Genomic DNA, 230,300 nt, shown 5'->3' on the forward strand with positions numbered 1-230,300 from the left:
CCTTGGGATATCATCTGCCTTCCAAGCAGGTTAGCAGAGAGCTGGATTGGAACCAGCACTCTAATATAGGGGATGCAAGGGGCCGGTGCTGTGGCGTAGCAGGTAAAGCCACCGTCTGCAGTGCTGGCATCCTGTATGGGCACTAGTTTGAGTACTGGCTGCTCCACTTCTAATCCAGCTCTCTGCTATGGCCTGGGAAAGCAGGAGAAGATGGCCCAGGTCCTTGGGCCCCTGCACCTGTGTGGGATACCTGGGAAAAGCTCCTGGCTCTGGTCATTGCCACAATTTAGGGAGTGAACCAACAAATGGAAGACCTTTCTCTCTGTCTCTGCCTCTCTGTAACTCTGCCTTTCAAATAAATAAATAAATGTTTAAAAAAAAATAGGGAGTGTGAGTGGCTAGTGTCCTAAGCAGCAGCTTAACCCACTGTGCCACAACACCAGCCCCTGTTGCCTATGTTCAAAGTTGAAAGCAAGGTTTAGTTTTAGTCTGAAACCAGTGAAAAAAGAAGCGTAATCTTTTCCTGTCTAATTCTGTGCATTCATGGATCCCAGATTCAAGGCTCTGCTTGAGCATGGCCTTCCAGCCCCACCACACAGCTGCTCTCACGATTTACCAGCTCTAAGTGCAGGAACAATAAAAACAATAATTCATGGGGCTGGCGCTGTGGCGCAGCGGGTTAACGCCTTCCTGAAGCTCCAGCATCCCATTTGGGTGCTGGTTCAAGACCCGGCTGCTCCACTTCTGATCCAGCTCTCTGTTATGGCCTGGGATAGCAGTAGAAGATGGCCCAAGGCCTTGGGCCCCTGCACATGGATGGGAGATCCGGAAGAAGCTCCTGGCTTCGGATCGGCACAGCTCCAGCCGTTGCGGCCAATTGGGGAGTGAACCATTGGATGGAAGATGTCTCTCTCTCTGCCTCTCCTCTCTCTGTGTAACTCTGACTTTCAAATAAATAAATAAATCTTTAAAAAGAAAAAATTGGCCGGTGCTGCGACTCGCTAGGCTAATCCTCCGCCTGTGGCGCCAGCACCCTGGGTTCTAGTCCCGGTTGGGGCGCCGGATTCTGTCCCGGTTGCTCCTCTTCCAGTCCAGCTCTCTGCTGTGGCCCGGGACATGTGGACATGTGGAGGATGGCCCAGGTGCTTGGGCCCTACACCCGCATGCGAGACCAGGAGGAAGCACCTGGCTCCTGGCTTCGGATCGGTGCAGCTCGTCGGCCACAACCTGCCCGCCGTAGCGGCCACTGGGGGGTGAAAAAGGAAGATCTTTCTCTCTCTCTCTCTCTCTCTCTCTCTGTCTAACTTTGCCTGTCAAAAAAGAAAAAAAGAAAAAAAAGAAAAAAAGAAAAAAAAGAAAAAAATCCCTGTATGCCAGTAGGATACGACATCTTGACTTGCAAAAAAAAAAAAAAAAATAGTTCATGTTGGCTGAGTCCTTAAATTTTTATTTGTTTATTTTTCTTTTTTTTCTTTTTTCTTTTTTTTTTTTTTTTTGACAGGCAGAGTGGACAGTGAGAGAGAGAGAGACAGAGAGAGAAAGGTCTTCCTTTGCCGTTGGTTCACCCTCCAATGGCCGCCGCTGCAGCCGGCGCACCGCGCTGATCCGATGGCAGGAGCCAGGATCCAGGTGCTTTTCCTGGTCTCCCATGGGGTGCAGGGCCCAAGCACCTGGGCCATCCTCCACTGCACTCCCTGGCCATAGCAGAGAGCTGGCCTGGAAGAGGGGCAACCGGGATAGAATCCGGCGCCCCGACCGGGACTAGAACCCGGTGTACCGGCGCCGCAAGGTGGAGGATTAGCCTATTGAGCCACGGCGCCGGCCTATTTGTTTATTTTTATTTAAAAGGCAGAGGAACAGAGAGAGATCTTCTATCTGGTAGTTTACTCCCCAAATGCCCTCAACAGCTGGGGTTGTGCCAAACCGAAGCCAGGGGCCAGGAACTTCATCTGGGTCTCCCAAGTGGGTGGCAGGGACCCAAGTACTTGAGCCATCTCTGCTGGCTCCCAGAATGCACATTAGCAGGGAGCTGGATCAGAAGCAGAGGAGCTGGGACTTGAACCAGGCACTTTGATAAGGGATGCAGGTATCCCAAACAGTGACTTCACTACTGAGCCAAATGGCCACTCCTGGCCAAGTCCTTACTAAGTGCTAAGTGATGCTGGAGGCCAGGATTTAGCAATGAAAGAAGCCAGTTCCTATTCACGTGGGCTACAGCCTGGGGAAGGGAGACTGACCAGTGGTATGCGAGTGATTCCGGAGTGTGATAGATTCTGGGATGCAGACACCACCGGGCAGTACTGTAGGGTGTCTGGGGAGGTGAGAGCAGAGGCTCTGAGATGGTAGGGTTGACTGTGAGTCCTGAATAATGAGGGGAGAACCACACAAAGCTATGGAAGGAGGGTGTCCCAGGTGGATCCTGAAGGCGTACGGGCTCTGAGGAGGGAATGGCTGGAAGGTTCCAAGGAGGTTCCCAGGAGGTGCAGGGGTGGGTTGCCAGACACGGGGCTGAGTAGCAGGCTGAGCCCCTTAACCAGGCTTCCGGGGCCAGGGCAGAAGGTTTGGGTTTTATGTAAGCGAGGTGGGCAGGCGGGCAGGGAAGTGCTGGATCTTTGAGAAGATCCTCTGGAGATCAGAGTGTAGGGGTCAGGCCTGCAGCATGGGCCCCAGTGAAGAAGCCACAGGTGGCCCATGTGAGAGACCATGACAGTCTGGGTGGAAGGGCGTTGGCAGAGGTAAAGAGGGCAGATTTGGGGGTATACTTAGGAGTGAGGTACAGTGACCCAGGGAATTGGAAGTGGGGTTGAGGGAAAGCAGTATAGTGACTAACTGCCATGTTTCCCATCTTTAGGCCTTGCCCCCAGCTAAGAAGCAGGCCCTGGTCTTGCCCACCCAGCCCCCCCCACCTCCTCAGGCCCCCACTGCCCTCTTTGGCCCCTTTGGGGCCAGCCGCCTGCCCACTGGGCCCCTGGCATGCCGGGCTTTCCAGCTGGCCCTGATTGTTGTTACTCCCCAGGGAGTCATGGGAACACACTCCCCCTGCCCCCTCCACCCCGCTCTTCCCAGACAGGGCCAGGCCCTAACAATGCCCCCTCAGCCAGCCAGTGGCCTGGACACAATGCCCCTGTTTCGGTTCATTGCCAGCTCCAGGAGGCCTGCTGGGTTTCCTGGCCTGTTTGGCATATATATAACTCTGGCTTCCAGCAGGGAGTGTTTTGTTGTTGTTGTTGTTGTTTAAAAAAAAAAAAAAAAAAGGATCTCTGGCTCCTCCTCTCTGAATATCTTAATATATTATACAAGGTCTTTCTCTTCCCATCCTGAGTCCCCCGCCCCCTGCTCCCCGCTCCCCGCCTGCATTTGCCATGTGCCTGTCAACTGGAGGACCAAATGCAGGTCAGCAGGTGTCAGCGAGAAAAGAAAGAAAAGCTGATCACTGCACCATGGCCAAGGCTGAATAGCACGAGGCTACTGCAGGGACTTCCCGCACTTTCCGTCCACCCTGCTCATCCCCTCCAAGGTGCCGTCAGAGATGACATACCCTGTCATCTTGAGTCCCTAAGGAAGAAAAGAGCCACTGGCTTAAAAACGGACATTGCCTTGATTGCAGGCTGCAGGAATGTTAAAACCGGGGGAAGAACATCTTTGAATCAACGGAATATAGGGTCGTCTCATCTACACACTTCGTTGCCCTCCCAACATGTATTTTGTCCCGTGAGCTGAAAACTTTCCCACTCAGCACCCTAAGAGCAGTTGTTCTGATCTGTGGATGATCAGGCTTCATTCTAAATAGCAGCCGATAGTCACTCAGCACTCTGTGCGCCAGGCACTGCCCTATGCACTTGAATACTCAGTGTGCCAAAACCCGAGCAGATAAACACCGTGATCATTATCATCACCATTTTACAGATGGAAACACAGAGCCCTCAGCTCAAAGGCCTCGTGGCCACGATGGCTGGCTTTCCCCTCCGCATGGAAAAGCAGGTTCCTCCTCAGAAATTTGGGTGATGCAGAGAGAGGAAGTTGCACCAGGCAAGCCTTGGAGGAAGCAGAGGGCCCCAGAGGGGCGGGGGGAGGGAGACTTACTTATCTCCCCGAGACCTATCCAATCACATTGGACCTTGGACCCCCTGGCCCCAACCCCACGGGACATATGGACAGCCTGGTGGCCAAGGACTTGGCCAAGGCCACCCAGCCTGGCTGTTGGCTGGCACTCAGCCCCGTGTCTTAGGTTTCACTGTGCACGCCCGCTAGCTTTCCCTATTCTTCTGTCTCCACATCTTTGGTGACCTGCAGAGCAGAGGGGCTGTGCTGCTACCAGCTGGTTCCTTGGCAGTCACAGTGTCAGAAACAGCGTGACCAATAGTAGTGCACGTTTATCGGGAGGTTGCTGTGTGCCAGGCACTGGACCTGAGGGGTCGCCACCTCAGATACCTGGAATGGCAGGACAAGTGCAGTCCCTGAGTGAGAGCCAGGGGGACTGTGGCGGCCTGACAGTTACTACCAGATACTACTGCTTTTTAAATGTATCTTTCCATACATTTTAATGTATTTTTGAGATATATATATTAAAGATTTATATTTTATTTATTTGAAAGGTAGAGAGAGTTATAGAGAGAGAGGGAGAGACAGAGAGATCTTCTATCCACTGGTTCACTCCCCAAATGGCCGCAACGGCTAGGGCTGGGCCTGATAAAAGCCAAGAGCCAGGGAGCTTCTTCTGGGTCCCCTAGTGGGTGCAGGGGCCCAAGCACTTGGGCCATCTTCAGCTGCTTCTTCAGGCCATTAACAGGGAGCTGGATCAGAAGTGGAGCAGCTGGGCTTGAACTGGCACCCACACGGGATGCTGGTATCTTGGACAGCAGCTTTATCACAGAGCTGGCCCCGAGATAATATATTGTTAGTTTACACTACAGTCAAAGGCTTAATGGCTATACTAAATAAGGAGGACATTACTGTTTTAAAAGAAAGCCAAGAAGGTGGGTGTTGTGACACAGTGGGTTGGGCTGCCAATTCGGAAGCCTGCATCCCATATCTGAGTGCCTGGGATCAAGCCCTGCCATGGCTTCTGATTGGGCTTCCTGCTAATGCACCTGGGAAGGCAGTGGGTGATGGCAAAAGTGTTGTATTCCTTCCACCTGTGTGAGACCCAGGAGTTCCTGGCTCTTGGCTTTGGCCTGGCCCAGCCTTGGTTGTTGCAGCCATTTAGGGAGTGAACCAGCAGATGGAAGCGCTCCCTCTTTCTGTCTCTCCGCCTTTCAAATAAATAAGTAATTTTTTTAAAACTTAAAAATGCATTTTAAAAAACAAAAATGTTCTCACTTATTCTCCAGATGAGGCAATCCACACCGCTCAAGCCAGTTGCTTCCCTAGGTCCTATAAGCAGGAAGTCTCAGGGTTGGGGTCTGCCTGACCCCAAAGACTCACCACTATGGTGGACTGCCTCCTGATGGGTGAGAGGCCTGTTGAGACACAGTGAGACCTGGCACAGCGACAGAACATCTCCAGGGACAGTAAACTGTCAGTCACTGTAGCGTCGAGGGCTCATTCGAGAGGAACGAGGAGTTGTAGATGCAAAACTCCCCGCCTCCCTCTGCCAGCACTGAACAATGCATGTCTCTGTGCCCCTTAATAAAATCAAGTCAGCACAGAATAATTTCTCTCAATTATGCATTTCTTATAATGAAGAGATACTCATGTTTGGAGATTTGTTTTAGAAGCTAAGAGTGTATGGTTAGGGAAGATGCTGTATGCGGAATAAATGGCTTTCAGTGACTTGTATCGCTTATCAGACTTCTTTTTTTATTTTTATTTATTTTAAATTATTTATTTATTTATTTATTTGACAGGTAGAGTTACAGACAGTGAGAGAGAGAGAGAGAGAAAGGTCTTCCTTCCGTTGGTTCACTCCCCAAATGGCCGCTACGGCTGGCGCCGTGCTGATCAAAAGCCAGGAGCCAGGTGCTTCCTCCTGGTCTCCCATGGGAGTGCAGGGGCCCAAGCACTTGCACCATCCTCCACTGCCCTCCTGGACCACAGCAGAGAGCTGGACTGGAAGAGGAGCAACTGGGACTAGAACCCAGCACCCATATGGAATGCCGGCGCCGCAGGCGGAGGATTAACCAAGTGAGCCACGGCGCCGCCCCATTTGTCAGACTTCTTAACAAGCATATTGTGTAGGTATATAGACGTCATTCTGTACTTTCCCACTGGACTGTGAGCTGCTTATAACTGTCTCCCATGCACCCAGCACACAGTCAGACACATCCTAGGTGCTCAGTAAGTATCTGGATTGAAGGAGTGAGGCTCAGAGGAGCGAATCTCCGTGCCAGGATTCCTGTGTACCCACGTGACTTAGCAGCCTGTGTTCCACTGCGCTGCCTCTTGGAAGGAACCAGGGAAAGGCTGTTTCCAGGCAGGGGATCATGGGCCCAGGAGCTTCCAGCCCCTTGCACTCCCAGAGGAGGGGGTTGGCGGAGGTGCTGACAACTGTGAACACCTGTCACTAAGCCGGACTCCATCATCAGATCTTTTGGAAGCCGCACTCTATCGTCACAACAGCCCTGAGCCCGGCTCTTGGATGGCAAGTATGGAGGGCAGGCCCCGGCTTCTGCAGTAGAGCAGGCTGAGTGCCCATCTCAGTTCTGCTGTGTGACCTTGAGTCCTGAGCGCCCCTCTCTGAGTCTCCCCCTTCCTGTATCACGTGGATAAACAAGCTTCACTCGCAGGATTATCGGGTTGAAAGGAGAGGGTGGAAGTGGCTGCCTGGTGACTGTGAGTGTTTCGGAAGCCTGTCAGCCTAAGGAGGACTGTTGACATTGAGAACGGCCTTATCGGGATCTGCCAGGCTCAGGGCCGAGGGACCCCATCCATCAGGCTTGTCTGCTTTTAAGTGGGCATTAATAGATCCAGAGAGCTCTTATCTCCTCCTTGGCTTCATGCTGGGAATTACGGGCTTCACTCCTTTTTGCTGCAGTAGGACACAAGGGATTGTGGGAAGGAAGGCATTTATTTCTCCCTCAGGTATGTAGTTGAATACGTTGGGGAAGGCAGGCACTTGGAAAACCATTGGCCTTGGCCTTACCAAACCTTTTTATCTAATTGGTAAGATCGTGATTTCCTCATCCTAAAATAAGAAGAAAAATAGCTCTTCCCTCTCCAGCAATTAGCATGCTGCTTACCTGTAGCAGGTACTCAGTATTTGTTGAACGACTATTGGGTATGAGAGGGTTTTCCCAGAAGGGTTATGCCTGGGGCAGGCATGGCGGCACCGCAGTGTAAGCCACACTCTGGATGCCTGCATCCCACACTGGAGTGCTTGGGTCAAGAATCAGCCACTCTGCTTCCAATCCCGCTTCTTGCTCATGCACCTGGAAGGCAGCGGGGGATGGCTCAAGTACTTGACTCCTTCCACTCATGAAGGACACCTGGGTGGAGTTCCTGACTCCTGGGTTCAGCCTGGTCCAGCCCTGACTGTTGCAAGCACATGGCGGGTGACGCAGTGGATGGAAGATCTCTTACTCAAATAAATTAATCTTTTAAAAAAAAGAGTCTTGATCATTGGGACCCTTTGGGAAGGTGTGGAGCAAGGAAACTGTCCACCGGAAGTGGGAATGTGCCAGCTGCCTGTGCTGTCCGTGCCTGGCTTGGCGATTTCGAATGAGATCTAGCGCTGAGCTTCTGCATGGGGGACCCTGGGGATGGCAGCACAGGGGACAGGCGGATGCCACGCCAGGAACCCGGCGGAGGCCAGTCTATCGCTGACTGGCTGCACCACCACCTCCCCCTGAACGTGCGGCCTCTTCGAGTACGGACACATTGCAGGATCTGCAATAGCATTTCACCAACCGCTTATCAGAGGGAGGAGAAATGCCTGCCCCTTTCCCAAACACCACTTTATTACAAAACATGTGCAAACCCGTATTCCCTCCGGCTCGTGGCAACCCTGGAAGGGGCCAGGGCAGGGTCTGCGGGCCCAGTTCCCAGACGAAGAAACCAAGGCCCAGAAGCATCCCCAGGAGCTGTGCTTTGAGGCGGCACCACGCATTTTGGTTAAACCAAGTTGTTCTCACCAGTGAGCACACACCTGTGAGCGCCCCTGGCATGAGGGTGTGTGTTGGGGTGGGGGAGGGTACTTGGTAAAATATAAACCCCTGGCTATTCAGAGACTCTAAACTGGCAGGGCCAGGGAGGCCGGGGTGCTTCTGAAGCCGGGGCACAAGGTCGACTCCGAGAACGCTGGTGGCCCCTGTCCTTTCAGAACCTCTCCCAGCGCCGGCTCGTGGACCAGTCCGAGCTGGGAGTAGCAATCACTGCAGCTCCCAGGCGGGGAGAGGAGGCAACTGCAGGAACAGAGGCCGCAGCCGGCAGTGGAAGAAGTGAGTAACTGACTCCGGAGGGCTCCCTGGAAGAAGTGGTATTTGACTCTTGTTTGTGTCCTAGCTACTTTTTGCTTGTGGGCCACGCTCACCAGGCAGCAGGCAAACTCGACAGTTAGGACGTCTTTCACATCTCTGTCCCCAGTGCAGACACAAGGCCAAATCGGCCGAGCTGAGCAGTGGGAGGTGCTGATGGAGGTGTCTCAGGGCCTCGGGATTAGATGTTTTCCCACGCCCGGCAGCCTCGCCTCTTCCCTTTGTGAGGTCTCTCATGGCCGAAACCTCCTCATGCTATAAACAGCTGCTACCTCTCTGTCCGCCGCCGCCCCTTACGGCCCCAGCCAGGGCCGCCACTAAGGAGGGGACCACAGAGGCAGCGCAAGCCGCAGCCGCGCGGCAACAGAACTGAGGCCCCCCGCACTTCCTGGTAGCCCCCTCGGCTGGGGCTCGGCGAGGAGTTTGAGGCAATGGCCTAGGTGGGGGCCGCCGAGGACAGGAGATGGGGCTGCATCTCTGGAGGGTGCACAGAGGAGGCGGCGGCGGTGTCTGCAGACCTGGGCTGAGGGTGGAGGGGCCCTAGCTTGAGGGTCTGGGGGCGGGTCACCAGGGCTGTGCTGACCGGAAAACGCGCAGGACCGAGGCCCCGCGGCCTAAGCCTCAGGAAAGAGGAATCAGCAGAACGGGGTGTGTCAGGGCGGGGCGGGGTCCCAGTCCGCACGCCTCCGGCGCGGACGCCCGTGCTGGGGGTGGGGAGTGCGAGCTCGCTGGGCACCGCCCCGACAAAGCCTGCGCGAGCCCCGCCCTGCGATTGGCCGCGCCACTCCGCGCCGCCGCCCCGTCCCGCCCTCCGCCGCCGGCCGTGCTCGATGCAGCCAATGGGCGCCGCCGCCGCCGCTTCCGTCACAGCGCGGACAGCCAATGGTGGCGGCTCTCGGCGGCTCGTGGCTCTTTCGCGGCAAAAAGGATTTGGCGCGTAAAAGTGGCCGGGACTTTGCAGGCAGCGGCGGCCGGGGGCGGAGCGGGATCAAGCCCTCGCCGGGGCCTGTCGCCATGGGCCCGCGCCGCCGCCGCCGCCTGCCACCTGGGCCACGCGGGCCGTGAGCGCCATGGCCGTGGCCCCCGCGGGCGGCCCGTGCGCGCCGGCGCTGGAGGCCCTGCTCGGGGCCGGCGCGCTGCGGCTGCTGGACTCCTCGCAGATCGTCATCATCTCCGCGGCGCAGGACGCCAGCGCCCCGCCGGCCCCCGCCGGCCCCGCCGCGGGCTCTCACGACCCCGACCTGCTGCTCTTCGCCACGCCGCAGGCGCCCCGACCCACACCCAGCGCGCCGCGTCCGGCGCTCGGCCGCCCGCCGGTACGGACTCCGGAGACGCCGGGCCGAAAGCCTGCCTGACGGCCCCGCGCGCACCCGGGCGGGTGCGGTGTTTGGCTCGCAGGCGGCGGGGGCGGGGGAGGGGTGGACTGAGGCGCCCGGGCTGGGCGGTCCAGAGCCTGGGTTGGGCCTCCGGGCCCCGCCCCGGGGTGCGTGGTGACCTCGGGCGGGTCCCTGTTGGCTCCTCAGGGCTGTGGGCCTGAGCGATAATAGCCCACGTGTATTCAGTTGGCGCTTACTGTGTGCCAGCCTGTGGCAGATTTCTCGCCAGCTAAATAAAACTCACAACCCCGCCGTGAGCTCGGAGTTGTCACCATGGCCGTCTGGGGGAGCCCGGAGAGGGAAAGTGACTCGCCCCTGGTCTCAGGGCTGCAGGTGGTCGGGCTGGGGTTTGAGGCCTGCCGGCTTGAGACCAGAATTAGGGGCGGGGCAGTGGGCAAGGCTGCCTAGGGAGGCGAGGCGGGCTGGGGACACTCCTGGGGCTTGACCCTTGGAGGGGGCAGCATGGAGGAGACCCTCCTTCCGGCCCCGTGCTTGACCGCCAGGTGCAGTCTGGCCCTGCAGGCCTCTGGGGACAGGCTCCCGGCTGGGAGGCCTTCTCCGCAGGGGCGGGGTGGCCGGGCCAGCTGCTGATCCCCTCCATCTGCCACCCTCCACCCTCCCAGACCCTGGTTGCCATGGAGCCTCATTAATCAGGCAGGCAGACCCCGAGCCTCTGTGGAAGGGCTGGGTGGGCTGGGCCTCTGGGAGCTGGCTGCCAGGAGAAAGGACGCCAACCAGGGAGGTCCCTTGGAAAGTCCTCCCCGATGAGCGAGCAGCGCGGTGCTCGGGACTGGCTCTTGTAGGGGAGCCCAGAGAGGCTGAGTTCCGGTGGGAGAAGGGAGTGGAGGTCTGGAGCCCGGACCTGTGGGCCGCGGGACAGGGTGTGGGGACCAGTTTGACGGGCACAGGGTGTGGGTGAAGGTGGGGCGGGCGGGCAGGCAGGCAGGGGCTGGCCGGGCTGGATGGGGTCTCAGCAGGGGGCTTGGAGCAGTGGGAGGGGCCAGGACTAGGAGTTCGAAGCTGCTCTACTGCTGATGGAAGTGTGGGTGGCAGCTGGTCCCCGAGGCGTCCTGCGAGGGCCCCTCAACCCCATTGGCACTGTGCCCAGTGCTGCCTTCCTTCCGGAATCACCAAGATGCTAATAATAATAACAATAGTGGCCGCCATTGTTTTGAGGATGTTTTGTATGCCAGGCTCTGTGCCAAGCACTTTACCCAATTAACTCATTTAACCCTGTCAGCAGCCTTCCCTGCACAGGTGGGAGGCTGAGGCCTCGAGGTGTTAGGACCTTCCCCACTCCGCTTGGTGAGTGGCGGGGCAGTGGATCTACCAAGCTGATGGAGGGTGAAGAAAGCCCTGGAAGGTCTTGGGGACCCTCCTCCTGAGAGCGGGGAGGGGGGGGGAAGGGTGTCCCAGGGGTGGGTCACCTGGCCTGTCTCCTGTCCCCCAGGGGCCAGCTTGGAAGCTGGGCAGGTGACAAGTGCTTAGCAGGCCCAGTACTGAAGAGACCTAACAGCCGGTGGGTGCTGAGCTGGGGGAGCGGAGTTCCAGGTGAGGGCTGTGGGCTCAGGGCTCAGAGGGGAGGCGTGGCATAGGGAGAAACGCCCTCCGCTCTGCCCCCAGGGCGTCAGGAGCCCGAGCGTGCTGAGTTAGTAAGTGCCCAGGAGTAAGTGCCCAGGAGGTGCTGGCATGGGCCACTATGGAGTTCTGCCCACCCAGGCCTTAGTGCCAGGAGGTGTTTTTGGGTGTGGGTGTGTGGGGAAGGGGACTGGCTCAGAAAGGCCCAGCATTTGTCCTCCACTTGCTGTACTGATATTTTTTTGGGAATTGTCCTTGAAATAAACTACAGACTTTGCTTCTTTACCAGTGACCATTCACTGAGCACCTGCTGTATACAAGGTTGTATACAGTTCAGCTGTTCCCCTTGACTCTGCCCCTCTAGCCACACCCCATTGTCAATGGCCATTGAAAAGTCCACGTTTTCCACTTTAATACATGTTTATCATAGAAAATGGCCAGCCTGTGAGGAGGTTCAGGGGTTCATTCAGCAGCCACTTGGTGAAGCCCAGTGCCCACCAGAGGTGGAAGCAGCAGGTGTGGGGGCAGGGGCAGCCGGGGCTGTGGCTTGGAGGTACAGACGTGTCACGAGCGAGGCTCCACAGAAGGTCGTGTGGAGAGGATTTGGCAGACGAGCATCAGGAGAGGTTTTTGTTTTAAGATTTATTTTGGGGCCGGCGCCGCGGCTCACTAGGCTAATCCTCCGCCTTTGGTGCCAGCGCACCGGGTTCTAGTCCTGGTCGGGGCGCCGGATTCTGTCCCGGTTGCCCCTCTTCCAGGCCAGCTCTCTGCTGTGGCCAGGGAGTGCAGTGGAGGATGGCCCAAGTGCTTGGGCCCTGCACCCCATGGGAGACCAGGAGAAACACCTGGCTCCTGCCTTCGGATCAGCGTGGTGCGCTGGCCGCGGCGGCCATTGGAGGGTGAACCAATGGCAAAGGAAGACCTTTCTCTCTCTCTCTCTCTCTCTCACTGTCCACTCTGCCTGTCAAAAAAAACAAAAAAAAAAGATTTATTTTAGCTTTTTGAAAGTTACAGAGAAACAGCGGTCTTCCATCCACTGGTTCACTCTCCAAATGACTGCAATGGCCAGAGCTGAGCTGATTCAGAGCCAAGAGCCAGGAGCTGCTTCTGGGTCTCCCAAGCAGATCCAGGGGCCCAAAGACTTGGGCCATCTTCTGCTTTCCCAGGCCTGGCAGAGAGCTGGATTGGAAGTGGGGCAGCTGGGTCTCAAACCGGTGCATGGGATGCTGGCGCTGCAGGCCAGGGCTTTAACCCACTGTGTCACAGCGCTGGCCCCAGGCGAAGCTCTCGAGCAGGGCAGTGACGTGATAGGACATGATGGCAGGCGGAGAAAGGACGCCAGCGTGAGCGTGGACGTGAACCAGCCAGGGAGTGGCTGCGGTGTGTGTTCCGGGCACCTGGATGTGAGGAAGGAAGCAGGCAGGGATTGAGGTCCCAGGTCAGAGGCTGGTGGAGAGTGAGGTCTGGTCTTGGTCAGGGCACATTTGAGTTGTCTGGCACAGTGGGGACAGTCACCACCCTCGAGCGTCTGTACTGAGCCAGAGGGCATGGAGGTGCAGAGTCGAAGTCCCAGCTCTGCCACTTCCTAGCTGGATGACCTTGGACATCCTTGAGCTTCAGTTGTCTTATCTGTCAAATGGGGCTTTTGTACTGACCGTCCGCAGGCTGGACAGGGCTAATGTACGCCACGTGCTTGCGAGCACCAGCTGCTGCCACGGTTCAGTCCTCAGAGGCCCGAGACAGGTGGCTTACCCGAGGGACTGTGCTCAGTGACTTAGAGCGAGGATCGTGCATCACACGGCTCCTGTGGGTCAGGAGTGCAGCACGCTTAGCCGGACACTTCTGCCTCAGGGTGTCTCGAGGTTGCAGCCGAAATGTGGGCCCTGGCTGTAAAATGGTGGAGCTGGGACTTGAACTCCGGTCTTCTGCCTTTTTGTGTCTGTCCTGTGGCAGGATTGTAATCGACCCACCCCCAGCCTGTGTCCCCTGGGATCTCCTGTACTCACAGTTGGGCATCTAGGTAAAGCCAAGACGGGCACCAAGCTCCCAGCCAGGTCTCCTTGGCCTCCCTCCTGGTTACTGGGCATCCTCCCATTGTTTTTGCTGCAGGTGAAGCGGAGACTGGACCTGGAAACTGACCATCAATACCTGGCTGAAAGCAGTGTGCCCGTCCGGGGCAGAGGCCGCCACCCGGGGAAAGGTACCCATGGAGCTTGGGGTTGGCAGGCCCTCTGACCAGGCCCAGGGTGAGGGTGTGGACAAACTCTGTGGCAGACTGAAGGCTGGCTGGTCAGGTCTGGGTCTGAGCCAGGCCTTGGGGGTCTGCCTGGCATGGCTTCCTCAGACCCTGGGGGCTGGGGAGTTCCCTGGCTGGAAAAGGAATGCGGTGGCTGGCAGGCAGCAGCCACTGGGCCTCTCTGCCTGGCCTGGCTGAGGGGGAGGAACCATCTGCGGGCCCCCACCCCCATTCCTGCTGCTTTGCATTGCCAGGGAGGCAAGCCTAGCTGGGGGGTGGGTAGTGGGTGCTGAGGGCCCTTGCCTGGTCTCCCCAGGTGTGAAATCCCCTGGGGAGAAGTCACGCTATGAGACCTCGCTGAACCTGACCACCAAACGCTTCCTGGAGCTGCTGAGCCGCTCAGCTGATGGCGTTGTTGACCTGAACTGGGCGGCCGAGGTGCTGAAGGTGCAGAAACGGCGCATCTACGACATCACCAACGTCCTTGAGGGCATCCAGCTCATTGCCAAGAAGTCCAAGAACCACATCCAGTGGCTGTAGGTACCAGTCTAGTGGGACAGCAGAAATACCTGGCCGTGGCAGCCCAGAGGAGCTGGTAGCAGCTCCACTGAGGCTCTCTGCACCCTCCTCTCGCAGTGAGGGGAGCGCTCAGAGCAGCGGTGGCTTCCCCAAGATGGCAGATGCTGGAGAGCGCACGGATCCTCCATAGGCAGCGCAGTGCAGCTCTGCGTGCTGTTCACCCACGTCGTCTCCATCCGGATCAGGGTGAAGAGCATGTCCGAGTCCCAGAAAGATCCCCGGGGCCCCTTCCAGTCTTTGCCCCTCCTCCTACCGCCAGGTCACCAGTGTTTGGCTTTGGTTGCCATGGGTGAGGTGTTTAGTACCCTTGCTCTTTTTATTTTTTTTAAAGATTTGTCTGAAAGAGAGCGTGTGCTTCCATCTGCTAGTTCGCTCTCCAGGTGGCTTTGGCCAGGGCTGGGCCATCTTCCACCACTTTGCCCAATCTGTTAGCAGGGAGCTGGATTTGAAGTGGAGCACCCAGGACACATGGGGTGCTGGCGTTGCAGGTGGAGGCTCTACCACTGTGCCACAGTGCTGTTCCCTAGGTTTATTTTATTTGAAAAGCAGAGTGACAGAGATGGAAGAGACATTTTCTAAGATTTTATTTATTTGAAAGAGTTATGCAGAGAGAGAGGTCTTCCATCTGCTGATTCACTCCCCAATTGGCCACAACAGTCAGAGCTGCGCCAATCCGAAGCCAGGAGCTTCTGGGCCCCCCTCGTGGGTGCAGGGGCCCAAGGACTTGGGCCATCTTCCACTGCTTTTCCAGGCCATAGCAGAGAGCTGGATCGGAAGCGGAGCAGCCGGGACTGGAACTGGCGCCCATATGGGATGGCGTCACTGCAGGCAACAGCTTTACCCACTATGCCACAGTGCTGGCCCCTCCTGCCCGTTCCTATTTTATTTCCCCCTCACCTCTTTTCCCCAGGCGTCCTGCTAACTCTCTGACACGTCTGCCTTTTCAGCCTGTGGCAGGTCATCCCATTTCACAGCATTTTTCCCTTTTCATGGACTGTGTGTCAAGTGCTCTGTGTGTGTCTGATGCATTCTTGTCCTTATACAACTTGTCATGTTCCGTAGTGGCTCCATCTGCTTATCCGGCCCCCGAGGAGGGACCTATGTGCGTTTGCAGACATCGAGGCCAGGCTTTAAACCCACACAGGCTGATCTGGAGCCCCCCTGAGGAGCCAGACCCAGAGAGGGGCAAGGGCTTGGCTGGGTCTCAGAACAGGCAGCAGCAGACCTGGTCCAAGAGCTGTTAACCCTTGTGGTCCTCCCCACAGAGGCAGCCACACCACGGTGGGCATCGGCGGACGGCTTGAAGGGCTAACACAGGACCTCCGGCAGCTGGAGGAGAGCGAGCAGCAGCTGGACCACCTGATGCACCTCTGTGCCACACAGCTGCGGCTGCTTTCTGAGGACTCTGACAGCCAGCGATATCCTTGGCTGGAAGCTGTGGGCCCCCCACGAGTGGCACTGGAGAGGCCACCCTGGGCCCTGGGAGAGCACCCGGGTTGTGGGTGCAGGTCCTGGCTCAGCACGTGCTGTGTCACTAGGCCAGTTACTTAACCTTTCAGCGCTTAGCTTCATCTATAAAGGACGTAATGTCCAACTCTGAAATCCGATTACGAAAGAAAGGCAGGTGTTAACAGTAACCATTGTGGCTTCAAAGGTACAGGCAATTTATTTTTCATTTTTGTAAGGAATTTCCTTAAAATAGGACTTCTTTTTAGTGGATACCCAAATTGTGCTTCTAAGTTTTGACTCCAAAATCATGGTTCAAAATAAGTTGGCCAGTAGCGGCCTGGAGTTGCACTGAGCGTTTTCCTAGGAGTCATCATTGCAGGCAGCCGCCATCATCCCCTTGGGATTGGAGGAGCTGAATGGTCCCATTGTACGGGAGTGGAAGCTGAGGCTCGGGGCAGGGAAGGGAGATCTTGAAAGTACCACATGCCAGGCCCTAGGTAGGGGGTTGAGCGGTGAGGACAGCAGAGAACAGGCAGCCACAGGCCTGCCTATGAGCTGTCTGGGTGAGTGGCCCCCAGAGGCAGAGGCCGTGTGTAGTCCTTGACTCCTCCAACCCTGGCCTACGTGACCTGCCAGGACCTTCGGAGCATTGTGGATCCTGCAGAGCAGATGGTCATGGTGATCAAGGCTCCTCCTGAGACCCAGCTCCAAGCTGTGGACTCCGCAGAGGTGAGACCAAGACAGGCTGGGCTGGGCTGTGATCGCCCGGGCCTGCGTTTACCCCGCCTGCCACCTCTACCCAGACCTTTCAGATCTCCCTTAAGAGCAAACAAGGCCCCATCGATGTTTTCCTGTGCCCTGAGGAGAGTGCGGGCGCGATCAGTCCTGGGAAGACCCCGACCCAGGGCGTGGCATCTGGGGAGGAAGACAGGACAGCTGACTCTGCCACCTTGGTTCCACCTTCGTCATCTCCTCCCTCATCCCCTGCTCTGGATCCCAGCCAGTCCCTTCTCAGCCTGGAGCAAGGTAGTTGAGGGGTGCGGGGTAGGGTGAGGTAGGGCAGAGCCCCCTCGTGAGCGTGCAGGCAGCCCCTGTGATGTTCCCCTGTCTTCCCAGAACCGCTGCTATCCCGCATGGGTGGCCTCCGAGCCCCCGTGGATGAGGACCGCCTGTCCCCACTGGTGGCAGCTGACTCGCTCCTGGAGCACGTGCGGGAGGACTTCTCCAGCCTCCTCCCCGAGGAGTTCATCAGCCTTTCCCCTCCCCATGAGACCCTCGACTACCACTTCGGCCTCGAGGAGGGGGAGGGCATTAGAGACCTCTTTGACTGTGACTTTGGGGATCTCACCCCGCTGGATTTCTGAGGAGGCTTCGGGGGGAGGTATCTCCTGAGATGCCCACCCTGGCTGTCTCTGCAGCCCCGGAGCCCCTTGCCTCTGGCCGTCCTCCCAGCCTGATTGGAAATGTTTAATTTATTCCCCTCTCCTATCTCCAGGGGCTTCTCGCTCTGGGATCTGGCTGTCGCCAGGAAGGGGGGATTCTGTTTGCAGTGTGTGTGTGCTTATCCCTGACACCCCCCACGTGTGTACCTGGGGTGCGTGTGGTGTGAGCGTGCATGTGTGCGTGGACCGGGGAATGAAGGTGAACACATCTGTGCGTGTACTGCAGACGCACCCCAGTGTGTCCACGTGTGTGGCGTGCGTCCGTGTGTGCGCGTGAGGGGGCTCGAACTGCACTTTCGGTCTCCTTGCTCCAGGGGCCCCACGAGGCCCAGGGCAGCCCCCTGCCCACAGCATCCTGTGTGCTGAGCGGGCCAGGTGGGAGCCCTTGGCTGTGAGGGTACAGGACAGTGAGCACTTCTGTCTTAAGGGTTTCCTGACCGAAGCTTTAATGGAGCGTTATTTATTTATCAAGGCCTCCTGGGTAGCCTGGGAATGGGCAAAGGGTCGGAGGGAGGAAGGCCTGCAGAGCTGACTCCCTGTCCCTGAGCAGAGACGGGGCCCTGAGCTGTTCTCACCCCGCCCGGAAGGAGCTGAGGCCTGAGCGATTTATTTATTGGGAAAAGGAGGGAGGGAGACAGACTGACTGACAGCCAGCCAGCCGTGAGTGATGGAGGGGGTGGCTCCTCCCCAGAGTCACTGCAGGTCCCCAGCCGTCCCCCAGGTTGGCCGTGAGCAGGGAGAGGGGAGTGAGGGATCTTCCCTGAGGGTGGGCAGGAGGGGTGAGTGAGGGGCCTCTCGTGTGGTCAGCTGGCTGCTCCGTCCCACCCTCCATCTGCACTTTGACTTGTTTCCTAACAGCTCTGTTCTCTCCTGCTTTGGTTTTAATAAATATTTTGATGACGTTTGGGCTGGGTCTGGGGACTCTGTACTGGGAGCAAGTCTGGCTGGGAAATGCCGTTCCCCACGTCCCTTCCTCGCCCTGCCCCGGTCAGTCTCGTTTGAGCCTCATGACTCCAAGAAAGGTGGGCATCTTCCTCCTAGCTAAAGATGGGTCCAGTAGAGAATCTTGTCCTGAGAAGTGACAAACCGCAGGGGGTAAGTGGACTCCTCCTTCGCCTGCCCCCAGGCAACTCACCAGTTGGCTGTGTTCATTCTGGGTAGTTGTGGGCCTTGTAAACATGCAGCAAAGAGGTCTTCCATCTGCTGGTTCACTCCTCCAAATGGCCACAACAGCCAGGTGTGAATGACTTCCCTTGGAGTCTCAGAGGCTGGTGAAGATTCGCACAGATGAGATCTGGGAGAGCTTCCTGGAAGGGGGGGGGGTGCTGGAATTGAGAACTGCAGGATGAGTGGGAGCTAATCTGAGTCACTCCAAGCAAAGGCCCTGGGGCGGGAGGGGCAGGGATCCTGAAACAAGGGATGGAGAGGGAAGTGGAGTGCTGTGCTTCTCTTGGTGGTGGGGGGGGGGCAAGGAGCTACTAGGCCCTCAGGGTCCTGTGCACTTGAACGCCCCATCTGCCTGCTGGGCGGAGACAGGAGGTGAATTCGAGGGTGGGGCCAGGATGTCCGAGGCCTTGGCCAGGTGGCGTCCAGTGGACCAGCTTTCTCTGAGCCAGTCCCAACAGGTTTTCCCAGAGGTCAAGCCCCTTGGGGGTGTGGCCCACTTGGTGTCACTCATGCTTCTGCAGTTTGCAATGTTTATCCCATAGTAGTCTGGGGCTCTCCCTCCGGGTGGGCATGCACAGCCCCTCGCTGTGGGCCTTCAGGGGAAATCATCTGCGTGGGTTGGTCCTGACCGCGTGGTGGCTGCAGCTCTGAGAGCCTCCTAGGGCACTGTCCCAGCCTGGGGGTGGGGGGCTTGCTGGGGCCGGGGTCCAAGCTGGCGCTGCTCCGGCCTAGCAGGAGGGGGTGGGGCCGGGGGTGTGGCCCTGGCCAAGCCAGCGCCAATGGGCGGGCTCCCGCAGCCCTCCGAGCCGAGCCGACCAGCGCCGGGAGGGAGCGAGGGAGCGTAGCCCAGCCAGAGGCGAGCGGCTGGTGGCGCCATGGCATGCGCGGGGCTGCTCACCGTGTGCCTGCTCCGGCCGCCAGCCCCCCGGGCCCCGCGCCCACCGGAGCCCGCGCCGGACAATAGGCCCGCTGGACATGCTCTCTTCCAGGACGTGAGTGGGGTGCGGGCTGGCTCGCGGGGTCTCTGCCAGTGTGTGTGTGGCTCTCTGCGTCTGTCGGTGTCAGTGTCTCCCACTCCGGGTCCCTTGAGGCCGTGCCCCTGCACCCCTGCCTGTCTGCCCCTCTGTCCCTCTATTGTGTCCCCACTTCTGTCCCTGCTGCCCCCATCCCAGACCCACCCTGTCTCTCTGATGGGGGTGGGGGGGACTGCAGCCCCTGACGGCAGGAGCAGTCTTGATGCCAGCCCAGTGGTAGACCCCGGCTGGGCTGCCCCAAGCCAGGGGGCATGGACACAGGAGGAGCCCCTCGTGACCCAGTGTCCCCCCCCTCCCCACTGCGCGTCCCGCAGGCCTGAGGCCGGGGCAGCCGAGTCCTACAGTTGGTAGGGGCGCCCACGCATGTCCTGTGGCCTGGGTACCCCTCCTGTGGGGCAGCAGGTAGCCCTGCAGTCCCCCAGGCACCAGTGTGGAGCAGCCTGGCTGGGCTTCGGCTGCACTCTGTACCCTTGGGCTGAGTACCTCAACCCCCGCCTGCCCCCACTCCAGCACCCCTCTTTGGGAGAAGCCACACCCCTGCCCCCTCCCCACTGCCCCCAGTAGTGACTCAGCAGCTTGACCGAGTCCTCCTGGCTGGAAGGGACCTGCCTCTTCCCCCTTCCCAGATGGAAAAACTGAGGCCTGGGGGGGGGGGTCTGTCCTGGGTCACCCGTGGAGGCAGGGACACCACAGGATGTGGCCCCAGATGCCCTCAAGGCCATCGTAACGCCCCTGCCCCCGAGTATCTCCGGCTTCCCCACCCAGGCCACACTGGGCTGCTGTGTGACCCTGACCAGGGACAGGCTTCCAAGAGGGTTCCTTCCTGAGCACCCAGCAGGAGGGGCTGGCATTCGGGAGCTGGAGCTGAGGCTCTTGTCCAGGCTTTGGCCTCCCCCTGCTTGCCCGGCCAGCAAGGGCTGCCTGCGGCGACCTGGGGTCTAGTCCCGGGGACCTGTCTTGGTTCTGCTCTTTGCTGCTGGTGCTGTTCCTCTTCAACTCATTGATAAAATCCGCTCCCTTCCACCCTGCGCCCCCTTTGCATGAGTGCACACCCTCCTGTGCTCCTGCCTTTGCCTCAGACCCTCACAGCCACTTTCTAGGGAGGCGCACCCCTAAGGGGTGAACCCCAGGCTGCTCCCTCCATGGCTAGTGGGCCGCTTCCTGCGTGGCGGTCCTCAGTAAGCACAGGGAAACAGCCCGGAGAGGACAGAGACCATGGCCACACAGCAGAGCTAGGGATTCGAGTCTGGGACAGCTGCCCAGACTCCCTGAGCCGCATCTTGGCCATCTCCCCACACTCCCTCAAGCTGGGACGGTGCCATGGTCCAATGCATCAACTGGGACTTGGGCCAGCCTCTAGTTGTGGGAAGTGGATGTGCAGGAGCTGGCCCGGAGAACCCCCGCGGCCCCCGTGAAGCTGGGCCCTGCGGGGGAAGCGAGCAAGTGGTGTGACCTGCTGGGCGCTCTTCCTGTGCAGGCACAGCTCCTGCAGGGCTGAGCGGAGCAGGGGGCTGGGCCCAGGTTGGGCAGAGAAAAGACCAGGGGTGCAGCAAGGGGGCCCTCTTACCTCCCAGGCCCACTCACAGCTCCCACCCTGCCTTTGTCCTCCAGGTGTTCCGCAGAGCCGACAAGAACGGTGAGTCTGGCTTCCCCTGGGTCCCACCGTTGGGCAGGGTGGGGGGCTTCAGGCCCTGGGAGAGTTGGGGGTTTGTGGGAGCACAGTCTAGGATGGAGGCAAATCTGGGGAGGACCTGAAACGAGAGAGCCAATCAGCAGCCTCCCCAAGGAGGCGAGTGTGGTCTGGCCGTGCTGAAGGCCTGTGGGAGCGATGCTCATGCAGTGCCTGGCACAGTGACCTCGTGTTGTCCTCACAACCACCATCTGGTGGGAATTCTTCACCTCATGCCACAGAGGAGCAGAGGCTCAGAGAGGTAGAGCAGATGGCCTGACGCCACACAGCCTTAGGTTGGTGGGCCTTGAACCCAGGTCCGCGTGACACAGGGTTCCAGATTCCCCGTTTGAGGCACTTGGAAGGGTGGGAAAATGGAGACAAGGCTGTGGGGGACGTCACTCAGATGTCCGTTTCCACCTGACCCACATTCGGGCCCAGGGAAGGCCTGGAGGACCAAAGTCAGGTCTTCCTGTCCTGGGTCCGGGGCGGCTTCAGAAGCTGGCCTGAGAAAGCCTGGAAGCGAAAGCAGGGCCCCCCGGGGAGCCCCCACCGTGCCCGATGGGCCCGTGGAGGCTCGCACTCAGTCCCTCCACGGCGGAGTCCTGTCCCCACCCCTGTCCCTTCTCATGTCTCTTCACGCTGGGGCTGACCACTGTCCCAGACTGCACGGGGACGTCTGCTGAGAGACCAAACCCCCGGTGTCCTTGGCCGTCCCCTTTGACCACTCAGCCTCTGCTGACGGAGCCCAGCTTCCCTGGCCGGCTGCTTCCGAAGAGGCCCCGACAGCCAGGAGGGTTCCCTGCGCCTCCCTGTGGCTTCTCCGTGAAGGTCCGGGGCCAGCCCGGATGGATGTGCACCGAGCCTCGGCCCCAAGTGGCGTGTGGGCCCTGCCGTGCTGTCCCAGCCCGTTCGGTTCTCCGTCTGGCGAGCCTTTGTGGCGTCCCTGCCCAGGGCTGCACAGGAACTGCCCTGCCCCTTGGGTTCCTGCAAAGTGGGCCTGTTCCCTTCAGAGGGTACCGTTGGGTGCAGCCCCCTTGTCCCCGGAGGGTCTGGGCCCCTACTCAGAATCCTATCCCCGCTTAGGGGGCGGGGCCTGGGCCAGGAGGGCCTGACTCGCTCCCTGTGCCCTGCTCCCACCCTGGCCGCAGACGACGGGAAGCTCTCGTTTGAGGAATTCCAGAATTACTTTGCCGACGGGGTCCTCAGCGCGGGGGAGCTGCGGGAGCTCTTCAGTGGCATTGATGGGCGTCCTGCCGCGTGAGTGCGCGAGAGGGGGCTGAGCCGTGGGAGGACCGCGCCGTGGGAGGCCAAGCATCCCGACCCTGCCGCGTCCCCTCTGCCGCCGTTCCTGTTGGAGGATGCGGGCAGGGAGACGGGGAGGGGGGGCGCCAGGGCTCCGTGCCAATATTACCCATGTTCCTCCCCCTCCCCAGCTCCAGTCTTGCCCACTACACTGCCTCCAGCTGGGACCCCAAAATAGCCAGGCCTGAGTCACCACCCAGTGGCTCAGCCCCCCTTCCCCCATCCTGCAGGGACCAGAGGATGCCTGGGGACAGCTGGGCCCTGCCTGCTTTCCTCCCCACCCCCAGGGCTGCAGGTGCATGTGCACGCACAGACCTCCCCACGGGTGCCCCCCCTGCACGCTCGGCACGAGCGCGCCCTCCTCCCGCGCTTCCTCATTCTGGTGCACAGCCAGGCACGGCTGTGCCTGCCTCACTTCCCTCCGTCTCCGTAGGATCAGTCCCAGGCTCTGGGCCGGCGTTCAAGCCTCCTGAGACTTGGGCTAAAGCCTTTACAGTGCTCCCCCTCCCTCACCCACCAGACTTCTCCATTAAATTTATCCCTCAAGGCCAGCACCTCCTCCAGGAAGCCCTCCCTGACCTACCAGGCAGTAACCTATGCCTTCCCAGGATGCCTTTCTTCCTGCCTGTCCTTCCCAGCTCTGACCACTCCTCTCTGGCCTAAGTTCACATCTGTCTCCTCTGGCCTGAGACCCCCTTGAAGCCCCATAGCGGGTCTGTGCCTTTGTCCTCCCAGACCACTCGCTGGGGCCTAGTCCTCTGCCCACTGACCAGCTTGGCTGGGGTGGAGTGGAAGTCATGTCCTTGTCGGCTCAGTGGGGAGCTGGTAGGGCAGGGGATTGGCCCGAGTCTAGGGTCTGAAGGGCGCTTCTCTTTTCCTTGCAGCAACGTAGAAACGGAGAAACTGTGTGGTGAGTAGTCCTGTTGGGAGCTTTTGTGTCCAGGGGCCCCTGGCAACCGGGAGTGGCGAGGGCAGGTGTTCCGATGGGACAGCCTGGGCCAGGCTCAGGGGCCCAGGCCTGATTCCTGAGGGACCCCAGGCGGCCGCAGGGCAGGTTGGGCGGGTGGGTGGGAGGCTCAGGAAGGCCCTGAGCACTCCCTCCGCCCGCAGACTACTTCTCGGAACACCTGGGTGTCTACCGGCCTGTGCTGGCCGCGCTGGAGTCGCTCAACCGGGCCGTGCTCACCGCCATGGACACCACCAAGCTGGTGAGCAGAGGGGCTCCTGGCAGGGCGTGCAGAGTGAGGCGGGCGTGGCCGCTGCGCCGTGGCTGGGGCTGGGGAGCTGGAAGCCCGCGTTCCGAGGCTGGCTCTCTCCCCCCTCACTCTGGGCCTCGGTTTTCTCATGTGAACCAGAGGCAGTAGCAGAGCCTGCCACCGCGCATGCGTCGTGTTGGTCCCAGCAGCCAACGGCAGGGTTTTTGTTTTATTCTCTGCCCTGCTCCCAGCACCCAGGCCAGCGCCTGGCACACAGCAGGCTTCAGGGCGGGAGCTGCATGGGTGTGTGTGTGTGTGTGTGTGTGTGTGTGTGCAGTACTCACACGTGTCTGTAGGTGGCGCCCGCCGCAGCACGGGAGGAGGCAGCCGCGCTCCGTTCGTGCCCACATGTGTGTGCCTGTGTGGTTCCAGGCCCTTGTGTGGTGGCTTCAATAAGTCAACTGCCTTTGATGGTTCCTTTTAAGAAATAGCTCCACCCCCACTTACCCCACAGCTCCTACAAGGAGGGGAGCAGTGGGGAGGCCCAGGACTGTGCTCCATCCCACTTTTTATGGAAGGGGAAACTGAGGTTCTCAGTGGAATCACTGGGCAGGGGCAGGGCTTGTCCTAGCTGCGTGCAGGCGAGATCTAGTCCCCACCAAAGGTCTGCTTCCAAGGGGCCTGGCAGCGTGGCCACATGGTGGGGATGAGGGACACCAAGTGGGGGCATGCCTGCCTTGTTGCCGTGGAAATGGGGCTCCAGGGGTTTGGCTGGACTGGCGTTCCAGGACCTGGAAGTGGTTGCCGGAGACAACTGCTGGTGCTGCTGAGTGGGGGCGTGGCCTGTCCCCAAAGAGGACCCTGCCGGCTCCAAACGCTTGCCCATTCTTTTATCGGGTGCTCCAGGGGTGAGGCGCTGCGGCACCCGCCCGGCCCAGCGCCTGCAGCACCCCCTCCAGTCCAGACTCAGTCAAAGACTTCGTGCACCAGCCTGGGGCCACACTCCTGGTACATGGCCCGGGTCATCCAGCGGCGTCGGAACGAGTGCAGGGAGGCCACCATGGAGCCGCCTGTCCACACCGCGGTGCCCCGGCCAGGCCTGGCCACCAGGCGGGGCCTCAGGGCTGCGTAGCCGTGTCGCCGGCACTGCGCCTCCAGCTCCGCGTCCAGGCGCTCGGGGAAGCCAGGGAACAGCGTGGAGCCGCCAGCCAGGACCACCGTGCGGGCCAGCTGCGTGCGCAGCGTGGCCGGCACCTTCTGCAGGGCCCGGAAGGTCAGCGTGGGCAGCCCCGGCGCCGTCTGGCCCAGCAGGCATGGCTGGAAGATGGGCTCGGGGCAGCGGAAGCGCTCGCTGCCCAGGCTGAGGGAGCGCCCGTCGCCCACGCAGACGCTGGCCGGCCGCTGGCGGCCCGGGTCCCGGAGGTCAGCCTCGAAGTCCAGCGACACGTAGCAGCAGCGCTTCTTGAGCTGTGTGACCGCCTTGCGGGGCAGCGCCCCCGGCTGCAGGTTGGGGCTGGCCGCCACCAGCATGTCCCGCAGGTAGCGCGACAGCGTGCTGCCCGCCACGTCCAGCCGGAAGGTGGCCTCGTGCCACGAGTGGCCCGCGTAGATGGGCGTGGCGTGGCACACGCCCGCGCCCGCCTCCACCGCCAGCCCGCTGAGCGCGCCGGCCGAGCAGAGCGCCAGCAGCGCCGTGCTGGCCACGTGGCACGCGGGCACCGCCAGGGCCTCGAACAGCAGCTCGGCCGCCCTCTCGCGGCCCGCGGGCGGCGCCGACGGCGACTCGCTCACCAGCACGGGCCACTGCTCGGGGCACACGCGCAGTCTGCCCACCAGCAGGCGCTCCCACAGCCCCTCCAGCGCCTCCCAGTCCACGACCACGCCGTGCTTGATGGGGTGCGCGCGCGCCACCCCGCCGGCCAGCTCGCAGCCCGGCGCGCCAGGGCGCACCGGCCGGTCCCAGCTGGGCACCAGGCTGGAGCTCTTGAGCACGACGCGCGGGTGGCCCTCGCCCGCGAAGCCCGCCTTGGTGAAGCCCGAGCCGTGATCCACCACCACGGCTATGCGGCCGGGCGAGGGCGGCCGGCGGGCCCCGCGGCTCCTGGACGCCTGTGTCATCTTCGAGGCTCGGCCGTGCTCTTCGGCCTGGGGCCCTGCTCCCCGGAGGCCCCGCCTTTCACCGCCTGGCTCCGCCTCCCGAGCCCAAGTCCAAGTCCCGCCTCTTCTGGGCCGGCTCAGCCGTGGGCCCCGCCCCAGCGCCGCGCGCCGCTGCTTCCTGGGCTCCTCGCCGGCCGTGAGACCTGGCTCGCGTGGAAGGCGACAGGGCCCGCCGAATCCGTTCAGAGGCTGAGACACCGCCAGGAGGGCCGGAGCTGCGGCAGCGGGAGGGCCTGTGGCCAGGCCGTCCGGACGTGATTCTCGCCCTGGGGACCCAGCAGCCTCGTTCCGCTCGCCTGGACTTGGAGGATGAAGGTCCTGGTCCCGCGCTCGAGGAGGGATGGGAGAAGGAAGAACGTGGATTGGACGCATTGTGACCTCAGTCCTCGGCCCCTCCCCACGGAAGCTCCCGGCACCCTTCCTCTCCCGGCAGCTGTGTGGGCAAAGGGGGGTCCCACACAAACAGGCTGGTTCCTTCCCAAAGCGCTCTGCATTGTCCAGTGGGCCCTGCACCTTCGAGGCCTTCGACTCCCTGTGCAGCCCCAAGCAGTCCTCTCCCTCTGAGCTGTCTTCCTCCATCCCCTTGCACAAGGAGGAGGCCGCGTCTCGTGTCTGTGGGCGCACACTTTTTGGGACCACTTTGGTGGCCATTAGGAGGATGTAAGCTAAAGTGTGGGGTTTTTATTTATCTTTTAAAGATTAATTACTAGAAAGAGAGAGGCCTTCAAACCTACTGGTTCACTCCCCAAATGGCCGCAATGGCCAGGGCTGCGCTGATCCGAAGCCAGGAGCCTCCTCTGGGTCTCCCACACGGGTTCAGGGGCCCGAGAACTTGGGCCATCTTGTACTGCTTTCCCGGGCCACAGCAGAGAGCTGGACTGGAAGTGGAGCAGCCGGGACTCGAACCAGTGCCCATATGGGATGTTGGCACTGCAGGCGCCAGCCCCTGAAGTGTGGGTTTTATTGCAAGGCTCTGTATTGGACACCAAAGGCAAGGGCACAGTCAGGTGTCAGGAGCTAGGTCTGATCACAAGGCTGTGGGGAGCCAGGAGGTGCCCTGGCGATGCAGTGCAGCCCCAGGGAGGGCACTGGCGGGACTTACTTGGGCCGGTCCCGGGAGGCTCATTGCACGAGGAACCTGGGGGAGGTGAGAAGGCACAGTTCTGAGAATCCGCGGGTCAGGCCCCCGGACAAGGGCAGTGGATCGCATTGTGGGTGACACAGGCGTGCCTTCTGTAGGTTCTGAGGGGGCCGTGTGAAGCTGGTCACCAGTGGGGGGCTGGGGAGGAACCACTGGATCTTGCCCCCAGGAACTGTGCCAGGCGCCTCTCGAATGACTTAGCGAGCATCACCCTGGAGGCCGCGTGTGGCCATAGCCACCTGGAGGCCCAAGGGGGAGGAGTGAGGCTGGGCCTGCAGAGCGCCCTGGGCACTTCCTTGGGAGGGGGCAGCAGCGTGGGGCTCTAGAGCAGGGAGTGTGCTGCCCCGGACGGACGCGGGCAGGGCCGGAGGGGGCGAGGCCCAGGGGCGCCAACTCTCCTGGGCGAGCTCTAGACCCTGACCCTCCCCGCTTCCCCGGGATGGTGTCTGTTGGCTGGGGCCCTCCCTCTGCCTGCGCCGGGTGTCTTTGTTGTGGGCTTGCCCTGCCCGCCACCCTTGGGCCTGCAGCCCTGGCGCGGTAGCTTTGCCCGGCGCCCACCCCTCTCCGGCAGAGCTGGCAGCGGCCGCGTTGCTCTGAGCTCTTTATTGGGCCGGGTCTCTGGGCAGGGGGCTGCGCCGGCGGCTCAGGGCCGTGGGCGAGGGCAGCGGCGCCGCTTGCGTGGCCGTTCCTCGCCGGGCGCCGCGCTGGAGGCGGGCGGGCTGGCGTCGGGCCGCGGCCCGCTGCCGGGGGCCTTGGGCCCGCCCGCCGCGCGGCGCCCGTCTTCGCGCAGCCTTGCGTCCAGCAGTAGCAGCACCACCAGGATTTTTTTCATCTCTCTCTCGCGTGTGCCTTCGCGCCGCTCGGTGCCGTCGCCCGCTCCCCGCAGCATGGGCGCCGCCGCGGGGAAGCCCACCGAGCCGCGCGGCACGTCTTCCCCGGGCTGCGCTCCTGGGCCCGCGGCCGCCGCCTCGGCTCTCTGCTGCCGCTTGTCCAAGTGGAGAAGCAGCAGGATCTTGGCCTGGGGGAGGGGCAGGGCATGAGGGGAAGCACCCTGTACGGCTGCGCCCGCCTCCCGGGGACCCTCAACCACCTGGTCTTATCTCCCAGGACCTGTCTTCCCTGGCGGAAGTGGGTGGGGGTCCACCCTTCCCTGCTTGGCGCCAGGGACCCTCACCCAACCTGCCCACCGCGGCAGACCCCGGCCCAGCCCCGCTGGCTTACTGAGAGCCCACCCTCCCAGCCTTCACCTACCCCTCCTGGTCCTGGGCCTCTGCTCCTTTGAGGAGGGGGGAAGGGCTGGGGCGGTAGGGGGTTCCCCGTGCTACAGCCCCCAGTAGCTGGCAACCAGGGCTGACTCCCTGGCTGGCCTGAGGCACATCTGCCCAGGGTTGGAAGCCTGGGCACCTTCTGGCTCCCCGAATCCCTGGCCTGCTCCTGGGCCCAGTGCCCACCCCCCAGCACTCACACCCGGTTTCTTGCCCTTGAGGTGGCTGAAGAACTGTTTCCTCCCGGCCTCGTCCGCGTCAGGCGGGATCTCCTCGCAGGCCTGCGTGGGCGCTTTGGCCCGCTTCTGGGAACTGCTGTTTCCCATGGCAGTGCTGGTCACCACTGGGGGCCACGGCCCAGGCCACCTCTGCCCTGCCCGCCGGGGACCCTGGCCTAGCCTTGGCCTGGAGGCCACATTGTGACCTCATGGTTGACCTCACCACTCCAGGCACCCACTGGCAAGTCTGGGTTCTGTTTACTCTGTGACTTCTGGCCTTGGTTTCTCATCAAAGCTGGACTTGGGATCGCAGACGAGGGCCTCGGTGGGGAGTAGAGAGGAAATTCTGTGGTGTGGGCCTGGCTTCTGGCCTCCACTGACCCAAGTCTTCTCATCTGTGGAATGGGCTCAGCCGTGCTTCCTGGAAGTTGCTGCAAGGGTTAAGGGCAATTTCGTGTAGCAGTGCCTGGCGCACAGCGGGTGCTTGTGTCAGCTGGGCATTTTGGTTGCAACTAGGGGAAACCCGTCAGCCATTTTAAGAACCAAAAAGGGAACGTATGAGAGGACCTCCCGGGGACACATGCTACTGGCCTGTCGCAGCAGGGAGGCCCCAGCCCTCTCCGTCCCTGTCTTCCACCGGAAGCCTGGCCCAGGAGCTTCCCACCTGGTGCCTGAGCCGAGGCAAGTCGTGTGCCGGCCCAGGTTGCCTGTGCCAGTGGGCAGGGTCCTTGTTGGTGTCATTTCTGACAGCAGTGACGACAGCTCTAAGGGGTGGAGGACTTGTGTGCCAGGTGCTGGGCTGAGCCCCAAGTAGGACGTCCCTGACGCAGCCACTCAACGGCTCCGTGTCATGAGTGTTAACGTTCTTATAGATGGGGAAACTGAGGCACACGGAAGTGAAGGTAGCGCGGGAGTTTCTGAGAGTCCTGAGGTGGTCAGCTCCCTGACCTCTGCCCACCTTGGGGGGTGAGCGGTAATTCTTGTTGGGGCCAATGCTGGTGTGATGTGTGTGTGTGGGCAGCAGTCCTGGGTCTTGTAGCTGCGGCTCCTAGTACAAAGTTTATTGCATGGATGAATGAACAAGGATGTAGGTTCTGAGTCTGGGACCAGCTGGTAGGTGTGGGGTCACATGACACCGTGTGCCACACCCTGCCCTCGGATGGCCTGTGCGCACTGCCCTCCGCCCCACCCAGCCTAGCTGTGCGGGGGGCTCACTGGCCATAGCAATCCTGAAGGCGGTAGCCCCAGTGGGGAAGGGGCCTCGTGGTCCAGAAAGCCAGCTGGCCAGCGGCCTCTTGAGAGCCGGCCTCACACCTGCGAGCAAGGAAGGTCGCGGTGCCCGCTTGTGCCAGGTCTGCCTGCCCCCGTGCTCTGACGGCCACGAGGGAGCGAGCAGGAGGGCGGCTCCCCGCCCAGGCTGGGCGATGCCACAGCCCCTGTGCCCCGCAGGAGTACGAGCAGGCCTCCAAAGTGGACCAGTTCGTGACGCGCTTCCTGCTGCGAGAGACGGCGAGCCAGCTGCAGGCCCTGCAGAGCTCCCTGGAGGGGGCATCCGACACGCTGGAGGCCCAGGCCCGCGACCTGCGGTACGTGAGGGCCCTGCCAGCCCGGGTCCCACGCAGGAGTGCCTGCTGTCCCCACACTGCAGTGCCCTAGGCTTTCCCAAGCGGATGAAGCAAGCATGATTTTTTATTATTTATTTGAAAGGCACGGGGCAGAGACAGAGAACCTGCTTGTTCACTCTCCCAGTGGCCGAAGTGACGGGCTGGGCCAGGCCGAAGCCAGGCGCTTCTGCTGGGTCCCCCGTGTGGGTGTCAGAGAGCCCAAGGACTTGGGCCATCTCCCACTGCATCCCTAGGTGCAAAACCAGGGAGCTGGATTGGAAGTGGAGCAGCCTGGACTTGAACCGGTGCCCACATGGGATCGTGGCACTTTGCCACAATGCCGGCCCCTGAACTCCAGCATCTTGGAACTCACCTTCGTGGGCAGGGAGACCCTGAGGGACCGAGGGTGGCGGGCTCTGGGGCTGGGTGGAGGGGAGGTGGGCTGAGCCACCCCTTCCCTAGGTCAGATGAAGAGAGTGCTGAAGTGCAGAGCAGGCCCCGCGGCAGCCGGCGGGCAGGGCGCAGGGCCCTGAGAATTGTCCCTCGGTCGCCTACCTGGTCTCCTGGCTGCTCGGACACAGGTGTGCCTGCGGCGGGGTGGGTGTGGCATCCCCTGCACCCCAGGGCCTGCTCCTCCTGTTGGGCCGAGGGGGCTCCCGGCCCAACAGGCCCACGCCTGACCCCGCCGGGTTCCTCAGGACGCAGCTCGGAGGCCGAGTCGCAGTGGCGGCTCCAGGTCAGCCGTCTCCAGGAGCTCATCGATCAGCTTGAGTGCAAGGTGAGTGCTGTGCGACCGCTCCCAGGCCAGGCATGCGGGGGGGGGGGGGGGGGCAGGGCAGGGGGGGCGGCCCGGCCTGGCCCACACTCGGTGTCTTTCACAGGCCCCCCGGCTGGAACCCCTGCAGGAAGAGGACCTGGCCAAGGGGCCTGGCCCGGTGAGGCAGGTGGCTGGATGTCAGGGACGGGGGTGGGGTGGGGTGGGGGGGCTCCAAGGGCCCCCTGCAGTGCATGCCTGCCTCTCCCCCGTCCCGCTCCCCGCCTGGCTGGTGTTGGGTTTTGGGGTCACTGCCCCTCTGAGCCTCCATTCCCCATCTGTGTTGCTCAAAATCAGGTCTGGGCCAGTACAGATGGAAGCTGGTGGGGACAAACCACAGAAGAGGGGGACGATGGCTGGATCGTGGCAGCCACTTTAGAGATGGGGCGAGGAGGATGGAGTCAGAGATGTTGGGGGCCAGGTGGCGGCGGGAAGGGTGGGGTGCTCCTGCAGGCCGCACCTAGCCCCTCACCCTGCGCTGCGCCCGCTAACTGGAGCCTCTCTTGCCAGCACATCCTGGTGGCCCAGAGGCAGGTGCAGGTGGCAGAGGAGGCCCTGAAGGACTTCCACCGGGCCCTGTGCTGCTACATGGACTTCACGGGGGCCCAGAGCCGTTGTCTGCAGTGAGTGCCCAGCTGGCTGGTGGTGAGGGGGGCGCAGAGAAGGGGCTGGCGCTGGGCGTCCCGGGCTGGGGGCAGCACCACAGCAGCCCCGGGCCGGCCCGGCCATCTCTCTGGCCCTGCAGTGTGTCCGCCCAGAAGATGCTGGAGCAGGCCTCCTTCACCCTGTATGAGTTCTGGCAGGACGAGGCCTCCTGGAGAAGGTACGAGACGCCCACCAGGCAGCACGCCGCGAGCACGGGCCCTGCGGGGAACCCGGCCGCCCTCACTGCCTGCTCTCCCAGGGGCCAGGCGAGGTGCTGGGGTCCAGCACTCAGTCCTGCTGTCTCGTGCCACACCTGACGCCTCACTGTACCCCAGTGCAGTGGACACTGATGTACCCCTTTCTCATGGGAGAAATGGGCTCAGAGCCGGCGCGAGGAAGGCCCTGGGGTGGGAGTCCAGGGGCGGGGCGGGGCGGGAGGGGCCTGAGCCGGGGCTTCGGGCTCAGCCGGCTTCCCCGGGCGCCCTCCCCAGGCACCAGCAGGCCCCCTGCAGCAAGGCCTTCCAGCGCATCCTCATCGACCACCTGCGGGCTCCAGACACCCTCACCACCGTGTCCTTCCCAGGTGTGCTGCAGCCCCAGTGCCCGCCGCAGCCCGGGGCCCCGGAGGGCAGTGGGCCTGAGATGGCTGACGCCCACCTCCTGTCCTGCAGCCTCCTGGTGGGTCATGAATAACAACTGAACCCGACCTGCAAAAGCCAAGGGCCCTGCCTGCCTCCCCGGGAGCTTCTGAACGGGTCAACTCGGCACCCAGCCCGGGCCCGGCCAGCTGCTGGAGGCCTGAGCCCAGGGACCAGGGACCGGGCTGCTTGCTTCCTTTCTCCATCCGCGGATTCTGTTTGTAGCTTCGGCCTCCAGGGCACGCTGACTTGCACCCGGCTCAGGAGGCGTGGACTCTGGTCCCTCTGCCCCTGCCTTGCTGTGTGACCCAGGGCAGTCCCTTCCCACTTGGGCTGCCTAGCGGGTGTCCTGTTTCCTTCCTGCTGTCTTGGGACCAGGCTTCTGCTCTTCCCCAAGCAGCAGCAGAACCAGGGCTGATGCTCAGGGAACCCCGACCCCTGGAACCTCGTGCCCTGAGGCCGGGCCGGATCGGTCTGCAGCGTGGGGTAAGGACCTGGGCGTGCCCACCACCCTCCTGGGCTGGCTCCAGACTCTTCCAGCACCCATGCCTGCACCAGGCACCTGAGGAGGATCCTGGGTTGGTTTGCATGTCATCTGCATATCATCTGCATGTTCTCACCCCGTCCATTCTCAGGGCACTAGGGGAAGCCCCAAGGTGACCTTGTCAAGTAGCAATAATTTGGGCCCAGAGATGCCTGCTGCCCACAGAGACCTCTGAACCCTGGCCTGGACTCCAACTCAGAGGCAATAAAGGCAGTGGTCACCTCTGCGTCGCGTCCTCTTCCTGGGCAGGGCCGGAAGCTTTTCTTGAGCAATCAGCGACTCCCGTCTCGAGCCCCCATGCCGGCAGGGTGGTGGCCGGCGTAGCGAGGGCAGCCTCGTGGTGACACGGTCTCCCAGGCCTGCCAGAGGTCTGAGCTTCACCACACACTCGGCCTCCTCCGGGTCCTGGACACTGGGCAGAGTCCTGTCCCCTCACCCAACCTCCTGAGAACAACGGCCGAGTCAGGTGTAGCGGGGGAAGGGACCTACCAGGCACCTCCACAGGTAGTGCCGAGCTGTGTGCCTCCATGGAAGCACAGGTGGCACCAAGCCTGGGCTGGGGTGCAGGGTCAGCAAGTTTCCAGGCGCTGAAGGGGAGGAGAGCTTGCCCTGTGGACAGGGGGAGGCCGACGGGGCGGCTGAGGCCAGGGTACGGTGAGAGGGAGTTGGGGTGAAGCTGGGGACGTAGGGCCCTGAAGGGTGACTGGCAGTGGGCTGGGCAGTAAGTGCCCTGGTGGTAGGCCTCCAGCAGGGTCTTATTTCTTAATTGTTTGAAAGGCAGAGAGCACCCTACAACTGGGCTGGGCCAGGTCAAGGCCAGGAGCTGGAAATTCCATCCAGGTCCCTCACGGAGTGTCAGGGTGCACATTGGCACAAGGCTGGGATCGGGAGCAGAGCCAGGGGCTGGTACTGTGGTGTACTGGGTAAAGATGCCACCTGAACTGCCAACCTCCCATGTTCTGAGTCCCGGGCCCCTGCACCCACATGGGAGACATGGATGAAGCTCATGGCTCCTGGCTTGACTTGCCATTTGGGGAGTAAACCAGCGGATGGAAGACCTCTCTCTCTCTAAACTGCCTTTCAAAGAGCGGGGGGGGGGGGGGGGGGGGGGCTGGTGCTGTGGTGTAGTGGGCCAAGCCTCCACCTGCAGCGGCGGCATCCCATGTGGGCCCCAGTTCATGTCCCAGCTGCTCCTCTTCCAATCCAGCTCTTGGCTATGACCTGGGAAAGCATTAGAAGATGGCCCAAATGCCTGGGCCCCTGCACCTATGTGAGACCTGGAAGAAGCTCCTGGCTTCGGACTGGCCCAGCTCTGGCCATTGCAGCCATCTGGGGAGTGAACCAATGGATGGAAGACCTCTCTGTCTCTCCCTCTCCCTGCCTGTAATTCCAACTCTCCTACCTCTCGAGTAAATAAATCTTAGCAAAAAAAAAAAAAAAAAAAAAAAGGCAAAGCAGAGCTGGGGCTTGAGCCTATGCACTCAGATGTGGGATGTTTTCCACCCCTCCTTTCATGTGAGAGCCAGAGACTGGAGTCAGAGAGACACAGACAGAAAGCCCCCATCCTCTGGGTCACTCCCTAAATGCTTACGACAGCTGAGGCTGGGCCAGACTAAAAGCCAGGAGCCGGGAACTTGCGCCATCATCCACTGCCTCCCAGGCCGCACGGTCAGGAAGCTGGATGGGAAGTGCAGCAGCTGGGATTGGCACTGACGCTGTAGCCCCAGCCCCAGCCCCAGCCCCAGCCCCAGCCCCAGCCCCCAGCGCTCCCCACTCTACACAAAGATGCTGGCACTCCTCGCGCTCAGTGCGAGGTGCCTGGCGGGCTCACCTGCTCCGTCCCTTGCCGGGCTTGGGGCTGCTGGGAAGATGCTGCGGGGGTGGGGGGCAGTCCGTCCTGCAGGGCCTCCTGGAGAGAGATCTGGTGTGAGCTCTCCAGGCAGACACGATTGTGGGGGGCAGGCGGGGTCCACAAGGGCACAACTGAGGAGTGTGGGGACACAGAGGGTGTCCCCAAGCCGGTGCCACGTGCCCATCTCCTCTCAGGAGCCCCACCCTGGGCTGACCCCAGTCCCCAGGTACCAGCCCCCTCTCACCCGCAACAGCAGCAGCTTCCCCGGGGTTCTCATCTGCACTCTGACCCCCTCCCACCCACTCTAACAATGCTGTCACGGCGACCACTAACCACACCTTTCACTGGCACCCACTCTTCAGCTCCAAGTTGCACTCGCATTAACAATGAGTGCCACCACCTACCTGTGCAGCCCCTCCCTGGCCCGTCCACTACTGAAGCCCCTCTCAGCCCTCCAGGGGTGGTCTGGCAGCCTCTCCCAATCCCTGCCCTGGGTCATTCTTCAACTGTCACCAAGCACCTGTTTGGTGGCAGGTGCTGGGGATGAAGAAAACATCCCAGGCTGCTGACAGCACCCAGGTCAAGTGCAGAGTCCAGAAGCCAAAAGAGCTCCAAGCTCCTTGGCCAGCTGCCGCGCCGACCCTTTCACCTACTCCCTGCACCTGCCTCCTCACACCTGCACCCGTGACTCACCTGCACACTCAAGCCTGTCCTGGGGGCCTGGCTCAGTGCCAGGCAGGTGCTGGGGAGAGCAGCAGGCTGAATGGAGGCCAAATATGCACACTGGGCCCCCTGGCCCAGCCACTGCGAAGGCGAGATGAAAGGACTGAGAGCTAAGTGTGTCTTTGGGACTTCCTCAGAAGAGCCCACTTGAGCAAGACCGTAGGCCCACAAAGGAGGGAGTCCTCAGTGACTTGCAGATGGACAGATGGCCAGAGCAATGCTAGGATGGCAGATCAGGCTGCACAAGGTGGAGCTCACTTGGGAGGCTCCCCAGAAGCCCCGGGAGAACGCTCGGGGCAGAGAAAGACGGTGCACCAGGGGAAGGCCACAGCAGCAGGCCCCGCTCCGTCCACAAGAGGGCGCTAGCACCAGGCAGTGACACTGACCCAGGCTTGGCGGGCTGTCTGGGTTTCCCCAATCTCCTGAGGGATGAACGCTGGGAGCATCAGTCCCCTTGAAACACCAGGGTGGAGACAAGCCTGATCATTTATTTCCCCTTCTGAGACACCCATCGATGGCTTCACCTGCACCCTCCCTCTGCCAACCTCCCAGAAGGAATGGCCCTTTCCCACTTTCCAGCTTTCGTTGTGACAAGGAGTCCCAGCAACACGTGTCATCTTTAGATGACTAATGGCGCCCTGAGCATTCCAGTGACTGTTTTCATTTTTGCCTTGCCACGCCCCGGCTCTGCCAGTTGCTTCCTCCTCCAGCACTTCCCTCCGAGGTCCCCCATGCCTGGAGCCCCCATCAGCTGATTTCTGTTCCTGCTAACCCGGCTCACCGTGGCCTGTGCCTGGAATGCTCTTTCCCAGACAGCTCATCCTAAGGTGGATACTGCCGCATGGGAAGCCGGGAGCGCCTGAGCGTATTCTCCCAGACCCCGGGAGCTGCTACAAGCCCGGCATGATCTTCACCTCTGAGCCCCGAGGGCGAGCAGACCTAAGGCCAGTCTCTGGCAATTCCTTTTCTCAAGCAGGGGCGCAGAGGGCCCCAGCTCAGACAGGTGGGTTCTACCAGGCCAAAGCCCTGCGCCTGCGGGGAGGGAGCCCCGGGGGTTCGCCCACTCGCCTCTGGATTCCAACTCCAAGTTCCTGGGATTCCTCTGCAGGTTTCCTCCTCGGTACCCAGCTACTTCTGTGGTTTCAGCTTCGTTTTTCCTGGCCCTCAGGGAGTTCCTGTGTGTCCTCTGTGACCTCAGCACTGCAGCTCCAACATTCATTACAATTTAGCTGGCACCTGAGAGCTGTGCGGTGCCGCTTCTGCGCCGCGGTGCTGTCGGGCTGGCTCAGCGGGGCGGGCGGACTGAGGCCTGCATCCAGCGGCAGACGGAGGCCCTCCTTGTCTTCCAGGGCCAGGGCACAGGTCAGCCCTGCTCCCTACTCCACACCTGAGCCAGGCCTCTCTCGCCTTCTAGGGGCCTGGGAAGCTGGGGGTCCCAACAGGTCTCTGAGGCAGGGCTGCTCCAGGCAGAGCCCACGATGGTGCAGGTAACAGGAGTGAGGCCTCAGCCCCAGGAGCCAGCCCGTCACAGATGGCTGCGACTCCACACGGGTGCACACCCGTGTCTGCACCCACGACAAGGCCATGGACAGCACTCCCCAGAGGCTGCTGGGGGCTACTGGGAAAGCAATGTGGACATGGTGCCAGGGTGCCGGAAGTGTTCAGCAACAGAAACCCCACTTTGGAAAGTTCACCGCAGACGCTGACTTCCTAAGTCATGCCGTGACTGCCCAACAGGAGGCGAGTTCAGAAAACCATCCAGCCATTATGCAAATAAGGCAGCAGGGACAGCACTCAGGAGTTAACATCAGTGTAAAATGGACACGCAGCTAGAGTTCTGGCTGTTGCTGGTGCTCGAGCACAGGCCCCAGGGTGGGCACGAGCGGCGGGGCAGAGGCCCGGCTCCAGGCCCCAGCAGCTTCCTGTGCCCAGAATCGCCGCCGTCACAGCAGCCCCAGGCCACGAGCACCGCTGTGGGCACGAGGAAGGGACACAGGTGGCCAGCCGGCATGCGGCGTGTGTGCCCCCGCCCAGCCCAGCCCAGCAGAGGCAGAAAAGGAATATAGCCTTTTATTGACTACTTTAAGTAGAACAAACTAAATACATATTTAACAGTTTTGGTTCGTTTATACAGTACATTAAATAAGTTATGCAGAGAGCTGAGTAACGAAAGTTCTATCAGAGTAAAATGACAAAGCACAGAAAACCCAGACGGCCGCGTCCTGCAGGGCTGGACACCCCCCGCCACTTCGCAGACCGCGTGGAGGCCTCCCTCTAGGTCCATTGTAGGCTTTCTTCAGGGCAGCCGGAAAGCCCGGGAAGTGGACCGGACGCCTCTTAGCCAAGCAGCTCTGCCAGCTGCTTGTCTGCCAACTCCAAGGCAGGGACAGGGCTGTCCCTAGCAGACACCAGCCACACATGCCCTATTTGGTATAAGCATCAGCGAGTATCCACTGGGCAGCCGTAGGCCTGACCAGATGGGGTGTGCAGGAGCCAAGGACGACGACGCGGGGGACACGAGGCCCGCCCTCGGGCCTCCCCACCCCCACCCCCGGCCGAGATGGAAAGGTCACTGCACTGGTGTCTTTGGAAATGCGCACGTCCACGCGTGTGGGCAGAGGCAGGAGGGGACGTTTTGGTTTCTCGAGGACAGACACCCAGGGGTGGAAGGCCCCCCCTGAGCAGCTCGGCCAGGCCCCAGGCCAAGGCGGGCAGCTCTCCTTCCTGCCAGCCGCCATCTGGCCCTTGTCAGAATAGCCCAGGTCCTTCTGGCTTTCCTCACATTTGGTTCAAGCATGCCACCACCTGGTTCTCTGCAAACAGCTAAAAATCATCGAAGAAAGTTGGCGGTGGTTACTGACCCGGAGCCCAGCTGGGAACCTTGGTTCTACTCCAGTTCTGAAGAAAGCCTCTGAGAGGTGTCCTATTTTCAATGGTTTCTCCAACCCATAATCCTTTCCGCGGACTCCAGGACAAGTGGCCAACTGGCCATTTTCCCGGCGTTCGTTCTGAAACACTCGCCACCGCCGCACGATGCCAGAGCGGCTGCTGCTGACGCCTCACAGAGCTACTGGGGGCCACGTCAATGCTGGGACAGCGTGGGACAAAACGTACACAGTCTGTTTGTAAGCATCTGGCCCAGATGGGCAAAGACGTCCACCTGTGCAGGGCGGCGCGGGCCTGTGCTGGGTGGATGTGTCCTGTTTCTGGACCTACAGCCTGGGGGACAGCGACAGCTTGGCTCGGAATGGTCCAAGAACAGACCCCCACCCCACCCTGTGCATCACCTGACCATCTGCTGGAGCGTCGGCCGCAGAGCTGGGGCCACTGTTGGGGAGCAGGTGCAGGCACGCAGGAAAACAGAGGACGAGCGAAGACAGCTCCCGCGTTGGCCACCTTTGATTCCTGCCGTCACCCCTCACTTGGGAGAAGACTGGAGGGTCCCGGCAGGCGGCGGTGAGCCCAGCATCGTGTGCAGACATGGCAGCAGGCGGGCAGTCAGGTTTGCTTTTGGGTTCCAGACCAACGTCAGGAAGCCTGCGACTGACCTGACACTCCCTGGACCACGAGGCAGCCTTTGCCTTTCCTGTCCACCAAACACTAACTGGAGAGGCTGGGCCTCGGGGCAGAGGGGGAGCCCGAGTGTCCATTTCCAACCCGGAACCTAGGGTGGCGTCAGCAGGAACCAAATATCGAGCAGGGAACCTGGACTCCCTCTTGACCCCCTAGCTAACGGGGGAAAGGATTCTTAAATCAGAAGAGGAAGTCTTGGACAGACGGCCTGTGATGTCTATGTGAACTCTGGCAGAATCAACCCAGCAAAGGCTCTGAGAGCAGAATCATGGTGCGGACCAGCACCCTGCTGTGTAGACTGGCACGAAACCGTGCTGGAATGGCTGCCCAGGCAAGCGCCAGACCTGCACGCTGCACGCAGACCGCAGCTGCAGAAGCTGACCTTGGGCTCTGGTACCGACTGCTGGGTTGTGTCTGGCGCTTTATTCCATCCATTAAAGCCTGAGCTCCCCCGGCTGTCTTGTGGCTACTCAAGACGGAAAACCTGCGTAGGTTAAGTCTAGGCTGAGAGCAGAGCCCCTGTAAGCCACCCTCTCACTGTACCAACGCGGGGCTCCACAAGATGTCTGGGAGACACCCCGCGTCTTAGGGCAACGTGGGTGGGCCCCACTGCGGGGCTGACTCCGCCCTGTTCGTCAGGCTGCCTCATCAACTGCTGGAGTTCACCCGGAGTCCACGTGCCCCGCTGCGAAGGAACACACTGTTATTTTGCTGTTCTCTCTCTGGGGATAGCTTACTTTATATGCAATGAAATTTTGAAACCTAGGTATTCTGAAGGTTCTTGTTCCAAGTTTCTTTCTAAGACTGAAAATCCTTGTTGAGAAGTCACCATGAGTGCGGAGCTGGCGGCTCGCGGGGCAGAGGGGTGCTGGGCCCTTGGGCTCTGGGCCCTGAGACTCTGAAGGGGAACAGATAGGAGGCATCCTGTTTGTCAGACAGCCAGGTAAGCAGCTGGGACACTCCTTGAAGACAGGAAGAAGAACTGATCAGGCTTTCCAGTAATGGCTCTCGTGTTTCACAAAACCTTTCTGAGTTCAAAGAGGGGAGGAACCCAACAGGTAACGTAAGAGAAGGAAGCTGAGACTGCTTGCCTGGTAATAAGCCATTGCAGTAGGTCTAATGACACGGAAATGTGAGGCCTGAAGGAATCTTTCAGGTGCGGTAGGGCCATGTAGATGAGACTGGGTGTGGCACATCCTACAGACACCGCAGTTCGTCCAGCAGGACCACCAAAGCAGGGCCCCAGGGCAGGCGATGCCCGAGGTCTGGGAGGTAAAGAGAAGCGGATCGAGAGGACAGGCGGAGGGGGAGGATCTGAATTTCCAAGGTGATGGGCTTGGGAATCTGGCGATGCTAGTGGCCGACATGCTCGGAGACAGCAGGCTCCTGCAGGCGTCTCCTCGCGGAGCCTGGTTCACGCACTGGAAACAGCACTTGGCACAAGCAAAATTAACTGAGAGAAAAAAATAGGTCCCAAGGTAAAGTGGCCAGTCAGGTGGCAAACTCTTGTCCAGAATCATCTGTGGTGCTTGGGGAAAAGGTACTCATTCTTTATTTGGGTGTCATTATTGAAATGGTGACTTCTTTCCTGTCATCTGAGTTTCCGGTCAAGTCTGCAAAGCAGGGCAGAGGAGGGCGTCCCGAGGGCCATGTTTTGCCTACTCAGGTCCCAGAAGGCCAACCTGTGTCACCTGCAAACAGTGGAAAGGGAGGCGAGGGGCCGCCTCCGTGCCTGCTGCGCCAGCTCAGCTGGGCCAGCACGTCCGACAGTCTGAGACTCAGGAGCGGGGGAGCTGGTGGCCCACACGGCATGCTGGCTATGCCAACTTCAGGCAGGGGAGGAAGGAATCGGGGAATCCACGGAGGTGTAGGCCAGCTTGGGCCAGCTGCCTGTGTGCAGCTACAACGGCACGCTCGTCCCATCAAGTCCCAAGGGGTGGGGAGTGCTTGCCCCACGCTTGGACTTGTTCCTGTTCCCTCATCTTCTCCTGCTGGTGACCCCACAGCTCCACGCCTGGCGCAAGGGCCACCAGGCAGGCGGGCTCTGGGGCTCAGAGCCCATTGCTGTCAATGGCTGTCACGGAGGCAGGTGTCGAGGAGCGCGAGGTGGTTGCCGAGGTCTTGTCCAGGGCCGGGCTGGGCACGCTGCAGTCAGCAGAGCGGGCCGAGGAGCCCCGGGCCCCGGGCAGCAGCTGCCGGCTCTGGCTGTGGGGGCTCTGGCTGTGCAGGCTCTGGCCGCAGAGGCGGTGGTGCCGCTCCCAGTCCTTGTGCTGGCAGAAAGAGCCACAGTACCGCGCGATGTTGCAGCCGCTGCACGTCTCGCTGGCTTTGCGGCCGCAGTTCCAGCAGTTCTGCAAGACACGGCATTGGTTAGTGGCGGCGGGGACTGCGGGGCAGGCCAGTCACTCGCCACTACTGCCCGCTGGTCCTACCTCTGCTGCCATCTGTTGAACTGGGGGACACCCAGCCCCCTGCCCTGAGTCTTTCATCTATAGAACAGGAAAATACCAACCAGGGAGGGCTGGGGTGTGGTGTGTGCGTGTATGGTAGGCAGGGAGATGAGGGGAGTGGGTGAAAAGAGCCTGCCTGGCCCACCTCAGCCACAGACTCCACTTTCCCACTGGTATTTCAGTCCTGAGGCATCAAACTGTTCCAGGCTCACCCAAGCCAACGACTAAGAGACCACACGCCCAGGGATATGTCAGGATATGCTCTTGCAACTCCTGATGGATGAGGGGTGCCTCCGTTTCCCTTTCTTCCTTCTTTCTAACAGTGCTGAACTTTTAACGGTGTTTTAAGGGAGTACTGGGAAAACTGGATCATTTCCAAAATGTTCCAGTCAGGGAACGGGACGGGGACCAGAGTGGAGGCAGCTGCCATTTTCCCTCTGCCCTCGCTTCCTCTCACCAGTGTCTCAGCACGGATGGGCTGAGCACAGGAATATTTTTGGCATGCTTGAAGGGCCACTCAGAACTCAGGACCCTGGAAGTCCAGGTCAGGGAGTTTTGTTTGTTTTTAAACTGATTCTTTTTCTTTTTTTCTTTCTTTTTTTTTTTTTGACAGGCAGAGTTAGACAGAGAGAGACAGAGAGAGAGAAAGGTCTTCCTTCCGTTGGTTCACCCCACAAATGGCCTCTACGGCCGGTGCGCTGTGCTGATCTGAAGCCAGTAGCCAGGTGTTTCTCCTGGTCTCCCACGCAGGTGCAGGGCCCAAGCACTTGGGCCATCCTCCACTGCCTTCCCGGGCCACAGCAGAGAGCTGGACTGGAGGAGGGGCAACCGGGACAGAATCCGGCGCCCCAACCGGGACTAGAAGCTGGGGTGGCGGCGCCGCAGGCAAAGGATTAGCCAAGTGAGCTGTGGCGCCGGCCTTTAAACAGATTCTTGTACTTTCCTAGAGGGAAGCAAGTGCTACTAGAGCTTGGACAAAACCACCAGAGGAGAGGGTACCACGGAGGACGCACTAATTAATACAGTGGAAGACCCGAGCCAGGGGAGGCTTGGTGTGAGTTGCAAGGAACAGCCCTGAAACCAGCAGAGGAAAGGGGCAAGGCCCTGCTTAGACAGCTGTCCCAGGTCCCAGGCACACAGAGGACACGTGTGCATGCATGCAGCCCCTCCCCACCGCGACAGCTCCATTAGGCTCCCATCAGCGTGTAAGCCCTGAGTTTCTGCACCCCAGGTCTCCAGGACCCACTGGGAAGAGGAGCGCCTTGAGCACTGACCACGTGAAGCTGTCAAAAGAAACCAGCAACCAGCTGCTGCTGCCCCTCGTCTTTCCTTCCCACCCCGCATGGACTCTGCAGGGGCAGAAGCAGCTGTGAGGCAGGCTGCAGCCCCACTGAGGGGAGCCAGAGTGCTGGGTTCCTCTGTAAAACACAGGACTAAAGAAGGCATCGGGGCCACCTCACCACTTTGTGGGCTATTCAGAAGGGAAATAGAGTCAGGGATGGACTTGCTTAAAGCTTTGCTTAGCAGCTGTGCAAAGTCTGGGCCCCAGACCTCTGGACACCCCAAAACTCAGTGCCCATGCTTAAAAATTCAAGAGCATGAGACAAGATTCCCAATGCAACAGGCATTTCAGGAAACACACTCTGGGGATTGGCACAAATTGACCCAACCAACATCGGAGGACCAAAAAGGAAACAAAAGTGACTCGGGTTCCATGAATAGTCTGCAAGCAAACCGCTTTGCTGACAATTTCATGCTCTGGAGTCTGCCAGGCTGCCTGTAAACGAGGCTGTGGGCGGGGCTGGTGGGGAGGAACTCGGCCGCTGCCCACGCAGGGCTGCCACCAGCACCATGGAGCCCCTCTCCTCTCCAGGCTGTGTGGCATCCCAGAAATGGGTCTGGGCATTAAACCCCGAGCAGGAGCTTATTCCATGATTTAGAAAATACACTAAAACAAATGAACAGCCTCCCGCAGGGCACGACCAGTGCACTCGCACCAGCACAACCAGGGCGACAAGAAGGCCTCTGCTTGCCGTCTTTGGCTTCTCCCTGACTTCCGTGGGTTTTCTGGGCAAGATAAGACAAGTGTTTATCACTGCAGTCACCCTTCAAAGCAGTGTCTCCGCAGCTGGAACATTAGACGTGGCCAAGTTAATAGAGCTCCTGGCCACAAGTCAGAGAGACGACTGCGAAGTTTCCCGTGGCCAGCAGGGGTCATCTGTTTATGCCAATGTTCTTCCAAGTGTGGCCCAGGGCCCACCTGGAGAGCACCTGAAGCTTGTCAAACTCACTGTGACCCAGCCCAGGTCTCTGACCTTTTTGTAAACCTCCCCATATGTCACTGTCAATTGCTGGGCTGTTGTATTTGCCAAGAAAACCAAGCTGTGGACAGAGAGTCCTATGTGGCCAAGCTAAGGGGCTCTCACGTTTTCCCTCCACCCCTTTGGATGGAGCCATTTCTTCAGAGAAGTGGCTGCTCTGTGTGACTGGGCCCTGCGCCAGGCTGGAAGTGGTTGACAACAGTGCACTGCAGTGTAAGAGCACTTCCACAACCATGAGTTCACCTCATCTCCCCACGAACTATCAGATCAACAGGAGAGGGGCTGTTATACCCATTTATTTATTTATTTATTTTTATTTTTTTTGACAGGCAGAGTGGACAGTGAGAGAGAGAGACAGAGAGAAAGGTCTTCCTTTGCCGTTGGTTCACCCTTCAATGGCCATCGCGGTGTGGCCGGTGCACTGTGCTGATCCGAAGGCAGGAGCCAGGTGCTTCTCCTGGTCTCCCATGGGGTACAGGGCCCAAGCACTTGGGCCACCCTCCACTGCACTCCCTGGCCACAGCAGAGAGCTGGCCTGGAAGAGGGGCAACCGGGACAGAATCCGGCGCCCCGACAGGGACTAGAACCCGGTGTGCCGGCGCCGCAAGGCGGAGGATTAGCCTAGTGAGCTGCGGCGCCGGCCTCTGTTATACCCATTGTACAGAGACTGAGGGGAAACTGGAAGAACTTCAGGTTCTAACCCCAGTACTAGGCTCCTTCCCATTAACACAGGGCCTCTCAACTCTGTGGAGCTCCCAGGAACATCTTGTGGATGCTGTGGAGGGAGTCAGCCATGCTGGTACAGCGTACTCTCACCCAAGGCAGTCTCTGTTCCATCCCTGTTTGGGAAAGCGAGTCTGCTGGGACAGGTGTGTACCTCACCTCAGGCCACTTCCTGCATAATTTAAAGTTGTATTTCCCTAAAAGCACAGTCCTATAAATGGAGCTGGGAACTAACCCTATGCAGCCCAGGTCTGGAACTCATGCTCCAAGCCAAGGGCTACACTCCTTCTTTGGAGAGCAGCTTGAAGACAAACACAGACCTGAGCAAACATCACGGCTCAACCTGGCCAGTGCTGTGGCTCACTAGGCTAATCCTCTGCCTGCGGCGCCGCCACCCCGGGTACTAGTCCCAGTTGGAGCGCCAGATTCTGTCCTGGTTGCTCCTCTTCCAATCCAGCTCCCTGCTGTGGCCCGGGAAGGCAGTGGAGGATGGCCCAAGTGCTTGGGCCCTGCACCCACATGGGAGACCAGAAGAAGCACCTGGCTCCTGGCTTCGGATCAATGCAGTGCACCAGCCATTTTGGGGAGTGAACCAACGGAAGGAATACCTTTCTCTCTGTCTCTGTCTCACTGTCTAAATCAGCCTATGAAAACAAACAAAAAAACACAACCCTAAAGAAAAAGCAGTTGGGGTTTGCTGAGCGGGAGGAGGGGGGCCTCCTTTCTCACATTTCAGTGTCCTTGCTGGTGTGATACAGTTGAGAACTGTGCTATTTCTGAAGGCCACTTGCATTCTCACACTGCCATAGGCAAAGGCTCCCTCACAGTGCCACGTGTGGAACTGCTATTTTAAAACGGATCATATGGGTGTCGGTCTGTGTCTTGGCTGCTCTACTTCTGATCCAGCTCTTTGCTATGGCCTGGGAAAGCAGTGGAAGATGGCCCAGGTCCTTGAGCCCCTGCACCCTCACAGTAGACCAGGAAGAAGCTCTTGGCTCCTGGTTTTAGATCAGTGCAGCTCCAGTTATTATGGCCAACTGGGCAGTGAACCAGCAGACGGAGGACCTGCCCCCCTGCCTTTCCTTCTCTTTCTGTGTAACCCCCTTTTTTTTTCCTGAAAATGGACCATTTGAACATTGTGAAAATACAATTTCTGTTCAAAAAAAAAAAAAAAAAAAAAGTAAGTTCCTTAATTTCAAGAGAATGTCGTAGAGAGCTATACCTGTTTATAAAAACTGGATAATTTCTTGTTTTTAAAAACTGAAAGATAACTAAAATTGAAGTACAGAAAAATGTCCTTCAATTCTCCAGGACTATCTCAATGTTTTGCACGCACGTTTTTCTTTAAGTCTCATCATTTCTGTGCTCACTGTGGTGCACAAGTCTGCTGTACTGAGGCAACAGGAAGTCCTAGGCCAGGTCTCCCTGCCCTGCCACTTCTGACCGTAAGAGTATCCTGTGGCCAGGTGCCACAGGACCCAGCATGCTCTTCCCCCACTGAGGCTGCACGACAGGTAAAGTCCCCCCGCCACGTCGCTGCTTCCTAGCAGTCAGTCAGCAGGATGTACCCACCCCACAGCACAGTGACAACAAGAAAACACACACTGAGCTGGCTGCCTGGCACGTGGTAACCCACTCAGCACTGCACACCATTCTCAGGCAGTCACACAGTCTTTAGGGTGAGATTTGAAAACAAACCAACATAATGAGCACATATATAATATAATGTATAATACACACACACACACACACACACCCCACACACACGCACAAGTACATATAACAATAATGAGTCTTACATAGTGACAGTGTGCATAGTCCCAGAGTGACAGGATAGAAAGCAGCCGCTAGTTCAGGAGTGAACTGCTTCTCACTGTCCAGCGCATGAGAGGAAAATCGTGGGTGTAGCACCCACAGCTGCCCTGGCCCCAGCCCCAGCCCCCGGCCCCCTGAGCTCTGACCTCGGTGGACTCTTCCTGCTCATTGATGACCAGGAACGCATCCTCCGCAGCCTGCCGCTTGACATCCGCTATGGTTTGCTCCATTCGGGCTCTCTCCGTGGCAATCACTTCAAAGGCTTTTTGCTCAGCCTCGGCGACAGCCTTTTGTACTTCTGACATGGCCTGAATCTTCACCTTATTCACAGCTTCTTCTAGAAGAAAGTGACAGTAAAATCAACTGGCCGAGAACTCCTTTCCCTCCCAACCCACAGATTTTCTGAGAAGGGTCAGAGCTGAAAAAAGATGCGTTTCCTAGAAACGCACAGGATCACGTGTTCATTCACTCAACCATCTGTGGAGTGCGGCAGGCTGGGCACTGTGCTGGCTGGAGCTGTACAGGCGACTGGACATCGTCTGTGCACCTGTGACTGAGCAAGCGTAACAGTGCTTTAGGTGCCACCACCTAAACTCCAACACCGAGACAAGAGTGCCAAGGAGAAAAGTGGTCCCCTATGGAGGGCCGGGGAGGGATCAGGAAACATGTACGAAGCGATGGTGTGTGGAGGTCTGGAAAGCCCTGCATGCCAGGACTCTGGACTCAGCAGGAGCAGGTGGCACCAAGAAGGGGATAAACCAGGAGGATGCGGCTAGCACCGATGGGTCTGCTGTGGAGGGGCTAGAGAAGAGCAGAACCATGCATGGACCTTGGCGACACGAGGACACAAGGGCTGGCAGGGACACCCGGCAGAAGGCAGCGATACCTCCAGGTCATGCAGGTACCTGTGACCATGGGCAGGAAGCAACCTGAGACTAAACTCAGTGGAGAATTAGGAGCTGAAGACACAATGTAGGCAGCTAGCAGAGTCAGATTTCTAATCCCTGTGGTCACAATTCCGCCAGCTAGCTCCTGATCACTCCTGCCCATCCATGGCTACCACCTCATGTGGTCTCCCTGGAGGGGAGACTCCAAATAGCATGCTCTATGCAGCTCAGTGAACCTCAGCCCAGTGAGAACGTGCACGGCCTCTCACATAAACCCACAGGACTGGCCAGCCCAGAAGCCTCATGAACTCCCCAACAGCTCAGCTCGTCACATGAGCTGGGCTCAGAGGTTCCAGGCAGGTTCCAGGACCCTGAGTCAGCACTGCCCCTCTCACTGCTCCAGAGGCTAAGGATTCCAGGCTTCCCTACCCAATGCCCACACAGACCCACCGCAGACCACTGGAACCATCTTCCATGGGCTGCTCTGTGGCCATCAAGAAGGTGTTAAATGCCTGTGAGCAAGCCAATAACCACAATAACCATGCTCTCAGGTAATTTCTATCCTCTCAGTTTAAGCAGGAAGCAGCAAGAATCAGTTTGGAAACTATCTTACTGGATATCACCTAAGGTAACAGATGGCACCATAGCAAAGTGGTAATGCTTAACTCCCAATGAAGAAATATTTGTATTTGTATTTCTCAGAGCGTAATTTGCTCAAAGCTGAATGAATGTGAGCTAGGAAGAAAGGAAGCTGGTGTTTGCAGAGGAAGAGTGATGTGAGGTTTTTTTTTGTTCCCTCCATTTCCTATTCTGCCAGAATAGTCGGTCACCACTCTTCTCTATTCCTGAAGTCAGTCAATCTACCAAGGGCGGTCACGGCTAAGCCGGAGAGTGGCAGTGGAAGGAAGAACCAAGGGGTGTGAGAGCTGCACCTCGAGCAGACCTCAGCAGCCGTGGCAGCAGTGTGAGCACAGTGTGCACAGGTCCAAAGTAAGGAGCTCAGGCAGAGGTGAATTTAGCTAATGGCCCAAAAACAGCACAGATCAAACAGGCAAAGAGGAGCTGGTCGCCTCCTGCATCAGTATGAACCGGAGGGAGCTGCTGCAAGCTCCTGGCCTGTCCAGCAACAGGACAGGTGTCCAGGAGGTGTGTGGGGCAAGTGAGAGGAGGAGCCGCAGGAGCCTGGAGCTGTCAGGAGCAAGTTATGAGACACAGATGTGGCTACCACCCCTCTCCCAATCTGTGCTCTCCAATCGTGCATACGAGTGAGTGTTCCCCACCCACGAGCAGACACATACCCGTTTTTTTCCAAAACTCCACCGGTACGTAACCTGTTCCCGGCCTGCTGCTGAATTCCCGCTGAGAATCTGCAGGAGAGAAAAGGAGCGCACTGTCAGATGCCGCCTGAGATCAGGTTTATTTTATGCAACATATATTTTTAAGAAAAGATTATTTATTTGAAAGCAGAGTTACAAAGAGAAGGAAAGAAAGAGGTCTTTCACCTGTTGGTTCATTCCCCAAATGGCAGCAATAACCAGGGCTGGGCCAGGCCAAAGCCAGGAGCCAGGAGCTTCTTCCAGGTCTCTCGTATGAATGCAGGAAGCCAAGGACTCAGCTACCCCCACTGCTTTCTCAGGTATATTAACAGGGAGCTGGACTGAAAGGGGAGCAGCTGGGACTTGAATGGGCACCCATATGGGATGCCGGTATCATAGGCTGTGACTTATCACACTGTACCACAACACAAGCCCCCTATGCAACAATTTTTTAAAGATCCTTTTTTTTTTTTGGACAGGCAGAGTGAGAGACACTGAGAAAGGTCTTCCTTTTGCCATTGGTTCACCCTCCAATGGCTGCCACGGCCGGCGCACCGCACTGATCCAAAGGCATGAGCCAGGTGCATATTCTAGTCTCCCATGGGGTGCAGGGCCCAAACACTTGGGCCATCCTCCACTGCACTCCCAGGCCACAGCAGAGAGCTGGCCTGGAAGAGGGGCAACCGGGACAGAATCCAGCGCCCTGACTGGGACTAGAACCTGGTGTGCCAGCGCTGCAGGAGGAGGATTAGCCTATTGAGCCGCGGCGCCGGCCTAAAAATCCATTTTAACTGACATGGCAATTGTGTAAATTTAATTTTTATTTGAATGGGAGAGAGACACAAAGAGAGAGATCTTCCATCCACTGGTTCACTCCCCAAATGCCTGCAACAACTGGGGCAGGGTTGGGTTGAAGCCAGGAGCCCAGAATCAATCCAAATCTTCCTTGCCGGTGGCAGGGACCCAAGTTCTTGAGCCACCACCTGTTGCTTCTTAGGGTACGCATGAACAGGAAGCTGGAATCAGAAGCAGAGCCAGGACTCAAACCCAGGCACTCCAGTGTGGGACAGGCAAACCAACTTGTGCCTTAACTTCATCATCAAATGCCTGTTCCTTCTGCAACAATCTCACTCACCACTTAAAGATTCCAGCGTGTATGTTCACTTAGTGTGACAAAACACTCTCATAAAGGCTAAAACGCATGCATCAAGCACTAATATTTGGAAGCAGTAAGGTTAAGTGGTCTTCGCTTCCTACTTTTACCTTATCCAGACATAATTTTGTCCCTAAACATGTATATGTTATTAAGGCCCTCCCCCAAATCTAAGCTCACAGATATTTATGTACACGTATGTATGTATGTGCATGTTCTCAGCACACACAGGTGGGAAATATAATTTTTGCTTCCTGGCAACTCTTAAGCCCTGTATGTGACTTAAGGTGGTTTCTTGAGTTTCTTCAGGGGCAGACGTTTGGACCTACAGTAAAGCTATCTGAGTGCCTGGGTGTGACACCTGCCTCTGACACCTGACCCTAGCCTCCTGGTAGCCTTCCTGCAGATCCTGGGAGGCAATGATGACAGTACAAGCAATTGGGTTCGTGCTATCAAAGTGGGAGACAAGGATTGACTTCCTGGCTCCCAACTTAGTTCTGGTCTAGCTCTGGCTATTGTAGGCATTTGGAGAGTGAACCACTGGATGGAGGCTTTCTCTCTGATTCTCACCTCCACTGCCTTTCAGTTGAATAAACGATACCTAATAGTATTGGGTTTTAAAAGAGTGTATCACTCCACAACAACAAAACAAACAACCCAGTTAAGAGATGGGCAAAGGACCTAAATAGACATTTTTCAAAAGAGGAAATCCAAATGGCCAACAGACACATGAAAAAATGTTCAGGATCACTAGCTGTCAGGGAATCGCAATTCAAAACCACAATGAGGTTTAACTTCAACCCAGTTAGAATGGCTTTCATGCAGAAATCAACAAACAACAAATATCGGCGAGAATGTGGGGAAAAAGGTACCCTGATCCAGTGTTGTTGGTGGGAATGTAAATGGGTAAAATTATGGAAAAAAGGGAAAAAAGGGAAGGAAGGAAGGAAGGAAAGAAGGAAGGAAGGAATCCGGTCATTTGCAACAAAATGTATGAATCTGAAAAACATGAGACTTTGTGAAATAAGCCAATCCCAAAGGGACAAATATCATATGTTCCTGATCTGTGAGAACAAATAGAGTACCTATAAGGAAATCTGTAGAAGTGAAATTGACACTTAGAGAAGGGATGACTTGAGCTGCCCTTGTCTTGACTGTCAAGAAAGTTTTTTTTTCTTCACACTATTTGTTGAACTCTTTACTTAACACAGAGTTAATCCTATGTGTATAAAGTCAACTGAAAATAGATACCAGTAAAAAATAAGAGTGGGAATAAGAGAGGGAGGAATAAGTTTGTAACTATAAAACTGTATAGTTCTGCAGACACTCTTACTGACTTACTTCTAAGGGAGTACAGTTTAAAAACTTGTCATGGGATTCCAAATCCCATTAAGCTTGGTGGTATTAAGTGCTAAAGTGAATATATAGATAAGATTGAGTGTTAAAGGGATCATATAAATAGTATCAAGTGCCTGGTAATAATAGATAGAATTAAAAAGGAGAGAATGTTTCAACATGGGAAGTGGTCCACACAACAGACTCATATAATGACAATCACTTTAAGTAATATTTTGACCTCAGAATCAGCCCTTAAGGCTTACTGGTCTGGCTGAAAAGCACATGAGAGCATTTCAGGCATGGAAAGCCAAGATAGTGTGGCTTTCATGTTCTACATGAAGGATCTCTGTGAGTGAGATCCCAGAAGTGGCCATCAAAGAAGAATGTACTTTTCTCTAAAGGGGGGAGAGAATTTCTACTTTGCTTATGGCCTTTCCAAATACTGATGGAGTTCGTAGACTCAAAAGGCTTCTACAGCCTAGGCAGCTCATTTCAAGAGCCTCGGGTGGTCACTGAAGTCATACATAGAGTGTTAATTGTTAAATTAATTAATAATAGGAATCACTCTCCATGCAGAACTTCTGTCCTTGATGAGTTATATTATGAGAGTTAACTGTAAAATCCGTTCTCAAACAGTTTGTGTGTGTGTGTGCAAATTGCTGAAATCTTTACTTAGTATAGAATTGGTCTTCTGAGTGAAAAGTTAACTGAAAGTGAATCTTAATGGAAAATAGGACTGGCAAGGGGAGAGGGAGGAGGAGAAGGGGTGGGAGTATGGCTGGGAGGGCTGATATGGTGGGAAGAATAACTATATTCCTCAAATTGCACTTAGGAAATTTGTATTCCTTAAAAATCAATTTAAAAAATTGTATCAAATACATATAAAATGTATCATTTTAAAATATATAGCTCAATAGCAGTACATTCACAGTAGTGTTGCAACCATTACCACTACCGAGCTCCAGAACGTTTTTATAACCACAAAACAGACCCATGGACAGCGTAGTGAACTTAACATTTGATGGCAGATGTCCTTTACATGAGTCTTTGCAGTCCAGGAAGGGCCACCACTATGGCCAACATGGGGAAAACAGATAAGGTTCCTGATTTATGTGGCTACCTGTCAACCATTTAGAAATGTTAAGTGTGGTGAGATTCATGAAATAAATACAGGGAAAGACGTAGGGCTAGAATAGCTAAAAGAACACAACCTAAGCAGCAGGCTAATTTCAACTGAGGCTTAAAAAAGAGAAGAGAAAGAGTCTGAGTATGTTGATAAGCCACCACCTGGCAATCAATGGCAGAATAAACATCTGCTTACTCATGAGCACTTGGGGAAGCCTGGACCAGCCAGGACAAAGCCATCACACTTTGTCTTCATATGCCCTGTGCATGTCCTCCACATGTACCAAGTGTGAGGGGAGATGCACTGAAAGCCTCACCTTACTCAGGATGGCCTGGGGTTAAGGATATTTTCTGTGTTTTTCCAAAAGCTAGAATTCTTGTTTTTATATCTCTAACACCAAAAGAGACATAATTTAGACCTTTCAGCTGGATCAGTGTGGAAACTCTCAGAAGTGATTACAACCAAATCAAAGGGGTCAGAAATGGGAGGACTAATGGTATAGGGGTCATGCAGGGGAATTCTTAATTCTTGGAGGAAGCACTTAAGGGTGAGCATCACAGTGGCTGAGGGAGACTGCACCAACCTTCCTAGCCATCTGCAGAGGAAAGTAAATGTGGAAAAACATAAAGAACAGGCAAACCCAGGTGAAGGGCACGTGCTGCTCTTTCAACATTTCTATATGTTCAAAAAAGCTCAAAATACAAAAGTGGGAAAAATTATCTTTAAATAGGAGCCCATAGTGGAGAGTGGGAACAGGATTTCACACATTACTTTCATGTTTTGTTTTGCTTGAACTTTTTATAGGGGCCCAAGCACTTGGGCCATCTTCTACTGCTATCTCAGGCCAGAGCAGAGAGCTGGATTGGAAGAGGAGCAGCCGAGACTAGAACCAGTGCCCATTTGTGATGCTGGCTCGTGCTATTAATTATTATTATTTTTGTTTGACAGATAGTTAGACAGTGAGAGAGATAGAAAGGTTTTCCTTCTGTTGGGTCACCCCCCAAATGGCTGCTACGGCCAGAGCTACACTGATCCGAAGCCAGGAGCCAGGTGCTTCTTCCTGGTCTCCCATGTGGGTGCAGGCGCCCAAACACTTGGGCCATCCTCTACTGCTATTTACTAAAATCTGCAAGATCTGGGCCAGTCCAGTGTACCCTGGATGCTTTCTAGGCCACCTCTGCACTGTTGCTGGGGCTTTCTACCATTATCTCAGGGATTTGCTTCTTGCATGTTCTAAAAAACTGATTTGGTAAGGGCCAGCACTATGGCACAGTGGGTTAAGCCGTCTGTGGTGCCAGCAGGCCATAAGGGTGCCAGTTCAAGTCCCAGCTGCTCTACCTCTGATCCAGATCCTTGCTAATGCACCTGAGAAAGCAGTGGAAGATGGCCCAAGTGCTTGAGCCCCTGCATCCATGCAGGAGATTGGAGGAAAGATCCTGGCCCTCGCTTTGGCTTGACCCAGCCATTGCATCCTTTTGGGAAGTAAACCAGCAGAACCTCTCTCTGTAACTTTGCTTTTCAAGTAAATTCATAAAGTTTTTAAAAAAGCAGCAGATGTGCCCGGAAGGGCAGTGGAGGATGGCCCAAGTGCTTGGGCCCCTGCACCCACATGGGAAGAAGCACCTGGCTCCTAGCAGTGCCAGCTATGGCGGCCATTTGGGGAGTGAACTAACGGAAGGGAAGACCTTTCTCTCTGTCTCTCTCTGTCTGTAACTCTACCTGTCAAATAAATTAATTTAAAAAAAAATCTTAAAAAAGAAAAAAAAAATAAAAAGCAGAAGATGACTTTGCCACCCACACTGGAAACCTGAGTGAAGCTCCTGGCTTCTGGGTATGGTCTGGCTGAGTCCCAGCCACTGCAGAGAGGCAGAGCCACTGAGAGAGAGAGGGAGAAACAGAAAGAAAGGTCTTCCATCCACTGGTTCGCTTCTGAGATGGCTGCAGTACCTGGAGTTGAGCCAATCAGAAGCCAGGAGCCATGAACTCCTTCCAGGTTTCCCACAAGGGCACAGCGGCCCAAGCACTTGGGTCATCTTCTACTGCCTTCCCAGGAATCAGCAGAGAGCTGGACCAGAAGAGCAGCAGCCAGGACATGTACTGGTGCCCACATGGGACTCCAGAGCCGTAGATGGAGGCTTAGCCTACTATGTGCCACAGCCCTAGACCAGAAATAAATCTTTTTAAAACAACCCTGCCTTCTAACTTTCAATTATGGTAACTGATGAAAAAAGTCTGTTTCTTTTGCTGGGTAGTTTACTCAGTAGACTAATTCAGTCCACTACTGCTCTACTTTTTGCAATTATGACAACAATCTACGTGAGTGCTTGCTCATGAGCTGGGTGACTTCTAATTTTCTTATTGTGGAGTCAGTGTTGTGGTGCAACAGGTTAAGTCACCACCTGCAATGCTGGCATCCCTTATGGATGCTGGTTTGAATCCTGGCTGCTCCATTTCTTCTTCTTTTTACAATTAATTAATTTTATTTATTTGAAAGGCAGAGTTAAAGAGAGGCAGAGACAGACAGAGAGGTCTTCCATTCACTGGTTCACTCCCCAAATTGCTACAATAAACGGGGCTGGGCTGGGCTGAAGCCAGGAGCTTCTTCTGGGTGTACCACGTGGGTGAGGGGGCACAGGCACATGACCCATCCTCTGCTGCTGGGATGGGGATGGTTTAGGTGTTGGGCCCCTGCGCCCATGTGGGAGACCTAGAAGAAGCTCCTGGCTCCTGGCTTTAGCTTGGCCCAGCACTGGCTATTGAAGCAATTTGGGGAGTGAACCAGGGGATGGAAGACTTCTCTCTCTCTGTAACACTACCTTTCAAATAAATAAATAAAAAAAAAAAAAAAAAAAAAAAGAAAAAGAAAAAGAAAACACTGCATAGGATGCCCACATTTCATATCCGAGTGCTTGGGTTTGCATCCTGGCTCTGCTGCTGAATCTAGCTTCCTACCTGTTAATACGCACCCTGGGAGTAGCAGGTGACAGTGGCTCACAGGGTTGGGTCCTTGCCATTCACTAAGGTGATCTGATTGAATTCTGTTTTTGGCTTTGGCTCCCTGTTTTGGTCTGACCTAGCCCTGGCTGTTGCAGACATTTGGGAAGTGAACTAGCGGATGGGAGATCTCTTATTCTTTGCTTTTCAAATTAATAAAAATGAAGAAAGAAATAAATGATGCTATCCAGACCTGCAGCTAGAACTCTCTAATGCTGTACTTGCCAAACCAGGGGGAACCATTCTCCTGTCTTCTGTGGTATTCTTGCTTTTCCTTATAGTTTTAATTTCTTCACGCATCTTTAAATACCAACATATGGGCTGGCCACGTGGCGTGGTAGGTTAAACCTCTGGCTGTGGTGTCAGCATCCCACACTGGTGCCAGCTTGTGTCCCACATGCACCACTTCCAATCACGCTCCCTGCTAATGCCCTTCGAGAGCACTGGAGGTGGCCCAAGTGCTTGGGCCCCTGCCACCGTGTGGGAGACCCGGAAGGAACTCTTGGATTCTGGTTTTGGGGAGGCCCAGCTCTGGTTGTTGTGGCCATTTGGGGAGTAAACTGGGGGATGTAAGACCTCTCATCTCTCCCTCTCTGTAATTCTGCCTCTCAAATAAATAAATATTTTAAAAAATCAATACGGGGGTGCTGCAAACAGTTTGTGAGAATGCCATTTGGGGAGTAAACTGGGGGATATAAGACCTCTCATCTCTCCCTCTCTGTAATTCTGCCTCTCAAATAAATAAATATTTTAAAAAATCAATACAGGGGTGCTGCAAACAGTTTGTGAGAATGGAATTAAATAAGTTTAATTCAAAAGAATTTGAAATCCATGGATATAAGCACATCCTGGTAACAGCTCCTCATATCTGGGTTCACATTCTGAATAGCATGTTGGATAGAAATCACGTTATTCCTATACCCTATAACAAACATGTACCATGAGAGCAATGAACATAAGATAAATGTGTATATACATAAATTTATAATATATACCAATAAATAGTGTTTTATTTTACACCCTCAGAAGACTCACAGAAGGTTCAGTTTAGCTTTTCCAGCTAAACTGAGAATGACAATATAATTTATCATCTTTGTTGTCTTCATTTTTGAGAGTGAGGGAGGAACTAATAATAATTATGACAAGACACAGGCATAAACTTGGTTGGACTTTCCCAAGAGAATCACAGAAGCTAAAGCTTTAAGCAGAGGAGGAGAAAAGTGGAGCGTGGGCACACAAAGGTTCAAATTAGACACCAGCAAGTCCACAATCTGGGCCAGAGAAGGGCTCATGTCTGCAGCCCATTCAGCCTCTGCTGTCTGCACCTACACACAGGCACTCACCAGCAATGGTGACCTTTAGATTCTAGGTAGTTACAGGAAATGTCTACAAGGCTCGGATGGTGAGGGACACCTGAAGATCTGCTTTGTCTGCTTAGGAAGTGTTCATAAAAGGAACTGTGCAACTCTAACAACCTGTAGTTGGCTCAAGAGCTCCATCTGTGGGTGGGTTAATGCACTGTTAATATAGTGCACACAAACAGTTGACTACCAGTATCTGTACACACTACTTTTTTTTTTTTTTTTTTTTTTTTTGACAGGCAGAGTGGACAGTGAGAGAGAGAGACAGAGAGAGAAAGGTCTTCCTTTTGCCGCTGGTTCACCCTCCAATGGCCACCGCTGCAGCCGGCGCACCGCACTGATCCTGGCAGGAGCCAGGAGCCAGGTGCTTTTCCTGGTCTCCCATGGGGTGCAGGGCCCAAGCACCTGGGCCATCCTCCACTGCACTCCCTGGCCATAGCAGAGAGCTGGCCTGGAAGAGGGGCAACCGGGACAGAATCCGGCGCCCCAACCGGGACTAGAACCCGGTGTGCCGGCGCCGCAAGGTGGAGGATTAGCCTATTGAGCCACGGCGCCGGCTCTGTACACACTACATTAACTCTGGCTTTGCTTAGTTTTTTCTCGCAGTCTTAATAGCAGCCATCTTCTATGGAACATGCTAAGTCTGCCTGGTAAACATTTGGGAACTTTAAGTGGGTGGGTAGGGAAGAGTCTGACAGTAGATGACAGTAGAGGCACACTCAGTTTTGCCTTTGGATAGGGTATTGTTGCTGGGTAAATGTGAGCCATTTCTGTGAGAATTGTTGTGGCTTCCTTGAAGTATCCTGGTTTCAGAGAGTAGCTGCTCATGTCTCTGTTGCTACAGGCCGGGAGGAGGATAGCTGGGATGATCAGCTTGGTACAGCAAAACCTATTGTATCATGCCACCAGCATGTGGTTGAACTGTGTTATTTTCCTGGATGGGAAAAAGAGGAGGTGACCACGTTTAGGCATACTGTGAAGGATAAAAGTGATGACATGAGAGTACTGAGTACATTCATCACATAGGGGCCTTCCGGAACTCCATAATCTAGCACCATCTTCCTTGTAATTAAAATAGAAAGACCCCTCCTTGCTGTTATCAGGTAGAATACAAAGACTGATGTTTCATGTGTGCCTCCTTCAAGACCACCCTCTTACCATTGTTGAGAGAATCTGTGCTCCCAGGGCTGTGCTGCCTGGAGACCAATTCTGTGCCCGTTTTCCTCATCTCTGTGTTTTCATTGTACCGTCTTTTCCAGTAGTTGAGTTCTTCACGGTCAGATTCCTGACAGCGCCGCAGAACCGCCATGGAGCGCCTTGTTTTCTCTACCATTTCCATAATGCAATTCAGTGCCTGAACAGGGCAAGTCAGGCAGATAGTGGGTAAGGAAATTCAAACAATGAACACTAAACATCAAGTATAGGGAAACACAAACTAAGGATGCAGGTTCAAGAATTTTATAGGCTTAGGGACGCAACTTTACAGTTTCTTTTAAAACACATATATTTAAACATATACAAAATTTAATTATTCATTTCTTAAGCTCTCAAGATAATGCTTTCTAGAGTCAAGGTTGCAGCAATGACATGATCTCTATAAAACAGTCTTATAAAGCCATGGTAAATCTGTCTAAATATCACTACAGCAGCTGATAAAGCTGCAAATTTTGTAATAATACAATCAAAGAAATATAGACTAGGAACAATTATCACTCAGGAAAGAAAGGTTGCTATGTGCGTATTTCTATATTCATGCTGAAAGAGGTGAAGCAATTTGCCAACCTCACAAAGACAGGAAGTGGCAAAGTTCAGACCTAAAGTCACAAACCTTTGTTTCTAACCATCACAATTCATGACTTTCCTTGGTTGATGACATGAAGTGATCATGCCACCAAAATAAAAGTTGGGAGTGCCTCTGAGGCTCTGGGAATGGTAGATACTTCAGTTTCTATTATAAGCAAAAGATGCCTCAGCTCTGGCTATACTCATTTCAAGCTTACATGCTCTAGTTACTGTTACAAGTAATAAAGAGGGAAATCAGCATCTGTGAGGTTCTTACGTGGTCAAGGTGCTTCCATTCATCAGCCCATTCCCTTTCTGTCAGGCGGTGATCCACCAATTCATCTTGATAGCCTCCATTTAGACCTATCAGAAATTAAGAGATTAAAGATAGCAGGAAGAATATAACTGAACTGCTAGGGCCGCCGCTGTGGTGCACCAGGTTAATCCACTGCCCGTGGCGCTGGTATCCCATATGGGCACCAGTTCTAGTCCCGGTTGCACCTCTTCAAGTCCAACTCTCTGCTCTGGCCTGGGAAGGCAGTGGAGGATGTGGGGCAAGGCCAATGCTCCACAATCAAAACTAGAGTGTGGGTGTGTACTGGTACAACTACTTGCACAGCTGATTATTACCAATGTTTTCTTTTATTAATGATTTATTTATTTATTTGAAAGGCAGGTGAATGAGTGAGAATGACTGACTGACCTTCCATCTGCTTGATTACTCACCAAATGGCTGCAAAAACCAGGACTGGGCCAGGTTGGAGCCAGGAACTCCATTTGGGTCTCCCATATGGGTGGCAGGGGCCGCTGACAGATGCATCCCATATGGCCGCCAGTTCGAAACCCGGCTGCTCCACTTCCAATTCAGCTCTCTGCTATGGAAGATGGCCCAAGGCCTTGTGCCCCTGAACCCACATGGGAAACCAAGAAGCAGCTCCTGGCTCCGGATTGGTCGTTGTAGCCATCTGGAGAGTGAACCACCTCTCCCTCTGCCTCTGCTCAATACATATATAAATCACACACACACACACACACACACACACACGTGTGTGTGTATATACATATATTTAAATAATATATATTTCTCTGCTTTATGCCTCAAAACAATTGTGAGACAATCAGCAATTATTTAGTATTTCCTACTAAATACCAGTCCCTAATCTAAGTACTACAAGTCGTCTCTAAGAAGCTGCTTTTGTAGCATTTAATAGTTAGTCATATAATCAGTGAAACAGGAAAGCTGGGAATCCAAGTCTAGATAGTCTGGCTCCTGGCTTTGGTGTGGACCAGCACTGGCCATTGTGGCCATTTGGGAAGTGAATCGGCAAATGGAAGACCCCTCTTTCTGTACCTCTGCCTTTCAAATAAATAAATCTTTAAATTTTTGTTTTGTTTTGAGAGATAGTGAGACAGAGAGATCCATGAATTGGTTCACACCAGGGTTAAAGCCAGGAACCAATCCAAGACTCCCACTTCAGCGGCAGGGCCGCAACTACGTGAGCCATTACCACTGCCTCTTAGGGTCTTAGGCACTCTGATACAATACAAGTATGTCTCACCTGGTTAAGTCAAGTGCCTGCCTCTCCATGAACTTTTTAAAGCCTTCATAATTTCTAAAATTTGTGGTTTTTTTAAAAGTATATATATTAAAATAAACAAAACAGTCATTCAGTCATTTGAAAGGCAGAAGGAGAGATCTTCCATTCATTGGTTCAACCCCTCAAATGCCCCAAACAGCCACTTTGGGCCAGGCTAAAGCCAGGAGCAAGGATCCCATAGGGGTCTTTCCTGTGGGTGGCAGCAACTCAGTACTAGAATCCAAACATTTGCTGCCTACCTCCCAGGTGCATTGACAGGAAGCTGGTTAGGAAGCAGAAGGAGAGACAGAGGTGGGATTTGATCCCACTTGTTCTGATATGGGTATTCCAAATGACAGCTTTACCTGCTGTACCATAATAACTGCCAAATTTGTTCAGTTTCCATCTCATCTAACATTTATTTTTACATGTAATATTGTTTGATCTCATCAATAGGGAAAAAACAATGATGCTGTTATTTAATTTTTCATGAAACAGGAAGGAAATCCAAGCATTCAGCCTGAATTTAAAGCGTTGCCATGCTGCGAACATCACTTACTAAGATTGTGGTGCCGTTCACGAACTTCTCGATGCTCCAGCATCTTACTGGGTTCTCGGTACAGGTGTGAAGTTGCAATATCCTCTAAGGTGTAGTGTTGCAGAGGAGGAGGAGTCGGATGGAACTGGCCCCCAGGGTTCATAAGTGGCACAGAGAGGGCAGGACTGTGCCGGGGAGCAGGACTGATGGTACACACTCTCTTGGCAGGAGGCTCAGGAGGAATTGGATCTCTTTCAAAGTTGTTCTCTTCCCTCCTGTTGAACCAGAAGTGCACATCTGAGCCTGACAACAAGTGTTCACTCAAGCATCCCCTGAGCACTACTTTATGTTCCATATTCTGCTACATAAAGACTGGAAGAAAACATGTACATGTGGCATGGCTTGAACTGTCTTCAGGTGCTAGGCAATCATGTCAACTGCAGATAACCACGCAGAAACCTCTAACCTTCAGGAAACAAAGTAAAGAGTAAGGAGACGACTGCATTTCCAGTATGAGAGGCATACATACAGAGGGGATTCCTGTGTTCAGAATTTTTTTTGTTTCATTTTAATTATTCAGAACTTTATTCTCATAAATATATTATGAGTAAGATATATTATTAACATCAAAGCATTCAGCTTCTACCTGGAGTCATTTTATTATGAAGGATCATGTTTACCAGTAATGTTTTAAGATCAAATTTGTTACCATGGAGGTGTTATAGGAAAGAAACAATTCCTTACACAGGATAAAAAAAGGCTCACTAATCCACTTGTGACTTGAGATTTTCAGCCATTCCACTTCAACTGTAATACATTTTCCACCATTGGAAAATATAACTTCCTTAATAACCCAAAGAATGCTGTGGTAACCACTTGTGAAATACCTATTTGGTCTTCCCAGCATAAATCCTAATGTCCTGGGACTCTTCAAAGTGGTAAACCTATTTTTGTATGCAAGTGAACAAGCTGGTGGCTGGCAGCAACAAAGTAGTTTTAGGATGGGGGTGAGTAGAAAGATGAAGGTCTGGGCTTTCATACCTGCCTTCAACCTTAAGGACAGAAGATGAGCTGAAGGTTAGGCCAATCACCACCGACTAACAATTTAAGCAATCACTCAACCGGGCCTCCACAGAAACCTGAAAGGACAGAGTCTCGAGAACCTGCACACAGAGGGCATGGGAGCTACACGCCCCTTCTCCCACATCTTGCTGCATTGTACTCTGGTATCTTGTGAGACATCTTTTGGAATAAACCAGTAAACATAAGTGCAGTGAAGACTATAAGCCACTCTAATCAATGAATGGAGCCTGAAGACGGTGTTGGGGGAGTGCTATTTTATAGCCAGGTGATCTGAAGCACAGGAAAAAGCACCTATGAGGGTTGGTAACTGGCAGATCAAGGGAGGGGATAAGGTAGAGCTTTGGGGACTGAAGTCTCAATCCAGAATCTGATGCTATCTACATGTAGGCAGTGTCAGAACTAAATTAAACTGCAGGAGTTCCAGCTGGCATCTGTTGCCGAACTGACTGCTTGCTTGCTTTATGTGTGGACAAAAAACCCACCCCCATTTGGTCACACAAGTCTTCTGTGTTGACTGTTCAGAGAATTTTCTTATACTCCCAGAAGCAGAGGGGATCCATACAACTCTAGAATTTCTCACCATGGGTATGCAGACCCACCTGAAGGGTTTTTGAAAGATACTCATGTCTGGGAGATAGTCTTACTCCCTCTACTACTTCATACTGGGAAAAAGCAAAGCAAACCTTGGAAAGCCTGAAACATCGATTAGCTATCTGTAAGCATAGAAATCAAATTCCTGTTCACACACAAAGGAGAAGGTCACAGTGGTTCAAGAAAAGCAAGAACAAAGTCCTTCCTGCTCACCTCTCTGGACTGGGTCTCTTCCCGTTTCCATGCACCTCCATGAGCAGCTCAGAGGAGTCTGCCGGGGATGCGATACTGGTGTTGAGCAGAAGGTGTTCATGCTGAGCCAGGTACTGGGACGGGGTCTGCTTGGCGGCCCGGGCGCAGTGTAGCAGTTCCCGCTGCAGCAGGGGCAGGTTGGCCTTGAAGAGAAGGGGCAGTTTTCCCAGGGTTGTGCCCCATGCAGCCAGGATCAGCATCTCACAGGGCTTTCACAGAGTTAAGTCACATGAAACCAAAGCCCTGCTCTCCCTGTAGCTCTGATTCTCCAAAGTTCTTCATTATGTAGAGAGTCGCCTATGATACTGTACTAGAATTGCTATTGGACTCCTGTCTTCCCTAAAAAGCTGATGTAAACCTCCTTAAAGAAGGGGGTCATATGTCAGTAATGACGTGTAGAGCACAATTTGAATACATGTATTTTCAGAGACTGCCTACCAGGCAGTAAGAGCAATCTCACTCTTTCCTCCATCATTACAAATGCTGGTTTCTCTCTCTGGGATCCCTTCCTGTTCTTCAGAGTGCTGCCATGGAATTCCAACAGATTCTTGTGGAACACAGAGTTCTACAAAGGATTACTAGGAGAGAGATACCCTGTAAAGGGTAATTAACTATGGAGTGATACTCTTCCTTCAGAAAACTTTTAATGGGGACTAACCCTATGAAAAACCATATGCATTTTTAAAAAAAGATTTATTTATTTGAAAGGCAGAGTTACAGAGAGAAAGAGACAAAGAGAGGTCTTCTACCTGCTGGTTCATTCCCCAAATGGCTGCAATGGCCATGCTTGAAATCAGGGGTCAGGAGCTTCATTTGGGTCTCCCGTGTGGGTACAGGGGCCCAAGCACTCAGGACACCCTCCGCTGCTTTTCTAAATACATCAGCAGAGAGGTGGATCAGAAGTAGAGCAGCTGGGACTCGAACCAGCACCCATAAGGGCTGCTGGCACTGCAGATGGTGGCTTAATCCACTACACCACAATATTGGACCCCATGCCTCTTTTAAACTTCAGAATTCTAAATCCTTCATAAACAGATATTACTTTACCTGTATTGTTTTCATTAAAGAGGTAAGAATTTTGTTTTTTACCCAAACTTAAAAATATTTCAGGCTGAGCCTATAATAAAAGCTTTTATCCAAAAGGATGATGAACAAGTGAAAGGAGTTTTAATACAAACAAGTAGTCATCCCCTCAGAGAGGTTATCTTAGCAGGCACCATAACTAATGACTGCTTTAAAGCAGAAATAAATTGACAACACCTTGAATTCCAGCCAAAAAGCTGCCATAACAACCTACTTCATGCTGTTTCCCAAAATAACAGTGTCAAGAATAGGAAATCTGACAATATAAAACCCTTAAGTTTGTTCCGTAAGTTCAATCTTCCTGCAACTGCAAAAATGTAAATTAAAAAAAAAATACCATGTCAGATCTTTACATTTGTGACATATTGTTCTATCATGAATAATAAAATAATAATAAAAGCTAATTATTTCCCACTAATACAAATCTCACAAATCTTTCTTGACTCTAGAGGCATCGAGAAATAGCTGTCTACTAGCTCTGACACAGGAAGACCCAGACAGAACATACAGAGCTGTGTCACAAGCTGAGAAAGGCGCACAGACTGCTCTGGGCCACTGAGGCTTGCAATCTGATCACAATGGAGCCATAGGGCACTCTGTGTACCTCAGGCCTCTGCGTTTTCCTCTGGGTCTGCTATGCTACAAGATAGTTTTGTTGAGTCAATAGGCAAAATTAAAGATTTTATATGGTAAATGTTAATAAAATAGGAAACAAATTTTCACAAATACCATATCAGCAGAATCCTAAACCCAACTGAATCTAATCCTTCTGTATGATAACATTTAGCTTAGAATTCCCTGTCACCAGCATGATTACAGACATTGTCTGTAACGCTGACCTTAGCTGCACAAAACCATCTGATAGGTTGGACCCGAGACACAGTTTGTTCAACCTGGTCTACAACAGACCAGTATCTGCCTCTAGTCTTTCAATGTCTTTGAACTGTTTTCCAACCCTATAACGCACAGATAAGTGGTAGTAATGCAGAATATCTGCTGCCTAGGGACATACAAATTATCTTTACCTGTGTTTGCAGGATCATAAAGGCATCTGTAAATGTGCCTTGTATTTAATTTACCTTTGAGCTGGTTGTGACATTTTATTGATTCCCTTACTGACCATGAATTCAACAAAATCTCTGAAATGTACTAATTTTTTAAATCTGTTTGAGTCATAATGTTATCTGATTTTGAAACTTATCATTTAAGTAAAGGAGACAACAGCAATTTTACAGTCGAAAGCATGGCAGTTACTGCCTTTATCAAATGATCAAAGTCAACAGCCCCCATGCTATCCTCCTGATAGCACAGTGATACTCTTACCTACCACTCAGGTGCAAAAAGCACCACCTGATTCTAATCAAGAGGAAGCTTTAGGAAAAAACAAAGGGAGGGACATTCCATAAAATAAAAATCTCACACTTTTCAAGATCATGAAAAGCTAAGAGATTTTTTCAGATTAAAGCAGGCTAAAGAGACATGACAATTAAATACAACACGTGATCCTGAATTACATCCAGGACTATGTTTCCCTTAACAACACAAGCATTTCTGTTGTGGTAAAAGGACACAAGTAGAAAACCTGGTGAAACATGGGCAAGGTTTATAAAGAACTGTGTTGTATGAATTTCCTGATAATTGTATATTTAGATATACCTGGTTTGTAGCTTATTCTCCAATTTTTTTTTGGAAAAATAAATTGAAAGAGAATGAAAATGTAAATGTGGCTGAAATATTAACATATGCAGAATCTGAGAGAAGGTTATGCAAGGATCTTATTGTACCACTTTGCAGTTTACCTGTGAGCATGAAGCTATTTCAAAGATAAGGGTATTAAAGCGTGCATACTCTATAAAATATAACACTTCATTACTTATCAGGTAAGGACAAGTTAGAATGGTGTTTCCAAAGCTATGTTCCAGAGAACATTAATTCCAGGAGGCAGTATTAGAATCTAGCATAACTGGGGCTTATGGAGATGTAAAACTGCTCTCCTGTCTTCTTTTTCTGGCCCCAGGCACTTTGGCAGCCTTAGTATATAGTGCAGACATGGCCAAGTCCAAGAACCACACCACAAAACATCAGTCCCAAATATGGCACAGAAATGGCACCAAGAAACCCCAATCCCAAAGACACAAATCTCTTAAAGGGGTGGACCCCAAGTTCCTAAGGAAAATGCATTTTGCCAAGAAGCACAACAAGTAGGGCCTGAAGAAGATGAAGGCCAACAGCACCAAGGCTAACACTGCATGGTGCTGAAGCTATTAAGGCCCTTGTCAAGCCTAAGGAAGCTAAGTCCATGATACTAAAGGGTGTTTGCTGCAAACATGAGCCCACATTGCCCAGGGTCTTAGACTGTCCTAGCTAAAGAACACCACGAAGGCCAAGACCGATCCAAGATTCAAATCAAGGCCCAGACCAAGGCTCAAACCAAGCCCAAGGCCTGCACCTGCAATCCCAGTTCCAGCTCAGGCTACTCTCAAAGGTGCGCAGCCCACCATGAAGTTTACATAACAGTATTTGCCTGCCAGTGGAAAGACAAAAGGTATGACTCCTGCATGCTGTCTGTATGGGGCTAGTGCCCGCCTGTGCTGTTTCTACGAATAAAGATGAGACAGGGCAAAAACAAACTAACAAAAAAGCTATCCTCCCACCTCCTCTCCTGCTCAGGAGGTGTGGAATGTCTACCCTGATCTGGCTCTGTCAATGCATTTGCAGACAGGACTCATACTTCAATGTATCTATATAGCAGGCTAGTTTTTAAGTTGGTAATTTTTTATGGTCTATGAATGATGTTATAAACATCCAAAAGGCCCTTAGCAGAAAAAAATGTTTTCCCACCCCCATTAGGGTAAAGTGCAAACTGCACAGGCCCTTCCTTTATGCAGGCCTCCTCTCAAGTACACCTAACCCTGCTGGCCATAGTCAGAAGATTGAGTGGCCAGTTACTTCTTCTGTTGGGAACCCAGTCTCCCCCAACCCTATGCCCTATGCCCCATGCCCCACCCCCAGCACCTCCAACTCCCTCCTCTACTTGCTCCTTCTGTATGCAGTGGCTTCACACAACTTAGATTCCTGTACCTCTCAATAAAGCATGAAGCTGATCCGCAGATTTCACTCACACCTTTTTGGCAGACCCAAATAATCAAAAAAGGAAAGCCTGGCCAATTGCCTTGATTTAGATCCTAGAACGGGTATCAGTAGATCTAGAGAAAATGAAGATAAGTTAAACTCAGTAGCTATCTCTTAGAATTACCTTGAGAAATGGAATCACAAAAGGACGAAGAGGAAAGTTTGTGGCCTCTTGGAGCTTACAATGGAATTCTTCAATTGTCACTGTTGAGTTCTGAAAAGACAAATAACATTGTTTACTTTCAAAACCGGACACTATGTCATAGCGCTGAACCCTTTCCTATCACAAGGGGGAAAAAATGCCAGAGGACTCTTACTAACTCAATCCTCCCTCAAAGGTGAATGAAATTCTATTTCCTTTATAAAGCTAAACTCCTTTGCTTGGTGGCCTGGGCCAGAGCAGGGCACTGCCTTCCTCACCTCTCATGAAGAGAGGCACTGAGGTCCACCTCCTATTGAAGGATTCATCAACGGCCCATTAGGAGGCCGGCGCGTGGTTCAATAGGCTAATCCTCCACCTTGAGGCGCCGGCACACCGGATTCTAGTCCCGGTCGGGGCACTGGATTCTGTCCTGGTTGCTCCTCTTCCAGGCCAGCTCTCTGCTATGGCCCGGGAGGGCAGTGGAGGATGGCCCAAGTGCTTGGGCCCTGCACCTGAATGGGAGACCAGGAGAAGCACCTGGCTCCTGCCTTCGGATCAGCACAGCACGCCGGCCGTGGCGGCCAGTGGAGGGTGAACCAACAGCAAAAGGAAGACCTTTCTCTCTGTCTCTCTCTCTCACTGTCCACTCTGCCTGTCCAAAAAAAAAAAAAGGCCCATTAGGGCCAGGGCCAGAGAATCAAGTTTACAATGTTTTCTGTAGAACAGATCCTAACTCAGCCCAAAATGCCAACTTAATAGTATTTCCTATCCACCTGAAGCTACCTTTCCCATGGTTTCTAAATGGAAGCTAAAACCAAACAAAAAGAGCAATCGGTGTTATCTACCTTTAAACGACCTAGTAGCCTTTCAGAACAATTCCAAACGGGCAAATTCCCCTAAGCAAGTTTTAATCACTCTCAGAAGTTATTAGCACTTCTCTTGTATCTTCTCAAGCGTCTACCCTTTGCTTTACTTTTATTTGAAATGCAGAGTTAGAGAGGAAAGATCTTCCATCTGCTGGTTCACTCCCCAGATGGCTGCAACAAGAGTCCGGCCTTTAAACAAGGAATGAATCTCAGCTCCTCTGCTAAGAGGAATAAACAAAAACATTTGCTTCAAAGTTCACAAAAGATGTTTCTTTTTGTTTAAAATATTAATTTTATCTAATTCAGAGAGAAAAAAAGAGGAAGTGAGACCAGAGACCAAGTCAACTTCCCATGTACTGGTTCACTCTGCAAATGTTCAAGCTAATGTTCAGGGAGGGCAAAACTGGAATCCAGGAAATCAATCCAGCCCTGCATGGGTGGCAGCAATCAATTACTTGAGCATCACTTGGTGCCCCCCAGTGTACTCAACAGCAGAAACTGGAATTGAGAATGGAGCTATGACTCAAACCTATGACTTAGATATAGATATAAGATCTCAAATAGCACTTTAACCACTGTGTCTGCTTCTAGACTGAGACATCTTCTAAGGAAGTAGCTCTTCAATTTTTTTGGTCCCAGATTCCATGTAAGTTATACATATTGTATCAATCGATATTCACTGTATTAAATATAAAAACTGAAAATTTAAAAAATTAACCCATTTCAAAATAACCCATTATATATGGGACACTATTTAACAGTGTTGCAATTCCATAATAGCTAGTCAATTAAAAGACAGTTGGAATCCACCACTTCTGCATTAATCTGTCACAAAATCCCACGGTATGTCCCTAGAATATTCTACCATACATGCTTGAGAGAATAAGAGGAAAATAAAGGCAAGTAACATCTTACTTTTTCTATGAAAACGGTTTGGATGTTTTGGACACCTAGAAAGGATATTAGGGGCATTCCAGGGGTCTCTGGATTGCACATCAAGAAGGGTGTTCTTGTGATGCATCTTTTTAACACATATGGAGACAGATGTGCAGGAAGGAGTACAGGATGCTGTTACTGGAGGTACATCTTGAAAAATCTAATTTATAAACATTGGGAATTGGCAGTACTTTCCTTATAAACACTGAGAGTAATATCCTTTTTGGCTGTTAATATCAGAAAACCATTCCTTTCTATCACAGGCTCACCATGCTCAATACAGAAAGAAAAACTATGTGTTATCTTGAAAATTCTATAGAAACTACATATGCATAAGGAGTAGAGCAATGAAATACAATTGATAAAATTTACTTAAACCATGAAACTTGTAGTTTCATAAATTATTATTATTTTGAAAATTAAGCTTGCTGGTATTCTAATCTGCATGGTAGGGAAACTATGTCTTAGTGCTGAATACATTAAATTAGAAAGCCTAGAATTAACTTGGTTGGACCCCAGAAAGCTTGTTGAAACCAATTTTTAAGACAAATTCAGGGGGCTGGCGCTGTGGCACCCCGGCCTGCAATGCCATCATCCCATATGGGTGCCGGTTCAAGTCCCAGCTGCTCCACTTCCCATCCAGCTCTCTGCTATGGCCTGCGAAAGCAGTGGAGGATGGCCCAAGTCCTTGGGCCCCTGCACCTGCGTGGGAGACCTGGAAGAAGCTCCTGGATCCTGGCTTCATTGTGGTCACTTGGGGAGTGAACCAGTGGAATGGAAGACCTCTCTCTGGCTGTACCTCTCTCTAATTCTTTCAAATCTGATCCAGATCCCTACTAATGGCCCAAGTACCTGGGCCCCCTAGCACCCATCTGGGAGAACTGGATCGAGTTTTAGGCTCCTGGCTTTGGCCTGGCCCAGCCCTGGCTGCAGGAGCCATTTGGGGAGTGAACTAGCAGATGGAAGAAAAACAAAAAAAAAACCAAAAAACAACTAAAGCTGCTTCCTGGAACTTTATCAGTACCTTCAGCAATAAGGTAAGCATAGTTTTGCTTCTTGATAAAGATTACCATAAAATCTACAATCCAGCAGAGTTTAGATCCAAGCCACCTACGCAGGTAGCTGCCAACAGCAGAAATTCCATACTTACCACTAGTGCTAGAACAAGAGTCCGCACCTTCTCCCCAATCTCTGGGGAGATATCATTCCCAAACTGTTGCAGGGTGGTAAGAAAGCGTTTGAGCTTGCTGAGCTGCCGAGCACCACAAGTGGCTGGCAACTGTTGATTAGTCAGGGCAGATGATGTGGAAGAAGCGGGACCATTGCTGTATCTCTGTGGTGGTGACGGGGCACCATTCAGGGTTGGAGGAGAATGGTTGATTCCATTGCTTACTAAAAGAAAGTCAAAATAAAAGATCCAGTTTAACTAAAAAGCAGGAGGACCTCTGCTCTCTCATTTGAATTTTGTAAATCACCAAGTTAAAAAAAGAGCAACAAAAACTCCATTTCTGTTTTGAACAAGATTGCTATCAGACAAACTGTCAAAAACAAAATAAAGATAACAATATAACAATGTTAAAACAAAAGTGTTCTTCAGCCTAGAGAAGGCACTTGTCACTCCAGGGTGCCACGGGCAGTGCTGGGCAGCTCTGACAAAAACTGCCTTCAACAGGCAGAGCTTGAGCTGTCTGTCCACTGTGGACAGTCTTGCCCATTTTTTATTACATCTTCTTCCATTTCAGGGTCTTAACCCACATTATCGAAGACTATAGATTTAATGACCATTCAGAAACTCAAGTTCATCAGAGTCAGTTTATATGCTGCTAAATTAATACTGCTAATTTCTTGGTCGTTCAATAAAGCACTAAGTTCCATGAGCTGGGGCTGTAGCATAGCAGGTAAAGCCACTGCCTACAGTGCTGGCATCCCATATGGGTGCCGGTTTGAGCTCTGGTTACTCCACTTGCAGACAATGGGGAGTGAACCAATGGATGGAAGACCTTTCTCTCTGTCTGCCTCTCCTTCTCTTTGTGTAACTGTGACTTTTCAGTAAAATAAATCTTTTAAAAAATTCTAATACATGTGGCTAATTATGGTATACCTACTTCTTTAATTTTTAAATATATTTAATCTACTGATTTGAGAGGTGGTGGGGAGGGAGATGGGGAGAGGGAGAGGGAGAGGGAGAGGGAGAGGGAGAGGGAGAGGGAGAGGGAGAGGGAGAGGGAGAGGGAGAGGGAGAGGGAGAGACCTCCTATCCACTGGTTCACTTCCCAAATGCCCACAACAACTGGAACTTGACCAGGATGAAGGTGCAAGCGAGGAACTCCATTCAGGTCTCCAGTAAGAATCACAGGAACTTTATACTTGAGCCATCATCTACTGTCTCCAATCAGCAGAAAGCTGTAATCAGCAACAGAGTGGTTGGGAGCAGAGCTGTGGCACAGCAGGTTGAGCCTCCACCTGAGGGAGTCCATATCCTATGTTATTGCCAGTTCAATTCCTGGCTGTTCCACTTCTGATTCAGCTCCTGGCTAATGACCTGGGAACACTGTAGAGGACAGCCCAAGAGTTTGGACCCCTGCACCCATGTGGGAAATCTGGAAGAAGTTCCTGACTTCAAATGGATCCAGCTCCTGGAGTTGTGGCCATTTTGGGGAGTGAACCAGCAGAGCGAAAACCTTTCTCTCTGTAACCCTGCCAATCAAATAAATAAATAGATCTTTAAAAGAGAGAGAGAGAGATGGCACCTGAATCTAGTCACTATGACATGGGAAGTAGGCGTCCCAAGTACAGTTTTAACTGCTATGATAAACACCATCCCTCCTGTTGTTCTTAATAGTCCTTTCTTGGTAGTTTCAACCTGGAAAATAATCAGGAAGCTATGTTCTTGCTTGCATTAAGTAAAACCTCCTTTGTCATTCAACATTGAAATAAAATTACCTAGTATCTAGGTGTAGAACAGTTTTCATTTAATCATATTCAGGCTTGAAAATCTAAGAAAGTAAAACAGTATCTAAAAAAAGCGGGGAGGGTGTTTGGCCTGGCAGCTAAGGTGCCCTCAACCATACAAGCTCCACTGCTGATTCTAGCATCCGTTTAAATTTGTACACCAGGAGTCAGTAGGCATCAATCAACTATTGATGATTCCTTGACTCCCACAAGAAGGAATGGATTAAAATACTGGTCCTGGTTTTAGCCTGGCTCAGCCCTGGCTGTCGCTGGCATTTAGGGAGTGAAACAACAGATGGGAGCTTTCTGTCTATCATTTCTCACAAATAATTTATGTTAAATATATAGAAATAGGACACAATTCAAATACTGAACAAGGTGTAAAGAGTACAATCATTAAATTTTCACCTAGATTAGAAAGCTGACAGTTACTTGTATTCTGCCTAACATAATCTTATCAATTTCCCATTTCTGTTCTGCTTTCTCTAAGCCAGTCAGTGTCATATGACTACCTGTTCCTTGCTCCTAGGCCAACCTTTCATGGAACTTTATCTGGCAAAGTCGTCTTCATTCTATACAAAGGGAATGGATGAAAGAATATAATTAAGATAAGTTTGGGGTGGGCATGAGACACACCAGGTTATGACAATGCTTGGGGCCCTAGCATCCCATGTGGAAATGTCAATTTAAGCCCTGGCAAATCTACTTCTGTTTTTTTAAAGCAATTATTTTTTTTAAAAGACTTCTTTTATTATTTTTTTTTTATTTGACAGAGTTAGACAGTGAGAAAGAGAGACAGAGAGAAAGGTATTCCTTCGGTTGGTTCACCCCACAAATGGCCACCGCGGCTGGTGCTATGCAGATCCAAAGCCAGGAGCCAGGAGCTCCGCCCACCCGGTCTCCCAAGCGGGGGCAGGGGCCCAAGAACTTGGGCCATCTTCCACTGCCTTCCCAGGCCACAGCAGAGAGCTGGACTGGAAGAGTAGCAACCTAGGCTAAAAGCGGCGTCCATATGGGATGCTGGTGCTGCAGGCGGAGGATTAGCCTATTGAGCGACGGTGCCAGCCCTATTTTACTTATTTGAAAGAGCTACAGAGAGAAGTAGAGACAGAGAGAGGAATTCCATCTGCTGGTTCACTCCCAAATGGCCACAATGCCTACTGCTGATCCGATCTGGAGCCAGGAGCTGGGAGCCAGGAGCTTCTTCTGGGTCTCTCACATGGATGCTAGGGCCCAAGGGCTTGGGTTGTCTTCCACTGCTTTCCCGGGCACATTAGCAGGGAACTGGATTAGAAGTGGAGCTGCTTGGCCGGTGGCGCGGCTCAATAGGCTAATCCTCTTGGGGCACCAACACCCCGGGTTCTAGTCCCTGTCACTCCTGTTCCTGTCCAGCTCTCTGAATGGGAGACCAGGAGAAGCACCTGGCTCCTGGCTTTGGATCAGTGCGGTGTGCCGGCCACAGCGGTCATTGGGAGGTGAACCAACGGAAAACGAAGACCTTTCTTTCTGTCTCTCTCTCACTGTCCACTCTGCCTGTCAAAAATAAATAAATAAATAAATAAATAAATAAATAAATAAATAAAAATAAAGTGGAGCTGCTGGAACTCAAACCAGGATGTCAGCACTACAGGTTGGGGCTTTAGCCCGCTGAGCCACAACACTGGCCCGGTCACTCTGCTGCTGATCCAGCTTCCTGCTAATGTACCAAGGAAGGCAGCAGATGATGGCCCAAGTACCTGGAACTCTGTCACCCACAAGGGACAGCCTGGTGGAGTTCTGGGCTTGTGGCTTTGTCCTGGCTCAGCCCAGGCTATTATGGGCAGTCGACTGAATCAGCAGATGGAAGACTTTTCTCTCCCTCTTATGGCATCTGCCTTTCAATAAACAAATAAATCAATGACACCTACAAAACAAAGCTTATTGTTGATAGAAATTTGTAATCTGTACATTATTTTCCTAATATGCATGTTTCACAAACTAAGTGAATGTTTCAGCTCAGGCACTGCCCATATATAAGCACTTTATCTGAATATGCTGGAACTGCATCTCCAGGGAGGCCCATGGGGATTTTATCAACCATCCTTGTGTTGCCTATGTACATGGTTCATGGCCCACTTCTGCTCCTGATTCTAGCTTCCTCCTAGTGTGCACCACAGGAGGCAGCAAGGCATACCTTGTATGGGTCAAGTGTTTTTGTCTCTGTCACCCATACAGGATACTAAGACTGAGCCTCCAATTCCTGACTTTGGCATAGTACAGCCTGGGATGTCATGGAGAAAAAACCAGGAGATAGGAACTCTGTGTTTCTTTCTTGTCCTGCCTCTCAAATTACTTAATTTTTTTTTCTATGAACTTGTCCCTCAACAAGTGTGTGTGTGTGTGTGTGTGTGTGGTTGTCTAAGTTTTAAATTGGCATCTTTTTAGAATATGTACACCAGACAGGGTAAGTGAAAATTCAGCAGCAGTGCATACTGGAAAGACAGTTTTCAAAAGTAGTTATGCCAGTGGTACCATTTTGGTGGAGTGGATTAAGTTATCACCTGCAAGCCAGATCTCATATGGGTACTGGTTTGTGTCCTGGTTGCTCCATTTTTCATCCAGCTCTCTGGTAATATGCCCAGGAAAGAAATGGAAGATGGTCTGGGTGCTTGGGCTCCTGTCACCAACTGGGAGGTCTGGATGACACTCCTGACTCCAGCCTGGAGCAGCGCTGGGTGTTGGGACCATGTGTGGAGTGAACCAGTAGAGGGATACTGTGCCCTCTTGAAACTTCATCTTGAAGTCCCAACCCCTTGTACCTTACAATGTACTTGCAGGCAGAGACTTTAAAGAACCCAGGTTAAATGAGCTCAAATGAGTGGTCCTATTCCAAACTCATTAATGCCTTTCTAAGTAGAGGAAGACACTGGTGATGTATGTAGGGTAAGGAAAAAGGCTTAAGAAACCAACACCTTCCACTTCAATTTCTAAACTGCAGAACTGAGAGAAAATAAGTGTTACCCATTCTGTGCTCTTTTGTTATGGTATTCTTAGGACAGTACATTCTATTTTGTTAAGACATTTCCATGATAGCCATAGAACAGTTTTAGAAGTAGTTTTATAATTCTATGAAATATAAGTTTTCTAAAAAATTTTTTGACAGGAAGAGTTAGTGAGAGAGAGAGACAGAGAGAAAGGTCTTCCTTTTTCCGTTGATTCATCCCCCATGTGGCCGCTACGGCCGGCGTGCTGTGCTGATCCGAAGCCAGGAGCCAGGTGCTTCCTCCTGGTTTCCCATGCAGGTGCAGGGCCCAAGCACTTGGGCCATCCTCCACTGCCCTCCCAGGCCACAGCATAGAGCTGGACTGGAAGAGGGGCAACCGGGACAGAATCCGGCGCCCCAACCGGGACTAGAACCCGGTGTGCTGGCGCCATAGGTGGAGGATTAGCCTAGTGAGCCGCGGCGCCAGCCAAAAAAAAATATACTTTTTAAAATACGTATTTATTTATTGTGAAAGTCAGAGCTACAGAGAGAGGATGAGAGAGAGAGAGAGAGAGAGAGAGAGAGAGAGAGAGAGATCTTCCATCTGTTAATTTACTCCCTAGAGATGTTCACAATAGCTGGTGCTGTGCCAGGTCAAAGCCAGGAGCCAGGAGCTTCAGCCAGGTCTCTTATGTGGATAGCAGGGGCCCAATCACTTGGGCCATCTTCTGTGCTTTTTCTCAAGCCATTAGCAGGGAGCTGGATTTGAGTGGAGCAACCACGACTCAAACTGGTGCCCATATGAGATTCTGGTGTCGCAGGCAGCAGCTTTACCTGCTATGCCACAATACCAACCCCTAAGAAACGAATTTTGAATCTTATAAATCAGTACAGAAATTCAAAATGACATTGTTCGAGTCTAAGAAATAATAGCCGCTAAATACCATGAAAATAAAATATTTAGACTTCTAAATAGGTAAGTACTATTCTCAGATAGAAAATAGCGATTTCTTAATATTTATTTTATTTCTTTGGGAGGCAGAGAAAAATACTGGGTGAGTGTGTGAACTCCTATCTGCTAGTTTACTCCCACAGAAGACCACATCAGCCAGAACGCTGCGGGGGGGGGGGGGGGGGGGGGCACGCTGCACACTACAACTCAATCCAGGTCTATAAATGGTTAGCAGGACACAACCACTTGAGCCATCCCCGTTATGTCCAAGGGTGTCCATTAGGAGGAAATCAGAACCTAGAGTATAGCCTGGACTCGAACCCAGATCCTCTGATGTGGAATTGAAGGTGTCTTAAGTGGTATCTTAACTACTGCCACCACTTACCCGGGCAGTAAAAATAAGAAACAACCAGATACATTTATGTTCATCTATCCATATATTTTAATAGCATTTCAAAATGAATAGCGTATCTGCAAGACTTAAGAGAAGTCAGTCACCTAGATTCAAATGGCAACCTGAGCCACAAACCAAAGCAATTAAGAGCTCTCACATGCTGTAGGAGTAAAGGACATCGGCCGCGGTCCTCCAGGATTGACCGGTGGGAGGGGTGGCATGGCAGGAGGTGAGGATCTTGACTGTATCTTCACTTCCACAGGCGACCCAGGCATTGCTGGCACCCTTTTCTCAGGACCAACTACAGAGAATAAAAGAAACAAAGGTCATGCTTTTTTATAACAGAATAAAAATAGCGACAAACTGAAATACCTACATACTGTTCTAGAATAATGACAAGTTAAGCAGACGTTTAGTATAACAAGCTGAGTGGCAGTCCCCAAAATACGTCCATATCCTAACATCTGGGATTGTGGCTGTTACCTTATATAGGAAAATGGTGTCTGAAGACATAACTAGGGGAGGTTCTCCACAGGAGCGATCACATTGGATTATCTGTGTAGGCTTTAAATCCAAAGTGAATGTAAGTGTCATCCTTAACGAAGAAAAGAAGAGAATCATTGAGAGAGACCAACACTTGGTGACAGATGCAGTCACTAAAGTGATGCTTCTCCAAACCAAGGAATGCCGCTGATAGCCCTGCCAGGGCCTCCCCACTGAGCTCTCCAGAAAGACTCAGCACCTTTATTTGGACTTCTGAATGACTAAACTGTGAGAAAATAAACTTCTATTGTCTTCAGCCACCCAGTCTGTGATACTTTGTTTTGTCAACCTGACACTAGAACAAAGGGACAGGTCAAGGGGTATATGAATTAACAGTTAACAGTTTAGATGGTGGCTGAGAAAGGTTAAAAATTGCAAAGGCTTTTCCTTATTAATGCAGCATATCAGATAGGGGGGAAAAAATCTAACCTGTAGACCTGAACTGCATGGCACAGAAACAGAAATGTAATTAGTTGTTTATAAATTACTTATCATGATGAAATACTGTATCTTTATGTCTCAACTCTCAAAAGAGATGAAGTCAATCTCTAACATCATGCATAGAAATTTCATTTATGATGTATATTGTTCAAAGCGATGAAAAGTAGAACTGATTCTAAATTAAACATAGCTACTTCAGCTACAGGATCAACGACAAGCAGCAGGTTGATAATACTAAACAGCAACAAAATTCCAGGAGGAAAAATTAGATCAAACCTAACTAATGATATTAGAATTAGGTCTGCATTAACATGAGTAAGACTTCATACTGAAGAGTGATTTTTTAATTAATTTGTTTACTTGAAAGTTACAGAAGAGTAGGGAAGAAACAATCTTCTTTGTATCTGCTAATCCACTGGTTTATTCCCTAGATAGGCCCCACACCAAGAGCTGGGCCGGCCCAAGCTAGGAGCCAGGAGCTTCATCTGGGTCTCCCACGAGGGTGGCAGGGGCCCAAACACTGATCTATCTCCCACTCCTTTTCCTTGGCTACCACCAAGGAGCTGGATTGGAAATGGAGCAACCAGGACACAAAGTGGTGCCCATATGGGATGTCGGCATCAAAGGAGGAGGCCTAACCTTCTAGGGCACAACAACAGCCATTCTTCCCCATCAAAGGCAAAATGTTACACATTTTGGTTACTAATAAAACCAGGACCACCACAAGAGTTACAGAGAGGCAGAGGCAGAGGCAGAGGCAAGAGAGAGAGAGAGAGAGACAGACAGACAGACAGACACAACATTCTATCTGCTGATTCACTCCCCAGACAGCCGCAACGGCTAGAGCTGCACCAATCCAAAGCCAAGAGCCAGGATATTCTTCCAGGTTTCCCATATGGGTGCAGGGGCCCAAGGACTTGGGTCATCTTCTGCTTTCCCAGGCCATAGCAGAGAGCTGGATCAGAAGTGGAGCATCCAGAACCCAAATGGACACCCACAGGGGATGCTGGCACTACAGTGCCACAGCGCCGGCCCCCCAACAATCTCTTTTAAAGTGAGCTCTGTTCCTTTTAGTAAGGCAACGTTTTCTATGTAACCAGTACACATTTGGAGCCAGTGCTGTGATGCAGTGGATTAAGCCACTGGCTTACCATATGGGCACAGGTTAGAGTCCCAGTTGCTCCACTTCTTATCCCACTCCCTGCTATTGTGCCTGACAAAGGAGCAGGAGATGGCTCAAGTACTTGGGCCCTTCCATTCACACAGGATATCTGGGTGAAGCCCAAGGCTCCCGACTTCAGCCTAGCCCAGCCCTGGCAGTTTTCACGGTTTGGGGGTGAACCAGCAGGTGAAGATTGATTGACAGATCTCTTTCTCTCTAACTCTGCATTTCAAATAAATAAAATAAGTCTTTAAAAATAAATAGTGGGGCTGGCGCTGTGGCATAGCCGATAAAGCCACCTCCTACAGTGTTGGCATCCCATATGGCTGTTCCACCTCCAATCCAGCTGTCTGCTATGGCCTGAGAAAGCAGCAGAAGATGGCCCAAGTGCTTGGGCCCCTGCACCCGCATAGGAGATCTCAAAGAAGCAGATGGAAGACCTCTCTCTCTCTCTCTCTCTTACTCTACCTACAAATAAAATAAAAATAAGTTAATAGTATACATTCCTTCTATAATAACTACTGAAATAAATTTAAAGTATAAGACATGGGTAGCAAAGGTTCAAATGAGAATGCTAAGTCAATCTTCTTTCTCTGAAACCATAGCTAACAAGAAAATGCACACAAAAGTGTTCATAGTCCTGGTAATAAGACACATCTTTGCTTATTCACAGGACTGATGAGAAAAATATCCCCAAATATTATTTTTATGTTTCAGTTTATAGTGACCACATTTTACAAAAAGACCTAAGAGTAAAGAAATTGAATTCAATGACACAACATTCCCAAGTTACAAATCTCTGACAAAACCATGTAGGCAGCACTGCCAGTCCTTCTCAGTTCCTCTGTTCAGGACATTGTCTTTGTGAGGGTTATGGTCACCCTGTCTGATCAGTAGACTAATATGCTGGTGCGCTTGCCTTTTTCTCCCTGGCAGTATTGTCTCAATGCCCTTCAGAACAGTTGACATGCTTCCAGCTCTTCCATCTGGGCCCAGCTTTCTGGGGGGCGGTGGAGAAGGGAAGGAAGAAATTGACAGTTGTCTCGCACTGCTCTCTGCTGTGCACAGCGTGCCACAACCTGGGGAAAGCCTTTTCTCAGACCACCTGCCTTACCAGCAAGGGCGCCAAAGGCCTGAGGAAGGCTTAGGAGTGACATGTGTTTTAGCATTCAGCACTTGGCAGTATCCAAAAGTTGCATCAGACAAAATGCAAACCAATAACTGCATGGTCTTACCAACCAAAACCTTAAGTAGTGAGCGAAACCCAACCCTGAGTTTTGTATATAGACTGACAAAACTTATCTCTGGTTCATTACCCACACAACTGTAACACAAGTGTCAATTCTCGTGTTTCAAAAATTACACCAGGAAGATATGCAGATTGAGAGATCAGGTGCAAATCCTCATTCTATTACTCACAACTGACACAAATGCTAGCAAATCATGTCATGTCTCTGGGGCTGGTTTTCAATATACATAAAATGAGTGGTAAGACCTACCAGAGGAGGAAAGTTGTAAGATTTGATGTAATACCTAGAAGAGTGCTAGACATAAAGAAGGTGCTTTGTACATAATAATTATTAGAAAACAGGAACCTTAGTGTCAAAATCTGGGTTTACAATTCAACCCAGAACATGAACATGGCTGGCGCTGCGGTTCAATAGGCTAATCCTCTGCCTTGCAGCGCCGGCACACCAGGTTCTAGTCCCAGTCGGGGCGCTGGGTTCTGTCCCAGTTGACCCTCTTCCAGGCCAGCTCTCTGCTCTGGCCTGGGAGGGCAGTGGAGGATGGCCCAAGTCCTTGGGCCCCTGCACACGCATGAGAGACCAGGAGGAAGCACCTGGCTCCTGGCTTAGGATCAGCACGGCGCGCCGGCTGCAGCGCACCGGCTGTGGCGGCCATTGGAGGGTGAACCAACAGCAAAGGAAGACCTTTCTCTCTGTCTCTCTCTCTGTCCACTCTGCCTGTCAAAAAATTTAAAAAAATAAAAAAAAGAACATGAACATGTGCAACTTAACATTAACATCATTTTCTATGAAAATGGGTATATTATCAACAATTTATCCATCTAATCTTAAAGACAGTGGGTGAAATGATCCCAAAGCTAACAGTTTAAAAAGCACCCAGCACAATGTACCACGTTATTTTGCTGGATGCTGGGAAGCAGAAGCACACTTCATGGTGAGAGATCTATCCTAGGTGGTCTACAACACTAGAAAAAAAGCAGTTGCTCAGTTAGTTGATGGGTAAGGAGTACATTCCAAAGCAGGAATTAACAATGTTTTCTCTAATTTATCTGAGAGGCGGAGAGCTCCTACCCCCTGGTTCAGTCTCTAAATGCCCACAATGGCTGGGCCTAGGTCAAAGTCAGGAGCTGGGAACGCAATCCAGGTCTCTTATATGGGTGGCAGGAACCCAGCACCACTTCCTCCCAAGGAGCATACTGGCAGGAATTTGGAGTCAAGACCCTGGAATTGAATCCAAGCACTCTGGTGGTATCCTAACTCCCATCTTAACTACTAAGCCAAAAGCCCACCCCTGGAGTAGGCATTTTAACCCACTGTGTGGGAGTCAGACTAAGGCTGGAGTAAACCCCTGTGGGAAGATGGCTGTGACATGCCTTTATATCACCAATATTATGGTGATTGTATTTCTGAGTTTTTACAAATTGATATGTTACATTCTACCTGAGACACTGAAAGACCCAACCACATCCTGAGCTCTTTTCAATACCAGAGATTCTTAGGTAAAGATCAGTAAGAAATTCCTTTTCCTCAAGTGTGACTTGAGCCCATAAAAATCACTACTTGGACAAAAAAATCAGCCATAAAGTATTTGATACAGAAAATTAAAATAATTCTTAGTTCTGTCACAAAGGTTCAGCTCAATTCTGAGGGCAAATTCTCAGTAACTGACAATTTAGTTCACTGGCATTTGTTATTTCATTATTGTGAATACAGCCATGTGCTACATGCATAAGGACATTTCAGGCAACATGAACTACACAGATGAAGATGACGGTCCCAAGAATATAAGGCTGATGAAAAATTCTTTAAGAAAATCCCACAAAATGTTGTCTATCGATTCATAACATTGTCGTAACACATCAGTCAAATATCTGTGGCTATCCTCGTGTATACAAACCAACTGCACCGACAGTTATATAAAAAAATATGGCCCTCATAAAATTATGCCCTATTCAATATACTTGATGATAATAAATGACTTATGTTGCTGCTCCATGTATATACTACAGTATACTTTTTACTGTTATGAGTGTACTGCTTCGTAACCTGCTGCACCACAGCACCGGGCCCCTATAGTCTTTCAATTGCATCAAGAGGCCATGCTGATCCCCATGATGTACACTACAACAAAATGGTCCAATGATGCATTTCCCAGAATGTATCTCTTGCATTAAGAGGAGCTTGAACGTATATGGGCGCACAGGTTAAAATTCAAGACTCAGATGCTACCATATGCATTTCTAAAATCACAGGGGTTTCAAAATCAGCCATGTAAAGCCAAACAACTTGAAGAACCAGTGGGACAAAGTACATCTGAATAATTTTACTTCTTCACTGACATGCTAAAAATGTCTAGAAAACAGTTAAGAGACAATAATTTAACAGTTTTCTGTGATACATTTTCCCACATAGGAATTTGAAGACTCAAACATGAAAATAAAGAGTAGAACCATTCTGTAGCTCCAAAAGAATACTGAACATACTACAGGGCTGCTTGAGAAGATACCTCTATGATAAACAGCTCATAACAAGGCCTTGGCAAGTTATTCTGAATTGCTTCAATTTTTTTTAAGATTTATTTATTTTTATTTGAAAGTTAGTAAAACAGAGAGAGGAGAGGCAGAGAGAAAGAGAGATAGGTCTTCATACGCTGGTTCACTCCCCAATGGACTGCAATGGCTGGAGCTGAGCGGATCCGAAGCCAGGAGCTTCCCCCAGGTCTCCCATGTGGGTGCAGGGGCCCAAGCACTTGGGCCATCTTCCACTGCCCTCAGCGGAGAGCTGGATGGGAAGTGGAGCAGCCAGGACTCGAACCGGTGCACACATAGGATGCTGGCACTTCAGGCCAGGGCGTTAACCCACTGCGCCACAGCACCGGCCCCTCTTCAATTTTTTATAAAGTACTTTGAAGCTGGCAAAGGAAAAGTAAGGAGCGGAAGCAAAATGACACAAGGACATGAGGGGAAAGGCAACTCCCAAACTGGAAAGAAAGCAAACTCAGATGTGGAAGGGGCAGCACATAAGCCAGATGTGTCACTGGGGATAACACAACTAAGGGTTATTGTGTGGGGTCATGATGGATAGACCAAGGGCTGATACACAGAAGACACTCTACATGTTTTATTTGAATCAGATTAAAAATCTGTAAGACCATCCTTTTATTTGGAATTAGAGATGTTTATGCTGAGTTTTGGGTAGAAAGACATGGTCAAATGATTCAGTTTATCATCACTGAAAGAAATAAGGAGAGGCTGCCAAGTTGTGGCACCGGGGCCAATGTTGCAGCATAGTGAGTAAAGGTGACACCTGAGATGCTGGCATCCCATATGGGTGCCGGTGTGTGTTCTGGCTATTCCATTTCCAATCCTGCTCCGTGCTAATGACCTGGAAAAAGCAGTGGGAGATGGTCCAGGTACTTGGGCCCCTGCCAACCACGTGGGAGACCCGAATAAAGCTCCTGGCTCTTGGCTTTGACATGCCCCATCACTGGCTGTTATGGCCATCTGGGCAGTGAACCAGTGGACAGAAGATTCTCTCTCTCTCTCTCTGTGTATGTGAAACTCTGACTTTAAAAATAAACAAATGTATATGCCTGTACTTTAAGTGAAATAATATAGATGCATAAGTTTAGGAATACTGATCATTCCAAACAGGCTAGACAGGGAAGTAGTTATTAAATCTGTTTATTAAAACAAACCACACACCTAACTAAAGAACTGGAAGAACTTAAAGAGAATTATTTGGGGAATACAGGAAAAGAAGTAGAGAATTCTTTTCTATATAAAAACATACATTAACATGTTTCAAAAATAAATATGATGTAAAAATATATACTCCTATTCCTATATACCTTACTCAATAGGTAGCCATTTTAATAGGTTTCTTGGTTATGCTTTATTCTTTCTCTGTACACTCATGAGCAAATATAGAAATTCTTCTTTCCCATGATGACACAAGAAAAGTATAATTACCTCAAAATGAGTGCCTCAAATAATGGCATCTCTGTGGCCATGCCTTTGGCAAATGTATCAAGAAGTGACATCTATTTCCCCACTCCCAGAACACAGCCAAATCCTCTGAATAACTCTGGCCAATGTGGTTTGACTGAAGTGACAAAGTGTCACTTTTAAGCTTGGTCCTGGAACCCTACCTCTGTGATAAAAATAAATCAAGACTGTTCTGGAGAATGAGATAAGAAGCAAGGTAAGTTGTACCAGCTAAAGCCATCCTAAACCAACCCAAACATGTGACAGCCTAACCTAAGTCGAGTTACTTCAGTGAACTATGAGTTAAGTTAGTAAAACCAAAAGCTGAAGAACCATCCAAGTGACTCAGTCTATGTAACAAAGTGGAAGAGAGTTAAGTTTTGACAGACTGTTATGCAGGAATAGACAGCTGATCTATATACTGCATGGAAACATTGCTGCTTGAACTTTTTATTGGTTTTTACTTTTACTGTGTTTTATAATATAACAATACGTCCTGCAAGTCTTAATTATTCATTTTCTTAAAACTATTGCATGATATCCCATTTTGAAGATGCGTCAGTTTATTGATTGTTCTGTATTTGCCAGGATGTGGGGAAGTTCAGAAATAAAACACAGCAATCTGTCTTAGGGAAAAACATATAACCTTAAAAATGTGCACAGTACTGAGGAAACAGAGAAGTAGACACACTATCATGTATAATGGCTAGGGAAGACGACTTTGCTGTGAGGACAAATTGGTTCTACAGGCAGCACAGGATTGTCTGAACACTGCCCCCAAAGTTGGGATCAGAGCCAAGGGAAAAATCAAGTAAAGAGTCCCTGGACCATAGTCCCTCTTCAATCACTGTCAAGGATAGGTAAACATTCTGAATGTGTAATTGTTAGATGAGAAACATTTCCAGAATCAGCCACTCTAATTTGCTAAAGCTAGATCACTGTTATGGCCTTATATAGTTGGCCAAACTGAATATGGACATGGTATATGCCTAAGGATGAGCATTTCCCATCATTATGGCTCTGTCACAAACCTGACAACATATCCAACTTTCCAATAACACACACACTTCATATGCAGACACAGGCAGGAAGAAATGTTTACAATGACAAGTTATCATCCAACAAAAATGAAAACATAAGGACTCAAGCAAAGAAAATATTTTACAAAGGACCTTAAAGATAGCTCAATTAAAGCAAAATTAATGCTTTAACATACTCAAAGTAGTTATTGAAAAAGCAATTTTTTTCTAGACCATGTTTATTAGTATAATGGAAAATTAATTTATCTAATACATTCCTAGAGCCTAGGAATCAGCAAACTTTTCCTGCAAAGAACAAGACAGCAAATATTTTTGGCAGTGTAAGCCATATGGTCTCTGTCACAATTATTAAACTCTGCTGTTGAAGCACACTGTAGACAATGCACAAACTAACGGGTTTGGCTATATCCCAAAAGAACTTTATTTACAGAAACAGAAAGTGAAAAACAGTTTACTGATCCCTGCATGGCAGATTAAAGAGCTGAAAGAATTCAAGTGTTTAATTCTTAGTTTACTTCTATGCCTAAAAAATTTTATTTATTTTACAATAGGCACTTAGGTGGTAAATGTGTAAAATTTTGATTTCTTAATAGTGGGTATAAAGAAATCTTTACTAACTGATATCTAAGGAAAATAAAACACAAAAAATTATTTAAAGACATAATACTGACCACATGAAGTCACAGCTGAGGCACTGCAAAGGCATACAGAGCTGATTGTTTCAGTGAAGGTTGTTGAGGTAAAGGCCTAAGACCAAAACCTTCTACTTTATCTTAAGCCCAGCAATGGCCCCAGCAACACTGAGCATCTCCAGTGGAATTATTTTATCTGGGTATCTCCAGTCTGACATCTTGATGGATGAACAGGGACTCAGCTGACTCAAACAGCCCCCACATAAGGAGGTAAGATAAAACACACGCTAAAGAAACCTGTACTTACAGGTGGTGGACTTCTGTGGTACAGTGGGTTAAGTCACTGCTCAGGTCGCTGATATCCCATGATCAGGTGCCTGGGACTGTGTCCCATTTACACTTCTGATCTAGCTCTTTGCTAATGTAGCAGCGAATGTAGTAGGCAGCACATAATAGTCCAAGAACTTGAAATCCTGCCACCCACAAGGAAATTCTGGATTGAGTTGCAGGCTCCAGGATTCTATTGGCCCAGCTTTGGCTGTTGTGGGCATTTGGGGAGTGAACCAGCTGATGAAGATCCCTCCCTCTCCTTATTTCTATGTCACTCTTTCAAAATAAACTTTTCAGGGACTGGCACTGTAGCATAGTGGGCTAAGCTTCTGCCTGCGGCGCCAGTATCCTATATGGGCTCCAGTTTGTATCCTGTCTGCTCCTCTTCCTATCCATCTCTTTGCTATGGCCTGGGAAAGCAGTAGAAGACAGGCCCAGTGCTTGGGCCCCTGCACCCAAGAGGGAGACCCGGAGGAGGCTCCTGGTTCAGATCAGCCCAGTTCACAACGATGCAGCCATTTGGGGAATGACCAGTGGATGGAAGATCTCTCTAATTCTACTTCTAAAATAAAAAAAAATAAAATTTAAATAAAAATTAAAAAAAATTATCGAAAACATCATGGCTTTCTTTGAACAACACATGGCTAATATTCATGCAAAAAAAGAAATAAATCTATACTTATGCACACATCAGAAAGTGACATCTCAGGGCTGGCACTGTGGCTAGTGGGTTAAGGCACTGCCTGCAGAACTGACATCCCATATGGGCGCCAGTTCCTGTCCCAGCTGCTCCTCTTCCAATCTAGCTCCCTGCTAATGGGCCTGGGAAAGCAGAAGATGGCCCAAACGTTTGGGCCCCTGAACCCACAATGGAGACCCAAAAGAAGTTCCCAGCTCCTAGCTTAGGCCTGGTGCAGCCCTGGATGTTGTGACCATTTGTGGAGTAAACCAGCAGATGGAAGATCTTTCTCTTTCTTTAACTCTACCTTTCAATTAAATCAGTCAGTCAAGCTTTGGGGTTTAAAAAAGTGACATCTCTGCCTTTCATTGTGTCCTTTACCTCTGCAATAGAGTCCCATGAACTCTTGGTTTGTCCTATTTATCTTCCCCAGTCCAGCAAACAAAAATAGGATGCCAATCATATGAAAGAACTGCAAACTAATAATACACATTTAAAAGACAGAATATACAGAAAATTAATAACACTAGTTGGGAGGAGGAATGGAGGTAATTGTAAGTTTGGCACTTTTTTCTTTTTTAAAGATGTATTTTTTTATTTTTTAAAGAGCTGGGGGGGGGGGGCAGGAAGAAAGACATCTTCCACCCACTGGTTCACTCCTCAGTTGGCTTCAACGGCCAGTGCTGGGCCCTTCAGAAATAAGAAACCAAGAGCTTTATCCAATTCTCCCACATGGTGACAGGTTTACAAACACTTGGGCTATCTTCCACTGTTAATCCCAGGCCATTAGTAGGGAGGTGGATGGGACTAGGGCAGTCGGGACACAAATGGGAGACCACAGGAACAGCAAGGACTCAAACCAGCACCCATATGGGATGCTGGCACTGCAGGTGACGGCTTTACCCACTACGCCACAGCGCCAGCCCCCCAAAGTTTGTTTTAAGATTTATTTATTTGAGTTTTATCCAGGTCTCCCATGTGGGGGCAGGGGACCAAGCACTTAGGTCATCTTCTTCTGCTTTCCCAGGTGCATTAGCAGGGAGCTGGATCAGAAGTGGAAAAGCTGGGACTCAGACTGGTGCTCAAAGGGATGGAAGGTGGCAGCTTGGTCAGCTGTCCCACAGTGCCACTCCCCCAAGGTTTTTAGCCTTAATATTTGTTTATTGGTCAAGTTTTTTTTTTTTAATAGAAAGAAAAGTACGTTTATTTTTGGAGGGAACAAAGGCAGGAAGACTAACCAAATTACAGTGATACTGATGACATTAATCACAACAGAAACAATCGCAACAAAAGGAAGAATACAGGGGCCAGCACTGTGTCGTAGTAGGTTAATCCTCCGCCTGCAGCGCTGGCATCCCATATGAGTGCCAGTTCATGACGCTGCTGCTCCTTTTCCCACTAACCTTTCTACTTACAGCCTGGGACATCAGTAGATGATGGCCCAAGTGCTTGGGCCCCTGCACCCATGTGGGAGACCCAGAAGAAGCTCCTGGTTTTGGATCAGCCCAGCTCCAGCCTTAGTGGCCCTTTGGGGAATTTCTCTCAGACTGTCCCTCTCAAATATATTATACTATAAATACAATATAATTCTCTCTTCATAAAAAGGAGATAGAAATTGTCTGGAGAAGAAAGCATTCATTCTTCTCTCAGCTTTCTTATTTTATAATAGTTTTATTATTTCCTTCTAATTTTTATCTTATTCATTTATTTGAAAGGCAGAGTGACAGAGAAGTAGTGGGGAAGGAGGGAGAGGGAAGAGAGAGATGGAGGTATTTTCCATCGGCAGATTCACTCTTCAAATATCTACAACAATCTGGACTGGGCTAGTCCAAAACCATGAGGCTGAAATCCATCCAGGTCCCCAGTACAGGTACCCCAGTACCTGTACTATTATCCGTTGCCTTCCCAATTGCATTAGCAGGAAGATGGATTAAAAGTAGAACAGCTGAGACTTGAACTGACCATCTGAAACAGGATGTGGACATCTCAGTAAGTGGCTTAACATGCTGCACCGCAACACCAGTCCCCATTTATTTTTTTATTCATTTCTTTTCTTCTCTTTTTTTTAAAAAAGGAGAGGAGAGAGATAAATTTTCCATCTGGTTTACCCCACAGGTTAAACAAGCACTTGGGACACCTGCATGCCATCAGAGCGCCTGTGTGAGTTCCAGCTACTCTGCTTCTGATCCAGCTCCCTGTTAATTAATGTGTCTTGGAAGCACAGGCTGACGGTTCAAGGACTTGTGACCCTGCCTCTCACACTGGAGACCAAGATGGAGTTTCTAGTTCCTGGCCCTGGCAGAGCCCAGCCTTGGTTATTGTGGGCCTTTCAGAAGTGAACAGTGGGTAGAAGATCTGTCTCTCCCTCGTCACTCTGCCTTCCATATAGATACAAATCGTTAAAAACTTTAATTAAAAAAAATAAGATATGCTGTAATTGCCTGCCAACATCAAAACTCTGTTGATAACCTGAATGCAAATTAAAAGGAACAGTAACACAGCTGGCCTAATCATGTAAATAGGGGAAGTGTAAGGTGGATTATTGCTTCCCAGCCCTAGTAAATGTTTATTTGGAATACAGTTCTTTCCTCCAACTGCACACCATCTGTTTCAAATCTCCATGAAGTTAATATTTCTCACATGAGAAGAAATGACTTATATTTGAACAGCATCTCACCTTCTCATGGATGCTACCCCACCTACCACAATCCCAACCTCAACCTTGATTATACTGTACTGGTTTAAAGAAATGGAGCCAAAGTCAAGAACCCAGAGTATCTGATACTGCCAGGAAATAAGCTAACTCTCACCTTCCTGGTCAAATATAACCTTTCTCTCGTTTTTTTTTTTTTTTTTTTTTTTTTTTTGTGGGAACAAGAAGATTTCTCCAGTTACTGGCTTTCCTAAGAGTTAAACTCAAGTCTGTTTTAGCTATTGATTCATTTGTGAGACAAGAGTCAACACATCACTAAGTCCTAATAATCTGCCTCTGAAGTCTATCACATTATCACTTCTCCCATCTCCCATGTTGCACTTTAGCCACTGTTGGCTGTTACCTAGACCACTGCGACTCCTCCTACCTACCTTTTTTCCTTGGACTCCTTTACTGTACCTGACTCCTGACTATTCATCTCTGATCTATACATCTATTAGCACCCTAGCACTGATAGAAAACCTAAAATATACTTTGCCGCAAAACTATTTAAACTAATCTAATGGGTTGCTATGGCTCTAATAACAAAACACAAATTCTTCCCCTGGATTCAATGCCATCATCTAGCCACCAGTTCTTAAAGAATGGTCTGGGGGCTGATGTTTGGAGGTTCTGGAGACTCTACGGGATGTATGTAGAGAGAAGTGAACAGGTCCAAAAAACTTAAATAATTATGGAATGAGAAGTTATTTACCTTTCCTACTCTCCCGATTTTCCTGACCATATAGTTAGTGTCTTTTCCAGAGACCACAGGATGAATGAGACTGAATCCAAGTAAGATGTAGAATACAACTATCTTCTATTAAACCAGTCATGAGAGAATTATAAAACTGCCAGGGCCAGCACCGTAGTGCAGTAGATAAAGCTGCCGCCTGCAGTGCCAGCATCCCATATGGGTGCCAGTTCAAGTCCCGGCTGCTCCACTTCCAATCCAGCTCTCTGCTATGGCCTGGGAAAACAGCATAAGATGGCCCAAATGCCTTGGTTCCTGCACCCGCATGGGAGACCCAGAAGAAGCACATGGCTCCTGGCTTCAGATTGGCCCAGCTCCTGCCACTGTGGCTACTTGGGGAATCAACCAGCCTCAGACTCTGTAGCTCTACGGTTCAATAAATAAATCTTTTTAAAAAATTATAAAACTGTAAAATTGTGCCACTCTTACCAAATGTATGCTCTGAAAATACTTTCACTGGAAGCCAGAACTTTGGCTGCAGTGGGTAAGGCCATTCCCTACAGCGCCAGCATCCCATATTGGTGCTGGTTTGAGACCCGGCTGCTTCACTTCCAATCCATCTCTGCTAATGCACCTGAGAAAACGGGAGAAGACAGTCCAAGTAATTGGGCCCCTGCACTCATGTGGGAGACTTGGAGGAAGCCCCTGGCTCCTGGCTTCAGATCAGCTCAGCTCTGATAATTGTGGAATAAACCGGCAGATCAAAGATCTGTCTCTGGCTTCTCTATCTCTTTCTCCCTGTAACTCATTCAAATAAATACATAAATACTTTTGCTAATACTTTATTTATATTAATGTGTAATAGGTTTAATGTTTTTAAAAAGAGTATTTTAAAATCTATTTTTAATTTCAAATAAGGGGATATGTATATGTATATCACACAAGAAACATTCTTTCAGAACCTTAATATTTTTAAGATTGCAAAGGGATCCTAAAACCAAGAAGACATACCATAGTAGAGTGCCTGGTATTCAGTTCTGGCTCTGCTTACGTCGGCTCAAGCACTTGGGTCCCTGACACCAATGTGGGAGACCTGGATTGGGTTCCAGGCTCACAGCTTCACCCAAGCACAGTACTGCTGTTGTGGGCATTTGAGCAGTGAACCAGCAGATTAAAGAGCTCTGTTTGCCTTCCAAATAAAAAATAAATGAATAGGGGCTGGTGCTGTGGCGCAGTAGGTTAATCCTCTGCCTGTGGCGCCGGCATCCCATATGGGCACCGGTTCTAGTCCCGGCTGCTCCTCTTCCAATCCAGCTCTCTGTTACAGCCTGGGAAAGCAGAAGAAGATGACCCAAGTCCTTGGGCCCCTGCACCCCTGTGGGAAACCCAGAAGAAGCTCCTGGTTTCTGGCTTTGGATCAGTGCAGCTCCGGCTGTTGCGGCCATTTGGGGAATGAACCAGCGGAATGAAGACCTTTCTGTCTTTCCCTCTCACTGTTTGTAACTCTACCTCTCAAACAAATAAATAAAAATCTTAAAAAAATTTAAAAATAAAAAATGAATAAACGATTTTTTAAAGTGTGTTTTAAAAGCATGATTTGCAGTAGTAGGTATAAGCAGGATATAGTTATTCTAATTTTAAGACTATTCATCATAAAAACTGATACAATTTTGTGACACAAGGGAGGCAAAGCAAATAGCTATGAAATCTATCAGTAACCCTTTTAGAAAAAAACACCCCTAATAAATGTACAAATATAGGTAATATTAATGAGTCATTAAGCATATAATGAGACGGTATAAAGTTATATAAATCAGGATTCCATTAACATTAACATAAAGAAGCCAAATGTTTATGCTTTTAAATTGCTGAGGAATATCACGGACTAATGCAAATATCTTATCTTTTGTTTGTAACTTTCTCAACAAGCTTTTCCAACTCAAAGATGCTGTATTTATCCACATCTATTCTCCCCCATAAACAGCTGTTACACTTCAGACCAAAAAAAAAATAAATTTTAAAAGACTTAAGTTTTGCTATTTTAATTATATCCCATTAAGGAAAAATAAGTTTGTCTAGCACAAATGCATGTGTCCAGTCCCATCTTTCAATTAGTAAGGTAGCCAACAAGTTAATTATAATTAAAAAAAAAAAAAACACCACTTTTTAGATCATATTACCATACTAAGTTAAACTGAATGCTACCACTATTTTCCTGTTCATAGTTAAGGTATTTATCATTTTAAAAGCAAAGTTCATTTTTGAAAGAATATAAAAATAATAAATAAAAAACGTGTCATGGCACAGCAGGTTAGGCTTCCACCTGCTGATACTAGCATCCTTCTGCACTTATGTGGAGAACAAGATGAAGCTCCTGGCTCCGGCTTGGTCCAGCCCTGGATGTTATGGCCCTTTGAGAAGTGAACACATCCATCACCTTAAATGACTTATTTTAAATTTTATTAATTCACTAAGGTTAATTGTTGTGCACCAGTTCAAGTCCTGGCTGCTCCACTTCTGATTCAGCTCCCTGCTAAAGCACCTGGAAAAGCAATCAAAGATGGTTCAAGCCCTTGCGACTTGCACAGATGTGGGAACCCCAGAAGTTCCTGACTGCTGGCTTCAGCCAGGCCAAGCCCTGGTCTTTGAAGACATTTGGGGAGTGAGCCAGCAGATGGAAGACTTCTCTATGTCTCTGTCTCTCTAACTCAGCTTTTCAAAAAAAAAAAAAAAAAAAAAAAAAAAAAAACTACCTGAGGGTTTGATCGTTTTTGTAGGTAGGCCAATTCAAACGTGCTCCTGAATTATGTCAACAAATGTGCAACCAAATAAACTTTAAAGGAAAAACCATAAATACGCACTGAATACTGGTTATTTAGAGAAAGCCTCTTGTGAATTCATGTGTAATGTAAAGACTATTTTTGCAACTTACCATAAATTCACGTCTTCCAAGCATACATTTTTGCAAAGGTTTTCTTAACATGGAGCTGTGCTGTCCACTACAATACACATTAGCCTAAGCGCTACTGAGCACTTGTAATCTGCCTAGTCTAGAGTGACATGTACAGTAAGTGAACTAACACCAAGTTTGTAAAGAACTGGTACTGAGAAAAGGAATGTAGAAGCTTGTAACTGCATAATGAATATTCCAAACTACCTGTGTGACTCCTACGTGTAGCTGCATTATATTTCAATTGGAAAGCTCTGGTGTGGGGTACGATGAAGTGGAAGGAAAAAGCATGGCCTCTGGATTCAGAATGACTGGAATCAATTCGAGGTTCTGCTATTTTTCTAGCTCTTTGATAACAGGAATGATTCCTCCTCAAAATCTGTTTCCTTGCTTGTCTGTTTTTATTTATTTTTACTTGAAAGGCAGGCAGAGAGAAACAGGGAAAAATCTTACATCTACTGTTTCACTCCCCAAATACCCACAACAGCTGGGGTTGGCTATGACAAAGCCAGAAGCCCAGACAGAACTCAGTCCAGGTGTCCCACATGGGTGGCAGGGACCCCAATACTTAAGCCACTACCTCTCATAAGCTGCCTCTCATGATGTGCATTAGCAGGAAAGTGGATTGGAAGCAGAGTACCTGGGATTTCAACAAGGCCCTTGGATATGGGATGTGGGCATACCAAGCAGCAACTTGACAACTGTACCACATTCCTACCCCAACACAAGCCAGACATGAAGGAGCAAGAAGTATAACAAATGGAATATCAATGGTAATTTTTGGCTAAAATGTATATATTTGGTCATTTATTTCTGTACTTCTATTCTAATTATAGAAAATGCCTCAAGGGGGCCAGCACTGCAGCACAGTGGGTTAAAGCACTGGCCTGCAGTGTCCGCATCCCATATGGGCATCAGTTTAAGTCCCAGCTGCTCCACTTCTGATCTAGCTCCCTGCTGACAAGCCTGGGAAAGCAGTGGAGGATAGCCCAAAGTCCTTGGGCCCCAGAACCCACGTGGGAGACCTGGAAGAAGCTCTTGGCGCCAGATTGGCTCAGCTCCAGCTGAAGCAGACATTTGGGAAGTGAATCAGCAGATGGAAGTCCTCTCTCTGCCTTTTAAATAAATAAATGAGGGGAGGAGTGGGGAGTGAAGAGGGGAAGGGAAGGGAAGAGAAGGGGAGGGGAGGCGAGGGGAGGGGAGGGGAGGGAAGGGGAGGGGAGGGGAGGGAAGGGGAGACGAGGGGAGGGAAGGGGAGGCGAGGGGAGGGGAGGCGAGGGGAGGCGAGGGGAGGCGAGGGGAGGGGAGGGGAGGGGAGGGGAGGGAAGGGTAGGGGAGGGAAGGGGAGGGGAGGGAAGGGTAGGGGAGGGAAGGGGAGGGGAGGGAGGGAGATAGGTAGGTAGGAATCAGCTCTGTGTCACAGTGGTTATAACTAAGCCTTTCTTCTAAAGTTAACTTTGTTTTTAAAGTTATTTATTGGGGCTAGTACTGGGTACATCAAGTTAAATCACCAGTGGTGAAGCCAGCATCCCATATGTGTACCAGTTTGAGTCCTAACTGCTCCACTTCCAATCCAGTTCTCTGCTAATACTGCCAATGCACCTGGGAAAGCGGCGGAAGATTGCTAAAGTGCATAGGCCCCTGGCTTCAGCCTGGCCCAGCCCTGGCTTTTGCAGCCATCTGGGGAGTGAATCAGCAGATGGAAGATATTTTTCACCGTCTCTCCTTCTGTAACTCTGATTTTTAAGACAGAGCACCAAGGAGAGAGGGAGGATCAGGCCAAAACCAGGAGCCTGAAACTCCATCTAGGTTTCCCACATGGGTTGCAGGGGTCTGAGGAGTAACAAAGCATAATAAAATAGGATTCTGAGAGAAAATAATAATGTATTTCTAGTTCAAATCATAAGGCTTTTGACATAATCTATATGCTTATTCACTCCCATTAGTTCTAGTATTTGATAACTTATGTGCAAGGAAGAAAAAGCACAAAAATTAATGTATCTGAAATACCTACATTCAATTAGTGGAGTTAAAAAAAATTTTTTTGTTGGGGCCAAGACTTGGCTAGGAGCCGGCACTGTGGTGGGGCAGGTAAAGCCGCCCCTTGCAATGCCATATGGGTGCCAGTTCTAGTCTCAGCTGCTCAGCTGCTCCACTTTCCATCTAGCTCTCTGCTGTGGCCTGGGAAAGCAGTACAAGATGGCCCAAGTCCTTGGTGCCTGCACACACGTGAGAGACCCAAAAGAAGCTCCTGGCTTCAGATCTGTATAGCTTAGGCCATTGTGGCCAACTAGGGAGTGAACTAGCAGATGAAGACCTCTCTCTCTCTGCTTCTCCTTCTCTCTTCCATGTAACTGACTTTGAAATAAATGAATAAATGTTCAAAAAAAATTAGATTCACCCCCTTTAAAAAAAATCATTTGTTAAGAAGTAAAACATCCATACCATTTGACTGTGGCCTCACTCCTGAAAATTTGTCCCTAGGAAAACAACTCAAAGAAAAAAGCAATTTATTCCACAGAGGAACAATTAATTAAATGGTGGGACAACACATCAATGAGGACTGTGAAGGAATTAAAAATGATAATCATGCAGATCATTTAACACTTGGAGGAAATGCATGCAATACAAAGGAAGGTGTTGGAGAAGCCACCTACAAAAGCAGCATATGTGGTATGATTACAATTATTTAGTAAAAATTGATATATATGGTCATAATATGAAAATGAACATGAAAATGGAACTTATGGCATACATGATAGGAATCAAAGGTAAATGTCAGTTTCCTTGAATCCTTTTGGAACACTGCTTATAAAATATTTTCATTTACTTTTTCACTAAATTTGCTATCCTACAGAAGAATTATTCGATACTAGTTGGGCTGCCAAGGATTCCTAAGGTGATAGTCTTTCTTCATATATAGGCAGCATGGTATATAGTTACAGTGACCCCCAAAATTTTAACAAGTAATTAGGGTTGAGGAAACAATGGGACAGGGTGTTTGACATCGCAAGCATGACAGAAAAACCAAAGTTTAGAGCTCAGTGTTGTGGTATAATGGGTTAAGCTGGCCCTTGTGATGCCAGCAATTCCATATGGGAATTGGTTTGAGTCCCAGTTTGAGTCCTCATTGCCCTACTTCTGATCCAGCTCCCTGCTAATGCACCTATTACATGAACAGTGAATCCATGTACACTTTAAAGGCTTCTGCAACCAAATCCAGGAGTGTCTACCTATAAGATCCCAAATCATCTTCTAAGACTTCACTCAGCCCACCTTCTAAACATACATTGCAGCTCACTGGCTTGCCAATTTTAAGGCTAACTTTTCATTCTGGGTTTGAGAACAGGGAACAGATGGTCTACAGAGCATAAACTCTTGCAAGGACTAATTTTTACCACTCACATGTGGTTAAAACCCAGATTTATAGCTCCAGATTAGTGAGCAACAGAAACCCTTATGATGCTGTGACAATTATTCAGTGTGACAGCTGTTTGTACCACTACCAAATGTGAGTTTTAAAATATAGACTAACACCTCTGGTTCTCTGATTAAAACAAAGCAAAACAAAACAAAAAAACTAGAATTTGAATCACAGGTACGCTGTTGCATGTTAAAAACAAAATGTCTAGAAAAAATTATTTTAATATGAATTAATACGTACTGGTTAACCAACAAAGAAAATCTTGGGTGTGTATTTTTTTAAAAGATTTTTTTTTTTTAATTTCAAAGTCAGAGTTACAGAGACAAAGGAAGAAACAGAGAGATCTTCCATCTGCAGGCTCACTCCCCAGATGGCTGCAAAGGTCAAGGCTGGGTCAGGACAAAACAAGGAGCCAGGAGCCTCATCCGGATCTCCAAAGGTGGTGGGAGGGCCCCAAACACTAGGGCCATCTTGTGCTGCTTTTCCCAGGTCACTAGCAATGTCATCTGCACACTGCAAGTTAAGCCCTACCTACATGGTGTCCTACCAAGTTCTGCTATTTCCATTAGCTGCTGGATAATGAAGAGTATCAAGAAACTTCTGCTGACATGTCAAGGTTCAAATGTATCATGTTAATCTTTGTTTCAGAAGAAACCTGCCTGTCTCTGTGCCTTAAGTTGTAAGCTCCTGGAGAACTGGGGCCATGTTGGTATAGATTACTACTATATTCTCAAAGTCCAGTGACCAGAACACAGAACACAATACTTTCTTATCTCTTTAATACAGTCAACACTTAGACTTTTTTAAAATGGTGTTTAATCCAAGTTTTTTTTTTTTACAATTACAAAATATCTGAGGCAAAATACTATAGTTATTTTTATTTTTTAAGACTTTATTTTATTTATTTGAGAGGCAGAGTTTAGACCACGAGAGAAAGAGACTGAGAGAAAGGTCTTTCGTCAGTTTACTCCCCAACAACGGGAGCTGGGCTGATCTGAAGCCAAGAGCCAGGAGCCAGGAGCCAGGAGCCAGGAGCCAGGAGCTTCTTCCTGGTCTCCCACATGGGTGCAGGAGCCCAAGCACTTGGACCATCCTCTGCTGCTTTCAGCAGTGAACTAGATTGGAAGTGGAGCAGTTAGGACTCAATCTGCAACTCAAACTGCTGCCCATATGGGATGCACTGTAGGCAGATGCTTAACCTACTATCCCACAGTGCCAGCCCCTAAAACAATCCTAAAAAAAAAAAAAAAAACCCACACACACACACACACACAAAAAAGGACAAAGTTGAGGGATAAATTATTTGAAGTCCAGACTCAATGTCATGTAATTTTCAATAAAGGTGTCAATTTAATTTAATTAAAGAAAAGGTTTAACAAATACTACTTGAAAAGTATATCCAAGTGGGGGGAAAAAAAAACCCTCAATGTTCTCTTGCTCCATGCATGCACAATGATTCATGATGGATCACAGACTAACATGCAGAATCACAAAATTAAAAAAAAAAAAAAACTAACTTCTTCACTTCATGTGTAAGCAAAGCATTCTTAAACAGGTCAGAAAAAGCACAAATAACAAAATGTTTAAAGTTAATATATGAGGCTGGCGCCGCGGCTCAATAGGCTAATCCTCCACCTGCGGTGCCAGCACCCCGGGTTCTAGTCCCGGTCGGGGCGCCGGATTCTGTCCCGGTTGCCCCTCTTCCAGTCCAGCTCTCTGCTGTGGCCAGGGAGTGCAGTGGAGGATGGCCCAAGTGCTTGGGCCCTGCACCCATATGGGAGACCAGGAGGAGGCACCTGGCTCCTGGATTCTGATTGGTGCAGCACACCGGCCGCACCGGCCATTGGGGGGTGAACCAACGGAAAAGGAAGACCTTTCTCTCTCTCTCTCTCTCACTGTCCACTCTGCCTGTCCAAAAAAATAAATAAAGTTAATAAATGATGGGCAAGTACTGTGGTGTAGGGGGTTAAATCACAGCCTGCAACACCAGCATCCCATGTGTGGTGCTGATTCAATTCCTGGCTGCCCCACTTCTAACCCAGATCCCTGCTAATGTGCCTCGGCAAGCAACTGGTCCAATTATTTGGGCCCCTGCATCCATGTGAGAGACCAGGAAGAAGCTCCTGGCTTCCACCTTTGACCAGGCCCAGTACTGGCCATTGTGGTCATTTAGAGATGAGCCAGTAGATGGAAGATCTTTCTTTTTGTAACCCCACCTTTCAAATACATAAATAAAAATCTCTTGGGGCCGGCACTGCGACGTAGTGGGTAAAGCCATTGTTTGCAGTGCCAGTATCCCATTTAAGCACTGGTTTGAGGCCTGACTGCTCTACTTCCAATCCAGCTCTCTGCTATGGCCTGGGAAAGCAGTGGAAGATGGCCCAAGTCCTTGGGCTCCTGCACGTGCATGGGAAACCCAGAAGATCTTAGCTCCTGGCTTTGGATTGGCACAGCTCTGGCAGTTGCAGCCATTTGGGGAGTAAACCAACAGATGGAAGAACTGTTTAACTCTGCCTTTCAAATAAAATAAATCTTTTTCTAAAATCTCAAAAAAATTAATGAAATTTTATGAAAATTAAATATTTCTGATCAAATAATATTATGAATCACAGACAAGGAAAATATTTGCACTCCTTAGATCTGACAAGACTCATCTAGAATGTAAAAGGACTCTTTAACAAGTTAACAATAAAAATGCAAAATAACCTAAAATTTGAATATATAAGCAGGGACTATTCGGATGAAATAAAATGACATATCTAAAGGATGACCTATCAAAGTCCAATACATACATGTGGCTAACATCTTTAGTCATCAATGACACATACATTAAAAGCACAATGGGTTACCATCTAAAATTCATTAAAATAACCAAATTAAAAAACATTGAATCTTAGGGTTAGGATTGGGAACCAGCGAGCAAAGCTGCTGCTAGCAGCACTGGCATCCCATGTGGCACCCATTTGAGTCCTGGCTGTTCTGCTTCTGACCCAGCTCCCTGCAAACATGCCTGGGAAAAGCAGCAAAGGATGGCCCAAGTCCTTGGCTCTTGACCACTTGTGGGATAACAGGAAGAAGCTCCTGGCTCCTGGCTTTGGCCTGGCACAGCCCCGGCTGCTGTGGCCATTCAGGAAGTGAACCAGTGGATGGAAAACCTCTAACATTGCCTTTCAAATAAATAAAATAAATCTTTGGAGGAAAAAAAAAATCACTAAATCTTGAGAATGTGGACCACCTAAAACTCTCATATACTGCTGATGGAAGTGCAAAAAGATACAACCACTTTGGAGAGCAGTTTTAACAGTTTCATATTTAGTTAAACATCCATCTAACCAATGACTGCGTAATTCCACCCCAGGTAAAACTACAATATACATTCACAAAGATTACTACACAGAGAGGTCGGTCTTCCATCCACTGATTTACTCCCCAAATGGACACAATCACCGGAGATGGGCTGATCTGAAGCCAGAAGCCTGGTGTTTCCTCCAGGTCTCCCATGCAAGTACAGGGGTCCAAGGGCTTGGGCCATCTTCCACTACCTTCCAGTCCATAGCAGAGAGCTGGATCAGAAGAGGAATAGCCAGGACTCAAACCAGCACCCATATGACGGCTTTACCCTTCAGACCACAACGCAGGACCCAGAAACCTTATTCTTAGTGGCCCCAAACTGGAAATAATCCTAATGATCATCAACAGGTAAATGAATAAACTATGGTACTTCCATAAAATAGAATGCTACCACATTATAAAGAACACCAGCAATCCATACAGTTAAGTTACATGTAGGAAATTAAAAAAATGAACAAGTCATATACAAGAGCATACAATATACTTCCATTTACATGAAATGCAAATATAGTGGAGAACTGAGATAATTGTTGTAGGAGGTGGACAGGAACTTTTTGGTAATTACAACTTTTTGAAATTTTCTAGTAGAGGATGGTACACACATGTACGCAATTATTTTAAAAATTGGGTTGAAGGGGCCAGTGCTGTGGCTCACTTGGTTAATCCTCCACCTGCGGCACCGGCATCCCATATGGGTGCCGGGTACTAGTCCCGGTTGCTCCTCTTCCAGTCCAGCTCGCTGCTGTGGCCCGGAAGGACAGTGGAGGATGGCCCAAGTGCTTGGGCCCCTGTACCTGCATGGAGACCAGGACGAAGCACCTGGCTCATGGCTTCGGATTGGTGCAGCGCCAGCTGTAGCGGCCATTTGGGAAGTGAACCAACAGAAGGAAGACCTTTCTCTCTGTTTCTAACTCTATCAAAATTAAAAAAAAAAAAAACAACCACCTGGGTTGACCATACAGATGAGCATTTGATTTTATTTATATATGTCTAAAATCATTGCAAAAGGACGCCACCACTCATTCCATGGCTCTTCTCTCTGGTCACTTTCTGCATGTAGGTGTTATGATATTTTCTGAACATGTGGAAAGCACTCAAGCTATCTCTGAACATCAGGTTCTCTACAATAGCTATGAAGGGGTCTTTCAGACACACTGTACACAGTTTATGCCATCTTTCAAAATCCCTGCAGTGTTTCATTCTGAAGGCTGAGTTGATAATCAGACTGGCACTCTTGCATCCTGACTGACCAGCGTTCACATCTAATCAATAGCAGATGTGGGAATGGTGCCAGGTTGGGCCTAATGCCAAAGTAACAATTTTTCTCCTATTCAAGAGCAAATGCCCTTCTTAAGCTCCAAGTCATCCAAACAGAGAGAATGACATCTGGAAATACACTGCAATGCCATGTGTTTGGCCCCTGTGGGTGATAACTGTAGGCGCTGCAAAGAGAGGATTGTGCCAGCCTTGTAGGACACCACAGAATATAGCAACTTGACAACTTTGCAACATGGCGAAAGTACTGAAAGCTCTAAGAGAAAAGCAGCAGCAAATGGGTGCAAGCAAAAATTCATTTAAGAAAGCTGTGCCACAGTGGGTTAAGCCACCACCTGTAGTGCAGCATCCCATATGGGCACCAGTTTGAGTCCTGGTTGCTCCACTCAAATCTAGGTCCCTGCTAATGGCCTAGGAAAAGAGAGGAAGATGGCCCAAGTGCACTCACTTGGGACACCTGAAGGAAACTTCTGGATCTGGGTTTGTTTTTGGCCTAGCCCAGCCACAGCCATTGCAGCCATTTGGGGAATGAACCGGTAGATGGAAGATCTCTCTACCTCTCTCTGTCTCTGTCTCTCTCCTTCTCTCTGTGTAACTCTTTCAAGTGAATAGATAAATTAAAAAAAAAAAAAAAAAAAAGTTTGGCCGGCACCGCGGCTCACTAGGCTAATCCTCCGCCTTGCGGCACCGGCACACTGGGTTCTAGTCCCCGTCGGGGTGCCGGATTCTGTCCCGGTTGCTCCTCTTCCAGGCCAGCTCTCTGCTGTGGCCAGGGAGTGCAGTGGAGGATGGCCCAAGTACTTGGGCCCTGCACCCGCATGGGAGACCAGGAGAAGTACCTAGCTCCTACCATCGGATCAGTGCAGCGCACCGGCCATGTTGGTCATTGGAGGGTGAACCAACGGCAAAGGAAGACCTTTCTCTCTGTCTCTCTCTCACTGTCCACTCTGCCTGTCAAAAAAAAAAAAAAAAAAAAAAAAGTTTATGGAAAAATGGAATCCAAAGTTCATTAAAAAAAAAAAAAAAAAAAAAAAAAAAAGCCCACATCCTACCTTAAGAATGCCCTGGTTTTCAGCTCTTGAATCCCGATTCCTGCTAATGTAGTCCCTGGGAGGCGGCAGTGGTGGCACAAGTTAACTGGCTTCCTGCCACATACATGGGAGATCTAGATTGAGTTCCTAGCTCCTGGCTTTTGCCCTGGCCCAGATCTGGCCACAATTTTTAATGAAAAAAAATTATCTTGATTATGGTTCTTTTCTCTTTATTTATTTTATTTGAAATGCAGAGCTACAGGGGGCGGGGGAAAGAGGTGAAGGAGGGTGATCGGATCTTCCATCCACTGGTTCACTCCCCTCCCCAGATGGCTGAAATGGCTGGAACTGCGGTGATCGGAAGCCAGGAGCTTCTTCTGGGTCTCCCACGCAGGTGCAGGGGTCCAAGGAGTTAGGCCATCTTCTGCTACATTCCAGACCATAGCAGAGAGCTGGATCAGGAATGGAGCAGGGGCACAGTGGGTTAAAGCCCTGGCCTGAAGCACTGGCATCCTATATGGGTGCCGGTTCTAGTCCCGGCTGCTCCTCTTCCAATCTAGCTCTCTGCTATGGCCTGGGGAAGCAGTAGAAGATGGCCTGAGTCCCTGGGCCCCTGGGCCCCTGCACCTGTGTGGGAGACCCAGAAGAAGCTCCTGGCTCCTGGTTTCAGATTGGCGCAGCTCCGGCCATTGCAGCCATCTGGGAAGTGAACCAACGGATGGAAGATCTCTCTCTCTTTGTATCCACCTCTTTCTGTAAATCTTAAAAAAAAAAAAAAAAAGAGGAGGGTGGAGCAGCTGGGACTCAAACTGACACCCAAGTGGGATACTGGCACTGCAGGTGGCAGCTTTACCTGCCATGCCATGGCGCCAGCCGGCTACTTTTTAAATAATAGTACTCCCCCAAGGAAACTATACACAATGTAAATTAATTCAATCATATGAATTATTCTAGAAAACACTACAAAATTTTATGGCTGTGGAAAAAAATAGGTATAAATACTAAAGCTCAGGGATATTGGAGTATGCCCAAGGTCATACAGCTAAGGAGAAGCGACACCTTTGCTTGACTCCAGCGTCCCTAACTATAGCAAAAGAAATCTAAATTGAGTGAGGCTGAAACAATGAATTTTCATGTTTCAATGAAACTTATACATTATGACCAAGAATTTAATAAGAGAAAAGAAATGAACACTGATCTTAACTCGGTATCTTCATATTCTTCTATAGGTCCTGTCTTTCTTTACAAATACTGAAGGTAAATGTAGAAAGTCTATAGTCACAGAAGACCTAACAGCAGACTGAAATATAGAAGTCTTATGTAGGAATCCATTTGTGTATTCAACCACTAAAGAGCTGGCAAATGAATGACCTTCAGGAGTGGCCATGGGACGCCTTAGTGAATAATAATAAACCATGATTTCGAGGACAGTAGCTCAGGGCCAGTGCCGGGTGTGGTGGGTAAAACCGCTGCATGCAGTGCTGGCATCCAATGTGCATTCAGATTCGAGTTGCGGCTGCTCACTTCCAATCCAGCTCCTGGCTAATGGCTTGGCAAAGTAGCAGAGGATGGTCCAAGTGCTTGGGCTCCTGAACTCAACATGGGACACCTGGAAGAAGCTCCCGGCTCAAATATCTTGCTTTCATTCATGTTCTCTCTAAATCTGCCCTTCAAATAAATCTTTAAAAAAAGAAAATGACTCCAAACCAAGACCACCCTTCTCTTGCCAATGCAACTGCTCAAAAGTCTATGATTCAGGGGCCGGCGCTGTGGCGCAGCAGGTTAAAGCCCCAGTCTGCAGCTTTGGCATCTCATATGGGCTACCGTTTTGAGTCCCAGCTGTTCCACTTCCGATCTAGCTCCCTGCTAATGTGCCTGGGAAAGCAGAAGATGGCCCAAGTACTTGGGCCCCTGCACCCAGGTGGGAGACCCAAAGGTTCTCTTGGCTTTAGATCAGCTCACCTTTGGCCATTGTGGCCATCTGGGGAGCGAACCAGTGGATGGAAGACTCTCTGTCTATACCTTCTCTATGTAACTCTTTCAAATAAATAAAATACGCCTTTTTTTTAAAAAAGGAATGATACAGAATTTCATTCCTTCATGATTTGCAAAAGTTCGAGTTTTTTATTTTTATTTTTTAAGGAACTACTAGGTATAGACACAAGGATGAGGGGCCAACAGCCATCACAGCTCATAGAAAGAATTATTTTAAAAGGGTACCCTGAAACATACCAGGTATTTTACTGTATTTTCCAAAACAGACTGAAGGCCAGAGATAGAACAAAGCCAGCTAGAAAAAAAAAAAAGTATCTAGCAAATATTTCAATGACACAATTGCACCCACTCAATTCATCTATTATGATAGCTTAATCTTTTTTATTTTTATTTATTTATTTATTTATTTTTGACAGAGTGGACAGTGAGAGACAGAGAGAAAGGTCTTCCTTTTGCCGTTGGTTCACTCTCCAGTGGCCACTGCGGCTGGCGCGCTGCAGCCGGCACACCGCACTGATTCGAAGCCAGGAGCCAGGTGCTTCTCCTGATCTCCTATGCGAGTGCAGGGCCCAAGCACTTGGGCCATGCTCCACTGCACTCCCGGGCCACAGCAGAGAGCTGGCTTGGAAGAGGGGCAACCGGGACAGAATCCGGCGCCCCGACCGGGACTAGAACCCGGTGTGCCGGCGCCGCTAGGTGGAGGATTAGCCTATTGAGCCGCGTCGCCGGACTGATAGCTTAAACTATAAAACTGGTATAAGGAAGATGGACTAAACATGACAATATACAAACTGAGAAAGATACCTCCTGAACAATTCTACCCAATCCAGATTAAAATTCCCAGCAATAAAGCACACTGGTAAGTTTGAAGTGGTTTAACTTGTACTCTTCCCAAGAATCCTGTGATTCTTCACAAGTGTGAACAGAAAAACGGATATGCTGTATGTAGCAAGAGGCTGCAGCTACAGCTTGTAGATGCCGAGCTGTTCACACTGTGATCAGGAATAGAGCTGCAGGCCCTGCTGGTGCCCTCCTCAAGGCTGTCTTAGCTTTCTGAGATGTGTCCAGATAACTGAGGGAGGGTCTTTCTGTTGGACAGCACCTTCTGGATTCAAGCAGTAGAAAAAGACTTTAAGAAAAAAAGATTTTAAAAAAAGATTTTATTTACTTATATATTTATTTAAAAGAGTTACAGAAAGAGAGGGAGAGACAGAGAAGTGTTCCATCCACTGGTTCACTTGCCAAATGGCCGCAATGGAGCCGGGCCAAGCACAAGCCAGGAGTCAGGAACTGCTTCCAGGTGTCCCATGTGGGTGCAGGTGCCCAAGCACTTGGACCATCTTCCACTGCTTCCTCAGGCCACAGTAAGGGAGCTGGATTGGAAATGAAGCAGAACTGGCGCCCATATGGGATGCCGGTGCCACAGGTAGACGCTTAGCTTACTACACCATAGTGCCAGCCTCCAAAAAACTTTCTTATCTGGAAACTAAAATATTGATAGGATGTTGATATCTCAGTTTTCGTTTCTATTAAAATAGGAAAGGGAAAAAAAATAACCCACAACCCTACCACCTGGCCTTTATTTCCTTTCCCTGGGGGCCTGTTATGAGAATGAAAGGCTTTGAAAATTAAAAGCACAATGCAAATATAAGGCTATATTACAGTGGGGACTCAATCCAAACAAAATAAATGGAAGGTAGATGGGTGCTTTGGCACCATGTCTACCATTAGCGCAAACTCCCGAAGTTCTTACATCTATGTTGACATTCAGAGGGGTCCTTCCAAAGACATTAAACAGGCAGAACAGTGATTAAAACAGGTTATGATCTCGGCTAAAATACCCTGCTTTCTCCGTCCCAGGCACCTTAGAGACTTTTAAAAAAAAATTATTTATTTGAAAAGTAGATTTACAGAAGGAGAGACACAGAGATCTTCCATCCGCTGGCTCACTGCCCAAATGGCTGAAACAGAAAGGGCAGTGTCAGGCCAAAGCTAGGAACCAGAAGCTTCTTTACTGTCTCCCACATGGGTGCACGTGCCCAAACACTTGGGCCATCTTCCTGTGTTTTCCCAGGCACATCAGAAGGGAACTGGACCAGAAGTGGAGCAGTCCGTGCTCAAACCTGCGCCCATACAGGATGCCAGGCCATGGCTTAACCCACTGCACCACAGCACTGGCCCCAGGAACTTCTAATTTAGGTTCAACTCAAACATCTCTTTATCAATTCTCCCTGATACACTTTGAAACAACTGAACCCTTGGAATTCTACTTCAGAATTAAGGCACTCTCACAGCCCCACAAAAACGCCTCTACAGTAGTATCATTGGTGACAGTGTGCCACAGGGGATCAGTTTCCGTGCCTGCCTCTCAGAGTTCCTTCAGCTCTTTGCTTCTTTATAACCGGAGCTCCAAGTACACCTCGTACACAGTATAGGTTCTCCTTCCCTAACTCCAGTACAACTAACTGTAATACTTCTTTTTAAAGATTTATTTTACTTATTTGAAAGATAAAGTTACAGAGGGAAAGGGAGAGGAAAAGGGAGGGAAGGTGGAAGAGGAGGGAGGGAGTGAACCAGTGGATGGAAGACATTTCTGTCTCCCCCTCTCTGTAACTCTACTTTTCAAATAAATAAAAAAAAAAAAAAAAAAAAAAAAAAAGGAAGGGCACTTGGTCTCACAGTTAAGATGCCCTTGTTTAAAAATAAAAATGTCAAAGCAGACAATGAGCGCTGCAGTTACGGCAACTATATCCTGTATCAGAGTGCCTAAGCTGATGCCAGGCTCTGGCACCTGAATCCAGTCTTCTGCTAAAGCAGATCTAGATCTGGTTGGTGGTGGTGATGTGGCTCAAGTAACGGGGTTCCTGCCACCCACATGGCAGACCTGGATTATATTCCCACTCCAACCTTCAGTCCTGGGTGCTGCAGGTACTGGAGGGGTGAACCACCAGATGGGAATTCTCTCCCTCTCAAATAAATTAATTAATTAAGAGAAATAACATACCAATTTTAGAGAAGTGATAATATATCTTTTTTTAAAATACAAAGACAGAATGACTGCTTCACATACTGCTGACTAGAAAATAAATGTTTCAGAACATTGGCTTCAGGTGAAGTACCATATCTTGAAAGAGAAAAATAACATAGCTACCTCGCATAAGCAGTCTGCCTGTGCAAACACCATATGGCCTGCTAATTTAATCAGAAACCCAGAATTTACTTTTTCATTCTGGATATAAAAATGAAAATGAAGTTGTAAGAGATGCTTTAGAAACTATTCGGCTACCTTCAAATATCTAATAAAACACGGTACCCAACTTTATTCATCTAATCTCCTTTATAGTATCGTTTATTACATTTCTTTCCATTATATTTTGGGGGGGAGGGAATATCTCTTCCAATCAGGTCTCCTATATGGGGGTTAGGGACCCAAATACTTCCCAGGGTCTGCATTAGCAGGAAGCTGAAAGCAGGAACTGAGACCTGAGCCCAAGCATGCCAATATGGGAGGTGGGCATCCCAAGCACTGCTTACCCTGCTGTGCCCACCTCCAGCCACACTGTGAAAGCACAAATACTTCATTGGCCATATTATTTAAAATAAACACATAGATCAATTTAATTTTTTAATGCTTGACTGTGCTTCTTAGACCAATCATTCTTTGCATCATAGACACCCCAAGTTCAAATCCTCTGCCTCAGTCCATCATACCTACACCAAAATTCAGACCTTCACCATCTAAATAACACGAAAACCCTCAAAGACATGATTATATTATGTTATATAAAAGTGTTGTATTTTGAAATTGTGATAATATGAAAACAATAAGTTACATGGGAAAATGAGGCTACAAATTAGAATATATATTTGCTATTAATCGAAATGTGTAAATATATCAATAAATAAAAATGAATATAAAGGAAAATTTTAAATAAGTTTTTAAAAATTAAAGTCACCACTGCTTAAAAATTAAACAAAATTATCTGTAAGAAGTGTCGCTCCCCCTCTTCATGGAGGAACGACACAGGACCCTGCGCTGTTCTTTTGTCTGCTCGGCCCTCCCCGGGTTTGCTGCTGGTTCTTCCTGGGTTGGCTGCCGACCCTTCCACCTCCGTGGAAGGGCGGTTCCCCCTAGCCACTTTCCCCACTTCCGCGGGGGAGCGGCACACCGCCGGCCGGCTCTCTTGGGGGCTGCACAGGTGTTCCTTCAGATACATGTTCCTCTTAGATGTTCCTGGTGCATGTTGTCTCTCTCCTCCTTTATAGTCCTCTTCCGCCAATCCCAACTCGGCTGCCCACACGCCGAGTACGCTGCTCTCCTCCAATCAGGAGCAAGTCCTACAGTTTATTGGTTGAACTGGAGGCAGCTGTGTAGAAGCTGTTTTCTCCTCTCCCAGCGCCATATTGTGGGAGAGCAGATGCATAGAATAAGTCTTAATTCCAGTAACTTAGTCTAGTCCGAGTTGCTCCCCACAAGAAGTTTAATCCTATCACTTACAGAATGAAGCCTATTCTAAAAAGATATTTTATAATGTAGATATTAGTTATTTCTCCGGTATTTTTTTTTAAAGATTCATATACTGAGGCTGGCACTGTGGCATAGTAGGCTAAACCTCCACCTGTCACAGTGGCATCCCATATGGGCACCGGTTTGTGCCCTGGCTGCTCCTCTTCTGATCCAGTTCTCTGCTGTGGCCTGGGAAGGCAGTAGAAGATGACCTAAGTGTTTGGGCCCCTGTTATCTACATGGGAGACCCAGAAGAAGCCCCTGCTTCAGATCAGCTGTCTCTGTTTCTCTCTCTGTTTGTAGCTCTACCTCTCAAAATAAAATAAAATAGGGGCCAGCGCTGTGGCGTAGCAGTAAAGCCACCTCCTGCAGGGCCAGCATCCTATACGGGCGCCAGTTCGAGTCGCGGCTGCTCCACTTCTGATCCAGCTCTCTGCTATGGCCTGGGAAGGCAGTGGAGGATGGCCGAAGTCCTTGGGCCCCTTGGACTCATGTGGGAGACTTGGAAGAGGCTCCTGTCTCCTGGCTTTGGATCAGCACAGATCCAGCCATTGCGGCCATTTAAGGAGTGAACCCGCGGATGGAAGACCTCTCTGCCTCTGCCTCTCTGTCACTCTGCCTTTCAAATAAATACATAAATCTTAAAAATAAACAAATAAAAAGATGTATTTATCTGAAAGAGTGACAAAGAAAGGGAAACACACACACATATACAATCTTTTTTAAATTAGATTCTTCGTTTTTATTGACAATTTTATGTATTTATGGGGTATAATGTAATATTTCAATACATGTATAGATTTTAATGATCAAATTAGGATAATTATCATCCATCACTTCATATATTCAAGTTTTTTTTTTGTGGTATGAACATTAAAAAATCTTTATTAACTATTGTTAACTATTGTTACCCAGCACACACAGATCTTCTATCTGCTGGTTCATTCCCCAAATGTCCACAACAAGCTATGGCCAGGCCAGGCTGAAGCCAGGTGACAGGAATTCCATTGGGACCCCTACATAGACGGCAGGGACTCAAAATACTTGAGACATCATCTGCTGTTTCTCCCAGGAGCATTAGCAGGAAGCTGGATTGGAAGCACAGAGCAGCTGGGACTTGACCCACACACTCCAGTATGGGATGTGGGCATCCTTGGTGCTGGCTTAACCTGCTCTGGTGCAATGTCCTTAACCTCATACTCATACTCTCCACCCCCTCCAGGCTTTCATTCAGATACAAAGAATTGTCACTTCAGGAGACACTTCTCTCGATTGACTATACTAGCTTGAAAGCCTTTGCTGGGTGTGTGTTTTCTAACCACATGATGGCAACAGAGGTAGCAACCTTATTTTAGCTAAAATGAAATCAAGTTAGTGCAAGATTGAGTATTAAGTATCAACAGCTTCATTCTACTGTCTCAACTTCTTTGGCTCATGACCCTCCTGCCTGTTTTTAGTGTGGTCTTTTAATCTATCTCATTTTATATATGACAAAACCATTGATACTAATGGTGTGAAATGTAAAACAAAGACTGTACTTCTGTAAACCTTACTCCAAATTATTTGGCCAATCATTTGGTGATTTTTCTGCCTATGTTCAAAATTATAAAAATGCATTGTTTAGTCAGGTTGGTGCCCCACAAGAATTACCATCCTCCAACTTCATCATAGTCATAGTATTTACTCAAAAGGTGAGAGACATACAGGCCACAGAGTACTGAACTCTACATCCATCGTCTCCTTGCATTCTCAATATCCTCACCTTTCAGTGGGGACCCTCCTTAACCTGCACCTTCTTAAACCTGTTCCCCTTCTCCCTAGCATTTTCATCTTGGTAACACTGTGACATTATAAATATTCATACAGTACAAAAATATAAGGTAAGAAACACAAAAGGAAAGAGAAATACAGAACAGGACAAGAAGGTCCAACATGTATCTAGCATAGATAAAAGAGTAAATGAAGAGTGTGGAAGGCCAACCTTCAAAGAGGACACAGATGAGAATTTTCCAAAAGTGAATAAAGACCTGAATCCTCAAATTAAAGTAGTACACACTCTCCTGAGCACCACTAATAAATCCACAACTCACATAATCATGCGACAGCAGAACACCAAAGGTAAATAAAAAAACTGTAAATTCAATCAGAGAGGGGAAAAATACATGGCTGAAAAAAGAAAAGGCAGCTTTCCTGAGAGCAGACTTCACATTTCCAAGACAATGAAAGTCACCACTGGGCAACAGTTAGCCATTATTCAAGTAAAAGTGAAACAAAGATATTTTCAGGTTAACAAGAAGAGTTTGCAACTCAGTTTCTCCAAAAATTAACAGATGTACTTTGGCAGAAAGAAAATTAACTGAGAAGGGAAAAACTGTAATAAAGATGCACGCAGAGAAGGTAATTGGATAAATAAACTGGTAAAACTTAAGGATCAGCTGTAAAAATAATGACAGTAATTACTAGGGTAGAGTGAGTACAAAACAAAGTGGAAACAAATTCCTAGACAATAGTAATATATTGAAAAGGGAAGTTGCTGAATTTGAAATGCTCTGAAGTCTCTGTACTTAAAAATAGAGAAAGATGTGAGAATTAACATTTTAACCTGTTATCTGAGGTATATATAATAAAATGTTGATGGTAAACATCTAAATAATGGAAAATATATATATATATTTTTTTTTTTTTTTTGACAGGCAGAGTGGACAGTGAGAGAGAGAGACAGAGAGAAAGGTCTTCCTTTGCCTTTGGTTCACCCTCCAATGGCTGCCGCCGCTGGCGCACTGCGACCAGTGCACCGCGCTAATCCGATGGCAGGAGCCAGGTGCTTCTCCTGGTCTCCCATGGGGTGCAGGACCCAAGTACTCGGGCCATCCTCCACTGCACTGCCTGGCCACAGCAGAGAGCTGGCTTGGAAGAGGGGCAACCGGGACAGAATCTGGTGCCCCGACTGGGACTAGAACCCGGTGTGCCGGCGCCGCAAGGCGGAGGATTAGCCTAGTGAGCCGCGGCACCGGCCCGGAAAATATCTATCTTTAAAATCACCCACTATTCTTGAGACCAGCAAGCATCTCATTGGAGTGCTGGTTTGAGTTCTGGCTGCTCTACTTCCAATCCAGTATCCTGCTAATGCACCTGAGAAGGCAGTGAAAGATCCAGTTACTTGGGCCACTGCCTGCCACTCATGTGGGAGACGTGGATGGAGTTCTAGGCTTATTAAAAAGAAACAAGGAAAATGATGGAAATACCTTAATAAAATTATACTAAAGTGTTTGAACTTGATAACAAAAATGTTTGAAGGGCAAAAAATTTCACTGACAAATCACCAATTCTCCTGCCCCTCCTCAAGAGACAATTTAAAAGATGTGGTGTTAGGTAATTTTATTCATTCTCCAAAATAAAAATGGAAAAGAACACTTCCAGAGATCAGTCACACCAAGTCTGTCATCCTCCCCAGCTTTAGACATTGTTGAAAAATGGGACTGGACCTGCGGAAGAAAGAAGAGGGAAACGGAAAGGGAAAAAGACATTTCTCCAACAGAAACATCCTTAAGTTTTACCTAAAGTATATTTATGAGATTAGCACAGAATTTATGATATAAGCATAAAGAAGACAACCTTAAAAACTGAAATTGTTACTTTTAATGTAAGAATTATTACATAACTTACTTTCAAATTTTATGCTTTAAAATTGTGTTGCTCAGTTAAAGGCTTGGCAGCAAACTCCATGACCTCTCTCCCTCTTGATTTCCTAAGCTGTTAACTTGCAAAGACTACCAAGAAATTCTTCATGGGTAGGTACTGACATTGTCAAGGTCACAATATAATTCAACAGGAACCAATAACAACCAAGGGCCATTCTTATAATTTTTTTTTTAATATTAATTTGAAAGGAAAGAGATCTCTTCCAACTACTGGTTCACTCCCCCAAAAGTCTGCAAAGTCCAGAGCTAAGCCAATCCGCAGCTTCTTCCAGGATACTCAAGTGGGCCCAGGAGCCCAAGCACTTTGGCCATCTTCCACTGCTTACCCAGGCACATCAGCAGCAAGCTGGATTGGAAGTGGAGCAGCTGGGACTGGAATCACACCCATATGACCCCCATCCTTATAATTCTTCAGGGTCTTAAGCTGAGTACTAAAATTATCTGTTTACAATCTTGATTTAGAACAACAACCAAAATCGAACACTTACTTTTTGTTTACTGAAAAAAAAAAATAAGCAAAACTTTCTTGCTGTGGTATTTATCCTAATAAGTAGCACTATTTGTGCAGAACAATAAAAAAAAAAACCTAGAGTTTAATTAATACTGGTTGCATTTTTTCCCAGAAAACACTGCCATTGTAAACTAGGCCCCTTTCCTAATATATTACCCTTTCAAATTAAATTCAAATAACCAAAAACACAAGTGATGAAAGTTTTTCTGACCCCCTATTCCCCACCCAAAGGGCCTACTGGGTCATCATTTGCTCAAATATTATAGGTTTGGTATGAAAAATTTAAAGCAATGACACTAGCATTTGCCATAAAAGCCATCCACAGACTAAAAGCTTTACTACTCAGAAAGAGATTCATCTTCAGACATTTAGAAGATTTAGTATTCCACTCTGGTTTTTCTACATTTAATATTTAGATAGGAGGTGGAAAGAGGGTGTAATTAGTTTTGCTTGTAAAACGTTCATCACAGTTGTAATGCCAACCGAGCAATACAGCCTATTGGGGGTCTAATAGATTTCAGGGTATTATAGTTTGAGTAACAGAGGTGGGGGTTGTGGTGGAAATCAATAAATGGCTACTACTTCTTTGCACAGACCCATATGGAAGTAATCAAGCGCAAGGGTGGCAGCTGGGGCCAATAACAGTCACCTGCAGTTGAGGGACATGGGGGTTTCAGATGGGTTTTTAATGCTAATTTCCTACAGAAACAATGAGCTAGAAAGAGCAGAGTAACAGACGAGGCCGGATGAAGAGAGACCAGCCAGAACAATGGCTGCACCTGGTGCTGGGAGCAGAGGGACAGAGCCGGCACGCGCCCGCCGGCAGCAGAGGGCACATCTGTCACCCTCAGAGTGGCCCAGCCCCCAGCTCTTCCAGCAGGGTGAGTAATGCAAGGTCCCTAAACATGAACAGCTTGCCACACAGCAACAGGTTTGAGTTTTTTAAGGCTGCTGAATTCTCTACGCACACTGTTCTCCCATGACTAGGGATTAGTTAAGGAAGCAGAATTGGTTTGCTATCAGTCTGAAGTGAGACATGTCAAAAATATGCAATAAACACCTTCTAATGTGTCTTAAATGTTTGGGGGAACTAAGAAAAATCACATGGAAAGAGAAATCTTACTGAGTATTCATGAAGCAAGTATGATTCCAGTTACTTCCTAATTTAATCCATTTAACTCATTTTTATTCCCATTTTATGGTAGAGAAAACTGAGGGTTACAGGTGAACGTTAAAAGAGCTCTAGGTTACAAAGCCTAAGCTAAAGCCTACATCCAATATTTTCACCTGTCCTAAATAACTCCAGAACTAAATTATTTACTTCAGCACTCTGACAGGCAAATATAGATAATACTCATATAAACATACATATTCCATACAGGATTGCACCCCATCTCGCCAGACATTTCTGACTAGCTGCTAAAGACTGAAGGATAACAGAATTTCCACTAGCTGTTGCTTTAAACAAAGCCCAGAGTTGCTTTTGCAGGTTTTGGCATGCTTTATGAAAAAGTAAATCTGTATGTATTCTAAATTCCCCAGCATAAATCTGTGTCACCATATAGTGCTTAAAAGATAAATACTGTTTGGAAAGCCCATCAGCCAGTGAAAATATAAAACCAGTTAAAATAAGTTGTTCTTCTGGAAGATACAGTTACCACTAATTCCTTTATTTACTGACTTTTAACTTAGAAAATTGAACAACTCACACACTCCATCATAGTAGAAATCTTATAAATTAGAGCTTCCCTGGTATGGAAATCACAAATTTAAAAGGGAGGAGATATTTAAGTATATAGCTAAATATCCCAGAAGCAAATAATTGCTCTAGCAACAGTTAGGTTACTTCAAAACACAGCAGAAATGAACACTGGATAACTATCTGACCACGTCTAATTCAAGGCACTGAGGTCAATGGAAAGTGAACCTTTCCATCCATCCACAATGCTCCTTCCAAACACAAGGAGTCCAAATCCTTCATGCCCTTCTACAATGTTGTGAAATGTTAACTCCTTCATGAAGATTCTCTGATTCTCTCAAGTTAGCTGGTACTAATTTCCAATCTTACCTACCACTTGTATGCATTCACAGATACTTAGATTTTCTCTGCTTTATAAGATTTTACTTTCTTTATTGTTTATTGTATTATCACACTAAACAGACAATAAAAAAAAAAAAAGTTTGCAAAAGCAATGTCCTGGAAACTCAACACAATTCTACGCCAAGTTTAGCCACCAAGTAGGGCATTCAATTCTGGGCCAAGCACATTGCTTACTCCATTATCCTTTCCTCTACAATCAGGTAAAGCCAACGCCTGCAGTGCCAGCATCCCATTCAAGTCCCAGCTGTTCCTCTTCTGATCCAGCTCTCTGCTATGGCCTGGGAAAGCAGAAGATGGCCCAAGTCTTTGGGCCCCTGTACCCATGTGGGAAGACCCAGAGGAAGCTCCTGGCTCCTGGCTTCAGATCAGCGCTGCTCCAGCTGTTGCGACCAATTTGGGAATGAACCAGTGGATGGAAGACCTATCTCTCTCTCTGCCTCTCCTCTCTCTGTGTAACTCTTTCAAATAAATAAATAAATCTAAAAAAAACTTTTTCTGGCTAACTTAACATTGCCCCTAGGTCATCACTAGAGACTGAGGAACATCTCTAGCACTGAGTAGCCTTAAAATGACCATCAAATAATCCAACCAATCTTTCAGATCCACTTGGATTTTTCCAATTATGTACAAAATATATTCATTCAAACTTATTTATATGTTTCAAAGATGCTATTTAAATATCTTTACCCTCATCTCTGCTTTATTACATTATTGTATTATATCTATGTTCAGTCCAACATGGTCCCCTCTATGAAAAAGCCCTTGGGTCCCTTCTGGAATCCAACCTGGGAGTTTTCTCCTTTCACAGTAATAAAACTTCTCCACGTACTTCTGTTGTTCCTGCAGCATTCAACTCAGATACCTCGATAACAGACAACTACTCTCCAGAACTGTTTGATCTTAGCAGGGCTTTCAATCAACTACTTTTAGGCATAGTTGGTGGATCTTCACATTAAATGCACCAAAACCATTTCTTGTGTTTTTTGACAGTCTAGTATCTACAGTGTTGCTAGCATGGTATGAAATTCCTTTTAGGCCCCCCACAGTAGACCTCAGCATATACTACACTTCAGCTTTAAGTCTTTCTCTGCCACTCATGCCTACAAACAGTTCTCCTAGGGTACAATGTGAAGAGTCTGCTCACTGAATGAGCACAATGTAAATTCAGTACAAATACTGTGTCCTATAAGACTCAGACAAGCCAGAAAGACGCTAAACAATCAATGCACCTGTCAAATCAGAAGCTGCCAGATTCTTACTAAATCATGAAATCTTTATTAGGTAAACTTGAAAAGTCCCCTACATCTCAAGAAATCTGGATAATAAAGGAAGAAACTGAAAGGACTCATCGTACTCTTAAAACAGTCACCCAGCAGAAAAGGTTAAAAACTCTAAACAGAATTTGAATCTGTTAAAAACTAATTAAAAATTTAAAGTAAATGAATAAAAACTTTAAAAAATAAAGAAAAGTATTATTTTAAAAGTTCCTATTAGAGAGTACAGAGAATTTTCAGGGGGAGAGGGGACAGTATAAACAATGTTGTCACAAAGCTGCACAATCAAGTACCTCACTCCTAATCTGCTGGCTTTTTAAAAGTTCTTTTGTTATACAGTTCTATTTGCATTACAATATTTAGAATGATTCAAAGCTATTTATAATCTGTAGTGGGGCTTCATAGATAGTATATTACATTTGTAACTGAACAGATTATCAGGAAGATGGGTACAGTGAGAAGAAGGGTACCCTGAAAACTAGAGATACAAACACTTATTATGAGGCCAGGAGTTGGCCTTGAAAATGCAAAGGAACCTGCTCTAGCAGAAAAATATACAACTAGGAACTTTTGAAATTAAGTTGTAGGCCTTCTGTGTGTTAGACAAATTCCCACAGTAATAACATGAGTGAAGCATTACACAAAAATGGATATCAAAGAGAACAGTAGCGTGCTTGAGGTCATAGAATTGGTTTAAAAAAAAAAAAAAAAAAGCCATCCAGTAAGTAGAACTCCTAAACTCATGTTCTTCCCTGGTGTCTAGATTTGGAGGCCTCAAAAACATGAACATACAGAAAAAGCAAATAGTTAAAACACGGATCACAAACCAACTAGCAGTACATAACACAGCAAAACTACCCCAAACTCAGAATTCAAGTCAAAATTATTAATGCTACTTATTTATATGTAAGAAGTAAATAGAAAACAGCATAGGAGCAAAATGTAATGGGAAAAAGGGGCTACATATTTCTAAAATGCAGATAGTTTTACTGCAGTCTATTTTAGTTATAATTTGTTTAAATACATTGAAATAAACCCTGACAACAGAAAGGGGTGTTCTCTGAACGATCTCCTCAATACTGCCTGTTTCTATTATGCATGATGAAGGAGACAGGGGTTCCCTCAAAACATCACAGGATACAATGTGAAATACCTTACAGAAATATTTGTGAGACTTACAGAATTCGTATATCTAATCATCAACTAGTTTCCATTCCAAAAAGACTGACATTCAAATATAAAGGGGGAAACTGGAAAATTAGATACAAACAAGAACGAAGCATCAAAACAGTTAAAGATGAACTCTTACATCTAGTATTAAAAAATTAAGAACCATTCACATTATAATAATTGGAGATAAGTAAAAGTCAGAGAATTGTGCACTTTACCCTCGAAATTTAAATGCACTTACCTGGAATGGCCAGATTATGAGAGTCCAGATTCTTATTACACCAAATTTATTTAAAATAGATGTTAAAAAGCTCCTCTATTCCTCCTCCTGATCTTCAAAGCCCAATCCAAGACCAGCCTTCCTCCTGCTTTCATTAGCTGGACATGTGTCAGCTCTCTCACATCTGCGATTTCTCACTGACTAGAGCTGCCTGTCCCATTCCAGGGAAACACAGATGGATCCCAGATGGGAAGGTCCTGCTAAACAGACCAGCTCTTCACCTTGCCAGAATCCCCAGATACAGTGAGTCTTTTGCGCCCTCCCTCCTGTTTCCTCTCTCTCTACTATCCTTCCAATGCTCCCTGTTACCAGGGTTCTTTGCCAGCTGATGTCACTAAGTACACACCTCCCAGTGGCTCCTGGCCAATCTAACATTAACTTGTTAAATACGTGTAATTTGTTTATGGCTGACAATGAACAGCAAGGATATTGTGCAAAACCTATCTGTGCAAGTCCCTAGTGCAAAAACAACAGAGACTCACGTTTTTGAGAACATTCGATTGTTTAGCAATTATCATTTAGAGCCCTACATATTATCTGTTTTTTGCTATTGTTTAATAGCTTCTGTTTTTAACCCAATTTTAAATCTCACATGACAAATTCCTTCTTAAATTGTATTATAAAAAATCTGCTTTAAACAAATAATTGGTTAAAAAATATAAAGGTGAAAATAAATTTGTTGAATATAAACAGAAATGTATGTCAGTGATTCACACACGCTGGCTTTTCAGATCCAGACTTGGTAGCACTGCAAAACTGGCACGTGACTAAAATACCTCAATGCAGGCAACATGGTTCTGGTGCTTGTAAAGATTATAAATGAAAAATGGGGCCACAATGGAAAAAATGTTCTAAACCAAAGCAAGTATGAATGTGAGAAATAATGATGTTTAACTTTTAAAGAACAGGTTCTTTCAACAATGACAGCAAAAATTCAAACAATTTTTTTGTAGATAATTAGGATGAGAATCCAGAGAGCACAGAAGTGTATAAAGTAAGAGTTTAATCTTTAGTAACCCCAAGAATAAGCATATAATAGCTACTCAGTCAATTGCTGCTGAATGAAAATTGATTATTGAAAAGTGATCCTATGGGGCCCATGTTGTAGCTTAGCACATAAAACCACTGCCTGCGAGGCTGGCATCCCATATAGGTGCCAATTCAAGACCCAGCTGCTCTACTTCTAGTACAGGTCCCTGCTAATATGCCTGGGAAGGCAGAGGATAGCCCAAGTGCTTGGGCCCCTGCACCCTTGTGGAAGACCCAGAAGAAACTCCTGACTTACGTCTTCTATCTGGCCCAACCCTGGCCGTTGTGGTCATCTGGGGAGTGAACCATTGGATGGAAGACCTCTCTCTCCTTCTCTCTTTCTTGCTCTGTTTAACTCTGACTTTCAAATACATAAATAAATCTTTTTTTAAGTGATACTACACTACAGTTATACAAAATGTTACCACTAGGGTAAACTAGGTGAAGAAGCAACCAGACCTCTCTGTGCATTTTTTGTTTCAATTTTCTGTGAAAGCATATTTTAAAATGAGTTGGGGATGGGGAGCATTTGGCTGTGGCACAGTGGGTTAAAGACCCAGGTTGCAGCACCGGCATCCCATATAGGCGCCAGTTTGAGTCCCAGCTGCTCCACTTCCAATCTAGTTCTCTGCTATGGCCTGGGAAAGCAGTAGAAAATGGCCCAAGTCGGCCGGCGCCCCAGCTCAACAGGCTAATCCTCCACCTAGTGGCGCCGGCACACCGGGTTCTAGTCCCGGTCGGGGCACCGGATTCTGTCCCGGTTGCCCCTCTTCCAGGCCAGCTCTCTATGGCCTGGGAGTGCAGTGGAGGATGGCCCAAGTGCTTGGGCCCTGCACCCCATGGGAGACCAGGAGAAGCACCTGGCTCCTGCCTTCAGATCAGCGCAGTGAGCCAGCCACAGCACGCCGGCCTCGGCGGCCACTGGAGGGTGAACCAACGTCAAAAGGAAGACCTTTCTCTCTGTCTCTCTCTCACTGTCCACTCTGCCTGTCAAAAAAATAAAAAAAAGGAAAAAGAAAAAGAAAAGAAAATGGCCCAAGTCCTAGGGCCCCTGTGCCCGTGTTGAAGACTCAGAAGAAACTCCTAGCTCCTGTATTTCAGCTCAGTTCTGGCCATTGTGGTCATCCGGAGAGCGAACTGATGGAATGGAAGACCTTTCTCTCTCTCTCTCTCTCTCTCTGGCTCTACCTCTCTCTGTAATTCTTTCAAATAAATAAAATAATTCTTTTAAAGAAAAAAAAAGACACTGCTAGGGATGTCCACATTCTTCTTAGGTCACATTTTATTATAAAATCTATGAAAAGATTCCCCATATATATAATCAAACAGTTTATAACTCACATACGTGGGATACAGAAGGAAAAATTATGTCTAGGGCAATTTGATCAATCTGTTTCAGGACTTCAGTTCAATCCACTGGCGGTGGTAGCAATAGTAATAAGAGCATAGCAGGTTGAATTCTACATGGGTATCCGGTAAATGTCAAAACTATTCTGATTTCCTTGAACCATCACAAAGATCATGTATTACAGGGCCTATAAGCTAGGTGTTAGCATCTGTATGTTACAACTATGGGAAATAGGGCTATCAAGTGTCAGCACCAGATAGCCTGGATCCACAACCAGAGCACTATACTCAATTTTCAAGTAGGAAAATGAATCCTACTGCTGGTTGCCATGGACCATTCACTCAGAAGGAAGCCATCTAGTATGTCGTAAATAAGTCGTCCTGACTGCAGACACAGCCACTTGGGATTATGTCACACAGAAACTGTGAGATAATGATTATTAATTACAAAGATAAAAAAAAAAAAGCTGGTTCCTTCAATTCTAGTATCCAGATAATGTGTGTTAAATACCATTTCCCAATAAACGCAAGCAAGGGTCTTTAAAAAAAAAAAACAAAAAACAACAAAAAAAAAAAACAAAAAACAAAAAAAAACAAACCTGGATCCCAGATATGGAGCAGGAAATGTACAGGCCTTTTATCAAAGAGCAATGAGGCTATCAAAGACTCCTAGGATTGTATCCAAAATACTTGAGAGTTTCCACTCTACTTCCAAGGACTTGGGCCATCTTCTGATGAAGTTGAGATAATTTGAGCATTAACAACAAAAACTTCAATGGGGGTATGTGTATGGCACAATTAAAATGTCAGTGGGAATACCCATATCCCAGAAAGACCTGCCTGGGTTCAAGTTCCAATTCTGACTCTGATGTTTGTTTCCTGCCAATGCACACTCTGGGAGGCAGGAGGTGATGGTTCAACTACTTTCCTTCTTGACATCCATGTGGGAACCTGGGATTGAGTTCTAGGCTCCTGGCTTCAGTATGGCCCAGCCCTAGCTGTTGCAATTGGGAGTGAACCAATTTTATAACCCTCACCAGTCACCCTTTATAAAAACTATCAAAGGAGGAAAAAAACATCATAAAGAAGGGCATTTGGCACAGGGGTTGAGACACCACTTGGGGAGCCAGCATCCCATATGGGAGTACCTAGTTCAAGCACAGGCCCCTCAGCTGGCATCCTGAATCCTGCTAATGCACACCCTGGGAGGCAGCAGGTAACAGCTCAAGTACTTCAGTGCCTGCCACCTACATGGGCGACTGTAATGAGTTTCAACTTAACCCAGCCTGTTTCGTAATAGGCATTTGGGCAGTGAACTGTGAATGGAAGATCTCTCTGTATCTGTGTCACTCTGCCTTTCAAATAAAATGAAAATAATTAATTTGTTTTAAAAATGACAAAAATGTTTATTCTATTATAAACTCACTGCAAATCTTCAGGGAAAAGAAAAAGTGCCAACTATCAGTAGATAAGGCATGTCAGGAGTTTGCATACTCATACAAGTAACTTCTCCCTCAGATAAGCAATTAAAATTCAGTATCATTATGAAACAATTATTGTTAAGTGTCTACCACATGGTTGGCTTGCACAAAGATACAGGCCTTGTGGACACTTAACAAAACATCCTCCTACAGTAATGTTTTCATTATTTAAATTGGCACAAGGCAGATTATGATAACAGATTTATTTATTGACTAAGTCTAATCTCACATTTCCTCAGTTGGCATCAATATGATATCTACTATTTACGTTTGCTTCAACACTAGATATTTATTCAAAAGTCTTCCATATTTGATGTTCTTCCACAGATTTCTGAGTTTAAAAATTCATTTTTATGGGAGATTGTTAAAAAAGATAAGCTGTCTTAATGAGAACTAAAATAATTTCACTTATAAATCCCACTAATGAGCCAAAGAAATTAAGATCCAAAATAACCTCCTAGTATTGCTCTAAAATTGATCAAGTTACCACCTTTTCTGGCACATGGCTTTTCTACTTTAATGTTCTAAAGGTTTCAGCTCATTCAAAATACACTTGAGAGGTGAGTGTTTAGCCTACTAGTTATGACATCAGATTAAAATGCCTTCATCTTGGCCGGTGCCGTGGCTCAATAGGCTAATCCTCCACCTGCGGCGCCGGCACACCGGGTTCTAGTGCCGGTCGAGGCGCCGGATTCTATCCTGGTTGCTCCTCTTCCAGGCCAGCTCTCTGTTGTGGCCCAGGAGTGCAGTGGAGGATGGCCCAAGCCCTTGGGCCCTGCACCTGCATGGGAGACCAAGAGAAGCACCTGGCTCCTGGCTTCGGATCAGTGCAGTGCGCCGGCTGCAGCGGCCACTTCTCTCTCTCTCTCACTGTCCACTCTACCTGTCCGGAAGAAAAAAAAAAAAGTCTTCATCTCGTACCATACCAGAGTGCCTGATTTTAAGTCCTGGCTTCACTTCCAATTCTAGCTTCCTACTACCTAACAAGCATTCTGGGAAAGGGCTGGTTAATGATTCAAGTGGTTGGGTCCCTGCCACCCATATGAAAGACCTGGACTGAGCTCCTGGTTCCACCCTGGCCACTGAGGACATTTCTAGAGTGAACCAGTGGATGGCGTTCTCTGCTATTTGCCTTTGAAATAACTAACAGAAATAAAAATACACCTCAAAATATCATTCTTTTTAAGAAATATTGCTTCCTGAGGTTTAAACATCTACTATTTCAAAAAGATTTTTAACTGTACATATCAAAAATGCAGAAAATATGGATAATATCCTTCAAAGGAAAGCAAACCATAAACTAAACTTTACAAGTCCAAGGACCACTTGTCTACCCTGCTTACTATCCTACTCATTCATTCAACAAATATTTATCATACATCTACCACATGGCTGATTATGTTCCAAGCAATGAAAATCCACCGACAAATGAAACACAAAATTCCTGTCCTGTTTGGAATGTACTTTATAGCATGGGTAGGGAAATAATAAATGAGTAAAATGAAAAGAATGTTAGAAGATGATAAATTAGTCAAGCGGAATGGGATATTCAGGGTGCGTTTTATTAATTTATTTAAGATTATTTATGTGAGGGGCCAGGACTGTGGCATAGCGGGTAATGTCACCGCCTGCAGTGCCAGCATCCCACATGGGCACTGGTTCAAGTCCCAGCTGCTCCACTTCGATCCAGCTCTCTGCTATGGCCTGAGATAGCAGACTATGGCTCAAGTTCTTGGGTCCCTGAACCCATATGGGAGACCCGGAAGAAGCTCCTGTCTCTGGCTTTGGATTTGGCGCAGCTCCAGCCGTTGTAGCCAATTGGGGAGTGGAACAGTGGATGGAAGACCTCTCTCTCTCCTCTCTCTGTGTAACTCTGACTTTCAAATAAATCAATCTTTAAAAAAAGAAAAGAAAGGGGCCGGCGCCATGGCTCAATAGGCTAATCCTCCGCCTTGTGGCGCCGGCACACTGGGTTCTAGTCCTGGTCGGGGCGCTGGATTCTGTCCCGGTTGCCCCTCTTCCAGGCCAGCTCTCTGCTATGGCCTGGGAAGGCAGTAGAGGATGGCCCAAGTGCTTGGGCCCTGCACCCCATGGGAGACCAGGATAAGTCCCTGGCTCCTGCCATTGGATCAGCGCGGTGCGCCGGTCGTAGCGCGGCGGCCATTGGAGGGTGAACCAACGGCAAAGGAAGACCTTTCTCTCTGTCTCTCTCTCTCACTAACTCTGCCTGTAAAAAACAAAACAAAACAAAACAAAACAAAACAAAACAAAACAAAAGAGAAAAGAAAAGAAAGAAAAGAAAAGAAAAGAAAAGAAAAGAAAAGAAAAGAAAAGAAAAGAAAAGAAAAGAAAAGAAAAAAAGAAAGAAAGAAAGAAAAAGAAAAGAATGGAAAAGAACATGGGGGGGGGGGGGGGAGCTGTGGCACAGTGGGTTAAAGCCCTGGTCTGAAGCGCCAGCAATCCCATATGGGCGCCTGCTCTAGTCCTGGCTGCTCCTCTTCAGATCCAGCTCTCTTCTCTGGCCTGGGAAAGCAGTAGAAGATGGCCCAATCCCTTGGGCCCTTGCACCCACGTGGGAGACCGGAAAAAGTTCCTGGCTCCTGGCTTCGGATGGGTGCAGCTCCGGCCGCTGCGGCCATCTGGGGAGTGAACCAGTGGATGGAAGACCCCTCTCTCTCTCTCTGTTTCTACCTCTCTAACTTTTTCAAATAAATAAAATCTTAAAAAAAAAAAATGCACCAAGCTAAATAAGGCAGATCAACTTTATCAAATTCAGAATTAATGTAAATGAATTTAGCTGAGTTGCAGAATATAAATCAATACACCAAAGTGAACTACATTTCTACAAAGCAGTAATGATCAAAAATTCAAATACACAATTATAACAGTTTCAAGAATTGTGAAATACTCATAAAATATAATAAGATCCCTGTACATGGAAATATCAAAACACTACTTAAGGGGCCAGCACTGTGGGGCAGCAGGTTAACACCCTGGCCTGAAGCGCCAGCATCCCATATGGGCGCCGTTTCGAGTCCCAGCTACTCCATTCCCAATCCAGCTCTCTGCTATGACCTGGGATAGCATTGGAAGATGGCCCAAGTCCTTGGGCCCCTGCACCCGCGTGAGAGACCTGGGAGAAGCTCCTGGCTTCGGATCGGCACAGCTCCAGCCGTTGCGGCCATCTGGGGAGTAAAAGAGCAGATAGAAGACCCCTCTCTCTCTGCATAACTCTGACTTTCAAGGAAATAAATAAATCTTTAAAAAAAATTTAATGAAGATCTAAATACATGGAGAGATATATTGTCCACAAATCAAAACTCATTGTTGTCAGTTCTCCCCACAGAATCAGAAGCCTGAGCATACTTTTATCTTTGTAGGTACTGCCAACTTGATTCAAAAACTTACTTGGAAAGGCAAAGAACCTAGGCTATCCAAAACAACTTTGAAGCATAACACAGTTAGAAAAGTAACACTATCTCATTTCAAGTTATGGTAATTCAAAACAGTGTAGTACATATAAGCATAGGATAAGACTAACATTCCAATGGAATAGAGTGCAGAAACAGACCCACACATACACAGATAACTGAGTTTTGATAAAGGTACAAAGGCAATCCAGTGGAGAAATACTCTTTTTCCACTGGAAGTGGAACAAATGTACAATCATACAAAAAAATGAACTCTGATCCACACCTCAAAAGATACACAAAATGACCTACAAATGGATAGTAGATCTAAATATAAATCCCAAAACTAAACAAATTCATGAGCAGGTGTTGTGGCACAGTGAGTTAAGCCACTGCCTGGGATGCCTGCATCTCATAACGGAGAGCTGATTTGAGTCCCAGCTACTCTGCTTCGGATTCAGCTTCCTGCTAATGTATATTCTGGAAGGCAGCTCAAATGCTCAGACCTGTATCACCCACGAGAGACCTGGATGGAGCTTCGAACTCCTGACTTCAGCCTAAACCAGCCCTTGCCATTGCAGGCATTTGGGAAGTGAATCAGAGGATGGCAAACCTGGACCTCTGTCTGTCTCTCCCTATGTTGCTCTGTTTTTTGAATAAATAATTTTTTTAAATTTCAGAAGTTGTACTTACGAAATTTACATTCCTTAAATAAAAAGTTTCTTTGGAGAGAAGAAAAACTACAAAAAGTCTAAAAGGAAGCATAAAAGAAAATCTTTATGACTTCAGATTAAGCAGATATCTTTTTTTTAAAAGATTATTTATTTATTTGAAAGAGTTACACACAGAGAGAGGAGAGGTAGGCAGGGAGGGAGGGAGGGAGGGAGGGAGGGAGGGAGGGAGGGAGGGAGGGAGGGAGGGAGAGGTCTTCCATCCGTTGGTTCACTCCCCAGTTGGCAGCAATGGCCTGGAGCTGCGCTGATCCAAAGCCAGAAACCAGGCGCTGGGAGCCTCTTCCTAGTTTCCCACGCAGGTGCAGGGGCCCAAGGGATTGGGCCATCTTCCACTGCTTTCCCCAGGCCATAGCAGAGAGCTAGATTGGAAGTGGAGCAGCCAGGTCTTGAACTGGCCCCCAATGTGGGATGCCGGTGCTTCAGGCCAGGGTGTTAACCCGCTGAGCCACAGTGCCAACCCCAGGCAAAGATTTCTTAGATGCAACAACAAAAGTGCTGTCCAGTCCGTAAAAGAAAAAGACAATAAACTGAACTTCATCCTGGCCTGGCCCAACCCAGCCCTGGCCCTAGCCATTGTGGCCATTTGGGGAGTGAACCAGTAGATGGACGCTCTCTATCTCTCTTTCCCCCCCTTTTCTGTTCACTGCCTTTCAAATAAAATAAGCAAACCTTAAAATAATAATAACAATAACAATAACACTGGAGGAAAGCCAGAACAAAAAGTGAAGAAGGGGCAGCATTGTAGCATGGTGGGTTAAACAGCCACTTTTGATGCTGGTATCCTGTATCTAAGAACTGGTTCAAATTTCAGCTGCTCTACTTCCAATCTAGCTTCCTGTTAATGCATCTGGGAAGGAGTGGTTGATGGTTCCAATACTCAGGCTCCTGCCACCTATGTGGGAGACCAGAACAGAATTTCTGGCTCCTGACTTCAGCCTCACCCAGCCCTGGCTGTTGCAGCCATTTGAAAAGTGAGCCAATGGGTGAAAGATTCCCACCAATCCCCCAGCCCTACTCCCTCTCTTTCTCCATCACTGTGCCTTTCAAATACATAAATGAATAAACCTTAAAACATAAAAGAGGGGCCAACGCTGTGGCATAGTAGGTAAAGCCACCACATACAGAACTGGTATCCCATATTGGCACTGGCTCAAGTCCCAGCTGCTCCATTTTCAATCCAGCTCTCTGCTATGGCCTGGGAAAGCAGTAGAAGATGGCTCAAGTCCTTGGGCCCCTGCACCCGTGTGGGAGACTGGAAGAATCTCCTGGCTCCTGGCTTCGGATCGGCGCTGCTCCCGCTGTTGCACCCATCTGGTTAGTGAACCAGTGGATGGAAGATTTTTCTCTGTCTCTGCCTCTCTGTAACTCTTTCAAATAAATAAATAAATCTTAAAAAAAAAAAAAAGTATGTGAAAAGGAAGGAGTACATATTATATAATCCCATTTATATGAAATACAAATGTGATATATATGTATATAACTCTTAAAAACATAAACTGATAGGCTGGCGCCGCAGCTCACTAGGCTAATCCTCTGCCTTGCGGCGCCGGCACACCGGGTTCTAGTCCCGGTCAGGGCACCAGATTCTGCCCCGGTTGCCCCTCTTCCAGGCCAGCTCTCTGCTGTGGCCAGGGAGTGCAGTGGAGGATGGCCCAAGTGCTTGGGCCCTGCACCCCATGGGAGACCAGGAGAAGCACCTGGCTCCTGCCTTCGGATAGGCGCGGTGCGCCGGCCGCAGCGCACCGGCCGCGGCAGCCACTGGAGGGTGAACCAACGGCAAAAGGAAGACCTTTCTCTCTGTCTGTCTCTCTCACTGTCCACTCTGCCTGACAAAAAAAAAAAAAAAACACTGATCTTAAAGTAACTGAACAAGGACCAATGTTCACTTGGGACAGGCTAGGGGGAACATGGGAAGGAATGATTACCTTAAGGCACAAAGGAGATATGCACATGTCAAAATTTATCAAACTCTACACTTCATAGTCTACTTGTAGGCAATTATGCCTCTACTTTTTTTAAACCTCTATGTTTTTTTTTAATCATGAAAAAAAACAAAAGTATATGTAAGGGAGGGCCACAGTTGTGGTGTAGAAGCTTAAGCTACCACCTGTTTTGCTGGCATCTCATGTGGACACCAATTTGAATCCGGACTGCTCCACTTGCAATTCAGTTCCCTACTAACACACCTCAGAAAGCAGCAAAAGATGGACCAAGTGCCTGGGACCCTGTAGTTTTGTGAGAGACCAGGATGGAATTCCAGGCTCCTGGCTTTGGCCTGAGCTAACCCAGGCATAGCAGCCATTTGGGAAGTGAACCAGAGGATGGAAGATTGATCAATCAATCCCTCTCTCTCTCTGTAACTGCCTTTTGAGTAAATTCATTTTTAAAAAAGAAAAGTGAGGCCAGTGCTATGGCATAGTGGGTAAAGCCTATGACGCAGACTCCACTTTTGATCCAGCTTCCTGCTAATGTATCTGAAAGAACAGCAGAGAAGAGCAGCTCCTGGCTTCAGCCTGGCACAGCCCTGGCCATTGCAGCCAATTGGGGAATGAACCAGCAGTTGAAGATTGGTCGATCTCTCCTCCTCTCTCTATAACCCTTTCAAACAAATAAAATCTTTTTAAAAAATCAAGAATTAAAAAAAAAAACTGAAAAGGGAACAAAGTGATAAAAGATTTAAGAAAGCATTAAGCAAAACCACTGTTTAATGGGGGGTGGGGAGTGTAGGTCCCGAAGGATTCCATGCAGCTGGATGTGAGAAAACAGTAAAAGGAGCCAAGCAGACATCATCTACAAGCAGTGAGAAACATGGGGCTGAAACACAAAGAGCACTCCCTCCTTGAGAAACTGCAAAGACAGCACACAAGGCAGAGGACGGTGCCAGGTACCTCATTCATCTATAACACACTATTTATGGCACATTTCCCCTTGGCCTATCAGCTTTTTGAAATGCAAGAGTCAGACTGCTTTTCTGGCTTATTTCACTGATAAATACAACTGAAACAAGATGCAGACAAAGCCTACATCCCCTCACAGGTCCTGTCCAGACCATCAAATCTGCTTGCTTTGAAACAGTATTTTTCAAGACTCTACCACACCTTGTATAATTCATCTTGGTTTTCAAGGAAACAGTTTGGCAGAAGATATCTGAAATGGTCTTAATTTCCAGATTGCGTAAAGAAAGAAAACCACATATAAACTATATGGTGCGTTATAAATGATAACATAAATAGTCCAAGGAAAAAGAGCTGATAGATCATTCACATTGGTGTCTCAGAGATCCATCGATTACCCCTTTGCCCACCCACTTCTAGTTTTAACTCAAAAGCCATCTTATCAATAAAATTTTCCTAAGTCACCATTTCATTGTACTCCCCAGACAGAATTATACTCTTCTGCATGCAAAACTATACTTGAACAGTTAACACTTATTTCCTTAAGCTACTAGAGGTTAAGTGCTGTCCTACTCACCTCAAAGTCTCAAAAGCATTCTGTACACCATAGGTGCTAAAACAGGGGAAAGAGGTGTTTAATGGCCTAAGGCCAAAGGTGATGAGATCTAGGGAGGTCTGGAGACCAAACCAAATCCCCAGAGTCCTGGTTTCCTTTCATTAAGTCTGGAAACTGCAACACTCTGGGACTGTGAGGACAGGTTCACTATATTATTCTGTCTACTTTGTGTGTATTCAAAATTCTCCACAATAAATTTTAAAGGGGGTGGGGTTAGGTGAAGATATGATTAAACCCTTCTTGTTCTTACTTTTCTACCTTTGAACTTTTCTTTTCCTTTTAACTTGATCTTTGCCAGCCTCCCCTCTTTGTTGTCAACAGGTCCACTGGGTCATTAGCCATTTAACAAATGGTGGTTTGGAGGATAAAAGACAGACCCTTTGCACAGGCAGTGGAATTCCAAACGCTAGACTCTTGGCTCCACAATGTCTGATTCAGAAGAACTGCTGGGAGCTATTAGCTTAGCTCGCCCACCCAGGCATGTAAGACTCCTAGAGTCCCTCTGACACCACTCCCATATGCCTCTCATTTCTGCCTACACAGCTTTGTGATTTGTGTACTTTCATTTAGGATAGGAACAGATCAGGCCCACTGTGACCACAGAAGTTATTAGTAAAACTCAAGGATAAAGAATCCAGAGAAGAGCAGTTTGAAATGTGGAATTGCAAAAGATCAGAATGCTTTTCTAGTGGAACAATTATTCAATAAAACACATCTCAAAATCCCCTAACACAAGATGAGGACATACAAGAGCATGTGAGACACACTGTGGCCTCAATGGGAGTAACTGCCATTTTGAAACCAACTCTTGTGCTTTCCCACTTGAGCCTTTGCTATTATAATCCTGCAGGGCATGCATGTGAACCTGATAGTCTCTCACATGAAAGGGGCTGCACACATTTGTGTCTTCCCACAACATCAAATTTACTTGTCAAACACACAAGGTTGGTCAATAACTCACATCACAAGTGGGGGGGGGGGGGCGATGTCCACTCACTAGGCACATGGATGTTAGGATTATCAAGGCTGTGGTCCCTCTAGACTGACTTGCTTACAGCATCACTTGGGTAGAATGCTTTGCAGCAGCTGTCAAAGGTGGGTACCTGCACACTAGAGGTCAAGCATCAGCCTGGTGCACAGAGTCAAAGTTCTTGCTCTGCTTTTATAGGCCACTTTGGGTGGAACTGTTTCCTTTAGTCCATGAGTCTCTGTGCCATTTTGATATATCCCTTAGGTCAGTGTTGGCACTGAGCTCTGGTTATGTGTGTGTTCAACTGATAAGTCCCTCATTCATGTCATCTGACTTGCTAGGCTCATCCACTTTGTATTTTAAAATGGAGTCGATCTGGTCAACTATGTTCACATTCCATACAAATCCCCTACTTGGAATTGTAGCCAAGATCACCTGCTTACATTTTTCTTCATTCCTCCAGCTTAGATAGTCAAATCATGTCTTCCTTCAACAAATGTTCACTGAAATGCACCCTGACAATGCACTGCAGACTGACACTTTGTGGGTAAATTTGTGATCTCAATTCAACACTGTTATTCTACTTAGAAGCCATCTTTATTTTCTTGGAAGACCCACAGCACTTTTTATAGTGCTTCTAACAAGTGGTTTGAGGATGACCATGAAACTTAAAAGCTGGTCTAGGGGCCGGTGCTGTGGCACACTGGGTTAAAACCCTGACCTGAAGTGCCAGCATCCCATATGGGCACCAGTTCGAGTCCCTGCTGCTGCTCTTCCGATCCAGCTCTCTGCTGTGGCCTGGGATAGCAGCAGAAGATGGACCAAGTCCTTGGGTCCCTGCACCCACGTGGGAGGCCCAGAAGAAGCTCTTGGCTCCGGATGGGCGCAGCTCCAGCCGTTGCGGCCATCTGGGGAGTGGATCGAAGACCTCTCTCTGTGTCTCCACCGCTCTCTTTCGAATAGGGGGGGAAAAAAAACCTGGTCTAATCTGTTTTTCTGGACTCTTATGTGGAATGCTGAGTGGGTCTCCTCACGCTCTTTTTCACGACAGTGAAACACAAAGTCTTAACCTTTTGCCATAAGTAAAATCAACCATAAGAGGATTCAGACACTGAGCAAGATAGAGAAGCAAACACTTCATTAACTGACACCATAGAGCTGTTGCACAGATCAACCTCAAACCCCTTCTACTGTAGCACATCTGGGACTTTTCTAGTCTACAAACCAGTGTACGATTGTCATTTGCACTGCTCTGAGTTTTCAGTTATCTGATACCAGTTATCTGATACCATATCATTCCAAATGATATGGGATGCCTACTTTCTCTTCAATACTGGCCTACAAACTTTCATTTATCTTGGTATCCTTACAAAATGGTTTTCTCCATCTAATTTTCCTTCCTTCTACATAATACATAGAAAGCATTTTATTACCTATGTAAAACTGTTCAAGTATATGACATTAGCAATAAAGCAGTCAGGGGTTCGAGCAGTGGTTAATAGGCTGCTAAGGAGGAGGTTGGAATTGTGGAGCAGCAGGTTTCAGCTGCTGAACGTGTTGAAGGCATTCCCACATGGGAGTGCTGCCAGTTAAAGTCCCCACTGCTCTGCATCAAATCTAGCTCCTGAGTAATGTGCCTGGGAAAGCAGTGGAAGATGGCCCAAGTACTTGGGAGAGTTCCAGGCTCCTGGCTTTGACTTGACCCAGCACAGGCGATTGTAGCCATCTGGGGAGTGAACCAGTAGATTGAAGATGATATAGATATAGATATAGATATAGATATAGATATAGATATAGATATAGATAGATATCTGTAACTGCTTTCAAGTAAACAAATCAAAGAAGAAGTACAAGGAGGAAGAAGAAGAAGAAGGGTGAACAAAGAAGCCACAGTTGCTTAAAAAGTCTGGATCCCATATTGGAGTGCCTAAGTTCAATTCTGGGCTCTGTTCCCAATTCTAGCTCCCTGCTAATGCATACCCCAGGAGGCAGCAGATGATGGCTCCAGTACTTAAATCCCTGTTACCCACATGGGAGACCCAGATGGAGTGTCTGGCTTCAGCCTGTTGTAGGCACTTGGGGAGTGAATCAGCAGACAGTGGAGTGAAGCAATGACAACTGGTCAAGTAGTTGGGTTTCCACCAAGCACATAGGAGATTTGGATTGCATTGCTAGCTCCCAGCTTCACAGAGGACACTGCAGGCATTTGGTGAATGAATCAGTAGATGGGACCTCTCTCCCTCTCTTTTGAGCCCTTAACCAGACCATGGAAGTGCAATTTCCCAAGAAGAAAAAAAGAAAAAGGCTTGGTCCACTGCTGCCTTGCAGCATGTAAAGCACCCATTTGTGTGATCCTGGCATTCCATCAGAGTGCTGGCTTGAGTCCCAGCACTCCACTTCTGATCCAACTTCCTGCTAATGTGCCTGGAGAGGCAGTGGAAGATGGTACAAGTACTTGGACCCCTGCAACCTATATGGGAGACCAGGACAAGGTTCCTGGCTCTGGCTTCTGCATGGCCCAGACCAGGCTACTGTGGCCATTTGGGGAATGAACAAGCAGATGGAAAGTCTCCCACTGTCTCTCCCTCTGTTGCTCTGCCTTTCAAATAAATAACACTAAATCTTTAATCAGAAAAAAAAAAAAAAAAGAAAGAAAAAAAAAAAAAGAGCTACAGAAAGAGAGGAATCAGGGGCTGGCGCTGTGGCATAGCAGGTAAAGCTGCTACCTGCAGTGCCGGCTTCCCATCTGGGCGCCGGTTCGTGTCCTGGCTGTTCCACTTCTGATCTGCTATGGCCTGGGAAAGCAGTAGAAGATGGCCCAAGTCCTTGGGCCCCTGCACCCATGTGGGAAACCCCGGAAGAGGCTCCTGGCTCCAGATTGGCACAGTTCTAGCCATAGTGGTCATCTGGGGAGTGAACCAATGGAAAGAAGACCTTTCTCTCTGCATGTGTAAAACTGACTTTCAAATAAATAAATAAATATTTTTTAAAGGGGTGGGGGGGGACCGAACCGGCACTCATATGGGATGCTGGCACTGCAGACTGGGGCTTTAACCCACTAGGCCACAGCGCTGGCCCTCAGGCAGTTTTTCAAACCTTTCAATTGAAGTCTTTTTCTTAATCATATTTGGAGATTTTTTAAAAGTGCTTTTAATTTATATATTTGAAAGGCAGAGAAAGAGAGCGAGCACTCTTACTCACTGGTTCACTCCCTAAAAGCCTTCAAAGGTCAGAGTTGGTCTATGGCAAAAGCCTAGAGTTGCAAACCCAATCCAGGTCTCCCAAGTGAATAGCAGAGAGCTACCTACTTGATCCATCCATCACCTGCTGCCACCCAGAGTCTGAAGTGGCAGGAAGCCAGTCAGGAATGGAACCCAGGTATTCTGATATGGGATGCCAGTGTCTTAACTGCTACTCTTTTTTTAACTGCTACTCTTTTTTTTTTTTAATTTGTTATGCTTTGTTTTAAAAGATTTATTTTGCTTTCAAATATATAAATAAATCTTTTAAAAATTAATTCATTGGGCCTGGCACTGTGGCATAGCAGGTAAAGCCATGCCTGCAGCACTGACATCTCATATGGGCGCCAGTTCAAGTTCCGGTTGCTCCACTTCAATCCAGCTTGCTGCTAATGGACTGGGAAAGCCGTGCAAGATGGTCCAAGTGCACCCACATGGGAGACTCAGAAGAGGTTCCTGGATTTGGTCTGGCACAGCTCAGGCCACTACAACCATTTGAGAAATGAACAAACAGATGGAAAATATCTTTCTCTTCCTCCCTAACTCTACCTTTCAAATAAAAAAAAAAAGGTGTATTTATTTAAGATTTTTTTATTTGAAAGTCAGAGTTACATAGAAGGAGAAGGAGAGGCAGAGAGAAAGAAGTCTTCCATCCACTGGTTCACTCTCCAAATAGCCACAATGGTCAGGGCTGTGTCAATCCAAAGCCAAGAGCCTGAAGCTTCTTCTGGGTCTCCCAAGTGGGTGCAGAGGCTCAAGGACTTGGGCCATCTTCTACTGCTTTTCCAGGCCATATCAGAGATCTGGATCAGAAGTGGAGCAGCTGAGACTCAAACTTGTACCCATATGGGATGCTGGCACTGCAGGCGGTGGCTTTACCCACTATGCCACAGCGCCAGCCCCAATAAATATTTTTTGAAAAATGTATTCATTGGATGCTGGCACTGTGGCATAGTAGATTAAGCCTCCACCTGTGGTACCAGCATTCTATATGGGTACCAGTTCGAATCTCAGCCACTCCACTTCCAATCCAGCTCCCTGCTGATGGCTTGGGAAAGCCGTGGAAGATGGCCCATGTCCTTGGGCCCCTAACCTGTGTGGAACACCTGGAGGAAACTCCTGGCTCCTGGCGTCAGAACGGCCCAGCTCCAGATTTTGCAGCCATTTGAGGAGTGAATTAGTGGATGGAAAATCTCTGTCTCTCCCTCTCTCTTACTGTAACTGCCTCTCAAATAAATTAGTAATCTTTTTTTAAAATTTATATACTTGAAAGAGTTTGACAAAGGGAGAGAGAGAGAGAGCGAGAGCGCAAGAGAGAGAGAGAGCACTTCCATCTGCTGGTTCACTCCCCAAATGGCTCCAACAACCAGGGCTGGCTAGACTGAAGCCAGGAGCTTCATTCATCCAGGTCTCCCATGTGGGTGGTAGAAGCCCAAGAAGCTGGGCCACCTTCGCTGCTTTTCTAAGCACATGAGCAGGGAGTTGAATCAGAAGAAAAACAGCCAGAACTCGAACTAGTGCTCAGATGGGATTCTGGCACTGCAGGTGGAGGCTTAACCACTGTGCCACAACGCCGACATCCTTAAGTGCTAATCTAAAAGCCCACTTTTGGGGATTTCTGAGCCCCCTCAAACACTATCCATGTATTTGTTTTTGTTTTCAACTCACCCCTCTCAAATGCTGCCCACATGTATCACTTAAACAGAGGTGCACAAATATGATAGGGCAAACTCTTAGCTCCTGATAACTAAGCCTCTAACCCTAATGCCTCTGGTGTAGACTTTACCATGCCCCAGTCTCTCTCCCTTAGCTGCCAGTGCCTCTTGTCTCCACTGTGGAGATTACAAGACAAATCCTTCCTAAAGAGTAACTCATTCAATTAAGGGAGTAGTACAAGGGTCAGGGCAGCTCTGTAGGACTTCAGATCACAAGACAGAATTCAATCATCACCTCTATAGTTAACATCCTAATGCTGGACTCTATTCTGAAATAAGTATTTCACAGGAACATCAAGGCCTGATCAAACAAAGTAATAACCAATCTACCTGTAGACCACAGAAGGGTCAGAGCCCACTCTGCCATCATAGCATTTCAGGAACACACCAAACTCCTATTGTTCACCAACCCAAGAAATTCCATGAACTGATTCCCATTGCTCAACTCCACCTTTAATTCATAAGATTCACCACCCTTAGAACCTCGGGAAGTTGGGGAATTGAGTGATAGCTGCCCAGCTTCTTGTCCTGTGCTTTGCAAAATAAACTACTTTCTTCTACCACAGTGGTGTCAGTGATTGACTTTCTGCACAGCAGGCAAGAGGACTCAGGCTTTTGGAGATCTATGACAGGTTCATTTTTTCGTTTGCAGTACCAGATGAGCTAATATCATGGACACAACTGGTTCCTCCCCTCAGTAAAATTGGCTCACTACCTACTTTGCTTTTGTTCTGTAAAATATAACTGGCTTTAACCTACTGGATTTCACTATTGGTTTCTGAAATAATTTTCAGAAATTAAGGTTACTTTTAAGTTTAACCCAATTCCCCAGGGAGCAAAACACTGGCACTGAGGAAGTTTACTTTCTCCAAGTCTTTGCTTTCACATCTATGGAGTAGTTAAGAACAACAGTCATCAGGTTATTCTAATGTCAAGAAGTCTAGAACTGTAGTCCCTGTCTCCATTCTATTCCTCAATGTGGAGGACTATGACCCTTATGTTACTCTTTGTTGCCTAATTAAAGGCCCTTTTTGCTTACTTCCCACTTCTCCAGAAAGTCTATCATAAACTATATGCACATGTCACTACATACAACTGTCCTTACCAGGAACTCTCAGGTAATACAACAGGCTTGCAAATAACCTCAAGTGACTAAAAACAAAAATAAAAAATAAATAAGACCTCAAAGTATTTTTATCAGTGCCAATCCAAAAACTAAACACACAAGTAGCCAAACTCACACCTTTTTTGTTCACTTTTACTGTTACTGTCCTAACTAGAACAACACCTGTGCCAAGTAAAACGTGTACTCAGGTGTATGTGACTGGAGAGAGTCGAAAAGCAATCAATTAACTCTTCTCCTAAATCTCACCAGCTGTGTTTTCCTGATGACAAAGAATCTGTCCACCTGCTCCCACATATGGCACAGCTGCAGTTAAAGTAAAACACCTGGTTCCACATAGTCATTCCATGCTGCTTGTTAGAACAATGCTAGCTGCAGAGCAGGCAAGCCCAGGTCAGTAAGATTTTCATCTTACTACACAGATTAAACCAACGCCATTTTACCAAATAGAATGCTAAGATATACCTTTCATCCTTAAAACACAAATACAACAATTTGCAGGTGCGACAATAATGTCAAAGAACTGTAATAAAGTATGACAACACTAGATTACAAACTTGGTTGTCTTATCCACTTCCCAAACCTCTTAACTTACAATATTTATAAGAAGATAATCCACTATCATTACCCAGTAGTCAGGGCTTCTTATTAAAAACTAAAAATGGTAGTGGGTCAGGGCAGGCATTTGGCCAAGTGATTACACTGCCTGCATCCCATATCAGAGTACTGGGATCTACACCCAGCTCCAGCTCCTGACAACAGCTTCCTGTTAAAGCGACCCTGGAAGGCAGTGGTGGTGACTCAAGTGGGTTCCTACCACCCACGTCTAAGACCTGGATCGAGTTCCCGGCTCCAAGCATCACACTTGGCTCTCCTACCACCCACCACCACTAGCGTGGGAATTTGGGGAATGAATCAGTAAATGGGAGCTCTCTTTATCTGTGTGTCTGTCTGTATCTGTCTCTCAAAAAAAAATTAGGGTCTAGGCAAGTGTTGTGGCACAGATTAAGCCACTGCCTGTGACACCAAAATCCCATAGGAGCACAGGTTCAAGTCCCAGCTGCTCCACTTTTGATCCAGCTCCCTGCTAACGTACCTGGGAAAACAGCAAGAAATGGCCCAATTGCTTGGGTCCCTGCCAAGCTCCTGGCTCCTGCCTGGTCCAGCCCTGGCTGTTGCAGCCATTTTGATAGCAAGCCAATGGATGGAAGATATCTCTGTCTCTGCCTTTCAAATAAATAAATAAATAAATATGAAAGAAAAAAGGTAGGGGGTCCACTGCTATAGCATAGTGGGTAAAGCCACCACGTGTAGTGCCAGCATCTGATATGGGCGCCGGTTCAAGTCACAGCTGCTCCACTTCTGATCCGGCTCTCTGTTCTGGCCTGGGAAGCAGTACAAAATGGCCCAAGCCCTTGGATCCCTGCACTCACGTGGGAGACCCAGAATGAGCTCCAGGCTTGTGGCTTCAGATTGGCCTAGCTCCAGCCGTTGCAGCCATTTGGGGAATAAGCCAGAGGATGGAAGACCTCTCTCTCTCTCTCTCTCTGCTTCTGCCTCTCTATAATTCTGCCTTTCAAATAAATAAATACATCTTAAAAAAGAAAAAACCAATAGATCTATGAATTAAAAAGGTAGCGTCAATACCAGTAAATATGTTGAATTAATGAATAATAATATCAGTATGTGAGAAATAAGAATTTCTTCATACTTACAAAACCTTGTGAGGGAAATTTCTTTTTTATTCTCCCCAGGGAGTTTCAAATCAACCTTTACTTAAACCCTCAGAACAACTTTCTCCCCATTAAGGAATATTCATCAATATTGTTAAATTAAAATCAGTGTTTATTTATTGAGAAAATAAACAAAAACAGTAATAAGGTGATAAACATTTAATGTCACAGATTAGTATAAAGGTTGAAAAGTTACATTTTTTAGAATATTTTGTAACTTAGGGAGAATGGTGTGATACATTGGAAATTAAAGATGTCCTGGGAGTAAAGATACAAAAGCTTGTCTATCAAAAGCTAACAAGGCCAGCGCCGCGGCTCACTAGGCTAATCCTCCGCCTTGCGGCGCCGGCACACCGGGTTCTAGTCCCCGTTGGGGCGCCGGATTCTGTCCCGGTTGCCCCTCTTCCAGGCCAGCTCTCTGCTGTGGCCAGGGAGTGCAGTGGAGGATGGCCCAAGTGCTTGGGCCCTGCACCCCATGGGAGACCAGGAAAAGCACCTGGCTCCTGGCTCCTGCCATCGGATCAGCGCGGTGCGCCGGCCGCAACGCGCCAGCCGCGGCGGCCATTGGAGGGTGAACCAACGGCAAAGGAAGACCTTTCTCTCTGTCTCTCTCTCTCTCACTGTCCACTCTGCCTGTCAAAAAAAAAAAAAAAAAAAAAAAAAAAAAAAAAAAAAAAAAAGCTAACAAAGCACCATCAGATACATAAAACAAAAGGTAATCCAACGAAAGATCTGAACCAGACATCAGCATCCCTCTCTTACAGCATTAACTCATCTCTCTAATACTTTCTCAGACATCTCCACTTACCACTTGTACCACAACTGTCATATATCAACATAGTTTTTCTTCATTGTACTCTTTATCAAGACTTGGCTAGGGGCCGACACTGTGGCATAGCAGGTAAAGCTGCTGTATGCAGCACTGGCATTCCATATGGGCACAGGTTTGAGTCCTGGCTGCTCCACTTCAGATCCAGCTCTCTGCTATGGCCTGGGAAAGCAGTACAAGATGGCCCAAGTCCTTGGGCCCCTGCACCCACGTGGGAGACCCAGAAGAAGCTCCTGGCTCCTGGCTTTGGATCAGTGCAGCTCCAGCCATCACAGCCAATTGGGGAGTAAACCAGCGGATGGAAGACCCCTCCCTCTGCCTCTGCTTCTCTACGTAACTCTTTCAAATAAACAAATCTTTAAAAGAAGAAAAGACTTGGCTGGTCTGTCAGGTTTAGACACTCTAGGGCAGTGATTCTCAAAATACTTCAGACAATTAATAAAAGAACTACTTAGAAAGCATGATGAAAATGAGGATTCCTGGCCCCTACACCAGATCTCCAGGATTTAAATCGGGACAAGAGGGTAGGGGTGGCAGATGATGCATTTAATAAGTTTCTCAGATGCTTGGGGGACACACCACAGTGTATGTTGCATATAGTTTTTTCTGTTCTAAATCATTATTTTAAAATAAACCATTTACCAGCTGAATTCACCTTCATTACTCTGAAATCCTGAGACACAGACAACTTCATTTCCTGTTTGGTCTGCTGTGTGTCCTGATCAAGAGCCGACATCAATACCTCCCCTAGCATACCTGCCTAGTCTTACTGCCTGGCCCAGAGCAAGCCTCATGCATGCTTTTTCCCCCACAGTAGCAGTTCCATTTCTTTTTCCTTCTAATAAAAATATTAGCAGCATGAGAATCTGCTGAGTGAATCACTAGGAGTATTAAAAAAAGAAATGCAATAATCTGTCACACGAGTTAGTAGACAACAGTGGAAATAATCACCAAAATGTCTTTATGGCAGTGATGAGCTGAAAACTGGCAAGGCTTCTAGAGACTCAAGCCTGCAGAGCTTGGGCTACTGAAGCTTTTCTTCCTCTCTGTCATCAACAGCACAAAGGCCCTATTTTCATCTCCAGCACAGTTCTGTCTAGTTGCAGAACTTTACAGGATCTTTCATTGCTTTTTCTGCTGTGACACAGATGGAGAAACATCATGTCCAGCCTCTGCAGGTACAAACACATCTGCAAGAGCCAATGGCTCCAAAATGGACGACTTTGCACTTTCTAAGAGAGGGAAAAGAGTTTGGACAGAGCTTGGCAATCTAAAGAAGCAGTTAATCATGCACCTGCCTTTTTTACCGAGTTCTCTGAAATGAAAGGTGCAATCACTTTAAAGGCATCTCACTAAACACTGAGTAAATCAATACTGAATATTGCTGTCTTTGATAAAACCCATTCTAAGCTACTTAAAACAACAGAAGAGATAAATGTCTTTGCTACTGTACAAAGCAAAGACCTGATAGAGTAGTTTTGTGGACTTCCCATTTGACAAGAAATTATAGACTATGCAAAATATTAGGTATAAATTTATCAAAAACACAATACATTTTCATATTATAGATGTATAAATGCCCACAAAAGTTTAGAAATGCAAATAAAACCTTCAGTGATGAGGTGAAAGGTAATTTTTACACTTTACTCTTTTTGCTAGAATTTTAAAGAATGTCTTTAGATAACCAGTATCAAAGCAGAATATTATAAGAATTCTATCATTCATTAAGAAACTACTGGGGCCAGCGCTGTGGCATATCAGATAAAGCCACCACCTGCAGTGCTGGCATCCCATATGGGCACCAGTTTGAGTCCCGGCTGCCCCACTTCCAATTCCGCTCTCTGCTGATGTGCCTGGGAAAGCAGCAGAAGATGGCCCCAAGTTCATGGGCCCCTGCACCCACGAGGGGGACCCCTGCACCCACATGGGAGACCCAGAGGAAGCTCCTGGCCCCTGGCTGTGGATTGGCCCATCTCAGGCCATTGCAGCCATCTGGGGAGTGAACAAGCAGATGGAAGACCTTTCTCTCTCTCTGCCTCTGGCTCTCTGTAATTCTGCCTTTCAAATAAGTCAAAATAAATAAATAAATAAATAAATGATACTGCTATCTGATCAGACCCACTCCTGACTTGAGTCAGCTCATTATCATCTCAGCTTCTGTTTCCTCAACTTTAAAATGGAGATGGTGGGGTAAGTGTGTGGCACAATGCATTAAGCCTCCACTTGGGATGCCCACATCCCATATCAGAGTTCCAGTTTGAGTCCCAGCTACTATGCTTCCAATCCAGCTTTCCACCAATGCACACCCTGGGAGGCAGTAGATGATGACTCAAGTGCTTGGATCCCTGCCACCCAGGTGGGAGACGGGTGGAGTTCCTGGCTCCTGGCTTCAGCTTGGCCCAGACCTAGCTGATGTGGGCATTTGGGGAGTGAACAAGAGGATGTCAGATACCTACTATCTCTCTCTCGCTGCCTTTCAAGTAGATGAAAATATAAATGAACATTAAAAATAAAAAGAGGGGCTGGCGGTATGGCACAGCAGGTTAAACAGCCTCTTGAGATGCTGGGATCCCATATCAGAGTGCTGGTTCAAGTCCTGGCTGCTCTGCTTTCAATCCAGCTTCCTGCTAACGTGCCTGGGAAAGCAGTGGAAGATGACCCAATCATGTGGGAGATCTGAGTGGAGTTCGTGGATCCCTCTTCGGCCAGGCCCAGCCCATCACTGCAGCCATTTGGAGAGTGAACAAGCAGGTCGAAGATCTCGGTCTCTCCCTGTCTGTCACTCGCCTTTCAAATAAATAAAATAAAACTCAGAAAGAAAGAATGGTGGACTAAGAGGCATCTGCACAAAGTCTAGTAACTTGGTCACACATCCTTCCAAGAAGTATCCAGGACCCTTCTCAATAAATTCTTACTATTTCCTTGTCAAATGTCTCACAAAAACAGAAGGAAAATCCACACAATCCAAATTCCACTTAATGAACTTAACAAACGTTCAAATGAAGAGAACTCTTCAGTTCCCTCTACAACCCTCTGAAAGCCATGAGGTGCAATCTCATTCACTCACCATGTTATTTTTTTTTCTTTTTCTTCTTTTTTTTTTTTTTTGACAGAGTGGACAGTGAGAGAGAGAGAGAGACAGGGAGGGAGGGAGGTCGGTCTTCCTTTGCCGTTGGTTCACCCTCCAATGGCCACTGCGGCCGGCGCGCTGCGGCCGGTGCACCGCGCTGATCCAATGGCAGGAGCCAGGTACTTATCCTGGTCTCCCATGGGGTGCAGGGCCCAAGCACTTGGGCCATCTTCCACTGCACTCCCTGGCCACAGCAGAGAGCTGGCCTGGAAGAGGGGCAACCGGGACAGAATCCGGCGCCCCGACCAGGACTAGAACTTGGTGTGCTGGCGCCGCAAGGCGGAGGATTAGCCTATTGAGCGGCGGCGCCAGCCCTTCCTTTTTTTTTTTAAGATTGATTTATTTATTTGAAAGTCAGAGCTACACAGAGAGAAGAAAGGCAGAGAGAGAGAGAGAGAGAGAGAGAGAGAGAGAGAGAGAGGTCCTCCATGTGCTGGTTCACCCCCCAATCAGCCGCAACAGCTGGAGCTGTGCCAATCTGAAGCCAGGAGCCTCCTTCAGGTCTCCTACGTTGGTGCAGGGGCCCAAGGACTTGGGCCATCTTGTACTGCTTTCCCAGGCCACAGCAGAGAGCTGGATCAGAAAATGAGCAGCCGGGAGTCAAGCTGGCGGCCATATAGGATGCTGGCACTGCAAGTGGCCGCTTCACCTCCTATAACACAGCACCAGCCCCTCTACTGCCTTCTTAACACCTTAACATGTGCTGTATCAAATTCTTGATGTCTCACCAGATCCCAACCCTACTTGGGCCTCCTACTCAGCGATCCCCTCTCAGTTTCTAAAAATCAGGACGCTGGCAACCAAACCAGTAATCTTGGCCTCATTTTTAACCTCCTCCTATATTCAACTCATTGTCAAATACCTTCAAAATATCCAGAATCCAATTATTTCTCCCTACCTCCAATGTTAACACTCTAAACCAAACTACCAACCTCCCATTCTTGGCCTAACACAACTTCTTCCACCTTTGCCTCACTGGAGTGTTCCTTCCAGAAGCAGAGTGATCTCTTTAAAATGAAAGGGGACAATGTCATTCCTCTGCTCAAAACCCTCCAATGGCTTCTCAAGTTCTTCAGAAAATCCAAAATCCTTACCACGATTCCTAGGTCCCCTTCCTGAGAGCAGCTCCTGTTTCAGCCACACTAGCCTCCCTGCTGTTCAGTGAACACAGAAACACAGAAAGCACGCTCTCACTCAGGGTCCAGCTTGCTGTTCCCTTTCCTTGGACTGCTCCTCCTCAACATGTGCACATGGCTAGCTCACTTCTGATCTTTGTTCAAATGCCACTTGATCCAAAAGTCTTCCTTAAACACTTTATCTGACAGAATTTCCCCATCACCCTCCTCTCTCTACACAGCATACCTTCCTCAAAAACCTTATTATTACCTGAATATGTGCACATACAATATATGTTTTCACATTAAAATTCAAGGTCAACAGTGAGTATCTGGCCTAAGGGTTAAGACACCCATGTCCCATATCAGAATAGTTGGGTTTGATTCCCAGCTTTGGCTCCTGACTCCAGGTTCTTACTAATGCAGACCTTGGGAGACAGCAGTGACAGTTCAAGTAACGGGGTTCCTGCCACCCATGTAGAAGACCTAGACTGCATTCTCAGATTCCAGCTTTAGCCTCAGCCCAGCCTGTCATCTGGGGAGTGAACCAGTAGGTGAAGGCTTGCGCGCGTGCACACTCTCTCTCAAATAAATATTGAAAAGCAAAGAGACAGTCTAGTTACGTAAGCATGACACTTAGTGTGGATTCATTAAGCTGCACACTTATCACCAGTCCTTTTTATCTGTTTAACAAAACAGTTTACATGGGGCCTGCCCATGTGGTCACCAGTTGGGAGTCCTGGCTGCTCCACTTCCAATCCAACAGCCTGTTAATGTGCCTGGAAAAGAGTGGAAGACTGCCCACTGACAGCTCCCTGCTAACATGCCTGGGAAATCAGCACAAGATAGCCCAAATCAGGCCCAGTGCTGTGGCGCAATAGGATAATCCTCTGCCTACAGCACCAAGCATCCCATATGGGCACCAGTTCTACTTCTGGCTGCTCCACTTCTGATCCAACTCTATGCTATGGCCTGGGTAAGCAGTGGAAGATGGCCCAAATACTTGGGACCCTGCACCAGCATGGAAACCTAGAAGAAGCTCCTAGCTTTGCATCGACACAGCTCTGGCCATTGTGGCCATTTGGGGACTGAACCAGTGGATGGAAGACCTCTTTCTCTGTAACTCTGCCTCTCAAATAAACAAATCTTTATACAAACAAAAATGATTCAGCAGCTACCTCAAATTCACTTCAAAACTCAATATATTGACTATAATACTAGGGCACTTAAAAAGTATGTGAAAAATGAAAGTAAAGCATATTTATTGGGGGCTGGAGCTGTGCCAAAGTAGGTTAAAACCCTGGCCTGCGATGCCAGCATCCCATACAGGTGCTGGTTCAAGTACAAGCTGTTCCTCTTCCGATCAAGATCTCTGCATTGGCCTGGGAGAGCAGTGGAAGGTGGCTAAAGTCCTTGGGTCCCTAAACCCACATGGGAGACTTGGAAGAAGCTCCTGGCTTCAGATTAGCTCAGCTCCAACCATTGTGGCCATTTGGGGAGTGAACCAGTGGATGGAAGATCTATCTCTCTCTTAGTCTCTACCTCTCTCTTTCAAATAAAAAGTAAAATATTTAAAAAAATATTTATTTTGGTACAGAAGTTGAAATCCATGCATACTTTTTTTTTAAATAAAGATTTATTTATTCGAAAGGCAGAATTAGAGTGGCAGAGAGAGAGAGAGAGACACCAATTGATCCTCCACCTGTGGCTCACTCCCTAGATGACTGCAATGCTTGGCTGGGCCAGGTGGATGTTAGGAATCAGGAACCCCATGAGGGTCTCCCATGTGGGCAACAGGGACCCAAGCACTTGGACCATCCTCTGCTGCCTTTCCAGACACACCAGCAGGGAGCTAGATTGGAAGTGTAGCAGCCAGTATTGGAACTGGTGCCTATATTAGATGCCACAGGCAGTGGCTTAACCCACTATGCCACAACACTGGCTCCTCCCCATACATTTTTCATAATATACATTCTCCATAATCCTTTTGAAAGCCCCCACGAAGGGACCAGCGCTGTGGCCACAGCAGGTTAAGCCACTGCTGGCAGTGCCAGCATCCTACATGGGCACTGGTTCAAATCCTGGCTATTCCACTCCCAATCCAGCTCCCTTCTAATGTGCCTAGGAAATCAGCAAAAGATGGCCCAAGTGCTTGGGCCCCTGTACCCACGTGGGAGAATAATTTAAAAAGAGAAAAAAATAATTTAAAAAGGGAAAAAACAGTAACTTTATAGTAAAGAAATGTAGCAGACATCACCTTAAACAAGTTATCAAAATCATCATTAGTTGACAAATGGATACTAGGTGCTTCCTGATATAATGCACTGAGGACATTCTGTGGTGTTTCTGGCAAAAACACATAATCTGAACCCATTCATGAGGGAGACAAATTCAAATTGAGGGATATTCTAGAAAATTGACCTATACTGTTCAAAAATTGAAGTCTCTTCTAGATTGAAGAATTAGAAACATGAAGATTAAGGGGCCAGTACTATGGTGCAGCAGGTTAAGCTGCTTCTTGCAGCACAGGGATCCCACATGAGAGCTGGTTTGAGATTTGGCTGTTCCACTTCCCATCCAGATCCCTGCTAATATGCCTAGAAAAGCAGCAGATGATGGCCAGGTTTGGGCCCCTGCACCCACATGGGCAACCCAGATGGAGTTTCAAGCTCCTGGCTTGGGCCTGACCCAGCCTGGGCTGTTTTGGCCATTTCGAGAGTGAACCAGTAGACAGAAGATCTCCCTCTCCCTCTCTCTCTAATTGCCTTTCAAATAAATAAATGAACATTTTTTTCTAAAAAAAAAAAAAAAGGAGAAAAAAATTAAATATAACATACGATTCTACATTAACTCCTAGTAGAAAAACTTTTTCCTTTAAAGAACATTATTAGAATGGATACCAAACTCTGAATAAGGTCTGTTTGCTAGGCAATAATATCACATCAAAGCTGTCTGTATTTTCTGATTTAGGTAAGCATAATGTGATAATGTTCTTTTTTTTTTTTCTAAATGGGAAGGATGACTGAAAAGGCACAGAGCAGCATTCTTTTGTTTGTTTTTGTTTTTGACAGAGTTAGTGAGAGAAAGAGACAGAGAGAAAGGTCTTCCTTCTGTTGGTTCATCCCCCAAATGGCTGCTATGGCCAGAGCTATGCTGATCCAAAGCCAGGAGCCAGGTGCCTCTTCCTGGTCTCCCATGCAGGTGCAGGGGTCCAAGCACTTGGGCCATCCTCCACTGCCCTCCAGAGCCACAACAGAGAGCTGGACTGGAAGAGGGGCAGCCAGGACCAGAACCCTGTGCCCAAATGTGATGCCGGCGCCGCAGGCAGAGGATTAACCAAGTGAGCCATGGCGCTGGCCCCTGTGATAATGTTCTTTTACAGAAAATATACACTGATACATTTATGATGAAGAAGCACCAAATCTGTAATTTACTCTAAATTTGGTTCAGAAAACAAGTATGTATATATAAAGAACACACAAAATAGAATACAATGTTTGACATCTGGAGAATTAAAGTAAACTGTATACAGAAATTTTTTTTCCTTTAAAGATTTTATTTTATTTATTTGAAGGCTGGCGCCACGGCTCACTAGGCTTATCCTCCGCCTTGCGGCACCGGCACACCGAGTTCTAGTCCCGGTTGGGGCGCCGGATTCTGTCCCGGTTGCCCTTCTTCCAGGCCAGCTCTCTGCTGTGGCCAGGGAGTGCAGTGGAGGATGGCCCAAGTGCTTGGGCCCTGCACCCCATGGGAAACCAGGATAAGTACCTGGCTCCTGCCATCGGATCAGCCGCGGCGGCCATTGGAGGGTGAACCAACGGCAAAGGAAGACCTTTCTCTCTGTCTCTCTCTCTCTCACTGTCCACTCTGCCTGTAAAATAAAATAAATAAATAAATAAATAAGATTTTATTTATTTGAGTGGCTTGCCACTGTGGTGTAACAGGCTAAGCTACCACCTGCAGGGCCCAGCACCCCATATGGACACTATTGAGTCCTGGCTGCTCCTCTTCCAATCCAACTCCCTGCTAATGTACCTGGGAAAGCAGCAGCAAATGGCCCAACTGCTTGGGACCCTGCCACCCACGTGAGAGATCTGGATGAAGCTCCTGGTTCCTAGTTCAGCCTGACCCACTCCCGGCTGTTGCGGCCATCTGGGGAGTGAACCAACGGATGGAAGATCTCTTTCTCTATCTCTCCTTTTCTTTGTCACTCTGCCTTCTAAAAAAAAAAAAAAATCAATCTTTTATAAAAAAAAAAAAAAAAAAAAAGAATTTATTATAATCCAGAGAGGGAGAGACAGAGAGAAAGAGACATTCCATTTGCTGGTTCACTCTTCAAATGGCTTCAAAAGCAGGGCCTGGGCTAGCCCAAAGCCAGGAGCCGAACTCCATCTTGGTCTCTCACATGGAGTGGCAAGGACCCAAGTACTTGGACCTTCCTCGGTTTACAGGAATTTTAACATATACCATTTTTAAGTTTGAACTTATATCAACATACTTTTTAAAAGGACAGAAAGTTTTAAAAAATCTTTTATTTAATTTTTATTCATTTGGAAGGCAAAGAGACAGAGACAGGTATTCCACTGCTACTTTATCCCCCAAATGCTGGCAACATCTGTGGCCAGGCCAAGCAGAAGCCAGGAGCTAGAACTCCATCCGGGTCTCCCACATGGCTGTCAGGAACCCAACCTCTGAGCTGTATCAACTGCTGCCTCCCAGGGTAGGCATTAGCAGGAAGCTGGAATTGAAAGGGAACCAATACTCAGATTCATGTATGAAATGCAGATATCTCAAGCAGCATCTTAACCTCCGTGCCAAACACCCTCCAAAAAGTTTTTTAAATAATACAGATCATAATCTTGAATATGTGATATTTTTCTAAAGCATCTTACAGTATATTTGTATGTTAATATTTTTAAGAATGGCTACAAGTATAGTTTCAGATACAGAGATATATCACATGATATTTCAATAATGACAGACTACAAACATAATACTATAAATCACGTAAACAAAAGAGAAAACATATATATCATATACCTAAGTGTGTAGTAGGCTGTATCATCTAGGACTGTGTAAATACACTCTTAATGATGTTCATGACAAAACTGGCCTATAACGCATTGTACAGTGATACTTTACTGTTCTGGGTCAGACCAATCCACCAAGGGAAAATTCAGCAGGGAACTCAAAGCAGTTGGGGAAAACTGAAGGAGCTAAGACCATCACCTCCTCCCCCACTTCTCCCTCACCATGCAGAACTTCCCTTTCTCCTTCATAAAGATGCCTTGCTTTCTGTCTGCCTCCTCCCCTCAAGGCTGGCTCCCTTCTCTACATGGAAACAAAATAAAGATATGATCACTAGGCTGGTGCCGTGGCTCAATAGGCTAATCCTCCACCTGCGGCACCTGGCACACCGAGTTCTAGTCCCAGTCAGGGCGCCGGATTCTGTCCCGGTTGCTCCTCTTCCAGTCCAGCTCTCTGATGTGGCCCGGGAGTGCAGAGGAGGATAGCCCAAGCCCTTGGGCCCTGCACCTACATGGGAGACCAGGAGAAGCACCTGGCTTCTGGTTTCGGATCAGTGCAGTGTGCCGGCTGTAGCGCGCTGGCCACAGCAACCACTGAGGGGTGAACCAACGGAAAAAGGAAGACCTTTCTCTCTGTCTCTCTCTCTCTCACTGTCCACTCTGCCTGTCAAAAGAAAAAAAAAAAAAAAGACATGATCACTTTCTCAAAATCAAGAACAAGAAAACTGTCACATTGGGGAGGGGGAAGTCACTGATATGTTAGCTTTCATTTGAGGGAAAGGGGAAATATGGAAGGGTGAGTAGGATAAGGAGACGGCAAGCTAGCTAAAAACTACAAATAATTTAGGGGAAAAACTGGTTATGGTTAGTGAAGCTCTAGGGATAGAAGGCCAAACTGAATAAATATGTGTTGTTTGTATGTCTATTCTCATGTGGCTTGGAAAAATTAAAAGCAGGCAGGACCTCTGCAGGGTTGGCTGAGTTAACAAAGGAATAAGGGAAACATTTGTGAGAGAGGAAAAGGTCAAAGCAGTGTGTCAAGGGAGCTGTGCTATGCCTGGTATTAACATTTCACTTGAGCTGCAGGGAGGTCAGATTACATATTTGTCTCCATCAGCTAATTTAATTAAAAGGTCTAGCCAACTCCAAAGCTATAAATTCAGAAGGATACCTAGCTCTGGGTTATTCCAAATTCTGCTTTGATTTCTGCCTTTCATTACTGCAATACAAAATTGAGGGGCAAAAGTAATCTGAAAGAGTCACAGTGCTGAGTTTCACTGCACAGTCCATATACAACATTTGATGATCCATATTTGACAGCTCCTCATAGAGCAAAGCAAAATTAGCACGGACATTTCTTGGGATTTTGATGTTCACTGCCATCATCTGCCTCACTGCTAAGATGAGAAAACATATGGGATGAATTGGTAAAGGCTGTTGAGAGTTTCTGTTGCTTTTTTTTTTTCCTTTTTAAATTCATCTCTAAGGCCAATTTAGGATACCCCTGAGCAAGATCCAATACAACCATCTTTTTAAATCATCCCACTTCCTATGACACTTTTAAGAGTTGTTAGGGGGAGGAAAAGTTGTTTTAAAAAAAAAAAAAAAGATGATGGGAAATCAAGTATGTCAGGGAGCTCTGGACTCCTCTGGAGCATAGTTCTAAAGACTTCCAGTCACTCTAGTCAAAAAGTAGCCATGTCATGGCAAGAAACAGTGGGTTTTGGACATTGATCTCAATGTATAATGAATGAACTTGACACCAATATGGAATCAGGTTTGAAGAGTGTGCTTACTATTTATTCTACAACCTTCAGCAATTCACTGAACTTCTCTAGCCCTTAGTTCTTCATCAGAAAAAGATATACTAACTCCCTCCCAAAGTGGTTCTAAGAATTACATGAGATGAGTGATAGAGGTGAAAAGACACCAAGCATGAAAACGCAGCAGACTTTTTTTTTAAAGAATTCAACTGGACTAAAAAATCATATTTGGTTGACATATCTGCTACTGACTCATTCAGAAAGCTTAATTTATGGTATCCCAACCTCTGTAATTTCAGTCTCAAGGCCTTCAAGAGGCCTGAGCAGAAACCACACAGAAGTAAAAGCAACTTAACCAGCCATAATAAAACCCAGAAACAAGATCTGTCACAGGTACATACACCAGTTCATACTGCACATGTGCCCTATCAGCACAGCAGTACTGAGGCCCTCTCCTTGATAACCTTACCAAAAAATAAACAATAACCAGTGGAGATGGGAGTCTACCAGTTCATGCACCCATGTCCCACAAGGGTGCCTGAGTTCAGTTATCAGCTCAAGCTCCTGAACCCAGCTTCTTGCTAAACCAGAGCTTGGGAAGCAGCAGTGATAGCTGGAAGAGTTGGGTCCCTGACACACACACAGATCTGAACTGTACTCCTGGCTCTGCCCTAGGCCCATCCCTGCCCACTGTGGGCATGTGGAGAGTGAACCAGCAGAGAGAAACTTTCTCTGTGTCTCTGTTCATTTAAAAAAGGGGGAAGGGGGAGGGGGAAGGCAGTGTGGTATATCCCATATCAGAGGGCCAATTCAAGCCCTGGTTGGTCTGCTTACAATCCAACTCCCTGTTCTTGTACCTGGGAAAGCAGCAGAAGATGGCCCCAAATTTTTGGGTCCCTGCCACCTACATGGGAGGCCTAGATGCAGTTCTTGGCTCCTGGCTTCCATGTGACCCAGTCCCTGCTGTTGTGGGCATTCAGAGAGTGAACCAGGGGATGGAAAGTCTCTCTCTCTCTTGCTCTACCTTTCAAATAGTAAGTTAACTTTTTTTTCTTAAATATTTATTTATTTATTTGAGAGGCAGAGTTACAGAGAGGCAGAAGCAGCGAGAGAGAGAAAGAGAGAGAGGTCTTCCGTCCACTGGTTCACTCCCCAGATGACTACAACGGCCAGAGCTGTGCCGATCTGATGCCAGGAGTTTCTTCCCAATCTCCCCTGCAGGTGCAGAAGCCCAAGGACTTGGGCCATCTTCTACTGCTTTTCCAGGCCATAGAAGAGAGCAGGATCAGAAGCGGAGCAGCCAGGAATGGAACCATTGCCTATATGGAATGCTGGCACTTCAGGTAGCAGCTTTACCCACTATGCCACAGAGCCGGCCCCAGGAAATTAACTTTTTTTTTTTTTTTTTTGGACAGGCAGAGTGGACAGTGAGAGAGAGAGACAGAGAAAAAGGTCTTCCTTTGCAACGGCCCTCCAATGGCCGCCGCGCTGCAGCCGGCACACCGTGCTGATCTGATGGCAGAAGCCAGGGACTTATCCTAGTCTCCCATGGGGTGCAGGGCCCAAGCACTTGGGCCATCCTCCACTGCACTCCCTGGCCACAGCAGAGAGCTAGCCTGGAAGAGGGGCAACCGGGACAGAATCCGGCGCCCCGAGCGGGACTAGAACCTGGTGTGCCGGCGCCGCAAGGCAGAGGATTAGCCTAGTGAGCCGCGGTGCAGGCTAAGGAAATTTAACTTTTTAAAAATAATTTTTTTAAAGATTTGAAAGGCAGAATTACAGAGGGAGAGGGGAAAGGGAGGGGGTAGAGAGAGAGGGAGAGGGGGAGAAAGAGAGAGAAAGAGATAAGAGGGGTCTTCCATCTGCTTGTTCACTCCCCAGATGGCTGCAATGGCCAAAGCTGGGCCAATCCAAAGCTAGGAGCTTCTTCTGGGTCCCCCATGCAAAACAGGGGTCCAATAACAATTTTTAAAAATGGCAAGAGGAGGGACCAGCCCTGTGGCACAGCAGGTAAAGCTGCTGCCTGCATTGCATCTTGTATGGACACTGGTTCAAGTCCTGTTGCACCACTTCCAATCCAGCTCTCTGCTATTGCCTGAGAAAGCAATGGAAGATGACCCAAGTCCTTGGGCCCCTGCATCCGCATGGGAGACCTGGAAGAAGCTCCTGGCTCCTAGCTTTGGATGGGCTCAGCTCTGGCCGTTGCGGCCGTTTAGGGACTGAACCAGCAGATGGAAGTCTCTTCTTTTTCTCCGGCTCTCCGTAACTCTGCCTTTCAAATAAATAAATAAATCTTAAAAAAAAAAAAAAAAAAAAAAAAAAGAGAGAGAGAAGGGCAGAGTCTTCCTCATTAGCCTTTAAGCTTTCAGGGATCTGAAATAAGAGACGGTTCAAAAAGTTAATGGGAAATACGCATTATCTTTTAATTCCACTTTTCTACAAACTTTTAAACACGCTACTGTTGATAATTCAGCTATCACTTTCTATAATGAGGTTCAAAACAATACTCTAAGGGCCAATGTTGTGTTACAGTATAAGAGTGTTGATTTAAAGTCACAGGTACTCCACTTCTGATCCAGTTTCTTGCTACTGCACATGGGAAAACAGAAGATAGCCCAAGTGTTTGGGGATCTGCCATCCACATGAGGGACCCAGAGTCCCAGGCTCCTGTCTTGGGCCTGGCTCAGATTCAGTTCTTGGAGACATTTGGAGAGTGAACCAAAGTATGAAAAATCTCCACCTCTCTCTCTCTCTTATTCTCTGTTGCTTTGCCTTTCAAATAAATAAATCAATGAATCTTTGAAAAAAAAAAATTCTAAGACTAAGGAATGAGGATAAAACTGACAGGCAATAAACTCTACTCCCCCACCACTCTCTATTTTCCTTACTCTGAAAGAGCTATAAACTTAGTGAATTAAAAAAATTAAAAATTGTTTAAAAGAGCTTAGTAAATTAACTCACTTTGATCCTAATGTTGCATTCATTCATTATACATTATTCATTAAATTCAAATAACTGATCATAAAACCTGGATTCATAGATCTTACACAACAGACTTAACATAAGCTTAAAGTCAATCTGTGCTTATTTCTGAGAGGCAGAGAGAAAGCATGCTCCTATCTGCTGGTTCTCTAAGAAAATGCTCGTAATGGGCATGGCTGGGCCAGTTCAAAGCCAAGAGCCAGGAACTCAATCCAGGTCACCCAGGAGGTTGTAGGGACTTCCTTGAGTCATCACCCATCAATACCTCCCAGAAACTGCATTATCAGGAAGCTGGAATCAGGAGCCAGAGCCAGGCATAGAACCCCAATAGAACTCCAATATGGAATGCAAGTGTCTTAGCTGCTAGGCTGAACATCCACTTCTGCTTTGATTTTTCCTCCTGCTTATTTTTAAATTTACCTGTATATGGGAAATCCAGTTGGTTCCAAGCAAGTATAAATTTATAGATAAGTCAGTGAAGAAAAAAAATCACTTCAAGTATCCAAGACACGATTCAATTTAATTAACTCCAAACTCAAACAACCATAGTCAAAGGATAACTTCGTTACTAACAGAAACACTTAGTGCAGATGTTGTGGCAAAGCAGGTTAAACTACCATTTGGGACATTTACATCCTATATGAGAGTACTGGTTCAAGTCTAGAACACCATTTCCAATTCAGCTCCCTGCTAACGCACCTGGGAAGCAGCAGATGATAGCTCAAGTATTTGAGTCCCTGCCACCCACATGGGAACTCAGGAAACCTGGGTGGAGTTCCCTGCTCCTGGCTTCAGCCTGGCCCAGCCCTGGCTGTTATGGTCATTTGAGGGAGCGAACCTGAAGATGGAAGATCTCTCTGTCTCTCCCTCTTTCTGTGTCACCTGACCTTTCCAATAAATAAATCTTCATTAAAAAAAAAAAAAAAAAAAAAAAAACCAGAAAAATATACACCATTCTACACATGAGTACTGAAACACAAGTTCTAAATTAACACGAAGACAGTATTTAATAATGGATTTTGTAGCAATATTACTCTCAAAGCCTTCATCTAACTTCATTCAACTCTGCAAAGGGGCATAGATATGGGGGATGATGGAGGAGTGAAGAATATTAGACAATGTCTCCCCCTTGAAAGAAAAGAAACAAGGAAAAGGTAACTATAAGCATTGCTTCTCTCCCCCTTAACTCCAACACCAGTCATTACTGCTATGAGGTAGGAATTACCTCATTTATCTTTAAGCCTTTAAGTGAAATAAACACATTACTTTCAGGTTAAAACAAAAAAACTTCCCTGTAGAACTGGGTCTCAAATCCAAAGCCTGACTTCAAGCTCTGCTTTTTCTGTTATGCCAAACAAGCTGCCTCATGTATGGACATCTCCCCAGCTTTTAAACGAAATTAGTCTACTTAGTGCAATTTAACTAGTCCTGATTACATGACCATTAAGAACACTGCCTGCCTGGAAGCACATAAGACCATTCGCCTCAAAAGTAACTGGGGCTAGATTATGGTGCCTTTAGTTCTACTCCAATTTTTGGTTCTTATCCACCAGCAGGGTTGTGGGAAGGACTAAATACAACCATGTGGCACAGCAGGCAGGACCTCAGGAGAGGACAAGACCTTACCTTCCATTGTCAGTATGCCTACCGGGGAGAGCCTCTCTCCTCCCCATCTGTTTTGCTGCTTTTAAACTGGTTATGCACCAAGGACTCAGTCAATCATATGAGTAAGCTTTGACTGAAAAATCCTATGGACAAGGTTAGAAGCTTCAGTTAGGGTCCCAGCAGGAGAGATGGCATATTCCAAGGAAGGTTTAATAGGGGAACTAAAACAAGGTTAAGGAACAAAACACTTTTTGAGTCTTAAAAGGAGTGAGGTAGAGGACCACCTCCAGAGAAGCAGTGACCTGGAATCAAGGCAGAGTCAGCTAGGGACACCAATAGGAAGGGAGCAAGGAAACAAAGTCGTCACCCTAGAGGGGAACGAAGCCTATGGATACAGGACCTGGAGGTAAGTCAGCTCACCAGGGCAGAGAATACAGGGAGGACAGGTGGAGAGGCGCCTGGCAGAACACAGGCAAGTCTTTCTGGTACACTTTCGCCTGTCTTCTGTAACCTAATAGGTAAATGCTAGATAAAGAAAAGGTTCCTGAACACAGACTAATTCTCATGCCTTTTGAATAGTTATGCATAGGACTTACCTACTATAAAAGATTTGTAACCAAGTTTCTCATGAATAAATATGGTCATTTACCATCCCTCAACTGTTTGGACTTCCTTGAAGGGCCAATGACTTACATACCTTTCCACACTTACTGACCTCCCACTCACCTTCCCAGGCAAAGTAAAATGACAAAAATGCAGATTATATCACAACCCACAAGGAGTTTATAGTCTAGCTTATATTCTTAGATAATGAGGTAGACAGAAGGAGGTAAGTGCCACAGAGCACAGAGCAGCAGTGCTGTGAAAAGCTCTGAACAGGCTTCCTTGCCATCTGGCCCCTGCCTGGCACAACTCCTGCCAGAACTGTTATTCTATGAACGAGGTATATCAGCTTCACTCAGGTCTCTCGTAGGTCCAGAATGTGGAAATACTCACCAAGCCCTCAACAGCCTCCCAGTTTGCAGACTCTATACCCTTACGCAGTAAGATTCACCCCCCCCCTCCTCCTGGAAAAAGCCTCTCTTCCCCATCAAGGCCTAATTCATGTCACCTCCTTACCTAAACCTTACTTAGACCCTCAAAGAACAATTAATTGCACCTCCTCTGCATTCCCAAAAGCCTTGCTTAAAGCACTTAAAAGTGCTTTATCATTGCTCTCTTATCCTTCAGGGTCCCTACTAGACTGAGATTCTAAGTCATTCTGGTAAGCTCAGCTACTAACAGCACCCACAACAGTATGTCAAGCACTGTTTAAGCTATTTACATATAACATGTCATATTAACACATACAGGCACTAGTCGGCAAATGAGGTAGAAAACCTCATGATCTCAATTTACAGATGAGGAAAATGAAGTGCACTGAATGGCTAAGCAACGTGCCCAAAGCCTCAAAGCTTAGAAGAATCGGACCCCAGGATTTCAACCTACGTACAACTGCAAGAAATTAATTTTAGAAGTTTAGAATTTCAACCTAAACCACTGCACTCACTCTACTGAACAGATTCCTTTTTTTTTTCCCCCGGAGTAACAGGCCTAATGAGTTGAAGGGATGGTACCACTACAGGATCACTGATCTCTATCCCAAGAGGTAGTCATAAAATGAGATAAGGCAAGAAAATGTTGGAACTTCTAACACTTATTTTAGTTCACTCTTCTGTAATACAGCGTATTATGTATAGGCACACTGTAACTGTAATTTGAAACATCCACATGTTGTATGTACATATGCAATCCTATTTACTGATGGAATAAACACTAAAATACTTGAGGACACAGTTCTAAACGACTTCCCCAGGGACTCGGATTCAAGGACTAAAGCACTGAACCTAGGACCAAGTTCCTTCCTACATTCTCTCCCCAGCACATCAGTTAAAAACATTAGCCCATCAAGGCCATGGGTAAGCTTTGGAGGCAAAACCCTGGTCTTACTCATCTGTGTCTTGCAAGCCCTAGGTCAGCACAGAGCCCAGTGTTTAGCAATACGTGAACCTCACTGCTCCTTGAGAACCTCGCTGAAAAAAGCCCTCTCATTACCACTCCATTTTAATGCAACTTACTATTTGCTTCCAGATTAAAACAAGAAGCATACTAAGCACACTGCCTAGGAATATAATAGAGAATCTCACAGGAAAACTAAAAAAAAAAAAAAAAAAAAAACTTAGTTATGTAACAGAAGCCAAAGTTGTACTTTCAGGCATATTTTAAACTGAAGACTACAGTAAAGAGATTTGGACATAAATTTAAGTTCAGGTAAAAGGTCCTTTTCACAATATTTACAGTGTGCACTTTTGTCAGACCTAAGGGATCACCTGCTTGCCCCTCCATGGCTCCAAGAGGAATGGATCAAGCCATCCAGAGCAGCAAGAGCAGACTTAATTAAATATGAACAGGCATTCGCTGAGTGCATCTACTTTTTTTGTATTTCTTCAATCCAACACTTAATGGATGCCAAACAAAAGAGAAGAAAGCTACGCAAAGCCCAGCTTTTATGAGTTGTGCAGAGCTAGAACATAACCTGTCCTCAGTTTCATCCTCTGCAAAATGGGCATACTCAAATGCACTGATTTAGGTTGTCCCAGATTTAGGATTCCTTTCACTGAGCTGAGCCTCTAGCCTCTCCCAACTAAACTCAAAGCCCCAGTTCTTGTTTGCTGCCCATCTTCCCAGAGCATAAAATGATCCATTTTACTTAAGAGATGTTTTAATAAATATTAAATGAATAGAGTACAAAATGCCTGGTGCTCACCAAATGTTGGCTACTACTGCTATTATAACGAGAAACAATTAAAATTTTATTGTTCTTATTAAGATACCACCCCTCCCCCCAAGGATCTCAATTCTAGGAGAAACACCAGATCAAAACTGGAATGGCGAAAAGGAGGTAAGAACAATTGGATCCCAGAGCAAGCCCAACCGCCGACAAAATAAAATCCAAAACGCACAAGCAGAGCCCAATTTCGGACTTTTTCGAGTGAGGCGCACCCCGGAGAGATGAGTAAACCGCGATAACAATAACAACAATTTTCACGCTCGCATGTGTGCCAGGGGCTGTGAGGAGCCTTCTCCTGGCCCAGTGAGCCCAGGCTCCACGGCGGACGAACGGAACGCTCACTGCATCTCCATTTTCCGGACGGGGGAACTGAGGCCCCGGGGGAGGCAAGGTCACGGACCCTCCCTGGGGAAGCCGGGGCGCGAACCCGGGCAGTCCGACCCCTCGAGCCTGCGCTCAACAGGCCGTCCGAGGGGCCATCCTCGCCTCCCGCAACACCCACCACCACACGCTGAACACCGGGCGGGTGTAACGCTGAGGAGCCGGGCTCGGTGGCCCCTGCGCCAGGAGAACAAAACAATACTTGTCCGCCGGCAAGTACACGGACGCCGGCCCGGCCCGGGCTCCGAGGCCGCGGGGCCCACGGCCGCACTCGCACCGCGAGCCCGAGCCCTCCGCGCCACAGGAAGCGCCGGCGAGGCCCGGCCCGCCGCGTGACCTTGGATCTGCCGCCCTGCCTCGGGCCTCAGTTTCCCCGTGCCGGTCTCGCGCCGGGGGGCCCTCCGGGGAGCCTCGCGCCTGTGGCGCTACAGGCCCCTCACACGCCCCCCTCAGCCGCCCGCCTTCCCGCGCCGCTTACGCTGAAAGGCCGCTCCAGGAACGCCCACCATCGCCGAGCGCCACCGGCCGCACGCCGCTCGCCTCGGCCAGCGGCCCGGGTGCCTCGCAGGCGCGGACGCGGGACCTGCAGCCTCCGAGCTCTCAACCCCACCGCTCGTGCCGCCGCCGCCGCCGCCGCCGTTAGGCCGCGCGCCGCACCGCCCCCCAGCTGGCTCCACCCCACCCGCCAGGCACACCCCCGCTGCACGCTCTCGCCCGCCAGACCAACGCACGCGGAAGCCCGGCCCCACGACCAGCTCTCTAAGCCCCGCCCCCTGACCCGACCCGCCCCTTCCGCGCGAACCTACCACCCTATCCCCGCGCATCCTGCTTCTCAGACCCGCCCCCCACTGCGTCACGCGCGCCCGTCACGAGCGCGACCCACCTGGTCCCCCTGATGTGGCAGGGGCAGCCGAACAGGCCCCGGGGCGGAGCCCTGGGGGCGGGGCTTCGGAGGAGGCGACGACGCCTCACCTGAGTTCCGCAGGTGCAGACCTAATCGCTCTTGCACAAGCCGTTTTTAAAATGACTTCTTTTTGTCCTACAGTGTTCTACATGTATAAAATATCCTAATATCTTTAATTTTATAACAGACGTAACTTTTTTTAAATTTATATTTATTTGAAGATTTATTTACTCTGAGAGGGAGAGAAAGAGATCTTCCATCCTGCTAGATCACTCCCCAAATGGCGGCAAAGTCCGGGCAGAAGCCAGGAGCCTGGAACTCCATCTGGGTCTCTCAGGAGGGTGGCAGGGCTCCAAGCATTTGGGCCATCTTCCGCTGCTTTCCCAGGTGCATCAGCAGGGAGCTGGATGGGAAGTGAAGCAGCTGGGACTCGAACCGGTGCCCATATGTGCTGGTGTCACAGGCAACTGCTTTTGGCCCGGAACAAGGTTATTTTTACCTTGCTTATCTTTTACAAGCAAAAGACTGGATAGATAAAATATTTTAAACTTATTCACAAAGAATCAATATTCAGAATAAAGAACTACAACAAAAAAACTGAATTTAATAGCGAATGACTAAACAGTACACAGTAATCTGCTTATAAACACTAAAAAATCCTCCACTTCTCTAATAATCAGGGAAACAAGAATGTTACCGTATTTCATGCACTAGATAGGGAATTCCACTTGTGGATATTCATCCCAAAGAAATACTAGTTAATGTGTACAAAAAGCCACATGGGCAAGAAGTTTATTTCAGAGTTATAAGAAGAACAAAAATTGGAACTTGAATGTGGAGCCCTAGTGAAATAAACTATTGAGAATAGAACACAATAGTTAAGACATACCTAAGTCTATTTATGTTGGTAATAAAAGATTGCACAGGAATATCATTAACAGAAGAAGCAAACTGCAGTTCCTTTGTTTCAATATTTCAATATCATCCCATTTATGGCAACTAAACAACAGAAAAGTGTATATGTTTGTGTGTGTACATAACTGCACCAAAAAATGTTTACAAAATAACTGATGACATACTGGGAGGAGAAAAGTATTAGAATAGGAGGAAGGAGAACTTTTCTTTTCCAGTACTATATTAGATATTCATTTTTTTAACTAGATGTATTTATTTGAAAGTTACAGAGAGAGGGTGAGACAGAAAGCAAGGTCTTCCATCGGCTGTTTCACTCCCCAAATGGCCACAATATCTGGAGCTGGGCTGATCGGAAGCCAGGAGCCCGAGTTTTGTCAGAGTCTCCCACATGGGTATGGGGGCACAAGCACTTGGGCCATCTTCCACCGCCTTTCCCAAGCACATTAGCAGGGAACTGGATTGGAAGTTTAACAGCCGGACACAAACTGGTGCCCATATGGGACGCCAGTGTCACAGGCAGTGGCTTCACCTGCTATGCCACAATGCCGGACCCATATTTTAGATATTTCATACCAAGAATATGGGATGCATTTATATATTACTTGTGTAATTGAAAACAAGTTTTCAAGGCAGAACACAGAAAGAACATACAGGCAAATATTTAAAATAAACAAAGACATGAGCAATGATGAAAGTCCTGCCTCTTACATTTTGAGCAGCTCCAGCCTCCTCAGGGCAACATGGAAAAGGGCCCCGAGCTAAGCCTGAAACTCTAAGAGAAATGCAGCTGAAATGTCCAGCTGAAACGTCAATTATTTTGTGGGAATATGTTTGGGAATATTTATATTTGTATATTTGTATTTATATTCCCATATTTATGGGAATATTTATCATGCATGATAAAATAATCTTCAAAACACTTTTAAAATAAGATTTTATACCAGGTAGAATGAATACATGTCATAGTTTACTCAACTCATTAACACGGAAACCAGTAAGATGGAAAGACTGGCTCCAAGGAGAATTTGAGGAAGGACATTTATATAACCAACCTATAAAACCATGTACCTCTTCTTCATGGTCCACACCACTTTCATTTTGCATGCCTCCCCCATTCTTGAAGTACTTCTAAGTATCTGTCTTCCTCTTTAATTCTCAAACTCCATAAAAATGCTTTGTTTGTTCACCATCAGAAGTATCTCCAGTGCCTAGGTTAGCGTTCACACTCTGTACATATCTATCGAGTAATCCCCAGGCTGTGGGAATACAAATGAGTCTCCTGCTAGCTCCCTTCCCCTTGATCCACATCCCACGCACTTTGGAGTCATAGAAGGATCTTCAGGAAAAGAGCGAACGTGTTCATTCATTCACTCACTCACTCATTGAACAAATATTTATGAAGCACCTATCCTGTGCTGGGACACAATGGTCATGTCTTCATGCAATAGTTTATGAAAATAGACAATAAACAAATAAGGAAAAATAGACCTTAATATAAAAATAAAAGTAAGGGAGAGAGCAAAATAGGACAAGAGGTGCAGAGACTGTCATTCTACAGTGACGGGGCAGGGAAGGCGTCTGGAGGAGTTGCAAGTGAGCTGAGACAAGCCTTGGGAATCCCTGGAGGAACTGTGCTCTGGGCAGGGGAAACAGCAAAGGCAAAGGCCCTGAGGAAACCAACATCCTGTGCCTGAGGCACAAGGGGCCTGCTAGAGCTGCTAGGATGAGAGGAAGCCTGGCAGTGAATGGGCCAGGGAGACAGGACAGACACTGCAGGAAAAGTGTGTGGATTTCATTCTAAAACCAGCCAGACGTCTTGGAGGTCTTGGAGCACAAGATTTGACTGCTATGATTACATTCTGAAAATCAGCCTAGGGGAAGACTGGCTTGTAGAGTTAAAGAACCCTTACAGAAGTGGGTGGGGCTGCTCATGGGTTAAGCTGCCGCTTGGGATGCCTGCATCCTGTGCTGGAATCCTGGCTGCTCTCTTCAGATCTAGCTTCTTAAAATCGCTTCCATAGAGACAGCAGTTGGGTCAAGTGCTTGGGCCCCCACCACCCATGTAGGAAATCCTAGATGGAGTTCCTGGCTCCTAGATATGGCTTGGCCCACCACTGGATATTGTGGGCATTTGGGGAATAAACAGGCAGATGGAAGATCTCTCCCTCTCTCTGTCTCTCCTTCTCTGTCACTCTGCATTTCAAATTAATAGGTAAATCTTAAAAAAAAAAAAAAAAAAGGAGGAGTGCTGACTGTGGCACAGCTGGTTAAAGTACTGCCTGTGTTCCCGGCATCCTGTGTAGATGGAACACCAGTTCGAGTCCCAGCTGCTTTGCTTCCAATGCAGCTCCCTGCTAATGTGTATGAAAAGGCAGTGGAAGACGGCCCAAGTGCTGGGGCCCCTGCCACTCTCGTGGGAGACCCAGATGGAGTTCCTGGCATCTGGCTTCAGCCAGGCTCAGCCTTAGTTGTTAAAGGCATTTGGGGAGTGAATCAGTGGATGGAAAAATCTCTGTCTCTCCTTCTCTCTCATTGTGCCCTTCAAATAAATAATTAATTCTTTTTGAAAAATGTCAAGGACAGGGCTGGATGCTTTCTAAAAGAAATTGAGTTTGGATTTGCAAAAGTTCCGTTTCCCAGTGAAGAAACACAGGCTTGGAGAGGCTTGGAGCCCTCATAGCGTCTGCCTGAGTCTAAAGCTTAGTCTCAGGTGACAGAATTTCATTCTGGGATCCTTTTCACAACTTTCTATTACAGTCGAAGGTTCTAAATGACCTAAAGAAATTGGCTGGGGCTTTGACTATTTTTTGTCCAGGCCTAAGGATTGTTTTCCTGTAACTAGTGATGAGGAGGATAAAGATGGGTGTCATGGAGAAGGGCTTGCTGCCTGCCATCTGCTCTGGCCATGCCCCTTCCGCTAATGAAGGATAAACAGGAAGCCAGGACAGATGACAGTCAGTGAGGGGAAGCGACTTAAAGGTATATGGCTCTTGTTGAGTAAATAAGAGCCTGAAATACCCAAGGCACTTTATAAGGCCTATCTGTGTGCCAGAAAACATTCGACATGGTTGCAAATTTTCTTTCTTTCTTTCTTTCTTTCTTTCTTTCTTTCTTTCTTTCTTTCTTTCTTTCTTTTTTTTTTTTTTTTAAGATTTATCCATCTATACATTCAGAAGACAGAATTACAAAAAGAGAGACAGAAAGAGATCTTCCATCCACTGGCTTACTCACCAAGTGCTTAAAACAGCCAGAGCTGAGCCAGGCCAAAGCCAGAAGCCAGGAACTCCATTGACTGCCTTCCCAGGCACATTAGCAGGGAGCTGGACTGGAAGTAGAGCAGCCGAGGTTCAAATAGGTGCTCGATATAGGATGCCAGCATTGCAAAACATGCCTTAACCTGCTGCCCCACAACGCCAACGCCAACGCCAACGCCAACGCCACTAGTAGGATTTTAGTACACTCAACTTGGAACATCCTGACAATGGGTATTAACACTGTTTTAAAATATTTTTGAAGCCAATATTATTCCACCATGAATAAGTGAATTCTCAAAACTCTGACTTGCTCCTGAGGAGAAGCGGATCCCACCCAAAGCAGTGCACACCTCACCCCTGCAGGTAATGACACAGAGGCTTGCTCCTCTCAACTCCCATCCCAGCCATCATCCAGGGCTTCTCCCTTAAATGCCGCTGGATCCATGCCTTCTTCATACTCATTTCCACCATTCAGGATGAGGATCTCAACACCTTCTTTTTGGAGTCTCTTTAAACAGTTTATTGGGGCTGGCGCTGTGGCACAGCAGGTTAAAGCCCCAGCCTGCATTGCCGGCATCCCATATGGGCGCCAGTTCTAGTCCCGGCTGCACCTCTTCAGATCCAGCTCTCTGCTGTGGCCTGGGAAAGCAGTAGAAGATGGCCCAAGTGCTTGGGCCTCTGCACCTGTGTGGGAGACCCGGAAGAAGCTCCTGGCTCCTGGCTTCAGATCAGCACAGCTCCGGCCACACCAGGGAGTGAACGATCAGATGGAAAACCGACCTCTCTCTCTCTCTCTTTGCCTCTCCTCTCTCTGTGTAACTGACTTTCAAATAAATAAATCTTTAAAATAAAATAAAATCCCACGTAGGGGCTAGCATTGTGGCTTAGCTGGTTAAACTGCCACCAGCAATGCCAACATCCTAAAAGGGCTCCAGTTTGAGTTTTGGCTGCTCTACTTCTGATCCAGCTCCCTGCTAAAACCAGTGGAAGACGACCCAAGTGCTTGGGCTCCTACCAGCTACGTGGAAGACTCGGTTGGAGTTCCTGGCTTCTGGCTTTGGCCTGGCCTAGCCTTGGCCATTTTGGCCATTTGAGGAGTAAAGCAGAGGATGGGAGGCCTCTGTTTTCCTCTCTCTCCCTGTAACTCTCTACCTTTCAGATACATAAACCTTTACCGGGCTTCCCGCAGCTGGAAGCTCTCGTGGTATTCCAGGCGGTTCCAGGCTGTGCCCATTCCACCCGCCCTGACCCTCACCATCCGCTTGCTCTGCCTTGCCGTGCAGCCACAGACAGACACACTTGACAAGAGCTGCAAGGATTGAAGGTTTCCTATGTGCCAGGTGCTGCATTCAAGCCCCAATATAGCTCAAAGCCCAGCTCTGTTGAATGCTAACATATGATCCCTTTTAACAGAAGAGAGGTCAGAGTCTCCTAGAGGTTAAGCGACATCCCAGGACACACAACTGGCTGGCTTCAGAGCCCTTGTTTTGTGTGTGTATGTGTGTGTGTTTTGACAGGTAGAGTTATAGACAATGAGAGAGAGACAAAGAGAAAAGTCCAGGCCGATGCTGCAGCTCACTAGGCTAATCCTCCACCTAGCGGCGCTGGCACACTGGGTTCTAGTCCTGGTCGAGGCGCCGGATTCTGTCCTGGTTGCCCCTCTTCCAGGCCAGCTCTCTGCTGTGGCCAGGGAGTGCAGTGGAGGATGGCCCAGGTGCTTGGGCCCTGCACCCCACGGGAGACCAGAAGCACCTGGCTCCTGCCATCGGATCAGCGCGGTGCACCGGCCGCAGCGCGCTGGCCGCGGCGGCCATTGGAGGGTGAACCAACGGCAAAGGAAGACCTTTCTCTCTGTCTCTCTCACTATCCACTCTGCCTGTAAAAAAAAAAAAAAAAAAAAAAAAAAAAGTCCTCCTTCCATTGGTTCACCCCCCCAAATGGCCACTACGGTGGGAGCTACGCTGATCCAAAGCCAGGAGCCAGGTACTTCCTTCTGGTCTCCCATGCAGGTGCAGGACCCAAGCACTTGGGCCATCCTCCACTGCCTTCCCAGGCCATAGCAGAGAGCTGGACAAGAAGAGGAGCAACCGGGACTAGAACCGGAGCCCATATCAGATGCCGGCACCACAGGTGGAGGATTAACCAAGTGAGCCACGGTGCCGGCCCCTTGTTTTGTTTTTTTTAAGATTTATTTATTTGAAAGGCAGAGTCACAGAGAGGCAGAGGCAGAGAGAGAGAAGTCTTCCATCCGCTGGTTCACTGCCCAGGTGGCCACAACGGCTAGAGAAGGGCCAATCTGAATCCAGGAGCCAGGAGCTTCCTCTGGGTCTCCCATGTGGGAGCAGGGGCCTAAGCACTTGGGCCATCTTCTAGTGCTTTCCCAGGCCATCACAGAGAGCTGGATCAGAAGTGGAGCAGCTGGGTCTCGAACCAGCACCCATATGGGATGCTGGCACTGCAGGCGGCGGCTTTACCTGCTACGCCACAGCGCCGGCCCCCAGAGCTCTTGTTTTCACCTCAGCTGTCCATACTTGGCCTTCTCCAAATCCCATGAACCCTCTGCTCCCTGAACCTGCTCCCTGGATCTAAAGATAAATGAGCCTCAAAATGCTAGTTAGGGGCCGGCATTGTGTCCTAGTGGGTAAAACCGCTGCCTGCAGCGCTGACATCCTGTATAGGCTCCAGATCGAGTCCCGATGCGCCATTTCCAATCCAGCTCCCAGTTAATGCACCTGGGAAAGCAGCAGAGGATGGCCCAAGTCTTGGGGCCCCTGCTCCCATGTGGGAGACTTGGAAGAAGCTCCTGGCTTCTGGTTTCAGCCTTGCCTAGCCCTGAGGGTTGCAGCCCATTTGGGGAGTGAACCAGCAGATGGAAGATTCTCTCTCTCCTCCTTTTTCTGTAACTTTTGCCTTTGAAATAAATAAATTTCACCAAAAAAAAAAAATTCTAGTTAACTGTTGTTAGGTTCCTCTAAGGCAATTCTCCAGAAGTCCTGGTACTTCCAGACGATTGAAGTTCCCTTGTGCTGAACACAGACCCAAAAACCCCACTGGAGCACAGACCTAAATCTTCTGTATAGGGGCTGACATTGCAGCACATCTGGTTAAGCCACCACCTGGAACGCCGTCATCCTGTATCAGAGTGTCAGTTCAAGTCCAATCTTTTGATCCAACTCCTTGGTAATGTGCCTGGGAAGGCAACAAATAATGGCCCAAGTATTTGGATCCCTGTCAACCACATGTAAGAGCGCGATAGAATTCCTGTCTCTCAGTTCGGCCTAGTCCAGGCCTGGCTGTTTTAGACATTTTGAGGAATTAACTAGTATATGGAAGATCTGTCTTTCCGCTCTGTCACTCTGGGTTTCAAATAAATATCTAAAAATATTTTAAAAAAAGAAATCAACAGCCGGCGCCGCGGCTCACTAGGCTAATCCTCCACCTAGCGGCGCCGGCACACCGGGTTCTAGTCCCGGTCTGGGCGCCGGATTCTGTCCCGGTTGCCCCTCTTCCAGGCCAGCTCTCTGCTGTGGCCAGGGAGTGCAGTGGAGGATGGCCCAGGTGCTTGGGCCCTGCACCCCATGGGAGACCAGGAAAAGCACCTGGATCCTGGCTCCTGCCATCGGATCAGCGCGGTGCGCCGGCTGCAGCGGCGGCCATTGGAGGGTGAACCAACGGCAAAGGAAGACCTTTCTCTCTGTCTCTCTCTCTCTCACTGTCCACTCTGCCTGTCAAAAAAATAAAATAAAATAAAATAAAATAAAATAAAATAAAATAAAATAAAATAAAATAAAAAAAGAAATCAACTATTCGAAGAAAATACAAGGTCAATCAACTGAAGACAGAATTCAGTAAGCTAAATAAACAAAGAATAAAAGCTAAAAGGGCCAGTGCTGTGGCACAGTGGGTTAATGCCCTGGCCTAAAGTGTCGGCATCCCATAGGGGCGCCAATTCGAGACCCGGCTTCTCCACTTCCGATCCACTCTCTACTATGGCCTGGGAAAACAGTAGAAGATGGTCCAAGTCCTTGGGCCCCTGCACTCATGTGGGAGACCCGGAAGAAGCTCCTGAGTCCTGGCTTCGGATCGGCACAGCTCCAGCTGTTGCGGCCGTTTAGGGAGTGAACCAGCGGATAGAAGACCTCTCTCTCTCTATGCCTCTCCTCTCTCTGTGTGTAACTCTTAACTTTCAAATAAATAAATAAGTCTTTTTTAAAAATCTAAAAACATTGGGGCCAGCGCTGTGGCGCAGTAAATTAATACTCTGCCTGCAGCGCCGGCATCCCATTTGGGCGCTGGTTCTAGTCCTGGCTGCTCCTCTCCCAATCCAGCTCTCTGCTATGGCCTGGGAAAGCAGCAGAAGATGGCCCAAGTCCTTGGGCCCCTGCACCCACATGGGAGACCAGAAGAAGCTCCTTGCTCCTGGCTTCGGATCAGCCTAGCTCCGGCCATTGCAGCCATTTGGGGAGTGAACCAGCGGACGGAAGACCTTTCTCTCTGTCTCTCCCTCTCATTGTAACTCTACCTCTCAAATAGTAAATAAATAAAATCTTTTTTAAAAAAAATCTAAAAAAATATGCAATTACCTGAAAACTTGTGTTAAAATCTGTGTTATGCAATACAGCTTGTGGTTCTTTATTAGCAGGCAACTTTCCCTGTTTATGGCTGTGTTTTGGACCCTTGGATGTTTTGTAATGAGAGTGTGGTCATTCGCTGCCTACAACCCTGTGAGAGCTCATACTTAGGAGTGTAACAATGCCACCACCAGGAAAAGACTCTACTAAAGCTAACCCAGTGCTCGTTCAAGGAGCCAGCACCTCCTCTACTAACGTATGCTGGAGATGAAGCTTACATAATGCTCCTAGGGCATCCTTTACAGAAACCCAAACCAGAAATGCCCCAACCTTGTGATATGTCTGCATAATGGATGCGGCATATTAATGACAATGAATAAAACTATTGCTAAACAGAGAACAGAGGGGACTCTCCCTAAATGTCAAGTGAAAGAATCCAGACACAAAAGAGTATATACTTTCCACTTATATTCAAAGTCCTTAGACTAAACAAAGCCAATCCATGCTATTAGAAGTCGGGATCCTGGGGCCACATTGTGGCACAGTGGATAAAGCTGCTGCCCGTGACACCAGGCTTCCCATATGGGTGCTGGTTTGAGACCTGGGTGCTTTCACTTCTGATGCAGCTCCCTGCTAATAATGCACCTGGGAAAGCAGCAGAAAAGGGCCAAGTGCTTGGGCCCCTGCACCCATGTGGGAGACCTGGAGGAGGATCCTAGCTCCTGGCTTTCCCCTGGCCCAACCAGCCCCAGGCTTTGCAGCCTGTTTGGAAGTGAACCAGCAGATGGAAGATCTCTCTCTCGATCTCTCTCTCTCTCTCTCTCTCTCTCTCTCTCTCTCTGACGCTGGCTTTCAAATAAATTTAAAAATAAATAAATCTTGGAGCCGGCACTGTGGCACAATGGGTTAAACCCCTAGCCTGAAGCGCTGGCATCCCATATGGGCGCCGGTTCTAGTCATAGCTACTCCTCTTCCGATTCAGCTCTCTGCTATGGCCTGGGAAAACAGTAGAAGATGGCCCAAGTCCTTGGGCCCCTGCACCCGCGTGGGAGACCCTGAAGAGATTCCTGGCTCTTGGCCTTGGATCGGCGCAGCTCCAGCGGTTGCGGCCATCTGGGGAGTGAACAAGCGGATGGAAGACCTCTCTCTCTCTGTCTCTACCTCTCTCTGTAACTCTTTCAAATAAATAAAATAAATCTTTTTAAAAAAAAAATAAATCTTAAAAAAGAAAGAAAGAAGTTAAACACCTTTAAGATTCTTCAATGTCCTTAATATAAAAGTGGCCTCCACGATATTTCAAATCCTGTGTCCTCTCGTGCAGACCTCTGTCCTCCGTCCCACCTCTTTCCTACCTTCCCCACCAGCAGCAGAGTTCTCCACTCCCTTCTCATCCATCGTTCCTTCAGCCTGTTCCCGGGCAGGGTGCACTGGGCTCCAGGATGCAGAGTGGGACAGGAATGGGAGTTGGAAGCCCGAGGCTAAGGAAGGCATATGAAAGGTTTCCAGTCCGCCCCCTTGAGGACTCTGATTTGCCTTTTATCTCCTGTAAACAAAGGGTCACAAGGGAGAGAGGAATTTACTGAAAGACGGAGAGAGAGGTTTGGGCCGTGAGTGAGACTGTCTCACTCATTCAGAGCTACCCACCCTGAGAGCAGAAGGTCCCAGACCTCATTCCCGGGATACTGCATCCCTGGGGCACTCAGAATGTAGTCACCCTCAGCTCCCTGGCTATCAACTCTGCTCGCCTGTGGGGCAGTGGTGAAGAGACACTTTGGGAGGCCAGTACCTGGGTTCAAGTCTGACTCCCCATCTCATTCCATCTGCTATTGCTCAGCCTGGGAGGCAGCAGGTGATGGCTCAAGTACTTGGATCCCTGCCACCCATGTGGGAGAAAGAGAAGTGTTTTGGGCTTCTGGCTTCAGCCTGGTCTAACCTTGGTTGTTGTGAGCATTTGGGGAGAGAACCAGCAGATGAAGATCTCTCTCTCTCTCTCTCTCTAATATCCTGCCTTTAAAGTAGATGAAAATAATTAAAATGAACATTATAATTGCCACCAAGTAATGTGGAAACCGGGTCATTCTGGCTAGTCCACAATGACAGCAGTAAGTAAGTGAAACTACGATAAATACTCTGAGGAAAATAAGGCAGGAAAGAGGCAAGGGGCAAAGAAATTCTCTTCTCTTTTTAAAAAAGATTTATTTAGTTAGTTGAAAGGCAGAGTCAGAGAGAGAGGGAGACAGAGACAGCGATTCTCCAGTTGCTGGCTCACTCTCCAAATGGCCACAGGAGCCACAGTTGGGCCAGGCTAAAGCCAGGAGCCGGGAACACCATCCTGGTCTCCCAGGTGGGGTGGGTGGCAGGGGTCCTCGTCCTTGAACCTTATGCTGCTGCTTTTTTTTTTTTTTTTTTTTTTTTTTTTTTGACAGGCAGAGTGAACAGTGAGAGAGACAGAGAGACAGAGAGAAAGGTCTTCCTTTTCAGTTGGTTCACCCTCCAATGGCCGCTGCAGCCGGCATACTGCGCTGATGCGAAGCCAGGAGCCAGGTGCTTCTCCTGGTCTCCCATGCACGTGCAGGGCCCAAGGACCTGGGCCATCCTCCACTGCACTCCCGGGCCACAGCAGAGAGCTGGCCTGGAAGAGGAGCAACCATGGCCGGAATCCGGCGACTGGGACTAGAATCGGAGGTGCAGGCGCCGCAGGCAGAGGATTAGCCTATTGAGCCGCAGTGCAGGCATGCTGCTGCTTTCTCTAGTGCATTAGCAGAGAGCTGGATTGGGAATGGAGCAACTGAGACTTAAACTGGTGCTCCTATGAGATGCTGGCACTGCAGGTGGCCATCCAACACTGACCCCAGGTCCCACAGGAAATCCTGAGAGAGGTAGAACTGCACCCCTGAAAGCTGAACAAGGAGCGAGCCCTGCCAGCAGCTGGAGAGAGAATGAGTGATTCCTGACAGGGGCAGCAGGAGCAAAGGCCGTAAGGCAGAAGCATCCGGGGCAAGAAAGGACATTGCTTTTGTGCAATGGTTAAGTCCCTGCTTGGGGTGCCTGCATCTCATATCAGGGTGCCTGGTTTGAGTCCAGGCTCTTTCCTTTCAGCCTCTGGTTTCCTGCGCATGCACACCTTGGGAGGCAGCAGATGATAAGCCAAGTACTTGGGTCCCTGCCACTTATGAGAGAGACCTGGATGGGGTTCTTTGCTCCTGGCTTTGGTCTGACCCATTCCCGGATGTTGCAGGCATTTGGGGAATACATCAGCAGCAGATAGGAGGTCTCCGTCTCTCCTCTAGTGTGTGTGCATGTCTTTCAAATAAAATGAAATAAACTGATTAAAAATTAAGAGAGCAGGGCTGGCATTGTGGTACAGCAGGTCAAGTCGCCACCTGTGATGCTTTCATCCCACATGAGCACCAAGTAGAGTTCTGTCTGCTCCACTTCTGATCCAGCTCCCTGCTAAAGTGCCTGAGAAAGAAGCTGCTGATGGCCCATATAGAGGATGCCCCAAGTACTTGGATCCCTGGCACCCACATGGGAGACCCCGATGGAGTTCCTGGCTTCTGGGTTTGGTCTAGTCCAGCCCTGACTGTTGTGACCATTTGGGGAGTTTACCAGCAGATGCAAAATCTCTCTTCTCTGTCTCTGTCTCCATCTAACTCTGCCTTTTAAACATATGATAAATCTGTTAAAAAAAAATAAAAAGGACATCAGTGTATAGCTGGAGACTGAGCAAAGGAATTAGGACCAGATAATCCAGAGATTCCTAGGCCATAGCAAGATATTTGAAAAAGATTTTCATTATTTATTTGAAAGGCAAAATTAGAGAGGGAGAAATGGAGAGAGAGAGATCTGCCATCTTCTGGTTCACTCCCTCAATGGCCCAAAGCCAGGAGTTTCATCTGGGTCTCCCACGTGGGTGCAGGGGCCCAAGCACTTGGGCCATCTTCCACTGCTTTCTCAAGCACATTAGTAGGGAGCTGGGTCAGAGTGGAGCAGCCAGGACTTGAACTGGTACCCATAGGAATGCTGGTTCTACAGGTGGCAGCTTAATCTGCTATGTTCCAACATCAACCCTGCTCTTTGACTGCATTCTAAGTGAACTTCAGAGACACTAGACAGTTTCAAACAAAACTTCTTAAGTCCTCTAGAGTGAAAATTACTCTCACAGAAGCAAAGGTGAGAAGCTGCTGGGGTGATCCAGACGGACACCACGGTGGCAGGGACCAGGATGTTGGCAGTGGAGATGCTGGAAAGGGGGTGAATTACAGATGTATTTTGAAGGTGGATCGATAGGGTTTGCTGATGGCTTGTTTCTGGGGTGCAAGAAAGAGAAGAGGGACTGGCACTGTGATGTCGCAGGTAAAGCTGCCGCCTGCAGTGCTGGCATCCCATATGGGTGCCGGTTCTAGTCCTGGCTTCTCCACTTCTGATCCAGCTCTCTGCTATGGCCTGGAAAAGCAGTAGAAAATGGCCCAAGTCCTTGGGCCCCTGCACCCATGTGGGAGACCTGGAGGAAGCGCCTGGCTTCGGGCTGGCTCAGCTCTAGCTGTTGCGGTCATTTGGGGAATGAACCAGCGGTTGGAAGACCTCTCTCACTCTAAAAACGAAAGAGAAAAGAGGAAGGAAGGAAGGAAGGAAGGAAGGAAGGAAGGAAGGAAGGAAGGAAGGAGGGAGGGAGGGAGGGAGGGAGGGAGGGAGGGAGGAAGGAAGGAGGGAGGGAGGGGAAAGAGTCAAAGATAACACCATGGTTTTGGGCCCAACAGCTGGAAGGATGCAGCAGCCACCTAGTGAGGGGCACAGCTCTAAGTGAACACAGGCATCTTGTGGGCAGAAGCAAGAGTCAGGTTTGGGGATGTTAACTTGAAGATATCAATAGACAGTCACGTGCCGATGTAGCTGTTGCTGATACAGAGCTGAAATGAATGCACGATTGTTACAGAACACGCCCAAAACTGATCAGAGGAATTGCTGTAGAAGCCCCAAACTTAGGTCCACTCACTCGCAAGGCGCGAGCCACTCACTGAGGGGGACGGAAGCAGGTGCTTGCTGCCAGGCGCAGTTATTGCCTACTTCCCAGGCTCCATCAGGGCTTTATAGACCCACGTTGGGGTTGAGAGGCAGGCATCCAGTTCTCGTCCTGCCCCTTATTGGTCCACAGTGCTCATGGTTCTCCTTTGACTGGTCAGTGATATCATGCACTTTGCAGAATTTTGGTGATGGCAAAGTCAGGCAGTGGTGACTTCTTGCTTGGGGTCTGAGGTTCCTGGAGACGCCCCTCAAGCCTGAACAGCAAGATCTTATCTACAGGGGAGCTAAAGGATCTCATGAATCTTGTGTTCAGGGATACTGTGGGGCTGGCTGCACTACACCTTCACCTTGGTGAGTTCATTTTAATAAAAACAGGGCAAGGAAACTTTAATCTAAGAGAGGGAGGCTGGGAGGCCGTGGGAGACTAGGACCTGATAGTATCTAACACCTGCATCAAAGGCTCGGTTTCAGGATGTGTATAACCTGAAATAGTCTGAATGTGACCCACTCTGCCTCCCACAGCCTCTGGTGCAGCTGAGCCTTGGCCTTTGACAAGCTGCCAACTCTCCCTCCCCTCCCCTCTGGGCCTCCCATCTGGCGCACCTTTCCCAGGTGTCAGCTGGGCTGGAAACCACCCAGGCCCAGACTTGTTGTGTGACCTTAAACTGCCCCTGGCTGCAGGTGATCTCCCTCCCTTATTCGCCTCCTGGCAGCACTGGCTCCTGCTGGTGCTTGGGACAAAGTTGGGTGGGTGCAGTTGTTTGCGTTACAACAGGGACAATTGGAGACAATTGTTCCCATTCCCTCACTGCTCCAGGGCACAGCTCCACACCTGTTCTCCACCTTCCTGCCCAGGTGCAGGCCTGAAGAGAACAAAAGAACACCCACTCCCCAAGGTCATTGCCAGGATGGGGGAAGGGAGAGAGGCTACAGCTGAGAGAGCCCTATTCCAGAAAGAGAGACCGACTTAGGGGTATTAGAAGGTTTGAATCAGCACCACCCATGAGAACTTTCTGCAAGGATCTGTAGCTGTCTCCAGGGCTTGTGGCTGTTGGACACTTAAAGTGGTCCTAAAGTTCCAATTTTTTAAAAAATTTTAATAAATGTAAATATAAGCAGCCACATGTGCCTAGTGATGGCTGTTTTTTTTTTTTTAAGATTTATTTATTTTATTTGAAAGTCAGAATTACAGAGAGAGAGGGAGAGGCAGAGAGAGACATTCTATCACTAGTTCACCCCCAAGATGACCACAATGGCCGGGACTAGGCCATACTGAAGCCAGAAACCAGGAGTTTCAGCTGGGTCTCCCAGGTGAGTGCAGGGGACTAAGTACTTGGGCCATCTTCTACTGCTTTTTCCAGGTCTTTAGCAGGGAGTTGGATTGGAAGTGGAGTGTCCAAAACTCAAAACTGACCCCCATATGGGATACCTGTGTCGCACGAAGTGGCTTTACCTTCTAATTCACACCGCCAGCCCCTGATGGCTGTTTTGAACAGCACAGGTTTTAATAGTCCGCTCTGAAAGATGAATGATAATGACAAAATGTTTAAGTAATAACAGTTGGCTTAAGACATTGCGTGGGATACCCACATCCTACACTGGAGTCTCTGGGTTCAAGCCCAAGCTCTGCTTCTGATTCAACTTCCTGCAGAGGTGCACCTAGAGACAGCAGACAATTCCTTAAGTAGCTGGGTCCCTGCCACCCACATGGAAGACCTGAAATGGGTTCCCGGCTGCTGGCTTCAGCCTGGCCCAGTCTTAGCTATGCAGGTGTTGGGGTTAGTGAACTCTGTCTGCTTTTCAAATAAATAAATAATGGTTACAAAGTAATAACATCTATCATTTGTTGAGTGCTCACTTTCTTTTTTAAAGATTTATTTATTTATTTGAAAGGCAGAGTTATATATAGAGAGATGTTCCATTTGATGGTTCACTCCCCAAATAGCTGCAATGGCTGGGACTGGGCAAGGCCAAAGCCAGGAGCCAGGAGCTTCTTCCAGGTCTCTCACGTGGGTACAGGGGCCCAAGCACTTGGGCTATTCTCTGCTGCTTCCCAGGCACATTATCAGGGAGCTGGATCAAAAGTGGAACAGCTTGGCCGGCGCCGCGGCTCACCAGGCTAATCCTCCGCCTTGCAGCACCGGCACACCGGGTTCTAGTCCTGGTCAGGGCGCCGGATTCTGTCCCGGTTGCCCCTCTTCCAGGCCAGCTCTCTGCTGTGGCCAGGGAGTGCAGTGGAGGATGGCCCAAGTGCTTGGGCCCTGCACCCCATGGGAGACCAGGAGAAGTACCTGGCTCCTGCCATCGGGTCAGCGCGGTGCGCCGGCTGCAGCGCGCCAGCCGCGGCGGCCATTGGAGGGTGAACCAACGGCAAAAGGAAGACCTTTCTCTCTGTCTCTCTCTCTCACTGTCCACTCTGCCTGTCAAAAAATAAAAAATAAAAATAAAAAATTAAAAGTGGAACAGCTGGGACTCAAACCTGTGCCCACAAGGGACGCTGGCACCACAGTCACTGGCATTACGCACTAAGCCACAGCACCAGCCCCAAGCATACACGTTATGTTGCAGACATTGCATGCATCTCCTTTACTCCTCACAACTACGATGTCATGGAAAAAAAAAAAGTGCTGTCTCCATTTCACAGAGAAGGAAACTGAGGATCAGAGTGGTGAAATCAGAAGGCCAAGGTCTCTGAATAAGGAAGTGCTGAAGGCTGAAAGGGAACACCCAAATCACATTTCAACCCCACTCAAGTAAATAAACCCAAAGCCAGCAGCTTTGAATCCGCCCAGCCCCTCTACAAATGGATGGAGTGTACAAACTGCTGAGGAACGCCAATCAGCCTCTGATTTGGGGGACAAAAGCTCGGACTCTGATTGCATCCTGAGTCTCTCTGGGCTGCGGGTGGATGGGGGTGGAGGCTGAGTGACACAGAGGGACCTGGCGGAGGGGGGCGGCGGGGTGGGGGTGGAGCCGGCCAGCTGGTGTCAGCCACCCAGGACATCAGCTGGCTGGCGGGCTGGCGGGCTGACACAATGGGCGGGGGCCTGGTCAGAACCCTTCTCACTTCTGTGCCCAGCCCTCTCCCGTGCCCTGGCCAGCTGCTCTAGGCACCTTCTCCGGCTTGTGAGGGACAGCAGAGGATGCTGGGAAGGTCTGTCTGGAATGAACTCCAGTGGGGGTGTGGTGGGGGCGCAGGATGTGGGAGCTTAGGAGCTTTTTGTGAAGGTCTCCTTGGTGCCAGACATGGCGCTGCAGGATTTGCATATGTCCTTCCGTTCCCTCCTCCCAAAGTCCCCTTGGTAATAGTAATAATAATTATGATCAACAATAGGGATCCAATGGCTCATGCTGAGCCCGCCAGGCTGGAGCTGGAGGAGTTAGCTCAGTTAATCCTCATGACCGCCTTGGGAGTCCAGGACTTTTATTACAGCCTTTGCCAAATGAGGAGCCTCAGGCTGAGAGCGGTTAAGGGACTTCCCAGCGTTAGGGGAAAAGGTGACTGCACCACCTGAGGCTCCCACCCCTGCCTTCTACCGACAGCTTTGCCCTGCGAAAGTCTTGTGAAACTTCAACTTTCAGTTCAACCGGGAGAGTTTTGTTGGAACCCAGCCACGCTTGCAGTGTACACATTGTCTGTGGCTCACGTTGTGCATGGCTGATTGCTAAGACAGCAGACAGAGGGACCGCGGACCACATGGCTGGCACAGCCTATGTTTTAGTCTGTCCCCCCCCCCCCCCCACTGCACTTGGTCCCTTACTCAGGAGTTGGCTCCGTGGGAGGGAGGCTGAGAACCCAAATGCTCAGTTCCCCTAAAGATACCCCTCTCTCTGGAGTCCTGATTGGCAGCTCTCACCCTGTGGCTGGTCATTTTCCATCCTGTCTGCTCAAGTGTGACACAGTCCATTCCCTCAAATATGCCTGGAGCAAGAACTGTGTGCCCAGCATGGGACTAGGCACAAGGTACAAGGTGGATGTGAGCCTTGTCTGCAGACATCACAATCACCTAGCACATTTGTAAATATAAGCAGTACAGAGTCCTGTGAGCAGGTGTGGGGCTTACAGAGCACCTGAGAGGGGAGCCAAATCCATCTGCCCTTCAGGGAGTGCTTCCTGGAAGAGGTGACGACAATATTTGAGATCTGAGAAATGAGGAGGTTCCTTGTTCTAGGCCCCCCCCCCCCTTGAGACTCCTTTCCCACTCCTAGGAGCCTTGGTCACATCTCAGGGGAAAAATAGTTTTTATTTAATTCTTCAAAAGGTTTTATTTACTTATTTGAGATGTAGAGCTACATACAGAGAGAGGGAAAGACACAGAGAGAGGTCTTCCATCTGCTGGTTCACTCCCCACTTGGCTGTAATGGCCAGAGCCGTGTTGATCTGAAGCCAGGAGTGAGAAGCTTCTGGGTCTCCCACGCCGGTGCAGGGGCCCAAGGACTTGGGCCATCTTCTACTGCTTTCCCAGGCCAGAGCAGAGAGCTGGATCGGAAGAGGAGCAGCCAGGACATGAACCAGCCTCAGGGGAGAATTACTTTCTGGGGAAAGAGGCACAGTTGCTCCCCCCGCCTCTGTGGACTGCAGCAAGCTGGAGAAGGCAGGTGGCTGGGTCAGCAGTCGCTGCTTTAAAAGGGAGCACACAGTTCCTTCGTGTGACACTTACAGCTGTTTGTTCTTCCCCAGTTCACCCCCTCACCAACAGCCTTCCAATTAGGTGTGGAGCACCCACTTTACGCCAGGCACCATCCTAGGTCCTGGGGATACAGCAGTGCACGAGACAGATAACGATCCCTGCCTGCGGCAGGCAGCGAGCCCAGGAGGTGAAGCGCCAACCAGGACACCTGCATTCCAGGTCTGAGCGCCTGGCTTCCAGCTGCGGCTCTGCTCTTTCTTCCTGCTTCCTGCTAACACACACCCTGGGAGGCCGCAGGGGGCTCCAGTACTTAGGTCCTTGTCACCGCCGTGGGAGACCAGACTGAGTTCCAGGCTTCTGGCTTTGGCCCAGCCCGGGCCTGGCTGCTGTGTATATTTAAGTGAAGCAACAAATCAAAGACCTCTGTCTGTGTATGTCTCTCTGTCTTTCAAATAAGTAAAATATAAAAGCTTTCTAAAATAAGGGGCCAACATTGTGGTGTAGCCAGTTAAGCCACAGCTTGCAACGCCAACATCCCATACAGGAACATCAGTTCAAGTCCTGGCTGCTCTGCTTCCAATCCAGCTCCTTGCTAATGTACCTGGGAAAGCAGCAAAAGATGGCCCAAGTACTGGAGCCTCTTCCACCCACATGGGAGACCCGGATGGAGTTCTAGGTTCCTGATTTCAGCCTGGTCCAGCCCCAGCTGTTGTGGCTGTTTCAGGGGTGAACCAGTGGATGGAAAATCTCTACCCCTCCCCCCCATCACTCTGCCTTTCAAACAAATAAAATATATCTTTAAAAAATAAATAAAAATCAAAATTCCTGCCCTGGCAGAGTGTCTTCTGCTGGGGATCAGGAGATGATGCATCTGCTGCAGCTAAAGGGCGATAAACACCACGGGGAAAATAAGCAGGTGGCAGACAGAGGTCAGGGAAGACCTGACTGGGAAGGGGACCCGCGGGAAGCCTGCCACGCTGGGACACCGAGACACCATGAAATTCCAATCCATCGGACTGTGAAGTCATGACATTCTGAGTAATGGAATTCTGGGGCCGTGGAATGCTGATCAATATTTCTCTGGTGCCATAACATTCTAATCAATAGAATTCTCTGGTTGTGAAATTCGAATAGCACTCTGAAGGCTGGAAATTCTAACCAATCAGGACATTTTCCCAGGAAAGGAAGCAGCTGGGGAGCCAACACATCGGTGATCAGCGGGAGCCAACCAGGAAATGCACTTACAAGGGCCCTGTGGCAGGAGGGTGGCAGGAGGGTGGCAGGGTGGGAGCTGGAACCTGCCCTGGTTCAGCCCTGCAATGGGCGAGAGCTGGGGCAGGTGTTGTGGTTCAGTGGGTTAAGCCACCCTCTTGGGACTCCCATATCTCATATGTGAGTGATATTCTTAATTATTTCCATTTCATTTTTATTATTTAATGGTAGAGCACTGCATTTATTCATTCATACTTGTATTTATTTTTTTATTTGAAAGGCAGAGAGATACAGAAACAGAAATCTCCCAACCACAGGTTCACTCCCCCAATGCTTACCATTAGTTCCTCCCTCCTTCCCTCCCTCCCTCCCTCCCTCTCCCTCTGTTTCCCTCTTTTCCTCTTTCTCCCTTCCTTCCTTCCTTCCTTGCTTCCTTTTAGATTTAAAGCAAGATTTCTTAGAGTCAGAGACCTCCAGCCAGAGTACCATGGAGAGGGCTTCTAAGAGAGGCAAAACCCAGAGCCTGGTGGTAGTGGGGTTTTTAAGCACAATTTTGGGAAAGAAAAAAAAAAAAAACTTATCAGCTTGACATTCAGTTACAAGGCTGGAACAGAACCCATCAAAAGACCTGATCTGCAATCTTTTTACCCTGTTTGGCTTGCTCATAAAACAAAAAAGCCACCCAGAAGGGTGGGATATATAATTTGTTTCCAACCGTTTCTTAACATCGGGGGCTGCAAATGCTGAAGGTATCCAGGCTGAAGCCAGGAGCCTGGAACTCACTCCAGGTCTCCCACATGGGTGCTGGGACCCATGTGCTTGAGCCATCACTGCCGCCTCTCGGGGTGCGCGTGAGCGGGATCTGGATCAGAGGCAGAGTTGCGCCTCCTCCCGAGCGGTGTCTTAATGGCTGCCCCCTAGTTCCATCTTACAGTCGAAGAAACAGGCTTGGAGAAATTGTCTGCACACACTAGGCAAAGCCACACACAAGGGGCAGTACGGGGAGGCATGGGCTTGCACACAGCTATCAAGCACTTGAAATCCGGTGCTGGTGCAGTAGAGGAGCTGAACTGCTCGGTGTGCTTCATTACAAACACGTGCACGGGGCCAAGGGCGACTGTGGCAGGTGGTGCAGCTCTAGAGGCCATTCAAGGAATTTGGATGTGGAGCTCCCAGACTCTGCTAGTTGCAGAATAAGAGCTTTGGAGTCTCAGAGATCTGGATTCAAATCTGCCCACCCGCTGTGCGGCACTGGGAAGTTATTTAACCTTTCTGAGTGCTCATCTGAGTAAGAAGACTTCTTACTGCATGGGCTCCATTCAGTTCCACTTAGAGGTCCTGGGACACCACTTCCGCTCCCCGCATCACCTTTTCTGCTCACAGGGTCACATCAGGCTGAGTCACTCCATTCCGGCCCCTCTGCCTTCTCCCTTCCTTTTGCATCTGGGGAGCCTTCAGCTCCTAGAGGATTTAACTCTCCCACAATGCTGCAGGCGGCAGCAGGCAGGGCAAGGTCTAGTTCCAGGTCTCTTCTCCAGGCTCCACCAGGCCACAAAGTGACCTTGGACAAATTCCCTAACCTGTCTGAGCTGGATTTTCACTTCTTCAAACTAGAAAGGGAAAATTCTGAGGTCACAGCGCTCTGGAGAGAATGACAAGATTAAGGAAGCCAACCTGTGCTGGGCACACTGATAAGCTTGCTCTCAAGGTCAGTTGTTAATGTTGCTGTCTTTTGATTGTTGAACTTGAATAATAACTATTCCCAATTATTCCAGCCCTGGCCCCTTTCCCTTGCCTGAAAGAACTCTTTGAAGCTTGAGCCCCAATTCCAGGACTCAAACAGGTCCCTGTTTCCTTCTCTGAGGACCTGGCGTCTGAGCTGATTACAGGAAGGAGGCGGTGGGGACCTGGGGCAGGGGACAGGAGCTGATGCTGGGAGTCTGCAGGGCTGGAGGCCCGGGCCATCCCCTGCTGGGGACATATGCACAGCAAGCCCAGACTTGACTCTTTCTGGAGCCTACTAAGCTGCTGGTGCCTGAGCAAGAACTTAACTGCCCTGGGGGCTGGCTCGGCCAGAGAGGCGGCTTTGGAGGCCCAGGAAAGCAGGGTGAATGTCACATAGCATCTGCAACCAGGGCCGGTACCACTGAGGAAGCTCAGAGATGGCCTGGCAGTGATGGCCCTGAGGATCCCCCACAAGGCACTCAAGGACTGGCCAGCACGGCCTGTGGGCACCAGGTCAGACGAGAAGCTCCTGTGGTGGATATTTGGCCCATCAGTGAAGATGTGATTTGGGGACCAGCATTGTAGTACAGTGGGTTAAGCCATTACTTGTGATGCCAGCATCCCACAAGAGACATGATTCAAATACTGGGTGGTCCACTTCCAATCTAGCCTCCTGCTAATGTGCCTAGGAAGGCAGCAGAAGATGGGATAAGTATTTGGACCCCTGGTACCCATGTGGGAGATCAGGATAGAATTCTTGGCAGAGAATTATTGTGGTCATTTGGGGAGAGAGCCAGTGGATGGAAGATACCTCTCTCTCTCTCTCTCTCTCTCTCACTGTTCTGCCTTACAAATAAGTAATGCAATAATTCTTAAAAAAAAAAAAAAAAAAAGATGCTGCTTGGGATGCCTTTATCCCATATCTGGGTGCCTGGGTTCCAGTCTCAGCCCCATTTCTGATTCCAGCTCCCTGCTAATGCACACCCTGCGATAGAGCAGGTGATGGTCTGGGTCCTATACCATCCTCTTGGGAGACTTGGATTAAGTTTTGGCTCCTGGCTTTGGCCTGATCCAGCATCCCATATGAGTGCCAGTTCATGTCCTGGTTGCTCCACTTTTGATCCAGCTCCCAGTTAATACATCTGGGAAAGCAGCAGAAGATGGCCCAAGTGCTTGGACCCCTGCCACCCACATGGCAGACCTGGAAGAAGCTCTTGGGGCTTCTGCCTGACCCAGCCTGGCTGTTGCAGCCATCTGGGGAGTAAACCAACAGATAGAAGATAATATCTCTCTCTCTAATTCTGCCTTTCAAGTAAATAAAATAAATCTTTAAAAAGAAGAGCAGACAGTAGGAAAGATGATCTGAGGAGACAGAGGATGCCAAAGACTGTGCACTGTTTTTGAGTTTTGCCTGTGCTGGGTTCAAATCCTGAGTTTCCTACATTCACAGCTCTGCAGCCCTGCAGACCAATGCTATCACCGGCTGTGTGGCTTTGGGCCAGTCCCAGGACCTGCTTACCTGAGCCATGTTCCTACAGAAAGCCGACCTCTCCCTGGGACTCTGCGTGCCCAGCACGTGGCCAGCTCCCAGTAACCACGAGTTACTTGAACTCTCTGCTTTGTAGGGCCCAGGTCAGAAGAAGGTTACATGACAGCCAGGACTTGTTTCATCTGTGCGGTCAGAGCCCCACTGCTGACCTGAGTGGGGGACCCTGGGGACTCCACTTCCTTCTCTGGATTAAGAAAGTCTCCTGGATCTGTATTCCTTCACCCAGATTCTGACCTCCCAACTTTCTGGCCAAATTCCTTTCTATCCACAAACATCCAGGCGATTGCTACTCCTTCATGCTGGATCTGCTACTCCACCCTGCTCCTGGTGGTAAACTTGGGGCTCAGGCAAGTGAAGCGGATTGTTCAATGCCACACCGACCCAATGGGCCACGGACACAGGTCTGACCTAGCTTCTCCCTTTAGCTTTGGCATTTTTTGTTCCTTCCTTCCTTCCTTCCTTCCTTCCTTCCTTCCTTCCTTCCTTCCTTTTTTCTTTTCTTTTTGGACAGGCAGAGTGGACAGTGAGAGAGAGAGACAGAGAGAAAGGTCTTCCTTTTTCCGTTGGTTCACCCCCCAATGGCCGCTGCAGCTGGCGTGCGGCGGCTGGTGCACCGCACTGATCCGAAGCCAGGAGCCAGGTGCTTCTCCTGGTCTCCCATGGGGTGCAGGGCCCAAGGACCTGGACCATCCTCCACTGCCTTCCCAGGCCACAGCAGAGAGCTGGACTGGAAGAGGAGCAACCGGGACAGAATCTGGCGCCCTGACCGGGACTAGAACCCGGGGTGCTGGCGCCACAGGCAGAGGATTAGCCTATTCAGCCGCTGTGCTGGCCTGGCATTTCTTTCAATATAGAAAAACGTACAAGATTATATCCGCTTATTTCTGGCATTAAAAAAAAAAAAGCTCACTTCTCTCTGCATCTCTTCTTCTCTTAACTCTGCCTTTAAAATAAATACAATCTAAAAAAAGCCCACTTCATACAACTATTTTGATGACTGGTATTCACAAATCAACAACAACAAAACTAAGCTAACAAGTGATGAAGAGGATGTGGAAAATTCAAAACCTTGAGCTCTGCTGGTGGCGAGGATGTCCAACGGTGCAGCCACTGTGGGACATGGCATGGGGATCTCTCACAAAATTATCCATGGGGCCGGAGTTACGGCGCAGCAGGTCATCGAGCTGCCTATCTGTGGACCGCCAGCTCTAGCCCACGTCCCAGCTGCTCTGTGTCTGATCCAGCTCCTTGCTGAAGCACCTGGGAAGGCACTGGAAGGCAGATCGGGAACTTGGGCCCCTGCCACCTATGTGGGAGACCCACATGCGGTCCCTGGCTCCTGACTTCCACCTGGCTCAGCACTTACTGTTGCGGGCATTTGGGGAGTGAACAAGCAGATGGAAGATAGTGCCCTCTTCCCTCCTCCCTCTCTCTCTCTGTCTCTCACCCTCTCTTTCAAATAAATAAATATTTTTTAAAAATGTAATTATAGGAAAGTTTTCAAAAATCATGTGTGTACCTATTTCCCCAAGCAATCAAACATGGCCACTTTAATTTTGTTACTTTGATTTCCTTTTGTTTTCCTTTTCAACAAAAGTGAGGAAACATTGCAGCTTCCACTGGGGCCCTCTGTCTATTTGTCATCTATCCCACCACCCTGTCTGTCTCTCCCAGGGAAGCTGTGTTTCCATAAATCCACACATGTGTTTTATTTTTAAAAATATTTAGTTATTTATTTGAAAGGCAGAGTGACAGAGGGAGAGGAAGAAACCAAGAGAAGTCAGAGGTATCTTCCATCTGCTGGCTCACTCGCCAAATGCCTGCAACAACCAGGCCAAAGCCAGGAGCCAGGAACTCCATCCTGTTCTCCCACATGGATGGCAGGGGCCCAAGCACTTGGTTCATTTTCTACTGCCTTCCCAAGATCATTAGCAGGGAGCTGGATCGGAAGCAGCTTAGCTGGGACTTGAACTGGAGCTCTGAAGTGGAGTGCCAGTGTCACAAATAGCAGCTTAACCCTTGTGCCACAATGCCAGTTCCTTTAGATCAACTTGTCAGCTTCCACATCTAAGTGAGAATATGCAGGATTAGTCTTTCTTATTTATTTATTTATTTATTTATTTATTTATTTATTTATTTTGACAGGCAGAGTGGACAGTGAGAGAGAGAGACAGAGAGAAAGGTCTTCCTTTGCCGTTGGTTCACCCTCCAATGGCCGCTGCGGCCGGCGCGCTGCGGCCGGTGCACCGTGCTGATCCGATGGCAGGAGCCAGGAGCCAGGTGCTTTTCCTGGTCTCCCATGGGGTGCAGGGCCCAAGCACCTGGGCCATCCTCCACTGCACTCCCTGGCCACAGCAGAGGGCTGGCCTGGAAGAGGGGCAACCGGGACAGAATCCGGCGCCCCGACCGGGACTAGAACCCGGTGTGCAGGTGCCGCTAGGCGGAGGATTAGCCTAGTGAGCCGCGGCGCCGGCAGGATTAGTCTTTCTGTGCTGGACTGATTTCATATAATATATGTCCTCCAGTTCCATCCAGGTTTATATATATATATATATATATATATATATATATATATATATTATATACATATAATTTATTTGAAAGGCAGAGTTACAGAAAGAGAGGAAGCCACAGAGAGAGACAGAGAGATCTTCCATCTGTTGGTTCACTCCCCAAATGGCCACAAAGGCCTGAGCTGGGCCAAGCCAAAGTCAAGAGCTTCCTCTGGTCTGGTCTTTCACGTGGGTGCAGGGGCCCAAGCACTAGGGCATCTTCTGCTGCTTTCCCAGGTGCATTAGCAGGGAGCAGAATTGGGAGTGGAGCAGCCAGGGCTCAAACGGGGCCTGTATGGGATGCTGGAGTGGCAGGCAGCAGCTTTAACCATTATGCCACAACACCAGCTCCCGGGTAAGTCTCTTGTAAGGCAGAAACCAGCTGGTTTTGGGCAGAGTCTGTGATACAACAGTTCAGGGTTGGTGGACATCTGAGAAGAGTCCTTGAAACATGGAATGTCTGGTGAAACAAGTATTTGCTCAGTGAGCACACAATTTATCCAAACAAATGGCTGTGCAGGAATCTCCTGTGGCAACAGTGGCGTTAATGATGGGTTACAGTTTCGTCTTTCCAAACAAGAATTCCTCGGGACAGTCTACTCACGCTGACACAAGGGGGCTCAGTTCTCAGACTCAGTAGTTGAGTAACGTTGAGAATCAGGGTCTTGCTTTCCATGTGCATCCAATCTCCCACTGCTGGGCGCTTGGGTTTTTCCCCGTGTCTCACTGTGCCACGCAGTACTGCAAGGACATCTTGGGCGAGTGTGTATTTCTCTCGAAGGGGAACTGTTAGGTGGTGAGATGTGAGTATCTGCACTTTTCCTAGAGTCCTGTATTCTTCTCAACCCACCTCCTGCCTCCCAGGGAGGGAAACCCCCCTCCGCAGCCACCAGAGCAGACGGCAGGAACTGCCAGGCTTTTGCCCACACCGGCTGCCTGCCCACCCGCCTGCCCTCCCTTGTTCTGGCAGATTAACGGTGACCTGTGACCCTGGCAGGCTGGCCACTCTCCCGGCCAATTTCAGCCTGTCGAAAGGAATCCCAGGGGTGGTCAGGGCCCAGGGATGTGTTGGCCAGATGGGCCTGGGAGGTCTCGCATTGGCTTATCCCAGGAGGCAGAGCAGGTGGGCAGCCCCAGCACCCCCCCCCCATTTTCCCCATTATGCATCACTGGGCTGGAGCTGGAGCCAGATGGTGGGGATGGGGCGGCCTTGCAGCTTGTGGCCTGACAAAGGATCCTGTGTACTGTCTCTCCCCCAGCGCTGACCAGCTTGGCTCGTCTAGTCTCTGGCTGCCCAGTCACCCTCAGACCTGGTTTGGCTTGCCCTGGGTAGCCTTTGTGCTGAGACTGCCCCTTCTCCCATCCCATTAATGCTCCTGGAGAGCCTTGAACTTGGAAATGCATTTATCATCAAACTGAGGATGGGGATGGGCAGGTGTGACCAAGGCAGCGTGGCCCCATGGTTACAAGGATGGAATAAGATCAAATGCAATGGGTGTGGTAGAGATGCAGTGCCCTGGTGCCTGCTGCTCAGGGAAGCCTCATCGAAGGTCCCCGTGACTAATACTGCTAGGGCGGAAGCTTGCAGAAGAGTCTCCTGGTTAGAACAGGCTTGGGAGTCAGCCTGAGTCCACCCAGATCTGCCCCGAGTGAGTCAGTTGGCAGATCACCTAAGCTCTCAGTTTCCCCACCTGAAATGGAGCCAATCAAATCCTTACAGAGAACAGTCCTGAGGGTGTGTGAGATAAGGAAGGCATCTAACACACAGTAAGCATTCAGTATATGAATCTCATTAGCATCCTCTTCTAGAAAGAGCTTTCAGGTTCCTGGAGAGAAGAGAGCCCGAGGGTGGGGAGGGCAGGGGCAGTCAGGTCCCAGGCTGCTTCAGGCCTGGAATCCTCCCCGGGTACAACTGTGCCATGTCTTGATGGTGTCCTGATGTGCTTCTGTCTCTTTATCTGTTGCATGGGTCAAGTGACAGCAGCGCACTCTCAGGGATGCTGGGGACAATAAGTAAGTTACCCCCCGAAAGTTTACGGACCAGGGCTGGTCTTGTGGCACAGTAGGTTATGGATGCTGGTTCAAGTCCTGGCTGCTCCACTTCTGATCCTGCTAATGCACCTGGGAAAGCAGTGGAAGATGGCCCAAGTGCTTGGGCCCCTGTACCCATGTGGGAGACCCAGATGAAGCTCCTAGTGCCTGTCTTCATCCTGGTCCAGCCATGGCTGTTGCGGCCATTTGGGGAGTGAACCGGTGGATGGAAGATCTCTCTCTCTGCAACTCTGCCTTTCAAATAAATAAAATTTTCTTAAAGAAAGTTTGTGGACCATGTTCACTAATTAGTAGCTGGGCAGGGGTTTGGTGCAGTTCCTGAGATGCCGCATTGGAGCCCCTGTGCCGTCTCAGAGTGCCTGGGATCCATGCTTGGCTCCACTCCAGTCCCAGCTTCCGGCAGGTGCACACCCTGGGAGGCAGCAAGTGATGACTCTGCCACCCACATGGGAGACCTGGACTGAATTTGGGCTCCTGGCTTTGGCCCTGCCTGGCCCAGGCCCAACTACTGTAGGCATTTGGGGAGTGAACCAACAAATGGAACCCTTCTCTGTCTGTGTTAGCTGAGGTAAGAGGCGGTGCCTAGGGATGGTTTCTGCCTGGGGGACTCACGGGAGGGGCTTTGGAGGGTCTCCAAGTCAGAAGGGCCTTGGGACACAGCTGAGGAGGAGGAAAGGGAAGATTGTGGGGGGGGGGCACACAGGCCCTGGGTTCCTTTTTTGGATTGGGGGGAGGGTCCTTACCATCGCCCGGGAGGCTGAAGCTCAAGTCTGCTCTGAGAGGCATTGGACTGGAGCGCGTGGGAGCCACAGCAGGTTGGGGAGGGGGCGCAGCCAGGCCAGCATGCCCGCATGCGGGGCTGCCTCCAGGGATACCCTCCCTGCACACAGAGCCCGGGCCGCTCAACTGGCTCCTCGGTGCCAAGCGAAGTCTATTAATATCCAAGTAATGAGGTAATTACTGTGATTTGGAAAAATTACTAGCGAACGCTTTTGAGGGAATTTCAGAGCAGAGAGAACAGGGGAGGCAAACATCTGCAGAGGGCTGCAGCGCGAGCCGGGGTCCCCGGGAGCGGCGTGGCGCATGTGCGGAGGACGTGGGCGCGCGTGACGGGGCAGGGAGCATGTGTGCGTCACGGGGCGGGATTTCCAGGCCCAGGAACCCCTTACTTGGGATGGTGCAAAGCAACAGATCGGGGTGGGGGAGTAGAGGAGGAGGACAAAGCCTTTCAGAGGCCAGCCTGCCGGACGCCCGCCCACAGTCACCCCAGCCCTAAGTCCAGAGGCTGGGTGGAACTCAAGGTAGCCAGGCTGAGGACCTGACCAGCACGCCCATCAGGCTCCTGCAGGCTCCGGGATCCGCTGTGGCCGCTGGGTGGAGTGACACCTGTGTCCTTTGGAGTCCTGGTGTTTGGGCCTCTGCCACCCACGTGGAGACAGGGATGGACTTCCAGGCTCCTGGCTTCAGGAGACGGCCAGTCTCTCTCTCTGTCTCTTCTCTGTCACTCTGCCTTTCAAATACAAATAAATAAATAAATCTTTTTTTAAAAATAAAACTCTGGGGTGGGCCCTGTTATGTATTTCTGTTAGGCTGTCACAAAACATACCAAACACCGGAGTAAGGGAAAGGGTTTATTGCGGAAAACCAGCAGACTGGAGGGAAGGGGCAAAGAAGGGAAAAAGGGAGGAGAGTATAAGAGAGAGAGAGCAGAGGAGCTAGCGAGGAGAAAAGAGAGAGAGCAGAGAGGAGAGCAGATGAGAGGAGCCAAGAGAGCCACGTGTTCAGGAACAGGCCCTTTTAAAACTTTGCCGGAGGGCGGGCAGGGAAGCAGGAATAGCCAATCCCATTAGGTTGAGGATGGAGTTTGGCACAGGTATTTGGGCCATGTGGCTACCTGGCTTTCAGCAATGGCAGCAGGAACCGGGGCATTAGGATGTAAATCAGGGTGTAGATCGTGCCATAGAGCCATAGATAACACTGCACCAGTTTCCTAGCAGGCCCTGGCCATGAAGGATGTGCATTGGCAGGAAGTTGGACTGGAAGCAGAATAGACGGGATTTGAACCAGGCCCTTCAATGTGGGATTTGGGTGTTCCAAGCAGTGACTTAACTGCAGTGTCAAATGCTTGCCCCTGTTTGGTTTTGTTTTTCCTTTTTAAACTCATTGATTTATTTGAGACAGACAGAACTCCCATCTATTGGTTCACTCTGCAAATACCTGTAATGGCTGTGGTTGGGTTGGGCTAGAACCTGGAGATGGAAACTCAACCCAGGTCTCCCACATGGGCAGGACAGCCCGCACCTGAGCCATCCCCTGCACGGAATTGGGAGCTGGAGCTGGGCACTGAACCCAGGCATTCTAATATGGGAGACAGGTACCCCAACATTTTTTTTTTTTTGGACAGGCAGAGTGGACAGTGAGAGAGAGAGACAGAAAGAAAGGTCTTCCTTTGCCATTGGTTCACCCTCCAATGGCCACCGCAGCTGGCGCGCTGCAGCTGGCACACCGCGCTGATCCGAAGGCAGGAGCCAGCTACTTATCCTGGTCTCCCATGGGGTGCAGGGCCCAAGCACTCGGGCCATCTTCCACTGCACTCCCTGGCCACAGCAGAGAGCTGGCCTGGAAGAGGGGCAACCGGGACAGAATCCAGCGCCCCGACCAGGACTAGAACCCAGCCTGCCTCACTGAGCTCTTACTATGTGTGAGGCATAAGGCAAAGCATGCCCTGGTCCACTGTCTCATTTAAATGTTGTTCTGATCCTCCAGGTACTGTCACTACCCCACAGATGATACAATTAAGGCCCCAGGAGCTAGGATCAAGAGCCCAAGATCACAAAGTAAGTGGCACAAAAATGTAAAGAAAGCAGCAGCAGAATTTGGAATCCTGGCTCTTCATCAGAGAGGTGGGGCCAGCGTAGTGACATAAAAGGTTAAGCCACCCCATAGGGGCACCAGGTGCAGACCCAGCTCCTTGCTAATGCGCTTGGGAAAGCAGCAGAAGACAGCCCAAGTACTTAGGCCTCTGACACCCACGTGGGAGACCCAGATGAAGCTCCTGGTTCCTAGTTTTGGCCTGACCCAGCCCAGGCTGTTGCAGTCAGTTGAGGAGTAAAGTAGCGGATGGAAGTTCAATCCCTCTCTCCCCCTCCTCTGTTATTCTTCTTTCAAATAAAAAATAAATCTTAAAAATCCACACAGGTACACTCTAGATTCGGCGGGGACTTGCACAAGGGTGCTTCCCTGGTTCCTGCTAACCTGTGATGCCCACTCTGTGTCCTTGACCCTAGGATAGGACGAGGTACAGAGCAAACCTGCAGTGACAGGCAGCCTACAGAAGCCAGAGAAGGGGTTAAAAGGCAGGGAGGCCTCTCCTGGGCCAGGCACTCACACTGGCCAGTTTCATTCTCCCAGAGCCCTGGGTATTTTGTTCTCTTCATTTCATAGGTGAGGAAAATGAGACTCACAGGGCCAGGGACCTGTTGGAGGTCACACAGTGAGTCAGGGCCTGTGGCCCGGTCAGCCTGATCTCCAAGCTTTCCATCGCCCCAATCTGTGACTCGGGGGTGGGGGTGCAGAGTGGATGGGATCAAATAATGTGGCTGATTTAACAATGGTAATAACAACAATAACCACTGGGGCAGGCGTCTGGCACACTGGTCCAGCTTTGGCTGTTGTGGGCGTTTGAGCTAGCAGAAGGATCTCTCATGTATCTCTGTCTCTGTTGCTGTCTCTCTCTGATTCTGTCCTTCAAATAAAATGAAAATAAAATTTTTTTACATATCATCCCCATCTGTGAAATGGATGTGTAATCTTCACGTGGAGAACGGAAGAGAGTGTTCCAAAGCTGACAATCTCAGGAGCCCTAGTCAGTCTTTCTTCCCCCAAGCCTGGGATGTCCCGCCTGCTGGCACCCTGCAGCCCTGACTCTCTTCTGCCCCCTGCTGGCAGCTCTCGATGCGGCATGGACCTGGATGTGGACTGCGTGGCCTCCAGCTTCAGCCTGTCTCCTCTCCCGCCAACGCTCAGGGGACCCACGCTGGGCTGGGGAGGAAGGGCCGATGAAGCCCTCTCTTGGGCCTTTGGTTCCTCCTTCGTGAAATGCTAGGTTACAATTATTAATTATTAATCCTTGACAATTATTCCAAGTTTATCTCTGCCAAGGTTAACACCTTCCTGGCCCCTCATGGTCTCCGGAGCCCCAGCTCCTGCCCCTGAGTTCCGGTTCTCATCCCTGCCTGAGCACCACTGAAGCCCAGCCTGAACCATCACCATCCCGGCTCAGATGTAGTTTCTTGCCTTTGGGCTAGAATTAGAGGCCCAGGGTGTACCTGGTGTAAGAGGAAAAACTCTTGAGGGGCGGGCGCTGTGATGTGGCGGGTAAAGCTGCCACCTGCAGTGCTGGCATCCCATATGGGTGCTTCACTTCGGATCCAGCTCCCTGCTAATGGCACGAGAAAGCAGTAAAAGACGGCCCAAGTGTCTGGGCCCCTGCACCCGCGTGGGAGACCCGGAAGATGCTCCTGGCTTTGGTCCCCTCCCCTGCAATTCTTTCAATTAAATGAATAGATTTTGGGGGGGGGCAGGCAGAGTGAACAGTGAGAGAGACAGAGAGAAAGGTCTTCCTTTTCTGTTGGTTCACCCCCCAATGGCCGCTGCGGCCGGCACGCAGGTGCTTCTCTTGGTCTCCCATGTGGGCGCAGGGCCCAAGCACTTGGGCCATCCTCCACTGCACTCCCTGGAGCTGGACAGGAAGAGGAGTAACCGGGACAGAATCCAGTGCCCTGACCGGGACTAGAACCCAGGGTGCCGGCGCCGTAGGCAGAGGATTAGCCTAGTGAGCCGCAGCGCCAGGCCAAATGAATAGATCTTAAAAGAAAGAAAAAACTCTCCCTTAATCATCTCAACCCCACCAGTAAACACTCTACTTCCTGAACTGCTCTCTCTACCACGCTCGCTCCCTCCTCTTCCGTTTGGTACTTGCTCCAGAGCAGTCTTTGTCTCCATTTTCTTCCTTTGCTACACTCATTTCCTAACTTTTTTTTTTTCTTTAAAGGTTTATTTATTTACTTGAAAGGCAGAGTGACAGCCAGAGAGACAGACAGAAATCTTCCAACCACTAGCTCACTCCCCAAATGGCTGACTCAGCTGGGGCTGGTCTAGGCCAAAGCCAAGAGCCTGGAACTCCATCCAGGTCTCCCACATGGGTGGCAAGGACCCAAGTACATGGGCCATCACCTGCTGCTTTCCCAGGTGCATTCGCAGGGGGAGCTGGATCAGCACAGCAGCTGGGACTTGAACCTGCACTCTGATACAGGAGGTTTTCTCCCAAGGCTGGGGAACGTCTGGCCCATGGGCTGTTTCAGACATGTGAAATCATTTGTCTGGCCCTGCCAAGGCAACCACAGGCAGCATGCAAAATTCAATAAATCTCTACCAGACTCATTTTAAAAATATTTATTTTATCTGCAAGGTAGAGTTAGAGAGACAGAGAAATCTTCCATCAGCTAGTTCACTCCCCAAATGGCCTCAACAGCTGGGGCTGGGCCAGGTTGAAGCCAGCAGCCAGAAGCTTTATCCGGTTCTCCCACATGGGTGCAAGGGCCCAAGCACTTGGACCATCTTCCACTGCTTTCCCAGGCACATTAGCAGGGAGCTGGATTGGAAGTGGAGCAGCCGGGACTCAAATCAGAATAACAGGCTAATTTTTAAGTTGAAAATTTAGTATGGCTCATGGATGATGTTATAAATATCCAAAAGACCCTGGGCAGGAAAAGGCCCCCACCCCAGTATCTTTTTTTTTCTTTTCTTTTTTTTTTTTTTTAAAGATTTTCATTTATTTAATCGAGAGGTAGAATTACAGACAGTGAGAGGGAGAGACAGACAGAAAGGTCTTCCATCTCCTAGTTCACTCCCCAGATGGCCACAACAGCCTGAGCTGCACCAATCCAAAGCCAGGAGCCAGGAGCTTCCTCTGGATCTCCTCTATGGATGCAGGGGCCCAGGGACCCGGGCCATCTTCCACTGCTCTCCCAGGCCATAGCAGAGAGCTGGATTGGAAGTAGAGCAGCTAGGACACGAATTGGCACCCAGATGGGATGCTTGCGCTGCAGGTGGTGGCTTTACCTGCTGCATCACAGCACGAGCACCATGGCTCCATTTGCAATCCAGCTTCCTGCTTATGCACATCCTGGGAGGTAGCAGGTGATGCTTCAAGTACCTGGGTCCTTGAAGTCCATGTAGGAGACTCAGATGGTGTTCCAGGCTCTTGGCTTTGGCCTGCTGCAGTCCCCAGCTGTTGTAAGCATTTCGGAAGTAAAGTGGTACATGAGAGCTCTCTTTCTGTCTCTGTTTCTATCTCTTCCTTTCAGATAAATAAAACATTACTTAGGGGCCCGGTGCTGTGGCATAGCAGGTAAAGCCACTGCCTACAGTGCCAGCACCCCCTGTGGGTGCTGGTTCCAGTGCCAGCTGCTCCACTTCCAACCCAGCTCTCCACTATGGCCTGGAAAAGCAGTAGAAGATGGCCCATGTCTTTGGGCCCCTGCACCTGCATGGGAGACCCGGAAGAGGCTCCTGGCTCCTGGCTTTGGATTGACCCAGCTCTGGCTGTTGCAGCCATTTGGGGAATGAACCAGCAGGGGGAAGACCTCTCTCTCTCTCCTCTGTGTGTGTGTGTGTGCCTGCCTTTCAAACAAATAAATCTTTAAAAATTAATTTCAAATGTATATATAAAGGAAATATTTGTTTTGTTACCTGGGCTCTGCTCTTTGTTAGCTGTGTGGCCTTGGACAGCTCACTTCCCTCTCTGAGCCCTGGTTTCCTTCTCTGCAAAGCGGGGAAGATGATGATGATAACTCATGCCTCGCAAGGCTGCAAAGCAGAGTAAAAGGCAGCACACCAGGGACAGGACGAGCCTGGTTTGGTTTCCATCTCGCAGGGCACCTCGGTCTCAGGCCTTGGACGCCTCCCATTCTCTACTTAGATCCAGGCCTCTCCCAGGAGGGCAGGGCGGTGTCCTCGGGAGCTTTGGTGCCCACCTGGGCATGTTACTGTACGTCTTTGAGCCTCAGTTTCTCATCTGTCTAATGGGATAATCACAGGATCTACTTCCTGGGATTGTCTTGAGGGCTAAACAAGAGGAGCCACAGAAGGCGCTCAAAAGCACGCAGGCACATTGACTGTCATTAGTTCTGTCCTTACTGGCTCTGAGAGACCAGAGTACAGGGACCCCTGGCCCCTGCCCTGGCGCCTGTGCAGAGGGAACTCTCTGGCCAACCGGGCCCCCAGACCCTGCAGAGCCTGTGGGCTGGGCAGCTCCCTTCTCTCTTTCCTTTTCCCTTCCCTGTGTCCTATCCCTTGGAAGTGAGCCGGTTTCGTCCGGGAGCTGAGCCTGGGGTTTGGTGGGGAGCCAGGCCTGTGCGTGTGTGTGGGAGGCTGATTTCTGAGCCACAGCAGAGAGGCATCAGCTGACCACAGTGGAGGAGCAGAGCGTTCTTCAAGTTACAGGGCTCTGGGGGTGGCTGACAGGGGCAAGGGGATCAACTCTGTCTGTATTATGTGATCACAGACACTCACAAACACAACACACATGGACGCGTGCACATACACATCGCCGTCACACACACAGATTGTGCACGTACACATTACTGTCACACACACGAGTGCACATACACATCGCCGTCACACACACAGATGTGTGCACGTACACATTACTGTCACACACACGAGTGCACATACACATCGCCGTCACACACACACAGTGCCTACACATACACATCACTGCACCATCACACACATACACAGAGACACATGCACATCACTGTTTCCTCTGGCTCTGCTGCTTTCTTTTCTTCTAGCCATTCGGCGCACACCACCCTTCTCCCTCCCCACTCCCACGGCATCCACAGAGGGCAGCCACCCCACCCCCTCCTCCCTGGGACTCTTTCTCATCAAGTTGGTCTGGGCCTCATTAAGTGGCTTTTAAGCAGGGCAAGACGTGGGGGGACTTTCAAGGACCTGGTTCCAGGCTCTGGTCCCGGGAAAGGAGCCCTACTTCCCTCTGTCTCTTGCCTCCTCCTGCTCTCTCCTCCCTGTCCCTGTCTACCAATGGAGTGAAGCTTCTAGAAGCCAAGTAGGATTTAGTTTTTATTTATCACAAGTGTTTACTCCAAAGTTTCCTTTATTAGAAGCTTATTTAAAAAAATATTTATTTTATTTGAATTGGCACCCATATAGGATGCTAGTGCTGCAGGCTATGGATTAACCCTCTGCAATAAAGAACTGGCCCCCTCCCCCCAAATAAATTTTTTTAAAAGATTCACTTTATGTATTTGAAAGACAGAGTTACAGAGCAGAGAGAGAGGTCTTCCATCCGATGGTTCATTCCCCAGATGGCCGCAACTGCTGGAGCTGCGCTGATCCCAAGCCAGGAGCCAGGAGCTTCTTCCAGGTCTCCCACGTTGGTGCAGGAGCCCAAGGACTTGGGCCATCTTCCATTATTATCATAGGCCATAGCAGAGAGCTGGATTGGAAGAGGAGCAGCCGGGACTAGAACTGGCGCCCATATGGGATGGCAGTGCTTCAGGCCAGGGCTTTAACCCACTGCGCCACAGAGCTGGTCCCATGCCCAAATAAATTTTAAAAACCTTTTATTTATCTTCACTTTGAAAGAGAGAGACGTCCTCTACTTGCTGGTTCACTCCCCAAATGCTCTCAACAGCCATGGCTGGGCTAGGCCAAAACCAGGAGCCAGGAACTCTATCAGGGCCTCCCACATAGGTGGCAGAAGTCCAAGGACTTGAGCTATTTATCATCTGCTCCTTCCCAGGACACATTTGCAGGAAGATAGGTGGGAAGTGGAATATCTGGGACTCAAACTGGCCCTCTGATATGGAATGTGGTGTCACCACTGTGCCACCATGCCTGCCACAACACAGTAAGAATCCAAATTCATGAAACAGAATGCAGCACCCATGTTCCTAACCACTATGGAATCCTGCCTCCCAGTGGACTGTATGCTCTGTGAGCTGAGACCCTGTCTGTCTTGTTTAAACTGAATTCCTATGCCTCGCTCTATGGGACACACATAGTAGGTATTTAATAAATATTTGTTACATAGGCGAATGAATGAATGAACGGTCACAGCATCACCTTCTGCTATGTGTGCTGCCGAAACGGGGAGTAGGTGGGCTGTGAGCTCGGTGCCACCTGGTGCAGGACGTGAGGGAAGTTGGTTCCTAGTGCTGAGGTGAGTACTCCTCATTAATTCCTTTTCATTTTATTTGAAAGGTAGAGAGAGAAAGCAAGAGACAGACTGGGCCGGTGCTGTGGCATAGTGGGTAAAGCTGCTGCCTGCAGTGCCGGCATCCCATATGGGTGCTGGTTCTAGTCCTGGCTGCTCCTTTTCTGATCCAGATCTCTGCTATGGCCTGGGACAGCAGTGGAAGATGGCCCAAGTCCTTGGGCCCCTTAATCTGTGTTGGAGACCCGGACGAAGCTCCTGGCTCCTGGCTTCAGATCAGCCAGCTCTGGCTGTTGCTGCCACTTGGGGAGTGAACCAGCAGATGGAAGACCCTTGTCTCTAACTCTCCTTCTCTCTGTCTGTAACTCTGCCTTTCAAATAAATAAACAAATCTTCAAAAAAAAAAAATAAAGACAGAGACACAAGAGACCTTCCATTTGGGTTCACCCCCAAATGGCCACAATAACTGAGGCTCAACCAGGCCAAGTCAGGAGCATGGAACTGCATCTGGGTCTTCCATGCAGGTGGCAAGGAAATAAAGCCCTCAGCAGTCATGGCTACTTCCCAGGATGTGCATTAGCAGGAAGCCGCTAATCACTTATTTGAAAGGGGGAGAGAGAGAGAGAGAGAGAGAGAGAGAGAGATCTTCCATCCAGCGGTTCACTCCCCAGATGGCTGGGCCAGGCCAAAAGCCAAGAGCCAGAAGCTTCTTTAGAGCGTCCCACATAGGTGGCAGGGGTGCACGCACTTGGGCCAGCTTGCATTGCCTTCCCAGGTGCATTAGCAGAGAGCTGGATTGGAAGTGGAGCAGCTGGGACTCAAACCAGTGCCCATATGGACTGCTGGTGTTGCAGGTGGTGGCTTTACCCACTGTGCCACAACACTGGCCCCTGTGGGGCATTTTAATTATCCACCTAAAAAGGAGGACAGAGACAGGGGCAGATAAGAGGTGGGGTTTCTCTGATAACAACCTTAATTTTGTATTTGGCAAACGTCTAGCAGAGTGGTTCAGGGACCAATCCCTGGTGTCAAATAGGCTTAGGTCTGAGTCCAGCTCTGCTCTGCTACTAAGTGTGTGACCAGGGCCAATTAGACCTTGGAAACCCAAGTTTTCCCTTCTGTATAATGGGGGTGTTCTTGATAGGAGCTACCCCGTGAGGCTACTGTAAAGACAACACACAGAAAATGCCCAACGCTAGGCCTGGCCGATAGCAAGCATACCACAAATGAAAGCGATCTATGGATGGCATAGGAATTCACAGTGTACAATGTGTTCCACACTGATATATCCTTACAAAGATTCCGTGAGGTAGGGATTATTATGATCCCATTTCACAGATGAGAGAATTGAGGCATAGAAAGGTGAGGTGACAAGACCAAGGTCCACTAGGAGATAGCAGAGTGTCTGCGCCAGGATGGGAAGCCAGCCTTCCAGACCCCCAGAATTAGAGCCCCACTTTGCAGCCTTCTCACACCTCTCATGATTCTGGATTCTTCCCCAGGCCTGTGCACAGAATAGGGCATTTATCTCTTAAACTCCTCCCCAGCTTTCAAGGTCTGACCCCCCCTACCCGCGCAGGCCCGCGTGGAGTCCGAGGTGCGCTTCTACAGGTGGGCGGGGCCGTGGCCTCCAGAAGCCACGCCCACAAGCCAAAGCCCGGATCCTCAAATAGGACAACTGCCCCTTCCCAGGCTCCCCCAATAGGAACTCTGCAGTCAAAGCCCCCGGAGTCCCGGCCCTCCACCAAACTCAGCCGTGCCCCAAAGCTCTCCGTCTGGCACCCAGTATCCACGGTTCTGCGCCTTTTTCTCGCGCTCCAAGTCAGTGCTCCTGGACGGCCACGGAAAAGGTTTCTTCCGAGGGCTCCCCAGGGCCCTGCCCCAAGACGAAACCGCGCCCCTCCGCGGCCCCGCCCCGCCCCCGTGGGGCCCACCCTCCACGTGGTCCCACTCCAGCTCCTCGGGCTTGGGGCCCCGCCCCAGCCTCCCTCGCGCGTCCTGGCTCCGCCCTTGGCGTTGGCCACACCCCCGAGGCGGCCCCGCCCCGAGGCTCCACCCCCGGGGCCGGGGTAGGGTGGCGGCTGGCCCAGCCGGGCCCCCGCTGCCCTCCGCCCTGGGCGCCGGGTCGGAGTGGGCCGGGCAGGCGGGCCGGGGCTCGGTTGCGACCCGGGGGCTCGGTGGCGAAGATGGCGTCCGGCAGGCGCGCCCCGCGAACCGGACTGCTGGAGCTTCGTGCCGGGACGGGCGCGGGGGCAGGCGGAGAGCGCTGGCAGCGGGTGCTGGTCAGTCTGGCGGAGGACGCGCTGACCGTGAGCCCCGCCGACGGCGAGCCAGGCCCCGAGCCCGGCGCTGCGCGGGAGCCGGAGCCCGCACAGCTCAACGGCGCCGCTGAGCCGGGCGCGGCGCCCCCGCAGTTGCCCGAGGCGCTGCTGCTCCAGCGGCGCCGCGTGACGGTGCGCAAGGCCGACGCGGGCGGGCTGGGCATCAGCATCAAAGGTGGGCGCGGGCGCCTATGCGGGGCAGCGGGGCGCGCTGTCTGTGGGGACGCTGAGGGCGCAGGGGCCGCGGGGCTGGTTGCGCGCCGCGGATGTGGAGTTGGCGGCCCCTGTCGGGGGGCTTGGGTGCGTGTGAGGAAACCTCCCAGGGCACTGGGGGGCTCCAAGGTCGCAGGGGTTTCTGGGGCTATGGGTGGACACGGAAGGCACAGGTGTGGATGAGGTCGGCGGCACACTAGGACTCAGGGGAGGGGAGTTCTGTGTTCGAGCACAGGGGTATGAGAGGGGACTAGCAAGGGCGCCAGAGGCCGGAGGTCCCTAGGAGGTCAGAGGTGGGAGAATGGGGGGTTGAGGCTCTGGGCTACTGGAGAGACATCCAGCGGAAGCCCCTGAGACCCTCTCAAGGTCGTGGAGGGTGTGCTACCGGCCGGAGTTCCTGGCTGAGATCACAGACAGGGTCCAGCAGGTTCCTGGACACCAGCGACCCCAGGAAGGCTGTGTTCCTGGGTGAGGAGCCCAACACCTGGGGTTTGCATCCAGGTCCGGTCCTCTGCACTTTGCCTTGCACAGGTGGAGAGGGTGGGCACCGTTGCCTCTTCTCCCAGGAGCTCTCAGCTTCCGATCCGGACAAACTTCTTTAGAGTACAGGTAGTTTGTGAGTTCAAGATCAGCCGTGTGAACTCGGACAGTCACTTCCCGCCTCTGTCCTCAGTGTCCCCAGCTGTAGTGTGAGAGTGAGGATCTGTGAGCGCAGGCTCTCCCTGCCAGCACACAGTAGGTGCCTGGCAATGAGCTGCTGTTGCATGAGAGGAACAGTGGAGGCCAGGAGACTCCCAAAGCCGCAGTGCCTGGTGCGGGAATCCCTCAGGCCTCCAGCTGCCAGCTCACCGTTCCTGCCTGGTTGCTTCTCAGGGTCCCGTCCCCTACAGAGTGAGTTGGGAAAGGGTGTCAGCCCTTGTATCACCTTGAACATGCGCTCTTCCCTCCCTGGCTCTCCCTGCTGCTGGCTCCGTTCACTGGGGCCTCTGGACCCTTTGGCTGGGGTGAGGGGGTGGGGCTGGAGGCAAATACCACGCTGTCACCGGGTGCCAGGTGCTGTGCCAGCCACTTCATCCGGGCAACAAGTGGTAAAGGTAGGCAGTAAATCCCAGTGTTTTTTTTTTTTTTTTTTTTAGATTTATTTTATTTGAAAGGCAGAGGGAGAGACAGAGAGAAGAGACAGATTGATCTTCCATGCCCTGGTTCACTCCCTAAATGGCCACAATGATTAGCACTGGGCAAGGCCAGAGCCAGGAACCAGGAACTCCATCCTGGTCTCCCACATGGGTGGCAGAAGTCCAAGGCCTTAAAAAGCCCTGTTTTGCAGGCGAAGAGACTGATATTCAGAAAGGTATAGTGACTTTCCCAGAATCACACCATTCTGTGAGTGGCAGAGCTGGGATCTGTAACCAAGCCATTGTTCTCCAGGGAGTGCCCAGGGCAGCTTTCCTGTGGAAGAGCAAACTCCCAGGAAGCCAACAAAAGGGGTGTAGAAGAGGGAAATGAGGAAGTCAGGGGTGGTCCCAGTTTTACCCCAGACTTCAGCCTGGGGTGGGGCAACAGGAACACCCAGTGGGTCAGAGCAGGAAAGAACTTGAGAGTTTGGATAGGATTCCATTTTGCAGATGGCAAACTGAGACACAGCAAGGAGACAGGACTTTCCAAGGTCACACACAGTTACTCTCAGGTTCCATACTTCCAGGTGGGGGTGAGGCTACTTTTAGGAGACTTCAGGGGAAAGCACCAGTTCCATCCAAGGCCTTGGGGATGGAGACCAGGTGCCTGTTGCCATGGTAACCTCCCTCTAGGGTCCAGCTGGATCCCAGGCAGTCATGAATGATTGTAGCTTCCAGCTGCCTGGTTTAGGTGGGGGAGGGCAGGTGTAAATAGAACCCCTTCCTTCCCAGGCCCCATGTGCTGTGCACTGCCGTGAGCGAGCAGTTGTGTCTGGGGGGGGGGGCAGGAGAGGGGTTCCAGTCCCAGGTCTGCCATTAGGCAGCTTGTGTGACCTTGGAACCAGGATCTCCCTCTCTGGGCCACTAGTTGCTCATCTTCAGGACTCCTGGGTTAGGCCAGAAGTGTGAAATCTGGGGGCCTGACCCGCACAGTCCACTGTAGGTTTAACAGGGCTGTTTCTGGAGCCAGCAGCCTTAGGTTCAAAATCTGGCTGTGCCCCTTCATGGATGAGTGACCTTGGACAAGGGGCTTCCGTTTCCCTTTGGGCATCTGAGCCTAGCTGTGTGGCGGGTGTTGGGAGGATGCAGTGAGACAACTGAGGAAGCATTTAGCTCCCTACTTGGCCCATGGTATGTGGAACTAATAGGAACTGATTACATTTCTTGTTTATAAAAGGCATTTGAGAACTTAGCAATAAAGTATTCAGTAGAGCACATTTGCTTCTTTTGTATCAGAGATCCAGTTCAGATAGACTTTTGCAATCTCTAGATTTTAGCAGGGGTGGGGAGCCTTTTTTTCTGCCAAGGGCCATGTGGATATTTATAACATCATTTGCAGGCCATGCAAAATTATCAACTTAAAAATCAGCCTGCTATAGATTTATTGGATTCCGAGTCCTGCCTGTGGTTGCCTGGCAGGGCCAGACCAAATGATTTTGAGGGCCTTATATGGCCTGTGGGCCTGTCACTCCCCACCCCTGCTCTAAGGCCTTGGGTTCCAGCCTGGATCCTGGACTGTAAAACTTTAGGATTGTCAGCGAGGTGCCCTGGAGCCCTAGCAATAGCTAACTGTTAGTTTAATTGCGGGTAGGGAGGTGTCATTGTGGGAAAATTGCTTAAATTCAAAATATTTTTAAAAAGTTAAAAAGCTTTGAACTTCAAGTTATTAACTTTGCAAGTTACTCAAAGCATTTAACCAGCAGACCCAGCTGCCAAACTCTAGCATTGTGAATTTAACAATGACAGTCTCACCAGTATCCCAGACTTCTTTTTCTTCTTAAAGATCTGTTTTATTTATTTGAAAAGCAGAGTTACAGAGAGAGAGAGAGAGAGAGAGAGAGAGAGAGCGAGAGAGCAAGAGCGTGCACAAGAACTAGCTTCCATTCTCTGGTTCACTCCCCAAATGGCTGCAAGTGCTAGGGATGGGCCAAACTGAAGCCAGGAGCCAGGAGCTTCATCCAGGTCTCCCAAATAGGCGACAGGAGTCCAAGCACTTGGGCCATCTTCCACTACTCTCCCAGGCGCATTGTCAGGGAGCTGGATTGGAAGTGGAATAGCCTGGGAACTGTAACCGCTGCCCACATGGGATGCTGGCGTTGCAGGCAACAGCTTTACCTTCTATGCCACAACACGGGCCCCAGTATCCCACAACAGCTTTACCTTCTATGCCACAGCACAACCCCCAGTATCCCAAACTGCTACGGCTCCCTTCTGAGATTCTCTTTATTCTCCCATCTCCCCTATTGCAGCCCTGGGCTGGGCACTGAGGGAGGCCTTCAGAAATAACCTCACCCTGGTCTGACTCCCTGCCTGTTTCTTCCTCCTTCTGTGCCTGTGCAGGAGGCCGGGAGAACAAGATGCCCATCCTCATTTCCAAGATCTTCAAGGGACTGGCGGCGGACCAGACAGAGGCCCTGTTTGTGGGGGATGCCATCCTGTCGGTGAACGGGGAAGACTTGTCCTCTGCCACCCACGATGAAGCAGTGCAAGCCCTGAAGAAGACGGGCAAGGAGGTGGTGCTGGAGGGTAAGCCCTGGAGCGCAGGGCCCAGGGGGCTGGGCGGGGGGCGGTGTCCAGCTTCTTCCCTGTCTCCTCCGGTCCTCAAGTGTACCCAGCCCCGCACTGGAGCCTGGCTGGTGAGTGGGGACTTGGGAGACAGCGTGAGGTAGGGGAAGAGCTGGCACAGAGCTAAGCTGAACTGGTTTGCATTTCCTCTCTCCTATTCGCTAGCAATGGGCCTTGGACTACACTTCTCCTTCCCCTGAGCCTCAGTTTGCTCTTCTATAAAATGAGGTTGCAACTCCTGCCTTTCTGGGTCGTTGTGAGTAGGTCAAAGGTACATGGTAGGATGTGTCACCCAATGAGTGACTCAGGAAAGAGAGTCGTGGGGCAGCTAAGAGTCTTCTTTATTTTAAGATATTTATTTATTTTTGAAAGAGTTACAGAGAAAGAGGGAGAGACAGCGAGAGCCATCTTCCACTGCTAGTTCACTCCCCAGATGGGTGCAATGGCTAGGGCTGGGCCAGGCTGAAGTCAGGGTCCAGGAGTTCATCCAGGTCTCCCACATAGATGGCAGGGGTCCAAACACTTGGGACATCTCCCACTGCTTTTCCCGGGCTGTTAGCAGGGAGCTGGATTGAGAGTGGAGCATGAACTGGCACCCATATGGGATGCTGGTGTTACAGATGGTGGCTTTACCCACTATATCACAATGCTGGCCCCTAAGATTCTTTTTTTATTTATTTTATTTTAATTTAATTTTATTTTTTTGACAGGCAGAGTGGACAGTGTGAGAGAGAGAGAGATAGAGAGAAAGGTCTTCCTTTGCCGTTGGTTCACCCTCCAATGGCCGCCGTGGCCAGAGCGCTGCGGCCGGCGCACCACGCTGATCCGAAGGCAGGAGCCAGGTGCTTCTCCTGGTCTCCCATGGGGTGCAGGGCCCAAGCACTTGGGCCATCCTCCACTGCCTTCCCGGGCCATAGCAGAGAGCTGGCCTGGAAGGGGGGCAACTGCTAAGATTCTTTTTTAAAAATTTATTTTAGGGCCAACACTGCAGCACAGTGGGTTGGGCTGCAGCCTGTAGCACCAGTATCCTATGGCCCAGCCCCAGTTGTTGCGGCCATCTGGGGAGTTAACCAGCAGATTGAAGATCTCTGTTTTTCCCTCCCTATCTCTGAAACTCTGCCTTTCAAATAAATAAAATACATCTTTAAAAAATTATTTTCAGGTTTTTTTTTTTTTTTTTTAATTTGAGAGACAGAGATAGAGACAGGTAGAGATATTCTAGCTGTTGATTCACTCCCTGAATTCCTGCAGCAGCCAGGGCTGGGCCAGGCCAAGCCAGGAGCCCAGGACTCTGTCTGGGTCTCTCATGGGGGTGGCAGGGATCCCAAGTCACTGAGCCATCACTGCTGCCCCCCGGAGAGTGTATGAGCAGGATGCTGGAATCAAGAGTGGAGCTGGGACTCGAACCCAGCACCCTGCTGTGGGATGTGGACGTCCAAGCAGCGACTTAACCTCTGCATCAAATGCACACCACTAAGAGTCTTCCATGAGGGCCTTGGGGAGCTCTCGTCTCTAGGTTCTAATAACACCCAGGGGCCCTACCATTTCCTTTAGGGAAAACACTTGGCCATTTTGGAGCAGGGCGTGGAATCCTTCTGGCGAGGGTCTGAGATGAATTCTGGTGGGGGAACCTCAGTTGAATGGCTTTCCCCACTGTCCCTGCACCATGTGGCCTTGGTAGAGACCCTTGCTTTCTCTGGGCCTCAGTTTCCCCACTGCTGTGGTTGCTGTGTGTCCACTTCTGCGCCATCTCTCCCGAGATGTCTGCTCTGCTCCGCCCTTCCCTCAAATGCCACTCTGTTGGCTCCGGAAGCCCGCGGGGGCCTGAGGAATGTGTCTTTGGCTCATGGCCCAGAACAGACACAGAGAGGTGGCGGGGGCTGATGGCGTGTCACAGCCAGCAAAGCTGCAGAGCCGAGTCCCAGGCCCAAGTCCTGCTGCGTTGCCTTGGTTTCCCCTAAGAGGTCTCCAAGAGGCCCGCAGACGCAAACAGACGCTGGGCCCTGGGTGATCTTTGGCTTTCTTATGACCAACCCTCAATTCCCACTCAATTTTGTTTTATTTTTACATTTTGGACATATTGAAATGCCACTGATGTTTTTATTTGTACTTAAAAATGCTGACTTGAGAATATTGGCCCCTGAAAACTTACTCTATCAGTCATATTTTAACATAAAGTTAAATAGCACAGGGGCTGGCATTGTGGTGTAGCAGGTTGAGCTGCTGCCTATAGCACTGGCATCCCATATGAGTGCAGGTTCAATTCCTGGCAGCTCCACTTCTGATCCAGCTCCCTGCTAATGCTCCTGGGAAAGCAACAGAGGATGGTCCAAGTCCTTGGGCCCCTGTACCCACGTGGGAAACCTGGAAGAAGCCCTTGGCTCCTGGCTTCGGCCTGGCCCAGCCCTGGCCGTCGTGGCCATTTGGGGAGTGAAACAGCAGATGGAAGGCCTTTTTCTCTGTCTCTCCTCCTCTCTTTCTGTAACTCTGCCTTTCAAATAAATAAAAAATAAATCTTAAAAAAAGTTACATAGCATCACACATAAATGGTATAGATATGAGACTTTTCCCCCTAGATGCATCTTGTTATTTATGGCCAGCAATGTGATTTGAAGTGGTTGACATTCATCAGACTGAGTCTGGGGCTGGTGTTGTGGCTCAGCTGGTTAAGCTGCTGTCTGGTGTCCCGTATCAGGGTGCCAGTTTGAATCCCCGCTGTTCCGCTTCTGATCCATCTCTGCCTGGGACAGCAGCAGAAGGTGACCCCAGCACTCAGGCCCCTGCCATCCACATAGGAGACCTGGATGGAATTCTAGGCTCCTGGCTTTGGCCTGGCCCGCTCCAGCTGTTGCAGCCATTTGTGGAGTGGACCGGGGATGGAAGATCTCCCTCTTCCTCTCTCTCTCTCCTTCTCTCCCTCTCTCCCTCTGTGTGTGTGTGTCTGTGTCTCTCCCTTCCTTTCTTTCTCTCTTACTCTGCCTTTCAAATAAATAAATAAATATATATATTTTTAAAATTAGTTTCTTCTGTGTGAGAGTTCAGACCATGCATAGTAAGACTCCTGCCTGAGACCCGATTCTGGTCTGCAGTGAGGCCCCTCACCCTCCTGTCTTCAGGTCAGAGCGCCCTGGTGCTTAGGCTGTGCGTGATCCTGAGAGTGGGGCGTCTGAATGTCTGCTGCTTGAAGCCCCTTCTGGTGTTGGGGCCAACTCCCTAGCTCTGTTCCCTCCTCACTGAGCGGAGAAGTAGTCGTAGATGCCCCCTACATGCTTGGCATGGGCGAGACCCCCCTCCTGAAGGGCCCACCATGGGGCAGGGCAGACCCTGGGGGAGTCTGTGTTGTAAGAAGCACTGCCTCCATGCGTGATTTACCAGCCGGATCCTGTGTGCTGTGATGACTGCTGGGCCTTGGGTAATGCCTCCTTGCGACCTCAGTCTCCCTCCCCGTGGACGAGACTGCGGCGTATCTCCCGTTTAGAGCGTCAGCTCCCCTGGCAGCTGCTGGGAGCTGCATGCTGGGAAGGCCTGGGAGGCCTTGTCTGGGCTCAGCAGGAAGAAGGTGGGATTGATTGGTGATACCTGCCACAGGTGCAGTAGAGGGGAGTCGCATGCTGCCCCAGGACTGGGGTCTCCACTCTCGTGTTCTCTGAGACTCTTCCCAGGGCAAGGTCACTCCTTGCTACGTTCTGCCCCAGGCCTGGATAAAAGGAAGGGGGTCATGGCTTTCTTGTTGATTTTTTTTTTCTGGCTCTTTTTTTAGTAGAAGTCTCTTTTGAGCTGTTGTCATGGCCCCAGTAGTCTTAGAGAAGGTGGGAATCCCACCTCAAGCAGCTCAGAGGATGGGGGTGCAGGTAGGGGGTTGGTTGCCCAAGGCCCTGGAGAATCGCTGCATTATAGGAGTGAGCTCAGAAGGCCGGATGTCAGGAGACAGCTGGGGTGCTGGGTTGTGCTGGCCCTTGGGACTTTGGGGCGTTTGTGGAGAAGGTCAGGGCCCAGCAGTTTCCCCAGCCTGGAGCCAGGGGTCCCTGGGGTGCAGTTGCTGGCTGTATCGTTCAGAACTTCCAAATCTACTCCTTAGGATACCTTTAGGGAGCCGTGGAAGCATGGCTTGTCCTTTGGATGTGAACTTGGCAAAGCAGCTGGGCATCCTTCCTGGGTGTTTGGATCAGTGGTACAGAATGCCCTGAACATGTCCTGGAAGAACAGATGTTAGCGAACGCCAGGCGCCAGCCAGAGCCCAATTTCCCTGGTGTGAGCTGCGGGCTCAGCTGGGCCTTGGCAGCGCGGCCCTTTCTTCGGGAACTTCTGTGCTAGCTCAGGGGTCTGTAAAACGCCCTGGACTTGGTCTCGACACAGAGATGTGTTTGTGACCACAGTCTGGGCCCAAGCCTGCAGCTAACACGCCTCTGTCTACCAGGTAGAGAGGCTCATTGGGCCCTGTAGACCAGGCCTGGGGGAAGAAGAGGGACAGCCATGAGGAAAATGTCCTTCTCTCCTCCCACCTTCAGTGTGGTTGGCAAGACAGTGACAATAGTGAGCATGTCACGCACTAAAAAATAATGTTTGGGGCAGGCATTCGGCACAGCAGTTAAATCCCCTGCATTCCACGTCAGAGTGCCTGGGTTCCGGTCCTGCCTCTGATTCTGATTCTAGCTACCTCCTAATGTGCACCCTGGGAGGCAGCAGGTGGTGGCTCAAGTCATGGGGTCCCCTGCTACTCACACAGGACACCTGGATTGAGTTTTGGGCTTTGGGGAGTGAACCAGTCAATAGAAGTTCTCTCTTTCCGTGTCTGTCCCTCTCTGTTTGCCACTCTGCCTTTCCAATGAATAAATCTTAAAAAGAAAAATGACAGAGGCATTGAGCAGTGTGCATATAAGTATGCATGATAAAAAGAGGCATAGAGTAACAGATACTGCTGTCATTCCCATTTTACAGGCAAGATTATCCAGGTTATTAACAATTAGTTATTTACTTTAAGTCGGACAGCTAACAAATTGGCAAAGTCAGAATCTGAACCATGCTGTGCTGGCAGAGGCCACTGTTGTCTCAGCCTTTTTGCTGGCTGCCTTGCTTAGTTGTTTGCAGGATTGAAGAATAGTGCGTGTGAAGTGCCAAGGCCAGTGCCCGTAGTAGGTACTTGATCATTGGCTTTATTTGCTGTTGATGAGACCATGCGTTTGAAGTGCCTGGTACAGTGTCTTCCGCGTGGTATATATTCAATAAGTATCAGCCTTTCCCACCTTATCGTCATCATCATCACCATTTCCTCCGGGAAACTGGAGGCTCTCTGAGGGCCGCGACCACGTGTTTGTCTCTGAGCTCCCGGGCCTGGCAGTGCCCCAGCAAATGGCAGATCTTGGGGGGTGTTGGGGGAGGGTTGGTAGGGTGTGCTGCTGACTCCTGCATGGCTAAGGTGGGGCTGTGGCTCACACTGGCTCTGATGGACTCCCGAGCTTCTCTGTGGTGTGTCCTCAGAACTTTAAAGGCCGGCTTCCAGCCAGCTCCTTCCCTGGGAGATGGATGCTGCCAGGTGGCCTGCTGGTGATTTGGCTCCATGTGTCACCACGTCAAAGCGGAATGTCATTGCTGTTCATGGGTGCAGCTGATCTGGGGCCATGTTGTTCAGCTTGGCTGAGTAATGCCTCGGACCAGAGGTGCCTGAGGGACTCCTGTACCCAGGACCAGAGGCGTGAATGGGGCCCCGCTCTGGTCTCCCGCCCTGTGGAGACCTGCTGTTCTTTTTTGTTTTTATTTGTTTGAAGGCCAGAGAGAGAGAGATAGCGTTCTTTCACCTGCTGGTTCACTCCCCAAATGCCCACACAGCTAAAACCAGTAGCCAGGAACTTCAGTCTGGGTCTTCCAAGTGGATGACAGGGACCCAAGTACTTGAACCATCACTTGCTGCTTCGCAGGGTGTGTGTTAGCAAGAAGCTGGAACTGGAAACAGAGCCGGGGCTCCAACCCAGGCACGGCGATATGGGACGAGGGCAGAGTGGCCAACCTGGGACCTCTTGTAGCCAATGTCCTCAAGGACATCGATTGCCTGCACACACATAGCAGTTGGGACCTTGTGACTCCCCACAGACTGAACTTGGCTTCGTCTAGCCCTGGCCCGTTCCCCAGACCTTGATTAAAATGCCATTTGGGCCTCTGGAGGCAGGCTCTGGCTCTGCTCAGCGGTGAGCCCTGGCTGCTGCTGCTGCTGCTAGTGGAAGCAGTCACCATGATGACCAGGATGAGGGGCGCTGTTTACCAGGCACTGCGGTGTGCTGGTGCTCTGTGCTCTGTGCCTTCCACGTGTTATTTCACTGAATCCTCGGTGCCACCCCTCATGAATCGGGTTATTACACATCCCCTTGTACAGATGAGAACACTGGAACCAGAGACGTGAAGTCATTTGCCTGATGTCACATAGTGGCAGAGATAAGCATTTGAGCCCAGATCTCTCAATAGGCAAATCCCTGGTTCTTGAATGTTTGTACTGTACTGCAAGTTGTGTCACCCCCCCCCCCTTTAAAAAAAAAAAGATTTATTTATTTGAAAGGCAGAGCAAGAGCGACAGCGACAGCGAGAGAGAGAGAGAGAAAGAGAGAGAGTGAGCTGATTTCTTCCATCTGCTGGCTCACTCTCCAAATGGCTGCAACAGAAGCCAGGAGCCTGGAACTCCATCCAGGTCTCCTGCGTGGGTGCAGGGGCCCAGGCACTTGGGCCATCCTCTGCTGCTTTCCCAGATGCATCAGCAGGGAGCTGGCTGGGAAGTGGAGCAGCCAGGACTGGAAGCAGTGTCACAAGCTGGGGCTCAACCTGCTGCACCACAGTATTGGCCCTACGTCACCCTCCTAAGACTCGGTTTCTTCCTGCACTAAACAAGGATGTCAGTCCATCTTATTGAATTGGCGAGATTAGGTCAAGGTGTTTCAGAGAGTTGAGCGGGGTGCTTGGTGTTTATTAGGCACCTAATAGGTGCTGCTTTCTCTGATTAGTAAGATCCCAGTCCCTGAGTCTAAGCTTCCTGAGGTCAGGGCTTCATCTCTGAATCCTGGTGTGGGCAGCTTGGAATGGTGTGGCTTATTTTTGAAAAAAAGAAACTGGATTTTTTAAAAAAGATTTATTTGAAAGCCAGAGTTACAGAGATGGGGAGAAACAAAGAGATCTTGTATCTGCTGGTTCACTCCCCAGCTAGCCACAAAGGGCTGTGCCAGGCTGAAGCCAGAAGCCTGGGACTCCATCCAGCTCTCCCACATGGGTGCAGGGACCCAAGTACATGGGCCGTCATCCTCTGCTTTCCCAGGTGCATTAGCAGGGAGCTGGATTGGAAGTGGAGCAGCTGGGACTTGAACTGGCACTTGTATGGAATGCTGGCTTAACCCACTGTGGGTAAAGCCACCTCCTGAGTGCCAGCATCCCATATGGGCGCTGGTTTGAGTCCCAGCTGCTCCACTTCCCATCCAGCTTGCTGCTATGGCCTGGGAAAGCAGAAGAAGATGGCCCAAGTCCTTGGGCCCCTGCACCTATGTGGGAGACCCAAAAGAAGCTCCTGGCTCCTGGCTTCAGATATGCGCAGTTCGGGGCTTTGTAGCCATCTGGGGAGTGAACCAGCAAATGGAAGACCTCTCTTTCTCTGCCTGTCCTTCTCTCTCTCTGTAATTCTGACTTTCAAATAAATAAATAGATATTAAAAAATAAACATAAGAAGGGATATATATTCTTTCAACAAAGCCCACAACAGGAACGTATGAAGTGATCACCTCTTAGGGAAAACCCCTGTGGGTGCTTTCATACATGTCTTTCCAGAGAGTCTTCGTGTTTGCTTTTGTTTTATTTTTTTAAGATTTATTTATTATTTATTTGAAAGGCAGAGTTCCAGAGAGGCAGAGAAGTCTTCCATCCTCTGGTTCACTCCCCAGATGGCTGCAATGGCCAGAGCTGGGCCGATCCAAAGCCAGGGGCCAGGAGCTTCCTCCAGGTCTCCCACGTGGGTGCAGGGACCCAAGGACTTGAGGACTTGGACCATCTTCCACTGCTTTCCCAGGCCATAGCAGAGAGCTGGATCGGAAGTGGAGCAGTCGGGACTAGAACTGGTGCCCATGTGGGATGCGGGCACTGCAGGGCGGTGGCTTACCCGCTGTGCCAATGACCCGCTGCACCACAGCACCAGCTCCTCCGTATTTGTTTTTTATCATGCAGTAAGCTGAGGGTGTGCTCGCATCACTTTTGCTCCGCGGCAGAGCTGGAGAACCTGGGGCCCCTGTTTGCCTCTGCCTCGGCTTCCCTAAGAAGGAACTCCTCCCCCACCACCATGTCACTGCTTTATCCAGCTCCTGGGCCAGGGGCTTGGCTGGGGAGGGCGTAGATGCCAGCTGGGCCTACCCTTGGTGTCTCAAAAATGCTGGCCACAGGGCCATGGTCAGCTCCCAGCTCTCATCCACTGCCTTCGGCCAGCGCCGCCCTGCCTGGTCGGGTGAGTCAGGCAGAAATCAGATCGGGGAGGAGGCCTCAGAGCTGGGCTATTTATGGCCATACTCTGGGGCCCCCAGAACCCTGCCCCCACTCTGGGCCAAGCCACTTGGTTTGTGAAATCCAAGTGCTGTTCCTGGCACCAGCTGGCGTGCTGTCCATTTTTAGCGCGTTGCTGTGGGAAAGGAGAAGGCGGACCCAGTCCTTGGACGGCCGGGGCAGCAGGGCGGGAGCAGCTTCTCCGGCTTCCCAGTGGACAAATGTTCGTTTGCTGAGCACATAGCATGTGAGGTCCCTGCTGGGTTCTGGGGACACAGCCATGAGTCAGATGAGGTCCCTGCCCTTGCTGTGTTCCCAGCCTGGTGGGAGACACGCACATCACACAGCTGGTCACGCGGGAGTGGGGTTTTAGGGATTGCAGAGCGGTGGGTGTGATGAATCCAGACTGCGCATCTGGGAAGGCTTCCTAGAAGGGGTGGCATCTGAGCTGGGCTGGGTCCTGGGCTGTGACACCTTCTTCCTGTTAACCTGTTCTGCCCTGGCCTGGCCTTTGTTTCTCCATTCCAAGAACACTGATTCTGGGTTCAAATCAAACCCAGCCTTTGTCCTCTAGGAGCTCCCGGTTTGCTCAGGGAGACAGCCCCAGCCCATAAAATTCTGACGGAGTTTTGAGAAGTGGGGGCAGGGGAGGCTGATAGCTAAGAAATGCCTTTTTTTTTTTTTAACCTTTCATTTATTTGTTTTCATTTTATTTGAGGGAAAGAAAAAGATATCCTCCATCCACCTGCTGGACCGTTCTACAAATGTCCACAACAGTCAGGACTGGGCCAGGCCTAAGCCAGGAGCCAGAAACTCAATCTGGGTCCCTCTTGGGGAACCCAAGTGTTAGAGCCATCATCCTCTGCCTCCCAGGGTGCACACAGCAGGAAGCTGGATCAGAGGCGGCAGAACAGGGACTTGAACCAGGCACTCTGATGTGGGGTGCAGGTGTCCCAAGCAGTGCCCCAACTGCTGCACCAAACACCTACCCCAAGAAACACCGATTTCTAATATTTGCCGTGTGTCACCCATCATTCTGTTTAATCATAACATTTCTCTGAGATCAGCATTGTTATTCCTCTCATATTGTCTGGTGGATTCGGGCCTTTGCGGAGGTGAATTACCTCGTCCACAATCACACAACCAGACAGGGCTGGAGCTGGAATTCAAATCCAAGAGCACCTGACTCCTAACCATGTATAAGGGCATTCCGTGGGGTGGGAACTGCCCTTCTGAAGGTGCGGAAGTGTGGGTGTGCCAATGGCTTCTGAGAGCTGTGGCAGTCAGTGTGAGATCAGGGGAGCGCTTGGGGGTGAAGCCCAGGAGGTGGGCCGGGCCCAGGTCCTGGAGGGCCTGGAAGCCGGGGTGACAGGTGCAGGGTAGCAGGAGCAGGGGGGTGTTGGGGGCACAGCAGCATTTGCACCACTGGGGGCTGGAGCAATCGGGACACCTGTAACTGCAGTAACAGGAACCCAACAAGAGGTTTACACCCTGAAGAAAATGCATTGTCTGCCAGGCAGCGTGGCCCCAGGGTAGGTTAGTTTTGGGGCTCAGTCCTCCTGTTTTACTGTCCTGACTGTGTGGATCCCATCCCCGTGGCTGTCAGTGTTCTAGCACAAGCTCCCTCCCAGGGAGAGAAGAGTAGAGAAAGGGAGCGTGCTTTCTTCCCCTTCATGTCTCAGCCAGAACTGTGTCACCTGCCCCCCTCCCCTCCTTTGAAGATTTATTTATTCACTTGCAAGTCAGAGTTACAGAGAGAGAGAAATAGCTTCCTTCTGCTGGTTCACTCTACAAGTAGCTGCAACAGAGGGCTAGGCCAGGCTGAAGCCAGGAGCCAGGAACTTCATCTGGGTCTCCCACATAGGTGCAGGGGCCTAAGCGCTTGGGCCATCTTCCACTGCTTTTCCAGGCCATTAGCAGGGAGCTGGATCAGAAGAGCAACAGCTGGAATTTGAACCGGTGCCCATGTGGGATGCTGGCATCACTGGCAATGGTTTTACCTGCTATACCACAACGCCACCAGCCCCCTCCGTTTTGGAAAGATGTATGTATTTATTTATTTGAAAGGTAGAGAGACAGAAAAACAAAAATATCTTCCATCTGCTGGTGCACTCCCCAAATGGCTGCAACAGCCAGGGCTGGGCCAGGCTGAAGCCAGGAGGCAGAACTCCATCCAGGTCTCCCGCGTGAGTGGCAGGAACTCAAGTACTTGGTTTGTCTTGCACTGCTTCCCAGGTGCATTAGTAGGGAGCTGGGTCAGAAGCAGACTAGCTGGGACTTGAACTGGAATTCTGATAGGGCATGTGGGCATCCCAAGTGGTGGCTTAAGCCACGGCACCACAGCGCCTGCCCCACCTTCCGCTTTCCAAATGAACCGCAAGAAAGAAGCAAGAAAGAAGTATGATCATTCACTTTGATCAATCAGGATTCAGCCCCTAGGCTGGAGAGAAGTTTGAGCCTCCAGGGCTCAGGGTTCTGCTAGAAAGGGGTGGGGGTGGTTTTTGACCGCCAGGTGGGCTGAGATAGGCCTCTCCTCCTCCTCGGAGACTGGCAGAGTACCTGGGGGAGTCACTGACACGGTGATGCTGCCTCGTTTTCTGTCTTCTCCCCCAGACTTCAGACCTCCAAAACTGAGTTTGCTTCCTGAAAACCCAGCATAACCTATCCTCCAACCCCAGAAGTGTTTGTAACTCCCTCTCTTATTCACCCTGTTTGCCTTGAATCCTATCTGAGCCCTAGGGGTGTCTCCTGAGATAGAAATAGCTTCTTATCTGCTTCTTCCAGGGAGATGGGCCAAGAACTGCTTCCTGTGCTTTCTACCGACAGACAGCTGAGCTGTGACTGCAAATGTCAGATAGCCAGCGTGCCACATGTCACAGAGCAGGTGTGCTTGGAAGGAGAGGAGGGAGGGCTGCCCCAGGTCTAGCAGGCGTCAGGCAGCCTCAGTGGAGGAGCAGAGGGGATGGCCTGCCTGGGGAAGACAGGGCAATGTGGGGACAAGCCTATTTTTCTTCTTAAAATTTATTTATTTGTTTGAAAGGCAGTTACAGAGAGGCAGAGGCAGAGGCAGAGGCAGAGGAAGAGGTCTTCCATCCACTGGTTCACTCCCCCAAATGGCTGCAATGGCCAGAGCTGGGCCGGTCTGAAGCCAGGAGCCAAGAGCTTCTTCTAGGTCTCCCACAAAGGCTCAGGGGCCCAAGGAGTTGGGCTTTCCCAGGCCATAGCAGAGAGCTGGATCAAAAGTGGAGCAGCCGGGTCTGGAACTGGTGCCCAGTCACCGTATGGGATGCCGGCATTGCAGATGGCTGCTTTACCCGCTATGCCACAGCACCGGCCCCTGGGGCAAGTCGTTTAAGCACCTCACTGTATACACTCTGTGCCTAGTAAACTCATGTTAGAGATGGAGCAGCCCTCCTCGGGGGCGAGTGTGGCAGACACTGTTGATTGCCTGCCCCCCATCCTTGTCTCTTTCTTTGCCAACAGAAGGCTGGTTTTATTGCCTGTAAAAAAAAACTCCACCCCAGAGGCTGAATAATGATTGGTCTAATTCAAGAATATTCTCTCCTTCTGATGGTTGGGTTAGCTGGGCATACAGCCCAGGTCTGACCAGTAAAATTCAAGGAAGAAAACCCTTTTGGCTCTTTTTCCCTCCTCCCTTTGTGTTTTGTCGCGTAAGAAGCGCTTAGCCTGAGCCATGGCAGCCACCTTGTGGTCATGAGGAGAAAGCCACAAGAAAAGCAGAGGGTCTACCTAGTTTGCCTTCCTCCAGACTACCTGTAAAGTGAAACTGCAAATATCTTTTTTTTATAAAAAGATTTATTTATTTATTTATTTATTTACAGGCAGAGTTAGACAGTGAGAGAGACAGAGAGAAAGGTTTTCCTTCTGTTGGTTCACCCCCCAAATAGCCGCTACAGCTGGCATGCTGCGCCAGTCCAAAGCCAGGAGCCAGGTGCTTCCTCCTGGTCTCCAATGCGGATGCAGGGGCCCAAGCACTTGGGCCATCGTCCACTGCCTTCCCGGGCCACAGCAGAGAGCTGGACTGGAAGAGGAGCAACCGGGACAGAATCTGGCACCCCGACTAGGACTAGAACCCAGGGTGCCGGTGCTGCAGGCGGAGGATTAGCCTAGTGAGCTGCAGCGCTGGTCAAGATATATTTATTTAAAAAGCAGAGCAGCAAGGGAGAAAAAGAGAGAGAGCAAGAGAACTCCCATCCACTGGTTTACCCTTCAAATGCCCACAGTGGCTGAGGCTGGGCCAAGGTTGGGTTGCAGCTGGAATAAGAACTGGGAATGCAGTTCAGGTCTCCCACATCGTGGGAACCCAGTTACTTGAACTGTTACCACTGCCTCCCAAGGGCTGCAGCTGCAGGAAGTGAAGTCAGAGAGCCAGAGGTGGGCATCAAACCTAGGTTATTCCAGAGTGGGATGCCAGTGTCTCAACTGCTGAGCTGAACACCTGCTCCAGTGGCTTCCAGTTGCCATTGCTTTCTAGACAGGCAGGCAACCCCAGCCCCACCTTCAGGGCCCCAGGCAAGACTCCTTTTTAAAAAATTAATTTATTTATTTGAAAGAGTTGAGAGAGAGAGAGAGAGAGAGAGAGAGAGAGAGAGAGAGAAAGAGAGATATCGATCTTCCATCTGCTGCTTCACTCCCCAAAGGGCTGCAATGGCCAGGGCTGGGCCAGGGGCTTCTTCTGGGTCCCCCACGTGGGTGCAGGGGCCCAAACACTTGGACTATCTGCTGCTGCTTTCCCAGGCACTTTAGCAGGGAGCTGGATCAGAAGAGGAGCAGCTGGGACTTGAACTGCTGCCCATATAGGATGCTGACATCTCAGGTGTCAGCTTTACCTGCTATACTACAACACTGGCTCCTGTTAAGACCTTTTGATTGCAAATATAGAACCCCATTGGGTTTATAGACCAACTTTCTGAAGGACAAATGCTAGAACCTGGAATCTTAGCAGGTGCCTGGCACATCTTCCCCTGTTTCTCAGCTGATCTCCTCTTACAGACTAGCTTTCTCCTCTTCTCTGTCCCCACAGCAGACACAACCCCTACAGCATTCAAGCCAGCATTAAGACTCCATGTGTTCTCAGCCTGCTTGGCCTGGTGTGACTCAGGTTTCCACCCCTGGTCCAGCTGGCACAGCAAGGAAGGCAGGGTCATATATTGGAGCATGACTTTGGGGCCATTCAGATGCAGCAGGGTTAGAATTGTCATTGCCTTGCTAAAGGCCAAAACTGTTCACTTTCCCACCGATACAAAATCCAAGAGTTCTCAAGCTCCTTATGTAAAATGACATAGTATTTGCATTATAATCTATGAACATCCTCTCCTATACTTTATCCCCAGATTATTTATAATACCTAATACAATGTAATTGCTATGTAAATAGTTGTTGTAAGGGTTGACATTGTGGCACAGCTGGTTAAGTCACCGCCTGCGATGCTGGCTTCCCATATGAGCCTCAGTTCAAGTCCCAGCTGTTCCACTTCCGGTCCAGCTCCCTGCTACTGCGCCTGGGAAAGCAGTGGAAGACAGCTCAAGTATTTGGGCCTCTGCCACCCATGTGGGAGAGTCAGATGATGCTTCTGGCTTCTGGCTTTGTCCTGGCCCTTCGATGGCTGTTGTAGCCGCTTGGAGAATGAACAGATGGAAGCTCTCTCCCTGTCTATTTCTGTCACTCTGCCTTTCACACAAATAAAAGGAATAGTGACAAGAAAGTCTGCACATATTCAGTATAGACATACTTTTTTAAAGGCTTACTTACTTGTTTGAAAGGCAGAATTAAAGAGAGGCAGAGGCAGAGAGAGAGAGAGAGAGAGAGAGAGAGAGAGGTCTTGAATCTGCTGGTTCACTCCCCAAATGGCCACAATGGCTGGAGCTGGGCCGATCTGAAGCCAGGAGCCAGGAGCTTCTTCCTGATCTCCCATGTGGGTGCAGGGCCGAGGGACTTGGGCCATCTTCCATTGCTTTCCCAGGCCGTTAGCAGGGAGCTGGATCAGATGTGGGGCAGCTGGGACTTGGAACCGGCACCCATATGGGATGCTGGCCCCCAGACATAATTTTCTAAAAGATAACTTTGGTCCATAACTGGCTGCATCTCTGGATGCAGAACCCCAGGATCCAGGGGACTGCCTGGACTGGGTTAGAATATAGTCACGCCGGCGCCGCGGCTCACTAGGCTAATCCTCTGCTTAGTGACGCCGGCACACCGGGTTCTAGTCCCGGTTGGGGCTCCGGATTCTGTCCCGGTTGCCCCTCTTCCAGGCCAGCTCTCTGCTGTGGCCAGGGAGTGCAGTGGAGGATGGCCCAAGTGCTTGGGCCCTGCACCCCATGGGAGACCAGGAAAAGCACCTGGCTCCTGCCATCGGATCAGCGCGGTGCGCCGGCCGTGGCGGCCATTGGAAGGTGAACCAACGGCAAAAGGAAGACCTTTCTCTCTGTCTCTCTCTCTCACTGTCCACTCTGCCTGTCAAAAAAAAAAAAAAAAAAAAAGAATATAGTCACATGGCCATACTTCACTGCAGGAAAGATTGGGAAATGTCCTTGTCTGAGGTCGCCACGAGCCTTGTACACCGGGAGAGGTGAGAGGACGGATACTGGCCAGCACCCAGCCTTAGCTGCTCCACTGCCCTGTCAGAGGCTTGGGCTCAGAAGAAGGTAGCGCAGTCGGGCATACGCTGAACTTTTAATGAGTAGTGCCACCGGGGGTGTGTGCTGCATGGGAGCCCCTGTCACAGTGGTAACTGTCCACCTCTCTTCTGACCAGTCAAGTACATGAAGGAGGTCTCACCTTATTTCAAGAATTCTGCTGGTGGGACCTCAGTTGGCTGGGACTCACCTCCTGCCTCACCCCTTCAGCGGCAGCCTTCGTCCCCCGGGCCCCAAACCCGGAACCTCAGCGAGGCCAAACATGTGCCCCTGAAGATGGCCTATGTGTCAAGGAGGTGCACCCCCTCGGACCCGGAGCACAGGTAAGGCTGGGGGGGGGGGGCATTAGGCTGACGCTCTGGTGCTGTGTGATGAGACCAAAGCAAGGCGCTTCTGTGTGCACAAGTGACAAGCGCAATGCCACAACACAGTGGGTACTTACAAAACAGGTTGAGGGGCTGTGGTGTGGTGCAGTGGGGTTAAGCTGCCACCTATGTTGTGGGCATCTCATTTGAGCACCGGTTCAAGTCCTGGCTGCTCCACTTCTGAACCAGCTCCCTGCTGACGTTCCTGGGAAAGCAGCAGAAGATGGCCCAACTGCTTGGGCCTCTGCACCCATGTGGAGACCCAGATGAAGATCCTAGCTCCTGGGTTCAGTCTAGCCCAGTTCTGGCCATTGTGGTCATTTGGGTCATTTTCTCCCTCTCCTCTCTCCCCTCCCCCTCCCTCTCCAGTAAATAAATAAATCTAACAAAACAAAAAAGGGAGACAGGCTTAATGGGTGTGGGAGTGAAGTTATGGGCCTGACGCTGTGCGTTGCTGTTCACTTTGTCTTAGCTGCTTCTCTGTTGCTATGATACAGTACCTGAGACGAGATCCCTCCTAAAGGATACACACGGGGCACGTGGTTCTGTCTGTCTGCTCAGCATCTGGGATGGCCTCCCTGCTGCCTCAGCACACGCTGGAAGGCATCACAGCGCATGGCACACGTGTGTGAGCTCAGGTAGCTGCCTCCAGTGCCATCCGGTCCGGAGGGCCCTCCCTCCAGTCTCATCTAACCTTCCTTACTTCCGAAAGGCCTCGCCCCCACATACCAGCACCAGGTGTTAAGTTTCCAGCACGTGAACTTGGTCTGGGAGGAGCCCTGGGTTCCAGTCCTGCTCCTCCTTGGAGCAGTCCCTTTGCCACACGGACCTCCAGATTCTCCACTCTGAGGCACGGGGTTTGGGCTCAGTGAGCTCCTCAGGTCTCTGCCGACTCTGCCGAGGTTCCCAGAGCCTGGCAACACTCACGTCAGGCCGGGGAAGTCGCCACCTCCACCGAGCGGCCTCCCACAGCTCACTGATGAGAAGACGGGTGCTAGCTGCCACGAACCGTGTGCTCCCCGTGTGCCAGGCTTCTCATGCTCGCTTCCACTTAACTCACCCTGCAAGGAAAGTCCCGCAGTTCACCTCCGTTTTACTAGACGAGGACAGAGGAAGGGAATGAGATACCCGAGGGCACACACCAGGAGTGCGGGCGCTGGCCTCACTGCAGGTGGCCCTCTGTGCTTTAGAAGCCACAGGGTGGATGAGTGGTTGCCGTGGCCAAGTGCAGTGTATGTTGGGCCCAGTGGGCTGTGCGGTGCTGCAGGTGGTGTGCTGTGGCACATGGGTAATCTCTTGCTACTGTGGATCCTCCTTACAGCCTAGGTTCAAGGCCAGGCACGTGCCCAGCATCGGCTGGGTGGGCTGGCTAATGTTCAGCACCCAAGTCTCTTGGCTCTCTCTGGGCCACACATACAGCCCCTTCCACTACTGCCACGAGGCAGGGACCAGCGAGTCACAGGTCACTTACAGGCACTTCACTGCAGGACCTTCTGTGGTGGGTGCAGGTGATGTGGTGCTGGGCCCTCCCGAGACTCAGAGCTTAGGTTCCGCCCCCTCCAATCCCAGGCGCCACTGAAAGCAAGTACATGTCTCTGTGTTTTATGTGTGTGCACATGTAGTTGACATGTAAGTGCAAGTATGTGTTTCTGTGAGCATTTGCATGTGTCTGGATGCAGATTTGTACATACCAGGGCTTCAAAAAGTCCTTGGAAAATTCATATAATGAAAAAACTGTGGATGGATTTCTATTTTTAAACAAAAGTAAACAGGTTTATTTATTATTAATTTGGGAGACAGAGAGCTCCCATCTATTGCTTCTTTCCTTGCTGCCCACGGTGGCTCTGGCTGGGCTGGGTTGAAACCCAGATCCAGGAGCTCAGTCCAGGACTCCCATGTGAGTGGGATGAACCCGCCTATTTGAGCCATCACTGCTGCCTTCCAGGGTCAGCTGGATGCTGGAGTCAGGAGCCAGAGCTGGGTGTGGAACCCAGGCACTCCAATCAGGGTCTCCGGTGTCTTAACCAGTGTCTTAATCTCCAGAAAAGTGCTCACCCCAAAATAAACTTCTCTTTTATTTATTTTTTCATGAACTTTTTGAAGTAGGTGTTTTTGTGTGTTAATATGTTAGCATTAGTGTACATATACCTATGAGTATGTGTGGCATGCATGTGTGTTTGAACATGTGCATGCTTGTGTAATTTACATGTGTAACCTGGAAATAATTCGGGTTCCATATGACCCCTTATCAGTATAATATCCTGGTCAAAGGAACAAAGTTTGGCAACCAAAATATAACAAGACTTTTAAACTTTTACTTTTTTAAAAAAATAATTTATTTATTTGAAAGGCAGAGTTACAGAGGGGCAGAGAGAGAGAGAGAGAGAGAGAGAGAGAGAGAGAGTCTTCTATCTGCTGGTTCACTCTCCAAATGGCCACAGTGGCCAGAGCTGGCCTGATCGGAAGCCAGGACCCATGAACTTCTTCTGGGCCTTCCATGTGGGTGCAGGGGCTCAAGGACTTGAGCCATCTTCTACTGCTTTCCCAGGCCATTAGCAAGGAAGTGGATCAGAAGTGGAGCAGCTGAGACTTAAACTGATGCACATATGGGATGCTAACACTGCAGGTGGTAGCTTTACCCTCTATACCACAGGGCTGGCCCCTACTTTTTCTTTATATTTATTTATTTATTTGAAAAGCAGTGTTTCAGAGACAGAGAAGGAGACATAACGAGATCTCCCATCTGCTGGTTCACTCTAATAGCCACAACTGCTGGAACTGGGCCAGGCTGAAGCCAGGGGCCTAGAACTTCATATAGGTCTCACACGTAGGTAACAGGGGCCCAAGCACTTGAGCCATCTTCCACTGCTTTCCCAGGCATGTTAGCAGGAACTGGAAGGGAAGTGGAGCAGCCAGACTTGAACCTGCATTCATTCATATGGGATGCCAGCATACCAGTTAGTGGCTTAACCTGCTATACCACAACACCAGCTCCTAAACTTTTACTTTGTGTTAGGATTGTATTGGGCTGCAAATATAGAACCCCTAAGAAGCCATGGGTTAAGTAAATGAAGGGTTTATTTTCCTACATGCTTAAAAAGAAGTCCATGGGCTGACACTGTGACGTAGTAGTAAAGCTGCCGCCTGCAGTGCGACATCCTATATGGGCACTGGTTCAAGTCCCGGCTGCTCCACTTCAGATCCAGCTCTCTGCTACTGCCTGGAAAAGCAGTGGAAGATAGCCCAAGTCCTTGGGCCCCTGCACCTGCATGGGAGACCTGGAGGAGGCTCTTGGCTCTTGGCTTTGAATTGGCCCAGCTCCGGCCCTTGCGGCCATCTGGGGAGTGAACCAGCGGATGGAAAACCTTTCTCTCTTTCTCTCTCTGTCTCTGCCTCTCTGTAACTCTACCTTTCAAACAAATAAATACATCTTTAAACAAACAAACAAACTCCCCCCCCCCCAACACACACACACACACCACACACACAAAAAGAAGTCCAGGGGTCAGCTGTATAGGCTGCGATGAGCTTCCTCCTTCGTCCTCTGCCTTTTTATTATTGATTTCCTCTTTCCTAGAGTAGTCTGGTAGCTGTACCTCCAAGAATAGTGTCCATGTTCCAGACAAAAAGGAGCAAAAGGCAAAGGGACATTTCCCCTGGCATTTTGTTTATCTCTTGCTGTAAGCAAGAAAACGGGCGAGTGCTGTGTCCTAGGACGAAGCAGATGCTAGCTCAAGTGCTTGGGTTTCTGCCACTCATGTGGGAGACCTGGAGGGAGTGCCTGGCTTCTGGTTTGAACGTGGCCTATCCCTGGCTATTGTGGGCATTTGGGGATAGAACCAGTAGATGCCTGTCTCTCTCCCTCCACCAAATAAACAAACAAACTTAAGAGATGAACACGTGTGAAGAAAAGAACTGGGGCTTGTGTTGTGGTGCAGCAGTTAGGCTGCTGCTTGTGCTGCTTGGCATCCCGTGTGAGTGCCAGCTGGAGAGCCGGCTGCTCCGCTTCTGATCCAGCTCCCTCCTGCTGATGTGCCCGGGAAGCAGTGGAAGGCGGCCCAAGTGTCAGGGCCCCTGCCACCCATGGGGGAGACCTAAGTGGAGTTCTTAGCGTCTGACTCCCTCCTGGCCCCAGAACGGGACGAGTCTCTCCCCCCACCAGTAGCTCTGCCTTTTAAAAACACAAATAAATCTTTTTTAAAGAGAAAATAATTCTTATTTTCTCACAGTTCTGTAATGGGGACTATTTCGGCCAGTTCTCTCTGTGCTGTTTGCTGGGGCAAAAAGCCCAAGATGGCTGCTTCCCCACCTGCCTGGTACCTCTGTTGGGATGGTTGGAACAGCTAGGGGCTGAATGAGCATTTCTCTTCTTTTTTCTTTTTGAAAACAGTTTTATATTTGAAAGGCAGAGTTACGGGGCGGGGGGAGGAGGAGAGAGAGAGAACGGAACGCTTCCACTCACTGGGTCACCCCCCAAATGGCCACAACATCCAGGGCTGGGGGCCGGGCCGGGTCTTTCGTGTGGGTGGCAGGAACCCCAGTCCTTGAGCCCTCACCTGCTGCCTCCCAGGTGTATTAGCAAGAAGTTGGAGCTGACGCATGGAGTTGGGGGAACTTGAACCAGGCGCTCTGATTTGGGATGTGGGTGCCCCTAGCTGACACAGGTGCACCACAGTGCCGGCACCCAGGACAGGGATCCTTTCTCTCTTTCTCCTGCTGTTTCCCCCGAAACCCTTCCTCCTGCCTTTGCCTACACGGTGCTGGCCTGTCCTTTCTTCCTACTCCTTTGCCCCAGAGATGTGTCATGCATACCGGGCAGCTCACGCCTCTTCTATCCTCTCCCCAACTCCTTGTGAGTGAATTACTTTGCTTCTGTGCTTTGGAGCGGTTCCAGTGAGAGAATCCTCCGTAGAAACCAGAGAAAAGGGCAGGATCACGAATGCTCGTACAGTAATCATTCGGGCTCCTAACCAGTGTGTGCGCCCTATGTGTATGTGGGAGTGTGCACGTGCGGCAGGAGTCTCCTATCCTCGGCCCCCACGAGGCCTTGGTAACTCGGCAGGAGCCCCAGCAGCTGGTGTTGTCCTGAGTCTCTCACGGACATCTTTTTTGGCTTCTCCTGGTTTGGCAACGGGTGGAGTTTTGGGGGCAGATTTCAGGGCAGATGCAGCCCTGTGGCTAGGCCATTCCCTCCCCCCCGCCCCAATTTGTGCCTGCAGGTACCTAGAGATCTGTTCAGCAGATGGCCAAGACACCGTCTTCCTGAGAGCCAAGGATGAGGCTAGTGCGAGGTCGTGGGCCGGTGCCATCCAAGCCCAGATCAACGCTCTGCTGCCCTGGGTCAAGGACGAGCTCCAGGCACTGCTGGCAGCTTCCAGTCCAGCTGGGAGCCAGGACATCAAGCAGATTGGCTGGCTGACTGAGCAGGTGCCTGCTGGGCTGGGGACCGACCCATCCCTCCCTCTCCCGCTCCCTCAGTACCCTTGTCATCTTACCCCTCTGTAGCCCCCACCCCTCCTCACTGCTGTTTGTCCCTTGCAGCTGCCCAGCGGGGGCACAGCCCCAACCCTGGCCTTGCTGACAGAAAAGGAGCTGCTCCTCTACGGTGGTCTCCCCCAGACCCGGGAGGCCCTGAGCCGGCCGGCCCGTACTGCCCCGCTCATCGCCACGAGGTATCCAAGGGCAGAGCTCTGGGGGAGATGCTCTGGCTGGGCCCCAGGAGCTGGGGACGCCAGCCGTGTTCTGCCCAGGGTTAGTCCCCCGGTGACCTTTGCCCCGGCTGGGCCTCAGTTTCTTCATCTGTGAAACCAGAGTTTGGAACAGGAGGAAGTGAGGTCCCTCCTCCACTGACCCTCACAGTCGATGCTGGGGCACTTGGAGCTGCCCCCAGCAATCTCAGCCTCAGGAAGAATGCAGTCTAGCAGGGGAAGCAGACCGGGCTGACTGTTAGGTGCAGGGCTGGAGGAGCCGCTGAGCACGGAACGGCCTGGCCAGCAAGGCGGGACTTTGCTAGATGGAAAGCATCTCGTGCAGAGAGCACTTCAGGGTCCCGGTGCAGAGGCATGGAGGGCTGCAGCCTGGTCACGGAGCTCCGAGCGCACTCTCACCACTGCGCGGACTTGTGTGGGGAACTGGCAGCACGGAGACGGAGACCTGGCAGGGCCTGATCTCGCAGAGATCGCCTGGTTAAGGACTGCGAGCTCCCCCCCGCAGAGCTGCAGCAGGCAGTGTGCAAGGGCAGGGACCCAGGGACTCATGCGGTTTCAACAGAATGCCCAAGGCTGCCACGTGGCACAGGCGTGGGGAGGCTGCCTTCCCGAAGGAGAGAGCCTGGTGCTGGGGGAGAGGGAGGTGGGCGGAGGCAGCAGATGGAGAAGAAAGGCAGCATTCGCACTGGAAAACACAGGGGTGGTGAAATTAACAGGGCCAGGGCTTGCCAGATGGGCAGGGTGAGGGAGGTGTCCAGGATGGATGGGAGGTTTGCAGCTTGTGTCTGGGGGTGGGGGATGGGCAGGTGCTGAGTCAGGTCCTCATAGGAAGCTTGGGGACTCGTGGGTCTGCAGCTCAGGCTGGGATGTGGGAGACTGGGCGTCAGCAGCTGCTCCAAGTGAGGATATCAGAGAGAGAAGAGGTGGAGTGAGGAGCAGAGAGACCTACGGGCCAGGACTCAGAGAGGGGCAGTGAGCTTCCCAAGTCCACACAGCAAGTGAGAGGCTGCGGGTCAGGGCCCCTTGTCGCCTGTGTCTCTTAACTCTGGCTGGACTCTGGCCCACGTGAAGGGAGCCTGCTGCTGCCTGGGAGGGCCGAGTGGGCCACGGATGGCCTACCTGATCAAGGGCTGTGTTAGTTTAGGCAACAGGTTGTTTCCTGAGCAGCTGCTGTGTGCCAGGCCTGGTCTCCATTACTGTGAATACCGTGGTGAACAAAACAGAACGTTTCTATCCTAGCTGACAAAGTAGTGAGAGTCACAGTCAAGACACAACCAAAACACGGAAACACCAAGTACGGCTTCCGGTGCCCTGATGGAAAGTGAGGCTAGTGAGTGACAAGCGTGCTGTGAGACCAGGGAAGGCTTCTCAGAGGAGGTGACACTTGAGCGAAGATCTGAGGGAAGCGAGGGAGTGGACCACGCAGCCTCTGGGGGAAGATGGCCAGGGAGGGAGGGAACGCATGTGCAGAGGTGGCGAGGCAGGTGTGTGCTTGGTGTGTGCGAGGACGCCAGTTGGGCTGCATGGAGGGAGCAGGGCGAGCGTGGCGCGAGAGGTGCCCTCGGGGTTGGTCAGTGCCCCCTGACGCATTAGATGGTAACGCATTCACAGCGCCTCACTTTGCCCTCTGCCCCGCAGGCTGGTGCACTCGGGCCCCTCGAAGGGCTCCGTGCCCTACGATGCAGAGCTCTCCTTTGCCCTGCGCACGGGCACACGCCACGGGGTGGACACGCACCTGTTCAGCGTGGAGTCACCGCAGGAGCTGGCTGCCTGGACCCGCCAGCTGGTGGACGGCTGTCACCGGGCTGCCGAGGGTGTGCAGGAGGTGTCTACAGGTGCGCTGGGTGGGTCTAGGCGTGCCCCCGCAGTCATAAGGCTCCCGTCCCCAGGGGCAGGCAGGCGTCCTTCTTCAGGGTGCTGCAGGAGTGGGTAGAGCGTGGCTTGTTGCCCCTGCCAGTGCCCCTGGGGAGTCTGCCGGTGAGCCCGTGAGGGGCTCACGGGGATAAAATGCAGGCCTTCCAGCTAAAACTGAATTTCACATCACGAATGCTGTCTTTGGCTGTCTGAGTTGTCCCTTGCTTATATAGAATTTAAATTCAACTGGGCTATTCCACAGGTTTCCAAGGGCTCTAAGACCACGCCTGGTAGGTCCTTGGTGCCTTTGCCAGGAGTGGTGCTCCTGTCTGTGACACATTTTAATCTCCTTCTTGCTCCTCATGGTACTGCTGCAAGTGGGACTAGAAGTGGGTACAGCTTCTATTTCCTTGTTTTTTTTTTTTTTTTTTTTTTTTTTAAGATTTTATGTATTTATTTGAGAGGTAGAATTATAGAGAGAGGGAGAGACAGAGAGAAAAGTCTTTCATCTGCTGGTTCACTCCCCAAATGGCCACAATGGCCGGAGCTAAGCCGATCTGAAGCCAGGAGCCAGGAGCTTCTTTAGGGTCTCCCACGTGGGTGCAGGGGCACAAGGACTTGGGCCATCTTCTACTGCTTTCCCAGGCCACAGCAGAGAGCTGGATTGGAAGAGGAGCAGCTGGGAGTAGAATTGGCACCCACTTAGGATAACGGCGCTGCAGGTTGGGTCTTCGCCCACTAGACCACAGCGCTGGCCCCTTCTTGCTTTTTTTTTTTTAACATTTATTTTTTCTTGTTTTTAAAAAGATTTATTTGTTTATTTGAAAGTTACAGAGAGGTAGGAAGAGAGAGAGAGAGAGAGAGAGAGAGGCAAATATTTATCTGCGGATTCAGTCCCTAGATGACTGTAATGGCCAGGGCTGAGCCAGTCTGAAGCCAGGAGAAGGAGCTTCATCTGGGTCCCTCACATGTATGACAGGAGCCCAAAATACTTGGGCCATCCCCTGCGCTTTTCCCAGTCCATTAACAGGGAGCAGGATCAGAAGCGGAGCAGTCAGAATATATGGAATGCCAGCGTCGCAGGCAGAGGCTGTACCTGCTATGCCACCGTGCCAGCCCCTATGGGCCCTATTTCTGTATGTTAGGGTGGGGTGACTGTGCATGGTGGGTGGACAGCGGTCGTGACCGGCCGTGAACTTCCCATCATGGGGACTGCAGGTGGGAGCAGGGCTTGTGGTCTCTGAGGTGCCGGCTGTCCTTGTACCCACACACCCCCTGCCCCTGCAGCCTGCACGTGGAATGGCCGCCCCTGCAACCTCTCTGTGCACATTGACAAGGGCTTCACGCTGTGGGCGGCTGAGCCTGGCGCCGCCCGAGCCGTGCTGCTCCGACAGCCCTTCGAGAAGCTGCAGATGTCCTCAGATGACGGTGCCAGTCTCCTCTTCCTGGACTTCGGTGGTGCTGAAGGCGAGATCGTGAGTGGAGGGGCTCCCCCTGCAGCCTGGGGAGGAGGAGGGCTCTGCTGTCCCGGAGGCCGGGCCCGGACAGGGCCTCTGAGGTTTCTCTCCTTCTCCCTGCAGCAGCTGGACCTGCACTCGTGTCCCAAAACCATGGTCTTCATCATCCACTCCTTCCTCTCGGCCAAAGTCACCCGCCTGGGGCTGCTGGCCTAGAAGTCGCCGGATGCACCAGCCCTGAAGAGGGGGTGTCCACCACGTGGCCTGACCTGGCCCTCCACTGACCACTCACCCCAGGGCTGCGGGGAGGGAGAGGGGAGGAGCAAGGTGCTCAGAGAGCCAGCCCTTGAGGGAGCCTGGACTGGTCTGGGGACGGACTCACTGGACCCTGCCCGTGCTGGGGTGGCCTGCCCGCTGCCCCCTCCACCAGTGCCTTTTGCAGAGAGAGATTTTACGTACATAGAAGCCATTCCGAGCCTGGGACCTGCCCCCGTGGGGATCCTGACTCCGCACAGCAGCTGAACTGCCAGGCCTCCAGCAAGTCCCCGAGTCGCTTCCAGAGGCCCCTTCTGAAGTCGGAGTCCCCCGGGGTCAGTGGCAGGAGAAAGAACGGAAGCCTTTTTGCTCATTGTCCCCTCCGTCCCACCACCTTGGGGTCTCTGGTTTCTCTCTTCATTCTCTCTCTCTCTCCTTCTCTCTCTCTCTCGTTCTTGGATAAATAAACACCTGCAAGCACATAAGCAGCCTGTTCCGGTGTCTGTGGTTTGTGCGCGACCTCTGGGCCCTGTGCTGGCTCCTGCGGTCCAAGACGGCCCAGGCCAAGGACTGGAGCCCCTCCCCCGGGCAAGAGCAGACCTTCAACCAAGGGCCCCAAAGGTGTGCACTGGTTGTCCGTTTTGTGACAGACGACTCTGCGGCGTGACTGCCTGGAGCAGTGTTTGTTGTCTCGCTGGCTCTGGGGGTCGGGAGTTATTACCAGCCAGTAGAAGTGTGGTGTGACTCGTAGATATAATTAAAGTTTTCTGGATGTTTGACCTGGTGGTTGAGCTGTCTGTGTCCCACATCAGAATATCTTGGGCTTGATTCCTGGCTCTGGCTCCTGACTCCTGCTTCCTGCTAATGCAGACCCTGGGAGGCAGTGGTAATGGCCCAAGTAATTGGATTCTTGCTACCTGCATGGGAGACCTGAATTCCATTCCTGGCTCCTGGCTTTGGCCCTAGCCCAATCCTGGCCATTGTCTGTGCTTGGGAAGTAAACCAGTGGATGGGAACTCTGTCTATCTCTCTGCCTCTCAAGTAAATAAAATTAAAAAAATAAAAATTTCCAGTAGCTATATTTACAAATAAATTTTTAAAAAGTGAAAATTATGTGAACATTTATTTTTAAAAAGATTTATTTATTTATTTGAGAAGCAGAGTTACAGACACACACACACACACACACACACAGAGACAGAGAGACAGAAAAGTCTTCCACCTGCTGGTTCATTCCCCAAATGGCCACAATGGCTGGATCCAAAGCCAGAAGCCAGGAGCTTCTTCGGGTCTCCCACACAGGTGCAGGGGCTTAAGCACTTGGGCCATCTTTCACTGCTTTCCCAGGCCACAGCAGAGAGCTGGATCAGAAGTGGAGCAGCCGGGACTAGCACTGGTGCCCATATGGGATGCTGGCACTACAGTGGGAGGTGTAACCTACTATGCCATGGTGCCAGTCCTGATGTGAATATTTAACCCAATATATCCAAAACATCATAACTTCAACACATAATATAAAAATTTATTTTTTTAAAGATAACACAGAATATAAAAATTTATTAATGAGATGTTTAATATTTCTAATATTCCCTTTTTTACTAAATTTTTGAAATCCAGTGTATTTTTTTAAGGATTTATTTTATTTATTTGAAAGGTAAGAGTTAGAGACAGATATTCCATCCACTGGTTCACTCCCCAAATGGTTGCAAAACCCAGGACTGGGCCAGGCCGAAGCCAGGTGTCTGGAGCTTCATCCAGGTCTCCTATGTGGGTGCAGGGGCCCAAGCACTTGGGCCATCTTCCACTGATTTCCCAGGCACATTAGCAGGAAGCTGGATTGGAAGTAGAGCAGCTGGGGCTCAAACTGGTGCCCACATGGGATGCAGGTGTCAAAGGCGGCGGTTGGCTTTACCCGCTACGTCACAGCACCGGCCCTCCAGTGTGTATTTTATACCTACAGCACTTCTCTATTCAGGTGCCAAATTTTCATTAGAGATCCTTTATATGCATTTAGATTTATAACATTTACAGTTAAAAAAAAAGCACCATATAGCATGTTGTTCTGAACATCCTAAAGTCTTTCAATAACTAAATTGTTGGTCAGATTTTTAATTTTAATCAATTAAAACTATAGTTCACTCACACTAGCTGTGTATCAAGTGCTCGGTAGCCACATGTGGCTAGCACTATGACGATGGACTAACAGTTCCAACTGAGCCTCCACGTGAGGATCTTGGTGCATGAGTTCTGTAGTGTGCCAGAACCCCAGCAGGTTCTAGAATGTGGGTACTGGAGACCTGGGGAGAGGCAGTGGAGCAGAGACATTCTGATTTTGCTCTCATCTCCCTCCATGGGCTCATCTGTCTGCTTCCCGCTGTTCATCTGAGAAGGATTTGTATGTGCCTGCTCTGTGCTAGTCCATGGGACTGGAGGTGATGCAGCTGAGAGCAAGACAAGAAATTCATCAGAAGTTTCCACAATAATGGGAACCAAAGAATCCTGTAGAATACTTCACTGTTACGGAGAATTGACTTTGAGAAGTTCCACTTGTCCTTGTCCTGGCCAGATCCTGTCTGTAGAGTGCTGGGCAGATCTTTGAGATCCTGACCTGCCATTGCCATGTATCGATGGGATCCCAGCACTCGTGGGATCCGAGTTCTCGCCCATTTTTCCTTCAGCACTAGCTCCTCTTCTGCACGGTTAGATATTTCCAGTTATATTCTAGGTGTGCATTCTACTGCAAAACAACAAAGCAGCACACAGGGAGAAGCAAAATCAGCCTCCACAATCAAATGGGTGATTCCACTCGGGCAGACACGTGGAGATGGCAGACAGGCTGATGGGCGGTGGTGTGCTCCGGAAACCTAGAGGAGGTTTCTGTCAGGAGACACTGAAGCGGGTGTCCATCTGAAGATGAAAGCCTCACCCAGCTGCAGCTGCAACGATGGGTGGAAAGCCCAATGCCAACCTCAGCAGGTCCCTGGAGTGCAAAAAAGGGTAAATGTGCACAGGCATATTTACGTCATCTTGTCTATACTCATTGGCCCAAACAAGTCATGGTGGTGTTCTCCAGAAACATGGGCAATGGGATTATTCCTGATCTGTTTGCACTGCTCTCGCAAGAATATCTAACCTGAGTGACCTATAACTACAATGATTTATTTCTCGCAATTCTGGAGGTTAAGAGGTCCAAGATAATAGTGCCAGCAGAATTCACATCTGGGGAGAGCTCCGTTTCCGGGTCATAGGCAGTGTCTTCTCACTGTGTTCTCACATAGTAGAAGGTGTGAAGGGTGTCTCTGGGCCTCATTTATTTTTAAAATAATTTTTAAAAAGGTTATTTGTAAGTCAGGGTTACACAGAAAGAGGAGAGAGAGAGAGAGAGAGAGAGAGAGAGAGAGAGGTGTTCACTCCCCAATTGGCTGCAATTGCTGGAGCTGAGCTGATCTGAAGCTGATCTGATCCGAAGCCAGGAGCCAGGAGCGTCTTCCGGGTCTCCCGCATGGATGCAATGCAGGTCACCGATACACCAGAAATAACCGCTTAACCATGGGCAGCTTGCAACACAGTCAGATTGACACCTAGCAGTAGCCATCAGGCTCTACACTGTTTCTCAGAGTTTCCCAGCAGGATTGAAACCCAGGTGCATGCAAGAAACCTGCTTGAGATCTGTTTATTAGTTCTCTACCCTCCCCATCTTTCTCCTTGCTACCCTAATCTGTGTTTCCTGAAAACTTTTTTTTTTTTTTTTTTTTTTTTTTTTTTTTTTTAAGATTTCAGAGAGGTAGAGAGAGAGAGAGAGAGAGAGGTCTTCCATCCGCTGGTTCACTCCCCAGATGGCTGCAATGGCCGGAGTTGCGCCAATCCAAAGCCAGGAGCTTCTTCCAGGTCTCCCACGTGGGTGCAAGGGCCCAAGGACTTGGGCCATCTTCTATTGCTTTCCCAGGCCACAGCAGAGAGCTGGATTGGAAGAGGAGCAGCTGGGACTAGAACTGGTGCCCATATGGGATGCCTGCGTTCCAGGCCAGGGCTTTAACGCACTGCGCCACAGCGCTGGCCCCCTGAGAATAATATATATATATATTTTTTTGACAGGCAGAGTGGACAGTGAGAGAGACAGAGAGAAAGGTCTTCCTTTTTCCATTGGTTCACCCCCCAATGGCCGCTGCAGCCGGCCAGGAGCCAGGTGCTTCTCCTGGTCTCCCATGCAGGTGCAGGGTCCAAGGACTTGGGCCATCCTCCACTGCCTTCCTGGGCCATAGCAGAGAGCTGGACTGGAAGAGGAGCGACCGGGACAGAATCCGGCACCTCGACTGGGACTAGAACCCGGTGTGCCGGCGCCGCAGGTGGCGGATTAGCCTATTGACCCATGGGAACCCAGATTAAGACAGAAAGGATCCATAAGCTGTACTTTGGAAATTTATGTTCATTAAATAAATAAAAAAAAGACAGAAAGGAATCACGTATTCATTCAACAAATATTTAGGCTATTGTAATGGCTTTTGATGAGATAATGGTGGCCAATGGCGTTAGGCCGTCACAAAACACACCAAACACCTGAATAAGGGGGAGGCTTTATTGGGGAAAACCCAGCAGACTGGAGAGAAGGGGCTAAGAGGGCAAAAAAGAGAGGAGAGAGGAGCTAGTGAGGAGAGAAGAGAGAGAGACGAGAGGGGGAGAGAGGAGAACAGAGAGTGCAGAGAAGAGCAAGTGAGAGAGCAGGAACAGGTCCTTTTAAAACTTTGCTGCAGGGCGGGCAGGGAAGCAGGAGCAGTGAATCCCATTAGGATGGGGGTGGAGCTTGACACCAGTGGTTGGACCATGTGGCCACCTGGCTTCCAGCAATGGCGGCCGGGGCTACAGCCTAGGATGGTGTCAGGGTGTAGATCGCGCCATAGGTAAAACTGCGCAATTTTCCTAACAAATGGGAAGTTGGGTAATTTGAAACCTTGTGGAATTAGAGCTGGCAATACTTGTGGAGGCTGAGGGAGGGGACACAAAACTGACTCTTGTTCCCCCTAGAGAAACTGGGAGGATGGCTGGGTTGCTCACTGAGATGAGGCAGGCTAGCAGGGATAGGTTTTGAGCGCCGATTTTGTGTGGAAATAAAGAGTAATGAGAAATAGTTATTAGATGCCCAAGGGGAACTGCCACGTGAGGAACTGGGCAGAGAGCCTGGACCTCCCTGGAGGTCCAGGCTAGAGATGTGAATGGGAAAGTCATTAACTGTGTCCAGTAGAACTAGAGTGTGAGATACACATGTGATTCAAAATTTCTTAGCCGAGGTGTG

The 230,300-nt window shown here is 49.7% G+C and overlaps 6 protein-coding genes and 1 long non-coding RNA gene across 10 annotated transcripts; 3 read left to right on the plus strand and 4 right to left on the minus strand.

The window, feature by feature from the left end:
• Positions 1-9,346: 9,346 nt before the first annotated feature.
• On the plus strand, positions 9,347-17,976 carry E2F1 (E2F transcription factor 1). The gene is made up of 7 exons (XM_008256105.4): positions 9,347-9,727; positions 13,475-13,565; positions 13,918-14,137; positions 15,446-15,598; positions 16,244-16,358; positions 16,433-16,655; positions 16,746-17,976. The coding sequence occupies exons 1-7, from the start codon at positions 9,482-9,484 to the stop codon at positions 16,991-16,993; spliced, it is 1,296 nt and encodes a 431-aa protein (XP_008254327.4). The 5' UTR covers positions 9,347-9,481; the 3' UTR covers positions 16,994-17,976.
• A 1,047-nt stretch (positions 17,977-19,023) lies between these two features.
• NECAB3 (N-terminal EF-hand calcium binding protein 3) lies at positions 19,024-32,694 on the plus strand. 2 transcript variants are annotated; one of them, XM_017341677.3, is made up of 13 exons: positions 19,024-19,230; positions 20,884-20,908; positions 22,093-22,201; positions 23,131-23,156; positions 23,357-23,454; positions 29,673-29,809; positions 30,290-30,408; positions 30,526-30,605; positions 30,709-30,771; positions 31,152-31,264; positions 31,387-31,464; positions 31,778-31,869; positions 31,958-32,694. In XM_017341677.3, the coding sequence occupies exons 1-13, from the start codon at positions 19,114-19,116 to the stop codon at positions 31,984-31,986; spliced, it is 1,086 nt and encodes a 361-aa protein (XP_017197166.1). In that variant the 5' UTR covers positions 19,024-19,113; the 3' UTR covers positions 31,987-32,694. The 2 variants fall into 2 exon arrangements, with proteins under 2 accessions (XP_017197166.1, XP_002710847.1); XM_002710801.5 differs by having other exon boundaries at positions 19,026-19,230; positions 30,709-30,762.
• On the minus strand, positions 24,319-26,265 carry ACTL10 (actin like 10). Its single transcript, XM_051840253.2, has one exon. It carries the CDS (start codon positions 26,248-26,250, stop codon positions 24,409-24,411), a length of 1,842 nt encoding a protein of 613 aa, XP_051696213.2. The 5' UTR covers positions 26,251-26,265; the 3' UTR covers positions 24,319-24,408.
• Positions 27,329-28,433, minus strand: C11H20orf144 (chromosome 11 C20orf144 homolog). The gene is made up of 2 exons (XM_051840254.2): positions 28,206-28,433; positions 27,329-27,758 (listed from the first exon to the last, which is right to left on the minus strand). The coding sequence occupies exons 1-2, from the start codon at positions 28,329-28,331 to the stop codon at positions 27,384-27,386; spliced, it is 501 nt and encodes a 166-aa protein (XP_051696214.1). The 5' UTR covers positions 28,332-28,433; the 3' UTR covers positions 27,329-27,383.
• On the minus strand, positions 29,906-30,295 carry LOC127491128 (uncharacterized). Its single transcript, XR_007917117.2, has 2 exons — positions 30,201-30,295; positions 29,906-30,077 (listed from the first exon to the last, which is right to left on the minus strand). It is a non-coding gene; the product is annotated as an uncharacterized lncRNA (long non-coding RNA).
• A 4,405-nt stretch (positions 32,695-37,099) lies between the features above and the next one.
• On the minus strand, positions 37,100-174,855 carry CBFA2T2 (CBFA2/RUNX1 partner transcriptional co-repressor 2). 3 transcript variants are annotated; one of them, XM_051846165.2, is made up of 11 exons: positions 174,838-174,855; positions 75,500-75,643; positions 69,233-69,474; positions 66,263-66,352; positions 61,885-62,066; positions 60,019-60,272; positions 58,160-58,245; positions 57,259-57,454; positions 48,111-48,179; positions 46,072-46,262; positions 37,100-40,967 (listed from the first exon to the last, which is right to left on the minus strand). In XM_051846165.2, the coding sequence occupies exons 2-11, from the start codon at positions 75,615-75,617 to the stop codon at positions 40,668-40,670; spliced, it is 1,728 nt and encodes a 575-aa protein (XP_051702125.1). In that variant the 5' UTR covers positions 75,618-75,643; positions 174,838-174,855; the 3' UTR covers positions 37,100-40,667. The 3 variants fall into 3 exon arrangements, with proteins under 3 accessions (XP_051702125.1, XP_051702124.1, XP_051702123.1); XM_051846164.2 differs by lacking the exon at positions 174,838-174,855 and adding an exon at positions 156,790-156,993 and having other exon boundaries at positions 46,072-46,259; XM_051846163.2 differs by lacking the exon at positions 174,838-174,855 and adding an exon at positions 156,790-156,991.
• A 21,164-nt stretch (positions 174,856-196,019) lies between these two features.
• Positions 196,020-225,763, plus strand: SNTA1 (syntrophin alpha 1; the record flags this gene model as incomplete). The annotated part of the gene is given in 9 exon segments (NM_001082333.1): positions 196,020-196,438; positions 199,992-200,177; positions 215,490-215,694; positions 220,956-221,163; positions 221,278-221,408; positions 223,083-223,279; positions 224,586-224,773; positions 224,879-225,642; positions 225,678-225,763. Coding segments are annotated over 8 exon segments (1,518 nt in total). The 5' UTR covers positions 196,020-196,128.
• Between the last annotated feature and the right edge of the window lie 4,537 nt (positions 225,764-230,300).

Source organism: Oryctolagus cuniculus, chromosome 11, assembly GCF_964237555.1.
Source record: "Oryctolagus cuniculus chromosome 11, mOryCun1.1, whole genome shotgun sequence".
Taxonomy (NCBI): Eukaryota; Metazoa; Chordata; class Mammalia; order Lagomorpha; family Leporidae; genus Oryctolagus; species Oryctolagus cuniculus.

Coding starts and splice junctions, on each gene's coding strand:
- E2F1 (XM_008256105.4), top strand. CDS start 9,482: ATGGCCGTGGCCCCCGCGGGCGGCCCGTGCGCGCCGGCGCTGGAGGCC. Junction 13,566..13,917: donor AGGCCGCCACCCGGGGAAAG/GTACCCATGGAG, acceptor TGGTCTCCCCAG/GTGTGAAATCCCCTGGGGAG. Junction 14,138..15,445: donor AAGAACCACATCCAGTGGCT/GTAGGTACCAGT, acceptor TCCTCCCCACAG/AGGCAGCCACACCACGGTGG.
- NECAB3 (XM_017341677.3), top strand. CDS start 19,114: ATGGCATGCGCGGGGCTGCTCACCGTGTGCCTGCTCCGGCCGCCAGCC. Junction 20,909..22,092: donor CCGCAGAGCCGACAAGAACG/GTGAGTCTGGCT, acceptor CCCTGGCCGCAG/ACGACGGGAAGCTCTCGTTT. Junction 31,465..31,777: donor GACGAGGCCTCCTGGAGAAG/GTACGAGACGCC, acceptor CGCCCTCCCCAG/GCACCAGCAGGCCCCCTGCA.
- ACTL10 (XM_051840253.2), bottom strand. CDS start 26,250: ATGGCCACCAAAGTGGTCCCAAAAAGTGTGCGCCCACAGACACGAGAC.
- C11H20orf144 (XM_051840254.2), bottom strand. CDS start 28,331: ATGGGAAACAGCAGTTCCCAGAAGCGGGCCAAAGCGCCCACGCAGGCC. Junction 27,759..28,205: donor TCAAGGGCAAGAAACCGGGT/GTGAGTGCTGGG, acceptor CCCCTCCCCCAG/GCCAAGATCCTGCTGCTTCT.
- CBFA2T2 (XM_051846163.2), bottom strand. CDS start 156,820: ATGGTGGGCGTTCCTGGAGCGGCCTTTCAGC. Junction 75,644..156,789: donor TCCTGGAGCGGCCTTTCAGC/GTAAGCGGCGCG, acceptor TATTCTCTGTAG/TTGGTCCTGAGAAAAGGGTG. Junction 62,067..66,262: donor TTGTGATTCCATTTCTCAAG/GTAATTCTAAGA, acceptor CTTCTCTTCAAG/GCCAACCTGCCCCTGCTGCA.